This window comes from Lutjanus erythropterus, chromosome 16 (genome assembly GCF_056507025.1).
Source record: "Lutjanus erythropterus isolate fLutEry1 chromosome 16, fLutEry1.hap2, whole genome shotgun sequence".
NCBI lineage: Eukaryota > Metazoa > Chordata > Actinopteri > Lutjaniformes > Lutjanidae > Lutjanus > Lutjanus erythropterus.
This window is the reverse complement of record NC_139332.1, coordinates 18,604,076-18,892,433: the sequence shown is the minus strand read 5'-3', so window position 1 is coordinate 18,892,433 and position 288,358 is coordinate 18,604,076. Positions and strand designations below refer to the sequence as shown.

Sequence of the window (288,358 nt, the reverse complement as noted above, 5' to 3'; positions counted from 1 at the left end):
CGTCTTGTTTTGTCCACAACCCAAAGATATTCGATTTACTGTCATAGGAGTAAAGAGAGCAGAACATATTCACATTTAAACAAACTGGAATCAGAGAATATTGGCTTTTTTCACAACAAATGACCCAAATCGATTAATTGATTATCAGATTTGTTAGTCGACAGCTAATCAAGTAATCACTGAAGCTCCACATTCTAAAATCCATTTAAGGTAAATTACCATTTTTTTTTTTTACTTTTTGAATCCTTTTAGAGTAATAGCTTTTCTGACATGAGCATTAACGATGCTTTATCAAAGGGATTTAAATGTTCTTTCATACATAATACATTATCAAAGATATTTTACGTCAGAGGAATTTGATTAGATTAGACTCAACCTATAGTCATTGCAGTACCAAGAAAAAAGGCTCTTTAACATCTAACCAGGATGTGCAAACACTCTTTAAAGTGCGTAATGGTGCAAAAGTGCAAAAGATAAACAAATTTGAAAACTCACATAAAATTGAAATTGCATTAAGACACAAACATTTCCTTAGAATGAACAATAACAGTAGAGTAGTTATAGAAGGAAGGGAGGTAACTATTATATATAAAAGATAAAGTAACACAATACAAAAAATGTACAGCTCGAATTAATGCAGCTATGATATGTCAGTAATGTAACAGTAATATGGACAGAAACCATATGGCAGAACGAGTCTAGGTATGTGATATACAGCACAAACGGCAAGTAGGTATTAAGCATGTACAGTGTAAAAGAAGGAGATAAGCACAGTCTCTGAAATATATATAAAATAACAGAAAGTGAAAATGAAGAAAAAAACGGAAGAAAATAAATAAGCCTAAATGGCAGCAGCATGATAAAATGTTATGTTTAACTTTGCTGAAATGTATAGTATCTTTATTAGGGCTACATTTTCTTTCTGTATTTCTGTATTTTCCTTATAATTTGAACAGTGTGCAGCATTTGAAAGCCTCCACTCAGCAGGTTTGCCTCATTTGAATAGAGAAGCTGGAAGTCTGTTGCAAAACAACATGAAGACTATTAGTCTTACCCTGAGCCGTAGTTCACATAAAAACAAAATCATAAAAATTATGTATTCTTAATTAGAATTAATGAAGCCTAAAAGAAAGGCTGCGCTGCCGAGTCTCGCTGAGGTTAAGAAGCAAAGGAGGAGGTCTATTTGTCTGTTTCTTGTCTGTGGCTGTCTAGTCACCCGGCCACATGCTCCATCATAGTTTAAATATTCATAGCCTGCCCTCTGAATATTCATGAGGCGCCTATTAATATTTATGAGCTTCACTTGTTGAGGTGTCACTCGATCTCTTGTACACACATGCACACACAGACATTTACACACACTGATGATCAAAGGGGATAGCTATGTCTGCACAGGCAGTCATAAGCAACGGTGTAAGTTACTCTGGAGCTGTGATGTAACTGTAAATAAAAACTGAGGCCGTCTATTAGTAACAAAACAACATCCATAAAACTAGTAAGCAGTAAAGGAATAGTTCGTATTTTGGGAAATATGCCTGTTTGCTTTTTTTTTTTTTCGTAAATAGCACCTGTTAGCTTAACTTACACTGGAAACTTTTGGAAAGCACAATCCTGTCTCCAAAAATCTTCCTAGAAGCACTTCTAAATCTCACTAATTAACACGTTATATATAAATTGTTTAATTGGTACAAAAATAAAGTGTAAACGCAACAATTCACTGTGTTACACCGAGCTACGTGCCAGGCATCCAGTGACGATTGAAGAAAGGTACTGCTCCCAGCTAAGAAAAATCAAACACATTGCATCCTGTGAAATGACAGATTGTTGCTTTTGCACTTCACTTTATTTATGGATTAAACAGCTGAATAATACATGTTAATTAGCAAGCTTTGTTATCTTTAGACAGAGCCAGGCTAGCCGTTTTTCCCCTGCAGTGCTTTATGCTAAGGTAAGCTAACAGGCATCTGGTTTAGCTTGATATTCACCATACAGACATGAGAGTGGTGTCAATCTTCTCATCTGACTCTCAGCAAGACAGAAAATGTGCATATTTCCCAAAATGTCAAATCATTGCTTTAGATAACATACCGTGCAAGATTTTTTTTAAGAAGTGTTTTTTAACTTGATTTCACAATGATGTAACACAAATGGTTACGTATTTGTAAAATTTGTATTTCATGATTGTTGTTTTTACACTTCTGTGGATTAAAGAACCTAATTATAACATGTTAATTCATTAGCTTTAGAGGTGCCTTTTTAAAAGTCTTCAGACAGACACAGGCTAGCAGTTTCCTCCTGCTGGCTCCAGCTTCATGTTGAATGTACAGAGAGTGTTACCACTCTTCTCATTTAACACTGGGAAAAACAGCAAATGAGTATATTTCCCAAAATGTCAAACCTTTCTTTTGTATCACATACCATGGGAAATAAAAAGTGATTTTCAAGTTAATTATGAACCCCTGGTTGACCCTTCCTAAATCCCGCCCCTCTTTGCTTTGTGCTCTAATAACAGATGAGCAAGGGTGGTTCTCCTGTTTCCGGCACTTAGATATGCTATATGCTATATGCTATATGCTCGTCTATGTTGAAAAGATACAAAATTTTGAGAAAGGTTAAAAGGTGATGTTTCCACCTGGAAAAATAATTAACACCTGGCCAGTGACCCCAAGCACAGGGACACAAATCAAGCAGGAGGTCTGAGAGTCCTCCTCCCATTAGATTTCGTGTGTCATACATTTTATTTCTTGCATTCTGGTGAATTTTATGCACCGTTTTGTGTTTTTTATTCATCAATTTCAAAGTCCTCTGCCACTCTCAACATGAATGCAATAGAAATAGAGTCAACAAGAGTAAAGCACAGTTGCATTAAGGATTCAAATATCAACTCATAGACATTGTGTAAAATGTTTTGTCTCTCAAAATAACTACACTCTGGGCTTCTAACCCCTGCCTTGCACTTGGACAGTCGAACAGTCCACCACAGGCATCAGAAAATACTCTGGCAAACTGTACGGCTTACCTTGTACTCACTCCCACTGACAGGACTGAGCTACTTGTGGTCTGTCTGCCATTTGGATCTGTACTTGAACAGCGTCTCTCTTTTAACAGGTGGACTTCAGCTGAAAGTACTTGTCAGCATGAAAACAAATGCTGCATACAAATAGAACTCATGAACCCGTAATGACGACGCAGAAGTCGTGTACATGACTTTGGGAACTAGTCCGACTCTCCGTAACCAGGGCAACAATGACATTGAGTGACAGACACCTTGGCTGTCATTCTGATTTAAATCTTCTCCACTATTTCGAAAGAAACTGTTTTGGTTTTATTATTTATCATGTCATGTGAAAACATAGTGTTATGCATTAGAGTGGGGTGTGCGTGAAAATAATGGGCAAATTTCACCCTGTATTGATTCAGTGAGGGACGGGGCATTTTAATTTTAAACACAGGACAATCCTGTATTATACAGGACAGGTGGCAGTCCTGTAAAAGGAAGGACCTGTAAAAGCAACAGTTAACTAGCCAGCTAAAGAGTGATATATATTAGTTAGTGTTTTGCTAACAGTAGCTCCAGATGTAACTATCTAGCTAACAATTGATATAGATTAGCTTGTTGGTTAGCTGCCATTCTGCAGACATTAGCTACCCTAAGACGTGTCTATGTCACTTTCACAGGTCCACCAGCAACGTCTTTTAACCATCTTCAAAATTTGGTTTTCTTTTCATCAACAAAGTTCCAAAAGGGCCAGAACATAGGAGGGAAACTGAGTAACACAGACACAAAGTTCATAAAGTAATGTAGCACAAATGTTAATGTATTTGCAGATAAATATTTGATGTTATGTGGACTAGATACATGCTTATATCGAATTACTTTATGTGTCTACCAGAAGTGATAGTGAGTTTACGCTTCCTTAGAGGAGGGCCACTCTGATCCCATTTCCAGTAAGGTCTTTAAACAGAGCTGTACCTCAGCGAGGCTCTGGAACTGATGTAACAGTATGACACACACACATATACAAACACGCGGTCAGCTGTGCACTTTCTAATGAGGTGTGTTTATATAACAAGCCACGACCATGCCGGTATCTCTGTGCACGCGCCACGGGACACAAGCGCCACTGAGTCTCTGTCCTGCGTGCACACATGCCAGCCATACTGCCAGAACCAGTAGACAGCAGGTGTGTGAGTGTGTGTGTGTGTGTGTGTTTCTATCATAGGCCACTTTTCAGGACAGATTTGAGATTACATGCACACCAGTTGTCTGTAGATGGCTGAAGCGGATAAAAGAATGTCCCTCAGTTTGATTTTGCTGGGTTTGTGTTGAGCACGATGTGAAATCGTTCCTTGTAAGTCAATGAAGTGTCATTAAAACATGACAAGCCAGTGTGAATGTGAATGTGAATGTGTGGAGAGAGAAAGAGAGAGCAGTGATGCACACACATAGCAATGTCTGCTGGCTTTTCGATGACGCACATCCTGAAGCCTGTGCTCAGTCATCTCAGTCATCTCTGTAGTTTGTGGTTATGACATTGAGTCTGTTTGATTTTTTTTCCGCCCCTATAAGTCACCTATGTCAAATACATACGAACTCCTGCCTTTTGTACATATGCAGCATCATTACAAAAGTCAAAATATATTGCCAAAATTAAATATCAAAATACTTTTTTATTCTGCATTTTAATATCAATGAAATTGTATTAACATATAGCTACTGATATATCCAGGCAGGTTTTATTAAAATGGAGCACAAGTGGTATCTGAAATTAAAGTGGCATTCACAGTTTTTTAATAAAGAATATCAAATAACATAAAATTCACACTAAATACAGTTCTTAATCCTCAGGATTAATGTTAGGTCACTGGGTAACAGATGAGAAGCTGCCAAACCTTATCAAACTGTACAAGTCTGTCCTTTAACAAGAACTGTCTGCTTTCAAGCTGTGTGGTGGTGTTTAATTCATCAAGGCATAATTTGACCATGGTAATGTCTTTTTTTGTGCAGTACATAAGGGGAATATTCCCAGCATTGATTAAGCGATAAGAGAGAATATGTTGTAGTCTTCTCTGAGATTCACAAAACTACTAAAACAGACTGGTTTAATATAGATATTTAACTACTTCAGAGAGTATTTTAAAAGGTTCAGACCAGTACTTTTCTATCTTGGGACAGTAGGGTGAAGCTGTGAAGTCAGTTTGCTTCCTCCAGGCTACATTTATCACATATCTGAGATCTCGGGTTATATCTTTTGTAATTTTGTCTTTGAATAATGGATTCTATGAATGACTTTGAACCGAATGAGACTAGAATTAATGGAATAAGAATGAATCTGCACTAGACTTGATACTCCCTATCTCCTCACAGATCTGTATTTCCAGCTCATTCATTCCGTTGATTGCTTACGTAGGAATGGTTTAAGATTTTAGATATAAGGCACAGTATTAAAAGGATATGTTTATGAGGCACAACATGTCAAAGACAGTGGGTGCAGCTGTGTGGGTGTGCACATAGTTTCTAATTTGCAGTGACGTTAAGGTGTATTCGTAGGAAGTCCAAATTTCTCTTGCATACTAAGCAAAAGATGCAGATGTTGCATATAGGTGGAGGTTACTGATAATGCATATACCAATGTCTTTCAACTGTTAGAAATCATCAGAGGTGACGGAAATAAGAGGATTTTAGTAATTGGAGTAACAATGACCAAACCCTTAGAACAAACCTTCATTTTCTTACAGATTCTTATGGAGCTTGCATGGTAACACTAAAAGCCAGAGATTGGAGTAAGTTGCACATGTGCAAGTCCGTAGTCTTTATTTCAAGTCTCAAGCAAATCTCAAGTTACTGAGGTGAGAATTAAGCAAGTCAAGTCCCTGCTACAAGTCAAAAAAGGCAATTCAAGTCATTGTTCAGGTCAAACAAGTCAAAGTCAATACAAAATTCTGATGATTTACTCCAATTTCCACATTTAGATCAGTTAAAAGAAAGTGATCTAACTGAAGTCTAGAGTAACATAGCTTAAACTTAACATTAGCTTTCTAGCTATTGCCAGTGAGTAGGGTTGGGTTTTGTAGCGATGGGTAAAGTTGGATGATGTGCTGGTCATGTCACTGATTTTAATCTGCAGGTTTTGTGTACCGCTGCTCTCTTCTTACTACTGTCACCGACAACATGATCTTTGAATTCAAATTTCATTGTTAACCCCCTCCTTGATAGCTGCCTTGTGCATTCACCTCTGCTGGTCTGCCACATTCTAGTAAGTTGCAAGGTCTGCAGCAGAAATCAAAAGTCAAAGTCCAGCCTCAAGTCATAAATACTTAGTGAAGGTCAAGTCAAGTGCTGAGTCCGTATTTTTGTAACCATGATAGCAAAGCAGAAAAAATCCACCGCTGTTCGAGCTGTATTTTGATTGTGGACCATTTGCAACAGCGCCACCACTGAAGGAAACCTTACAAAAACAACCCAATATTCAATGGCAATAAAAGAAGAAGAAAAAAAACCCACAACAGTATTTTTGTTGTGACAAATTTAAAAAAAAATTCAGACAAGCAGTCAAGGCTGTACCCATCACTGGACTCTCTGACCTCGGTATTTTAAAAATGGACCTGGCTGTGATACAGATATCAAGCTTGGTATCATTCAACATCTCATCCACGTAAATAGAGCTCTTATTACTTATGTCTGATGTGGTGAAACCAAAGATAGAAAAGGACTTGATGACTCAGATTCAGAGGGGCTCTGGGTTAAGTGCAAACAGACATGGGGATAAATAATATCCTTGTCTCCTGGCCATAGCTGCAGCTACCACTGAGGTCTTGTTCTTTGTAACACATATTACACATGTTCTTTAAAGGTCAGTTAGATTTTTTTTAGACAAAAGATCTTAAAATCTGTCCTTTCTTTAATCACACCCAATGAATAAATAAACCCTAAACTAACTATCCACTCAAATGATATGCATGACAATAATGTAAGGAGTTAAAATTTACAGGAAATACAACAGAAATATCTGGCTTTCATTTTTATTTACGGGGTTGGATGGTTGGTCAAACATTTCTCAGGAGGGTGGGATTCTGCTGGGGGAATTTGGACTCTGCATTAATAAAATCCTGCACCTGTCCCTGAGCAGACTATAGCAAGGACACGGCTAGTTATCACCAGTGATGGAATGTGACAGCGTACATTTCCTCGAGTACTTGTACTTTAATGTGTGTATTTTCTTTTTTAATATCTTATTCTTCTGCTCCATTGAAGTTTAGAGGGAAATATTATACTTTTTGCTCCACTACAGCAAAGTATGAATCAATAAAATATGATGCATTTTTATAGATCAAACCACCCCACAGTGTATAAAGCTGTTAAAATTAGCTCCACCATCTTCCATCACTCATAGCCAGTGCAAACAGACATTGGGGTAAAGGGCATCCTGGTCTTCTGCCATTGAATTGACTATAAAAAGAAGATAGAGACATACTTTCTATTCAGTTTTCAGACTTTTCTCATCATATTAGGTGACATACACCATTTGTCTTAACTTTGTATTTGTAATTGAAATCCAGTTTTGAATGGTAGAACGTAGCACTATTGTATTTTTTTTTTTTTACAAAACCACACAATCTATAGGCTATACTTTAAATATGTGCAGTAAGTATAACCCGTTATGTAACTGTCATAGCAAGAGCCAAGAGATACAGCCTCTACTTTGCAAAACTTTTGGGTTAGTATTTTCTTGTAACAGGGTTATATTTTAATAAGACTTTGAGCTTCTGTGTAGTATTTATACAAAGTAAGGGATGGGTGGTTATGAGTTTTTTATTGAAAAATCAAAATGGACTACAAGTAGTACCTCAAATGAAAGTGACATTCACAGGTTGTTTTTAAATGAAGAAAACAAACAACATAACTTATAATACATTTCTTGATCCTAACGATTAATGTTAGATCTCTAGGTAACAAATGAGAGGCTGCCAGATCTTATTAAACTCTGCATTCAAGTCTGTCCATCTAAGAAATACTCATGCTTTGAAGGTGTACAGTGTTTGTTTGTTCACTATAGCTTAATTAGACCATGGGAACTTCCCTTTTGTTCTTCCAGTACATCAGAGCAGTGGTGGGGAAGGTATTCAGGTCCTTTAAAGTAAAATTACAGATAACAGTCCTTATATTATCAGGTCTGTGTAGGCAGCATTTTACATATGCAGCTGGTCGAGGGATGCTAATTTGAACTAGCCTGCTTCATATACTGTTGGGTAGTTTAAGCCATAACTGTGCATCATATATATATAGTGTGTAACATATTAAAGGGACAGTTCACCCCAACATAAAAAATACCTGTTTTTCCTTATGCCTGTAGTGCTATTTATCCATGTAGGTTCTTTTGGGGTGTGAGTTGCTGAGTTTTGGAGAATTCAGATGCAGAATATAATAATATATTGGAACTAGATGGCACTCAGCTTGTGGTGTGCCAAAAAAATATACATTTAAAAAAATCAAGAGCAATGTCTGTCTCCAGAAATCATGACCTGTTACTCAAGATAATCTGCAGACCTTGTTATGAGTAGTTTCATTTAGAAACAACACTCACCAACTGCATCACTGTGCTAGCTAGTTCAGTGGCGCTAATGCTACAGCTCAGCCAAAGAGGACACCTTTAATCACCTGAATGCATTATTTTCTGAGAGACCCACACCTGCTCTATACCAGTCCCTGTAGGCTATTTTACCATTTAAATGATGTATAACAGCACAAGCTTTCCAGGTGACTTCTGTATTGTGTGTTGTATTGATGTACATGTGTTTTCATTATGATTTACTTTAATGATTAGAGGGGCTGCTTTCAGTTTTGGTTCCATGTGTGCAGTAATGTCACTGCAGAAAATATCGTGGGACATTTAAGCAGCAAAACTAAAAACTGTAGTTATAAACTTGACAGGATAGATTAAACAGAATTAAATGATCAATGAAGTTGTGCTGCTCTGCCCTGTGCGCAAACACCTGTGACAAATCTGGTATTAATCAGAATGTTAATTTTTAGGATTCAGCCCACCTGTTGTGCACATTATTGCAGATTACTATCACTACTGCACAGTTATGAGCATGAGCCTTTCATCCATGAGTAGATGCACACTTCCTTCTGTATGGACAGGTGTAGTTTGGTAGGAGGAAAATAGTGACACTGCTCACAACAAGGTCCGTTGCTTAACTTGAGATTTCTGGAAAGAGGTGTTGTGGAGTTTTTCAAACATATTTTATTTTAAGGTAACAAAAACAATTATTATTTCTGGGTGATTATACATATTGAAAACATTTAGATGAATATTATATTCCATTTCTGTATATCACACCACACACACCCACTTCAGACGGTGTGCACATGCATGTGAACATGGCTTCAAGCTAAAGATCTACAGTGAAGATTTAGGCTAAAACATAGTGTGAATTATGTATTTCAAGTCAACTTGGGATGTTAGGGCTTTAGGAGTCTTGTATTACACCAGACAAGCAGTATTGAGGCTTTTTTTTCTGAGAACTGGTCACCATTCACATAAATTGTTTGGGAGATTCTACAGTGCTGTTTTCTTGTCAAACTCCAGCAGTATTTTGTGGACTAAAAAACTAAACCCGACCTTCAGTCAGCCTGAGGGTGAATAGATAATGACAGAATTTTAATTTCTGGGTGAACTATCCCTTTAAATTTTAGGCATAAATGAGCATTAAGAGGAAAGGTGTTGATTTTGTGGTGAACGGAGCCTTTAATGTCTAATGTAACTATAAACCTGTAAAATCATAGATCTATGTGTCAAATAAATGTCGTGGAGTAAAGCACTCCAATAAAAGTAGGCTATGGATAACATGACATGGAAATACTCATCTTAAGTACCACAAATTTGTAGTTAGGTACACCGTAACCCACACTCCACCAAGGTAATAGGAATATTTTTAGCTTTGAGAGGAAGAACTAACTTCTTGTTGCTTCCACTAAAGTCTTGAAGTCAATTGTCGCAGTAATTGCAGTAGTAAAGGACGTTTAATTGAGCTGAAATAAAATGGAAGACAAAGACAGTCAGCTCAGGAGGTAGAGATAGGGACAGAGATAGAGATGATGAGTGGGCTGACTGGAGCTGCTGGTGATGGTGCTGTTGGAGGGGCTGGCTCTCGTGCATTCCTCGCGTGTGTGTGTGGGCGCGTGGCTCAGGGTTCAGAACTGTCGGCCCTCCTCCTCCTCCTCCTCCTTCTCCTCCCCACTCCTCCCCTCCTGCTCCCCTCCTGCTTCGACAGGGACAGGCAAAAGGCGGAGGAGGAGCAACGGAGCTCGTAGTCGACAGACGCTCGGTGTACGGCAGCAGTAGGTCGGTCGGTCGGTCGGCAGGAGCCAGCGGAGACGGGCAGACATCAGCTCACGGTAAGATAACGGTCGCGCCTCGCGGTGGCAGTTGAACATCTCCACTCGCTTCTTGCTGTCTTTTTATCCTCATCTTTTTACTCTTGCAGTCTTGTACTTTCGCGATGTTAATCGCAGCGTGTGACGAGTTTGAACAGTAAAAGAGCACAATGGATTGAGAAAATATTTTAAATTTAGCTGATGCCCGGCTGTTAAAACGGTTAAATTAGGGGATTTAACAAGCTAACTGCGCCCCGGAGCGCTGCTATCAGTCGCATTTCCCCCGGGTCTGTACCGTTAGCGACACCGCTGAATGAATGTTAATGCTCACCGAAACGCCAGGACATGAACTGTTAGTGTATTTTTGTTAGCCTACGATGTTTTGTGTTATTTAGATGAAGAAGTCAGCTGCTTCTCTCTGTATATTTTTGGTTGCTTGTATGTGTTTTGAGTGTAGAAATGTGAGTTTTATGGCAATTTAAGCCACCTATTTCCCCGTGTCTCTGTGGGAGAAAAGTCCCTTTCTGTCAGTGCACATCAGTGATGGAGGAAGTACTGTCAGATCTTTTACTCGAGTAAGAGTACCAATGTCATAATGTATAAATACTCTGATACAAGTAAAAGTTTTTTTGTTTTGTTTTTACACAAGTGAAAGTGCAAAAAATGCTTCAGAGCATACAAAAAGTACTCATTTTTGGAGTAAAAAAAATGTGTATAATATTATTAAAATATAATTAGTGATACATTAATATGTACAATAATGTTACAGCTGGTAGAGGTGGGGCTTATATTTTACTATATACATTGTAGTTCATCAAGGTATCAGTTACGTTTCACCTTTACCCATAATAATGCACAATTGTTTATTTTATTTATTTTTTTCTGTTTATTTTATGGGGCTGCAACAATGATTATTCTTTTCACAACTGTTAAGTCTTAAGAATGTCCACAAATGTGAGCTTTACCATTTCCCAGAGCCCACAGTGACCTCTTCAAATTTCTAGCAACCCAAAGACTCTCCATTTACTATCATAAATGATTAAAGACAGCAATAAATTCTTGCATTTTAGAGGCTGGAATCGGCAAATGTTTGACGTTTTTCTTGGAAAATGACTGAAACAATTAATCAATTATTACAATAGCTGGCAACTAATCTTTTTTCAATTGACTAATCAATTAATAGGCCAGTTATTGCAGCTCTAATAGCTTTAATTCTATTATTAATCTGATTGGCAAAGTGACTAAAGTTATCAGAAAAATGTCGTGGAGTACAAATTATATTACAATATTTTCATTGTAGTGAAGTGTAAGTATTAAGCTGCAGAAAATGGAAATACTCAAATAAAGTAAGCCTGTAAGTACCTCAAACTTGTACTTGAGTACAGTACTTGAGTAGATGTACTTAGTTACATTTTGCTATTGGTTCTCTGCTGTGTATCCTTCTCCCACCGTCATCCGCTCTCCACATGCAGCTGACAGCATGGTGAAGTCCCAGAGCAGGAGGTCCACTCCCTGCCCCGGGTGTAAAAATAGCCCGGTGTGTCAGCTTAGCCTGGGTCACGGTAATGCGACACACGCACACACACACACACATGCATACACTGACATGGTTTCCCATCGGTTCTCTGCATTTAGACATCAAAGAAATAGAGTGTCATCCAGAAAGTAGATCACACAAGCCTGATCGTGCACCATTATTGTTCTGCCCTGCTATATGGGTCAACAGGATGCCACAAAGTTGTGCATCAAGATGACACCTGTTTGTTTTAGCCTACGTACAGCGTCCTCCAGTCTGTTTAAACATGTGATTGCTGTGGTACAGTGTAGATTGCATTACTTTTAGACTGAGCTGCAAAGCGTTACAAGGTTTAAAGGCATAGTATGCAGGATTTCCCTTGAAAAGAGTGTGCTATGGTGTCTGTAACTGCAGAAACCCTGTCCTCTGCCTATATTTTTTATTTTCTAATTATTTTGCTGTGTTTGGGATGTTTTGGGGCATCAGCATCAGTATTTGATGAACTGAGCATGAGACTCAAAAATCAACTATCTTTCTGGTGCACTCACAAACAGCAACTGACCAATTCTGCACATCCTACCTTTAAATTCACGTGAAGTGGCCCTTTAAAAACAACACAAGTTGTCACTCTGCTGTGTTGTATCATGTATGCAGGTATTTTCCCCGTCTTGGGTTTGAGCTCAGCTGCAGAGCAGCACAGCTGTCGCACCCACAAGTCACTTTGGCGATGTAGGGCTGCTGTGGCTACCCAGGTGCTGATGACTCAAAGGACGATGTAACCTAAATTTCACATGTGCAGCCTACTTTCTGTTCTTCACTTGTCTTAAAGTGGAGGGTGAAATAATTCATGCCCTGTTTTATTTGACTTGAATATGCGGCAGCAGGGAGATAAGGTAGGAAGGAAAGAATTCAGCTAGCAATGTAAAAGATGCAGGGACTCAGGATGTAACAATACATACATGTATATATGTATGTGTGTGTATTTATTTATACACACACACACACACACATATACATATATATATATATATATATATGTACACACACACACATAAGCAAAAAAATTCAGTTAAGTAAAACCTGAAAATACCCTCTATACTGAAAAGGAAAGCAGCCCAATTATGGACTCGGGGGCAAAGCCTGCACAGACTATGGATAAACAAAGCACTGAAGCCTCTGAGTTTTTTCCTCAAAATTCTCAATTATTATTTTAAACCAGAGAGACCTGCTCTCTCAGTTTTAGTCTCTCACACTGAATCATTTCCTAATGAGCTCCGAGCTGAGGGACAAAAACATGAAATCCCTTTTTTAAATGCTGCTGCAGCCTTAGAGACAAAACATAAATGGCTGTCTATGACCATAGGCAGTGATAGTTTCAGGGTTTTTTCAGTTTTCAGGGGATGTGTTTAAATAAGCAGAGCAGAAGGTCTTTAGAGGCAAAATGTACAGATAAATGTCTACAAGTACAGAGGGTATGCTTGGAATAATAAACCTTGTGACAATGGTAGACCTCAGTGTTAATTGATACAGGAGCCAGTGGTTTTTATAGCCCTGGTATGCAAAGATAGATTTTTCAATGGTCTTAATTACAAACAGGATTGTGCTGGGCTTAAGCACTTAATATAACTTGGTTTAGCTGACAATGGCCATCTAAAGTAGCTTTTGGACATTTTCCCACTGGCCTGCCTGTGTGTCAGTGTGGATGAGCCAGGCAGCTTTTGGCTGGAGAAGAAAGGTGTCCTGGTGAGTAGGTGGCTCTGAGGCTGGAGGCTTCGGTGAGAGCAGCAGATGGATGATGATGTAGCGGGTACTGGCGCTCCCTGCCTCCCGCCGCCATCCGTCACGCGCTAATGATCGTGTCACACCTTCTCCCCGGGCGGCCGGCCGCTTCTGCAGCGCTCAGCTCAAAAACTGGTAGCTCCACTCAAATCCCCTCTTCACGGCCGTCGGCTGAAAAGCCCGGAGACAGACTGTGTGCTGCAAGCCTCTCTATCACTAATTCTTCACTTCTCCCTTTCTCTGCCGCCTTCCTTCACCCCTCTTCACCTTTAAAGTCCCCACAGACTTCTGTCCTCATCTCTCTTCATCCCCCTGCTTCCCTTGCCTCCTATTCATCTTGTTTTCTCTGTAGTGCAACTGCTCCGCATCATTCTTTCCCCTCTCTGTCCGCTTATGTCATGTTCTCATTCTCTGGTATTGCTGTAAATTCACAGTTCTAATACAGTTAAGTGTTTTCTCTTATATCATAAACAATTTGAGATGTGAGATGTTTTGTCTTTTCCCCACCCCTCCCATCTGTGAGGTCTGAGGTCAGGGTTAGTGCAGATCACATGGAGCTGGTCTGTTTGGCTACAGGACACCTCAGCAAGAACTCACCACCAACACATTGGGGACTGTCCCAGGTTATTGCGTCTTATAGACTGTTTACGTGTCTCCTTACTGTTTTCTTTTCCCTAGGCAGCATTCAGAATACAGCTCCAGCTAGGGACTATTTTCATCATCGATTAATCCGCAAATTATATTCACAATTAATCATTTAGTCTATAAAATGTCACAATTTCCTGTCTTCAAATTGCATCTTTTGTCCAACTAACAGTCTTAAACTCATAAACTCATAATTTACGATCATAAATTACTTAAGGGGTCACAATCTCAATATTAAATTCAAAATTGATTTAAATGAGCTTTAAGTTTTAATTGTTGAAATCAAAGGCAGAATTGATCAAGTCTGCAGTATTTTTTTTTCTCCACCCCTGTACGGCACATTACTGGAGGAAAAAAATCAACATTTCAAATACGACACACCATACCAGCCATTATATCACACTTGATACCATATACCACTGTCTTTTTAAAAAAGCATTTGAAAATGTAAATGACAGTTGCCACGGCAATGAATTAAATCTAAAAATCAAATTAAATTGTGACCTTCAAATCAAAAGTCAAATCAAATCTAGGATTTGGAGAAACAGGACACCCCTATGAATAACAAAGAAAAGCAGCAAATCCTCACATTTAAGAAGCTGGAACCAGCAAGGATTTAATATTTTTGCTTGAAAAATGACTAAAACAATTAATTATTAAAAAATGTATTTTCTTTCAATGGACCACTTGTTGCAGCTTTAATGCAGAGGCCTACCACCAAACTAAGACAGTCATACAAATGAACTACAGCAAACTGAAGCACTTCTGCTCTAATAAATTACAGATTATTTTGTTGATTAACATTCATCACGCATCAATAAAAAATTTCTGATCACACAACTACAGAGTTACGTTATCACACTTAATACCTTAACTACAGTATGATCTAAATCCTTTATAAATGTTATATTGGGGTGTCACAATTTTGATATTATATTGAAAATTGATTGAAATCAGCTTTCACTTTCAGTAATCACAATCAAAGCCAGAATCTGTGATTCTCTGAGTATTTTCCTCTCCACCCCATCTACATGTGGTATCTAGCTCTTGTCTGGAGAAAAACTTAAAAGGCAACATACTTGATGTAAATCACACTTGATACCATATAAACTATCTCAAAAGAATAATTTGAAAATGTAAATGACTGTCAGGGCATACAAACAATGGTCTGTTGATCTTCACAAATAAATACTCAATAATCAAACAATGGCCTAGCCAATGGTGTTTGAAAATGTTTGAAAAAAGGAGTTGTGTCACCTCTCTAAAACAGGAAGTAAAATAGAATTGTTGAATTGGAGAGTTGTGACACCCCTGACTCTAATAATTACAAAATATTACTTACCATTATATAATAATAGACCAACACTTGCAGAGATTTCAGACGTCTCTCTTCCATACTAAGAATATTTATTCTGGGTGGAATCACTGCTGTTATGTATTGTGTTTCATTGAGGCGGCATGGGAGGTAAACACCACTTTGGTTGCACATGGACTGACAGAAGTCTTTCTTTTTTTCCTAAAGCTGCTGTTATCTCTAGTCGGGTGTTAAATAACCATGATATGGGACTCGGCATCCTCTGAGCTCGTTATTCTGTCCCAGGTGTTACAGGAATAAGTGTCCCCTTGAGCTCTGTGTTGCTGCAGAATGTGTCCCCACTGAATGCAGTTGGCCCTTTGGAAAAGATGGTGGAATGCCACTTCCTCCTCTGTGTGTGTCTATCTATCTCTTTGGTCTCAGCAATATTCTCACCACTGGGATCAGAGACTGAGCTTGGCATTCTGGGAATATCAGTGCTGGCGGATCGGATGATGCTCTCCACACAGCTGCTGTTTCTAAGAAAAGCTTGAGGACACACTCAAATACACACACCAGACATGTATTTACATGAGCTACACACATGTAAATCGGAAATACCACATCCAAGCACAGGCTTGTATGTTACGGTCACACATGCACACACAGACACACTTACAGTAACACACTAAAGCAGCAATTAACTGTTAAGCCAGGAGAGCATTTGGGAAGCCTACACAGAGGTTACCACACAAACAGACACACAGGCTTAGCTACTTGATGTCATTTCCAGCAGCTATGCTTTTATGCTCTGGCAACTGTTTGATATGAGTGTGTGTGTGTGTCTGTGTTTGTGTGAAACTGTGTTTCTGTTGTACAATGACCACTAACTCTGTTTTTTCCTGTGTTTTTTTTTTCAATCTCTTCAGGCTATTTTCCACTGACCAGTAAAGAGCCGGCAGAGAGAGAAACAGTAGAGAAGGCGAGCACGGGCGGAGAGGATAATTGCGTTTCTGGCTGCCCTCTGGGAACATGGGATATATGACCTCATCATTCACCTGTGAGGCTCTCCAGTAAACAACTCCAGATAGGTAGGAATAACACACACACACCTACAGACTTATGCAAATGCAGGCAAAGATATCTTAACACAGCATGAAAATATTCAAATGCAGACATTATTTGTATCAGATTCCACATTTTGTGTTTTTCAGAAGGATGACCGAAGTAGCTGTAGAAAGTGCAGATGACCTCCTAAAACCCTGCGATGTGACATCATGTGATGTCATCACCTGCACCTCCCCTTCACCATATCCAGCCTTGTGCAAACAGAAGGAGAACGAGGAGTGTCAACATGACAGTAAGAAGCTGGAGCAGCAGGTGAGTGATACTCAACATAGGTACTGTTATGCATCTAATGTACTATTATATTAGGAATGTAACAATATAGCCTTTTATTGCAACATTGCAATAAAAAATGTCTCAGTACTGTAACATACTGTTACGATACCTACTGTAATATTACATGGATAATTACTTAATTTTATTATTTTTATTTTATTTCATAAAAGGACTGCTACTGACAGCCACTTTTTGTTTTGCAATTGCACATATATAATTCAGACATTAATTGCCAAAGACAATTCATGCCATTTCCTTGGCCATTTTTGTATGTGCTTGGTTCATGGCTGGCTACTTTTATTTTATTTAGGAAAGAAAGCAGAAGAACTTTTGAGTTACAAACAAAAAATGCTGTATGCTTTGGATATACTATATAATCAAGGACATTTTTTCCAAGTTATAATTTTTCTTTGTTTTTGAAAATTGTGAAAAATATTTATTGTTTGATCCTACCTTGTTAAATATGGTGTGTTGTTAAAAGGGTAAGCGTTATAAGCTGTAGCTTCAGCTAACACATTTTAGAATAGCAGAAATTTCTAACATATGTTAAGCTACATTATTGTGCTATTCTTGGCTGCAGTATTTAAAGTTCTCCCCAAAATAAAAACTACATATTTTTCCCATGGCCTGAAGTGCCAGTTTCTGGAAAGAATATTTAATTTATTATTTTTTTGGTGCTTTAAGTACCACAAGCCAAATGCCATCTAGTTCCATTATACTGGAGAGAAGGCAGACATCTAGATGGCTGATATGTCCAAAACTCTGCAACTCACACAAAAAAATCTATATGTAGCACTTCAGGCAAGAAGAGAAAAATATATATTTTTGTTTTTGGGGTTAACTGTCCCTTTAAGCCACTTTTTCTAAGAGGCTATCTATTTATGTATATGAATTTGTAGACTTTAACACAGTGAACTTTTATTTTCTTTTGCAGACCAAATTAAAGTCTAAACTCCCTAATATCGTATTGCTGGCTTTTATCATGTTATTACTGTACTTTGAGTTTTTGGTATCATTGCATTCCTGTATATCTGCCCCCTACTGCCAGCCCTCACGTGCTCACTTTATGACAAATTGTTTCTTCACTTGCAGAAACACTGTAACCAGGTGCAACCAAAGAAAAAAGTTAAGGTAAGCTAAAATAATTCTGCCCCTCATTATTCATTCTTGCTGAAATATCGATTGCATTTCACTCTATGAATTTGTAATATTGCTTGCTTGTGTGTGTATTTCAGACCAAAGCAAAGTTAGTGCGGAGTATGGCTGTGTGTGAGGAGTCCCCACCATTTGAAGAAACACAGGTAACACACACACTTACTCAAATCATCATCAACCTCTTCCTCCTCATCATCATCATCATCACCACTCTCAAATTACTCTTTATTTTCTTCCTTCTCAGGGGGACGCAGACATCTTATCTAGCTGCCATGACAACGAGAGAGCTTCCTGTAAAGAAGAAGAACAGGAGAAGAGAACAGATCCAAAGAAACCTTCACTGTCCAAAGGTGTGTGTGTGAGATTGATATCTCATAAAAAGAGACAAGAGAAGGCAAATAAAATGTAATAAAATTGGAATCAGTACCACTATTTAGATGTAGTTCTCCTGGGGTGTTTAATATTGCCGTGTGCCTTTTTGTGTTTTTATTTTTATTGTCTCGTAATACATCCTGCCTGCCCTGCCTCGCCTGTGTTGTTCTCAGAGTCCAGCGTGGAGTACACCGACTCCACCGGCATAGACCTGCACCAGTTCATCGTTGATACCCTCAACAGCAACCCCAGAGACCGCATGATGCTGCTTAAACTGGAGCACGACATGATTGACTTCATCACCAGCAATAGGTGTGTGAAGGGGAGTACACATTATAACCTTGGACTCTCAATGAGCTATCTACTCGTTCAAACATGCTGAAATGAAACTTGTATGCATGATAAGTCCAATTAAAGGGATAGTTATTTGAAGTGGGGTTGTATGAGGTAGTTATCAATAGTCAGTGTATTACCTAGAGTAGATGCCAGTCAGCATGCCCCCCAGTCAGGAGAAGCAGAGCAGTACAAGCATGGAAGCAATGTACTGCTGTGGGCAGGATCAGCAACAAAAGGTATTTTAGCCACTTAAAAAAGGTCCACCTAAAAAAATCAATATTATTTTAAGTGTATACTATATTTCGAATATGTTCATCATTTTACTTTGCTGTCAGATAGCCCATTCTGATGGGAAAAGAGGCCAAATATCGCTCTCTCCTAACCAACCAATCTCTGTGGTTTAAATCAGTAATTTTACCTTTCAGAACGTGGGAGTTGCTGCTTCAATCAGTTAGTTTGTTTGTGGTATTGTGTGACCTCAGTGAATCTGGTCTATCCTTTTGAAACACCTAAGTCACACATCAACACAAACAAACTAACCGATCGAGGCAGCAGAAGACCAGCGTCTCATGTTCTGGAGGTAAAAATCACTTATCATGGGCTTTGGTCAGTTTGGAGAAAACTACATTTGACTTCAGTTTCCCATCAAAAAAGGTGTCTGACGGCAAAGTAAAGCTGTGAAAATTCTAAATTCTAAACTGTACACTCAAGTTGATACTGATTTTTTTTTTTTCAGTGGACCTTTTTTTGTGACTAAAATTTATTTTGCCACTTGCTCTGTCATCAGCTGTACATTGTTTAGCTTCCGTGCTGGTAATCCTCTCTGCTTCTCCAAACTGCAGGCATGCCGACTAGTATCTACTTTTGTTATTACACTGACTTTTAATAAGAACCATACACAGCCCTTAAATGATCCGAATTATCGCTTTAAAGACTGAATATGGTTTTATGCTAATTTAAGACACGTTTTCAGCTCATCTATTATGATTCTGCCCATACAGCTTTTTTGGTGTACCGATCAATACATTGGGCCAGTTATATTAGAGTGGGGGTGTTTGAGCCACCGGGGATGACGTTACAACCAGTCCTCTATCTTCTTATGTCCAATCTCTCTGCCTCTCTATCTCGTTCTTGCTTCCACCTCCCTCTTATTTTGCACCCCCCTTCTATACCTTGTTTTTCTCTTCGTATCCTTCCGTCTTTCCCACTTTGACTCTCTTCTCACGTCTTTCTCTGTTTCTGTCTCCCACAGCCCCTTTAAGAAGTTCCCTCACATGTCATCCTACCACCGTATGCTCGTCCATCGGGTGGCGGCCTACTTTGGCATGGAGCACAATGTAGACCAGACAGGCAAGTCTGTCATCATCAACAGGACTAGCAGCACACGCATGTAAGCCCACTTAATGCATCTCTGAGTATATGCATTTTACATCCTTGCTTTTTATTGTCAAGTAACGGCAGTTGTAACTTGTTTGTCTTTAAGACCAGAGCAGTGTTTCCAGGACAAGGTGCACAAGGACAAGGCGGAAGAGATCCACCAGTGGAAAATTATTTTAAAGAGAGACAACAGCTCAGATGACCAGGTCTGTCTGTCCTCCTGTTCTCATAGCTGCCCGTCTCTGTGGAGTTTCCTGTATAATTGACATTGATCGTATCCTCTCGGCGTTCTGACCTGTTCTCATTCCTCTCCCTACAGACCCAACATCACCCTTTACGGGAGAAGCAAAGCAAGTCAATGGAGGAGAGAAAGGAAGAGTATCAACGAGCACGAGAACGAATCTTCAACCAAGAGGTGAGACAGAGATGAGGACAGACAGGCAGATATGACATAGAAGAAGACAGGAGACTCACTAATTTCTCTGCTGTACTTTCACAGTCACTATGCACCCAGGAGAGCGCCCATGCAGAAACCAGGTAACCTTGCCTGCAGTATATTCACTCCATGTGCCTTTTCAGCTTATTATATTTAGATGAGAACATTAATACATGTCTGTGTGTGTGTGTGTGTGTGTGCAGGGCTGCGGAGGAGTACAATCCATATGCTGAGACCCAGAGGAGAAGGCAGCTCTTCAGGTAGAGCCTCTGTCTGCACAGAAGCATAGTCATTTATCATCTTAATCTGGTCAGCCTGGCTGCAACAGAGCTCTTCAGAGTCTGCAGCAGAGACAGAGAGAGGACCTAGATTTGTTTTTAAGCTTTTTTTTTTTTTTGCATCAACGTTTAGGCTTCTCGGAAATCTTGTGTGTCTTGTGGATGAAAATAAGACATAACTCAACTCAATTCAGCTTATTTAAAAAAAAATACAAGAATAAAACAATAAAACATTTCAAAATGATTAATAAAAGTCATTAGAAGTAAAGTAAAAAAGAAGGATCAAAATCATGTAAAAAACAATGACTGAAGCTGAAAAACTAAGGTTATAATGTTACTCCCAATTAAAAATTAAAATGAAATAAAATAAACAGCTCAAAAAAGTACAGATAGAAAAAGAAGAGTGATAAATAAATGACAGATAAAATAAAATTAGAATAAAAATATAGAACACTAAAATATAAAATATGAATTTTAAAACTACACACAGACTATATACACTTATCACTTGTATGGTTATATGGACAGATACATGGATATATATGGATAATTGTGTAGGATAATTGCGCACATAATGTAATACATACATGGAGTGTATCATTATACTAATAGAAAAATAAATAAATAATATGTCCTTGTAAACAGATAATTGCATAGAAACTAGCTGTAGTTTTCTTAACAACTTTTTATTTAAACCAGTAAAAAGGGAGTTACAGTATCTTAAATGGCTAGTGATAAATGCATGAATGAGTATTTCTCTATCTTTCTGTCCTAAAGAAGGTCTGACTTTGGCAATATTCCTAAGATAAAAAATTGTGTTAAATTTGAGAATTAAAATTTAAGTTAAGTTTGTGATGCCAGTTTTATTTGTCTACTAGAGCCACCACGCATATTTGGTCCTATTAAAAGAATCTCTGTTTTTTCCTCATTTAGCTTTAAAAAGTTTTTACCCATCCAAACTTTAATATCAGTGAGACAGCCAAGGCAAGGATGCAGTGGAGCATTTAACTTAAGACACATTACTTGTCATTGTGGACATAGAACAAAATTATGTTTCATTACTCTCAGAAACCAGCAGCAAGAGAAAACAAGAATAAAAGGATAAAAACAGGATTAAAGGGATAAAACAAAAAGAATAAACAAGATAAATAACAAGATACATATAAGTAACTAATAACTGAAGAAAGGTTTTCATAGTATATAGATTTATGTCAGTGAAAATTAGCATAAACCCTTCATCCTTTAATTATGAGTGTCATATCAGCAGGTGTAGAAGCCACGTTTGTCATCCATTCACATGAATGGTGTACCTCTCATGCAGTAATAAGGTTGTAGGATAATTCTGAATGTGCCTCACAGGGGGAGCCGCGACAGCTCAGGCTCCAGCTGGACAGGCAGCAGCAGGCAGAGTAGCACCGACACCGACTGTCGCTATAGCAACGAGCCCCAACCTTGGAGCAGCACGGACTCTGATTCTTCCTACCAGTGGACTAGTCCCACTCCGAAAACCCGCCAACCAGCCAACCACAGCTGGGACACACGTGGTTCAGGTGCGTCAGAATAACATTCAGTGACTTTTGAACACTTCTATGTCACACGTTAAAGGTGTAAATTCAGTCACAGTGGGGTGAGACACATCACTTCTCTACCTGTGTGCAAGCAAACTTATTTTCAGATTTCATCACCACGTCACACTTGGGAAAATCACTGTTTATAAATTATGTAGCATCTAATTAACAAAAAAGCAGTGGAAGTTCTTCTGGTGTGAAAATGTTAACTCACTGCATGAATCTTCACACCATAGCTGTAAATTTTCACACAACACCTCCAGTCGTGTTCACATATTCAGGAATTTAAATACGTCAATGCAGCGACGGCTCTAAGGGGCTGCACACAGTATGTTTTTAGGGAGGGGTGGAGTTCAAATCAGATAAAAGATGTTGAAATGTGAATATGTTATGTTCCGTGATGATGAAGCTCTCTCCTCTTCTTTTCCACAGGCTCCATCGCTCTTTACAGACTGACATCCACCTGTCCCCACCCCCCTTCTTCTCCCATCATAGATGAGCCGGCTCCTAACTCTTCCTACATCATGGAGAACGGGATCCCGCCAGGAAGCATATTAGTCAACCCACATACTGGTACATATAACACGCGCACGGCAATACGATTACACACACAACACACACGCATTTGTCACACTCAATGCTTTGACCTCTCAGGGCAGCCTTTCCTCAACCCTGATGGAACCCCCGCTGTGTACAACCCCCCAGACAGTCAGCAGCCAATCAGGAGCCAGACTCAGCCCTCTCAGCAGCAGGTAGCACACACACACACAGCAGGAAGTTTTCGACATGTTCAGCCATACACGTCTCTGTTTGTGTCTTTATCTCTGTCTCCATATGTGTGCGTCTCTCTCAGGTGGTTCAGTACTCATCTGTCTCGTACACAGCTCCACAGATGTTGCCTGTCACTCCCTCACAGCCATACTCCACAGTATGTATCACTGTACAGGCTGATTACGGCTCTACATACATGTGTTTACAGTATCTGTGTGTGTTTACTGGTGTCCGTGTGTGTTGACCTCCTTTCTTCCGACCCCGCAGATTGAAGAGCTCTCCTCACAGTTCGCTCATGTGAGCTGTCAGTCGACAGCTGAAGCCCCGCCCCTCTACCCTCCCAGTCAGGGTTATGTCTATGCAGCTCCTCCCCCTCCCAATCCCCCCAGCTACTGCCAGCCCTCACCTCAGGTATGGACACACATGTGTTAGATATTTTTCATGCTGTTTTTTTGATTTACGCAAATGCCACATTTATTTTTGGGGTAATGTAAGATGTATTAAATATCGTGGTTTTATGAAAAAGGAATATAAGTTTATTTGACTTAATTAGCTTAAATTCTGGTTATACAGTCAACATTGAATTCTAAGAATAAAGATAGCATTTTTCATATTACTGGGTTTCCACAGGTCCTCAAACTGCTATAAGGAACTGTCATGTTTTGATTATTTGAGGCCCCTGTGGACAGAGGCAGTAGTGTTTCTACTGTAATCACTATAGAATATAATGATCTATCATGATATAATGATGATATAATGAGAAAATGATCTAAATAATAATCTCCTCCTACTACTTTTAACTGGCTAATGCACTATTCACTGTAACTTTGCCTGGGATTTTTTATTTTTTTTGTTAATTTAGTCATATTAAGGCTTTGTTAATAACTAGAGACTGCTTCATAACCAAGAACTCCTCCTAGTAGCTTTAAAAATCTAAAATCAAATCATCTGAATTTTAGGCCTTACAATGTCTAAAAAAAAACTCAAATGTGATTTTGACAGGTCAAAAAAATTGATTCAGTTTCTGAAATTAAATTACTTTTTATTTGAAGAGTTTAATATGCTGTGTTTGCATTAGTACTTATTGGTTCCAAGCAGGTTTTGTTTTGTAATTTTGTTACAGCGTGATAAAAAAAAAAAAAGTTTACCCCAACAACACATTTAAAAACAAGACTGAAGTTAATGAAACTTTTTAAATTCATCATTAATATAAAATTTCAAAATGGAAAGGAATGAAAGTCCCCTGACTAGACAGAGACTGGAGGAGCCCTCAGTTCTGACAAAAAGTTGTTGCTCAGTTGTGAGACATTTTGATTCAATGTTGTTAGCTAAATCACTGTTTCTGTACCTTTTCTGTTATCTTAATGAGCTAAGCTAACATTAATCACGCCATGTATATGTGCTTAGAAAATGGTAAATTAAGACCAATGTTTGTGTAGTTGTGATATAGGTCTTAAATTTATTCACATTGATCTTAGAAAGTCTTATGTTGAGCTTGTTGAAACTCAGACACCCTGTATTATTCTCCTATAGGTGCCTCTGTATTACTACGGCCAGCACCCTACCTCAGCTCAACACTCATGCAGGCCTGTCTCACCTAGCCAGCACATCCACAGCCAAGCAGTACAATCGACAGGTACGTTCCACTTGTGTGTGTGTGTGTGTGTGTGTGTGTGGTAGATGTACACAGACTGTGGCAGTAGAGGAGGGGGCCGTTACACTGTCAGAGATGTAGTCTGAGGGTCTCACAGTGAACCGGTCTCTTTTCCTGCTGCTTCTGTTCAACTCCATGACAAAGACCGAGGGGACACACACTTCAACACTCATGTATTAGACTGGAGAGTCTCTTAATAACCGTTTGCGTCTGAGACAGCTGCAAACAGTCAGCCTTCTAGGCATCAGTTAACAAAATAAAACAATAAATAATGTATGTAATTACACAAGATTCAAGATGGCAACACTGAAACAGTAATACAAGTGAATCCATCAACAGGACTGCATGAATTTAAAAAAATGTGAACGTATTGCTCAAGCAGTTTTTTTTGTTATTATTCAGTGTTGTCCAAAGATACTAAAATGATAAATTCAAATGCATCTATCATCAGCTCAACTACTGTATAAATTGTATACGATTTTTATGTTGGCCTTCTTTAAGTTGAAATAAATATTGATAAAAAAACTGAAATCAGAAAATTTCTTGCCCAGTTAAAAAAAACAATGAATCAATGTCTAATGGAGATTACTGCAATGACTGTTAAGCAGGGTGGCTATAAGTCCCTCAAATGTCTGGACTTCAATGGTATTAAATTGTGTTTGGGAATGTCTTCAAAATTAAAATGAAATAAAAATAAAATTCACTCCTGGCTCAAGAGTTGAATTTGAATGCCTCTCTTAACCTGTTACATCTTTTTTTTTTTAGGTTTTTGCAAATAAATGAATTTGTTTGAATTTCCTTAAACTCAACCAGTCAATAAACATATTTACTCAGGAGAGTACACCTATATTTTCACATTTGATGTTTAGTTTCATTGCAAAGTTGGCCTTAAATTTCATTAAATGGTAGGATTAAAAAGTCACATTTAGCCTGCTGATAGGTGTAGACACCTGGTTAATATGCCGTAGCTTATAATGTGTATCGTCCTTCCTAACACTTGCAAAAGTCAAGAACAAGCTAAATAGTCAAAGCACAATATATGTTCATAAATATGTAGCTTGATCAACACATTTTATATTTATTTATCAACAAAAAACAATTTGTGGAACATTCACCCTCTTTCAGAATGGTTTGTTAACGCTGAATCTAAGCTTTGCAGTCCTCACCACTCTTCTAATTTTCAAGTATAAAACTCTCTTGTGGCTTATTTCCTGCACTAATCTCTTGCTAAACAAATTGTAGCGATGAAATATATTGTTAATAATCTTGTATCTCATATACGTGTGTTTGCAGCGGGTTACGCCCCTGCTGTGGGGGTGCAGCAGCAGACTTCGCACACCCCGGCCCAGGCTGTGCTGGGAACCTACTCACCAATGGCCTCTCATCAACGTAGCATGGTGCAGGTAAACACAGAGCACCCAAAGGTCTCGTTGTGCGTCAGCCTCAAACAGCTCAGCCCCCAAAAGAAGCGTTTAGCACTTCACAAAGTGCTTGTGGCAGCAGATTTGTCTCTCCAACTTTACTTTGTTTTCTCTCTGCAGGGAGGTGTTTCTGTGTCCTATCCCCAAAGTAAAGTTGTGACCACGGTTGGTGGGGAGGCGGGTTACTGCTGCATGGTGCCCCCTCCACCCTCCCACCACAGCAGCTGCCATCCTCCCAGCTGCACCAACCTCAGTGCCCCAGCCTGGAGCGCACAGTACTGATGATGCCTCGACGGAGTGATGGAGCGATGGTCCTTTTTAGTTCCTGCGTGAACTCACATGCGCACACACACACTTCACACGAACACCTTTTTCTCACACTCCCTCACCTACACCCACCTTCTTCCTGATGTTACCCACAGGGTACATCGTTCACACTCATAACAAGCATGCACTCACACACAGAACATACACCCACTCACAGACATAAATGTACCACTGTACCAAAGCTTAATAGTATATATCAGTGCTGCTGTATTGAATGCATAATTTATATACACAAATGGAGTTTTATATTGATATTAAATTATATATTGTGTTTTAAGGAAATGCACTGTGTGAATAGAATAAAGTGCTGTGGCCGGATTGATGATGTCACATTTCTATATTAACCTGGCTCTTTGTTTCCTCTTATGTGGATGATGACTAATGTGAGTGGATGTAGGCTTAGCAAGAAGATACATACACCAGGAAAAGAAGTGCATTATGTGTGGATCTGCTCTCTGTTCACAACAGTGAAACAGTCATGATGTGTGCGCTGTGGGAAAGCAGAGAGATGGGTTGTTAACCTACCACTGTGTTCATAAACAGGAGATGAATGTCATTGCCTTAATATCTGAATAACTGTAACAAGCAAGTGAAAGATTTTGCATTAACATGGTTGGTCATTAAGGCCATTTTGGTGTTATCAGGAGGCCAATATCTCACCAAGTGGGAGTTTTCATACAGTCAATTTAGAAGACGAGCGATAATGTTGAGGTTTTCACTCTTACATAAACAAGTCAATGTGGCAAAGCGATGCAGATTTTATAAATAGACAGAGACCATTGTCAGTTACCATACTGTACCAAACCACTGAATGATTCTCACTACGAGGCTTTAGCACCCCCTACTGTCCAAACACTGTCAGTACACTGTCCTCACATGAAAAACTGTACAGGTCAGGTACCAATTCTGCATGTGATCAGTTTGCACAGCTGCAGCATTTTTCTATCGAGGACTGTCACTAACTTACTGATTTAGCTGCAGAGTATTTTTTTTTTTATTGAATAATCGTTAGGAAATCACTAAAAAGGAAAAATAGCCATAAAAAAATGCTATTATTGCTCAGAAACCCCAAACTAGATGACAAAAGCAAATTTAGCAAGCACTCACCTAGTAGGTGCTACCTTGGATCCAAATAAATAAATAAATAAATACACACATTAGGGCTACAGGTAACTATTATTTTCAGTACTGATTAACCTGTCAATTATTTTCTTGATCAATCAATTAGCTGTTGATTAAGACCAAAGACCAAGGTGATGTCCTCAAATGTCTTGTTTTGTCCACAACCTGAAACTATTCAGTTTACTGTCATAGAGGACTAAAGAAAAGACTCAAAACAATTAACTGATTATCAAACTAGCTGATGATTAATCTAATATTTGAAAACTAACTGATTTGTTGCTAAGTTGCTGCAGCCCTACAATGCATTTCACATTTGAGAAGCTAGAATTCATCATTTTAGCACAGATTGCCTAAATGATTAAAGCCAGTTAACTTACTGTCGATTGATTGTTAATCATTTCAACTGTAATTAAAGCAATGAGAAAATGATGTACAGACAATCACAGGTGTAGCTTTCAAGGCAGATGGAGGGGACAGATCCCCCTCAGTATTTAGAACATATGCATTTGTCCGTCGGGAACAACTGTGCATCTGAGCTAACACCAAAGTCACACAATAACACACACTCATTGACAAATCGATGCAGCACTAAATGGGCAACTCCTGTGTTCTGCCAGGTAAAATGAGTTGACTAACTGTGGAGTCTGGTTGCGCAAGAGAGAGCGATATTTGTCTTATGTAACGGTGGTTTCCTCACACAAAAGTCTGTCTAACTGTAAGGTAAAGCGATGAAAATATCCTAAATATAGTGTACACTTAAACTGATATTTTCGAAAACCACAGGAATGACTAATAACATTAACAATGGCTGCATGCAATTCAAGAGTCCCAGTAAGTCATGACAGTGAGTCAAAACGTACAATATTAGGGCTTTGAAACTGAAGCTTCTAAATGGAATTCAGCCATCACTGATTTTATTATTTACACCAATGCTTTTTCTACAGTGACATGTCAATATGTCCAGTAATCCAGCATAATAATAAACTATAATATCAAACTACAGCTCAGGTCTGTATTAGTCTTTACAGACATACATTGTTATATAAAATGTTCTCCCTTGTAAGTCTTCAGGCAGCCGACATTTTACACCGCTACCTACATTCACTTTCCTACAAGCAATAACTGATAAGTCAATGTGTGTTATTGTTCAGACGCTGTGTAACTCATTTTGTACTGAAAGTGATTCATATTCTCTGCATCAGATTCAATGAAACATATCCATCATCCACGCAGGGCTTTTAAATTAAATTTAGATCTCATAACTGCGGCACTGAATGCAAAATTTATACAGACAGACGAACGGTTTCACAAAGCCAGCTCTATTTTTGTCCTTTCTACATTCACACGCACAGATAGAAGCAGCAGTGCAGGTTCCATGATCTTTAATAAAAGGCACATGTACAGCCATAGTGAGATGAGTGAGTCCACTGGCATAGAGACGAAGCATTAAAACACAGAAATACAGGAAGTAGAGGTCAGGAGGAGAGAGATCTATCTGCTTTTCAGTAGAATCTACTTAAGTAACATCTTCTCGTTCTCGTTCAAGTAAGTCTAATACTAATATGTCACCGTGGTAAGGTAAAACCCCCCGTCCCCACCCCTGTCTCACACACACACACACACACACACACACAAACAACATCCATCAAAATCCAAAATCTGATCCTCCAGAGAAGTCTTCTCCAGAGGGCTGCTGAAAAACATTGCTCACAGTTTGAGGTTACATCCCCCATGTTGCTGTTGTTGTTGTTGATTCGTCCTCGTGGGCCCCAGATGTTGGGCCCCTGTTGTCTCTGAGGTCATCCATCAAATACAGCGCACACAGTTCACACTATAGCTTTCTAATATTCTAAACAGAGACGCAAAATCTAATTCCATACTGGAACACCATCTGGCCAAGGTTTTCTGGATGTCAGGCAATCTGTGCTAATTTGATTAAACAAAACTACAAAAAAACAAAACTTGTTTGTAATATTGGATAAGTGCTGGTGATTTTTTTTACTGATATTTTATTGAGCATTTCACACTATAAAAGACACCCCTTCATTTGCAGTTTGCAGAGATATTTAATTTAATTAAGTGTTTTGGTACAATAACCTTCATCCAGGTTTTTTCTTTACTGATTCTAAATAACCTGATGTAGGTTGTTCCACCAGAAGGTTAATAATTGAATTATTTTGATTGCAAGTGAAGAAAACTGTGTGCTGTAGTCTTTCTGTTTTTCAGTGTCGACCTATGGTCTTCTCCCACACACCGATTGATCTACATCAGTTTTTGTCCCATAAATACTATTTGTTTCTACACATTTTAACAATTGTAGAATGTAAGAATCACTTTAGGCCTACAACAATGACAAATCAAAAAATTTTAAGGAACCACATTCATTTCCATATAATGTCAAAGCCACAGGGAACTGCTGGGGAGGGATCACAACTTGCTAACCCCCAACATAAACAAAAATCTTGTAATAGATCCATTTTTTTTTTTAAGAACTGTGACCAACTGAGAAGGACTTTTTACAGTTGAAAGATCGACTTGTCATTCTCTGGTGCACAAACTAAGTTTATAAAATATCCCAAGGCCAGTTTGGCATTTCTATATTCGCAATTTCTTGTTACTTATTGACAGACATGGACAGTGATATCTTTATCATTGCAATATGCTAATATCAGACTGCTGAGACATCAGTCTAGCTGTAATTACTAGTGATGTATCTCAGTATATTTGGTTTCACAATCAGTCAGATACTGGACAAAATCACTGGATCAGATATTTTGCTGAAAAATAATAGAACGTATAAGCTGACTAATCCAGCCAATGACACTGTTGTGTCACAACAAGTAAAACAGATTATTATTTTGGCAGCTTGAATGGTGCTGACCACTCACAACTGCTGCTGAAACTTCTGAGTGTGTGGAAAAACCAGCAGTGGTGCTGCATAACTGAGTCATGTTGTGGGCCATGTATTTCTGGGAATATATTTGTTGTTGTATATTTGTTTCATAGTTTGAGCAGATGTCGATATCAAACATCCCTAGTAATTACTCACTTGAAATTAAGGTCTTTGAATAAAACAAACTGTTAAATTGTGAAATTAACAACAAAGGAAAGATACACAATATTAGCATGATATAAAGATAATAAACAAGTTAGACCTAGACTATGTAGTAATGCAGGACACCCTTGTTTTTGTACTTACAGATGCAATTTCCCAAACAAATCTACAGATAATCAAATTAGCAAAAAGTAACTGACACAGTGAACCTGAGGCCTTTGGAACCCCTGATGATCTGTTGGTATAATCCAGCCTTGCTAATCATGTCCTCGAGGATTGTACTGCTTTTCACATGGGGACATGATCACAAGAATCTCACAGTTATGATCTGTTTACACATGTACACACACACACACACACACACACACACACACACACACACACACAGACAGGCAGGCAGCCACACTCTCAGACACACACACGCTAAAACCCAACTAAAAGAAAAAAGTTCACAGGTACTTAAATATTTAGGGTTAAGAGAAATAAAAATGGTATTAGTGTCGAAGGTTAAATATAACCACAGCTGGAGGAATAAAGTCAAAGAACTAAAATATGCATGCAGCCAGGCCGTCTCTCCTTGTGTTGAGAGGTAAAAGGGGGTCACTGGGAAGGGGGGGGCGCCATCTTGACACAAAATGGACACTTTTGCCAAAAAACAGAAAGAAATCGTTGACTTGGACGCAGGCATAAAGTGTGTAGAGAGAAATGAGAAGAGAAACACACATACACATTCATTCACTTGTCCAAAGAACAGCTCAGTAGAGTCAATCACTCTAGTTTCACATTATCACGTGTCTTTGGAACATTTCAACATAAAAGCAGAGTTTGGGCCACACTCCAGGGTCCATCACTTAACTCTCACACACACACACACACACACACACACACACACACACACACACACACACACACACACACACACACACACACAGAAACACAAACATGCTCACAACAAACGCACCCAGCAGATCCTGCTTTGGTCGGTGTGTGTGCTACCTTTGGCTGTGGGTGTCAGGGGTGAAAGGTCACGCTGACTCATTGAGCCTCCCCAGGTACACAACAACCATCAACCAGAAGCCCCTCCCCCTCCCTCATCCCTTACCCCCAACACCCCCACCTGTGCCTCTGAAGGTTTCACCTCACCCCTCCATCCCATAACAATGCCCACCCATCTCCATAGCAACTCACAGCTCCCCAAGCAAAGGGGTCTCACTATCTTGTAAAAGGAGGTAAGTGTAATTAGTGGTGTGTGTGTGCGTGTCTGTATATATGTATATGGGTGTGCGTGAGTGTGTGTATACCCTGTGTGATTGTGTGTATTTGTGTGTGTGTAGGTGTTAAGAGGTATCAGTGGTTCAGTGGTGTCTCTCTTTAATCTTCATAACTCCTCACTCTCTCTCTGCCCCTCGTCTTCCATCACCCCTCATCGTCTTCTTCTTCATCCTCTCCTCCTCCTCCTCCTCCTCCTCCTCCTCCTCATCCTCATCCTCCTCCTCCTCCTCCTCCTCTTCCCTTACTCTTTATTTTTGGACTTGGAAGATGAACAGGCGCAGGTTGATGTTTTTGGCGGCCAGCAGTTTGTTGCACTCCACCGAGTCGGAGATGGGCAGAGGGACGTAGTCGGTCTCGTTGGCGTCATTGCTGAAGGAGTGGTGGTGGATGACCGGCTTGATCCGCACATCGTCGTACGGCCCCTTCAGCAGCAGGAAGGAGCACTCCAGGGCAGAGTTCACCTGCGTACACACAAACACACCCACGAGTTACTGAATGAATATACTGATAGTGAAAAGACTGAATTTTGAAGTGACATTGTTGAAGAACCTATATTTAAAGTGGATGGGTCACATCTTTTTTTTACACTTAATACGGTCAGTATCCTAGATTGTATATTAAAAAGTGGATGGAGGTTCCAGGTCTGAAAAGTGAAGCCAATACATAAGTGCCTTAAACCTGCATTCTTTCTAATGGCCAGCAGGGGGCAACTCTGCTGGATTAAAAAAGAAGTCCAATTGCATGAAGTCTTATGATAAATGACCCTACTTCTCATTTGATTTATGACCTCAGTAACCAGTTTCCTAGTGAGTTTATGGTCTCAAATGCTAGTTTCAAGTCTTCTTCAATACAGTATGACTTTCATCCTGTAAATTATGGTCCTGTTTAGAATAAATTTGTTGATAAAGCAGGGTACGACTTAGACCGCGGCTACTGTGTGATTGACAAGTCATTCAGAGTCAGCCTCTGAAGGGGGTTATGACAGACAAAAAAATTGAGAACAGCTGGCTTAAACCCAGGACATCCAGCTGACCGTACACTACTGCTGTCCATCTTGGTTTGTTTAAGCATTGCTTTGGTACAATTCTGAGAAATAAGCAACTTAAGCTCCCTAGCTCTTTTAGCTCAGGTTGGCTTCCTAACATTAATCCTCTGTTAACTTTCCTGGTGAAAATAAGATCTGGTGGAGAGTGATGCATCATCAGCTCTCTAAACAAGCACACTCCAAAAACTTTTTAAAATAAACATCGACAGACAGAGAGCAGTGTATGTACCTTGCTTTTAAGGATGAGCTGGAAGGACAGGGTGCGCTTGCAGGACAGGTTGGGGTTGCGCTCAGAGTCGTTGACACGGGCCTTCAGCACCCACGTCTGGTTGAGAACAGTGAAACGCGGCGTTTCATAGTACAGTCGAGTGATGAAGTCATCAGTGCGGTACGGCCTGAACTGCACCTCTGGATGGACACATGAGTGGAAGACAAGATTTCAAACAGGGAGAAGGGCCGTAAGTGGGAGGGAGAGAGTGGTAATGAATAAAGAAGCAGAGGGAATATAACATTTGAAGTTAAAGGAACAGTTAACCCCAAAACTCAAAGTGTTTTCTTTCTCTACAGCTTAAATAGAAAATAGTTCCTACACGAAACTACTCACAATAAGGTCTGTGTATTATCTTGAGGGAGTCATGATTTCTGGAAAGACACACAGCTTTTGAGTTTTTCCAGATGCATTTTTTGGTGCTTTGAGCACCACAAGCCAAGTGCCATCTAGTTCCATTATATTCAAGAGAGGGCATACATCTCTATGGCCAATATCTCAAAAACACAGCAATTCACAACAAAAAATCTATATGGATGAATAGCACTACAAGTCACAGGCAAAATAAGTATTTTTGATTTTTGATGTGAAATAACACTTAAAAGTAACCAGCTTTTCTAGTATAAGGAGGAAGGATGCTACAGTAAGATCACTTATCATCTGCTGTATGTACCTGTAAAGCCGATCTTTTCGTAGCAGAGCAGGCTAAAGATGCTGTTGTAGAGCTGCATGTCTCTGCGGTGATTCTGGTCCATCTCTCCTAGTATTCCCATCAGCTCTGTACCAGTCTTAGTGGGATGGGAGCATTCGCTCTCATGTGCTGGCAGCTCATGGAAAGGACCTTGCCAAGGGCAGCCAATCCTCTTGTACTTACACTGTGTCACCCTGGCAACATAATGGCAAGGGTGGGTTAAAAGACAAACTCCAGTAAAGAAAAACATGGCTTTATATAGAGGTGCTTTATGATGACTACATATGGTAAGTTGAAGGTACTAATAATCTCAAAAGGTACTAATTAACCTAGGTTGTGAACTAAGGCTAATTACACTGTACAAATGATTCGTGTGTGTGAGAGAGCCAACCTCAAAGAAAGAAAGACATGGATTTAAATCAATTACATCCTAGACTGAGGTGTTTTTCAATGACTACTTGTTACCTTCTTACAGTAAAAGTGACATTAATGATGTGAAAGGTACCAGTTAGTCTGTGTAATGAGCCAATGATAATTAAAACCACGCTGATGTAATACACCTATATTATCTGCAAAGTTTTGTCTTATACATATTACCAAGTAACAGGAGGGGAATTAGCATTTTGTTTAAAGGTGCTACTTTAGGAGATAAAATAAAATGTTGATATTTTAAGAGGAATTGTATGAATTACTCATAAATAGTCAGTGAATTACCTACAGTAGATGGTGGTCAACATGAAATCAGTTTGGAGAAGCAGAGAGGAGCCCCAGCACAAGCTATGTACTGCTGTGGACAGGGTCAGCAACAAAACATATTTTAGCCACTTAAAAAAAGGACCTTTAAAAAGAGCAATTTTACCTTGGAGGACACGGTAAATGCAGGTCTACTGCTGCCTTGACCAGTTAGTTTATGTTATTGTGTGACTTTGGTGAAGCAGCACCGAGCGACCTGTCCTCCTCCTGCAGCTAGAACAGCATCATCTTGTTTACTTTCACTGCTTAATAGGTGCAGCCCTATTAAGCAGCAAAAATGTTCTAAATATGGCATACACTTAAACAGACACAGCAGATCATTGCTTAGCTTCCTACACAAGGACTGCTGCAGCTTCTCCAAACCTTGGATGTGTGGACCTCCATCTACTGCAGGTAACACACTGACTATCGATGAGTACTTCATACCACACTTCTGATAATCCAAAATATTTCTTTGACAGAGTATTGTAAAAGACCTGTAATCACTGCATATTAAACCTCCAGTTTCATTTTGATGAAACAAAAACATAATTTGATGCAGTCAGATCCATATATTTTTCTGCCTTATTGGGGCACCTGGGAAGCTCAGTTGGTAGAGTGCACGCCCCATGTATGGAGGCTGTGAGTCCTCTGCAGCGGCCATGGATTCAAATCCTGCCTGCGGTCCTTTGCTGTGTGTCATTCCCCTACTCTCTCTCCCCATTTCCTGTCTTCAGTTGTCCTATCCATTAAAGGCATAAAAAGCCCTAAAATATAAAAAAATATATTTTTGTGCCTGACCAGACCATAAACACCTGGTGACTGACTGCCATGGCTGTTGTCTTGGCAACACTTGCACATGCACCTCAGTCCTGAGCAGGGTCACCTGTTGCTACAGCAACAACCCCATAGGATTTCATGCATGCAAATTCAATTGGCCTGAGTGCACACACACATCAAACACACAGTCTGTAATCATGTCAGCAGGTTTTCTCCTCAGAGGAAGCAGGTCACATGCTCCTCCATCTTCCCCAGATTAACCCTATGTGAAGCTGCGCTGAGTTACTGCACGCAGAGCTGTGTTTCCATCAGTTCAGAGGATATTACATTGACTTAGATTCATTTCTTGGAGACTTACCCTAACCCAACCTATAATGACTACTACTTGCCTAACCCCATCCCATGATTAGCATTATGGAGACTTGTGTTTTGTTCCCATAAGGAAGGTGAGTCCCCACAGTGTGAATGTGTTCACAGATTTATGTCCCCAAGACCTGAATAATACATATCCTCACATCCATGTGTATATAATCAAACCGGAGGATTAGCCACTGCATGTATGTGTGTGTGCCAGTTGTTTTAAGTGCACTGCCACCATTTTCATGTTTCTGTTTCAAAATCTGAAAGAGCCAAACTTGCTTGAAGAGTTTGTAGCTGTTTAAGTACTTCATTTTAGAACACTTGTGGGGAAACTGATTGGAACTAATTTTGAAAAGCGTTCCACTCTTATTTTAGGGTTGGCTGCAATTATGATAGATTTCTTATTTAGGAAAAGAAGGTGTTTTTATGTATGTGAGTCTGTGTGTGTGTGGGGGGGGGGGTATACCTGTCTTGGCACTCCTCTTTCTGGTGTCTCTCTAAGCTGGAGCGGGGGAACTGTTTTAGGCAGAAGGTACATTCTGTCGGCAGCTCACTGACAGCTTTCTCCACAGCGAGATTCCTGCAGCACAGGTTCTTGCTGATCTCACACCTACACAAACACGAAGAATACCTCAGTGGAATGGCATACGTAACATTTGTGGTATGTACAGAATGTTCATACAAGTTTGTGAACAGGGCATGACCACTAATAGCTGTATGGCTAAGAGGAGAATTGTGTAATGCTTTTGCCAACTCTTGGTGGTCATTTCAACACATAGGTATTTTTTCCTGTCCCAGTGCATCAGAGATTAGTCATTTGCAAAAATGATGTTGCAGTGTCATTAAGTTGCATCAAATTAGACGACTTAGACGTTGTGCATTTCTCTTGTATTAGATCATATGCAAGTGTGCATAAAAAACAAAGACTTTATTAGCTTCTTAACAGAGTGGCTTTTGGGGGCATCTTAGCAAAACAGTCATCACTGCATTAATGTTTTCCTGTTAGTTAGCATCATATACTCATTGAGTCAGAAAAAATATAAATAAAAATAAATAAATATCCAAAATATTTTGGATCAGTGATTTGATTTGACAAAATGTAAACCATCTAAATTGCTGAACTGCAAAAGTATTTATTTGTGAGCACAAGTGAGTATCTGTAGCTAATTGGACAGTGGAGTTATTTTAACACTCTGGAGACACTTGAAAATATTTATATAACCATAAAAATCTCATTTAGATGTATCAATATCTGTTCACAATGTTAATCGGATCCATTGTGTGACTACAATCCTTAACTAAAGTAACTAGCTTCTTCTCATTTGGACTCTTTGTATTTCTGTTTGCACTGTGCTGATGACTACAAGGAGCGTGGTGTACCTGCAATTGGGACATGTTGCCTGCTCCTCCTTGAGACGAGAATCAGCCAGGAGGTGGATAAAACAGCCTGCACACATCAGGTGTCCATTGGTACACTGTGTTGGGGAAAAATGTGAGGTGACAGTCAGACAAAGTGTAAGAAGAAAGACGAAAATTTCATTATGGTGGGTGCTGAGTGGGAAGAGGCACAGAGAAAGTAAAAAATATTTGAGTTAGTGTGAGATGGAAAGGACTAAGTTGGAAAATTGTAATTAGATGCCTAACCTTTCTTTGGTTGAATCTTATGACAAAAATGTGATCATGATTTGCTAAAGGGCTTGTGATTTATTTAAAGACATTGAATTAGGACTGCTTAAAAAAGATATTTTGGGAAAATGTTTAAGAAGAAACAAGGACTATTACAGGACTTTACATTATTCTCAAATCAAAACAAGTAACTTTAGGGGAAATGTATGGCATGTTTGGCTGAGGTATACTTCCTTAAAGTCAATTTTATTTTCAATTAAATTATAGCTATGGATAAGTGGTAGAGTGATGGCAAAAAAGACTGCCTCAGGGTTTCTGTAGGTTTGAACATATTAAGTTTTAGACAATTTAAGTCCATTATAAATGTAATTCAAGACCTATTTCCCATCCATACTGGCACCAAAATGCATGCACATGCATTGGTGGTTATTCTCTCAATGTTGGTTTGATTTTGTAGTTAATACAGTGTGATCAATACACCTCCCCCCAAAACACATTTACAAACAAGACTGTAGTTAATGAAAAAATGGTGTTAACCTCACAAAATTCAATCAATTTTCAAGACCTGTCAAAATCATATTCAAGACATTTTAAGACAGTTTTAGGGGTTAAAATAAGATGATTAGATTCTAGATTTTTTGAGGACCTGCAGAAACCCTGTGTTTATGCCACTGGAAATATTACAAACAGATTACAACTTAAGAAGTGTTTTAATAGAGGAGAGAGTTGTGTATTCTCCTATGTGAATAATGGCTCTATGGGATATAAAGCCCAAATGTTATTTACTGGTTGTACTTTTCAGTTTGTTTTTTATATGCGTCTGTGTTGAGGGCAGAATATTGTGTGTGCAAAGAATGTCAATCTGTGTTTGCACAGTATTGTTTATAAATGTTAAACACCTGTTTATATCATGTGTGCCACATGTTGCAGAAGCGCATGTAAATGTTTAAGACTAACTGAGCAATGATTAATTACAACTGTGTTCACTTGACATTGAAGAGAGCAGTTTGAGGTCACGACAGAGACTGTTGTGGTGTGCTGAGGGGAAGGGCAAAAGATGATTAAAAACTAGGTTTTGGATGAGTTTTCTGGATGTTTGAGTTCTTGTGTGGCAGTTTGTTTGGGGTTGTGGCTTTTTCTGAGGGTTATTTGAGGATAATTCACAGTATAAACTTGAGAAGGCACAGCTGACCACTGGGCCTGGGTGTGTCTGGTCTCTGCCTCATGGCTCAGCTTGCAGCACAGAGACAACTGGGGCCTGTGTTGGATCTAGGACAGTGGTTTTCAAACTGGGGGTCGGGGACTGACAGTGGTCCCTGAGTGGGTTGTAGGGGGTCCCCAGCAAGAAGGGGGACAGAATGATTTAACTTTTATCACATTTTTTTGGAAAATGGAACAAGAAGGGAAGACTCAGGGTTGGCCTTTTTGACTGATTGTGATTTATGGTGATTCTAGTTGATTGATTATGATGATAATGAAAATATCATAGGAGATTCCTTAAGACTTAAATTGGTGGTCTAATGTGAATCAATTGTGGGGGTCCTGTACATAAAAAAGTAGAGATGATTGCTTCAACACAATCAAGTGTCGATACATGCCTTGTTATTCAATTCCGATGGGTATGTATTTTTTGTTTTCAAACTGCTTAAGTGTGTCTGACAATTAAATGTAAGATTGGTATCACATTTTGTTCAAATGGATTTTGTAAAATTGGTATTGATAAAAGGATTGTTCAGGAACCTGTATCAAAGTCAAGGCAATGTTACCTGTATCTACAATTTCTGAACAATACCCAGCCCAATGAATAAGATTGGGAACCTCTGATCTAGTATCACTAAAAATAAATGGAGCAGGACAACATATTCAACAGGTTGACTGTGGGGATCCACTCTGGGACACATGGGGGGTTCTAGTATGATGTCCAGCTGATTTGCTGATGTTTGACTGCAGGTTTAGGGACTATTATGAGAGGGGAAGGTTTGTGATTGACACCACGTTTACCTGGTATACAGACGCCTTGGGCAAGTCTAGGCACACGGTGCAGCACAGCACTGAGTACAGTCTCTCCTCCAGCTTTCCTGACTCTCCCTCGGGAACTTTCACCCTCTTCTTGGGTGGCTCGTCTGGGTCAGACTCGGGCCCTTCTCTCCGCATCCCGACCTCCTCCTGCATGGCTGCGACCCCGGCGGCCACAGCCTCCACCGCTGCTGCCCCCACGGCCACGACCCCCAGGCCGGCCGAGGAGGAGCCAGGGGCGGCCGCAACAACGCCCACGTCTCTCTCTTCCAGTGAAGACATGGCGACGACTGTCTAGAAATGTCTCTGAGATGTACCTGAGCCTGAAATATTAGCAGGTTAGCTCAGGGCTAGCTTAGCTTACAACCTGTCAAGCTAACTAACGGTCAGCTGACAGCTAGCTAACGTTAGCTAGCTAGGCTAACGCTACGGCAGCAGGCTGTCAGAAAGGAATGCAGGCTAACTTATTATTATTAACAATGCTAGTACCCTCCACTTATTAACTATTAATTTAACAACCCAATGACTGTGTAATAACGAGATCATGTGCAGAATGTAATTATGACTTAATTAAACTAGTGTTGTTGACTTACAGTGAGGCTAGCAGACTATGCGGCTAGCTACGTTGACACAAACACAGCAGTGAGTCCTCTCCCTTCCTTTGCCCAGGCAGAACAAAAACAACTCTCTCAGGCGTCTGTCTCTCAGCTGTTGTTGTACTCTCGACGCCGTTATTCGCAATGACAGCAGATTACAGCGATGTGCACCAGCGGCCCAGCTCGGTTGCTCGTCTAACGTCCCTGCTCCGGTACCGGCTGACTGTCCACGGGACCCACGGGACCTGTCGGGTGATTAGAGCCGCGGCTAGAGACAGTTCTGCTGGGACTCGTCTCTCTGGCTACACAGCCATCTTTGTTTTTTTTTTTTCCTGTCCGTCTCCCCCGACTTCACCCTGCGCAGCCTTTACGACTCCGGGTCAAATTCGTTATAGGCTCTCGATCGCGGCTAAAAATAGAAGTATTTAAAAGAAAATATTTTTGCGTGCAGTTGTAACGGCCTCTGTGTGCCAGTAAGTACTTGAGTGCAGCCGTGAATTGGCTGACAGCGGAATGTTTTATTGTGGCAGATGACTTGGGGTATTTAAAGAGTTTTTAAAGGCGCATGCGCAGTGAGCATCTGCGGGTCAGTGTATGGCAGGACTTGAAAGGTGACCAAAACATGATATGCGACAAATTTAGGCCACACCAACAGAGCACGGTTATTTAGTTATTTAGTTCAGTTGACTAAAACTAAAGTAAAAACTAAAACTCGGTTTGAAAAAAAGAAAACAATTGAATTGAGTTAAATAAAAAAAAATAAGGACTAGACTAGGGGAAGAAATAGGAAGCTAACTGAAACAATGTTGTGTAGGGGAGACTGGGGGCAGTTGTAACATTTTTACATTATTACTACATAACTCAGACTATTTGAAATACACTAGCCATCTTCTGATATAAGAAACATATATATGTGCACTGATTAATAATACAATTGATACATTTTCACTAATAAGGACTATAATATTTCTGACATGTGGTCAAGGCAGTAGAAACAGTATGTTTTTTGTTATAAAGCTTTGTTAAAAGGTTTTGATGTTAGAAATTGGTAACAGTATTATTATGGTATTATAATACGTGCATGTGTATAAACATTGCAAATGTATAAGGGATCCATTTTCTGACTGTTGCAGAGTTGTTATAGTTCTGTATTTCAGTAGTTTTTATCTTCATTTCATTTAAAATTTTTGTTTTCAATTCAGTTTAATTTCAGTTTGTTTCCTCAGTGGGTTTGCTTGTTTCAACTGAGTTGTTATTGTTTAAAAATATTTTGTTTTGGTTTAGTTTTTATTAGTTTCATTGTCATTTTAGTTGTTTTATTTAGTTGTTTTGTTTTATTATAATATTGGTGGAGATTTGTCATGGGCAAGATTTAATAAGTTCAGAACAGGTATTACGATACAAACACAACACTGATTTGAAGGCGGTTCATTCATAGTCATTTAGACGTCCCAGTTTCAATAAATATAACACTTCCTCGTGCTTATTGTGTTGACAAATTTAACCAGTTTGTCAAGTACGAAAACTACAGACATTTCCTGCATTATTTTATTTTATTTTAGTATGTTTTGTAAGTACACAATGTCTTTTGGCTTAGTTTTATTTATTCTACAGTCTAGCTTTTATTTTTATTTCAGTTCAGTTCCGTGTTTTTTCATTCCTAGTTTTGGTTTTTAGTTTAGTTTTAGTTACCCATAATAATCCTGCAAGCCAAAGGAGGCTGCATCCTTTATACATTTGTAACTTAAATTCATCACATACATACATTTTAGCACCTTAATAACACTGTAGCCACTTTGTGACAAGAAAATCTTTCAACAAAACTCCTGCTGCCATGACCTTGTGGTAGTAATCTATCAAACTGGTTAAGCTGGTTGTAAAGGGACCTGGTGTTTGTGTGTGTGTGTGTTAAAGATGCATAAATAATTCAGCAAGGAAAACAGGGTGATCGGCGAAAGCCTTAACTGCCCTTGGCCACCGATACTAGGTCAAAAGCATTTATAAGCTCATTCGTCCTTTCAGTGGCCCAGATATGTGGCTTAGCAGCCTTGAGGGCTGGGAGGGGTGCGTGTTTATACAGAATGGGGGGCTGTGTGTGAGTGCGTACTTTGGGGGTAGGTGAGGCAGGATGTCAGAGTGTCAGCTGTCTGACAGGAGGGACAGGACTAACCACTCCCATTGGATAGACAGATATGCCTTATTTGGTCTGTGTGGAATGGCAGTGGAGCCATACCACCCTCAGCTATGCACACACAGATTACCCAGTAGCTGCATGTGGCCACACTGTGTCCTGGAAACTGGGTGATTCCCATTATTAGCCAGTGGGCACATTAATTTGTGCAGGTATCACCACAGTTTGCCAGTTTGCTGGTTGTTTGTCATCACATGTTTACATTGCCAGGACTATTATGTAATTCAAAACAGAAGTAGTTTGTTGCCAACCCAACCCAGTACAAAATACAGGCAATGAACTAAACAGTAACGTTTAATTTGAATGAGTGTGCCTAAGACTGTCAAGACACTGTCATAACCATGTTGTAACACCTGCCTTGAACATGAAGGAATCTTTATGGAGGTTTATATTTGTTGTCATTAAGTGCCATTTGGTCAATTATGTCACTTTTAATGTGAATTTGACATTTTTTGAGATGTCTTTGTCATGACAACTTGAAACTAACCAAGCCAACAATATACTTGTGATGACAACATTATCAGATTTAAAGAAGATTACACCATACTGTCATATGTGCTTGATTTTGACACTGGCTGTTATTGTCATAACAAAGACATTTTTGTCTTGGTTAATGTGAAGGTGTCATAACAAAGACATCTCATACAATGTCAGTATGGTCATAAATACTAATAAAGACTCCCTCGTGTTCATAACAGGTGTCATGACATGGTTATGACAGTGTCATGACAGTCTTATGCACACCCATTCAAATTAAGTTTAATAAACACAATGCACTGTCAGAAAAAGCTAAGTGAATCTAACTTTTACTAGGACTACAATGAACAGTTCTTGGTACAGATATTTTTATATAGTAAACAAATGCTGCTAGATATGATCCTGGCAAAGACTTCTAAGGGTATAAAAAGAGGATGGGTCAGTGTCATCATACAAACAATCTAAAATAGCTACTACTAGGAATGGCAGACACGATAACATATCATATTCTCAAAGTTAAACAAGGTCTGCGGAAAAAAAACGGAACCAAAACAAAAACACTTCAGAAATGTTCTAAAAAGTCTTTTCATGGATACGACACAACATTAGACACAATGATCAACTGCAAATATGTTTAAATGCACATTGAATCCTACTTGATCAACTCTACTCCAGTAATTACAACATAGTGTTCACAGTGCTTCATTATTTGCCACTCCATCCCCCTCTTGTAATCCTAGGCGGACACATAGCTGGGTCATTGCATAACATCTCATGATGCGTTTATGATTGCAGGATACATGGATTACACACATTTATGAGATTTGTCTCGCCTCATTAATCAGACCCTATTCAATGCCAAGAGAGTAAATCGCATCATCTGCAGGTCATTCAAGGTTTCAGCTGCCGAGAAATCAGCGGTATTGTCCGGAACAATGAAAGTGATGAGTCTGATCTAATCACACGGTTAAACAGTAGATTGACAGTGAGGTCAAGACTGTGTGGGTGGGTGGGTGAGGGTGGTGTGAACATTCGGTTCATCAAGGTTTTTTCGGCTCGGTGGTTCTGGTTGGTGGTTGTGGTGGGTTGGTTCAGGGGAGAGGTGAAGTTCTGCTGATGGAGAGAGTGAGATGAAGAAGCTGCTGCTGGGGTGGGGGATGGGTGGTGGTGCCTTGAGTGACCTGCCAGGAGGTGACCTTTGTTGGCTGTTTTGTTTTGTTTGTCTTAAAAGGAATATTCTGCATTTTTCATGTGGAGGTCTGTCAGTGATGTCAGTGCAGATGGTATATATAGTCAGTTGAAGCAATAAATTCCCCAGTGCTGCTATAGTAGGGCTCTCCTGCTGCAAAATCTGGTCTCCAGTGATGTCACTAAATGCAAGGAATAACTACAGGCTATTTCAGCTTGGATTTCTAGTCTCCACCTCTGGGTAGCCTGAGGGCATGTTAGATAAGTATTTTTGTCACCTAACACTATGTTTTGGCCAACAAAGTAATAGCTATAGGCTATGGTGGTGATTACACGGCAACAGGGATGTGGATGTCACATGCTCACCTGTAATGCATTCTGGTAAATGTAGGCACTGCTGCACAGCTCAGTGCAGAGGAAATCTTTGTTTTCAGAAAACCCCAAAAAACTACATCAGTTGTTAGCTTGCTCATTACAGGTTAACAAAGGGTAGTTTAAACATTTTTTGTCAGTGACAATGAACAGGAGGCATGGAAATGAGAATCCTTGAGACTTAACAATCGACACAACCCAAAGCATCAATACTTGACTACTGGGGTGTGAGACTCAACAATCAACTATCTTTCTCCAGAATCATCTACTCCAGTTTTAATCTGGGATGGAGGCTCCGTTTGGGCAGGGGGGTCAACAAGTTCAATACTCTGGCTGGTCGGGCCGCCAGGATCACAGTCTGTGTTTGACAGGGTGAGACCTGGATCCTGTACTTCTTGGCTGCTGGGTGAGCCAGAGTCTGAAGAGGGGCACTCTGGTCTCTGTGGACCAGGTGTGGCCTCTGAAGGTGTCTGCATGTTGAGCTGTGGAGATTTGGTGAGAACTGTACTTGTTATTTTTGGTTGTTGATGTGATGGTTCATCCTCATCTTGTCTTCTTCCTGTATTCATCTCAGTTTGTCTTTCATCATGTATGCTGAGCTCTTTCTGTCTGTTTTCCACCCCACTGCTGGTGTGTCCCGGTGTTTTGTCTGTTATTGTTTCTGCTGCATTGGTCTGAGTTGTTCTCTGGACTAGTTCTGCTCCATCTGTATCTGCTGTGTTCCTCTGATCTTTGTCTGTGAGCGCCCTCTGCCTGCAGACTGAAGTCATAGCCTTCACCCAGGGATGCAGCGAGGTCTGCTCTGCTGTCAGCCTCACTGTGGGGTCTGCCTGAAGCAGAGCTCTAACAAGGCCTCTGGCCTCTGCACACAAACACACACAACAGAATAAGAAATATATAATTTATTTTTGTTTGTATGCATTTGCTGTAGTACACTTTTGCTTTCCGTAATCGTCACCTTCTGAGATGGGGTCCCAGTAGGGGGACAGGAAGTGGAGGTGTCCCTGTTTTATTAGCTGAAACAGCTCTTCCTGGTCTCGATCCCGACTGCGAAATGGGGGAAATCCACACAGCAAGATATAGAGAATAACACCTAGAGCCCATACATCCACTGCAACACCATAACCTGTTGGGTCAAACCACAGTTATTTTAGAAAATATTACTAAATTCAGTACGACTTTAGGAAGAGTTTTAAAATAAGAATCACTCATATTTAGCTTTATTTAATCTTTATTTAACCAGGAAGGGTCCCACTGACATAAGGCAACCATACAAAATAAGAACAAGTAAATTTAAACAGATATAAAACAATACAAGCACTACAAAAACATCCCAAAAACTAAAAGTTTATATCAGTTGAAGCGCTCACACCCCAACTATTCTGTTTGCAGATCTTTCAAAATACATTTGAAAGCATTCAGAGGAGACTTCACAGAGTTTTTTTTCTGTAATATGTTCCAGTCAAGTGATGCAAAGGCAGATTTAAAAGTAAAAGGGGATGTATACTGTGATTTATACAGCAGTAAAAAGCACTAACCTGTCTCACAGAGAATCTCTGGGGCGACATATGTGGGTGTGCCACATATGGTGAAGACTGGTTCAGTCACAACCATAGCGAGACCAAAATCTCCCAGTTTCAGCCTACAGATGCCTGCAGCTACACGCTCTATCTGAGAGAAAACAAGAAAAACAAGATACAGATGGAAACAGAATCATGCACTGAGGTAAAGTTGAGCCTATATTTTTAAAATTCAAATTGACTCCAAGGACACCAGCATATTTGTCGCTGTTTTTTTGTTTTTTTTTGTTTTTTTTTTGCTAGTCTGACAACATCACAGTGTGACATGTAAGGCCAGACCAAGTATTAAAAATGAGTCTTGACAGAAGATGAATAAAAGGTCAGTGAATACACCCTGACTTATGTCACATAAAATTACACCATTAACCAAAGAACAATAAAGAGTAAAGAATTGAATTTTGAATTTTAGGTGAGATTTGCTGTTTAAATAAAAGAAATATGAATGGTTCTTTTAAGTCCATTCCGGATGAAGGATATTATTAGATAAAAAATTAAATTGGTCAATCAGTCATGTTTCTTTCTTGTGTCTAGTGTGTAGTATTTAGTGGTATCTAGTGGTGTGGTTGTGGATTGCAACCTACTGAACACCACTTGGCTCATCGTCCCTTTTCAAACGTGTAACAGAAAGTACAATGGCCACAAAGCTTGAAAAGATGCAAAAGGTTGTATGTTTGGTTTGTCCATTACAGGCTACTGTAGAAATATGGTGGTTCAGACATGGTAGCCTCTGTGAAAGAGGACTTGGCCTCTGTAGATATAAACTGCCCATTTTACCATAACAAAATAATGATTCTTATTTTCAGGTGATTATACACTGATGAAAACATACCTGTTAATATTATATTCTAGTTCTGCCATATTCTAGAGAATAGAATTGTGACATGACCTGCAGTGAGAAATGCAAGGCATAAGGCGCAAAAGCTAGAGGCTGAATAGTAGAAGTTGTTGTGGAGGTAGACATTGCGATGGTGTTTATATCCTACCAAATTTAAAAATACAGTGGAATGGTGAACACTCGCTGTATCATCATTTGCCATAACGTGATGCTAATGGGGTGAGATGTAACTCCAAAATAAAAAGCAAGTCTCACATGGCATAGGCAGCAGCCGTAAGACGAACAAGCATCACCTTCAGGAGCAACACTTCTCGACACGTTCATATGTTCACAGCCACTTATTATGTGATTACTGCTAGCTCTGCATTCATGGCATAGAGTAGCCAACTTTGCTTAATTAACTGCTGCTGGCTATAACCACATAACTAATCAAGAAATTCTGTGTTTTTCCAGGCAAACCATCCAATAAAAGGTTACATCTTCCTGAAAAACGATGAGGACTTGATTTTCCTTGACAAGATTGTATCTGTGTGCTGTTATGAAACTAGCTAGTTAAACTGACACTGATACTTTTGACATAAACCCCCTTGTTATATAGACTGCATTAACAGCATTTTTCATATGTTGCTTACCACATGTTACCATAATAAATGATGAAAGGGTGCTCCAAGTCTAGTGTTTTTATTTGGGTCATATAACACTGATTGGTACAAATCCATAATTCTGAACTCACACTCACTGATACTCACCAGTAGGTTTTCTGGTTTGACGTCTCGGTGGACGATACTCTTGCAGTGGATGTAATTCAGTGCTTCACTCACATCTGACACCATCAGTCCAGCCTCCGGCTCTGAAAACTTCCCCCTCTCACTGATGGCCTCAAACAGATCCCCTCCACTCACCAGCTCCATCACCAGGTAGGAGTGGGTGTGTGTGTGGTGGTGCGCAAACAGCCGCACTATCCGAGGGTGACAGAGGCTACCCAGAAGGCTCAGCTCGTTCTGCATCATGTGCTCTCGACCAATTAGCTTGGAGCGTTCAACAATTTTCATGGCGAGGGTTTGTCCATTGTCACGACGGCGGCACTCTCGCACTACCGCAAAGTTGCCATCTCCGACCACACGTCCAATGTCATAGCAACGCTCAATGTCTGCCAGGGTGACATCATTGCCGTCTGAGGGGAGGTCACAGGTTGTGCTCTGCTGTATGTCCTCATGTGCATGACCCACATTTGGAGGTGGATCAGAAAGTTGCAACTGGGGAACATTCTTCTCCTCTTCCTCTCTGCTGATTGGCTGAGGAGGTGGGGGGCTACTATGAAGGTACGCTTTTCTCACTTCCTGTTCTCTGTCAGATCTTTCTTTTTGCTTCCTCGCTACTGGCGGAAGTGGGACCTTCCCTGACAGTGGGTTGATCCGCTCTGGACCCTGATTTTTAACTCTCCTTGCTAAGCAGTTTTCACACAGTGTAGGAGAGGGTATGTCTGCTTCTCTGACACCTTCCTCATGTTTAAACGGACCAATTACAGAAGGCTGTCGCTCTCTGACCCCGACCCTCACACGCAGTCTCTGCAGGTGGTTGGGCTGGTGAGCAGGTTTTCTGCATGAGTTCTTTTTATGATACTTCTGAGCATCTGAGTTATAATTCCCAGGCTGATGTGTGTCTGAATGGTGAGGTGACTGTGAAACTGTGTGTGTGTTAGTATGATTTTTGACATGTGTATTCGTGTCCTGGTGTGTCTCTGGGTTAGCGTGTGTCTCGCTGCCATCCGTCCCCTCACTGTATCCACTGTCGGCCTTAGCTGCTTTATCTGGCACTGGACGAAGTCTCTTCTCCCAGGCCCGTAGAGCACCAGCCCGGTAATGTGAATGATCTGGAAACAGCTCCTCCAGGGCCTCCTGCACACTGCTCAGCTCTGGACGAGCCTTCCCCAGCGCCAGGAAGGCCACCTCGCCTCGGAAGAAATCACATACTCCTTTCACCTGTGAAGAAAAAGAAAAAGCATAAGAATTTATGACAGACTCTGGAACCAGGTCTGCATTACAAGACAATTTCCCCTTCCATGTTTAGAATTACCTAGTACAGTGTTTCTTTAATGGGGGTACTGGTACCCTTAGGGGTACTTTGGAGTACTGCAGGGGATGCTTGAGATTTTTTTAAATGTTAATTTAAAAAATATCAGTCATGCATGATTCCTAAAATAATTACAATAAATTCAATAAAAATGTAAATGTAACTTTGATTAAAAACACATTTTATATTCATTAGTCTTGTTTTCAATGCAAATGTTAACTGCCAAAAACTGAATCAGAAAGCAGCAATCACAGTCACGTTCACTGAGAGTGGGATGCCAGTTTCTGTATTGAATGACAGACAAAAAAAATCAAGAAAATGGATGTGTGGTTTAAACGTAGCTGTAATACAGTTGAAAACATGGTTGCCAAAGTGACAAAGAAAGAGGACACAGAGCCAACAAAATACCGTCAGTATCAGGAAGAATTTGCTTTAATAGGATTTACATCAACAAGCTGACACTGATGGTACAGTGCTGTACTGGACTTTGTTATATAGTTTGATTTGATTTTTATTTGATTTTGAGAACCCATCAGGCCATGTTTGCCTCAGGGCTCCCTAACAGGTTAATGTGGCTTGCGCGGGTGAACCTCACCTCTCGTGCGTGGGTCGTATACAGGCGTGTGACTCTGGCTCTGTGCCAACGAGGAAACCCCAATGCCTCAGAGATATCCAATAGCAGTTGCTCGAAGGACACCACACCTCTACGGTTCAACAGAACAGTTACCTAAAAGACAAAGAGACAACGGTGACAGTTATATAACTTAAGTTATGTAATTCTTTACCATATAAATTACTCTCAGCTATTTATTACTGCCATTCCAGTTTAAACATTTGTATAGAGTGGAGTCAGTGAAGCTTGAATTATTTTAACTGTAAGTAAAATCAATTCAGTCACTATTCCTTTTTAGAAACATTGCTAAACTCAGATTTGTTGTATCACATGCTGAGCTAGAAATGATCATTAACTCTTTAAATCATCCCAGCTAGACTTGCAATTCTCTGTTCACCTGCCTCAGCAAGTAATCTTTGAACCGTTTACAACTGATCCAGAAGGCTGCTGCAAGTCTGTTGACCAGGTCCAACAAGACAACTCACGTCACACCCATCTTATATTCTTTACACTGACCTCCCCTCAAGCTCAGGATTCATTTTAAGGGGCTTATTTTCACATATAGAACCCTGTATCGTCAGGCTCCTGAGAATATCTCTGACTTGCTCCATTCTGATATCACCAGTGGGCTGCTAAGGTCTTCTGACCAGGGTTTACGGGTTGTCCCTCGCTCTTAGCTGAAAACAATTTGTGCTTTTGAAGTGCTTTGACAGGGTGAAACGTTGTTCCTGTGGACAATTTGCAGTCTGTGTTGACGCCTTTAAAAAGCAGCTGAAGACTTATTAATTCAAAATGGCCTTTGTCTCACCTTGTGCTGTCTAGTGTTTGTATTTTTGTGTTTTAAGGTGTGTTTGCCACTTTTGGTTTATTGCACTTTGTGAAGCACTTTGTGGTCTTGCCCTGTGGAAGATGCTATACCAAATAAACTAAACTTTCTTACTGAAGGCATTGCTCTGTACACGCTACATCTATTGCATGTCTGTCCATCCTGGGAGGGGGGATTCCTCCTCTGAGGCTCTCCCTGAGGTTTCTTCCAGGCTTCCAGGCTATACGTTGACTATTTGGGTTTCATAAGTGGGGAAGGTCTTATTTTTTCCAGTCGAAAGTAAGCAACACAAATTAGTTAAATTTGAAACAGTATGGATTTGTTTTCAAATGTCCTTTTCAACAACAAATTTGTTCCTAACATTTAAAACTGACATTTTAAGGAAAATGCAGCATCAGTATCATTTAAGTGAATTTAGCAGATGCAGATTTTGTACCTGTAAATTTCTTGATGTAGAGGAGCTCCTGTTTTCCCCATTCATCATCATTTTAGTAGATTTAAATTGCTGGGGTCAAATTAAGATGTTTGATTTGAATTTGAGAGAACAAGAATAGTGAAAGCTTTTCACAGATCTAGACTCTTTTCCTCTTAGTACACTAGATTGGACCTGGACCACTATAAAGGGTTTGGAATCCCCACCATAGTTTCACTAAATAGGGCCCCAAGAAAGCTAGAAATTGAAAAGGTAGAATTGTAATACTGGGCTAAATAAATAAATTTCCACTTGATTTTTTTTTTTAAAGCATTAGTCACAACCTCTAAACCCTTCATTAATGATGCCTTACTTTAAGTGCTACCAAAAGTGGTAAATATTGAGTTCACCTTGCGTAATGTGCTTTGACCACAAGGGCGGACGATAGTGACCAGGTGGGGCCTCTCGGCGCTCTCCTCTGCATGCCGGGTGTGGAAGAGAGGGAGGTGGGGAGGAAGTGGTGGCGGAGGAGGAGGAGGGACGTGGGACCTGTGTGCCTGTCCTGTAGGATGTGGGTGGTGAAGCGGCCATGGCTGGGGTGCCCCACCAGCACGCTTCAACAGGGGGACAGGAGGAGCTAAAGCAGGGACAGAGGAGGACAGGATTGGAAGACAGAAAGTGAGAGTTGGACTATTGAAAGTGTACTTAATAACACTGACGTCATGGCACCATTGTTTTCTTCTAGACTCAAAGAAAAACTCATAAGTAACACAACACCATCTCCTCGCCCTGTGTGAGTGTGTGTGTGTCTGTGTGTGAAAACAAATCCGGCTGATCAGATTTGAGTGTTTTCCATCACATGGAGTGCAAGGGCCATTCGAGATTCTTCAAGCACCTTGCCCCACCGGCTGAATTATTTAGGCTTCCTTAAGTCATGAAAACCCACACACACGTTCACATACACAACTTAACAAAAGCTTGGTTGACCTGATTAGGACTCAGCTGAATCTGCATGATTAATGAAGCATTAGAGACACACAGCATCTTTGACGTTTCACTTTCTGGCACCGAGGGAGACAGAGAGATGCTATCCGTCCAGTCAGCGGGGGTTAGCTTTTTGTTATGTTTCCAGATGCAGACCAACAGACCGAAACACAAGACCCCTATACCTCTAACATGACCAGCTCCCCCTTTTAACAAGACACCACTGGCCCCCGAGAGTGAGCAACAGCACACACACACACACACACACACACACACACACACACACACACACACATACACACACACACATACACACACACACACACACACATACACACAGGCACGCACTTAACAATAAAGCCTTTTCACAGCGGACAGAGAAAAACTCCATGTCCTTCAGCTTAAACATCTCATAAAGAGCCAGCTGTGGCCGGTCAAGAGAGTATGAATCAGCCTTTTCTTGGGGATCGTGGGACCTTCTTTGAGTGTCTTTGTGTGTGTATGTGTTGACTGTGTGTGATGGGGTGGGGGATGGAATAAGATTTCAGGACCCTTCTTATAGTAATAACTGTCACTTAAATCATAATATTACACATTTTCACAGCTCACACAGAGTCAAAATCTTAAAAGAAAGACAGTGTGTCTGTGGTCTAGTTAACATAGACAGATAATTCAGACAGACAGACAGACAGACAGACAGACAGACAGACAGACAGACAGATAGATAGATAGATAGATAGATAGATAGATAGATACATAGATAGATATATAGATAGATACATAGATACATAGATAGATAGTCTTTATTGATTTGACTTTATTGATCCCTAATTTGGAAATTCTTGTGTTACAGCAGTGGGTTATTGAGATAAGAGAAATATATAAACATAACAGAAGTGCCATATAGATTATACGATATATATCTAAATAATACACAAGATTTTTAATTAATAAGAAATTTAAATTTTGATTATTAGAATTCCAGTTTAAAGACAGATTCGTTTACAGCAGAATAAGCAAGGCTTTTACTTGTTTTTAAAAATTGTTGTTGCAATTAAGTGAAATCAATCAATACAGTTCGACCATCAGCTCACCTGCAATTCTCCATTTAGCGTTACGAGCCGCCTCGCATCCATGGTACCGGGCTCTCTGTGAGGGCGTCATGACTTCCCAAAACAACACATGAACTTAAATAACTTGTATTTCCATTTTCTTTTATTTCCCCATAAGTTTCTGCTTTCGTATCCTCAGCCGTTAGCCTCCAGGAAACATAACGGGATGCGCTGTGAGATGACCGGACCTGCTGTAGCTACTGTGGTTGCTATGGATACATGTCAAGTTGGAGGGTTAGGAAGGGTCGTATCTAGAAAGGATCCCTGGATTTATGGAACTCTCGCGGGATTTGAACGACTTGTCTTTCATTGTTCTCGCTGTTCAAGCTAATAAAGGTTATCATGTTTTGTAATGTGACAGCGCTATGCTTAAAATCTCAGAAGATTTGGGAACAGAAAAAACTTGGTGTGGGCTGGTGAAAAATCATAATTTGGGTTAAGGTGATCACTCTCGCGAGATCTTTCGCGGGTCTCGGGTTCCCGTCTGGATACGACAGTTAGGAAGACAGTTACCGGAAGCCTAGCGATTTTGCCATCAAAACACAGTGTTTTAATGGCTGGATATTTTGCGCTGGGTGGCCTATCTACAGAGGGGAATATCTTTGAATCAACATGTGATTGTCATCTACTTTAGAAGAACAGTAAAGCGGTTATTTTCACTTGTGAGTGAACTTAAGGCTGGTAGATAGATGTAGAAGCTCTTGTAAGAGCTGACTCGAACTCTTCTCTTTTAGCTAGCTAGTTTAACAAGACTTGAAACTCATGAGGAGACCAGTTCAGGTGAGTGAGAAGGAGTCACTAGTTAAAAGTGTTCAGAAAAACGATATAGCTGCGTTTAGGATGCAGCTGTACTCATACATGATAAAAAAAAAAACACCTCCTGGTGTCTATAGCCTAGCGGTGATATTGAACTAAGAACAGTACTCAAGTATTGTAACTGTACTCTAGTACAAACTAGCTATAATACTTGTAGGCCTACCTTACTTGAGTATTTACATTTTATACTTCCCACTAAATCTCAGAGACAAATATTGTACATTTTACTCCACCATATTAATGTGACAGCTTTAGTGACTAGTTACTTCTCAGAGTACATTTTTCATACCCTTCCTGTCAAGTGAAATATATGTATGTATCTTCAAATATGGTCTTCAAAGGCAACATGAACATTAATGCAGCAGTAACATCAGTCCAAAATATACTATTAAAACACTGAATAGGACCATTTAACATAACCTTTTGCTGATAATACTCGCATACTTTTACTTAAGTAAGGTTTTTCAATGCAGGACTTTGACATGTAGTGGAATATTTTCACAGTATGATATTTTTAGTTTTGTAAAGGATCTCAGTACTCCTTCCACTGCTGGTTGTCTGGTGGTATTTGATTAGTTACTTGGCACAACTAGCAATGCTGGCATTGCATCTGCATCACCTTGGAGCAGCCAAAAAGTTTCTCTCTAGTCTTTGCTTTATTCTTGTAAATTACTCATTTTAACAATATTTACCTTATTCCAATAAAATCTGAAAAAAATAGTCTTATGTTTAACTGGATTTACCTGGTAAACATATGCAACCACTTACAAGGGGGCACAAGTAGACTGATTCATTTGAAGACATCACAAGGCCTACACTGACTATTGCATGTCATCACATGTCAACTCTCTACTGTCACTATCTAATGAAGGTTAAAAATGCCCTAAGATTATATAAAAAAAGGAATCAGCCTTAGAAACCAACAACGTAGTCTATTATTTGTGTGTATTTGTTGAAGGTAAATCTCTGGTTGTTAAAAAATTCACAGAAACAAAGGACATGACTCAGTGGAAGCTGTGTTTCTGTGTCAAATGGAGAGTTAGTGTGAAGCATTAAAAAAAAAGCATCAATTCTTTCATAAAACCTTTTGTATGAATGACTGGAAGAAAGTCATGGTGCAAAATCACTCTGACAGAGAGGAGGGAGGCACTGCCAGTCTCAGAGGCAGTTACCATAGTTGCACTGATGGAATCCAATATGCGGCCTCACACACACACACACACACACACACACACACACACACACACACACACACACACACACGTGCACACGCACGCACACATACACAAACACACACACACACACATACACACACACATCGTTTAATACACTGCCCCCCATGGCTCTGTCTCCAGGGATACTGTTAATATTGGATCAGGAAGCAACAACAACTCCTATTCCAGGATCTTATCCTGGACTCAACACTTAGACTCAACATTGTGCATGTGTGTGCTGTCTTGTTGACAACAAAAGTGCTGAATAGTGTTAATCTATCATCATATATTTCTTATTAAGAAGGGTCTTCTTCTCTTTTCTACACCTTTATTACAGAGGAGGTGGCAGAGAGGGATGGGTGGTGACATGAGTCTCTAGCTGTAGTGCTATTTATCCATCTAAAGTTTAGGAGATTTCTGCCTTAGAGATGTCTACTTTCTCTCCAATATAATGGGACTAAATAGCACTCAGCTTGTGATGCTCAAAGCACCAAATAAATAACTACATAAAATTTGAAAAATTCAAAACTAGTGTCTATTTCCAAAAAATATGACCTGGTTACTCAAGATAATCCACATATCTTTTTGTGAGCATTCTCGTGTAGGAACTACTTTCTTTCTGGTAAAAAAGAAAGTGGTTCAGATAGATTGTCAAGTAGTTCTAGTAGATTCTGCTGCAGAAAGAACAATGGGCCTCAGAAAAAGACATTTTTGTATTATTTTAAATTTCTCTTACTTTTTTTCGTATGAAAGGCTCATATGAACTTACCACATTAGATTCAGCAAACGCTCTTATTACTGATTATCATGCAAATTACCCACCTGTGCGTATTTGAGTACCTGTACATGAGACTTCTAAATTAGCATAATTAACACCTCAATAATACCATGTATGGCTGTGCTTCCTGCCCTGTCCTGTCCTGTAAGGAAGTGCTCATTCATGAAAATGGCATCAAAGAGAAAAAAGAACTTAAAGAGTTTGGAGCTTGACGTCCTGCTTTCAGAGATCCATGAAGGCAAATCTGTCATTTTAACAGCATCAGCAGTGGAATTAAAAGACCTGCGAAAGTATAGAAACGGGAAAAGCGAGTGCTGTTAATGCCGTGTTACCTGAGGGTTGGACTGTCACTGAAATAAAGGTATTTCAAAATACGAGAAAATTGGTGAATGCCACACGTTCTCGTACGCACCACTTTTTGTACAAGTGGTTCTTGCATGAGGGCCATTTACCAGGTCACGATTTTTGTAAAGGGAAACTGTACTGGTTTTGAATTTCTCAAATGTATGTTTTGGTGCTTTGAGCACTACACAAAGTGTTATTTAGCGCCATTAAAACAGGACAGAAGACAGACATCTCATTTTTCACCATCCTTTTAAGGTTGTGGTGAAAACAAACTGGTCTCCTGATAGTTTCATGTTGATCATGTGGCGTTTAGGAGTTGTTTTAGGTTTCTTACAACATGATCATTATAGAACTTATTGTATTTTGGGGGTCAGAAACTCAGGAAAATAATATTTTAGTTCAAGTTCGCTAGTTATTGTAACATTGCAGTATCTAACCCACAACTGCCAAATCAGTAAGGGGTCTGATGCTACAAGCTATTAATTGTGCACTACCAGTGTCTGGCCAGCAGGGGATGCAAGTGTGCCTACTGTGTGTCCCAATGAAGGGCGAGGAGATGCATCTAAAGTGTTTCCCTGGAAGAATTACCCAGCTGGATAAACATGAGTCACTTTATCTTAAATAATAGTAGGCTTATATTTTGGTATTTAGTTGTAAAATGGCCGTGCAGTGTTATGATACAAGCTTGATTCTGACAACTTTCCATAAAAATTCCAAAGAAGAGGGAAGGAAATATCTGACACGCTGACTCAGTGCAGTGTCCTTGAATAACACTGTCTGTTTTTTCCTCTTTTCCAACTTTCTGCAGGCACACCAAAGGATTTCAGAACAAGGAATGCAATCTTAGGATCATCTGCAGAGGTAACACAAAACACACACACATAAACACTACTCTGCAGTTGTTCAGTGTGTGCCAACAACTGCAACCACATTTAATAGTAGTACCTAAGACACCTTTTATAGAGGGGTTAATACATTGTAACTAATGACATTATTAATGGTTAATATACAACTAATTTATAAATCAGTAATAAGTCATTACCAAGAACAACTTTTGGGTTGCCAGGTTGTAAAGAAAAACACTCAGCATTAATCCACTTTAAGAGTGATGTTTTCTCTGTCTTTTTAACATGCTCTTTAAAACTAAAGTATATTGTTTTTGGTGTCATTGGGCAAAACTTCCACAATACTTTTTTCAGCATAATGGAATTTTTCTTTTTTGTTGGTATTTTCAGATACAATATTTATAAATATTGAAACAAAAGTTCCAAACAGCTGTTTTCTTGAATTCATTTATTTAAAAAAAAATAACTGAAGTACTTAAGAACTTAATTCAAGTGATCTGAGAGAGAACTAGACTTCTGCTCCTCCTCTTGGCTCTGCATTCAAGCTATAGAAAATCTGGCTCGATATGTGAGACCTTGGCCAACCACGGGTCATTAAGATAGCTGACTATTGAGTCTCATTCCTCAAGTATTTGATGATCTGGATGATCTGGAAATGAGACTCACTACTGCTCCCTTAATACATCAGGAAGCCCCTCTGGAATAAACTGTCTGACCAAAAACCCTGTTGAAAACAGCTGCAGAACATATCGAACTTAAAATTAATGGACTTAATGGATTGTTTTAAAAAAATAAATAAATAAAATAAAAATAAATATTAAAGGTACCACAAGGAACTTTTATATTTTGTTGATTTTGGAGACCCCTTTGGACAAAAGCAGAAGTGTTTCCAAAGCAATAAGTTCAAAATGTAATCTCAAAAATAAAAATAATCTGAATAAAATTCTCTTCCTGATACTTTTTAACTGGCTAACGTACTACTCACTGTAACTTTGCCTGGTAAAATATAAACACAGGCTTGTTTCATCACATTTCAAGGAGACTCTGACAGTGGTAGACATTAAGAATAACTGTATGGATCTTCTTCTGGATGATGTTGTTAACGTATGTAGGTCATATAGAGGCATCAGTGTTAAACTGAGAGTGTTTCATAAGCACTTAAAATTTCCTAGTAGCTTTAATAAAGTTTTTAAATCAGCAGTGTTAGCCATTAACCGGTAATAAAGCCATTGGTTACAGATTATAAACTGTTTACAAAAGATGCTTTGTTAAAAAGTGCCCAGTAAATGAATGCATGATTGAAAATCAACCATTCGTTCTGTAATCTAAGTCATGCAGAGCCATGATGCTGTGAATAACTTTCTATCTTGTCACTTATTAACTCCAGGGGCTGTTTAACAGAAACTTCCAAACTTGCACATCTTTTGTTAACTTTAACACTTTACTTATCTTAAGCTGGTAAATAGACAAAGTTGTTTAGCTTGGCAAGATGAGAAAAGCAGTGTCAGTTACAAGGTAACAGACATAAAAGTTGATTTGTGATGTTAGAATGAGTACTTAGGATTTCCCAACCTTAGATAGGACAGGATTCCTAAAATTAGTCAAGATTTGCTTCTGTAATACTAAAATAGAAATGGTCTACTACAGACATAAGATAAGAAGTTTCTATAATACAGCCACAGTTGAACGAGGGAATGAGAATGAGAGCAGATATGTGTGTGTCAGAGAAGGGAGTGGCAATGTCCAGATGTTTATATCATTGTGTTATTCACACACAGATGCGCAGGAAAGCTTTAAGAAAGCTGGAAGAGATATCAACATTCCTCGGTTTGTGGCGTTCCCACTCTTCCCTTTTGCTGTTCTGGGATTGAACCCTGCTCAGCGTTCCAGGCCATCCGGCCTTCTGCTTATGTCAGCTCAATGTATTTACACACACTTAAACACACGTACGCTTAAACACACATACACTTACCAATGTCTGCTTAGATAAAGCCATGTGTTCAGGCCAAACACAGGCAGTCAAGGGTTTACCTGGAGGGTATAGGGGCTATAATCAGGCTTTAGGTCATTTATCTTAACAGCAGTCTGGCCTGAATAATTGATTTTGTTATACACAAAGATCTGATGAGTTCAAATCAATATAAACTAACATTCTGCACAAACAGGACAAAGATGTTGCTCATGTAATTGCTAATAGATCTGCGGTCATTCACGTGATGGGCAGTTTTAGTATCAGAAAGCATGGTTGTATCCAGCCTATCCCCATGCCTTCATGAAGAGGGTGTGTGTAGGGGAATTTCGGGCTTGAAACCGTCAGAGAAAGTTCAACTGTGAGGTATGTCTACAGTGGCATCCCAGAGCACTATATCATGGGATTGCATAAGATCAAACAGACATGTTGAAATTCACTTGTGCAGTGACAACATGTGAACATGTTCTTCTAGGCTGGAGCTCAATGATTTCGACCTTTCACCTCCTCTCCCTCTCCCTCCCCTTCTCTCCTTCTCCATGTGTCTTCCTCACACCTGTTTATGTCAAGTAACAGACCCATCAGACCCCTGCACGCTACAGATTCGTTTCATCACACACACACACACACACACACACTAGTTTAGACACACCAATAGACGAGAGGGAAGGGAGGCGACTGGAGGACAAGGGCAGTGGGACAGGGTGTGTAACATGGTGTGATGTGATGTAACAGCATTCAGTATTGACTTTTTCTTCCCCCAGTCCCTGCTTTTTCAGGGAAAAAGTTTGTGTGTGTGTGTGTGTGTGTGTGTGTGTGTGTGTGTGTGTGTGTGTGTGTGTGTGTGTGTGTGTGTGTGTTTTAATGTGCGTTTGCTATTACACAACGTCCAGAGATCATCAGACCATCTGCAGTTGGGGACATTTCATCAGGCAGAGAGACAGAGCAATAAGTGGACATTTGTGCTTGTCAATGAATACAGCTGTGTGTGCGTGTGCTCTTGTACATCTAAGTTTGTGGGGAGTTATTTGAATTTTGTCATTAGCAGTGAGAGGATTTATGGCAAGCAAGGACATATTGGCCCGTATCCAACAACGTTCTTCAAAGAGCTCTTTGAAGGGGATTTTGCCTTAGAGTTAAATTTGACATTTCAGAAAAAAAAAAAAAACGCTAAATATGAAGCTACAGCCAGCAGCTTGTTAGCTTAACTTAACACAAAGATTGGAAAGTCACGACACCTGGTCAAAAAACTAGTTTAGCACAACAACTTGTCATTTTAACAATAAAAGTTTTCATATACTAAACAAATGAAATATACCATATAGGGGTGAGAATCTTTTTACACGTCATGATGCAAAATCTTTGATTTCTGTACATGATATATTTTTTCTCACTGTGAATGTATAATTGTAAATATCCATAATTAGTTTATTTAGACAACTAGTAAACAGTGTGGCACTTGTCCAGGTCCCTTTTCCCTTCAACTTCATAGAAACCAAAATGCTTTCATGTGCTCACACACTCTGTTTCATACTCAGTCAGACCACAGTCTGTATGCTAAGCTAAGATAACTGGCTGCTGGAAATAATTTCAAATGTAAAGAGTGGCTTCAGTGCACTCATGAATAAAGAGGACATATATGTGAGTGAGTGTAGCTGTATTATGGCGGGTTCACTGCAACATTGGTTCGGTTCATGATGTTTATTGTCACACTGGTTATACAAGTACAATCGTGCAAAAAACCTTTGCTGGGAAGCTCCTTTAAAAAAGTTAAGTTAAGTGGCAAAAACAGGGAAGTTAAGTCATGAAAGACAGAACAATGATAATGATAAGATAAATATACAATAATAGAGTAAAATAAAATGCGTATTTACAAAATTATATAAAATTATAAAGTAAAAATACTCAGCAGTATCATTAGTTCAAAGTACAAAGACATAATAAAAAATGAATAAATATAGAAGCAATAAAGGTTGCATATTGTACAATATTGCACAAACATTGTATTGCACTTCAGTGTCTGTCTGTGTGTGTGAGTTTTAAGGTTGGTCTCAGACCACAATCAACTGAGCTCTGGTGCATAGTCACAGAGGCAAACCATTGTTTGTGTTCTTTAATTGGTTAAATCTTCCTGTTTTGGTGACTGGTGAACTAGTGGCATGTTTACTACCAAATGTGGATGACAAAATTATCTAATATATCTTCTGCCTTATAAGCTGTTCATATCCATGTTCCTCTAAAATTTGCGATATGTGCTCCTGATGAACCCCAACATGAACAGAACCTGATGGTGCTCCATGATGTACAATATCCAGGTAAAAATGGGCCATTTGTTGTCCTTTTATCTGCCAACTGTGAGACCAATTATCAGATGACATTTCCACCTCATGGCTTGTGTTTACAATGCTTGGACTGTTAAATTTTGTCTTTGTGAGTACAAACCAGACTGGTTGAAAAATTAAAACAATCCTCACATTGGTTCAATTCAGTAACTGGACCTTTAGATGTGAAACTGAATCTCTATGTGGGGATGTTTATCTGTTCACCTCTTATATGAACATGAAAAGCTGATCTCCAGCTACTATTTACTAAATGTTGGGATTTACATCCCAAAAACTCTTTTTATCTCTGTAACATCACATATTTATGATTGTATCAGAATAAAACTGATATTGTACAAAACATCCAGAATTATTATTTATCAGGAGATTAACAGTCAAAAACTTAGCAACTCTGCTATGTGGGTGTGGTTTGATCAGATACTATAGTTCACAGTCAACTGGCAACACTCACAAGCAAATGACCCCACCGGGCTGGAACCGCATCCCATTGTGATTCAAATGTTGCTGAGGTGGGAAGCACGGTGGTGCAGTGGTTAGCACTGCTGCCTCACAGCAAGAAGGCCCTGAGTTTGAATGCCCCAGCTGGCTGGGACGGGGCCTTTCTGTGCGGAGTTTGCATGTTCTCCTCGTGTCTGCGTGGGTTCTCTCCAGGTTCTCCGGCTTCCTCCCGCAGTCCAAAGACATGCATGCTAGGTTAATTGGTGACTCTAAAATTGCCTGTAGGCGTGAATGTGAGTGTGAGTGGTTGTCTGTCTCTATGTGTCATCCCTGCAATGAACTGGCGACTTGTCCAGGGTGAACCCCGCCCCTCGCCCAATGTCAGCTGGGATAGACTCTAGCCCCCTGCGACCCTTTGGGAATAAGCTGTTACAGAAAAATGAATGATGATAAACAAATGTTGCTATGGTGTGATTGTTAAATAGGTCTTCAGGGCATTTGAGCAACAATGCTTGGTTCAGTGGTTCAGTGGTCCATTGGTTTCTGTGATCTTTAAAACAGTCACAAGTCACAAATAGATACTTTCTTTAGTATTTTCCTAAACTAGCTGGGCACTGTAGTTTTTTAGCTAATGTTACTCAAACAGGAGTATATAGGGCATTTTTTGGGACTAATTTCATCTGTGGATGAATACACATTTAGCGATCTAGTAAGTATTTACTACAACCAGATAGGATTCGATTCAAATTATTAGATTTTTTTGACAGGAAGAAAAATCTAGAATAGCACTTCATTTATCGAATGTATTGTCCTCTTAAACTATACAAATGTTTTTCTTTGAGTGTACAAAATAAGCACTGTAGTAATAACCAGCCCTCCAACACCCTTATCTTGACATTCATGATTGCAGCTCAGTCTGCCATCACGTGCATCTGTGTTTACAAGTACATTCACAACACACACACACACACACACACACACACACACACACCCCGTCTGTGCTCTGGCAGGGCAGACGGAGGTCAGTAAAGTCAAACAAGCACAAAAGCAGGTGAAAAACCTAAGGAAGAGACAAAAGTATTGAGGCAAGAAGAAGGGCAGAGAGGACTATGGGGACTTTGTTTTCAACCTTCAACCCCCCCACCCCCCATGGAAAAAAACCAATCACCACCCCTACCCCCTCCCCTCAGGCTCAATCTGTTTTGTTCTCTCTCTCTCTCTCTCTCTGACAGCGGGGGGCTTGTTCACCAACCCTCCTCCGCTTCATCCTCACCCTTCTCTTTTATTTACTCTGCCTTTTATTCTCTTAAGGTTTGGTTTCTTCACAGAGGCCCTGCTGCACTCTCTGATCCTCCCTCTCTTACTCTTTCCCACATGTTGAAATTCAAATGTTCTCTGCTGGCATGGCTATAAATAATTACAGCACTGAAGTAACCATTCAGAGTGTAAGAAAATACAATACCTGTACATGATGAAAGCTAAACAAGAAATATTAGATTGTATACTAGTTAGATTTGTAAAAATATATATTTTAAAGTTAGTAAACTAGGAAAACTAGTAAATTAGATAGCTAAGAAGTTATATTGGCTGGTTAGCTAAAAAGTTTTAAAGGTTGAATTGTTTGCCAGCTAGCTAGAAACACAAAAATATAGCTAGCTACAAAGTTAATAAAACATTATATTGTTTTTGTCCAGCTCAAAAGTTTGTTAGCCTAACTAGCCTACTTATAATGGCTCAGCAGAGAATTGTTTTGCTCAGTCCATCTAAAAAAAGTTAATATTGGATCATATATCAAAGTTTTGGTGCAACAGAATTTAATTTAATCTAGGTTTAGCATAAAAACTAAGCCAAGGATTATAAACATGTTTAAGTTTAATCTTTAATAATTTTAAGATAGTTTAAATGTTTGATGCAACATGATTTAAATTTAAACCATTATTTAATCAAGATTAAAAAATGATCCTTGTCAGTATGTGCATTTTTATTTATCCATTTTCATTCAATGATTTCTTTACTTTAATTACTGTTTTAATTTATAGTCACTACAATGGGTTAGGTTTATATGAGTAATATGTCATACATAAATATCATGTCATTACTGTTTTACTTGTTTCTGAAAGCTAATGTATCATTAATCTTTTATTGCATATATACTTGTTAGTGCCACCCAGCCTATAAATTCTGATAAAAATGTCCAATCCTGTCTTCCCTTGTTGTCTCAAATTCCAAAAAACATGATCAATTAAAATATTCCACTATATTCAAGCACCCTTGTTTGAAAATCACTGCACTATGCTACATCAATACATGACTAAGCCCTACACTACATGTGATGCCACAGAGACTAAACAAATTGATGCAAACAACTTATAACAAAAAACTGTATTTCACATTCAAATATTTTTTATTTGCATGGTAGCAATTTGTGTAAGAAGAAGTTTATCATACATGCTCTCTCTGCTTCTTTTTCATGTCTCCATTCATCATGTCACTCCCCACTTCCCCTCCCTCCTCCTCTGCACTCTCTGCACAGGCTGATGACATCATGAACAGCCGGTATAAATCCAGCCAGTAGGACTGCGGTACAGCCTGTGGTGCTGACTACACTCTACCCCTCTCTTTCTCTCTTTCTGCTCCCTCGCTTTACTGCCTCGCACACATACTCTCTCTCTCACACACACTCATCCTCACACAGTCCCTCATTCCTCCACACCACTGCAGTCATGGCTGAGGCTTTCGTTGGCACGTGGAACCTCAAGACCAGCGAAAATTTTGATGAATACATGAAGGAACTGGGTAAGTGTGTGTGTGTGTGTTTTGTCTGTGCACAATATATGCATGTGAGTTTGTGTGTGTGTGCGCATGCGCGTGTAACAGGAGATGATGCAGTGCTGCATGTGAGCACGTGAAAATGGGTTTGAGGAAAGATAAATGATTAAGGGTTTGTTTAAATTGTTACAGCTGCTCTTAGTGCAAATGATGCAGAGACTAATAATGAGAAGTAAATAAGGGAGGAACCAGGATGGAGATTTAAAAAAAAAAAAAAAGAGGTAGAGGAGGATTGTGGGTGGAAAGAGAAAGAAGGATAGAGAGAAGAAAGAAAGAAAATGGAAGATGGGAACCAGAGGGGGTGGAAAAAAGAGGAAGAGTGGTTGACCGCATGGCCTAAGTGCTGGAAACGAGGGAGGGGCTTTCTCCTTAAGTGGAGGAAAAAAAATCAACCCAACTGTGAGAAACTGTGAATGGCAAGCAACTGGTGTACACACACACGCACACACACACACACACACGAGTGTAATGTGGGTGACCTTCGCTGAAAGCTGTTCATTGTTTGAGGCCATGGGAGGAGTTGAATATTAAGATGGTCCCATTGCCAAGGAGCTAATGGGATGAGAATGTGCAGGAAAAAATTCAGAATATCTCTCACACACACTCTCACATAGTTTGGTGTGTGTGTGTGTTTGTGTGTGATGTGGGCAGGTGCTCTGAGTTTTACGACCGTGAAGAATGACACTAAACCATACCGTGTGTGAGTATGGGAGAGATTCATGCCCAGTGACCTCTGCAGGGCTATATTACATCGACCTGTCTGCTCTGGTCACCATAGAGACCAGAGACCCTTCAACCTCTAACCCTAATCCTTTTGATCAGTGAGGCACACATGCACACAAAATGACTTTTTGTTCTGTTTGTGGGAAAGTAGCTGTTGTGGCTCCTGGAGATGAACTGGATTGTCAGCCTGAAAAAAGAGAAGATTTCTACTTCGGTAGCAGAGGGTGTGAGTCATCGTTACCCAATGAAATGAACTCTCTTGATCCCTTATATACACACACACACCCTAAAAGGAAAGCAAGTAATCATGTGCACACATACATGCCCAGACAGGCAATCAGGTCAATGGGACTCTGCAGTGTTTAAAGAACAAGTTGAAGGTTTGGACAGGAGACAAATCGAGATTAGAGAGTGTGTCAATTGAAGGAGAGCCAAAGGGGATATATATGGCTACTGCTGTAAACCTTTCCCAAAATATGCCACTTAATATCCTTATCTGGTAATATTAATATAACAGAGACGTTTACTTTATTTTCATTCATTATTCATTAATTAATGGCCTCATTAATGAAGTGTTTTAGCACATACAAACTAAGGACTTGGGGTGGCAATGGACCTTTCTTGAGGCCTGCCCGTTTTTGCTCTCTGCGGACCACGTTGCAGGACAAAAAAGTTGGTACTAGATAACAAGGCAACGTCAACAATGTAAACAATGTCCATAGATATAACCTGGAAAGTACTAAGTGTGCAATTTTGGGGGTTGGAAAGCCCACTTAAGGTTACATTCCAGCTAAGATTTCCATCTTAGAACTTGGAAAAGCTTTCCTCCCAAGGAATGCATCATTAAATATGCTATGTGCTAGGCTCATCTATGTTAAAAAGAAAAACAAAGTTTGAGGATGTTGCGGAGGGACCTGCAAAAGTGACATAGTCACCTCTTAAGTTAGCTAATGTCAGCAAAATGCTAGCTAATTAACTAGCTAATCAAAAATAGTTGTCTAGCATTTTGCTAACACTAGCTAACTTAAGATGTGACTGTGTGGCTTTTACAGGTCCCCCAGCAATATCTTTTAACCATCTAAAAATGTGTTTTTCTTTTCAATATAAGCTTAGCACTTAGCATATTTGGTGCACAGAAAACCTTTCCTGAACAGTTTCCAGAACGTTTACAGGTACCACGCCTGCTCAACTGTTTGGAGCACAGAGTGAAAAGGGGCATCAGTTGTGTTTGGGTGATCCACCACTTTGATCAAGAGAGAAATATATTGAAAACTATTGGATGGATTGTCATAAATGTTGCTACAGACATTCATAATACTTAGAGAAATTATATTGACTTCGGTGATCCACTCACTTTTACTTTTACTGTTGACATTTTTGGCTTTTATTGGAGTATTTCAACAACTATTGGCTGGATTGACATTTGTGTTCATTTTTTTTGTGTTCAATATATCAACCTTTGGATTAGATATTTGTTGTGGTCAGAGGATGAATCCTAATGACTTGGATAATGCCCTGACGTCCAGTTGAGGGAAGTCGTGGTCAGTTTGTTTGATCTGTTTATTGGTTGAACTTTACAGCCTCTCACACACCCTTACACATTGTTAAGGCCCTTAGTCTTGTTTATTCTTTGTACATTTCAAGGCAACAGTAACCTCCATATTCTCCACCAGTGCATTACATTACCCATTTTTCTTTGTTTTCCACAGGTGTGGGCTTCGCTACACGTAAAGTTGGCGGCATGACCAAGCCCACCACTATCATCTCCATGGATGGTGACACGATGACAGTGAAGACCGTGAGCTCCATTAAGACAACAGAAATCAAATTCAAGCTGGGAGACGAATTTGACGAGACCACTGCTGATGACAGGAAGGTTAAGGTGAGAGGGATACTGATTCTCTGGGACAAAAACAAAAAAATCAATTTATACTTTAATAGCGTTTAATTTTTAATAAAGAGGTTTAACTAGCTCTCTAGTAGCTCATCCTCAAAACACACCATATACCCTAAAAATGCTCAAGTATCCATAGTGACAGTGATAATTACACTGCGGATGATTGATGGCTACACAAACAACTGTTTTGCATCACAGGCGGGGGCTGTCATTCTTGTTTTGAATCTGAACAGGAGGTGGGTCAGAGGGGTCAGGGCTAAAAGGTGAGGGTCATAGAAGATTGACTGGTCATACCTTGTGCCCATAAAATGAGACCTTCGACACAGCAACTGTGTCTTATTCTAATTTGGAGGGTAGAGGGGAATGACCTGTGATATGATATTGTACTAACACTTGAGTGTTATTAACACTGTTTTTCTCTCTGCTCTCTGCAGTCCATTGTAACAGTAGAGGATGGGAAGCTTGTGCACATGCAGAGGTGGGACGGCAAAGAGACCAGTCTGGTCAGGGAGGTTAATGGCAACAGCCTCGTACTGGTAAGTCCTCACACAAAAATGCACACATTTACATACATCTGTATGTGTATGTTTGTTGGTTCTATCTGTAATTTTGTTTTTTTCTCTCTCTATCACAGACACTCACACTCGGAAGTGTTGTTTGCACGCGAAACTATGAGAAGGCCGAGTAAAACCCAACACTGAAATCTCCCTCCAGCATCTACCTGCATCAGCTGCAGCCCTGCATCCGAAACTCACCTCAACTACACCTCAGCCCAGGCCAAGCAACTCCCCCGTATGGCTGCTTCCCTCAGTGCCCCTGAAGTATTAACATCACCAGTGACTGTGGTGACTGTGACCTCCCCTTTGTTCCTGTCCCTCTCTTTATACTGTTCTTCCTTATATTGTAACAAACACTGAATAAATTCCAATGATTTGTTGTTTTGTTCTCTAAAATTGCAGGTCTTCATATTTTTTTGTTTTTTTTTGGAAAACGTGTTATGCATGGTGCCTATGATAAACCTGGAAAAGTGTTTGAATTTGAAAGTTTGCCTATTGAGACCTGGAAAAAAATAAATTTGTCTGCACTGTTGGACAAAGAGGTAAAAACAATTGCTCTGGGATCATTTTTTCTAAAGATTTTTATGTCTTTGACTGGTGATAGATGTGGCTGGAGACATTATATTTACCAGCTGTCCATCCTTCTGTCCCATTCTTGTAAAGGTGATACCTCAAGAATGCCTTTGCAGAATTTTTTCAAATTTGGTGCAAATGTCCACTTGGACTCAAGGATCAACTGAAGAGAACTTGGAGCTCAAAGGTCAAGGTCTGAACATGTTTTTTGTCATAAATCAACAATTCATTTGCTAATTATGACAATGTTTCACACAACTATCTAATGGAATAAAAATGACGAGATGAACAGTTTTTATCTAAAAGGCCAAAGGTCAACTTCACTGCGCAATCATACTGTTCAGTTCTCCATCAGTCCTCTCTACTCCTCTGTAAAAGATAGTCTCTAGGTGAAGACAGCATATTTTTACTGGAAAATATTCACTGGAATCATACATGTCAATACAGTGATAACAAAAAATGAAATGTTCAGGTCCAGAAATTTTACTCACTAGGAGGAAAGTTCACTCAAATGGGACCCTGAAGTCTACAAACACTAAAATGAGCAAAGATCTTTGGGGGAAATTTCACATTATTCTCATCGATTGTTGAATTTCAGCTATAAAGTGGCAGTTTTAGTTAAAGGTCACAGTAAAAATTTGAGTTCTGGTGTGAATTCAGACACACACACACACACACACAGATTTCTGAGTGAGAGGGACCTTAAAGTGCTCCAGTACGATTCATGGTTAGTTGTGTCCCAAAGAAAACAGCAGGTCCAAAGAGTGTGACCACAGTTTCCATCACAGTTGGTTTTACAGGGACTCAAAGGAAGGTTAATTATAGCTACTGTTCCTGTGTGTGTGTGTGTGTGTGTGTGTGTGTGTGTGTGTGTGTGTGTGTGTGTACATGCAAGTGTGTATCATGCCTTTGCTCTGGCGAGGTGAGGGGAAAGTTTTGTTAAAGCTTGTACAAGGTGTGCAGCTACTTTTATATCCTGTACTTGTACATTAGATGCGTGCGTACTTTCTAAATACAGATTGTTTCCTCACACAGACGATTGATGTCATGTGTTGATAACAGACTGCCAACTGGAGGCAGGGTGACGGGGTGAAAGGGCGCAGGAAAATCCAAGCCGCTCTTCAAGTTACCCACAACTGAGGTGGTCAGAAGGAAGGACAAACCATACACACAAAGTGAAAAAATGTAAATGTATGCAATGCAAATGTAAAGACTTCTTGTGTCATTGGTATAACTTTATATCCATATATTTTTGTTTAAGGGGAAAGTAAACACAAAAAGCAATCAGGGAAAAAAACACATAAATAGCTAAAAGTAAGCTTCTGCTATTCCAAGTGGTACGAAAGACCAATCCTACTGGGAAAAAAAAAGAGAGACCAAGCGTGAACATTGATAATTCCAGCATTACTGTCTTGTATGGATCCACATGTGCTGCAACAGATGTTTTCTCAGCAGTGAAATACTACTGAACATTTCCATGAAGGCCATACCATCAAATGGAGCATGATGAAAGGAGAAAAAAAAAAATCTAAACTCAAATACAAGCACTGTTACATTACTGAAATATTACTCTACTACAAGTAAAACTACTGGTGTTAAAAATACTTAAGTGAAAGTACAAAGTGTTCTTCTCATAGTATTGGTTATTTTTTAATCGTTGATGTTTAATGCATAATCCAAAAGCAGAAAAAGTAACAGGAGGTGTCTGTTTCTCCAAATCTTCAGTCTAAATTGTTCCAAACTCCTGCACTGGTCTGCTCAGTGGTCATGCTCACCTCTCCAAACCTGTGCCTGCTGCACCATTTCAGTCTGTGGAAGTTTTCATTGGCCTGTTTAAGTAAGAGTAGGTTTAAGTAAGAGTAAAATTACAGACTTATAAAAATACAAGAGCCCAAAAAATGACAGTAATTTGAGTAGTTATGATTCGTTACTTCCGCTCCTGCGGGTCGGTCCACCACTTTGATCCAGACTGAAACATCTCCACGGCTACTGGATGGACTCATTCGTGTCTCCCTCAGGATGAACTGTAATAACTTTGGTGATCCCCTGACGTCTCAACATCATCAAACAAAAAAGGCAACTCAAACGTAATACAAATTAAACAAGTATGCAGACTTTTTTTTCACTTTTTCTGTTGTCTGAGTCAAATTATGAGCACTTCATACAACACAAACCCACAATTCTGGTTGTAGAAGTTCTGGATCAGACTAAATGTTTAAATGGATATATTAAAGAGTGATTACCTACAGTAGATTGTGAATAGAAGGTAAGTGATATCAGTTAAAGTGTATGCTGCATATGGAATATTTTACACTGTTAGCCAACTATCGCCCTCTCAAGACCAACCAGACTTCTTTGGCAAAAACAGTAATTTTACCTTGCAGAACTCAGCAGTTGCTGGTCCACCCCCCTGCCTTAATCGGTTAGTTTGTGTTGAAGTGTAACTTTGGTGAATCAAACAAACTTTTTTAAACGCGTCACTTGCTCAGTGTCACAGACCATCTAACCAATCGAGGCAGTGACAGACCAGCAACTGCCATGTTCTGTGAGGTCAAATTACTGTTTTTGCCAGTTGAGTCTAGTTGTTTTGCGGAGAGTGATATTTGGCTTATATAACAGCTGTTTCCAATTGGAAAAGGCTGTCTGATGGTGCGGTAAAACAGTGAAAGTATTCTAAAAATAATATACACTTAAACTGATACTGAACTTTTTAGCAGGGCCTTTTTAAGAGTTAAAATACACTGCTTTGCTTCCATGCCGGTATTCCTGTTGCTAGTGTAGGTGTGGCAACTGCCATCTACTGTAGGTAACTGGAAGTAGATAAGTACCTCATATAACCCCACTTCAAAAAATCTCGACTATCCTTTTAAATTCTTCTTGTACATCCATCTGGCACAAACAAGAGAAAGGGAGTCTTGAGACTGACCAATGATCTGGAGTCACTGCCAGAGGAGTGCGCCGAGGTCATGTCAAACCACTGCAGCAGGGAACAATCTATTGCTCCACAATCCTGCAAAGTAGCTGCGAAACCATGTTATCTGACTTAATCTTGCCTTACAATGGAAGGGGGTTATCTTGCTATCGCTGTCTAAATGCTCTGTCCACTTAGTGCAACTTTCACCTCATGAGACATGTACCAAACTAAAGTCAGCTTTGAAAATCCCTCATGGCCCGAGAGACCTTTCTTGAGAACATTAACTTAATATGACCCCAGGGTGGACTGGAGCCAACCTGAGAGTTTCTGATGTTTGTGTGTGTAAGTATGGTCCCCTAAGGACTTGCTTTAAACATTACAAGTTCAAGGTTCAAGAACAAAGACATCAAGAGGCATATTACAAATACAAACACCTTTAATAGAGCGAACAGGGGACATGCATGCATGCAGGAAGAGGGTTGTGTGTACTGTCGGCAATCCCCTGGAGGCGGACACGCAAACGCACAATAAGAGGCGGACAACCTCAGGATATCATCGTAGCTTGAGGTTCCTGTCTTGCTCACTCATGCTGTATTACACATCCTGTTTGTGTTTTACTACTTATGTGTGCGTGTGTGGGGGTTATCTGAAGGATTTTCATGTCAAACCCCCTCCAGAGTGAGCTTCACTGTCTTCATGTCTGCTTAATGGATTTCCCAGAGCAGAAGAAACAGGAGAGCTGTTCACAAGATCTGGATTTGAAGAGGGAAAGAGACTTGCTGCCATATTGCTTACAGCTATCTGGTTACACATGATGTGTACACATTTCCCTCCGTGGGGGGAGCCAGAGGTTACTTCAGGACGTGTGGGGCTTATCACCTGATTTTTGTTTGCAGCACTCTCCCTCTGGACTCATTTTGACTTGATAGGAGGTGGAGAAACAATAAGCAACACTTTCCTTAAATTGAATGGATGATGGTTTCTAAAATAAGCCCATGTTATTGAAGGACAGACATCTGGAAGTCTGTCTCTCTATCTGTTTCTAACCACTTCCCTTTTGTGTCTGTCTGATAGCTGCAGTGTGTGACTGTCGATGTGTGGCTGTCTCAACCAATGACATACATACGTAGAAACCACCTTGGTCTTTCTATGGTACGTCACCGTTGCCACCATACTGGACAGGCGAGACTGGCTTGTGAACAGTTGTTAACAAATGAAGTCACACATCAAGCATGAATGAGAAAGAATTTTGCTTTCAAAATTTCAAACATTAGTGTCCTCGGTGTCCAAACACTTAGTGACTGTTGTTAAAAGAAAAGGTGATGTACCACAGCGGTTAACGTGCCCCTGTCCAAACATGTTGCAGGCATTAAAGTCATACTGAACATTAAATATCTTGTCTTTGTACCATATTCAGTTGAATAAAGGTCAAGAATTATTTGCAAATAATTGCATTGTGGTTTTATTTACATTTTACACAACGTCTCAACTTTTTGAAATTGGTGCTTGTAGATCATAAACCTTTAAATACAATGTGAATCATTGAAAATCAGCTGAGAAATGTTATAGTACTTTTTATCCATAAAAACTCCAGTTCCCGCATTTATACAGATTTGTTCACAGGCCAGTCTTGCCTGGTCCAACATGCGTTGACGTTGACGTATTGCAGCAATGAATCTGGCATCTACGTATATATGTACCTATGGTCTCAGCTGTGTTTGTGCGATTTATGCTTCTTGTGTTTCTTCTTCTTTCTGTCCTCTCTGTCGGGCGAGTAGTCATGGCGCCTCCTCTTAGATTTGCATTCACTGCTGCTGCTGCTGCTGTCGCTGTCTGACTCCTTCCTCTCCCTCTTCCTCTTCTTCTTCATTTTCTTCTCCTGGAGGATGAACATGCAAGAGGAGAACTTTTGTTTGGTAATAAAAGGAATGTGAACAATGAAGAAATACGTAGAAAGTAGACAGCAGTTTCAATACCTCAAAACCCAATTAACAATTATTTTATGTTATAGGAACTGAATTCTTTCAAACAACACTTCTGACAGCTTCCATAAAGCCATCTTGTGTCTCTCAGTGTAAACAACCACAGACATGTATTGTCATACTGAGACGTGTGGGTTGCTGCGTCAGATGACTCATAGTGATAGAAACAAATAGAAAGGTGGAGGAGAGCTGGGGGGAAAAAAAAGGAAGCGAGAGACACACAGGACATCAACTGTCAGATATTCACCTTCTTCTTCTTCTTCTTTTTGTCTGAGGCTTGTTGTGGTGCAGCTGTGGAGCTCTGCTGCTGTTGCTTCTGTGGCTCTTCATCATCCTCATCAGGCAAAAGAGTGTACTGCAAGCCCGGAGCAGAGAAACAGTCCTTTGTAAAGTGACCTGCAAAGAGTGATGATTTATTAACTGCTGTACAAATTTTAAGTTATTTCATGCTAATATCCCAGTAGAAAATTATAGGAAACAAAGTTGTTGTTTTTTTGTTTTTTTTGCATTTTGCCCTTTTAATCTAAGACTGTTGTTCTGTTTGTGATCTTATCGTACCTTTGCAGCCGCACTTTGAGCACGTTGTGTTGAGTACAGCCTCCAGTGTGATCCTGTTTCCTGTATTGTCTCTAAACTGCTTTCGTCGCCTTGCATCCTGGCTACAAATCACACAGACATATATGACAAAAAGCAGCAAATCCTCACATTTAAGAAGCTGGAACCAGCAAATGTTTGACATTTTTACTTGAAACATTTAAATTCATTATCAAAATAATTGTCAATTAATTTTCTTTCAACTGGCTAATCAATTAATCAACTAATTGTTGCAGCTCTAAGAGAGACACACTTATAACATAATAAATCTGTAAGCACTCACTCTGCCATGACATTGTTGGGGTCCAGGTCCCGACCTGTTCCCTGATTGACAGCTTTCATTGAGAAGGACAACTTCACCTTATCTCCCCGGATCTGAGAGACAGAGGACAAAGCTGTAATCATGGTGTTCGCTTCACTGACACAACACAGTGTGTGTATGTGTGTGTGTGTGCTGTTACCTCTCTTCCAATTACTTTAATCCACACTTGTTCTCCAACATCAACAATCTCTGAGGCGTTCTCAACCCGTGAGGCTGACATCTCACTCACATGTACCAGACCTGCATATGTCAGGGAAAAAGTATAGATATCAATCTAAAAAGTACAGAAAATCTTGAGCAGAAGAATGTAGACCAACAAATATGGCTAAGTTTTGCTGACAATGAAATATATGATTTAAACATGAAGATTCAAACATTTGATTCAACATTTCTTTTTCTAATTAGAATTTTTCCTTTATTTATTGCTCTGTTGGATATAACTTGAAGTATGTTTTATTTTGTTCTGCTTATCATACAGATCCTTGTCTTGTTTTAATTTCAAGTTAAATATGCTCTTCCCTTTTTCTATATGTTGAAAAAACAATAAAGGTTCGATGAAAAAAAGAAGGTTGATGTCAGAACATTAACTAGAGTAAGTTACATTAACTAAATGTATATCTTCACACTTCATACATTCTGAACTCCCTTTACTGACTTCCAACTTAAACCAGGTAAAACTTAAATAAACTAAAACATGTAACAACTTTTTGTATTGCAAACAGGATTTGAACGTTGTGGTTCAGGTGTCCAATGTGTCCCTGTAAACTTTGCCAAGTTCGCCCCCCAGTGGTGAAAATGAGCAGCTGATGTTCAGTTGGACATGCAAAATGAAGACTCAAAAAATAGCATGCACATCCAAAAACGATAAATACTGGGTGCTGGACAGAAATACAAAAACACAAAAGGAGCAACAGCTCTCATCAGACTTGTCTGATAATGGGCTGGTGCCTGAAACGTGTAGTGATACGATTAAATTTCCAAAAGGAGCAGTTTCTGGTGTGTGGACCTATTTTTGTATTTTTGCAGTTTGACATACAAGTCAAGTAAAATACTGCTTTAACAAATAATCATCAAAAAAGTGACTTTATTATGAGAGATCAGCAATCTGTTCCACTTCTTTTTATAACTCTGACCATCCCCAACCCCTAGTATATACTTCTAGTTTAGTTTACTTTATGAAATGTATTTAATTTATTGCAATTTCCATCTGTTGTCCCTGAGCAGGTGTCTACATGCACAATGATAACATAAATGTAACATAAAACATGGGCTTACACTGTAATATTTACTCCTTTGCATCATCTTCTATATGCTGGGTTGTACCCTCAAATTGTACAGTGCTGGCTATCTTAAAAACAAAACTGATAATCATCCAACCTTTTCCTGCAACAAGAGAAGAATTTCTGTGGAAATGTTGAAATTCTACTCTAGGTGCATAATGTAGACTAGGTGCCTTGTAGTCTCTTCTCCTGACTCCGGCTGAGATAGCACTGATATACTGACTGACTCAGACACGATGCACTTAACTTTAGGATTGACTGCTTCTTAGTTCCTGCATTCTCTGGATTTCTTTTGGCTTTGGCTAAAGTCCCATCTCTGACACAGTGGTTTTACCTGGCAGTGGATACAGGTGTTGACAAAGCATCTTTCTGTCCCTGCAATTTTCTCTGTTTTATATGTTGTTTTTAATAATTGTCCATGTCACCATAGATTTAACTGTTTTTTTTTTTACCCATGGCAAGTTCTACAGTATTTTCATGATCAGCTTTTCTAATTCTTACTGAGTTACTCTTGTGTTTTTACTACTTAATCTTCTGTATTTTGTGGTGTTTTGCCTCCTTTCACTGCACTATGGTATGTTTGCAACAAAAGTATACATATATTTTTTTACCAACCTTCCTTCTTGTATCCTGGAAGTCTGACAAAGGCTCCGTAGGTCTGCACAGACACCACCTCTCCCTTGGCAATGCTGTACATTGGTGGCAGACCCTCTAGTCCAGCAGGTTCTGGTGTGGGACCATCACTGTCAGACATTGTCACAGTGGAGGTGGACCACAGGTAGAAATGAGAGGATCTAGAAGACTGATAATGAAACATATTTCATTAATTATAGTATCATAAAAATAGAAGAGAATGTCCTTTCTTTCAAGGCTGATTTTTAAGTTGTTTGGGGGGTTTTTTTGTCCAAAGAAAATCCTGTACAAGGATGCAAAAAAACCTTACTGTCCAGTTTGAATTTTAAAAAATATCCAGAAACAGATATATAAAGAAAACATTTACCTTTGTTTACACTGCAATATATACTTGGCATACTCTGTTTCAATGCATCTGTCCAACTAGTGTATTCCTTCTAATATAACTTGACTAAAAATAATAAATTTTTGGGAGGAGAAAGAAGCATTTTCACAATAACCTCTGAGAAACTGAGTCATACCAGGAGTAATGGCATTAAATATGGTCTGTAATTCAAGTAATGTAATAGAGAGACTAAGGGAAATGGTGTCCTGCATTGCTTTGGAGAAATTAACGTATGCAGTCAGAAGGAAAATAAATAAATTTAGAAAAATATCAGACACTTTCATGCAATGGGCTCTTTATAAATGTCAACATATGTATAGCTCGATGTTCTTTCATTTTTTATAAAATGCCCCTGCCCTGCACAATATCTCCATGCTTTTTTTGTGTGATGTTTGTTGTTGTTGTGTACACGTGCATTTGTTTAAATAAAAGATATAAAGGGTAACATATCGAGGCCTGACTTTAGAGGTACCTCAATAACACGAAGAATGATCTAAGTTACGTTAAAAGAAATATTACATTTCTTGTGTTGGCACAGCTAAATCTCCCTTTTAATAGCTGCATTAGATTAAATTTTAACGCCAACATATTTCTCTATCTCTCATCTCTTTCACGGTATTTTTCTTCTTGCTCAGATGCTGCTGATTCTTCTCATTCAGGTGTAAAATATGGCTGCTTCACGTGATTTTATTTGTGGGAGATTCATAGAGTACAAATGTGTGCACAAGGCCTTTGATAGAATAAAAACTACAGTAAGCTAACTGATCTTTACATCTGCTGTAACAGTTTAGTTTGAATACTACGAGTGAGGCTAACGTTAGCTAGCTATATTCGAGCATTGTCCCTTACCTAGCAAACCTGATAAAAACACACAAACAGAATAATTAGCCCGTGCATGAAATATAAATCGCAACACATAAAAGGACAGAAAGCACAATGTAACGCTGATTTCTTGGAAAATATAAGAAATAAAACATTGTTACCCTTCTTGTTAGCAAAGCTGCTTCACTTTTTACATCCGGAGCAAATGAGTTTAACAACAAGCAAAGTAACCAATCAGCGCAGTCGGAGTGAGCTTCGACCAATCACACGCCTCGTAGTAAGAGGAAGTATTCCTCCGCTTTTCTTCGTTGGTGTTTGTCGCTCGTCGTCCCTCCATGAAAGACGTCCATTCATTTTTGTGAATTATAGCATTAAAATACAACATTTTTTGCTGTTTTTGTTGATTAACCCGGGATGATTGAACCTAAGAAGAGAGCGGCGGACATGGCGGTGGTTCCTGCCGCCGTGAAGAGGCCCAGGACGGAGCTGGTGGCGGCAGCTCAGTCTCAGCAACTCGTGGCCATGGTACGAAGAGTACTATAGTGCTTCCATATACTGTGTATACTGGTGACCAGAAAAGTACTCACAGCGACTTGTTCGAGGGCACCAAAACATATACATCATCCTTAACAACTGCACATTTACTTAATATGCTCTGAAGTGCACTAACTGGACTAGAAATAGTTTAAATTGGACTAGACTGGCAGCTAAAGGGCAGGAAAAGAAAACAAAACTGTGGTACCTGAACTTTAAAGCAGGAAATACTGTGATGTGTTAATTCACGTTCTCCCATGCTTAGCTAGGGCTGGGGAAATACATTAATATCCTCTATCATTTGGTAGGATCACTGGCGATTATAATTTACATTACTTAGTAAGTCGTCTTATTTATTTTTCAGAAAAGTCTCGAAAATGCAGTATGCAGTCCTCTGTAATAAACATCAACTGGGTCTTAAACCTAAATAGACTAGTTTACACACTAATGATGCTGAAAGATGGTACACCTAGCTAATAATAATAATAGTAATGAATAAGAATTAGCTCAGTATGGTTAAATATTGGAATTATTTTGATTATTATTTAGTTTGAATGAAATTTTTTGCATGACAATTTTCATTTTCACTGACAAAAGCAAAAACTGTCAAAATTGTGATTATGTGACATTTGTGATGTCTGTACTAAACAGAAATGTTTTATTATGATATTGATATTTAAGAGCAAGTACTTGTCAGTACTGGACAAACTATGTAAAAGACAAATGTCTCTAAATAACCTGGCATTCTGCTCTGCAATTTCTTGTTGCTTATTTGTCTACTCATATCCTGATATCCATATACTATGCATGGATAAACTAATATTGGGCTATCTATCTATTTAACAAATGTGTTTGACATTTGATGTGTCTCCCACAGGGTCCTCCACGCAGCTCCAGCCTTCAGGCTCCCATCATGCTGATGTCTGGCCATGAAGGCGAGGTCTACTGCTGCAAGTTTCACCCCAATGGAGCCACGCTGGCCTCCTCAGGATTTGACAGGCTCATATGTGAGATATTATTATACTAGTGCAGTACAGCAGATGATCCCGCAGATCATGCATCCTTGTAACACTTTCCTATGGTTAATAACTTGGTGCACGTTGTGTTTCTTTACTGCAGTGATGTGGAATGTGTACGGAGATTGTGAAAATTTTGCCACTCTGAAGGGCCACAGTGGAGCAGTGATGGAGCTGCACTACAACACAGATGGCAGGTATGGATGCTCATTAATGAAATAAAACATTGTAGGTATACTCTGATGAACAAACAAAATTCTAAGCTGTATTATTAACAAAATCAATAGCATACACTTGTAATTGTGAGTGAACAAACAGAGGGTAGAATGGAGCGTTCACAGATGTGGATACGAAGGTAGAGCTGGTTGCTGACAGTCGTCGACCACTGAGCTCTCGACCATCATAATATCCTGAGTAAAAAGCCAATAATTTATCAAACAGACTTGGAACCAATGAATATGTATTGTGAGGAGTGTCAACATGAAAACTGCAAAAGTTAAGGATTTGTTTATGCTAATTATTAAAATAGTTCCTTGCATCTGATTTACTGAAGGAAAAACAGCTTATATTTATACCCAGTGAAAGCTTGTTTTAATTTAGGCTCAAATATAAATATTTTTAAATTGATCTGGTTTGCACCTGCCATATTAAATCAGAGGGTGAGTCTTTATTTGAATTGCAAAATGAGGATTAAAATTTACCTCCAGAGCGAACCGGCCCCATTCTCTCCTAAGCTTTAATCTGAAAAAAGTGTTCTTTTTTTAAATTATAATTTTAAAGGTATAATATGCAACATTTCTGTTAAAAGCAATGTATAGACTCATATAAACATAATCTCTTTCAGTCTTTACTAATGGCCTGCTAGAGATGTGTGGTGGTGGCTGTATCTGCAGAGATCCTACCCTCTGCCTATGTTTTCTTAGTTTTCTCATTATTTTTGCCATGCTCAGGACACTTATAACCCAAAATGTCGATATTTCATGTCCTGGCATCTTTTTGGTGTGTTTACAAACAGCTCAGACGAATCCTACTGATCATACCTTTAAACAAATCATTCCAAATAATTATATTGTTATCAGCTATTGTCATTAGCAGAAAAGACAGATAAAATGTTATAATAAATCAAAATAAAAGAATAAAGTTGTTCCCAATTTAGTGCACACTTTATTGGTAAAAATGCAGGAGTTCCACTTTACATGTGTTGTTCCAGTGAGTTGATAAATGAGTTTAGAAAAGTCTTGACCAGCTTTGTTTTTTGCTGTGTATTTCAGCATGCTGTTTTCAGCAAGCACAGACAAGACCGTAGGTGTGTGGGACAGTGAAACAGGCGAGAGGATCAAGCGTCTGAAGGGCCACACCTCCTTCGTTAACACCTGCTACCCGGCCCGACGAGGGCCCCAGCTCATCTGCACCGGCAGTGATGACGGGACAGTGAAGGTGAGATGTCCTGCTGCCATTTACGTATATAAAAATGAATCGACATAATAATTTCATCTAGTAATTTAACCTTAACACACTCACTGGTGTCAGGAATAGACTATTCTTTGGAAAGTGATTGTTCTGTTGTTACTAATTAATCTGAAATCCTTCAGTTGAGTTGTTGGTCTGATCAGGCTCTTGTTTATCTTTCTCTCTTTGTTCCTCACCATGGCAGCTGTGGGACATTCGTAAGAAAGGGGCGATCCACACTTTCCAGAACACCTACCAGGTGCTGGCCGTGACATTCAATGACACCAGCGATCAGATCCTGTCAGGAGGCATCGACAATGACATCAAGGTACTGGACTGCAGCATACCCAGAAAACCTCGATATTACACTGAAATAAATGATGTCTCTGTTATTCAAATTTATTTAAAAGAATATGACAGCAATAATACAATAGTAATTTCTTTGCAACATTTTTTTAAAGCCCCAGGGGAAAGTTTTTGCCGTGGAGCAAATTGCATCATTCACTGACTGTTATAGCTGTTATCTCAAAATTTTCAGTCATTCAAAGTTTCTGCGAATCCTTCAAATGTCTAAGATCCAATCACAATCACAAGTCGCTGTGAGTTTTAGGCTTTAAAATATTAACGTTAAGTTAACATTTCATCTACTTCAGTCTCGCTTTTAAATGTGTTTTGGGGAAAATTATGAAACCCTTATGGGATCAATAACCACTAATGCAAACCAGGCTGTCTGATCAGAATTTATTAGAGCACAACCAGGTAGCTTGATGTTTCACCTTCAAATATGGAAACAATGAGGTCTTACATCACAGGATTTGGATTTGGCAGGCTTTATTAAAAGGTAAATTAATATAAAATATAATATAAAAATTAACATACATTTTTGCCAATATGGACAGGAAATAGGTCTTAAATTGCCTCAGATAATGATCATAAAAAGGTGTGAAAAAGTCTCAAATTTAACTTGATGAAAACAGCAGAAATCTGTCCAGCTCTATTGGGCAATAATGATCATGAAAAATCTGCCATCTACTGTAGAGAATCATAGACATTTATTGATAGAATTTAGTAGAAACTCTGTAGGATGTTTACCAGTTTTCAATTTTTTTTTATATAGCACATTTCATTACATATAAATTCAATGGGCCTCATGCATGAATCATTCTTACACACAGATCTGATCATAAATATTGTGTTTAAACAGTGTGAGAACTTTTGTTGCATTCATCAATATTTTCTTATTACTTCCCATTTGATCTTAGGAAAGTGACGTCGACCAGACAAAAGCCAATAAGCACAAAAACCAACTTGTGGTTTGTCCTGTTAAATGCTATTAATGATGAAGAAAAAAATCATTTATTGAATGAAAACAGAGAAGAAAAATGTTATACAAATATTTATTAATGTAATAATTTTAAATATTTGCACGTAAAGATGATCAGGTTACCGAGACAGATTCTTCATAATCTGTGTGCCGTTCTGGTGCATTAACTCAGATCAGATCTAACAATCTAATCCCACTCTGCAAGTACTCATTGCTATTGGTTTCCAGGCCTTTCAGAGAGAAATTGATGATAGGTCTGATGTATCTCAGTCGACAGTTAAACCAGTTGCTCTCAAACAAACGCGTACAAGGACTGGTTTGTGTGAAAAGCACTTAAATCTGCTGCCCTTGTATGGATTTATTAGGTTGTTTCCATATGGTAACTGCAAACAATTCAAGATCAAACATGATTCATCAACCTGCTCAGGTTGGTAAAAACAGACTAGGCTATTAGCGCTTATTTCATTAATGTCATGTAGGATTTTCTTAATTTCCTCTTACTGTTTTTTGTAAGAACAGATGTAAATGAAAAACAGGAAAACATTCACACATGAGGCCCAGTGTGCTTTATACTGATGCACAAAATGTAAGTGTAGGCATAAACATGAGAAAATAGGTAACATAAGCAAGATAAATATAAAAAAAACATTGGTAAAATTCATAGACCATAGAAATGATTAAAAAAAACCTACAATAAGATTAAAAACAAATTGCAAACAGTGCTGGTAGCTTTTGTTACATATTATGAGACATGCTGTGGATATTAAATGCTGTTGTAGCAGCAGGAACAAAGCGTTAGTCACATGTCTGGTGAAGGCAATGAGTTCAGTTTTTTAGCATTTAAAATGATGCCATCATAAAGCCACAGACTAATATCTGTTATTTGTGAAACACATTGCATTTTTCCTTTTGGGTATGAGCAAAATAAGGTGCTTAAACACAGTGTTTAGCTGTGAAACTGCCTCCCTCAGGTGCTGCTAATCCCATAAAATAGTGAATTCGCTGCTCCATCCTCTTCACTCTTTTATAATGATGTTCAAGAATTACTCGGGTGTTTGTCCTCATTCTGCTGGCTTCTGCTTCCACTGCTGCAGGCTCCTGCATGTTTTTGTAGTTGACGTGTCGCGTTGTGGTGTGTTCACATGCTGTAAAAACATCAGTTTTGTTAGTTAGTTTCTCTTTTACCCTGGAGTTCAACAGATCTGACTTATGAGATATCAGCTCAATCCTATGCTTTGCTCTTTACATATAGGTCCACAGGGTTTATGTCCTTTGTATAAACCCTGTCAAAAGCTGTTGTTTGTGTTGTGCAGGTGTGGGACCTGAGGCAGAACAAGCTGATCTACAACATGCACGGCCACGGTGACTCAGTAACTGGACTCAGCCTGAGCTCTGAGGGATCATACCTGCTCTCAAACTCCATGGATAACACAGGTAGGATACTTGTGGATATAGTTACAGTTTAGAAATGTAGATAACACTTTATAATAACCACAATTAATAAATGGTAAATTGATTGATTGAGTTAATAGTTATTTCACTGTTAACAAACATTCAAATAATGTTTGAACATGTTGTATTAAACCATTTCTGAAGCAACTTCAGTTGTTTATAGATGAACTACACATTATTTATTAATCATTTGCTAAATATTATAACCATCAGTTGCAACTTTTCAGTAACTATCTAGATAATATTTAAAGACATGTTGTCCCTCCCAACTTGTCAAATACTGCTTGATCAGTGGCCCTACGTTTTGAACTTCGATGCTGTACGTGCCCCTCTAGTGTCCGTTTCACATGAGCAGGGCTCTGTAGTCACATTAGCAATAACAAATTTGCAACATCCGCTTAGACGTTGAGAATACAGGGAGAAAAACTACTTGGGTAGATTTAGGAAACAAAACTACTCGGAAAGGTTTAGCAAAAAGATCATATTTTGGGTTAAAATAAGTTTCTCATATAACGTTGTTCACTTAACTTAATAATAGCTCACCAAATATTGTTTATAGATGGTTTACAAACTAATTATTAACCATTTACAAAATTTTACAAATAATCTAGTCGATCTCTCTATGTGACGATTTCTTGAATGTTTACAAATCATTTGGTAATCATTGTCAAATACTTACTATAATATATAAAGTGTTACAGTATGTGCAATAATAAATTGTTAGTTTTCTAATTTGATTAGAATGTAATTGTGAATTGTGTTATCATCCATGATATAATATGGAATTCATGAACAGATTATTTTATATGAGACAGATTAATGATAAAATGACATTATAAATTATAGCACCATGAGTAATTAGTAAACATAATTTATTTTCATTTAATTGTTTGTTAACAGCGAAATTACAATCAGTTCACCATTTACTATGAAGTGTTACTAAAATGCCTGTTCTCAGGTCATAACACTGAATTTTCTCTGCAGTGCGTATCTGGGATGTTCGACCATTTGCCCCCAAGGAGAGATGTGTGAAGATTTTCCAGGGCAATGTTCACAACTTTGAAAAGGTAACCTAAATAAGCGTCTGGCCCTCTTTGTAGTCAAGGGCATACAGTTTTTAGTCTACTTGAACTTAAAGCTCTGATACTGCTTTCCACTGTTGATACCATCCAGGGTGAGGTATTGTACAGTATGTATATTTATGAAAATAATGTAATGAAAGAAACAGAATCTTGTCACTGATTCATTTCTAACATACAATAAACAACACTTGTGTACTGATACAGTCTCTGACTTTGTGCATAAATGACTAACAGCTGCAGTCCTGCTGGCAGTGTTAACGCCCCTCCTTGACCACAGTTGCATGACATTGCCTTTCATCCCCTCCTGCCTCTCCCATCACTCTCTGCTGTCCTTTCTAATAAAGAAGTCCATCTTTCCTCTTATTCCTGTAACAGTAGCTCACGTGTAGAGTGGCTGTGTCATGTTGCTAATGCACTTTCTAACATCTGTTTCTGTCTTTCAGAATCTGCTGAGGTGCTCCTGGTCGACTGACGGCAGTAAGATCGCTGCAGGCTCAGCTGACAGGTGAGATGCAACAAAACGCATGTTACATTTACACTCTTGCACACACATGATTACATAATTTAGGGAAATTTTATTTTGTTTCTGTGATGAAGCTCTTCCACTCCACTCCCCCACTCCTCCCTACCATAGCACCATTTTGGTGTGGTGGGGTGGGGGGGTGGGCACCGATGTGAATTTCAAAGGTTTTGAGTTTTTAAGACCTTATTAAATGGTGTTGCTAAATACTCCATTCTGATTGGTCAATTACAGCATTTTGCGGTCTGTTATTTCTTTATAGCGGACCTTTGCTGTGTTTTACAGACTGTTATGAAGAACAGACCGTTGCTATGGACACAGTTCCGATCATACACTCTGGAGGAACAATAACATCATTGTTAAATCATAAAATTCATTTTAAAATTAATATTTTATCATTATTTGTTTCAAATTATTGATTTTTTTGGGAACATGTAAGAAGCAGGTTAATGTACAGTGAGTAGGTCACTATATCAAAAAAAAATAATGGCCTGCTCACTGCACATTATTTCTTACTTAGAACATTATGATGGAAGTCTCTGATGGTCATTCCCATCCTCTATCATGCCTCTTATTTTGTTGCAACCAGAAACTAATAAATTCCGCAGACCTTTTGAATGTCTTTGGTGTGGTCTGAAGTTAATGTCAAACAGTAATATTAGGCTGTCTTGGCTCAAATGTTGAGTGTCAAAGGGATCATGACCATGGGGTTCCTCTTTCCAAGCTTTGTCTGAGGGGAGGCCCGCTGTCTCAGGCTTTAAAAACCCCTGCCTTAGGTCATCTAGTTTCAAATGATACCTGAGCTTAAGCATCCAAACAGAGTTGAAGAGGTTAAATTCTTTAGAGATAATAGATACGCTCTCACATTTTTTAGCATACTCTTCGATTACTTCTTCTTCTTTGACAAAAGAACACGGGTTAAAAAAGGAAAATAGAATAAATGTAAAAGCAAAAGGAAAAGCACCGTCAGGCTTATAAACATAGTCTGTAAACAAAGGTTGAAGTGCATTAAGTGAGTATGGAAGAATGTATAAAGTACTGTTGAGTTAAAATAAACTTGAATATTCTTAAATAAATATCTGCATACACATACTGACATATGAAAAAACATAGAATTATACCTAATTTGTTAACTTTACTAAATATGGGTCATTCTGTCTCAAATAAGATAAAAGCTTTTGTTTACATTTTGTTTATATTTTTGAGAAGAACCAAACAATGTACAGCAGATCCAGATGATTGAAAGACACAAGCAGATGTCATATTTTTAATTACTAATAGATGGTTTTAGGGCCTTAAGCTGTCCCTCCAAACTATACACTTACGGATGTCCTCGTATTTCCTGAAAAAAATAGCGTCTGATTGATGTTTTGCTGAATTTCAAAGGTTCTAACATAATTAGAATCTAATATATAACAATCCAAAGTTGCATTTTCAGTTGCCAAAATGTGTCTGGTCTATATCAGGATGGCCAAGTAGCACCAGCCAAATACAAACACTGATGAAATATAAAAGTGGCTGGTAGATTTCAGACAGAATAGAATGATCTATTATTGAGTGGCTAGTGGTGACCAATATGCATTTTAAGAGGTTGTGTTTCTTTTCAGCTTAAATTTAAGATAAGACATAAACATGCATTAAACTCAGCTTGTGTTTCCAGACTTATCATACTATAATACTTTAATGAGAACATTATTACAGAGATCCATCCTTCTAAACAAGTATCTTTCTTTCTTTATGCTGAAAGCTGGCTTTACCTCTTTCAATTGATTTTCTATCCTAATCCACCAACAACAGCATAACTTGAAGTAAATACACAGCACAAAATGTATTGTAACAAAATCCCTCGGTCTCGAATGTCTCAGTTTTGTATCGCATCACATCAGGAGTCATTCTAGCTTTTTATTTGTCTGTGTTTATAGATTTGTGTATATCTGGGACACCACATCACGTAGGATCCTGTACAAGCTGCCCGGCCACGCTGGCTCTGTCAACGAAGTGGCCTTCCACCCGGAGGAGCCTATAGGTGAGTCAAAACAGCAGCTTTAGTGTCAGAGTACACGCTCTGACGCGTGTTAGACGGGTGTAATAGAGACATTTGAAGACTTGAGGAACAGGTTAGTGGGGGGATTTTCATATTCATGTGTTTTTTTTTCCAGCATGTGGTTGTCTTTATTTTCTGTCAGTTAGATTTAATTTGACTTTACTATTTAGTTCACCTGAGGCTTATGACTGAGTTTAATCATCTTTTTCTCTTTGTTCCTCCACACAGTGCTGTCTGGCTCCAGCGATAAACGCCTCTACATGGGAGAAATCCAGTAGAGTGTGTGTCTGTGTGTGTGTGTGTGTGTGAACTTGCATGAGTGAGTGAGTGAGTGTGCGTGTGTGTGTGTGAGGGTCCTGCTTTAGAAGTGGATGGGTGGTGTTCGACAGTGGGTTAGGAGTCTCTGTAATTTCATGTGCTTCAGCTTGTCACAGAACAACCTCAGGACGTGTGTTTGGAGTTTATTACACTCAGTCACAACAAACCTCCACAATGATTTGTTTTTTATTCTGATTTGGTTCTTTTTAATAAACTTCAGTATTCTGTAAAAAAAAAAAAAAAAAAATTGTTAGATTCTTTTTTATATGAAGCTTTCCTGTGTTTTCATGCAACCCGCTGCTGGTTTTTGTGAGTAAAGATAAGTTAACGATTGACCTGTTCATGCACTGAAAAAAGTTATTTTATATCATTAATTCACTTTCAATTAAATTATAGTATTGTGGTGTTAATTAGTTACTTTGACAGTGATGATTTACGCACTGTGAGAAAAATCCATGGTTCAAACAAAGCTGCAGAACATGGAGTACTTCTTCGACGTGAACACATTAAAAGGTAATTCTGATATTTTTAAAGCTGGGTACCATTTACATATGTATGAGTCTAAATGACTAATGGGTACCAGACGTTTTGGAATTGAATCAGTTATAAATCACCTCAGCGAACCGCTGTGAAACAGGCTGCAATGTAATCCTTGGGGGCAAATGCATCAAAGTACCTTCACTAAAGTGTTTGTTTTTGCTGCTGACTGGCTCAGATTGTTATTCTAAGTGTCTGACAGCATTATGGAAAGGATCCCTACAGAGAAAGAGCTTTTCAGACGGCCCTTTCTGACAACTGAAGCCATTTTATCGCTTCTTAAAAGGCTCTGCTGCCTCAAACAATTAGTTTGTTTGTTTTATTATGTAATTTTGGTTATTTAAAGAGTTGGTTTTGATCTGACCAAAACTAGTCACAAAAAACAAACATAAAAACACTGGACCAATTCCAGAACTTTTTGTACCTATTAGTAGTTTAGATCCCAAAATATGTAAAGAGGAAAAAGAATAGTTTATTAATCCCTCTTAGTGAAACTTGCATTTTCACTCTGTTATTGTTGACATACACAGACATGCAAAAACAAGACCTACACATTCAGTAATGGAGAGACGCCAAAGCACGGAGGCTGTACATATAATCATGAGCAGCTGGGAGTTCGGTACCTTACTCACAGCACAGCACAGCCTCCATATTGACTGGTCTGAGTTGGACCTGAACCAGCTAGCCTCTGGGTCCCAAGTCAAGTCCTTATGGACTGAGCTACTGCCAGAGCCATATTTAAAAATACTGGAATTACCTGCAATATTTACGAGAAGCTGAGCTTTGATATGAACACTGAGGGAATAAATAAGAAAGAACTGTATTTTATGTTTCTGTTGAATGTTTTAAATGTGGACAAAGAAGTCGGGACTATCTTAGTTACTTGTAGGTAAAATAACCACTGAGCAACATCCTTCCTCTAAAACATTTTAGACAACAAATCACAAAGAAAGCAAAATCCATTTCAGCCAGTCTGGAGTGTTCTCTGTGATGGTGTCTCTGCTTTCTGAAGGAAAATTAGGTGAAAAAAGTCAATTTTCATTCTCTCATCAGTGTTTCAGTTCCCCACAAAATCAAGCCCTTTATATCATCCTATGCTTTGTTGCTGTTTATAATAAACTTTATCATTCTCAATGGTAGTAGTAATACAGAGTGCACAATTTTAATATCTTCAATGTTCATTGCTTACACACCTGGGGGTTGCAATGGAGGATAGTTACAACAATAACAAAGCAGAAAAAACATTAATGCTCAACAAATTTAGAGCTCATTCTTTCAGATCTTTGATTTTTTCTTTCTTATTGCTTCTTGGATAATTTTACTTCTAAAGAGATCTAAAAACATTCTAATGAAAGAATTGTAGAAGGAATAATAGCTAAGGCAAACTGGTAACAACATGTAGATTGTAGTAATAGTAGTAGTCAGCTCATAAGTAAACACATGTTCAATATGCAATTAGACTGGAGGAAAAAAAAACCTCACTGAATAGCTCCAGTCACATGTCAGTAACTCTATATAGTGTTAATTAAGCTGGCCTGATTAATTCATCAGCAGAGATAGACTAATCCAGAGGTTAAAAAAGCACAAGTCCTGCACTCTAGGAGGTAAAATGACACCAACTAAAACTCCTTTACAATTAGAAATACATGTAAAGAAGTAAAATGCACTAGAATTTAACAAATAATACTATTAATTTTTAACAGGAACCCTATCTCTTCTCCATCTCTATGCCAAACTGTGACTGTTATTTTCAGAGCAAGGCAGATAAAAAAACTTGAACAATAAGGCAAAAACAAATTGTAAGTTGTAATTATAAACTTGACAGGTCTGAGAAAACTCCACATAGATGCAAAATTAAATATTCATTGATGCTCCCTTACAGGCAGATTCAACGTCTTTCCCACCCTCAAACCCATCTGCTATCAGTCAAAACAAAGACTTGAAAGGATGAGCCTTAATTTTTGGTGTAGCTGCTTCATAATATCTTGATATTTTCAAGTTATTACACTTCTGGGACGTGCTGCTGTGATTCTGGGGGAATCACAAGTATTAGGAGGCCACTGGAGCTGAATGTGGGGCAGCTGGAACCTAACATAGCTGTGCCCAGTAGAATCAAGCCTTAAGGCCCAGAGACCCTCCAAAGTCTGTTCTATAGCTGCTCACAATGCAAATGTGTCACATAGTGATGTCACCAAGTAACAGAACAAAGGCTGGATTTCAAATGAGGCGTTTCAGGCAGTTTAAGAGGAGTGTTTTCTGTGAGAGTGAATAATTCTCTTTGGAGTGGACTTTGGGCTTTGTAATATTGCAGACCTGCTACATTCACAAAAAGCTATATAACACACATACAAACACACACACACACGCATTTCTCTCTCTCTTTCCTTCTATATGATAATAAAAATATGTTAATTATATTTAATTGCTTTGTTACTTTGTTGATGAATTGATTATGATGACATACATTGCCTGTATGTTTATTTGGATGTATATATTTGATTGTGCATGCAAAAATGTCAAATATTCTCTGACTGTGCTTTTATTTCCATTGATTGTCAGATGAGCTTGTGATAACGAGCTGCGGTGTCGTTATTATCTGGTGTTTCAGCAGTTTTATCTGACAGAACTTAATGTGAAGCTCTCACATTAAACAAGGCTGTTAATTGTGTGTATTTCCGCTCTGAATCACCGCAGGCTGACTGAGGGCCGCGGGTCAGCGCTCTCTCTCTCTCCGTGTCCACACTGAATCTGATTTATTTTCGGCAGTATGTCTGAACCTCCTCCTCCTCTTCCTCGAGCCCCCTCGACCGTTTCTTTTGTGCTCCTTTCGAACGCCTCGCGGGGCTGCTGCTCGGCCGCGCGCACGCACGCCATCACGCACGCGGGTCTGCAGAATCCACGCAGCTCCTCCTCGCGGGGGTCGCGGTGTGACTGAGAGCCCCCACCCCCTCCTCCTCCCTCCTCTCCCTCTGTCTCTCCCCCCCGGCTCCTCCTGCGCCCGCCCCGGCACCGATTGTTGACAAAAGACGCTGCGAGACGGAGCGAAGAAGCCCAGCGGAGCCCGGTACTGGTGAGCAGATCCGACCGTTAACTCGACTTCTTTTTCAGTTAGAGGAGGAGAATATACCGGGGGGGAGGACCGAGGCTGGGGGGGCGAGGACTCCTCCGTTCCTCGAAAACCGTGAGTCACAACGGGCTGCTTTTGTCCGTGCCTGTAGCCGAACGTTAGTTAGCCGTAGTACCACTGCGGGGTCGGTCCCCTCCTCCCCGGCCCGCCGCCCCCGTGTGATCCGGTATCATATGATGCTCATTTCTGTCTGTAGCCCGGGGCTCAATGTGACAGCTCTCCGTCTCTCTTTGTGCCTTTGTGTGTCCCCTCTCCGGAAGGTGTGGCCGAGGTGATTCGGTTGTCGGTGGTGGTGGTCGGACCGCAGCAGGCCGGTGTGAAGTGGACGCCCCCCCCTCCACCATCCTCCTCCTCCTCCTCTTCTCATCTCTCCTTCCTGAAAACCACCCGTGATTGGTATTTACCGACAAAACCAGCGGCCAACATGGGTCAACCACTGTGAGTGGAAGCACCAGACCAGCGGTACAGGAGGAGGAGGCGGCGGCCTTGGGCAGGTCTATTCAGCCGGGAATGGTGTGAGCTCAGACGGCCAGGCATTCTGGATCTGACCGGGGACCCGTCATTCCCCCGGAGCCTCCGCGGCTCCAAGCCGCGTCCAGAGCCCTCCAAGATGGGGAAGTGCGACGGACGTTGCACGCTGCTGGTGATATGTTCACTGCAGCTGGTGAGTGTGTATATATGTTTACATATTTATTATGTATTGCTTTTTATTGATGATTATTTATGCTATCTTATCTTATCTTATGTATACTAGGACTGTAACTAACAGTTCTTTTAATTATTGATTAATCCTCCAATTATTTTCATGATTAATTGTGACATTTTTGCTTGAGAATGGATGAAATGATTATAATAATTGGCAACTAATTTTCTTTCAATGGACTAATCTATTAATCAAGTAATCGTTGCAGTTACTTATCTTATCTAGAACCAGACTGAATCTGGATTTTTGGAGCAGATACCAATACTGATGTTAGGAAGTAGAAAAAAAGGCAATATTGATATATTGGGCAGTATTCTTTATTTATATGTATAAAATCCAGAATGACATCAGGGCACTGAAACAGTAAACTGGTATTTTTAATAAATATAAATAAATATACTTAGATTAAGAAAAAGTATCAAATATACATAAAACCCTGTGTTTAAAACTGACAAATTAAAAAAACAAACCCAATATGCATTATGTTCTGTAAAAATTATCAGACAATATATACAACAGTGTGCATAAACAATTGTTAGTTTATTTTTACTTCTGTGTCATAGCAAACATCTGGTCCATCCCACATGGGCTTACAAGACACCATCATATTATGTATTTTTATATATCTTTTGATTATTTATTTTGAGTCTTTTTTAAATCCAATTTTCTGATTTCAGCATCTAAAATGTGATTTTTTTTTCTGGTTTCTTTACTCCTCTATAACAGTAAACTAAATATCTTTGGGTTGTGGACAAAAGACGTTTGAGGATGTCACCTTGGGTTTTTGAAGACACTTTTTCACCATTTCTGACATTTTATGGACCACATATCTAATTGATTAATTGAAAAAATGATTGAGAAATGTAACCAATAATGAAAGTAATCATCAGTTGCAGACCTATAGTCCCTCAAAAGAAGACAGTTCATTTGAAAGAGATTTGAAATTAACTGTACACTGAGAAGAGCAGTTACAAACCTACAGTTCATAATGTTTTATATGTGAACAGCCAACTCAATCTTTGTGCATCATCCATATGTACAAAATTAATATGTTTTATATTACTGAACAAAGTATTGCACAGTTCCAAGTGGCTCTAAAGCTATGTGGGTTAAGATGCCAATATTTTAAAAGGGAGTATTGCTTGGTTTAAATGTACAGTTAAATAAATAAATGCAGTATTAATGTCATTGCAAATCAGTTTATTGCACTGTTGAATTATTATTGCACAAAATTTCTGTTCTGTTTGGTTGATGTGTGTGTATGTATGTATTTATGTATGTATGTGATTATGTGTGTACGACCAAAGCTGCCTCTCCACTTACTCACCATGAAGATATAATTAGAGCAGCGTGCTACAGACACGCACATTGTAATCAGACATTTTTGTCCAGCCTCTCTGTACAGTCACACTAAAAATGCTTTGAGCTGCAGCTGCTGGAGTGCCATGCCACATTACAGACGAGGGTGTGTGTGCGTCTGTGTGTCTTTGAAGCAGAGGGAGCGGGGCAGGGGGGCGCGTTGGTGTTGGGGTGGTCTGTATGTCTGTAGAGAGAGAGAGGGGTGATGGTCCTATTCTGGCAAAACCATGTGAATGTTAAGCACAAGAGGGACAAGGAGGCCCTGTTCACCATCTGGTCTCCATTCTGGAGTTAAAGTTAGCGCTTCCTTGTGCCTACAAATAGCTCGAGACTATTCGTCTAAAATGTAATAAGTGTGTAATATGAGCCAGTATGTAGTGATCATGATGCAGGCATGGACAGCAGCAGTGTGAGCAGCGGCTTGTTGTTGTCCTGTCTATTGTTTGCACGGCTGATGAGTTGTTGTGAGGCAGCAGGGGGATCCGGCCCATAGATTCTCATTAGTTTGGGGGAGCTTTTGGGGGGTGCTCCTCTTTTACAGTCACTGGACTGGCTGGTGCTCCAGGCAGTTACCATGGAAACAACTGCGGCAGACCTGTGTATGTGTGTCCCTGTCACTGTCTGTGTGTGTATGTGCTGTGTGTGTGTGTGTGTGTGTGTGTGAGAAACCTTGATTACTTGTGTGTGTTGTGTTTCTGTGTGTTGTATTTGCATATGTCCTCAGTTGTGTGTGTTTGTATGAATATTTGTGTGTGTGTGTGTGTGTGTGTGTGTGTTATATATAAATGACCCCTTCCCCATGTCCCCTAGGTGGCAGCCCTGCAGAGGCAGGTGTTTGATTTTCTGGGCTACCAATGGGCTCCCATCCTGGCCAACTTCCTGCACATTATGGCCGTCATCCTAGGCATGTTCGGCACTGTGCAGTTTCGCTTCAGATACCTCATCTTTGTGAGTATATTCATGATTCACCAGCACCTGTTTACTTTTAATTGATAAAGTGTGAGCTTGTGCATGCAGAAACTAATCTCTCTACCTGTTTGGCAGTATGCAGTATGGCTGGTCCTTTGGGTGGGTTGGAACTCATTCATTATCTGCTTCTATCTGGAGGTTGGAAACCTGTCTCAGGTAAGTTCCATGTGTTTATACTGTCTGTCTTTAGCTAGATTAATTACATAGTTTTGTTACATGTTGATAACAAATTAATAGTTTAGGAAACCTGCTGTTTGGGAAACTTCTATCTGATTGCAACTTCTCATTACAGCCTGCGTGTATCTACATATTATCAGTTTATTCTAGGAGTGATTGTTCTTTCTCCAGTTGTTTCATTTTAATGTTTTTAATGGCTTAAAGATGCAAAGTTTACCAGTTAATTCATAAGAAAAAGCAAAGATTTGAAAGAATGAGCCCTAATTCCCTTATAAATAGGAACAAATTGGGTTGGGTTGTCAAGATTCTTTACATGATGAGTTACAGGTGTTTCTATCAGGGCAGAGATTTAGTCTCTCCGAAGATATCACTAATAGATACAAATTGTCTATGGTCCATATGTTTTTCTTAAACAATTTTAAATTTCCTGATTCATGGTGACAGTTGACAAGATGTGCATTCTTGGCTGTATTTGTGTTGGACTACTGTCTGTAAAGCGAACTGCCCCACGGGGACATTTAGGTTTTACTCTTCTCTCCTAATTTTGTGTATTAAAAATATATGTTTCCTGCTTTCTTATGCTTTTAGCCATTTTGCATTGGTACCCATGAGTAGGGCTGTCATGATGAGGAGATTTTCTCACTGGTTAATAAACATCAGATTACATCGGACAAGGAAAGGATGCTTGTTAGGGGTTGATCTTTAACGTTAGATCTTTAGCTCTTAACCTTACTTTAATCAAAACAAATGTTAGAAGGTTGATTCATTGTTAAGGATCAATTTTTCTGGTCTGTCAAACCTGACCTGACCCCAACAACTGTAGCTGATAAGCACATGCTGGTTTAATGTTAGCTCCTCATCAAGACTACCTTGGTTTAGGCATGTTAGCTTTAGTTTTGGCATATTAGCATCAGCTAATGCTTTCATGATAATAGAATTCTTATTTTAATGTCTGCCCACACCCACCGACTGTTTCATGATGCTGGGGCTCTGTGTAATTGCCCTTGCAGTGGATTTTAGTCTCTGCAGCCATTTCGAGGTGTCAGTAAGAGACCTCTGTGATTAGCCTGTTGTGTACTGTGGTGAAGTTGTTTTTCCCTCTATGTTTGTAATTTATTGTCCCATTGAGCTCTGGGAAAAATGTAATGGACATTTGTCACTATTTTCTGACATTTTGTAGAGTAATTGATTAATCAAATACATAATCAACTGAGGATTTAGCAATAAGAATTAGTTGTAGCCCCACTTTTCTGCACGTGTAGTCATGATAGACTGATCAGGCGCCCTTTGTGAGTTTTGGGAAGGTTGGGGAAAAACACTGTAGTGTAACTCTCATGCATCCTCCTGTAAGCCTAACTTTCCTCAGTCAACCATCATCTTTTCTAAATGTTAACATGTTTCTTCCATCTTGAATGAGAGCAAATCTACTCTAAAAATGTTACTGGCTAGAAGTCAATATATGTTATGTTATAATATATAGAATAATAACATACTGCGCCTTATTTGCCACTCACACTCTACAGCATATCCCAACTTGTTTCTCTGTGTCATTAGTTAATACAAATTCCATCTCAGTATCCAGATAACCATGAATATTAGGGTTGTGATGTGCATGAAATAATACATTACTTTGTCACTGAGAAACCCATATTGGTTGAGCATTAATGTGTATGTATGTGTGTGTGTTCAGGACAGGGACTTTCTCATGACATTCAACACATCCCTTCATCGCTCGTGGTGGATGGAGCATGGTCCCGGTTGCCTGGTAACGCCAGTGCTAGACTCTCGCATGGCCCCTGATGACCACCATGTCATCACTGTCTCTGGGTGTCTCCTCGACTACCAGTACATAGAGGTGTTGAGTTCAGCCATTCAGATCCTATTGGCTGTACGTATCAGACACATACACACAAACACACTCTCACACACACACATACATACAAACACTATTAATAACCATACACTGTAATTTGCTGACCCTTGACCTTCTGCTAAACCTGTTCAATGAAGCACAGGACACACACTCTTACGTCAACAGTGACTCAACCTGTACAACAACAGTCACCTTATTTCTAACCACTTTTCTCTAACAGCTCTTTGGCTTTGTGTACGCCTGCTACGTGAGCAAAGTCTTCCAGGATGACGAGGACAGCTGTGAGTGCTTTTGTCTTCTCCTAAAAGCTTGTTGATCCTCCTCCAGCGCCTTGTTCAGCCGATTAGATTTACTTGTGTCATACTGTCGAGAGGGCTTTTGTGTCAGCGATCCATGGCTCTGGATGTGAACGCTCATTGTTTTCTCCTGCCTGAGTCATGCTGAGCAGTATCACTGCAGAGGATTCCCTCTGGGTGATCTGAACACTCCATCTGTGGGGAGTATTAAAGATGTCTACCGTGATATTCCCACTGTCAGAGTGTCCGTTTGTCTGCTGGCTAGTGCTTGTCTGTTGGCTTGGGTGTGCCATCTGTGTGTCTGAATGGTTCTCCTCCTTCATGTGCCTCTCATGAGTGTTTCACTCTCACGTAGTGGAGGAAATTATGTCCTGTAGTTACAAAATGACATCATAAGAGTGAGTTCCTGCATAGGGAAGCGTCATGTGGTGTCTGTGATGTCTGAGCAGCATGCTGTTATAATATGCATGTCATAACATAGTGGTGATGATGAAATATTAATGACATACAGTATAAATGTTCTCAATGCATTAATATTTCCTGATTGATACTGGATTTTTTAGGCCAATGTCAATATTACATTTTATAGTGTTCAAAAAGTGTAGTGATAGCGTTGCAGCTGATATTAATTTAATCCATAACATAAACAAAAGTTTGGACATGCATCCATTAAACTTGTGTTTGCAAAGAATTGTGACCAACATATGTACTGAGCAAGGCATTTAACAATTAAAAATACCCAAAGGTATAAGGTACTTATCCATTGTCAGTGTATTACCTGCAGTATATGGCGGTGAGCACACTCCCAGTTTAGAGAGGCAGAAGGGTTACCAGTGTTGGACGTCAAGATATTTACTGCTGTGGACAGGGTCAGCAGCAAAACATATTTTAGCCATCTAATAAAGGTCCCACACAAAGTCCCTAAACATCAGTGTAAGTGTATGCAATATTATCCTGATATATTTTCATTGTTTTACCTTACCTTTGGACACGGGGAGCATAGCATAAGCCAAATATTGCTCTCTCCAAAGCCGCCAAATTACTTTGAAAAAACAGTAATTTTACTGCAGAGAACAATGGCGTTGCAGCTCTACCGCTGCCTTGATCTGTTAGTTTGTTTGTGTTATTGTGTGACTTTGGTGAATCCAAACTATCACTTTAGTTACACAACACAGAAGTTGAACAGTAACACAAACAAAGTAACCGATCAAGGTGGAACAGGAAAAGGTAGAACAGCAACTCCTGTGTTCTGTGTTTACACAGATGGCAAGGTGGAATAAAAGCGCAATATTACTGCCTTGAAAAGGCTGTTAAAAGGGCTACTGACTATCAATAAGTACCTCATACAACCCCACTTCACAAATTCCAAAGTGTCCCTATAAAAATTTTGGCTCTTGCCTCTGGAGAAAACAGATCCGTAACGTGTGGTCTGTATCTCCACTGATGTAGACGATCAGACTGTTTTCTTTCTCAGCTGGCACCACATAAGTTTGTTCCTCAGAATCGATTGAGAAAGATTAGAACAATGTATCAGTGACATAGAAGCAGTGAGAAAGATGGTGTATCAGTGTATCTAGATTCCGATGTCACAGAGGGTGTTATAAAGGTATACTGAAAGCACTATGATGCCATCTGATGCATTAATAGATTTCCATGTCAAAACAGAATCTGATCTTGAAATACAACACAGATTTAGGAGAAAGTGGAATGATGTCATCTCTTTTCTTTCTCTCTGCCCTGAAGTTGATTTCATTGGTGGCTTTGATTCGTACGGCTACCAGCCTCCTCAGAAGTCTTCTCATCTGCAACTGCAGCCTCTTTACACGTGAGTTAAAATATTATATTCTTCATTTTTGTCCCTCTTTTTGATCTAATTGTTGCGCATTTGTCTTTTAAGGGGTACTCCAGTGATATAGTGTTTCACTTCTAAAAAGTTTGGGGCCTTACAGATAAAAATCAATGCAGCAGAGGCTGAGATATCTTGACTTTTAGTCTCTGTGTTGGTCAGACTGTAGAACTGCTGCATCCTGCATTTCCAGGATGCATGTTCAAGACAACTCAAACTTCTACTAGAAAAAGTACACTGGTACACCACTCAAAGCCAGAATTTTTATATGTAAACTTGTGGCAAATCCATCAGTCTCGACTTAATGAAGAAGTAGTTGCCTGACAAGATTATGGAAGGGATCACTACAAAGAGTTTCTATCAAGTTTGAATGAAGATGACAATTTTAAAATGACAGTTTTGCCAAGAGAGTCTGGTTATTTTGGTGAGAGAAATAAAACAGCTATTTATGGTTAAACAAAATGCATTTTATGTACTTAGGTTATCCCTGAGATCCTTTCTATGATGTTGTTAGACACTTGGAATAACAATCTGAGCCTGCCAGTGGCACAAATTATCATGTATAATGGACTTAAAAATGTGGAAAATAGGTTCCACATTCAAAAATACCAAGGTTACCCTTTAAAGGCCTTTTCACACCAGATGTTGTTGTGACACCAGATCTTTTTTTTGTGTGTAATTAATTTGCACGTTAATTATCTTTTTCAAACCCGTATGTATCCAATGCAAGCTTGACTCAGCAATGTTTTTTCAAGGTTTTCTTTCTGACATGAACACATCTGTCCTGTTAAACTGCACATTGTTGATGACATCGCATCCAAGACATCCAGCATGGTGGATCGCTTTTCACACGTTTCACTGAAACATTTTACATGATAAAAGGGAAAAAACTACAGAGACAATTCACAAGACACCATGTGGAGAGGAAAACACACTGAGCTTCAGTACGACGGTGGTGTGTATATTAAGCTTTAACTGTCTATGGAAAATGTCTTTGTTTGAAATTCCAACCAGACGACCCCCCTGTCAAAGTATGAATCAACCAAATGTGCTCAGCTGTTAACAAATCATACATTTTACCTACGGATAGCTGCTGCTCTGGGTCAGTCAACTCTTTGAAAGTACTCCTTTGTTTCTTCTTGAAACATGGTACCATCCTGAAAAATGCCCTGAAGTGGCTGTGGTACAAGTTTCAGCTCCTGAACCAAGCAGTGAAACTCACCAAGTTCTCTTCTCTTTCTTTCTTTTTCTGATGTACCAGGTTTGTTTTTCTTCTTATTAAGTAAAAGGTACCCCAAGTCATGTTCCGTTGATGCTGATTACATCCATGGTTCAGTTTATTTTTAGAAGCTTTTAAAATATTTGCAAAAGTGTGTCACCTTTGGTGTTAATAGTCAGGCGGGTTGAAATACCACCTCCAAAATGTTTATGATTTCATGCTGTTTATTCGTGTTGTTGTTGGTGTGTAAAGGCCTTAAGTCATGACATCATTTTTTCAATCTCAAAACTGTTTTTCTCAGGTCCCCATGACCAGTAAACCAAACTTCATGTGCAAAATTGGTGGAGTGCCCCTTTACTGTAGTTATAACAAAGTGCAGAACCGATGTCTGACGATGTGAATTCCTCTGATCTAATCCCCTCTCTATCCCAGGGCTGGTTAACTGTTGGTAGCGCCCCCTTCAGGCCAAACCCTGACGGTGTCACTGTGGATGGAAAGCGGCGGTTGCCTTGATTACACTCACTCTGTGTGTCACAGTTTACCCGAGGAACGGACTTAACCCCACCCAGAGGGAGAGACGTCTGTGCGTGTGTGCATGTGTGCCTGTGTCTGAGAACAAGAACTACAGCCCTGAATAGAATGTACAGAGCTCAGGGAAGAACCAGCATGCCAGGTGGTATGATGAGATGAAGGAGAATGAGGAGGAGGAGGAGGCAGGGAGATACAGAGAACAAGAGCTGGGGACACCTCTGTCAAATCACTGAAGACACACTTCACTAAACTGCCAGCTCTCAACACTCCCACGTGTGTGTGTGTAACGTGTGTGTGTGTGTGATTGTGTACCTCCACAGGACTAGCTGGGGCTCTGTGGTCGCACCCTGGACTCTTACCACTCGGTGTCCCTGTGAATTTTTTTCATTTTGGGGGGGGGGGGTGCTCATATGCGTGAGTGTGCGTGTGGGGGTGGGGATGTGGGTGGGGTCACATAATAAAAAGAGGCACGGTTCGTACCTGTTGTCGTTTTAGAATGTGGTGATGTCAAACTAGAGCAGTCTTACGATTCCCATTCCCAAAGCCATCTCTCCCTTCCTCCCATGCCGTTAAAACCACTGTTGACATTCAAGCTCTTTACATTTCAGCCCCTGGCCTGCTGAGGGAGTAAAACAGAGCTGGTAGAGCAGAAAGAGTGAACTGCTTAAAGGATCAGGCTGGAAATATTTTGTAGATTTTATTGTTGACCAAAACCAACAATGCACTCAGCTGTCTCTCAATACTTTTGTTCCTGGTAGTTGATACCAATTGCAGTGAAATTCCACGATTCTCTATACCCTATTTGATACCACAATAAAAGCAAAATGAAATTGAAGATGACAGATGACACAAACTGAACAGTAAGGAGTCAGGATGATACCCCACTACGATGATCTAAGGTTAGATTGCGTTAGACTAAACATGGTGGAACATAGTTAGTTACAAAGCAATACCAGCTGTACCAAACAAAATGAATGGTAACGTGTATTTCAGGATAAGGAGAACACTTCTGATGTGTTGTTAATATAACGTTAACATAGATTGAAACTCGGTCACCATATGGAAGTAAGTTTTTCCTCCTTTCATCTGAAAAGACTGGCATTATTTGCATTCTGGTTATTAAGAATTTATTAATCCCTGATGATCTGCCTCAAATGCAAAGTACTTCCATAGATGACTGTTTTTCTTCTCAACTAGCATGTCGCCAAGGAGAACAACTTGTTGTTCATCTGTTCATTCCTCTTCCTACAGCATTTAACAGCAGATTAGAACGCTTGTAGACGTATATGCTGGCCCTGTCAGGTCCATGAGAATTGCATCCCCGGTACTGTATGTACGATGCTGCAGAAAAATGAGTGCCGTCATGTTTTCTGAATGTCTAGCATCAACTTTTTTATTACATCCCTTCTGGAGACAAAAATCTTTAAATAAAGAGTCATGGAAATATAAGTTCTCATTTAAAAGAGGCTAAATAATTGCTTAAATCATCTGAGCGTTTTACATTTGAGCAAATGTAACTCAAACAAGAGAAACAGTGCATGTGCTGGGTGAGTGAGTATTTATAGCAGCCAGATGCTGCATGTGGAATAATCTAAAAATGAAGCACAGTGTCCATGTTGATCATAATGAAAGAAGATGTTACCCAGTGCAACTTTTTGCCTCGTTGATATGTTATTTAAACATTTTTGGATTTCACAGAGGGTTGGACAGTGTGTTAAAGATTTTCCAACCGGCCACTGTCAGCCCAACAGCTGGCAATTGCAGATATATCTGTGCAGGTGTGTGTGTGTGTGTCACGCTAAGTATGCTACAGACAGTAACATGCTACGTATGTTCGCTATTTCCAGTTAGTAAACAAAATGTGAAAGGAAATATGCTTCCACCTATTTTCCTTATTAAACTGAAAAATATTAACTTTACACCTTCTGAATCCAAGTTTCTCTCTTTTGCTGAACTAAAACATGTGTAATCAACAAAACATACTTTATTCAAACTCAATACAAACACAACAACAACAACAAAGAAACCACTCACCACTCACTAAAACTGTCTTGGTTAGTCTTTCCACTGTTCCAACAATCACCAATGCTGGTTTGGTCAGAATAAATTCCTAATTCATCACGTGAGATGTGGAAAATATTCTGGCTCTACAAGCTATTTTCCTCCTACTTGTTCTCCAGCTCAGTGGGTGTGAGCTGTGTTTCTGAATTAGAGTCTGTCCCTCTCGCTTGTTTTTTGATGGCCGGCCATTAAATTAGCAAAATAAAATGACAAATATTGGCCAAAAAATGGACTGAGACAATTGCCAATAGCTGATATATTCTATAAAAAACCTATGTCAGACTTGTTAGTAGGATTAATTCATTGCTGATTTTGGTCTTGTCATGTGTTTTGTTGATGATAAGAAAAATATAAAATATCATCAGACTCATCCTTTAAAGTTCTGGGTTACCGCAAAAATTGTTTTCAGGAAAATAAACTCAGCCTACTATACATGTGATGCTGTTGACTAGGGATGCAGATGGCTTTGGGATCAGGCATTAGTGTGTCTATGGGGGGGGAGCAGTGGGGATACTGTGCATGTAAATAACCAGCCAATGATTGTTTTGTTGGTTCCATTTAGAAAAGGGGGGTTGCATTAAGGGGTGGGCACAGGGCCAAGGGAGAGGGGTACATATCAAAGTTTTTCGTCATACCTGTTTCTCTCCTTCTCTCTTTTTGGATATCCTCATGCTGCCCTTGTCTAACCTATCGGCAGCTAATTCTCCCTGTCACCTTTTTCTGCAGCACATTCGCTAATCTCCACAAGGAGCACGGCGATAAAGGTGACCTAAGAGGAAAATATGTGATCTGACTAGTTTATGTGGAAGTAATTGGAGACAGGAGGAGGGAGGGACACAGGTATGATGTGAAGACCTTATTGGGTGTAAGGTGAAGTTTGAAATAATAAAAATACACTTTCTACATTAAACGTGACTGCTGTTGTCATCTGTAGACACACATTTGTATCACTGAGAGTGACTAAAGGTTTAATAAAATGAGTGCTCTCCATTCCAGCTTTGATTTGATTATATTAATATCTGAATAATGGGGCACAGAATTACATTTTTTCCAGATTAGTTTTGAAGATTATACAAATAATGCACGCCAGTGAACTGATATCGTACAACGAGGATTTAATTTGTCAAAATAATGTGATGCATTTTATAGAAAGACAGGCTGACTACAAAAATAGCACTATTCATAAAGGGACTAATTTTATGCCTGTAGTGCCAAACAGTGAGCTCAGATGACCTTTTAATTTAATTTATTTTAATAGTACTGAACAGATATTCTATATTGAAGATTTGATTATAAAAATCAAGATCATCCACAATGACAAAAATAGCACTGTGGCATTCATAAAATGACTTAATATATGCTTATTTACAATTATTTAAAAAGTAGCTCTTATCACTATTTATATTTTAAAAAAGTTAGTATGACTCAATAATAACTAAAGTTCAACTCTTTCTACTTATGCAGAATTTTCTTCAGAGTAATAAATATAATCCAATATATATTATTGGATTATAATTATTGATTCATTAACATGTTTATCACTTTAATGTTGCAGCTGGTAACTTTGGACCTATACTTTGTTTATTGCTGCAGAGCTTGATCCATAATGAAACATTATTATTTTGTTGTTTGTTGGTTATATTTTACATTAATTATCTGAATGTGCAAAGTATGTTGCCAAATAAATGTAGTGGAGTAAAAAGTACAATATTGGCCTCTGAGAGGTAGTGCAGAAGATTTAGAGGTATAAATTTGCAGAAAATGGAAATACTCAGGGAAAGTACAAGTACCTATAATTTTACTTAAATGCAGTACTTCAAAATAGTTACATTCCACCACTGTAACACATAAAAATTATAACTGACCAATACAAACAAAGCAACCTAAAAAAAGTCCAAATTCTGCATGTGAAAGTAGCATAGTGCAGACATATTATTTTAAAGGAGAAAAATGTAAGAATTTTAAGACAATAGAGTGGAAGTGCTACTGGGTCTTTTTGATGGTCACATATCAATAAGCTTGCACCCTGACAAAGAACTACCCCCTCATTCAACTCATTACACAGCATAGGTGTGCAAGTAATTCCTGAGTGACCCTGATGAAGACCTGTATTGCTTGATATGTTTTTACCCTTTATGCCATGTGAAATAAAAGCATTTTAATTTTACAGTGTGCCTTGAAGGAGACTTGCACTTTTGATTTTGTTATGAGACTGTTTAACTGTTTAATGAGCCCTTCAAGTAAGTTTTAATTTAAAACATTAAAATCTTAAATTAAATGATCAACATGTGAAAAAATAATCGTTAGGATATCATCAAACTGGCCTCTGGTGGTCTTAGAGGCTGTGTTCAGTGTAAGAGTACAATAAATGGATTAAATAATGTATGCTTAGTATTTCAAATCTCACAAAAAGCTATTAAAGTATTTTACAAATTTTGCTCAGCAAAATACATATTAAAAAATACGTAAAAGTATGTCTTGTATGTTATGTGATGTTAGATCCATGTGACTTTATTACTGTATTCAAATTACTTGTATTTTAACTAAATACATTTTCTTAAACTTGTATTTTGTATTTCATTTTGATACATTTGACAAGAATGTATTTGTAATGTGTAACAAGATACTTTTTGATGTATTTGTAATCATCCCTGACATTGAATATGAATATGAATATAATTTATAGGGCATATGCTTCAACCTCAGGCTATTTTATCCAGTGTGACTGCTTTGCACAGGCATGTTAAGAAGCCCATCCTAAAAATTTCCATATGATTATCATAGATTTCCTTACAGGGCTGCCATAATAATCTAGCAGCATTACGTCATTCACACACCAGTTTGGGACAGTCATCACTCCAGTCTGCAGCCTCGGGGTCGCCACTGGCACTTTTCCAAAAAGCCAGAGGGGTATTTTTGTTATTTGGGCCACACGCTCCCCTTTTCACACCGTCCACTTACATTCCGGAGGTGTAACGGAGCGTCCAGCAGCCTGGCTGACCGTGTGGCGCAGCACGTTGCCATGGCTGCCAAGCACCCCGTTACCGTAGAGACCCCGGAACATTGTGTACAGTCCACCCCCGACGAGACCACGTAACATCCCCACACAATAGTAGATAATTACATTACATTTTACAGTCTTCTCAGCTATAAGTACCACTAACGTTATATGGTAAATTATAATGATAATTTTGTTATGATATTTGTATTGCAGGTTATTTTTGGTATTTTATTTTAGTAGCGTCTGGTCCAATCACTAACGGCTGTGCAGTGAATGACTATTTAAAAGAGAGTTATTTTTATACACCATTAACAAATAATATGAATGGAGTCAAAACAAAATTCATTATAAATACTCCCCTCAATACAAACAGACTACACACATAACAAAGGGACCGGTCCGGTATGGCCCTCCCTCCCCTCCCGGTTGGCGCAATGAACCGCACGCTCTTTCTCATCCCTTCCCGTCATGCAGCGCTCTTGCCTGCTCCTCCGTCGAGCCGCCATGTTGTCGGAGTGAAAGCCTGGGGTGTCAGAGAGAAACTGGGGCCGAAATCCGCGACCATCCACCCTCTCCGCCGGTGAGTATCGCCTCCTGCTCGGTCGCGGTAGCACGGGACGTTATTTATCCACGCATCGGTGCGGGTATTGTCAATATGGCAGCTGTGACAGCGGCTACAGAGGAGTATTTCGTGAGGCTGGAGCGGCTGCCTCCCTTTCTGCTGCTTGCCTCCTTCCTCCCGTTGTGTCGGTCTTCCGCTCCAGACAGCTCTCGGGCCTTTGTTAGCATCCGCGTCACGGGGACCTGTGGGGCTGCAAGGTCGGCAGACAGGTAGAGACCCCCAGGTGTGTATTAGTAACAAAATAATGATGTTAGGGCACCGCTGCCGCTGTTAAAAACATTGTATGGAGCCCGTGTTTAGCCACCGGTTCGCCCGGGCTGAGCTTGTGTCGGGAGGCCGTGTTATTGTTGGTAGACATGGGCAGTGAACCCTCCATAACAGATCCGAGACTGGCGTGAGTGGACACAGATGCATGAAAATGAACCCCCCGGTAACAGTAGCGACTCGTTTCACGAAGCTTGTCCATTAATTCTCTTTGGTTTTGATGTGTCATGTCTGTTAAGAAACAGAGAAATGTTTGGTCTAACGTTATCTCATGCTAGCTGCAGGTTGCCTGCTCGTATTGTCACACCCCTGTCTGTGCCCGGTATGCGGTGGATTGATCCCCGGTATTGAATAATGATTAACCCAGTTACATTATGGAGCCCAGTTCCTGTTTCCGTGTGCTACAAGTTAAACTTGTGGCATAACAAGCCGTGTGCGCCTAGCTTTGGGGAATGGCCACAGTGTTGTGGATTTCCGGGTGTTTCTCTACCTGATTTCTAGCTGTAGCACATGAATAAAGAGCTAACACTACCATGTAGCTGAATGGAGAGTGGAGCAGCAAAACAAACACATGAGCACATATGTGAATGATCACTTGGCAGACAGGTTTGTTTTCATCTTTTGAGACTGTTCAGCCGGTCAGCTCGTGTTTTTTTGTCTGTATGGAGGTGGTGTGTTGCACAGTGGTTTCAGCCGACTTGAGAGAAAGCTGCATGCGGTTGAAGCTTCATAGTGTCAGACAGACTTGGGCAAAGTTAATTACTGTATATGGCTCTGTGTAAAAAGAACTACTTGTAATTTCCTCATGGCCTGTAGGGACACTAATGTGAAACTGGAAGTTTTAACAGAGATTAGAGCTTGTTGAATAACGACAGGTTGTAAAATACAAATTACATCTCTGACTGCTGGAAGCCACTGAGGTTGTTGTGCCCAATGTTGACCATGACCACTTAGACCAACTAGTCTGTGCACAAAGGCACTGCATGTTTCTTCTGACTATTATTGTTCTCATAATGGCAATCTGCCCACCACCTTTAAAGGAATTGTTCACGTTTTTTAAGTTGGGGTGGTATAAGTTTAGTGTATTACTTACCTATAGTGGATGGCGGTTGACACGCCCACAGTTTGGCGGAGCAGTACCAACATGGTACTGTCAACTGAACTCCTGACAGAAACAGTAACTTTATCTCACAGATGCATTTGCTGATGTACCGCTGCCTTGGTCTGTTATTTTGTTATTGTGTGATGTCAGTGAATCCAAACTAACCTTTTAAAAGTCAGAAGTAACACAGTAACAGAAACAAACTAATAGACTGAGGCAGTGGTGGACCAGCAAGTCCTGTGTTCTGTGAGGTAAAATTACTGATTTTCACCCATGATGTTGAATTAGTTTGGAGAGAATTTGTGTTGGACAATATGTTATGTTAAAAAAAAAAAAAAATTCCAACTGGTCACCGTCAGGTCATCAACTGGTGATTGCTAATATATTTGTTCCTCTTGCCGTCCTCCTGAGTCTAAACAGGGAGATGTGTGTGAATGGTAAGTTTGGTTTGCCATGTATGCTGTGTATGTTCACTACATCCAGTAGGCAAAATACACTCAGAATGTCAAGAAATTAAACATTCTTGGACATTTTTTCCTCAGCTTATTTAACAGCAGTTTCCCATCAAAAAAGCCTGTCTGATGGCAAGGTAATGTGGTGAAAATATTCTAAATATGAAGTACACTGTTTTGGTGGCTAAATGCTGCCACTGTCGACATCAGTACATTGCTCACCTTCCTACACTGGTACTCCTGCTGCTTCCCCAAACTGGGGTCGACCACCATCTACTGTAGATAGTATACAATCATTAAGCTCTTAATACAAGCCCAATTCAAATAAACCAAACTATCCCTTTACACACAGGGTAAATGACATGGTCCCTTTGACCTTTTCAAAATAAGGAACACCAGTTTAACTCAATTTCTTTGCAAATAAAGTCAGTAGGGAGTTCCCTGTGCAAACGTAATAATATAATTTAAATTATTCTCATCTATGCAATACACTTAGTTGCCAGTTTATTGGGTACACTCAACTTAAAGTAATGCTATTACTGTAAATTATAGTTGGTATTGTTTTGGAAAGGTGTCTGTTCGACTGTATGATATGGAGGCTGTAGTTTTGTGCCGCTGGTACGCTCGGGTGTGTTTCTAATATTTAGTCTACCCAGATGAGTTGGACAAACATTATTAGAGACATGCATATAATGCAGTGCAATGCAGCAATACCACAACTGCAGCCCCCGAAATTACCTTAAAGTTAAATCAACACCTCTCTCAAGCAGTTTCAGCAAAACTGAACCTTTGTTGACAGGACTATTGTATTAGACTTCATTGGTTTAGCTAGGTGTAAGTATCTACTCTTGTGGTGGTGTGACATCAGCTGTAACAGTGTGAACCTTTACCATAATAGTAGCAGTGATGTGCAACCCATCTAAAACCATGCTTGTACTTTTCATAACAACCAACACCTTGAACCAGAGAGGGTTAACAAAGTTGTGACCAATATGGCAGATCACTGGGATAAGTGTCTTAGTGCTTAATAACGAGGTTATTTTACAAGTTTCCTCTGTGAGGAAACTTTTATCTCTATGGTCTGTTTCACTGGAGTTAGAACTGTTATGTTTGGGTTCAGCGACACACATCAGTATGGTTAAGTTTACAGTATATCATGCTGAGTTCTGATTGAGAGGCTGGCAGTTAAATCACCTGCCTCCTGGGCTGGCTAGTAAAGTATTTCTCCGGTTTATGTCTGTAACTGTCGATCCCAGCTCTCTTGTTCTGTTTATAAGTAATTAAGTAGCTAATTCACTTTGATTCACTTTGCTCTAAGAGTGTTAGACCTCCTGTATGATTGATATTGCTGTTGTCCTTTACATGGCTGCAGCTTCTAAACTTATGTACTTTGGCTTCTTTAGAAGGATTTAGGGCCGAAGATTTTCCAAGTCGACTAGTAGAGTTCCAGGTCTGAGAGAGAATGATTTAAATGACATTGTTAACACTGTGCTACATTACAGAGAAATGCAAAACTGCAATAATTAGCCTTTGCATATGAATTTTGCACATAGCAAGCCACCTCTTACAGACAGTGGTAACAGCAAAAGCATATGTAGTGATTCTGAATATGTGGAAGCAACCAGGAGGGCGACTGAACATTTTAATTTATTTGAACTCAATATAACATCATCCCTCTCCTGCCTCCGTTATATTAACCCTGGTTAGCACCAAAGGTAGGCTAGCATGGTAAATTAAACCTTCACTGGCTCGGGTCCAGCGAAATCTATTGCACGTCTGTCCACCCTGAGAGGGGGATCCCTCGTCTGTCGCTCTCCCTGATGATTCTTCCACTTTCTTTTGTCTACAGGACAGGTGGTGTCGTACACTGTACAGATTGTAAAACCCCTGACACACATTGTGATTTGTGATACTGGGCTAAACAAATAGAATTTGACTTGACACATTCTTCAAAAAAACAAATATTACCTTAAAAGCAGAAAGCATTTCTATTTTGTATTTTTTTTACTCACAAAGTGAAAAATCAGCTTTTGTAATGTACCTCTGGCAAAATTGATTTAATTGGGCTGATTTTCAGTACTTTGTGTAAACCCGATGGCATGTTTTGTACTTCCATGTCATAACAGAAAAGGTCTGTGTTGCAGCCGCCCCCTTGATACTTTGGTCAACTATTAAGGGGCTGCCCTAGCAGGTTTAAACTACTGAGTTTGATAATTATGTTAAATCTTAATTCATTAGTGTTGTGCAGCAGAAAGATGCCATTCTACTAAATTAGACATGGCATCAGTTAATTTTACTAACTTAGACCATTTTTAATCAAAGAGCAACTGTTAATACAGTAAACTGCTGTAGTGTTTTGCTGGGGCGCAAATATCTGTACTCTTCTATGGTAGAACTGGCAGAGAGGCAGCATCCTTTATTAGGTACACCTACCTAAAACTGCCATCTAAAACATCACTGCAAAAAAAAAATTTAAAACCTCTTTTATGAATGTTGTAGAGAGGTGTTGGATCTAATTAAACTTTTATGCTTATTTCCAGAGGTTGTCATTTATGGTGTTGTTGAATTGTAATGTTTATACTGAGAGGTGTTTCTAATATTTAGTCTGTCCTCAATGATATAAATCTGATAGATAAAGTAGGCCTATGAGAAACACTTTAACCTTCATAAAGGGATTTTTATTGCAGTGCAGCTACAATAGACTGCATTAGCTTTAGCTAGGTGTGCCAAACAGTGTTGGGTGATTAAAGCTGAAAAATTTCTCACAGTAAGATGTTTCATTTCAGTATGTCATTATTAATTATTGATGGCTTTTAAAAGACCAAGAGAAAAGGAGTTAAATTTAACCACTTTATTTTGAATTTAACATCTTTATTTATCAGAACACACAGGTAATATACTTAAAAAAACAAAACAAAAAACTGCCATACTGGGGAGCTGACCTATTTATTAACAATTTCCTCAGTGTTTGCACTCATTTTGTCACTCCACACTGCTTCTTTTGTTGTGTCACTTGTCGACTTTACAAGAGGTCAACACACCTGGTGAATGATTGGCTTTGTGATTTGTTTTGTGTCACTTGTAGCATGCTACATTATGAAAGGATATGATAGGCTGTTTATGAGCTGGGAATATGTGTTATGTACTTTCAAGGAGGTTTGGATTCGTGAATTGAACATTTTAATGAGCATTTTTCTTACTGCTGTTGATGAAGTGTCTATTACCAATACATATCACTGTTGTTTTATTGCCCAAGTCTAGCACCAAATAAACAAGCAGGTGAGTGGATTTTGACATTAAAAACAGTTCAAGCCACAATACCTGTTGAGATAATTTTTGCATCTCTGGTGTAGCCTGAAGTTGTAAAATGTGAGGCCCATTTCTATTCTAAAATAACTATGAGTTTCATTAATGTAATACTGTTGTATTAGGAGATTTATAGAATAGTAATACTTACTCTAAACATGAACCATTTGGAATACAAGAATAATTACACTGCGAAATTATTTACTCCATATTTTGCCTTCTATCAACACTTTTTTATGAAGTAGCATGGGAGACCACAGATCATAGTGCCTCTGTCATGATTTACTTTCTGTAAACATGAGCTAGTAGAGTTAAAAGCCAGTATGCTGCCAGTTCATTAGGTACACTTAAACATGTAGTCAAAATAAATCCTGCAAAGGTTACAATGTTCAGGTCTAATTGAAACTGAAAAAAACTGAACTGAAATTTTCTTCATGGCCAGTTTGTAGGCTATACTTTGTGGTGCTGAGTAGGCTTGTGGTGGCCATTAGTGTTTAAACATGTTTGAGCATACGCTGATTACACAACAATTGTATCACTTGTCCATTGTCCACACTGTGGAACTCATTTAGTTTATTTTTGGATATGAGCATCCATGTTCATCAAAAAAAAGAATAAACCAATTTGTTACAAACTAAGCATGTTATCAATACTTAAGGGTGTAAGAAAATATCAAGTATCACTTTTTTTTGTAAAACCCTCTGACTGCTAGATAGCAGTGCTGTTATCTATTGTCCCTGTTCTGATTTCATAGAAAAGATTAAAAAAAATACTCAAATGTCATGCATATGGTGGTGTGTTCTTTATACAATGACAATTTTCCTAAAATTAGAAAAAAATGCTTTAGTTCATCTTGCTTAATGTATTGCAGTATGTTGAGTCATAACTCAATTATCTTGAGCACCAGAATCTGGATGACCAGAATCTTGCCAATACACAGCCCTATACTTAGTTGGGCAGTGGATGCTACAGTTAAACTGCACATTTGTGCTTCATGCAGCAACAGCAGCAGAGTATCACAAGTCAGGTTTCACTTATCAGGTGACGAGAACGAGACGAATTGACCGACAAGACAGTGGTGGATGTTTTGGTGCCAAAGCAAAAAACTAAAGCGCCTATTTGGCAATATTTCTCATTTAAACCTCATAACGTGGGACCTGATAACATAACTGAGGCAGTCTGTAAGCTTTGTCTGAAGGTGGCGGTATCTGGAGGTAACGCTCTGATCCACACCACCATTTTTAGTGCATCATACTGCAGAAATGGGCCTCACAGAGAAAGCCCACCTAGTGAGGCCGGAACATTAAAGATGAAAAAAATGTTCTACAAATATTGAGCATCATTTACGAATATTTTTTATTGTAAAATGTGCAGTGTAATAGTAAGACCTTTGTTCTCATGAGTTAATTAACTAGTGGGAAAATTTCCTCACCATGGAATCCATACTGTTGAGTTGTTATTATCCTGAAAGGTGGTTCTAGTATATTGTCTATTTTCAGTTACAGTATACATGGAGCAGGTGGTTTTTGAAACAGTCGCAGTTAAACTGATGTCATATGAAAAGAAATTTGCTTTTGGCTTCTGTGAGAGGTAAAGTTAGTAAAGTTTGTAAACGAGTTGCCTACTCACAAATCTCGTAGCTCCATCTGACTGACATTTCACCATGCATTGCATTTAATGGCAAGATTGTGGTATGTTGTTGTGCTTCTAGTTTGGGAACTCAAACATGTTTCTTCCATCAGTCTTTCCCCTCCCCTGCTTGTATGTTATCACATACAGCTGTTACCTCATTGGATGGCCTTTGAAAGGTCATTGGCAGCCCGGGTCAAGGTGAAATAATTTGAACTTGGAGGTTTTGAGATCTGAGTGCAGCGCTCAGTGGTGATTTCTAGCTGTGCACCATGCCAAGGGTAGGACCCCCAGGCCACATTGCCCTAAATTTGATGGCTCAAAATTTAACTTGTGTTTAAACAATACAAGAAAAGCAATTTAATCCTATTTAACACAGCCTTCCTTAACTGTGGCACTTGTGTTTTCCACCATTCCCATCATTTTTAATCTGGTGTTTCCTGAAGATATTGTTTCCAATTTAAAAATGAGCTAGACTTCGTAGCCAGTTGGGGAAACAAGCGGCAAACTCCACAGTACATTCTACCCACTTAAACCCCTGCTTCCATTCACGGCTAAATTTTCATTTAGTTTTTTTAAAGTTTGTCGTTTTGCCCATACTTGAGCAGCCCTGGCCAGGACCCCAGCCCTGGATTTTTTAGGGATAATATACTGATATTGGGGGGAAAAAAACGAACAAGGGGGGTGAAGAGAGAGGGGGATGACACGCAGCAAAGGGCTGCAGGTGGGAGTTGAACCGGTGGCCGCTGCAGAGGATTGACAGCCTCCATACACGGGGCGGACGCTCTACCAACTGAGCTAAACAGCTGCCCCAGCCAATACTTTTTTGTTTGCTGTTTTTGTAAAATGTTGAACTAAAAGGTGCAAAGGGCTCTGTATGTTAGTGGAACTGTAACCACGGGGGGGGGGGGGCCTACATGGAATGTTTGGTGACCACACTGTAACCCTTTCTGGGCCCATTGGCCCAAAGGCCAGCGTTGATCCCAGTAGGTCTACCTAAACTGGTAACTAAGCACAAGATCTCCACCCTGAATGAGTGAATTCTATGTTAAACTGGTCAGAGCTTTTCAAACATGTTGTCTGTTGCATATACTGACTCTGTATGTCATTGATGTGTTTCTCTCTGGACAGGCTGTGGTGGAATGAGCAGTGTGTGTGTGTTGAAGAGGAAAGCAGTGCTCTGGCAGGATTCATTCAGCCCCCACCATAGAACTACATCTCCCAGCATGCCCGTGGTGCTGAGCAGCGGAGGACATGCCCCTCCAACTGGGCAGACCCCTCAGGCCACACCTCCTAGCCAGCAGGTAAAACCCAACACCTTCACACCTTTACATATTTTATTCCTTCATTCCGTGACAGAGCTCTGACAATAATTGACTGGTAGCACATCTCAAGTCTTGAAGTCAGTTATTGGGTCCAGTTCCATCTGTGTGCTTTCTCTGCCCTTGTGTATATTACCAAATTGAACCTGCACAGTACTACAAATGCTCTGATGAAGGCTTTCGTGAAGCGTTTGTTTTTTTGTGATATGAGCTAATAAATAACTGAAATGTGAGGATATTGTCCTCCCTGACTTGAAGACTTGAGATGTGCTACGTTTTTAATTTTTTGGAATATGCTCACTGGTTTTTGGGTTTAGCACTCCACTGAGAATCCCATCATTGAAGCGCAACCTCTTTTTCTAAATTCAATAATTGACTGGTGTTTTAAATTAGCATCTGCTATGAACACAATCATACTTGCAAATAAATTATAACAACACTGGACAAAGAGTAGTAAATCAGATGGAATCTGAATCATTGTTCAACTGAATTTAGTCAATGTTACATGTTTGTATATCAAACATACTTGAGCTGTTTGAAGTTATCACCTTTGGTTCTGGTCACATATGATGGCCGTGTGTCACTGTTACTTGCAGCTCTAGTTAGGTTAGACCAACACCTGCTAGTCATGGCTCTGTCTTTATTCCACTGGCCAGCAGTGTTGCTGATGTAGGACAGCTGTTGGCCTTTCACACTGCTACTCGGGCAGAGAGTGTTTCCTAAAACTTAAAGTTTTGATAACATGGTTAACATATCAAATGCTGGAAAAAACAGTCCAGTCCGTCTGATAAGTAACAGTTTAGTCTAGTGAATGATGTCTTGGTAACTTGTCCCACTGCATGCTTTGCGTGCACAACAGATGACCAAGCCCATCTGTTTCCAGGACATGTTGACTGATCCTTTGATGACAGCGTCTTGTGGGGAATTTTGTGTTTGTCCTCAAGATGAGTAAGAGGAAGTCCATGTAAGCTTTGCCAGTGGATTTACTTGAATTTTTTGAATGGACAGGGCTCTAAATACTTGGGCATTCAGTGCTGTTATAGTGATGTTAAATTTCAAAAATGCATATGACAAATTTGGACTCCTTAATATGTGGTCATAAGTTTGAAAACAGAAGCCCGGAGGAAATTTTTTCAATAACCTTGCATAAAACAGCTAATTATTTCCTCCTGGGATTTAGGGTCTCAGCAGATTAATTATTTTAACAGTCCATCTCAGGTTCTCTACTAAAAGACTAAAGAATGGACTTTTTCAATGCAGCAAAGAGACTGTGGAGTACTATTGCTATAAACAAATCATTTAGACTGAGGTGTCTTTTTCACCCTTGGTGTTGCTACAATAAATTGTACATATGACTGGCTATTCAGTTACAGTATATTGATGTTGATTTGTATGTTCCACATGCATTTAAATGTAGGCTGCAAGCTAGTCTTTTTTTCTTTTGTTAAAATCCACCCTGTAAAACATTGGTTAAAAACCCTGGCTATACCTACCTGTCTCTAGTTGTTGCTCAGACACACTCTGCTTGTTGCTGTTGCCAGTAATTCCAGGATAATATGCATGTCTACTCTGTGTGCGTCTCTAAGGGTGTGGCGGGTGCTGGACGTTCCCAGGATGATGCCATGGTAGACTATTTCTTCCAGCGGCAGCACGGTGAACAGCCCGGGAAGCATCGCTGGCCCACTGGAGACAACATCCATGACAGCCAGGTGTGTGTGTGTGTGTGTGTGTGTGTGTGTGTGTGTGTGTGTGTGTGTGTGTGTGTGTGTGTGTGTGTGTGTGTGTGTGTGTGTGTGTGTGTGTGTGTGTGTGTGTGTGTGTGTGACACAAGAGGTAATGTGCTATTGCAACACTGGTGCTGTTATTCTATTATGTCACGCGCTATTGTTTGTTTAAATTCTCTGGCTGTAAAATACTGACACTGTTTCGGCTCCACGTTTAGAAACACGATTGTCAGTGTCCATTTAATGTTAAAAAACTGAAACAAACAACAAACTTTAATTGATGCTAATTTGAAAAATGTTTTTAGTCTTTAAAAGCTTTTAATTTTTATGTTGCCTGCTGCAATGTTTGAGGAAAACATTTCTGAAGCTAATCACTTATAAACTCTAACTATAATTACCTATGTTAATGTTTATACAGTGGTTGAGTATGAAAGACATAACTTATCATTCTTTCCATGTCCTCTGGGCCCTGTGTCTGCAGGTGCGGTCCATGGACGAGCTGAACCATGACTTTCAGGCCCTGGCTCTGGAGGGACGCGCCATGGGAGAGGTGAGACATCAGGGTGGATGGCGCGGGTCATGTATACTCCAGAAGAAGGCCACTTATGTGACCATTTGGCTTAAATACCTCAACTGAATGGAGCCTTTGGTCTGTGTAGTGTTATACTGAAATTAAGGTACTTTTTTGATACTTTTTTGTCAGAAACAGGTTGGTATAAGAATTTCCCAGCGTTTGGTACTTGTTGTTGGTCAGTATTGGTGTGTTCACAGAGAACGTGAAGTGAATTTTTGCATAGAGGCACATGGTGTGTGTTGGTGTGCAGTTGAGTCTCTGAATTAACTGCACACTTGAGCGGCTTCAGGTCTTTCTGTTATCTTCCTTTAGTCGGTCTTTTTCACCTCTTCTTTCTGGACACCTGTACATTCATGAAGTAAAACACTGTATATCGGCTCAGAGCAGAATCTGATGTAACTCAGGGTACCTGTTCCTCCAGCTCTTTCTCCCAGAGCTCCCTGGCAGCTGTCTGTTGGCGAGCGGTAGCTCTGCCCCTCCATTCCGCCCCATCATCCCCTCATAACACTTTGCAAAGCCCTGCAGTGTACACATTATTTTGCTGAAGTTGAGAATTTTTAACTCACACTTTCAATTTAGCTCAGTACAGTGTGACAGGCTATATTGTACTTAAAGCTATGGTTGTTTTGGTGTCTTGTTTTGGTGTTTTGAAAACAGTGTTTGGTGTTTTGGGTTTTTTTAATAGCTAACCTAAATGGCAAAGGGCTACTGGCTTCATAAACTATCATACCTCTGTAGTATCAGATAGAACAGCCAGTAAAAAATGAACACTTTTGGCTGAGATGCTGGAATAGTGTTTTAGTAGATATGGCCTGTTGGTAAAATCATGGTTTGCCATTTTGGAAATATTCATATAATAATACATGGGCATTTTTCAGGCCAGGTCTATAATATATATTAACATTTGATCCAATGACTATACCATAGATCAGCAATTTGCTCTGATATGTATGAAATTAAAGTAGTTAAGATTTAATTTTAAATGGGTTTTGTACGCACTGTGGGTCTCCTAGTTTTGCACCTGCATGCTGTAAATCTAATTGTGACAGCATTTTATTTATTTATTTACTTATTTTTGAAGATTATTTAACATGCATATCCATGTGTCAGAGTTTTGATATTTAAACCTTGGATTCAACTTACTGGATCTGGAGCAATCGGATGAAAATGGCCGCCCCTGTACTTTGTGACTCGGGCACCTGGCTGAATAGACACATGATGGATTGCTCAGAGAGTCAAACTTGAATAACAGGAAATCCAAAGAAAAAGAAATGGATCAGTTCCTCAGTGGAAAGCCTTGGAGCCAAAAGTATTGTGGACTTTGTGTTGGCATTGTTGTTCCCAAATGAAAAGCGCTGAAAGATGAGAAGAGGCTGAGCGGAGATGCATTTTAATTTAAGCTGGTTGGACTGGCTGTTGGCCTTTATTAAACATGGTCTACACTCAGTAATTCTGTTAATGTTGGACCGGTGCCTACAATTAGTTTTGGCTCATTGAAGATATTGCTGATGGATGTTCATTAGTATCTCCTATTGGGTGAATATTGTTTGGCTGCCATAGAGTATGTTGAATTATTTGTTTTCACCTAGAGAACACAGGTCAGTTACACAGATTACAAGTTCCCATGGAACCGAGAGTTGTTGTTTCCTGTGGCCAGAAGATACTGATCACAGTAGTTTACAGAAACAAGGTCTTTTTATAGCAAGAAAGTTGCTGACTGTAATAGAGAGTGAAAAGAGATATGAATAGATGTAGAGTAAAAACACAGGATATGCTCACAGTCTCTCAGACTAAGTCTTGCAACTAGTTAAAAGTATTCAAAATTTTAAATGCCCAGCCCTATTTGCTTTATGGTTTGTATTAGACACTAGAGTTAATCGTGTGGTAGTAGTGTATCGTTTTGTTTTTGCTCCACTCATCCAGCTAGAGTGGCCTGTACTTGTTTGAGTCAGGTGTAGTCAGGGGCCAAACTACTTCCAACAGGAAAAAAGTCAAAATTCTCTGATTCCAGATTTTTAATTGTGAAATTTTCATAACTTTTCACCTTGGCAATTGTGAAACACTGACAGCCAAAGTTGGCTTCCTTGTATTGCCATTTTATGGCAAACACTGCAAGCCAGACCTAGATGTCAAAACTGTACACAAAATAAACCAAGCAAGGAAAGAACTGGGAAGTTATCATTGGTCCATGATCTCTGCCTGAATAGTGCCCGGTTTAAAAGAGATATTTCAGGTGGACTGTGGAGCAGTCTCCTCACCTTCTTATGTCATAGATATATAATCAGTATACAATAAATGACTCCAGGTTCTTGGCAGTTTGTCTTTAAAAGTTTCTATTATTTGCTTCCTGTCACCTGCATTCTTTGATTACAGCTGACAAGAGAGATTGAAATAGCAGACTGAATGACAGGGAAATGAAAAAAGTAAATTAAAAAAAGAGAAGGTGAGTGATCAGAGCTAACTGACCTCATGTTAACCCTGTGGTGACTCTGATAGACACCCAGCGCTGTTCTGTGTCCAGAAGCTCACAGTCTTGTTTTGCATGACTCACACAACCTTTCACTGTGTGAGTGCTGCACGTGTAGCCAGTAAAAAGGTAAATACCACGGCACAACCACTTCCCAAACAGTCCATAAATGTTACGTGTTCATGTACCCAAAGTGTAAGATTTGAGTATACACCTAATTACTTGATATTTTTCATATTTGATATATTTTTTTATATGTGCTTCTTCAGTGTGCTTGTAATATCGGTCGCCAATTTTAACCTTGTCTTTTTCTCTTCTCCTCTTGTGTCTTTGTAGCAGCTGCTAACTGGTAAGAAGTTCTGGGAGACAGATGACTCTGGGAAGGATGGACCAAAAGGGATCTTTCTGGACCAGTGGAGGGACAGTGCATGGGGTGCCTCAGGTATATACTAGTCTGGTATTACATTTGCAACAATGATAGTGTTATACAGGAACGTTTGTTTAAGCATGGCAGTTCATTTTTCGCAAGCACATCAACAAACTACCACAACAATCACTCTCTGAAAAATTTAGATTCCTGTCAGAAGAAAATGGTGATGTCAAAGTGAAATCATCTGTATGTTTGCCCAGATAATGATGAGATTTGTATAAAATCAATACAATGCAGTTATTTCTGAAGGCACGATGACAAAAGAAATCTCTCTGGCACATTGCTTGTCAGTTTATAGCTGTGGACAAAGTTTGACTGAAAGGCTTCTGGTAGTTTTAACTTCAAAGTGGAAGTGGAGCACTGTTTTGCTTTGACTTAACATTATGAAGTAAATGCACAGTGTTATGGCAATAGAATCATGACCAGCCATGTTTGGACTTGTATCCTATAAGCTTTGTTTTCATCTGTCTGCCACTGGAAACCTTTTTTCCTAGAAAAGCGATGTCCTAATTATATACTAAGCTAATGAACAGGGTCACGCTTCTGCAGTCCGTTATCTTCATTGCTGCTGTAGGTGGGAGAGACAGTTGTAAAAATTAAAAAAAAAAAAAAGTTGCAAGACTTAAAAATACAAACTCGTTGAGTTTAATATTAAATAAAATAAAATCCAATGAAAGGCATCCAGTATAATAAGTCAAACAACTGCTCTTGTAGGAGTCAAAAGAAAGCATCCATTGAAGTTGAGATGAAATAAAAAATGACTTTTTAACCCCTGTAGATCATATCCCTGGTCACAGTATGCACCTATTTAACAATATATGCCAAAAAAAAACAAACAATTCTTTTCATATTACAAGCCAATCATGTTTTCTTCCTGTAAAACAAAATATGACGTGTGTTCTTACGTTGGCTTGAACAAACCAATTTCATACAATAACATCATGACAACTTTGATGTTGAACTTTTAGCGGCACAGAGCTAAGATTAATTAGTTGGGTATCTAGCAGCAGCACAGTGTGTGGGGCGATGACAGGCCCACTTTTCCAACATTTAAATAAAATTCCTCCTGATTTCACATCCTGCCTGCCTTATCCTTTTCCCCTTGGAAATGTGTTAAGATATGAAAGCTAGATGTGCTTGAAATATCATTTCATCTGGCCTTTAATAGGTCCAACAGCCAGTCTTCGTGTCACAGTAAGTTATAACTAGTTGTATCTCTTGCCCCACATGTATTCTGAAGCATTGGGTGTTGGGCCAGCAGCAAATACTGTTGTAACCGTTGAATATGCATTTGTATGCAGTTATGTAGTTCATGTAGTTTGAAGTTACCATTTTCATGCCTGAACAGTTTTGGGAGCAAACATAGCTTTGTCCCCTGTGCATGAATGTTATTTAACAGTCCCTGTTCCTCTCATGTCAGATCACTCGGTGTCTCAGCCAATCATGGTGTCCCGTCGGCCAGGGCAGGGTTTCCATGGCGGTGGTGAAGTTGGGGTGGGCTCAGTAATGTCACCGCGCTCTGAGAGTGGAGGTCTGGGAGTTAGCATGGTAGAGTACGTCCTCTCCTCCTCACCGGCTGACAAACTGGATTCCTGCCTCCGAAAAGGACCCTATGTAAGTCCTGAAGTCTATTCTGTCTCTCCAGCCATCAGTGTCATTTCTTCTTTCACAACTTTCTTTCTCTCGTACATTGCTATTTTCTGTTTTCTTTTGCCTGTTTGTCTCCTGTCAGCTAGTCCTTGTCCTTCACCTTGTCCATGTTAGTCTGACTGTCCCACTCTGTTCCTTTTTGTCTCTTTTCCATCTGTCACTGTCAGGTTATCAGCACCTCTACATCTTTATATTTTTGTCAGTTATATATCTGTCTGTCTCCATCACACAGGGGCAGAGAGATGGAGAGGTGGAGGAGGAGAAGAGGGAGAAGCCAAAGGCAACATTTGAGGGAGAGAAACTGAAAGAATTGACAGAAGGTGAAACTGATGTCATTGGCGACGTCATCAACCCCAATGGGCTGCCTGTGCAGAACGGCCTCGATGTTGATGTCAAAGAGTTTGGGTAGGATTCTTTCTGACACAGAAATCTTACTCGCTCTGCAGAAGGCCCTTTAAACTAACTCCTAATCTCTCACCCCTGCAGTCGTTCCCCAGGCAACATGCCGGCCCCTGGCCCCGAGGGTGACCTGCTAGGTGGTCCCGGGGGTGTAGGAGCTGAGGGCCTGACACCCCTGGGAGGCGGTGGAGGCCCCAAACCCCCTGAGGACTTCTCTGGTGTAGAACAAGGTGGTGTCACCATGGACCCCATGGAGTCTGTGATGGAGCCGCTTCAGTTTGACTACAACTCCCAGATGCAGATGGACTCGGCGCCCACTGTGGGCTTATTTGATTACACCAACCAGCAGCAGGTAGGAGCCCATGCAGACAGTCGTATATATGAATGTTTGTCATTAGAGCTGTATGAGACTGTGCTCAGGTGGCATTAAAATGTGATTCACATGTTGTTGTACTGTTTGCAGCTGTTTCAGAGAAACAACGCCCTTGCAGTGCAGCAGTTAACAGCAGCCCAGCAACAGCAGTATGCCTTGGCAGCAGCACAGCAGCCTCACATTGGTAAGAGACTGTGTCTGTGCGTTTGCATGGACATATGAGCAGGAGAACTGAATGTCAACATCTCATTACCAGCTGTGACAGTGTGCCTGGCATTGTTTTCTGCCTCTGAGCTTGTGTGTGTGTGTCTTAAACATATTTTCTCTGTTGAACAGAAAAATATAACTTTATACCTTCTAAAACCATGTTTTTCTTTTTTAACAAACTAAAACAAGCTAACCTGCCTTGTTAACTCATAAAACACACTTCATTCAAACATGACACTGTTCCAACAATCACCAACTCAGGTTTGATCAAAATAAATCCTTAGTTCAAGTGTTGTGATGTGAAATATTCTCCTGCTACAGATTTTTTTTCATCCTACCCATTATCTAGACCAGTGTGTGCGTACTGTGCCACTGAATGAGTGTCTGTCACCAAGCAGTGGCCCTCGCTTCTCCTTCAGATACAGACCATTGAATTGCAAAATAAACTATCAAAAATCGGCCAACGAAAGCAGCGATTGACTCTTCCAGTTACTGGCAGCAGATGTAGTTGTCCGTTCGCCCAGCCCTATTGTGGACAGATTGGATGGCATGACAACCGAGCAAGATGCAGTCATGGAACTTCACAGGTCTATAGTTGAGAGCAAAATGAAGGCAGAGTTTGTAGAAGCGTATGGTCTGAGTAATGGCACCAGAAGTAGGAGGTTAAGAAGTAGAGAGGGGGGCATTGGCCCTCCCACTTGACGCCCCTGACACACATTTGTTTTAAGTCACGGACCACTGTATCCCAGTTTCAGAATAGTGACAATAACAGAGACTCTCATCCCGTCATTTTATATCCAAGAATCCAATTCTTTTTCCCACTTTGCTTTTATGCTGGTTAGGTCTAAGTAATCTATATTTGCAAGACTTTCACATGTTAGTTTATCAATACCAATGACTCAGTGGGTGCTGCAATTTCTAGTTTTTCATTTCAGAGAAAGAGAGCACAGAAGTTACACAAAACATGTTCTTGCAGTCCTGTGGTTAGTAATTAATTCTGGGTTAATATTTCTTAGATTTTCTCAAAGGCAAGTAAGTAAAGTTGCTTAACAAGCCTGAGGAGTCTCTCTTTGTGGTCACATGCTAACCTCAAAAACCAGGCAGTCTTCATTTATTGATTAGTATCTCAGTTTAAATTATGGATGTCCTGAAGTGTTTATCCTGTGCTGAGACTTCATTCTAAAAGTTCAAAGAATTTATTCCATGTATTATATAAAAGCTTTTCTGCCCTGGTTCACCTTTCCCCTCCATGTGTCTGTCAGGTCTGGCCCCAGCATTTGTGCCCAATCCTTACATCATCAGTGCTGCTCCACCAGGGACAGACCCCTACGCAGCTGGGCTAGCAGCAGCAGCTACACTCGGTGAGACCTGGAGCTCCGTCATGACATTTAGTTTTCCACAATAAACAAATGCATAAACACGCACTCACTCTTCCCATCTCACTTGTATCCTGCCTATGTGTGTACATCTAGGTCCGGCAGTGATGCCTCCCCAGTACTACGGTGTGACCCCCTGGGGGGTCTACCCTGCCAACCTTTTCCAGCAGCAGGCGGCTGCAGCCAACAACTCGGCCAATCAGCAGGCGGCAAACCAGGGCCAGCAGAACCAACAGCAGGTCAGTCGGCTGCTCGCAAAGAAACTGGCATGGCGATCGCAACTGGCTCAAGATGTTTGTGTTAGAGTGCTCCAGTTGTGCTACTTGAAATGTGCATCCAGTCTTACTGCTGCTCTACATTAATCTACAAACAGAAAATTCCGAATATTATAAACCAATCAGCAGGAAATTTAATTTCAGTTTCATCCAACCACTATTTGTTATTTACTCCTGATTCGCTCATATATGCTAATTCAAGGAATGTGCTCCTATCTTGGCTATTTATTACATGCCCTATTTGTCTCTCTGTGTGTGGGCACATTGTTTTAGACATTAACTACTAGAGAATGTGAACATGAGAGAAACTTGTATCTACAGTACACCACAGGGTCTCTGCTTTGCAACAGATTTTGTATTAATCTGCATATTATTACTGACAATGACAAATGCCTTATTTTGTAAAGGTGATGCGTGCTGGGGGCAACCAGCGACCTTTGACCCCCAGCCAAGGTCAGCAGGGTCAGCAGAATGACCAGCTGGTTGCAGCAGCAGCAGTCAACTCAGCCCTTGCCTTTGGGCAGGGGTTAGCAGCAGGAGTCCCTGGTGAGTAAGACACAAAACTCCCAATTAACCCACTTACATTTGCTATTCCAGGACAATATTGTGCTTCAGGAATGAATCCTAAAACCTGTTAATGAGTTAGCACAATTCCCTCGTCTCAAAGTCAGTGGTTTTTTTTGAATGGGTTTTTGGTTAGATGAAGTTTCGTGGTTAATGCAAGCTGACATGAAATCATAAATACCCCACTTGTGAATTTTGAAGCTTAGAATAGGAGGCTGCTAAATGAGACTACAGAAGTTGCTGGACATTAAACGTCATCACATGGAACACAAGTCACTTAGTGGGGGTAACGCTGAAGTCATGTGACCATGGTGTAGCTCATTTATAGCCTAACCTTAGTGTTTCATTTCTGGTGATTGCATTTACTTTCTGCACTAATCCAAAAATGGCTGCCAAAAATGATTCCTCCTGCACTCCCAGATATCCTAGCTCTAATTATCCAAATGAGGCATTCTTCTTAGTTTGTGAAAATGCTGATTATTGCTTTGTTGCTTTCTCTTCCTCAGGTTACCCTGTTCTGGCCCCTGCCGCCTATTATGATCAGACAGGAGCCCTGGTTGTCAACACTGGAGCAAGGAGTGGCCCGGTCCGCCTCATGGCCCCTGCCTCTGTCATCATATCCCCTTCCGCAGCACAAGCAGGTAAGACAGCAAAGCATGGACAGACTGTCAAAGATCTGGGCTGTGCTCCCAACTTTTCTGAGAATCCTCTTAGATGTCTAACTTAGCCTAAAAAATTCTTGTAAGGAGTCCAAGCTTAGGAGTGATTTTAGGAAAATTTTTAGCAGCTCTGAGTAAGGACAGAAAGTTTTTATCTTTGTGAGGAAGCATGGTTGTACCCATTGCTAGGTATGATAAATTCTTTTAAAAGGTGTGATTGGCTGATCCCCAAAAAGGTGGAGATAAGGTGCACTCCTAGTGATAGTAGATGTAGAATGGACAGTAAAACTGGTAGAATTTAGTCTTTATTATTATTATTATTATTATTCGTTGTCGTGTTGGAAGACACAGCGACGACCCAGACCCAGTTTTGCTGCTGATTGCTCGAAGGTTTCTTTCAAAATCTTCACATATCATTCTTTCTTCATGATTCCTTCCACTTTGACGAGATTCCCAGTTCCAGACACACTGAAGCATCCCCACAGCATAATACTCCCACCACCGTGTTTCACTGTGGGGACGGTGTTCTTTGGGTTATATGCCTCTCCGTTCTTTCTTCAAACATAAGCAATGTCTCTATTACCAAAGAGTTCTAGTTTCCTCTCATCTGACGAAAGGACAGGCTTCCAGTATGCATAATCATTCACCAGGTTGTCCTTAGCATACTTCAGTCTGGCTTGAAGGTGTCTCTTCTGCAGAAGTGGAGTTTATCTTGGTCTGCAACCTCGCAGTCCATTCCTGTGCAGGGCTCTAGTGATTGTCTTCGTCTTCTTCTGACTTGGCTAAGTCATTCATTAATGTCTTGGCAGTTGTCCCGAGGTCTTAAGACACATCTTCCACTAGTTTTCTTTCCAGAGTCTTTGAAATCTTTTGCTTCCTACCTCTGCCAGGCTTGTTCTGTACTGTGTGGCTTTTTGAATTTCTTGATGATTCTTCTCACTCCAGTTCTTGACACTTGGAAACCCTGTGGTAACTTTGTTTATCCTTCTCCTGCTTTGTGAGCATCAACATTTCTTTTTCTCAAGTCTAAACTGATTTCTTTTGTTTCTGGCATGATGCTTTCTCAAGTGAAAGCTCAAACCCTCACTGAAGTGTTTATATGGTGTATAAACTGGAAGATAACCCTCAGTTTTAACTTGATATTACAAGCTTTTAGCATTACAAAGTTAAAGCACATCATTGCACAACAGTGGTTTGTGCTATGGCTCAACAAAAAGGTCAGTCCTTAAGGGGGCTACTAATATTGACCTTGGTAAGTTTTGTTTTTTTCTGAAATAATTGTGTTATTGTGTGCAAATAGAAATAATTTATGCTTTCTAAAGAAAGTGTGTTTAGAAATGCTATGTTGAAAATTCCTTACTCTGTTTAAAAAAAATAGTTTTTTGGATAATTTTGAAAAAAAACTTTCAGTCTCATACGGGGGCTAAAAAGTTTGTCCTCAACTGTATAAATTAAATTTTATTTAATTTTAAGGACATCTCCGTACCATACTTGAAAAGTAGCCTTTACAAAGTTTGAAAAAAAAGCCAACTTGTGTAGCCTGTTCACATGCTTATAGTTGTAATATTTATTTACCATGCTGGTAATTTTAGTACTCAATACATTTTATATTAACGGGGGAAACCCGCCCTGTCCTTTTGTGAGCCTGCAAGGTGTGGACATCCGGTGGAAATGAACTGCGGCACAATATGGTACAGTGAAAGTGCTGTAATTGTTTGTGTGTTCACTCTTCTGATGAAGGTTGAGACACACTCAAACATCACTGCTGCAAAATTGCATTTTTTCAAATATCTGTTGTGATCGCTTTGATCTCTGGAGTTATTGGGTTAGGTAGGAAATTTATCTGTCCACTCTGGTTTTATTTTCTTTGATAAAATACTTAACAATGTTAAGAAAAGCACTATAGAAATAAAGATTATTATTTTGTGACTGCATCACTAAAAAGATAGATCTCAAATATTATCTCTGCTCAGTCTAATGTGTGTCATTTCAATAATCCACTGTCATTTAGTGTTTGGAGAATATTTCTGCTCCATCTTTGTCTTTCTGCCATTTTCTCCTCTGCTTAAAAAAACTTCCCTCCCTAGTGCTAACTATTTTTTTTACCTTGGGACAGGTTTAATCAATTGGTGGCCAGAGGGTGAAATCTAGCCCATTAGTGACCTCAATCTGGCCCTTTGATCATTTATAATATTTAAAAAAGTATAAATAAATAGTTTCTTCAAACGAGAGATAAATGAATTATCACTTTCCTTGGTTCTATCTGTTGATTAGCACAGAGATGCTGATTTTGTCAAAGTTTTAAGTAAAGCTGTTTAAGCAGATGGAATTTAGCAGAGTAAGATTGAGTCACAAATGATTTTAAATGCAACATTGTTTATTAAAACAACAAGCTGCTGTTAATGGAGGATTACAAAGGCGTGTTTATTTTCCTTGTACTTTTGTCCATGTTTCTTTTCCAATTGTGAAAAATAACAGTAGATTAGAGGAAGAAGAGGAAAAATAAAAAGGTGCATCCTTTAACACATTTAAGTTCCTAAATTCACAGGTTAAACAGAAAATGTAAATGTCTGCCCCCCTTGGCATTGTACTTTTTTCAAATCTGACCTTTTTAAAACATGAATTGAATTGGCCTGCCTTGGGAGCTCTCTTACAGTGAATATCTTTACCAGGATCTATTTTTAACTTTAAAGGGAAACTCCTAGAAAATAGTATAATTCTAAGAATTCTTAGAATTTTGTCACCCGGGGCAACTCTTTGTACTATGAAGCTTTATGACTACAGACCCTGGCCTGTCTCTGTTGTTAACTGCAGCCAACAGGACAGAGGACGTCACGCACACAAAACAACAGATTGCACGATGTGGTGGTTAAAAACATGTTCTGAATGTCCCATTCATCCAGAACATGCAATTAAGATATTACAGGACTGTATCTTCAAGTCTACCCTGAGAGTTCCCAGGTGTCATTACTGTGTATGTCAGTTTAGACACTAGTATCAAGGATAATGTATGTTCACCTTAATATTATAGATGATGCAAAGAAAATGGATTGGAGAGTGGTTGTGTAAACCACTGCCAGATTCTCCCTGCCTGTGCTTATTGGGAGACGCGTCTCCTCTACCACCTGGTGTTTCCAAACAAAAATTTGGACATCCTTCAATTTTAGACTCTTCCGTTAGTGAAAAACGATCAAAGCCTGTTTTGATGAATAGTTAAGTTAATGATGGACTTTGCCTCATTTGAATCATTAGTTGCTATGATGAGTAATTACCAAGGAAAATGCCATAAAGGTTGGTCTAATTGTATAATCTACATAAAGAAAGGAAGATTAAGGAACGAAAATATTCCTACCTTCTCGAGTAAGCAGCTTCTTTTATGTCATAATGATGTGGTATTTTAGGTTATTTACACCCCTTTTTAGCCCTTGTTTCTTCATTCCCCTTTATTTTGTAAAAGTGCTTTGTCCTGTCTTTTCTCCTCTTTTAGACTGTATATATGTGATAAAATTTAAAACTTAATAACAAAATTGAATTGCAAAAAAGATAATCCAAAGAATTGTTAGTGACTTAAAAAAAAGTCTCCAAATGCATCTCCTTAAGAATCTTTGTGGCACTTAGGTGAATTGAATTCATTCTGTACGATTATGTATTGTTTATTTAATATATTATTCTGTTGTCTGTCTGTCTAGTTGCAGCAGCAGCAGCCTCCGCCGGTGGTGCCAACGGTGGTCTGGGCGGTGGGGCCAATGGTCCGTTTCGTGCCATGACTTCCCAGCAGCCTCAGCAGCAGGGCGGCCCTGGTGGTGCTCTTGGTGGAAGCTCCTTCTATGGATCCTCCTCCCTCAGTTCCTCTTCCCAGAGCTCCTCTCTTTTCTCACAAGGCTCTGGCCAGCCAGGACCAGGTTCTGCCTCCTTGGGCTTCAGCCAGCCCACCTCCTCCTCCCTCGGGGCCACACTGGGGGCCACGCTGGGAGGCTTCGGCACTGCAGGTAGGAATACACCATTCCCCTGTAGTTGTAAGTAATTAACTTCTCTCTTTTTCTCCAGATACCATGACCTAATTTATATCTTTGTCTCCCTCTAGTGGCTAACTCGAGTGGTGGCAGTGGATCCAGGCGGGACTCCCTGACAGGCAACAATGAGCTGTACAAACGCACGCCCTCCAGCCTCACCCCGATTGGCCATGGAGGCTTCTATAACGGCACCTTGGGCTTCAGTCCTTCCCCAGGCCCGGTGGGCATGCCACTACCCAACCAGGGCCCCTCCCATTCCCTCACACCCCCACCCTCCCTGTCCAATCACAGCTCCTCGTCCAACCTCAATCTCGGTAAGTGTGTTTGATTCAAGTGACAGAGATTACCACTGTTATTGACTGTGATTTGTTCCACAGTAGTGCCCCTTCAATAGCTACTTTGTGACTCTATGGAAACTGTGTTTCACAAAGGAGTGTTAGCACTAAGTCAGCACTATGTTTATGTGCCAGAATATACCAGCTATGACCATCAGTTGGTATAATTTACTGCACCTGTCAGTTGATTTGTCCCATAGTTAGAAACCCTTGGTAGTTTAGTTTTTTTTTCCAGATTTACTGAAGCTTAACACATTGACCCATCTGTCTTTTTTAGATTAGGTATATGGATGGTGTAAGGGATGGTTTGTATTTTTCTTAAATGGAGTTGTATGAGGTACTTAGCTATAGTCCTTGTCTAGGAAGCAAAGCAATGTACTGCTGTGGACAGGGTCAGCAGCAAAACATATTTTAGCCACATAAAAAATTCAATTTCATTTCATGTATCTGCTATATTTAGAATATTTTCAAACTTTTACCTTACCTTCAGAAAGCCTATTTTCTGACCAGAAAGCACAGTTATATAAGACAAAAATCACTCTCTCCGAACCAACCAAACTTCATAGGTGAAATCAGTAGATTTACTTGTCTACCGCTAACTTGAGCTGTTAATTTGTTTGTGTTATTGTTTGACTAAACAAACTGATCATGGCAGCAGTAAACCGGCAACTCCCATGTTCTGCAAGGTAAAACTGCTGTTTTTACCAAAGGAGACTGGTGGCTTCAGAAAGAGTGATAGTTGGCTTTTCTAAGTAACTAAAATAGTTTTCACCACTGATCCTGCCCACAGCAGTACATTGCTTAGTAATCCTGCTGCTTCTTCCAACTGGAGGCAAGTTGATATCACATCTGCTGTAGGTAATACATTAACTATGGATAAGTAACTCATACAATCCTACTTCAAAATATCAGGATTATCCCTTTAATAAGTACTTGGCATAATGAGAAGATTTTTGTTTTTATCATCTTATAGTCAAGGCATATCTTTGTCACGTATCTCCCTTTTTTTTTGTAATGTAAGATGTATGCAATTATATGTTTTAACATTTACATTTTAAAATAGTGTCACTAAATGTCTTCCCTCTCACAAATCAACTACTGTTCCAGTTAACGAGATCCCCCTAAATTAATAGACTAGAATGTGACAGCAGATTTGTAATGCAGCATGTCTTGAGGGATTCATTACTGGCTGAGACTTTTGTTGCTTCCTGTGTGCATTTGCCATGATTGACAGTTGGCAGAGTGAATCGTACCACCAACACTCAAGTGTGATGAAACAACAATCAAACAAAGTGACAGAGCCAAGTTGAGGCTTCGTAATGACTGTGATAGATTACCTAGCCCTGGCAGTTTTCAAGTCTGTAGAGGTGTCATACTACACTGTAGTAAATAGCAGCTTTTGAAGGGAGGAAACTGTACACATTGTAGTATTCAGGCTCAGACACTTAGCTATATATGTATATATGGACTGGTTTGAAGTCATTCTCCATCAAAAGACAACGGACAACAAAGTCCAAGTATTTAGGTACCACCTGGTTTAGATGTTAATTTTTTATTTTAACCAGGAGTAAATGATGCTTTGAGATACAGGCAGCAGCACGTAGACATGAGACTAACATAAAACAATATAAAATGTTTTCAAGTCCAAGGTTTGGGTGATTTTGCAACTGATTTAAAGCTGAGGGAGCAGCATATTTAAATGTCCATTTTCCCAGTTCAGTTTGGACTTTAGGGACAGTTAATTGCCTCTGTGTATGGGGCATGGGCCCTGGTACCAACTTAAGTACACTCTGGGAGTGTTTTGTGAACTGGAGATCTTCACCCATCCTCACATCAGCACAGGGCTGAGTAGATATTGAGAGAAATTTCATTTTTGGGTGAACTATCACTTTAAACACTTGACTTTTAGTGTAGTGTTTTTAAGTTTGAGAAGTGCTTGGACTTATGGATGGAGTGCTTGAAATTGTAATTGCATCACTTTCATAGCGTCTTTGACTGAATAGTTCACTTCTTAGATTAAAAAATAAGTCAGAGAGACTAATTGCTTTTCTCTTGAGCACAAAATGAAGGTGACTCCACTAAAGCCTCACTTGCCACACCGCAGCAAGTCGGTGTGCTACATGTCGTGTGCCGTCTGATAGAACAGTTAGTGGGAGGCTGGCAGATGACAACATGCTGGGTTTCAAAAAGCGTTGGCTTGAAATAGGATGTATAGGATGCCAAGTTTACTTAGAGAGAGGTGACATATTTTGAAACATGAAATGTTGTTTTCCTTTAATATGTCACCCATCTGTAGAATTCTGTAACAAAACATTTTTGTTTGTAGCACAGTAACATCTGATTTAATGTGATGAAGAAGTGAAATCATTTTAAGTATAGGTATATACATATGTAATTTACCACAGTTTGAATTAGACTTTGGGAAGGATATAGGAACCCTAAAATAAGTCCCAGGAGTAAAGACGATAACTCTCCTACATGTTGCATGTCAGTACTTCAGTTTTGTGCATGTTCATGATGAATAACATTTTTGAATACACAGGTTAGACTTCATTTCAAAAACTTGTATACAATACAGTCTAAAGTAGTTGAATACATTAAAGACTACATGAGTATCTGTTAAGACTTCAATAGAGAGATGTTAAAATTCTTGTGCATAATCAAGTATTACAATGCAATAATCCTCAAAACCATTGAAAAATTATCTTGGTGTAACCCAACTTAATATTTGAGGCAGTGCTGCCATCCAGTGCTGTGTTTCTGAGCTGCAGAGCTGTAATATAATTTTCATGATACTATCCCAGAAATTTAATACTGCAGTGTCGTCAGTTTAAAAAATAATCCATGTTAACCCATGCATGTAATCATTGCAGCAGTATCTGACATTCACTTCAATGACAGCGTAATTCATTTTCCACCTAGTTTTAAAAATTGGCATGCACCATAGCAGACAAAGAAAAAGCTCATAGAAACTGTCTGCAAGTACGACTTGTTACCACTATAAGATGGCCATGTAATTTGGATATAGTATGTGTATAGGAAGAACATTTTTAAATAAATAAATACTTGGTTTTATGTTCATAGCTTTTGGTTCTGACCTTGTATTTCTGGAAGATTTCTTCTAATCCTGCATCTTTTCTGCAGACTGAGCTCTATTTGAACACCACCAGTTCCAACAATCACCTCCCTATTCTCTCTGACCCCACAGGAGGCCTGACCAATGGCAGCGGGCGTTTCATCTCTGCAGCCCCAGGAGCGGAGGCCAAGTACCGCAGCGCCGCCAGCTCAGGCTCCTCCCTCTTTTCACCCAGCAGCCAGCTGTTCCCATCATCACGGCTACGCTACGGCATGTCGGACGTGATGCCATCGGGCCGGAGCCGCCTGCTGGAGGACTTCAGGAACAACCGCTACCCCAACCTGCAGCTCAGAGACATCGCTGGCCACATCATGGAGTTTAGCCAGGACCAGCACGGCAGCAGGTGCACAAATATCACTTACACCTAAATTATGCCAGTAAAACATAAGTGACCTGCAAGTCAGTCCTGATTTACGTGCCTTGCATTTTTGCGTGGCGTTTGGTTATGCTTGAAAAATACTGGATCCTGTATTACCCATGATGCAACTCACAGATCTTTCATTAGATCTTCTTTCCTGACCGGAGGTTGCGTTATACTTTTTCATTGTCTATAATTTTGACAAACAGATCAGTAAAAAGCCATCATAATATAATTACATATTATTTTAATTTTTGTTTTTTAATTGATAATGAGACATAGCTTATGTAATAGCATTTTAATTTTCAACAAGTCAATCAAAATAACATTTAAATAACTGACTTACAGATTATGCGTTTATAAAGGCATTGAGTAAAAAGACGAACAGAGACACTTGACAGTGTGACCACACAAAGCGCTCCCATTGCACCAGGGGTGTAGCTGCACCCTCCTGTGACCTGTAGTGGTCACAGACGTGCTCCATGACCTCCAGGCTGCAGCTCTTTAACGTATCGTCAGCACAAGGACAGTGAGACACGTTGAGTACTGTGTCAAGGTCAGTGATGATGCCCACATGATCTGAGGAGAATCTTTTTTAGAAGAATTTAGTTACCTTGGTGATTTGAAATACTTCGCCCTCGGTGTTGTAATTTGTCAAAATGACGGACGACCTTCAGATTTTTCCATCATAGTTAAAAAATCCAGTCAATGATGGAAAACATTCAGTTCACGCAACCCTGCCCCTGACTGGCCCACATCCTTCAAACTTGACATGCCCAGTTTGTAGCGCAGGAATTCTGGTTAAATTCGTTCCTCTCCCAGCTCAAGCTGAAGTGACACTTGAGTTATTTTCTCCTACGAGACAAAGCTCCTTCAAAGCCGGCAGAGTGCCGCTTCATATTTTCTGTCAAATAATGATACAATTCTGTGTTAAATCTTTGTGTTGAAGGTTGGTGGGTGTGGGATCACTGTTTGACCTCAGTCTCCCCCCAGTCTGTCAACTTTCCTCTGGAACAGCCCACTGTCTCACAGTTAAGGGTGTTTCAGGATTTTTGGGACTGGCTGAAAGAACTAGCGGCACATCCCAATCACATGGTCTATTTGAAGCTTCTATTTATCATTTAGCATTGTAAAGATAACTGTTCTTCAGAACATTGTATATTCAGTATGATAAAACTGGAAAGTTATCACAGTACTTGGGGACAACAGTAAGGATGAGTTTACGTTATTGAGGTTTTATTATTGCTGCGATTTTAGTATCTAATTATTTAAAATGCATTAGTGAAAGAATAAGATGGTAATGACAGATGTAGGCCTATGTATTTCAACTCTCTCTCTTTAAACAACCTTTGTAGCCATCAAGTATAAATTTTGAGTTTATGAGGTGCACATGACATGCCAAAACGCAAGTATTTTATTTTTGTGCAAACATCTGACATTTAGTTGCCAGTTTGAAAATCTACCTGCATTTGACGCTTGTCAGGTGCTAATTTTGGACCCTGACGCTTCATTGTCTTTTTGATTGATTCTTCTGATCAGCCTTTATAGAGACCATAGATCAGAGTATTGAGGGCTGAAAGTGACCAGTGCCCGATTGATTGGAGCAGTGTATAGGGGCCTTAAGGGAAAAAAAACCCAGTTAATTTCACATTCAAGTTCTGGATCAAAGTTCACGTTTCCTCTTCTGTTAAACACAGAATGTAAACAGGCGGGATTTATTAATGTTTGAAAAATACAGTCCTCAGGACATTCCTGTATGTCCATCCTATACAGTCTCTTGCTTTCTCTCTCCCTCTCCCTCTCTCTCTCCCCCCCTCTACCCCCTATATATATATATATATATATATATATACATACACACATACATATTCTGGTGTAGACTCCTGTGACTCTGAATAGAAATCAGGATTATAAGCAGTGTATTGATAACAGAACAAACATTGATAAATTACCATCTCTGCCTCTTTCTGTGATACAATCCGGACATGCTAATTTGGGGGGCAAGGGCCCCTAGAGGCCACTCTGGGGTCCTGGTTTCTGGGTCTGTCTGGGTTAAAGCAGATGCAGACTTTTCCACTGAAATGATCTATTAATACGCCATGACGTCCAGTCTGCAGATTCCAGACATATTCTCGCCTCAGTCTCTTCAACATTCAGGTCCTTTTTTATCTCTGCTTTTTGCCTGGCATCCATCACTTCACCTCACAGCTACTTGATTCGTTCTCGTCGCCTTTCCTCCACTCTGAGTTTCATCTCCTTTTGTCTGGCTGTTCCCTCAGGTTAAAGATAAAGGAGTAGCTCTCTCTCTGTACTTGTACATCTGTTTCACATTATTGCTCTGTCAGTGTCTGATGTGTTTATTTGTCTTTGTCTTCAAGTTCATCCAAACTTTGCGAATCCTTTTTATACACTAAGTGGGTTTTAGGAGAGCAGGCTGTTGGCTTTCTCATGAGGCTTTTGTATATTGTGAAAGCTAATGAAAATGAAGAATAACAAAACAAGAACAAAGTACAAAGGTATCTGTGGAACTTTAATATAATGCTTATCCTGTCTGTCTCTTAAAGGTTTATCCAGCTGAAATTAGAGCGAGCCAGTTCAGCGGAGCGCCAGCTTGTCTTCAGTGAGATACTGCAGGCAGCCTATCAGCTCATGGTGGATGTCTTTGGAAATTACGTCATCCAGAAGTTTTTTGAGGTGTGTATGGAAAGTGGGATCAGTATTATCAAAGTGTGCAAAACCTAATCTAAGTCACCAAAATTCCCTTTAATGCATATACTGCAACTCTGCAATTATATAGACATTATCCAAAGGAGCTGTGTGGGTATGAATACAAATGTCTGCATTTTTTTTGGACTGGACTTAACCCTACAAGCTCTGTGGTCATGTGTGAATAATGCAGCTTATTGTCTGGAACGAGTGGGCATGTTGATGATGTTGCACGGTCTGCAGCTGCTCGCCCGTGAAGCCACTCTGTCACCGATCATTTCATTTTCATTCACACTGTCTGCCAAACAATATCAGCCTACACAAGTCTAATATATATTGAGCTCACATTGTAATTCCTTTTTCTTCATCATCTGTCATGTGAAAACACCAGATTACAGTCAGAAAAGTAAAAATGTGGGTCCTGCAAGCAGTGCATTACAAGCATCTCATGTCGAGCATGCATATGGAGTCACAGGTGGCGAGGAAGATGGACATTATGTCATGTCACCATGGAAATTCCAGACACTGTGCACTTTGTGCAGGCTCTGATGTTGGTGAATTGACTCATTGCTCTACTTCAACTGTGCAAGAGCCTGACGATGGCAATCTAAATTTTTGACGTCAGAAATTCATCCAGATGTCCTCACTCCCCCCCGTACGGCAAATGATGGACGGTCTAAAAATGAGTCGTGCGTCACAAAAATTGAGTCGGAAGCAGCGTGTGCCAAGCTTAATGCACTTTTTGTCATTGTATTGGGTCCTGCATTATTACCTCTAATCATTGGATTAGAGGATTTACAAGCTTGTTTTGTATGTTTGTGTGTTTCAGTTTGGCAGCCTGGACCAGAAGCTGGCTCTGGCAGAGAGGATCCGAGGTCATGTGCTGTCGCTGGCCCTGCAGATGTATGGCTGCAGGGTCATTCAGAAAGCTCTGGAGTTCATCCCCTCGGATCAGCAGGTCATTGTAAGTACACCAGTTCTCATAAAAGTGTAAACAACAGCAACAGACTGCACCTTGGCTCTCAAATGACCTCAATTAAAATTAAACTTCTCCTGCCATAATCCTGCTGTGATTTAGGTTGTGAAGAAATATCCTTTGAAGTGTTCAATTTCAAAGCATATGTGCTCATAATTCAGTTCTGAATGAGGGTGCATTGCTGGATCACTAATTTGTGTTTATATAGCAGAATGCTACATCAATAAAGAGGTACACTCCTCACACTGAAATGACATTTTTCATCTACATTATGGGTTTTATGTTGGAGCTGCATCGTGTAGCAGCAGGTTCCTTGCAGGCACTCTATCATCAACGATGAATGAGGCTAATGATACCACAGTTTATATGCAAATGTTGAACTGCAGGTGGTAAGATGGATCTAGCTGAATATCAACAGGAAATAATTCTGCTTAAATTCAGTGGTTTGGGGGAAAGGTAAAGGGTGTATGTGTGTAAGAAAGGTATCCATCTCTCTTTAATGGACCTCAATAGATTCCTCCAGGGCAGCTGTTCAAAGCCCAGTGTTATTTGTTGGGCCGTGAGCCACTGTGAAAAATGAAGGGGAGGTTGGGAAATGCTTTCAGGCAATATTTGACTTCTCACAAACAATTACATGTCCGTCTTCCACATTCTCCCTCTTCCCCTTCTCCACCTGTCCTCCTCCTCTCTGCAGAGTGAGATGGTGCGGGAGCTGGATGGCCATGTGTTAAAGTGTGTGAAGGACCAGAACGGTAACCACGTGGTGCAGAAGTGTATCGAGTGTGTGCAGCCTCACGCGCTGCACTTCATCATAGACGCCTTTAAGGGACAGGTGGGTCCCTCCTGTGAGAGCACGCGTGCACACACACACAGAGAAATATTTCCACGTTCAATCACTGAAGCCTGCTGGTGCTTGGCTGACATCCACACACACACACATACTTCTGTGCACTTGCACACTGTCGCTGCCTTGAGGCACCAAGCATATTGTCACCGCCAAAGTACATAGACGCACGTACACAGTCCTTCCCAGGGACAGGGTACGTTACCATGGCAACAAGAAACCTCAGCCCAGTGGCAACAGCCATCTTCTATCCACCAACTAAATGTTACATTAGCATAAAGTGTTAAAAGAATGATTTTGAGTGTTCATGCATGCGCCTTTTGTCAGGTACAAATTAATGGTTTCGGTTTTGAAGAGTCAGTCCTGACAGTAAATCTCACTGACGTGTGAGGGCCTCACACATTTGCATGTCGTGCAACTGCATGTTTTTCAACTCCTGTGGCTCAGATTTGTTTGTGTAGCTGTAAGCATGTCAGGAATTTGCTCTCACCTTCCCTGCAGGGGTAGGCTGGGTGTGTGAAAGTATGCCTATGATCATTTGGTGCTGTAATCCAAGGGACTTTCTGCACCTTAAAGGGAGAATTTGGATTATTTGAAGTGGGATTGTATGACGTACTTACCAATTGTCAGAGTATTAGCTACAGTAAACGCCTGACGGCACACCCCCAGGTAAGAGAACCAGAGATGAGCGCAAGCTTGGAAGTCAAGCAATCTACTGCTGTTGACAGGGTCAGTAACAAAATATTTTAGCAGCTTAAAAATGCTCTACCTGAAAGAATCATTGTCACTTATTAGAATATTTTCACTGCTTTACTTTACCATCAGACAGCCTTGATGGGAAGCCAAACCAACCAAGCTTCATAGGCAAAACCAATAATTTATCCTTGCAATACATGGAAGTTGTTGGTCTTCCGCTGTATTGATCTTTTAGTTTGTGTTTTGTGTAACTTCAGTGATTCTGAACTATCCTTAAAACACTGAAGTCATAGCACAGATGAACTAACAGATCGAGGCAGTGGTAGACCAGCGACTCCTGTGTTCTGCAAGTTAAATTTCTGATTTCGCCTGTAGCATTTGGTTGGTTTGGAGAGTGATACTTGGCTCATAGAACGGTGATTTCCAGCCAGAAAATATATTGTGTTGCTGACCCTGTCCACAGCAGTCCACTGTTTAGCAGTTCCTGCTGGTACTGATCTCTGCTTCCAAACTCGGGGCATGTCGGCTGCCATCTGCGGTAGGTAATACACTGACTATGGATAAGTACCTCATACAACCTCACATTTAATAATTCAAACTATCTCTCAAGTGTTTTAACAAAGGTAAATTAGTATTTTCAGCTCCAGTACCACTTGGTGTACGTGTTGAATAAGTAAAGACGTAATTGCGTATGTGTCTCTCAGGTCTTCGCCCTCTCCACTCACCCTTATGGCTGCCGAGTCATCCAGCGCATTCTCGAACACTGCCTTCCTGAACAGACGCTGCCTATACTAGAGGAGCTCCATCAACACACAGAGCAGCTTGTGCAGGTAACACATATGCAAACACACACTTCCACAAGCTATGTTTTTCAGGATAATGACACCTCATGTTGGCTTAAATAAAGCTCCTCTCAGTCCAGATTTTTGAAGTTGGCTGCATGTTTGATGTGACGTCAAAAGCACCAGCTGGTCTCCTCACGTTTTAGTTAATGTGTCTCTGCTTTGTTTTATTTAGGACCAGTATGGCAACTATGTTATCCAGCACGTTTTGGAGCATGGCCGAGCTGAAGATAAGAGCAAGATAGTGGCTGAGATCAGAGGCAATGTACTGGGACTCAGCCAGCACAAGTTTGCCAGGTAAACTCCAGTACAAACGCACACAAGGTCTCCCTCTCATCTCCCCTCCTCCTTTGAGAAAGGTTTTTCTTTCGTTTCTCCAGAATTCCTGGCAGACTTTTCTTAGTCTTTCTGTCTTCATGCTCACCCCTCCCGTTCTTTCTGTAGTAACGTGGTGGAGAAATGTGTGACCCATGCATCACGGGCGGAGCGGGCAGTGCTGATAGACGAGGTGTGCAGCCTGACTGAGGGCCCCCACAGTGCCTTATATACCATGATGAAGGACCAGTACGCCAATTACGTGGTGCAGAAGATGATCGACGTGGCTGAGCCCACCCAGCGCAAGATCGTAATGCACAAGGTAGGTGGAAAGAACAGGGACCTCATATGCATCCCATTAAAATGCTGGGATAATGGAGGGTGGTTCCACTCATCTTCAAGTTTTTAGAAGAATTATTTACAGGCTTAGTGATATAAATGAAGATCTTTCATTGGACAGATGTGGTACACTGGGTAAAACTGTATTAAGGAGGAGAGCAGCTTTAAAGTGTTCAATGTTAGAATCAATGTCTCATTTTGAATATATTTCCTTCAGAGTAGGGATGCACAGTATTGGATTCCCTGTCTCTCCTGCAGTGGAATTCACACAATTATTATACTCATTCTTATCATGATGGCCCACTGGCAGGTGCAGATGTAAAATGCGATGCTTTTCAAAATGTACACAATCACCTAAAATAAGGAAATTACTGCTGACAGTTTTTTCACTGGTGACTGTTTTTATTTCTTCTTCACAATCTTGTTGTAATGATCTGGATGACAGCTCGTAAAATGGGAAATTAAATTTGTGTTAAGGGAATGGTATATGGCTCCTTTTTACATGACCAGCTTTAAGCGATCACTGCGAATGGAATGACATGTTATTGGTCTGTCATAGGGCTGATACTGAAGGGATCATGTCCTCCGCATCAAGGTCCTGCATCATCCTGTCCGGATTTATTTCACAATAATGGCCTGCTCGGTGTACATTATCCCGCTTATTACATGGTTACTTACCAAAAGATATAGATTTGGTTATGTGACACAATATAATATTTTTTATGGCTTTATTTTGCAGTAGTGACCTGTTCACTGTACATTGTCCCACTTATTACATGACAACTTACTAAAAAAATCAGTAATTTGATATAAATACAGACTTTAAAATAATTGTATTAATTTAAAAAGGCTTTGTGGCTTCTAAGTCCTCCAGAGTCTTTGATTGGACCTGTGTCCATAGCAGCAGTCTGATCAGAAATATCAGATCATAGAATACCGTGATTGACCAATCAGAATCTAGCAGTCTTCAAATCTGTAGATTGCTATAGATTTAAGTACCATCACTGTATAAAGCAGGGCTGAGCAATATAGACAAAATCAAATTTAACAATATTTTTGCCCAAATATTGTTTTTTTTCGTAGGGATGACTGGTGCTTTCATAAAATACTAATACAATGAGATTTTGGATAAATAATCATCAGTAATATGGATATTATGACTAACTGGGTAAAGGCAAATAATAAAACAGCTAGAACAATCTGGTAAGCTCAGTAAATTACATCAACAGGAAAAGACAGTCACCATAATGACATAATGTGGATAGATTGCTCAGCTCTAAAACAGATTTATAAATTGCAAAATGGCAGGGAAATTTATAGTTTGAAAATCTATAAATAGAAAGGAACATTTAAACAATGACTGTCGCAATTAACTTTGGTTTTGTTTTGATTCAACAACTGTTTCAGCTCCAGATATCAGCCTTAAATATCCCTGCAGGAGAAAAAGGCTTGTCCCTGTCAACCCATCAAACCCCACCCTTCATTTACCTGCACATCAGTGAATCTAAATCAGGTCACTGGTGTCAGTGGTTCCCTTGGCAACGACATGGAAGCTGACATGAGCACAAGTGAAGGCCCTGATGATTTACACATAAATGGGTGCTGGATGTTGACAATAACGATATAGATTTTTCTTGATGTGGTAGTGCGAAAAGGCTGCACAAGTGAAGGGGAAACACTGAAAAGGTTGCGTTTCATGTGAATACTGTCCATGTTGAACATGTGCGTTTCTGTCTCCGTTCAGATCCGGCCCCACATCTCCACTCTGAGGAAGTACACGTATGGAAAACACATCCTGGCCAAGCTGGAGAAGTACTACATGAAGAATGGCGTTGACCTGGGTCCTCTCTGCGGCCCTCCTAATGGCATCATGTAAACACCCCCTCCAGCCTGAAATCATGTCTGTCACCTTATCTCCCCCTTCTCCTTCCCTCCACCCTCCACCCTTCACCTCCTAAAGCTGTCATGTCTACCAGCCCCACCCTCCTGTTCCTGTCTGACCCTTCAGAAGGCATCATGCCCACTTTCCCCCCTCCAAATCCTACTCACTGAGGACGTCGAGTACCCCTTGCACCCCTGTTTCCATGACAACCCTTCGGGAGGAGCCTGTTGCTACAGGCAGCCTTAGTTTTTTTGTCGGATTTTTGTTGCCCCTCCCCCACCTGAGCCCAGGCCTTGTGAACTGGGGGAGGAAGGGAGGACAGGGAGTGGAGAGAGGTGAGACCTGTTCCATTCATCGCTCCACTCCCTCCTTGTTTTTTTTTTTTGTTGTTGTTTGTTTTTTCCTTTCATTTCCTCTTTTCTGATGAACTCTTAAAAAAAAATCATTTCACTTTTTGCTACTGCTGCACACACAATCCTAGTGTCCCCTCTCCCTCCTCCTCCTACCATCCTAGCTATTTACCACTATGAGATGGAACAAGTATTTAATTTGTCTGACGTCACAGAATCATAGACAAATACACACACAAACACACGCCATCAGCTAACCAGCAGACAGATCATTTAGCATGGGAGATTCGTTTTCTGGTCTTGCTTCTATAAATATAACGTGTATACTTGGTGTAGACCTTTGCATATATATATAAATATATATATAAAACTTTGTAGTTTTTCTGGTTTTTGATGTTGAATCTGTATCTATAATGTATCCTAGTAGTGACCACATACTTCTGACTGTATAATTGTACATTTGTAAACCCTTGTAATGTAAAAGTGCTTTACCACCCTTTTTGGTATGAGAAGAAAAAAGAAAAAAAGCTCACTCTGGAAAAAAAAATCTTAGAAAAAAACCTGTGCATTTCAGTGTATATTCTCACCTCCTTGGTTGTGACATATGAGTTGTTGTATATTGTAAATTGTAATATCAAATTTTTGTTTTGAAAAGCCCTTTCTATACAGCGTAGTACTTGTACAAAGATTCGCCACGCTTGGTTTTATCTTTATCTTGTCACTGCTTAACTTAAGACGTCGATCTCCCACTGACTCCCAATTGGACACGTTATGTTAGACTTAGTGGTGTCTTCTGGTTTATGTTGAAGGTTTTTTTTTTTTGTTTTGTTGTTTTTTGACCTTTTTTTAAGATCTTTTTATAGGAATGCTTTACCCCATGAAATGTGTCATGTGTATGGGTATGCTGGCCGGGTGGGAGAAATAACTTTTACTCATTTAAACACCCCTAAAACCTCTTGATTACCCATGACTGTTTTCAGAGGGGTAAACCCATGGATTGTACAGAGGAGATTCTTGTGTTTTTTGGCATTTCTCTAGTGCTGTAAGTGCTGTATCATACTGTCTATGTCCTTTTGGGTGAGAGAGGCAGCCCGCCACAGTGCGGTGTACATTTGGAGCAGCCTTGTGTATATTTACTACGAGCACACCTGTAACCATATGTGTATAGTTAACAGAACCTGTGTATGCTTATTGCCTGGGCAACTATTTTTTGTAACTCCTGTTGTAGATTGTCTCTAAACAATTGTGTGATCTTTATTTTGAAACCAAACTGAACAAAAAAACTTTGAAAATTTACCTGTCTCAAGCGTGCTTCATTGTATGTTGTATGCGCTCGCACGGGGTGAAAGGACAGCAGACAAATTGCTTTTTTCCCCTTACTTATTTTAACTGTCAGGATCTGTGCTGTAGGATCTGTTTCAGCCGAATGAATGAGTATGTCTGCAGTGATGTGAGTCAGTGGGGACTGGGATGCTTGCTCTTGATGCTCTAGTTTCCTCATAAATGTGACTGATTAATAAGGCTGGCTTCTTAGTGTGGCATGGCACTGACTAATGGCAACACACAGTGATCAGTTACACTAAAGAATAACTTTTGTTCCAGTTGCGGATACAGACAACAGTGGCTATTACTTTGATTCAAACACTATTTGTCCAGATAATTATTTGCATGATGACGACTGGATGAGCAATAGAGAAAATCTATCATTACTCTAAGCAGAACTGAAAGGCTAACGGAGAACAAAAGAAAACTAAACCCACAGAAAAGCATAATTCTCTGATGATTATACTTGCGACATGAGTAATGACCCCGAGGTTTGCAACAAGAGATTATCAGACACCACTGCAGTGCTGAGCAGGTGTCTTAAAACACACAACCCTTCCTGCAGTCCTCCAGTTGTACCTTCTTAGGAAACACGAGGATAAAATAAAACTGTCCAGCTTTTGTTTGGAGCACGCTGAGCTAAAGCGGAAACAGCGAGGATGTTACTTTGAAAAACAAATCAGTTTGGGTGTGATGTCGGTGGCAGTAATCCCATGGCTTTGTTTATTTTCTTTAAGCGGATAATGATAAAACCTGAAGAAGTGAGGGTGCAGTGCCTGCAGTGATTTTTAAACCTCCTGAAAAGTGCTGCAGCAGTTAGACCTGTAGGGTGTTGTGGTATGCATTACTAACCAGGTAAAAGTGGGCAACTTACCCGGGACCTTGATACAGTAAATACAGGCTTCTGGGGCCCTTGTGGGTCAGGGCAGGTTTGTGTGATTCTTTTAAAAGTTGTTTGAAAAAAAAAAACACACAACCTCAAGGTGGGTCCTGCATCATTATATGCTTTGTCTGCCTTTCTTGCAGATGGGCCCTGTTTCAAAATGTGCACATGGGAGATATTAGCCTTCAAGGCATTCTAGCAGAAATCTTGGTATTTCAACCCAAATCATGATTTTTCCCTAACCAAGAAGGGCTTATTGGCAGAAAGCATTGAAGGCTAACTTCTCCCAGCAGCCCATGAAACCAAAGATCAAAGAAGTAGTCAAAAGAGGCACCTAATGTGTTCACTTGGCAATTGTTTTATGAAACAGTAGCACAAAATAAAACAGACAACAGTATAAAAATCTATATCTCAGGCCTTTTTGATGACAGATTTTAGATATAAAATTGTAGATCAAAGTGGGATCAAAGTAGATCAAAATATTTTTGGAAGATCACATTTCTGGCTTTTTCCCCAGGCTTTTCAAGAGTTTGAAAAAGCTGAACCAAGGTTATTATAGTTAAATAAAACTAACCTAAAAATAAAAACTAGATGAGGAAAAAAAAACAAACAAAAAAACCCTGAAACAATATTGTCTACTTAAACTGAAAAATAAAGCACTGGCACGAAGAGGCATTAGTGTGCATGTTTTTTTGAAATGTCTTCATGAGTGACATCCCGCTGTTGTTTGATACCTGTTCTGAATTTCTTGCCTTTTTTTTAAACAAATACCCCCATATTACTAACAAAAACTCAACTAAAATGTCCAATTTTCATATATTATAAATAATAAACTGAAATGAGCAAACCCACTCTGAACACAACGTGAAACTGAATTGAAAAATGAAATAAAAACTAAAAACTAACATAACTCTGAACTGAAAACCATTTCCAGTGTGGTAGATGCTGAGTGGATAAGTAAAAGTTATTTTTTCCAACTGCAATTTAGTTAACTTTCAAACTCAGTTTAGAAGTAGTTGTAGTAGATTAACTTTTGAATGAGCAATATGTCAGTTAATTTAAGATATGAGCAGGTTTCAGATTTGATTTTTCAGTATTATATTAGTCTCCTGGAAACCCATATACAGCCTATATGAAACCCAGGAAATTTGTTTCTAATGAACTTGATTAAAATGTAATCTACAGGTTTAGCAGATAAAATAATCTTGATTGTTAAAACTTGCATGTTGGGCAGTTTTGGTAATCAGTATAATGAGATTACTCACTGCTAAAAAACAGAAATGGCTATAGCTTAGCTTCTAGTTAACTTGCAGAGGTGATCTACAGTTTAAGTCCCATCCCAACCTCATACAGGATAAAGATATGTAACTATTAGAAAACTGTAAACTTAATTAGCACCTAGTTCAAATTAGCTATTTATCACACAATTTCCATTAGAACAAGCTTGTATTTGCTTGTAGATGGTTAGCCAACATTAATAGTTTATGTAGGCTCTGTTATTGTAGGAACAGAATACTAACAATGTACTATTAAAAATTGTCTCAAATATGGCTTTATTTCCACCTTGTTTATATCCAAGGAAGGGCATGACAGTGGGGATAGAAATGTTTTCTTCCACAATACAGTTCATGAAAATAAACTTTTCTCTGGGAACTAATTTTTAATTTTCTTGTGTATTTCACCTGGTAACGAGATGGCTGAATTTCATTTACTAGGCCTATAGCTGACACTCCAGTCATAAAAGTCATAGTCACAGTAAACACCATTGCTGGATCCAATAAATCTCCAGTCAACTATTATGGCATGAACAGTGATTAAACACCATTTTCCCGCCTTGCAGTTGACAGTTAGCGAAACTGCACGGTTGCTAGGCGACACAAGTAGGCTACAGCGCGAATAGCGCATAAATATTAATTATTGTTACGTCGGCACAGGTGCGAGCTCATCGGGGATTTAAAAAAACCCCGTCCTGACCGTGACTCAGCCAATCACAGCGGAGGACAGGAGTTGACCGTTGAAGGTGTGTAATTATGGCGTGCAGCCAACCGGAACCACCTGAGAGCAAAACAAAAGGCTCAACCTGGGAGCAGCCATGAACGCCCTGCGGTGCGCATTGTGTCCTGCCTGCTGCATGTGTGTGTGTTCAGCGTGTGTGTGTGTTTAAAGGGTTGCTGTCGGGCTGCTGGTGCCTAAACGAGCTGCAGGGGGCATCCTCGCCCTTGCTCGCGGAGTCCCCCCCTCCCCACTACCACCACCACACACACACATACACACACACATGCATATATCCTCTCACACACACTCCGCTCCTCCTGCCAGACTCCCAGGCCAAGCAGCGTCGCCATACGGAACATCCTGCCCTCAACGGAGAGGGGGAGGAGAGACAGAGAGAGACACACCGAGTGTGCGTACGAGGTCTGGCGTCTCCCGGTAGTAAATCTATCAGGTCTGGAGCACAGAAACTCGGAGGAACAGACAGTCAGAGCAGAGACAGAAGAGGCCGTGCGGTAATCTCATCGTTTACCGGTGACTTGGAGCAGCCTTGGATTAAAAAACCCGACTACCAGAAGGACGGACGGATGGTTGCGCTGACGGGCGGCGCGCTCTGAAGTTCGACAGACTACCGTGAGAGACACCGAGACAAGCAGCAGCAGCAGCTTTTGCCCCCCCCCCCCTTCCGCCTCCACCTCCCCGGCCCGAACCCCGTGAAGGCAGCAGCGGCGGCACCGGGAGGCTGTGCCCGCACACCCCGACCATGAAGCTGCCTTGGCTCCTGGCGCTCACGGCGCTGCTGGCTCACGCCGCCTCGGTAAGTCAGCGCAGCGCACGGTCCTTTGTTAACTGGGGAGCATTTTTGCGCGTGTGTGTGCGTGCGTGCGTGCATGTGTGTGTATCAGTAATGAGACAGTGATGTTCGGTAGGAAATCCTGCACTCGACCTACTTATCAGCCCTTATTGGCCGTCCGTGACTCCCGTGCACCCCCACCCCCCGCTTTTACGCACACCCACAGACACACACACACCAGCCTTTGTGTCTCAGTGTCGGGGTTTATTGTGGCCTGTGTCCCCTCGAGCCAAGCAGGAGGTGTGTGTGCCTCTGTATGTGTGTGTGCATGTGTGTGTGTGTCGGTAATTAGCGGGTAATCTCTAATTGGGCTTGATTACGGGTCTTTGTGCGGTGCCTCGGTATGTGGTGTCTGTGTCACCAGCTCACATCCTGCCGTTAATTTGCGGGGCTCCAGTCATACTGCGGCTTTAACGACTTTATTACCGGGTAGTCGCACTGTAGGACGTGTGTGTGTGTGTGTGTGTGTGTGTTTGTGTGTGTGTGTGTGTGTGTGTGTGTGTGTGTGCGCCAGTGAGGGACACGTTCCCTTCATCACCAGATAACCAGAATCCGACCGGGGGCATCCTCCCATTATAACCGGAGGTATGTGTGTGTGTGTGTGTGTGTGTTGTGGCACAAAGTGGGTGGGGTAACGGGGAAGTTAACGGCGATGCGGTGCACGAACGAACGAACGAACGGATGCTTGGATGGAATGATGTCATCGGGAATCGCGAAGAGGGAAGCTGATTGGGAATGCAAGAGCCTCCCCACCACCACCTCCTCTTCTCCACCATCTCGATCCTCTCCACACACCTCCTCTCTCTCCTTTTCTCCGGAACCATCCACGCCGAGCTCCGCGCTCCCCCCCATAGCACGCCCACACCTTCCGTTACCGATTAATCCAGATTTATCCTATGAGGAGGAGGAGGTGGAGGAAGAGGAGGGTAGAATCATCTTATTGAATCATTGAGAGAAAGGGAAGCAAGCAACCAAAAATAGACAAAATGCAGATCTAGGTTTGAATTTAAATTAAGAAGATTTTTTTGGTGGGAATATTCTTAAAATATTCCTCTAGTCTGTTTCTGGTGCTCTATAGTGAGTTTATAGTCATCTTTTCAAGACCGCATAATATCTTATCTTTGTTATTTTTACCATAATTCATGGCCAAAGTTAGCTGGTAGGGAGTAGAGTTGTCACAATATCAAATTTTTTAAGTTCAATACAAAAATTATACATATTTCCAAGGCAAAATAAATCACAGACACACAAAATAGGATAATTTATGTCTTTTAAAATCATAATAATAACAACCTGCCCACAGTGCTGGAACAGACACTTTGCCGCAAGCCAAATTTCAGGCAGAAAAATTTAGACTGAGGTCTTGAATGGTCAGTTAGATCTTTTCTTTTTTATAGCTTCAGTACATTAAATACTATCAAATGTCACTGTATTGTTTTTTTTAAATGTGGGATTGAAAAGGTCTTGAAGTATCAACACTTTTGACAAACGTAATAGGGAGCTTAGGGGCAAAAAATGTGCTGCTGATCTCCACCCTACCACCGTCTGTGCAATCTGTATTTACTCTGTTGCCTCCCAGTTCCCATAAAGTCCAGTGCAACCAGTACTCCTTTGCTGGAATGCTAATTAAAGATCCCCTTCAGACATGTTTGTTTGACATGTTTCCTACTTCCTTATTATCCCTGAATCATGCTGGTATGTCCACATTTAAAAAAAAACAGATTAAAGGTGAGCACAGAGAAACTTTTCCCCATCAGCAGATGAAAAGAGCCTACTAAAGGCTCATTTATACCTCATTATGTGCTAAGATATATAAACAATCACTGCTTATCGTTATCGTTTCTGGGACTAAAAGGGTCTTTGTTTCAGCACCACATGCTCGTAAAATAGTTGTGTTAAAATAAATAAATAAACAGGACATGGAGATGCAGTGCAATGGACAGCAGAAACATCCTTTTATTGTCTCTCCCACATGTAAAAAACAGAACTTAGGCAACAACTGTATGGCAACTCTGAAGGGACACACTACCTTAAAATCAGAAAGCCTTTAAATCACATTGTTACAATGGTTGAGGGCTCAGTGGTTGATGATTGTCATCCATCATGATCATGAATCCACTAGAGGGCACAGCTCAGAGTCAAAAGTTACCCCCAAAAAGCAGAGGAAAAGTCTTAAGTTTTCTGATAACAATAAACATGGTGAAGCTGCAGGTTGAAATAATGCACCTGAGAGAAGAAATAAAGGAGGCAGCATTGTAGACTTTGTAGTCTATGGGCATTAAGTGCATTGCAGCATGTGAGTGGAGAATTCTTTTTACTAAGTAATTGACAATAAATGTCATGTCCAATACTTGAGGATTTTTAAAATGTCTTTGTCGTGTCCTGCGGTAGAGTCTTGCTTCAGCTATTGGCTACACTGCTCCGCTGCCCCCAGACTACCGGTGGTACTGCTGCGTTTCACCCATATTCATAAGCTTTGAGAGAACGTGCACAAATACAGACAAAATGGACAAAAGACTCCGTCCATATCTGTACCTACTGTTCAGCATAAATGAGCCTCAGTTCTACGCATACATCATCCCACCCAATGAAAATCAAACACTGAAGTGAAATAAGCAAATCACAAGTTTTTCCTTACCAGTATCACCTAGTGCTTGCTCTCGGTTTGAACAGTTGGGTCTTTGAAGGTCTAGACCTGCTGTATATGAAAAATGCCCTGAGATAACTTCTGTTATGATTTGGCACTATAGAAATAAAACTGACTTGAAATTTTTTGTCTTTTTGTGGTAATTTAATTGTACAGAACTTAGAACATTTAACATGTGAGCGCCACATAAATTAAAATAGTCAAGTTCTTATAATAGATTTTGACACAAAACACGGCCACAAAATTCCCTAAAAATGCTGAAACCACCAAAGCTGATATCATGCTTCAGATGTGCAAGTCCCCGAACAAATCTTCAAATAACTATATTACTTAAACTAATTGCCGCACAGCGTACCAGGGCTTTTTGGGGTCACGGCAGTCTGCAGCCCCGGGGCAGCTGATTTCTCTGTCTCGCCAGATTCAGTATTTCTTTGCTTGGACTCAAGATTTGTATTGTCAACATCTTGGAGTGTCACTGTGCTGAACTCTGCTGTGATGCTACACTGGTTTTGACAGGGGCTTTCAACACCACACACACACACACACACGCACACACACGCACACACACACATGCACACACGCACACAGTGATTATTACTAGGTCAGTCGGTTGCAGTCTTTGCCAGAGATCCTTGGCCTGCGGCTGACCTAATCTGTCTTTAAGTCTACAGATGGAGACAGGTGTGACACATATGCACACGTGCACACACACACACACACACTTAAATATACACTGTGTTAGGGGCTCACAGATGGATGCTTGCTCAAAGAGGTAACACACACACATATACAAACACACGTCAACAGTCTAATAATTGAAAGGCTCACCTCAAGCAACCCAGGCCTTGAACTCACATGTACATGGACACACACACACACACACAGTCACATGCATTTACTGACAAGATCTGTCTTTAAACGCCTGTTTCTTGGCTTGAAATCAACCGACTCTTATGCGTGTGTGTTCCCTGGTGTTGTGTCTCTGTGTGTGTTTCCTGTTATCGGAGTTGTGACATCATATCCGGGTGACTATATTTTACACGGGAGACTGATTTTCCCACAGACATCTGTTGTGTCCCACGGATAGCCAGTTTCTGTGTGTGTATGTGTGTGTGCATCCGTCTGCCTTCGTGAGAGCGCTCACTGTCCATCTGTCTGTGTGTGGGCTCAAAAATAGTGAATCTCCACTGCCAAAAACTTGTTCTCGCCAGCCCTCACTCCTTGAAAAGTGTGTGTTAGAGAGAGTGTGTATGTGTGTGTGTGTGTGTGTGTTTTTGTGGCGGAAAAGCGTTGTGTTCTTGAGGATCATGTTTAACTCGTGGAATGAATCAGTGTTTTGTGCTGCCGATAGCTGACAAAGCCCCCCATAGAGAGACAGAGAACGAGAGAAGGAGCAAGGAAGAGGAAAAAATAGCCTAAGCGAGGCGGATTGAGGGAGAGTGAGGAATGTGAGAGGCAATTTGACACAGGAAGTGGGTCCTTCTCACTCTCCTGGAGGACAAAGTCCCCTCACACACACACACACACACACACACACACACACACGAGAGATGGCAGGTAGAAAGCACTCGTGGTGTGGAGGAGGTATTTCAGGTGTGTGTGAAAGGATGGGTGAGGGTACAGGGGTCACCTTGCAGTGGATAGAGGAAATGAAAAGGATCACGGTTCATATCCGGATTCGTATTCAGATGGCCGACGACGTCTGGAGGTGAGCATGGATGGACAGAGAGAGAGAATAATGACAGCCCTCAGTGAGAAAAACATCTATCCCTCCTCCCTGCCTCCTTTTCCTCAGCCCATCTCCTTCCTCTGGTTGTTTATGCGTGTGTGTTGGATGTGTACAAATGCTGCTCACTCATATCTGAAAGCAATTTCTTATCACATGGGGAGGACCGGCCGGGCAGATGTGCCGCATTTGACTGAAATTACTTTTCTCTGACTTGTGGAGAAAGTTTTAGCGTTTGATTCGACTCTGAAGGAATTGAATTTCCCATTTGCTATTAGACTGATAACGGTGTATGGGGACGGAGAAACCTGCTGCCACAATACCTGTTATTACGGTGAGTGCTGGAAGAACAATGGGAGCTCAGAATTTGCTGCAAAACCTGGAGTTCTATTAACTAAAAAAACCTAAAAGCTTGGCCCTGAATAGAAATATATCTATTCATGGAAATATAATGAGGATAAGACCCCAAAAGACCTCCGTTAGTCTCTGGGACCTTTAACCTCTAATGTCAAATGGCATTCTGATGATTTAGAGTCTTGTCTGGATTTTCCTACAGTCTTCATAGTAATAAACTTGTGTAACGTGCACAAGTACAGAGCTCAAGACTGCTATTTTCTGAATTTTGTATAATAATGTCAATCAAGCAGATAAAACATGATGAAATGTGTCGTCAGAAATGAATGTTTTTTTCAAGTCAAGTGTCCTCATCTCATCCTGTCACAAAAGCACTTGAGTGCCATAACAAGCGCTGTCAGCGTCTTGCTTGCATGGCCACTAAGAGGGCCATGAACAACGCCTCCTTTGGGGCCTTGCCAGCGCTTGTACAAAATATGAGTGATGAGGCAAGTCAGGTGATCACAAAACTGACATCCACGGCATTTCATGTTTCAAAAAACGCGCAGCCATTTGGCAAGGAGATTTTTTGACCCACTTGTTCGACTTGCCAAGTGAAAAAACAAACATTAACGGTGAACCCCGCTTGAGTACAAACAGCAATTTAAAGTCTCTTGGGTTGGCAACCGCCAACTAATAGGGTTCAGCCTACCTCTCAACTCAATAGTTTGGCGCCTTAGGAGGGAAACCTTTCCAATATTTCACAATAAAGGCAAAGATTAGGGAGTACTCCAAAAACATAATATAATATTTTCAGTAGAAGTCATTAATCATTTCACAACCCTTAAGATTTATCCAGGCTGGTCATCTACCAACTGTAAGTAAAATGCTATTTATGCATTGATGCTCAATAATGTATCAATCACAGGCTGTTTTACTGCAGAATGAATACTTTTACCTGTAATTCTTCAAGTATATTTCACATATACTTCAGTACTTTCAAATGCAGGTGTTTTACTTGTAAAAGTGAGTATTTTTACATTGCAGTATTGGTACTTTCACACAAGAAAAGCATCTGAATAATTCCCCAACTGCCGGCAGCTGAGGTGCCATATTGTGGTACTGTCTGTCTGTGTGAATCTCTGTTCACACTGCCAGTCACAGTTTAGAAAGTACCTGTTTTCTTCAATCATTTGGCTCCACAACATTGTGCAACACTATAAACCTCCCCTGTGGAATGTGTTCAAGTCATCCCACGAATTAGAAAGAATGCACGGTTATAGCCTGAATTCATCCAGCTGGAAACTTTGGCTCCTCTCATCACGACCAGCAACACACACAAGTGCCGACACGCTTATGTGCTCACACATATATATGCACTGGTGCACATTAACATTAAAACGCTGATTATACACACTGATACACTGCATTCACAGACACACACTTTCATTGCCGGTGAATAGTCGCAGCAGTTCTGTTGATTCAGTGAGTCAGAGGGAGACGGAGAATGCTGGAGGTGTTTTAGGTAGGTCAAAACAGGCTAGAAACACAGCTTGTGTAGATACTAAACACACACACAGAGTCTCCCTTGCAGTAATTGGGCAGCAGTGCGCAGACATACATACATATTCTCTGGAGAGGAGGGTTGGATGAATATAGAGAGAAGAAGAGGAGGGAGGGAGAGGAGTGGAAAAAGGGAGGTGTACAGACCACAGGATAATGAGAAGGAGGGAATAAAATGGAGAGAGGTGAGGAGGATGGAAAAAGAGTTAAGGTAATGGCGTGATGGGGATGCTAGGTAGAAGCGGGAGAGCAAGAAAAGGGAAACTGATCGAGTGCTGAGCGATCGAAAGAAGGCGGAAGAGCCCAGAAACTGGGGGAAGGATGGAACTCGGAGTGGTGAGAAAGAAAGAGTGGGAGGCAAGCAAAATGGGGGGGAAAGAGGAGAAGGAGGAGGAGATGGGGGATACTGGGAAATGAGGGCTGGATGATGGGGACGACGGCGAGGGGATAGAGCGAGGCCAGAAGGATGGAGATGGCGGGATGGATGGAGACAGAGCCAGGATGGAGGGATGTCGAGTGAGAGTGTGGGGTGGGGGAGGGGGAGGCGTGCCGTGCACTGCTCATTCCCAGGAGACCCTGCTCTACCTGCTCTCTCCGCGGCCGTCGCCATGACAACCAGCATGGCTGCCGCTGTCATAGCTTTATCGCCCCTCTTTTCTCCCCTCTTTCTCCCTCCTCTCCGTCTCTCTTTCATTCTGTTTCGTCTCATCTCTTTTTTCTTCTTGTCACCTCTGTCGCTTCTCTCATTCACAGCTTTTCATGTCTCATTCTGTGTTTTCTGACTTTGCCCTTTTTTTTTTTTCCTTTCTGTCTCCTTATATGGCTCCCTCTGCCCCCTTTCTTCTCCTCCTCTCCTCCTTTCCTTCTCCATCTGTCCCACCACTATAAATTAAAAAATAGAGAAGGGAAGAGACGGCAGTTGTGTTTCACCTTTACAGTGGTGTGGATGTCTGTGTGTGCGCTTGTTTGTGTGTCGTCGTGCTATTACAGGACTCTAAATTAGAGAGCATAAACGCATTGCCAGCTCCCAAAACCACAAAGCATTCTGGGATCTTTCTGAGTTAGAGCTTTAGCTATAAATGTAAACCTCAAAAACAGGGCGCCTCCTTCCCACTGACAAATCTTTGAACGAGTGTGTGTGTGTGCGTGTGTGTATGTGTATTACTCATGTTGTGGGGAGACCTGTTTACACCCTACATTGTGAGGACTCCTTTTCTTCCTTATGGGGACAAAATGCAAGTCCCCATATCATAATCATTAAGTTTTAGTGTGAAGATTTGGTTTAGGATAAGTCTCGCTGAAATGTTCTCTGACGTGTGTGTGTGTGTGTGTGTGTGTGTGTGTGTGTGTGTGTGTGTGTGTGTGTGTGTGTGTGTGTCACAGATGCCCTCCATCGCATAGCATAAACGCTGTTACAATATTATTAATGTCTGTATCTGTATCTCTTTAATACCTCTCTCTTTCCTCATGCGTTTCCGTAACGACCTGGTAATTGTGTTAACGAAGGGGCCGGATGGGCGGGGTCATGCAGACCTGAAACCCTATGCGGTCCAATGGGACTTTTGGAATGTGTATTTCCTGGCAGGCAGCTGATAAGAGCGGTCTGAGGCCATGATAAGGCCGGCCTTCACGCTCCCGTCCAGACCCTGGCCTCCGTGTGACCTCCAACACACGACTCCCTCCATCTCCCTCTCCATCTGTCGGCCTTGTTGTTCGTTTCTTGGTAAATCTGTCAGCAACTTTACCTTCGCTCATTTTTTCTGCCTCAGTTTATTCTCTAGTTGAAACCGAGTCTGTTGGTGAAACAGTCACTTGATTAATGAATGAGGAGCTGTCAACCGTATCAAATGGACTTCATCAGTGATGGAGTTTTCTTAGTTGTCATGGAGATGGATCTGTTAACACAGGCCCACTAACTGTGATGAATTCATCCACAGTGGTATGGACTTGGCTCAGGATTTAGAGCTTTAGAACAGTTATGATTTGATTGTTAGAAAATGTATCTTCTCTAGTTTTCTTAAGTATATTTTAAAGAACATTTTCTTGTTCCTGCTTATGAAATACATTTTCTTTGTCTTCTGTAATATCAAGCTGAATATCTTTGACTGTTAGACAGTTTGTTTGGGAAAAACACATTTGAAAACATCACCTTCGACTTTTGAAAGTTGTGATTTTTTTTTACAGCTTTCTCACATTTTGTGGATGAAGTGATAAATCAATAAAGATAATCATCAGATTAATCAATTATAGAAATGATTATTGGTTTCAGCCCGTGATTATTTTATCGACTAATATTTATTATCAACATTTTGAAGCATTTTAGGTACCCTGGTAGAAGGCTTTGAAGGCAAAAACCATGTGTGTATCTGTAGTTTTTGGACATTTTCAGCACGTTGTAACAATATCACAATAATAATTATGACTGATAATTATGGCTGCACAATTAATTGCAATTGCAATAAAACTGCAATACGCAATAACCAAATTGCAGCACCAGAACCATTTTTTAAAGAAACATTTCTGAGAAAACAGCCTTATAATGCAGTACTGTAGTGAACATGAAAATTGTAATGCAAAACTGATCATTGTCCACTTTTTTTTTTTTAACCAAATCGTGCAGCCCCAGTGATAATTTTCATGATATGAAATTTTCATACTGTTTCGTCTCTAATCAGTGTCTCCAGAAGAGCTGCAATTGAATGAGATTTTTACAGTACAAAAAAGTACAGAAAATACAAACACTTATAACACAAAATATTATGTACGGACAGAGATGAGACTTGAAAACATTTTTTTATATGGAAGTGTATGTAAAAGAATTGAATATCATAGGTAAGCAAATGTACATGGTTTGATAACCAGTGATTCATTTTCATACCATCGTGCACCATGAAACCAGTACACTGCTGCAAACGTAGTCTGCAGTTTGAGTCTGGGTGGGGACCTTTTCTTTTCATCGTTATTCCCAGTCTCTGTCCTGTTATTTGCTGTCATCATGTTGACTCACTAAACTAAAACATAGATTAACCCAAAAATAATTTAAAAAAGAACCAAACCATCTCAGCTACCAGCCTCTTAACTCTGATGATTTACGGCTCTTCTCTGATTTCTATCTTTGTTAATCGAATTTTGGGACTGTTGGTACTTTGGGCTCTGGGAACTTGTGATGACTATTTTTCACATTTTGTTTTTCACATTTTACAGACAAGACAATCATCCATGGACACTTGACAGGTATTGATTTGGCCATGAAATAATATAGTGTAGGATCAATTGTGCTGTTTTTCATCATGTAGTAAAAAAAGTAAATGATAAAACCTTGGAACAAGGTTGTAGTTTTCGCTCCAGTCGGCCACTAATGACACGTGCTCTGCGCGAGGTACTTGTTTCCTTAGCTGCATGTCATTGGTCGGCAATTTTGAATGCCTCTGGCTGGAAGTGCTGTCACTGCTCCTCTGGGAGCCTATCTAGAAAATGGCCACTTTGGCCACTCAAAGCCCGGTAAGTTTGTTCGCACTTAATAGTTGCACAGAGTGCTGGTAAATGAAGACGCAGAGGAAGATAGGAGTGTGTCATCCCAGGGGATTGTCTTTTAGGCTCTGCAGAAGAAAGCAAAGCTCAAGTAAAATGAAAACGACATCAAGCCAAATCTAAACGGAGGAGATCTTACGTGGGTAAAAATTTGAATGGCCTGTTGTTTGGTGATACAGTAATCAATTCACCTAACAGCTTTCATGTCTCATACTGGTGGTGGTGGTTGCAGTGAAACAGGCAGCGCTTGAAGGAGAAAAGTTCAATGAATCACAGTAAGATTTTCCAAGATGTATGCATCGCACATGATTGGATGTATAAATGGTTTGTCACCCAATTTGTCATCCCTTCATTTTGTCTCGTCTTTGATCTGCCGGCGTCACAGTTTCTATTTTCAAGCGACCTTCATGTCATCGCTTCCTCTGATAACAAAGAGATTTTGTCAGTTCTGATTTACAGATTTCCATTTCTGATGCATGTTTCTCATCACGGCAGATAGAGAATTAATTACAGTTTTATTTTAACAGTACATCGGTCTTATCTGTGGGGGTTTGACTGTAATATTTCATCATAATTTCATTAAAATTCACACCGTGACAGAGATCTACTTGTTTGCATACTGATGTGTCTGACCTGTGTGTGTGTGTGTTTGTGCTTAATTGGTCATCGGTTGCTCAATTGGTGATAGGAAGGATGCAGGACGTGAGTATTTATAGATCCGGCCTTCAAGCTTTAAACCAGGAGGGAGCTTCCTGAGTGCTGCACAAAGGGCAGCTTTTATATAGGTGTGTGTTTTTACGCAGTGTGTTTACATGTGAAACCGAGGCAGAGGAGGCGATGGATGGAGGAGCACGGGGAGGCCGCTTATGAGAACGAACGAGAGCGAGAAACACTGTGTGCGAGAGGCATGTGACTGTGTGTGTGTTTGAATTATTTAGCCCAGCGTCCCGACAGAGGAGTGAACGAGGTCAGGAGCTCATTGCTGCAACGTTTTTCCTCTCTCCATCCATCCATCTCTGCACTCTGAGAAATAAAGGTTCTTCCTGAAGGGCTGAGGTTCTACCCAGAACCATTTGTTTCTGGAGAACCCTTTCTTCACCTTTTTTTGAAGAAAGGGTTTGTCAAGACTTATTTGCAATACTAAGGTTGCATTAAGAGCCCTTTTCATCCAAAGAACCCTTTATGGACGAAAGGGTTCTTCAGAGATTGTTGAAGTACTTGAAGAACTCTTTCATTAACATGTCTTGTACCATAATATAGAATGGTTCTTTGTAGAACCCTGTGAGTGTGTTAAAAACCTGTTTCTGGTAGAACCCTGGATGGATTCTAGATAAAAATCCTTGGTAGAACCCCCTAGATGGGTTCCAGATGAAACCCTTGGAATATTAAAGGGTTATTGGTAGAACTCCTGAGTGTGTTCTGGAAAAAACTGTTGGAATATAAAAAAGGTTCTTGGTAGAACCCCCCAAGTGGGGTCTAAACAAAACCCTTGTAATATAAAAAGGGTCATGGTAGAATGCCCTGGATGAATTTTAGGTAAAACCCTTAGAATATAAAAGGCTTCTCAGTAGAACGTCCTTGATGGGTTCTAGATAAAAACCCTTGAAATATAAAAAGTGGGATCTCATTAGCACCCTTAGAAGGTGGAAAGAGTCTTGATAGAACCCCCAAAGAGAGTTCATTGTACCACAGGAGGGTTCTCCATTAGAACCTCTCATAGGGGTTCTGGGTGAAACCCTTCAGATGTTTCTGGTTATAACCCTTTATAAAAGGTTCTACTAGAAACCGAAAAGGGTCCTCCAATGGGGACAAGTAGAGCGTCCACCCACCCGCCCTCTTCGTCCTCCTCCTCCTCCTCATCGCTGCAGAGCTGCTCGTTTATTCTGCCTGTCTTAATAAACAGGAACTTAGTAACAAAAGGCTTCCCACATGTTACTCATGTCCCCTCAATTATCGGCGAGCCATGAGGGAAAAAACATCGATCCAATTAAATACAGACACTGAAACCCGCTGTGTGTGTCTGTGTGTGTGTGTGTGTGTGTGTGTGTGTGTGTGGACTGCTGAAGTAAACCTTTGAACCCGGTGCTTTAAAGGGCTCTTTCAAAGGCGTTTGCAGTTTGAACGAGCCACTGAAGCTAATGAGCTATGTGTATGTGTAAGACTAAAAGTGTGTGTATTTGTGTGTGTTTGTGTGTGCGTGTGTGTGTCTGTGGTGGTTGGGAGAGTAGGGATTTTGTAATATTGCTTGGTGGTTGCAGCAGTTTCTCTCTCCCATAAGGCCTTTCTATAAATGCCTCCAAGCGCACGCACACACTCAAACACACGCACACACACACACACACACACACACACACACACACACACACACACACACACACACGAACACACACACACACACACACACACACGTTTGCAGCAGCAGGTGATTCATTCTTAATCTTTCATTCCAACAGTTGTGGATTAGCCCTAATCTTAGCCAGCAGAGACCCAGGTCTGAAAGGCTGACTGACACTGTGGAGTGTGTGTGTGTGTGTGTGTGTGTGCGCGCGTGCACACGTGTGTCCTCCAGTGTATTGTTTATTTAGCCGTATGTGTGACATGATAATTATTTCCCGTGTTGGACTGCGCAGGGCGTCTGTCTGACAGGACATGATATGATATGACTGAAGCAGATACACATGACAGATTGACAGGTCACACAACACTGAAACATTAGACACAGTGGGAGGAGGAGGAGGAGGAGGCGGAGGAGGAGGAGGAGGAGGAGGAGGCGCTGATAGAGGAGAGACCTGACTTCTTTTGACAGTAATTCCTTTCTTGACATTGTAAAATGAGCTCAATCAACCCAAATGTGAACCTGAACATCCCAAGTTTATAATGATGAAGATAAACAGAGGATTCTCACATTTGAGAAGCTGGAACCATCAAATGTTTGATATATTATTGCTTTAAAAGTTAATTTTCCTACATAATTAATTATCAAAATAGTTGCTGATTAATGATCTATGGAACAATTAATCATTGCTGCTATAGTTTGCATTAAAAGTTAGAACTGGACACGAGGAAACTCTAGTGCTGATACAACACCTGAGTTTTAGTACAGATTAAACTGATGCTTTTATTTGATACCTTACTTTTAGAAATAGAAACTTTTTTTTTGCTACAAAGGTTGTTCCAATACTAATACCAGTATTGGAAAATGTCTCCAATACTACCTAAAATGCAGCATTGGGTATTCTCAGCATGTCCACGAGTCTGTGCAACAATCCAATAACACGCAATTTATTAATCCCATAATGGGACCCTCCTACTTCCCAACAGCTTCCTGTATGTAACATTTATTTCCCCTGAATGGCGAAGTCATGTTGTATTTTAAAGAAAAAAGTCAATTCCCACTCACACTTATCACCTCACAAATGACCGAAACATCGGCAAGGTTTCAAATAAATCAATGCAGAGGTGATAAATGTATGTGGATATTGACTTTTTTCTTTGAAATGGATTTTTGGGAGCTTTAATTCTCTGTGCCACAAAAGAGACCAAGCAATTGGTGTGCCTCCTACACATTCAAATCTCTGGCATTCATTCTCTGTATTTGTTCATGTTTTACAAAGGGTTTAATCTAAGCAAGGCCAAATAACAATAGTAGCAATCATATGACATCATACAGGGTTAGTAGTATACTGCTGTATAAATAATCTAATAATAAATGTGAGTAAGGAGGCCAATACAAGTATCAATATTGATACAGGTATCGGCTCATACACAAAGTTCAGTAATCAGATTCGGCATTAGGAAGGAAAAAATGGTACTGGAACATCTCTACACAAAAGCCTTTTTTTTATTTAACAAAAGAAGCTAAAATGTTAATTGGTGTCTCAACAGAAGCAGCCGTAAAGATTTTAGCCCGAATCAAATACAAATGGGCTGCAACTAATAATTAATTTGATATTCTAACAGTATCTGTTGAGGTTTTTTGTCAGAAAGTGGTTTAAAAAGCTCAGCTGCTCAAAAATACATAGATAGATAGATAGATAGATAGATAGATAGATAGATAGATAGATAGATAGATGCTACAATCTGCCAATAAATCCCTGTAAATCTCACACACTGGACCTTTAAATCAGTAAATATCTCATTAAAGAAAAAGACTGATTCCGACAAGACTTTGATGGTTTGAAAAAATGCTTTTCAGCTTAAGAAAATGTGACTTATTTATCCTGACTCCCGTGAAACTTCTCTCCATTTGTACTCGCTGCAGCAGACAAATTTCTATCAGCATCAAACTGGTGTTGAGGTTCGGACCATTTACTCTGATTGCATTGTCCCCACTTTGATTCCTTTTCTTGCTGTTGTTTTTGCACGTCATTCCCCCTCTCTAACCACTCTTTTTCTGTAATGCCCAAAACCACAAATGCGCAGTCCTGATTGTGAGAAGAATTGTTTGCCTTAGTCATCGCTGAACATAAATTGTATCCTAACACCTACCAGCTTGTGTGAAAATGCTCCCAAAAAATTGAACAAAGCAGAAAGGTGTGGCGACAGCTTTGAAAGTGATTAGATATTGTGTGAGGAGATGGAGGGAGTGGAGATTTGAAGAGAATGAAAGGGGAATGAGGTCAGAGGCAATCACAGACAAAAGTGATATTAAAGTAGGAGCGGTGGCTAAAGTGCATCACAGAGAAAAAGAAAAAGGCAGATTGGAGAGGAGAAGAAGAAAATCCAGCAGCTACAGAGACAGAGAAAAAAAGAATTTGTTAATATGTAAAAGGGAAAAAAAAAAAAGGATATGAGTGGCTCATCAGAAAATAGCATGAGATGAATGGGGAGGGGATTGGCTTCAGGTGGAGTGAAATGAAAAAAGAGCTGACGAGGAAGAAAAAAGAGAAAATGAAAGGGAGATGGATGGGCTGGATTGGTGTCCTGGTAGCAGCAGAGAGAGACCGGTGGTTAACGCAGGCCTGTAAAGAGCTTAGAGCAGCTGAGACGGATTGAATGGAGAGAACAACCTGGACAGGATTACAGCGAGACAGAGGAGAGAGGAGGCCTGTAAGAGCAAGATCGTATCACAGCCCATATATTTTGCTGTCCTCCAGTTACACATTTCCACTGGTTTTTACGCCGACACCGACCACAAGCTGCACAATCACACTTCAATTAAACCCACGAGCCCACACGCTATCAGGGAATTAATGATCACCGATTGTTACACCAAACACTCTGCAGCTAATCTATGTGTTAGACAATCATTCACCAGCCATTAGTTTCTTAAATCTACCTCTTAATTAATTAGTCAGTGAGTAATGTTGCCTACAGTGGGATGAAGCTATCTTTAACTGCACTGCTCAGAGGTGAATGAACACGCTCGCACCTGAAGCTTGTTATGATATTTATTTTTGAGCGGAGGTGATTCAACAGAAGGAAGATAACAGCGTCTGACTGGCAGCAGGGAACTCCTCCCAGAATCATATAATACTGTTATCCATTAATCCTCATTATCTGCATGCTTACACCTACGCTGCATGCATTGTTTGATCATATACCATGTAGCAGTGGTTTAAAGGAATAGTTCCAACAAATGTGGGATATGTGCTTATTTGCTGACTCTTCAAGGGTGAGATGAAAATATCGATATCATGCAGCTGGAGTCAGGATATGGTTAGCTTAGCTTAGCATAAAGACTAAAGGCAGGGGGAAATTGCCAGCCTCGCTCTGTCTTTGACTGGAAAAGATACACATGACATCTATCTGTACTTTTTTTTAGCTTTTCCATACCTTGTTGTTTTGTTGTTGTGGGTTTTTTTGGTATTACCTTGGTGGAGGTTCCTAGCGAGCTCAGCCAATACTAAAAGGTGTCGTGAAAACACGTCAGACCTCTTATTGGTCAGAGGGAATCGTCAGAATTGTCACTCTTGCAAAACTGGACATCCTGCCCAAACCAAGCATTTTTGAATAGCCAGGCTACCATCAGATATGAGGACCCGCTCCTTCTATAGATATCCGCTGTTATAAGAGTAACTTCACTTCTTTTATCTTTTGTGTAGCAAGTATTCAGTTGTGAGCAGTGAAGTTGTCATACTGGTGCTAATGTACAGTGTAGGTTACATTTTATCAAAGAAAAAAGGCTGCAGCTTCTCAAGACCAAATGAAATCTTACATGCATTGTTTTCCTCTGCTGGTATTATCTGCAGTGGAAAACAAAGTAGAAGTACCAAAAGCAAGGAGACTGGAGTCAAGTTGACCTGTATCACGCAATGAAAATACAGATAAAACTGTCTTAGTTACGCAATGAATCTTGTGTCTCTACATGTGTAGGAATGTAGAGCTGACAAATGTTATTTATGAGTTGTTTCTAGATGAACCACAGTTTGTCCCAGTACTAGAGTGAGGTTTTGGTTTCGTCTGCAGGCACAATGGAACCAAAAATGGCAACCTCTGTATGACGACAAGGCTTTGGGTTGCTGTGCGCAGTCAACGCAATCAGCTGTTGTTCACCAAGAAAGCAAATTAGCAGCATATTTCCCAAAATGCTGAGCATTCCTTTAAAATGAGACCCCTCATTACTAGTCGCTTACTACTGTTTGTGTACTGGTCTGACTCTTTGGTTGAGTATAAGCAGTTCAGCCAAAGGGTGGATTTCCCTGCTCAAATTATTTCATCTGAAGCGTTTAAAATGCCTGAAAAGGAAGAAATATCTTAACACTTTACAAGAAACAAAGAGCAAATGAATTACAGAAAGGTCAGAATTAATAAACTTAATTTTGTGTCTTTTCTATCTTGTTAACCTTTAATCTCCTGCTGTTCTACCTGCAAGATTCTAGCCCTCTATAAAAATTGTCATGCACTGCTTGTCCTATGAAAAGTTACATGAATAGGTGCCTTTAATATAGTCATTTACGGTTGTCTAGGACCGTGACTAATGATTATTTTCATCATTGAGTAACCCATTGATTATTTTTTGATTAATTACCAAATTCTTTCATCTATAAAACGTCATGGAATTCTAAAAAATACCAATGATAGTCAAATGATTTGTTTTTTTCCAACCACACACATATATACTGTTTGTCAATAATTTTCTGTGGAGTGACTGATCAATGAATTGTCTCAGCTCCACTCTTTTTAGTCATTGTCATTATTTCCAAAAAGAATATCAATAATCCAGCTGTAAAACAGGGGAGAATATAACAGAAATCTTAAAAATATGGTGTCCTCTGAAAGAGTGGGTGTTACAAGACTGTAAACATCTTTCAGCCCCTTTAGTGTGATCACATGTTGGGAGCCTCTGTCATACATCATCTGATAAATTCAATCATGTCAGATGATGCAAAATATTAAATAACATCTGCACATCCGCTGAGACAACACACAAGCCATTCACTGACAAAAATCAGGACCAAGCAAACATCTTGTTTCCTTCCTCGTCTCTCATGTTGGCTCATGATTTGATGAAGTCTTCTGACATTGATTTGTTGGAGTTTATCAGTATCTCATGATAAATATCTGATTAGGTCACAAGCAGCCAGTCTGCTTGGCCCATTAAGACAGAGACCATATGCTGCTCGAGAGTTCACTGCGCCGCCAGATCTCACAACCTGCGTAATTAGTGTTCGATATCAAGGGCTGTTATGATACATGAAGAATCAATCGGCTATCTGGCTGTGTGCTGACAGTCACTTGGCCTGGAAACTGCTCTAAGACTTGAGATTGGCTGTCGGTTCGCCAAAGTCAGTCAACCAATGGGAACGAGCCAAGAGAGCGTAGCAAGGTCAGCTGCTCGGGATGGCCCTGAAGCAGCAATTTGTTTACCTCCTCTGTGTGTGTGTGAGAGAGCAGCAGAGAGGTATGGCACGATAATAATATGCATCATGTCCTCTGCGCACACACTCACACACTCGCAAAGGTGCATCTTTCCATTCCAGATTGAATTACACAGGGCTGATTGGATTTTTCTCCTCTGCATCAAAGACAAAAACACTCCTCTCTTGTTCTCCACCTCCCTGTGCCTCTGGGTCCATCCATCCCATCATCACTCCTGCCTTTCTTTTCCTCTCAAGTGTTCTCCGACTGCACCTTTCCTCTCTAAAATGTAGCCGTTTATCCATCGATTTCTTTCCTTATCCTCGCCGTTCTCTCCTTGGGGTCTGCAAAGTTGCATGAATCAGCTGATTCAAGCCTATGTAAGCAAACATCATATTTTGTTTTACAGGAAGAAAACATGATTGACTTTTGATATAAGAATACAGAGAACTGGATTTCTTGTAGTTTTTCAGTATATTAGGTTGTCCCTCCAGGATTTCACAGGCTTTTTTTGTGATTGTTGCTGACTAAAGTAACTGATTTCACAGCAGCTTTTCAAAAAAAAAATGCAATGCATGTTTCAATGTTTTTAGGCATTTTTTCAATTAAATTGTGGGAGCAATTGAAAATTGATTTTTTTGTGTAATTTATTAAAAATCAAAGGTATCATCAACTTTCAATTCATGCTGCGTAGCACATCATTTATGTTGTGTGATCCTGTGGAATTTAGAGTGGAACACAGGTCGGTGATGCGAGTCCAATACCTGAATGCCTTACGTCAATATTGGTCCCCGATAACAATATTGGATTGGATTGGTCCCATCTCTAAGCAGCATTGGGATGAACTCTCCCTTTTATGCACTGATTTCTCTCCTCACTGTTCCCTCCTTGGGGTCTGTAAAGTCGCATGACTGTCATTGGCCCGATTACACAAGCTGTAATTATGTGCACACACACACTTAGATGATGCCTTGTGATTCAAATCACAGTATATGAGCAGAAATGTGATTCTCATCATCATCTGTGTGTTCATTTTCATGTGTGCGTGTGTTAAGGTTTTTGATTTTGGGGCTGAAAAAGAGACCATTGATTACCGTTTTTGAGTGTACTCTGAGTGCCCCTCTCTCTCACTCACTGCTGCACAAAGGCATCATGGTCCGCGGGGCGCTCTCTCTCACACACAGCCACATTTCTGAGCCCTTTTGAAAAGTTCCTTAGAAACACGAGAAAAGTTCCAGCCACAGGCGCCACGCCCTCCCACTGGCCCTGCAGAAATAGGCCCATTGAGCCAGGCTATAATCACACACACACACATACACACGAACACACACGAACACACACACACATAAATCCGCATTCAGCCGCGCTCCTCTCCTCTCTCTCCAGCACTTCATAGAAGCAGCCACAAAAACACAGTCATTGACCCACCAGCCAACCAGCAGCATTCACCGCTCTCTGCAACATTTCTCCAACCAAACATCAATACACACGCACACACACACACTCACCAAACACACACTCACTGGCACTCCCTGAACACCATGGACAAATCGTCTAACACACACCCTCATAAGCACACAAACACACATCGGTGGCATATTGTTGAGTGTGGGAGCGGCAGTTGTGTCAGAATCTCAAGGCATTTCTGGCAGCAGGACAGCGACACACACACACACACACACACACACACACACACACACACACACACACACTCACTCACTCAGAGATGCATGTTTCATAAGGTCATATATAATAGAGGAGGATTCCACGCAGAGAGGCCTTGTGTGTGTGTGTGTCTGTGTGTGTTTTGTGCATGTGTGTGTGAGCTAGCCTTGAGATGGGGTCTTTAATCCTGTTGGATTGTCAGATTAGTGTAACAGCTGGGTCCTACATACAGATATACATCTCTCTGTCTCACTCCGTATCACCCCTCCTCCCATCACACTGACCCTCCATGCTCGGCCAAGAGCTGAATGGATCTGTGCATTAGTGTATTTGTGTGTGTGTGTGTGTGTGTGTGTGTCTCACAGCTCCACTCCATTACACAGTTTCAGACCAGCTGATGTGTCACTACACAGTCATGTGACCTCAGCTGAGTCTGCAGCGAGTTTCGGTGTCAGCTGCTCGTTTTGTCAGAGACATTAAAGGTTAAACACACTGTGTCGCTCAGCGCCCCGAATTGCTGTTTTGTTAGTCCCCCAATCAGCCGATCATTTTCCCTTCAAACATAAACAGAATATTGAGTTTCGATATGGAAAGCTGTAATTAAGATAATTAAGATTTCAATGCACAATATGTAAATTCTCCCATCAGGAGTCTCTCTCACATTAAAACAAAAACACAAGGATGCCCTTGTGGTTCGGGCGGTGGAGCACGCGGCCCGTGGTCGGAGCTGCGAGTCTTCTGCAGCGGCCGTGGGTTCGACTCCCACCTGCAGCCCTTTGATCCATGTCACCCCCCCTGCTGCATACTCTATCCCCCTTCCCCGTCCTCACTTCAGCTGTCTTACGAAATTCAAGGCATAAAAGTCCCTCTGCACGAGAATAGCGGACTCCGCTATTCAGGTAATCACAGAAAAACAGAACAGAAAATGTATGTATTGTTGGCAAGAGGTCAAAATGACTGCTTGGAATGAATTCCTCACATAATCAATGAAGGGAAACCAGATTCTATTATGTTTTTCATGCGACTTATTTAAAGTGAACGTCAATTGTAAGACACATCACGGCCTCCTGAATCATCTGCGTAAAAGAGGGACGGCAGGCTGCCTCCCACCTAATGAGGATTAGTGGTCGAACTAACAATGAAGCAAATGCTATATAGCCTTTGACTGATATGAAGTAATTCTACGCTCTGTTGAAGGTACACTGAACATAGCCATAAATGGATTTGGGTCTATTGTTTTGTAACAGATATATGAGATAAATGTTCAGAGTCTTTCTGCATGAGAATGGATTTAATTACCTTTCGTGATCCAGATGCACGAGTTTTCCTCCACTGTGTGCACCTGTTCTGTCCCTGCAGCTCTCTGACCAAGCCATTCACTGTACCATATACCATATTTAGCAAATGCATGACTTTCCATAAGGGCATTCATCACTTGGATCATCTTTGTCCTTATAACTCAGTGGAGAAAGATAATATTAGAAAGATAATATTAGTGCTTGGATGCTCTTCAGCTGTGGTTTGGTGCTGCACTGAGACAGCTCCGGGGCCGGAGAGCGAGCTGGAATAACAAACTAGAGCCGGTGTAATGCCATCCTCCCACAGGTTTTGTACGGGGAATTAATACAGCCAACGTGGCTGTGATTTGGATCAGCCACGGCAGCGCTATCAGGAATTTGATCGGCAGAAAGCACTAAAAATAGTGGAGGGAGAAAAAGTGTTGCACTCATTTTCTGGCTGTTGTACACGAACATGTTTACAGTTTTTGCCTGGTGGTTCACATTCATTGGTCACAGGGAGCACTTGTGTGTGAAAAACTGAGACAAACATGCAGGAAAAGATCAGAAATGTGTTTGGCAAGGGACTAAATCAGCATTTCTACCTTCCCACTCATGCTACTTACAGCATCATGTCCAAGAGCATCTTTTTGGTTTGAGATTTTTACAAATTTAAAAATAACATAAGCAGCTACAAATGTCTTATTAATTTTATTTTTACTTTATACCCCAAATTAATCTTAACAAGGAACTCTAACATACTTTTCCTTTAATCCTCACGTAGCCTGGTTTTATCCAAGACACGCAGAACCACTTCCCATCTTTTAAAGAGCTAATCAGTATAAAATTGCTCAGCGGGTTCCTCCTTGAAAACACAAAGTGATGCCTGCTTATGACCCCCTGCTGCAACTGTTACTGCAAAGAATCTCTTGACACTAAATGATAATTTAACTTTAAAAATTTGGCACTATTTTACTTGGCTTACTGCAGGAAAAAAAAGGAGGCCTGGGGTGCTGAAAATATACTTTTCACTTTTTCACAGGAGGAGACGTTCATCACAGAATTTAACACTGACAGTAAATGTATATATTAGGAATAGAGTTGGAGCATCACTCTGATGGATGCTAAATGGTTTAAGCCCACAGGGTGAGGGTATTTATATCATTTATTGTGTGAACTATCTTGCATACTTCTTATTTAAAGGTACAGTGCCTAAATTTTTAACATATTGCCTAAGACATAGTTATTTGATCTCATTTAATCTGATTTTGGAAAAGTGAGAAAAACAGTATACTGCATCTCTGAACTATCTACTTAACCAAACTCACACTATATTCTAAGTGATCTCCTTTTGATAACTAATGTAATATTTTTTTCATTTCTGGTCATTGAGCTTCCTCTGAAACTGTTTGGAGCCCCTCTTGGCAGGCCCGCCTCCCACTTTGAAAACCTCTGGCCTAATAACATTGCAGTTCCTAGTTGAGTTTCATAGCATCAACAGTGCATTCTTGTGATTCAGGGGCACAGTTAGACACTTAAAAGCAAAAGATGCATTCCTGAACAGGGGCCCGGGGTGTCAGGGGGGCCCTCAGTAAGAGTTTGAAGTTTTAAAGTGACATTTTTGACATAACTGGTAAGCTCAGTCAAACATTACATGTTTTAACCTCTACTATCACAATCAGATATCTAGTCTTTTGATACTGAAGTCTGATCTGATACAGATTTTAATTATACTTCTGTTCATTTTTAGTACGGCTGCACGGTGCATATCAAAGCAAACTTACCTTTACTAAATTAGTAAGACATAATCTGCATCACAGGGTTCTTGTAGTGCTTTACTATAATATTTTGTTTCATGATATTGTGTTGTGTATGATTTCTGTGGGGCGGTTAGTGCCCGTTAGTGGGTTTACATCCACCTGCTTTTAAACATTTTGTAGAAACAATGAAAATTCAGTGAATGGAACGTGACTTAGACAGAGCAGGTGAATGAAATGTTCACTGAAGAGATGAAAATATCAGATCCGTGTGCGGTGATGAGGAGACTGCAACATTCTTCAAATGAACAAATGAAGCAAACACACGACATTTCCATTTCATTTTCCACTGGTGCCACCGAAATGCGTGTGTTCAAATTTAAAGGATCAGAGTTTTGTCGGGATCGCAGTCCTGTCCTTTAATGAGATATTTGGGGATTTAAAGGTCCAGTGTGTAATATTTACAGGGATTTATTGGTAGAATATGGCAGAAATTGAATATAATATTCATGTGTATTCATTAGTGTATAATCACCTGAAAATAAGAATCATGTTTTCGTTACCTTAGAATGAGCCGTTTATATCTATAGAAGGAGCGGGAGGCCACCATGTTGCACCACTGTGTTTCTACTGGGGCTCAGAGTTTCATGGCTGCTATAGGTTCTCATACTTGCTCAGAAGGGGAGAGGGAAGCAAGTTGGTTGCAATCTGAAACCTCACCACTCGATGCCACAAAATCCTACACACTGGTCCTTTAACGCCACCGCCTGTTTATCTTGAACTCTGATAATTGGCATAACCGTAGTAGATGGAAATACACATTAATTTGCATTTTCTTTCGCCAGTTTTCTGAAGATTCTGTTAAATTTGTACTGCTTTTGGATGGAAACCTGCTGGCTCTTCATCTAGATAAGAAGAAAGATTTTCAAGAGTTTCATTTTCAGGTTGTCAAATTACTGACGCTTTGGATTAGTGGCTCAAACATGGTTGATGGTTGGTGAGTCTCATTCCCAAAAACGTCAAGTACTGATGTTTTGGGAATGAGGCTCAACCATCAACTATCTTAACGACCTGTAATTGGCTTAAGTCTCCCGTCACGGGCCAAATTTTCTAAAGCCTGAAAACAAAGCCGAGAGTACAAGCAGAATACCAACAGAATTCTCTCCGACCACTTGAATTACATTATGCTTAAAAGTTATTTTGGGACTTTCAAAAATAAACTGCCTACCCCAGCTTTTACCTGCAAATACCACAGAAAAAACAAGCAAAACATCTATTTTCAAGGGGAGCTGAGAGGGGGAGCCTTTTTATGTGTCTGTGCCCAGGGGCCCACTGGCTCATTATGTGTCTGTGAATAACGGAGTATGTTTAAAGATTTTAAATCACCTCAGTACACTGAGACAGGATGTCATTGACCCCATTGGCTGTAGCTTGCAGGTGTTGGCTGCTTTAAGGTTCACAGGAGTGAACCTGACGTCATTGCTACAAGACACTGTCTCGACACCCAGCCGGCTGTGTGTGTGTGTGCTATAAGGTGTCATCAAGTGTGTTGTGTGTGTGAGGCTTTCTGTGCTAATCTCTGCTGAAGGTGGCAGGTGTCTTAACCAGGCCGTCACCTGGTAACCTACTCACACACACACGCACACACACATACACACACACTGGCCGCCCTCTATCTCTTTCACGTCTCCTTGTCTGACTCTAAGTGTGTTAGCGTCCAGGCTGGCTGTCGTCCAACCTGCCCAGCTGGTAAGAGAAGAGGGGAAGAGCAGGGTGGAGAGTGAGACGAGGCGGAAAAGCAAAAGATGGAGGGAGATTAGAGGTCACTCCTGACAGGGTCGGGGATCCACTCCGGAAAGAGAGATGGGCGTGGAACAATACAAACAGTAAACAGGCTGCACTTTTTTCCTGTAAGTGTGCGATTAGTCGGAGGGCATGCGCCAAGCGGTCTGACCCTTTCCAGGTAGAGCGTTATCAACGGTCCACTCCTGTCAGTGGGCAGGGCTGCTCAGACTGTCCAACTCTTATCAGTGTAGGTCAGACTGCTCTGGAGAGGAACAGACACGGAGACGAGCGTGAATCAGCAGCGTGGGCTCTCTACCTACAGTGAATTACACTGCAGGGAGGTACCAAATGTAGCCCATAAAGATCACTTTACCTCATTTTGGGGTTGATCTGGGTCTCAAATTCCTGCCAGTTGATTATTACTATCATGCTGTGTTCAAGTGCCTGGTTACCACGTTTGACATCCAGCACTTCAGGTTAGTCAGGACACCCACATCGAAGTTTAAGCCATTCATTGCAACAATGATACACATTTAGTTTGGGCGTGTGGCTCTGCTCATATGAAGCTTTGGTAGAAACCTGAGCAAGTTGACACAGACTGTCATTGACTTGAGCCAGATATACACAAAGATGAGATTTGTTCTTGGCTTGGACTGTAGCACACTGAGATTTGGACCTTTTTTGCCTTAAAGGAATCATTTAAAGGGTGGGTGTATGAGGTGCTTATCCAGATTCAGTGTATCAGCAGCAGTAGATGCTGTTTTTTTTAGCCACCTAAAAATGGCCCACCTTTAAAAAAATCAATATCAGTGCATACAATTTTAGAATATTTTCACAGCTTTACCTTGCCGTCAGACGGCCTTTTTGACGGAAAACTGCTGTCATATAAGCCAATTATCACTCTCACCTCAAACCAACCAATGTTCATGCATGAAATCAGTAATTTTACTTCACAGAACACTGGAGAAGCTGGTCTACTGAGTTTAATCTGAGTTTACCTTTTAGAAAACAGAAATCACACAATAACCTGGTTTACGCAGCAGTAGACCAGCAACTCCTGTGTTGTGCGCGGTAAAATTACTGACTTTTCCAACAAGATCTGGTTAGTTTGAAGAGAACAACATTTAATATAAAGATAATCGTGGAGAAAGGCTGTTTTATGGAAAAATAAAGTGAAAATTAGTGCTATGACTAACATTGAGTAATCATTTACTCTATAAATCATATAGTGACGTCTTCAAATGACATCCTTTTTTACATATATTTTAACTCTAACTTTTTCAGAAAAAAAGGAGACTGAACATTGAGGTGGTCAACAATCAGGAGCTCTGGTGTGTGCTCTTCTACATAGGGTTCTTTGGTCAGCCACTGATACAGTTACATTGTTTTCAGAAGTATATTGAGTCAAATGTTTAACTGAAAATAGAAGTCATCTTCTTCTTCAATTTCCTTAATTTGGCAACTGTTGAAAATTAATTTGGAGATAGCGATGCCTCTAGATCATACTTACATTTGAGAAAATATTGATTTTAATTTCTCCCCCTCCTAAATGAACAGTGTGCTGTGAAAAATGGACACGAAACAAGAAAACAATGGATGTGACCTCAGTGTCGTTTCCATTGTATTTCTGTTCCCTCTCCTCCTCCGACTCCGTGGATGCAGTAAATGGAGGGACAGCTAAAGGAGTGGGACTCACAGATGGTGCCAGAAAGCAGAGGGAGTATTCAAATTATTCTTCACAGTTTGAGAGCTCAGAGATGCTGCAGCAGCCGAGAACATTCGCTCTGATAAAATCTCACATATTAAAAAGCACAATTAACGATTATTTCTCCCAAGCAGAGCAGCATTGCGTCTACTGTATCAGGAGCTTTAAATGTGTGTGTGCGCGTGTGTGCATGTGTGTGTGTGCCAGGCATTGTGCAGCAGCAGCAGCAGCAGCAGCAGCAGCAGCCTCTCGGGTTACAGAGGAATGCATTTGAAGTCAATCACAATGAAGCTTTCTATCTGCCCAGCTCGCCTAAAGGGGATCTCCAAACTGGACCAACCAGAAAATCAACCCCAAAAAAAATCATCTTCGGACAGTTAATCTTCCACCAGCACAGCAACAGTATCTGTGTGTGTTAGTGAGTGTGTGTGTGTGTGACAGTGTGTGTGTTTGGTGAATTAGGGTGTCTATATAACTACCTCTGGCTTCTGTTGTTATCTGACTTCCTGCATCTTTGTGGAGCTGTAATACACCCCATTGTTCCTACAGACATAACATACACACACACACCATGGTCTTTTTCTCTCCCTCATGCTGGTAATTATCATAAAACCTTCACACACACACACCTTCTCATTGTCAGGTTGCTGCAGTATTGACACTTACATCACACACTTATAAGCTTGCATTTTTTCATCCTAGATTAAAATTTGGAACAAATCAGCTCCTGTTGAAAATTAAAGGGATAGTTAGGATTATTTAATGTGAGGTTGTATGAGGTACTTATCAACAGTCACTCAATTAGCTACAGTAGATGATGGTCAACATGCTTGGAGGAGCAGAGAGGAGTACAGCGTGGAGGCTAAGCAATGTGCTGCTGTGGACAGGGTCAGCAGCAAAAATGTATTTTAGTCACTTAAAAAAGTTTACCTAAAAAAATCATTAGAAATTTAAGTGTATGTTATATTTAGAAATTTTTCAGCTTTACTGCCCTCAGACAGCCTTTTCTGACAGGAAACCACCGTTGTATAAGCCAAGCATCGCTCTTTCCAAACCAACCAAACTCCTTAGGAGGAGTGAGTAATTTTACCTCACAGAACACAGGAGCTGCCGTTCTACTGCTGCCTCGATGTGTTACTGTGTTTGTGTACTTGTGTGACATCAGGGAATCCAAACTATCTATTTAAAACTCTAAAATCACATTCAAAGTCACACAATAATACAAATTAAGTAACAACTCAAGGCAGCGGTAGACCAGCAACTCCTGTGTCCTGCAAGGTAAAATTACTGATTTTGGCTGTGGAGTTTGCTTGGTTTGGACAGAGCGATATATGCAGCGGTTGTCCATAAGTAGCCAAAACTGATCCCATAAGCCAAAGTAGCCAAAGTAAAACAGTCAAAAATTCTAAATATAACGTACACTTAACACTATGTTGTTGTTTTTTTTAAATAGGTGGCTGAAAAACCTTTTGGTGCTGACCCTGTCCACAACAGTACATTGCTCTGCTTCTGTGCTGGGATCTTGCCAGACAGCATTAACTATAGATAATACACAGACTATCAAAAATGACCTCATATAACCCCACTTCAAAAAAATCTAAACTGTTCCTTTAATATCAAACATTTAAAATCTGGAGCAAATCAGCTCCTGTGGAACATTAATATATAATAGTGTTGTCAGCTCAGGTGTAAAATCCAGGTTCACACACACACACACACACACACACACACACACACACACACACACACACACACACACACACACACAGAGCAACTATAGGATCATATGTTTGGTGCAGAGCCTGATGTCAGCTTTAGATCAAGTTTCTACCTGAGTAACTGCAAATGTTGCAGCACCCCTCAGAGGACGCACCTGTGTTCGCTTTGTCAGAACATGACACCACCCCAACAAACAGATTCTTTGTCTGCTCCAGGGTTTTTTTTTTTTGTCCTTCAATTTTATGTTTTCCCCTTCTCTCTTTTTTTATACAAGTATACATAATTATATATTCCACACTCCCGGATTGTTTTAAAATGACTCCAACTGGCACTGCGTGTCTTACAATGGCAGTACTTCATTGGTTGCCAAAAACCAGGATTGCATTCTCTCCGCAGAATCCAGTGGAATACGGCTGTCATCTTACAGTTTCCTTTTATAACGGAATGGGAACGAAATGCAGTGGTGAAGGGAAATTGAGGGCAACATACAGATGATTTTGGCCCCAGGTTATGCGTGCGGTGGAGGGGAGCTCGTTGCGTCTCGATGTGGTTAGTTAGCTATGTGGCGCAGGCAGAAAGTACAGCTGTTTATAGCTCCTGAAACAGAGGCAAAATGCAGAGCTGGCCATATTCAACTCCCCCGAAATCACGTAAAAACACACACACACACACACACACACACATACACAGATACTGTAGGTCTGAAGGGCATTTGTGTGTGCATGTACACACACACACACACACACCACAAACAAAGCCTGTGATTATACCCACTGAGACATACACACAGGCTGTAATTACATACAATGACGCACGACTGCCCGCCATACCATGAATTCACACTTATAATATCATAAATTAAACATGTCAAGGCACAGAGAGTGATTACATATTACTGTTAAAGGTTAGGATAAACATAGACGATGCACATTTAAACACACACCATGAAAATAAGCAAACAGCATACCAGCCTCTGCTTCCACAGTATACACTGCAAAAAAATAATAGAGGTGTTGAGTGGACTAATCTTTTCTCATTAACTCAACATAAATATACAATACAATGTGTTTTATTTATTCAAGTTTATTACAGTTAAATGTTCTAGTATTTATTTTCAGAACACAACATGAGTTTTTCTAACACAAGGTTTTTTTGGTTTGAAATGATTAGTTGAATGAATGTATGGTACAGAGTTCAATCAACTCATTAATTTAAGTTTCTAAGGAAACATGATCAGTCTATCTGCAGACTTCCCAAGACTGCAGATTTGTTGTCACAATAATGAAAACACTGCAAACTATAATGAAGGTGTAGTGAATTCTCTCCCTACCCCCTTACACTTAAAGTGCAATAAATTGGGAGCAGTTTCTCATATTATCTTTGTGCCGATGTTGGAACAAAGTAGCTCCAGCGATCATGTGAAATGAGGAGCTGACCTTGTTTGTAATATTCGACAGTATTGATTCAACTTAATATCTCAAGCTTATTGAACATGTTTTCTCAAGAATAACTGAATTAATATCAAGTTTATTTGACTAGAAAAGCTTATTTGTTTTGAATCATTACAAATCATTACTTCAACTCCTCTTTTCAAATTTGGTTAACTTGAGAGTTTAAGGCAGCCCGGACACAAACTTTTTTTGTGTGTTAAAACAAATAGTTTATTTTTACAGTGTGTGCTGGAGGTTGTTGTGTGTAAAAGGGGCCCCTGGGGTGGGCTCTGGTGCTGCCTTTGGGGTGGGGTGTGTGTTTATTTAAGTATGTGTATGTGTGTTTTTCAGAGTCACGCCGAATTGAGGGGGCTAGCCTCAAGATAAGAAATGGAGTTTGAGATGAAAGGAAAATGGGGCGAGGATGGGGATACACTGGCACAGAGTGTGTGGATCCAGAGGGGAGGAGGACGGGGGAGACGGAGGGAGGAACAGATGAGGGGGGGGGGGGGCGCTGGAGGAGCAGGCTGTTTTTGATGTTGGTTTTTAGGGTTGTTTATTTGACGTTACGTAACACCTTTGCTTATGTAGTTAGGACTCTTATACGTGTGAGTGTGTCTCTGAGAAAGAGTGTGTGTGTCTGGTAGCTGCTCAAAGGGAGATGGGAATTTCTGTGAAAGGCAAAGGTTGCCCATAGCAACGGCCTTCATTGTAAAACTGATCCTTGGAATACAGCACACACACGCACACACACACACACACATTCACACCATACTTGCACTGAGACGTCTTTTCAGTACTTTTTCGGCACTTTCGGGGTTTGAGATCGCCAGACCTTCACACACACACTTACTCTCAAAGTGTGAGGCACACACACACACTCTCATCCCTCCACTTTCTGATGCCCATATCCTCGGTGTGTGTAGGGGCCCCAAACGACTTCAAGTCAATTTCATTTTCAGGAGGTACATATAGCGTTTCAGCTCCACCTCATGCTGAGATGTGATGGACTGAGATGCTCGGGTTTCTAGATTCCATTATGCTTTTATTGGCTTTTAAAGGCATCGGGTTTCCTCTGTCTGGAGCCGGGGAGGAGCCTCTGCTGTTTTATATATGTGTGTGTGTGTGTGTGTGTGTGTGTGTGTGTGTGTGTGTACAATTAGCATGACACAGGCTAGCAAAGACACAGCTCCACAGGGCCTCAGGATGGACTTAAGATTGGCGAGGAGATAAGTTTGTTTTGGTCACATTTTCAGCAGTGGACTGACTGTTTTCCAATACCTGAAGCAATAACTGAGCCCTTTGTTCTCAGCATCACTGCACTGTACTACTTAGTGTGCACTGAGCTGGATCTAGGTGCAAAATGCAGTGTTTGACGAAGTATTCATATTGTCTAATAAGAGTCATACCATACTATGAAAATACTAGGGCTGTACTTGAAGGTTTGAAGCTTTTTTCATTATGTTCACACTCACAGTGTTCAAATGCTGCACAGTATCTATTTATTTAGGCTACACAAATATTATTAGTATTATACTATTTGTAAAATGAAATTCCACTGATGGTTGTCTCGATGGTTTCCAAACATTTCCAATAACTCCAGAGCCCAAAAGTCAACATTTATTGAAAAAAGGATAGATGTAATTTATTTCCATAATTCAAAATGTATTTTCATCTAATGAAACATTCTGCTTCAGTCTTTATTTGTTCATGCTTAGCCTTTCAAAAACATTTTCACTGCAGTCAAGAATCTGTTCACTCTCATGCTTGTTGTACACAAACGGAGATACGCACCTGCATAAACAGAGTGATTTAATCAATCAACCTAACAGCACCATAAATCACATTTACGTCGACAAAACTGCTGTGTTGTATTTATTAAAGAAAGTTGACGGAATAAAAATAGACTAACTCGTTTAATCTGATGAATCAGTTTATTCAAATTGAGGACTGTGTCATAAAACATGACGACAGACATTTACGGCTTCATTTACAAACTTCAGTACAAGATTCGAATGTAAAATAATGGCATAAAAAATGCATTACTCGTTACACATTCTGCATCCAAAATTTTAAGCAAAAGTATATCAGTATCATATCAGTATTATCAACAAAATATACTTAAAGCTGCTCTAATAATCAAAATTGTTACATTAACAAGAGATTAATTGTATGTAAAAGGTGTTGCTTGTGGTGATAAACCTTAAGAAAATTGGGGGGAGCATCTTTCAGCTCACTGTTTTGCTTTTCTGGCCTGCAACACTTTATTGTATTTATTTCCAGCTGCAGCAGGCAGCTGTTTTCATCAAAAAGCTCCAATAAACCCACTATACCTCCATAGAACCAAACAGCAGGCTGACAAAGTTAGCGACTGACTAGTGAACACAGTGGAGCATTTAGCAGCTAAAGACACACATATTTCCATCAGAAGTTGGTGGAGACCAAAAACAGAGCTAAAAGAGTGAATATTGAACTTACAGTCATCAGGCTGCCAGAGACACAATTTAAATGGAAGCTAATGTTGCCCTGTGTCAGTTTGGTGGGTAAATAAGCAAATATTTGCTAACAAGTTCACCATATCAATTTTATTAAGTGATGAAATGTCACTGTTGTGTTTACAGCTTGTTCTGCTGCCCTCATGTGACCAAATGCAGCTGTCAAGTATCAAAATTACAGTAAAAGTTCTCATTATGCAGAACAGCCCCTTTCAGAGTGTTATATAATTATATATTTTTTCATCTTTAATTATTACTGATGCTACCATGTGCGTAATTGTTGAATCCATTGTTGAAACTTGTTGAAGTGGGGATAATTTAAGCTACTTCATATATAGTTTGGTACTTTAATCTCTTACAATAATTAATATTTTGTATGTTTTGCATGTAAAGTCTTAATCTGCAAGGTAAACAGAAATTACAGCTGGACAATAAAAGGATAACACACAAATAAAGTACTGCAAAATTAACCTTAGCAATACTTGAATAAACAGAATAGAAGTACAAAAATGTAGAACAGAATAAATGAATTTAATTATATTTTACCAATGCCAAAATATAAAAAAACAAAAAACAAACATTTAAAATATTGGTTGAAATCAATAGACAGTATTTTTTTAACATGTTAACTGTATTTGTGGGTCTTTGAAAATATGAATTTGAATAGTCAAAGATGGCTATTGCAGTAATAGTAACCGGTGTTGAAATATAGCGTGATATGTGTACTGTAGTTTGAAATGTATCTTTGTGCTGCAGTATGGGCGGTGTCTCTTAAGTGCATGCATTTGATAGCAGTATTAGCTGACCCTGTGTGATGGGTGAGTGCTTTAGTGTGTGTTTAAACATCGCAGGGATGTGGGATTGAGGTCAAGAGAACGACAGAGAGATGAATGAACAGAGAGGAGGAGGGATCAGCCTCAAAGTGACCGGAGGCTGAGGTCACTCTCCTCGGAGGTTCAACCCCCCCAAACGATCCACGACTAATCTCACTTACCTGACCCTGACAGAGGTCGGCAGGCAAGCTCGCACTTTCCTATCGCAGAGATAGATGAAATAGGCCTGGATTAAGGTGAAGTGATGAGTGGGGAGGATGCTGTGAAATGATCCATGAGAGAGACAGTTACAGGCATATTACAGACAGAAAGCCTTCGGAAAGCAGCCGTTAAACTCAGATGAACAGCGTTGGCTGTTCAGATGACTTGGCAATTTTACCCTACTCACAGTCCACACGAGGAGCTCAAAACAGTTCTGATGATAGATTATTTAAGTCTTTTTAAAGCAACATATTTATTTGTTACAGCTTCTCAAATGTGAGGATTTGCTGCTCATCTTTGTTTTATCTCAGTAAACTGAACACATGTGGGTTTTGGACTACTGGCCAGACAAAACAAACAATTTCAAGATGTACCTTGTACTTTGGGAAATTGTGACAGACAGTTTTGGCCACACTACCTCCAACCATTGGATGTTTTGCCATGAAATTTGGTACAGATTTCCATGGTGCTCAAAGGGATTAAACCTTAATGACTGTGCTGATCCCCTGATTTTAAATCTAGCTCCATCATGAAATTCACATTTGTGGTTTTGAGTGAAATGTCTCAACAACTATTAGATGAACTGCTGTGAAATTTGCTTCACACATTCAGGATAAATTGTAAAAGCTTGATCCCTTAACTTTTGACCTAGCACTCAGTATCAACAGGTTAAATTTTTATTTGTCCAATACTTTGATTTGTGACCAGTTATCTTCAAATCGTCTATCAGCCTCAGCTGTGCTTTGTGTTAAAGGTAATATGTGAAGCAACAGACAAGCACATAGTACCTTTAACTGCTAATTAGCCAATCTGCTAATAGTGATGTGCTAAATTAAGATGTTTAACATTATCAGCAAAGACCTCTTAATGAGAGATGATTTCCACCATTAATGGGTGACACATGCTTGACTGACGGGGGAATATTTTTATATATTTATTAAAATTATACATGGTTAGATTAGAACATAATCTTTGAACTATTTTAGATTTAAAAAGTTCAAACGTTATTTGTGGAACTATGAAGCCTTTAGTCAAAAATAAAGTAAGGTTTTTTTTTTTATACTATGATCATTTAAATGAATAAAGTGAGAGTGCCATAGACTCCTATTTCAGAACCACAGTGGTGTACTCACTGTTTTCTGACATTTAAAAACAATTTAGTGCTGAAACAATTAGTTCACTGATTAACTGTGTATCAAAGACATAAACAACATTTGGTGTTTTTCCTTTGGTTTTGTACTGTTGGCTCAACAAAATAAGACATTTTGACATCGCCTTGGCTTTCATAGTCCAGCACTTAATTGATGAACTAAAAGGAAAATAATTTACAGATTATCTAACAATGGGAAAGACTTTGAGTGGCAGCCTGAGTTCACAACTTAACTGCCCTTTCCAAACTACTTTACAGGCTGAGCATCACTTGTAACTGACACGTAAGCAGAGGCTGAATGAAGCCCCTCTCTCCTTAAAGGCTTTGATGTTCCTCTGCCAAAATCCTAGCTTTAGATCAACTCATTAACTATGCTCCTCCATGGCCTCCCAGACGGACAGATGTTACCCCGTCCACCATGATGCTGCTGCCTGCACCCCCTCTCAGACAGTTGTGTGTGTGTGTGTGTGTCTGTGTGTGTGCATGTAATCTGCCAAAGTGGTTTCTGTGTTAAATGAAATGACGAACAGCTCAGTCATTCATGATGGATAACTCTAATCTCTGTCATCTGTATACCCTCCCCCCTTCTGTGTCTCTCTCTCAGGGACAGACTTGGTCACCGTCTATCGATGATGAAGGGTCGACAAGAGACGATTTCTATGACGATGAGGACCTCTACTCAGGCTCCGGCTCTGGCTGTAAGTTTTTGTGTGTTTCAGGGTGTGTGTGAGGTATACTTGCCAACCTTGGAACTAGAGATGGGACCGATCTGATCCCGTATGGGTATCAGGATCGATGATGACGAAAGGCATTCATCGAGTATTGAACTCGCATCACCAGTCTGCATTTTGATCTAAGTTCCACAACGCCACATGTTTTCTATTTGTAAATACTACACTCAATTGCACAAATTGAGAGAAACTTTTCATGTCTACTCTACATTTGAATGTAATATAAGAAAACACATTTCGACAGCTGTGTTTTCACCACATAGCTGGAGGGAAGAAATGTGCAAGCCACCTCACTCATGGTGTAACAATAAACCAGCACAAAAAGGACAATCACGCACATAAACCACCATGTTCTGAACAAACACATTACAAACACATTACAAAGGCATGACAAACACATTACCAACACTAACAAATAGTAACATTTGCATTTTGGAACCCCAAAAAAGCACGCTTAAACTCTCAGTAATGTATCGTGGGCAATTATGCAAATGAAGGGTGTCTCTCATCCTATCATCCTACCACAATGGTTTAAGGACACCTTTGCACAAGTTACACTATGCAAACTACACAAGCTTTACAGACTGAAGTTCAGTTGAATCTCTGAGTTCAGATCAGACCTGAAAAAAATGGATTAGTATATCTCTACTCGAGACCTCAAAAACAGGGAAGATTTTGGAACCAAAGTGGGGAGTCTGAGGGTTTTCCCCAGACAACATTTAATTTTTATAGACTTTTATAGAGAATGTAAATGACAAAGTAAGTTCCCATTCTTTTAGTAGACAAATGCCTGCAGATGACCTATAACAGATGACCCTTAACTTCAACCTATAACAGTTCAACCACAAGATATAACTGTAGTTAGGCTGTACTCAAAAAATGTGCCCATTTCTTTAAGACTTCCATAAAAAAATGGGAATTCTTCCTTTCCAGACGTTGGAAATTATATTGTATTTTTCTTTCTCTCTCTCTTTCTCTCTGTCTCTCATGATCATGAATGTGTTAAAGGAGAACTGGATACAGTATACACAAGCAGCTAATTTCCGTGTCACATGTAGCTGTATTGTTGCTGAGGTGGAAACAGTTGACTTTGGAGTGGTAGGGCCAGAATCAGGTTGTGATAAGAAGAGTAGGCGTAAAAAAAATTGCCATAAATTGGGAGAAAAATATGTGAGAATGTGACCCCGGGAGAGAGAGGACAATGAAAAACGGGGGTCTCCTGGGAAAATTGGGAGGGTTGGCGAGTATGGTGTGAGGTGAAACACTCACGCCCTGGTTCTTTTAAATGCGACAGCTGCTGGGTTTCAATCTGCTGACCCTAAAGACCCCACCCTCCTCCCCCCTGCCCCGTCGTCCCCTCTCTGTCCTGGAGTTATGGTCACTCCGTTCACCAGACTCATGTGCACAAAGGCTACACAACCACACAATGCAAACATGCCGCTTGGCTTGACAGACAGGTTATGATACAGATTTATTGAAAATACCTTTAAACACAGACACACCTTCGCAAACAAGCAACAACCAGGGCTCGATTCCCACCAGATCTTATTTACTCTAATGAGATTACAGTCCACACAGATTAGGCCATCACACGCATGCAGCAGCAGTTGTGTGTGCACCTATCTGTGAGCGTCTGTCTGCGTTTGAGTGAGCTCTGGCTGTCTGCGTGTGTAGGAATTACCTACTTAACGTAAATCACGTTGGTGTAATTCGGGCTGATTTTCTGATCTGGCTGTTGAAGCTTGTGTGTGGCTCTCCTTATTAAGCATGACTCATTGAGGGCTGCCCTCAGTTCAGTTCTGCGCTAGTGGAGAGCACACTCAAAATAAATTACAATTCAGAACAGGAGAGTGCAGCACAGGCACCTCCTGCGGTTGAAACAGCAGCCCGGCAAATTGCTTTATCTCAAACCGTGATACAGAGCTGTCTGATTCCAAAAAAGAAGCTCATTTTCAACAGACGGATGTGCATTTTTACATTGTCGTTGCTTCCGAATGTGGCATTTTGAGGCGTCTGATAAGTTCAACAGAAGCTGCATTGTTCGAGTCCACATTTCGATATCCTCTCCAGCTCCTCTGTCAGCCTTCATGTTCTTTGTGCCTGTAAATTCAATTTGTTTCTCTTTCAACCCAGGGAGCTTCACTGCTATAACAAAATGAAAGGTGGTATAATACTATTATGAGATTTAAGAAGAAAATGAATCAGTCAGCACTGTCGTCTCTTTCCCTTTCTTCTCCTCTCTTTCAGACTATGTCCATACTAAACCTGCTAATCACTGTTTGCCTGCATCCGTCATTTTTCAGTTCGTTTAGCATTTAAATCTCTTCTTCTCCATCCTCAGTCAGCCAACAACAGAACTGCACTTCACAGCCAACATATGCACTCAGTTGGTCAAAGGAACAGTTCACCCCAAAATCAGAAATACACATTTATCCATCTTTGATAAAAGTTGCTTAATTTTGGAGATATCAGCCGTAGAGATGTCTGCCTTCTCCCAAAGATAAATCATCATGACCAGAAATCAAGACCCAGTTTACTAAGATAATCCACAGGCCCTGTTGTGAGCAGTTTCTTGTAGGAGCTACTTTCTTTCTACTGTCAGCCAACCAGTATTGTGCAAGTTACTAAAATTCAGTAATTAGTTAGTTACTGTTGCTGGCCACTCCTCTCAAAAGTAATTGAATAACTTTACCAATTACTATAAAAGTAATTAGTTATTATGGAAAGTAACTTTTGTGTTACTTTTAAATGTCTGCTCTAACTCTCTAATTAACGAACACGTAACTATTTTTATTTTAGTGCTGTCACATTTTTATCTATCATTGTAGCTATTATCACTAATAGGAGTTATTAATACTCTCGACCACTAGAGGACAGCAATGACCAGTGTTCATACATGTAAGATACACTTTTATTGTCTAACATAACAGTAGTATTTAACAGAGAAAGACCCACAGACAGTGCTGAATGTTAATAATAATAAATAATTATATGATGAATGATCTATATTACACCATGATGAAAAGCAAGCTCACATTGCCTGACTTGTCTAATACCACCGGTGTCATTAGATCATAGATCGGGGGAGAGGTTGTATTTGTTTGCTACGTCTGCTATCCTCTGCAGCTGTCCAGTATTTACAGGTAAGACAAACGTAACGAGTAAAAAGCCCATTTAAATATCAGTTATTACAATTGTGTCATTAATTTGAAAAAGTAATTAGCTGTTACTGCCAAAAGTAGTGGACACCCAACACTGCCACCAACTGCGCAGAAGGAAGTGTGCATCTACTCATGGAAGAGAGGCTTATGTTTGTGGCAGTGCATTATGTAAAAATGAATGGCATCCTCCTCAGCTGAGCTGTAGCCTTTTGTCCAAGAGCAGATACACGCTTTCTTCTGCACACTGATATGGTTGGTTATGGTTGTTCGGTAGAAAGAAACCAATTCCAACATGAAACTGCTCACAGCAAGTTGTGGGAATTATCTTGAGAAACTGGGTTGTGATTTTTGGAAAGCGACATTGCTGTTGGGTTTTTCAAATGAATTTTTTAGTTCCATTATATTGTAGAGAAGACAGACATCTCTACAGCTGATATCACCAAAACTCAGCAGCTCACACCAAAACAATCTTGATGGATAAATAGCACTACAGGTAAGAGGGAAAATATGTTTTTTTTTATTTTGGGGTGAACTGTTCCTTTAAGCATCCTTTCCGTCTGCTCCTGCTGTTGATGTTTTCATACAGCTGAAATCACAATTTACTCTTGCTATTCTCATTTACATATTCTTCCGTTTCTGTTGTCAGACAGTTAAATGAGCAGAAAATAGCGATTTGATTGCAGCTCTGATTGCTGTGCTGAGTCGTCAATAAAATCATTACTTTATGACCCTGAAGCCATTTGACAAAACAAACATAGCTGCGCTGTATGATTGGCTATATTGAAATTTAAAATGAGTGATCGTGGCAAGCGGACAGAAATAAACAGAAACTCCTCTGCTTTACAGATTGTGTCTTTTTTTGTGCATCATGAGTCATCCAATGTTATAGATGTGCAATACTAAAGTGCTTGACTACCCCTTTACCTTCACTGCTGCACCGCCCTCGAACAGGTTTACATCAAGGCTCAGTTTTCTCTGCCCACACTAAAACTTGAGGCAGGTGTTTTCAGATTTATCCACTATGGAGAGGTATTTTGACAAGCTTCATTTTCTGGTGAGAAAATGCCAGCTTAGTGTTGATTGAAGTCCAAACCAGAGTGAAGAGTTTCCACATTAAGCCGGCTTAAAGGCCACCATGGAAGGAACTTGTGTGTCCCCGTCCCTCTGCCCTTAAATCCCCTGTCTGATTCTCAACTGTGGACATAAAAACTCCAGCAACACTTGTAGTATGTAACAACTTTATTTTGAGGCTAGCACTCTTCATCTTTTTGCCTCATCAGGGTCATCATGAGACCCATTACAAATGACATTAAAATAGGGTAAGTATGAAGCTGAAAAAAAATGTAAATTAAGCTTGAACAGAAGACGTCTTAACCCAAAGGAGAAGCAGAAAGGAGCACTCATAGTGAAACTGGTAATTTTACCTCACAGAACATGGGAGTTGCTGGTCTCCCACTATCTCAGTCTGTTAGTTTGTTTGTGTTATTGTGTGACTTTTGAGTTTTGAAATGTTAGTTTGGATTCACCAAAGTCACAGAATCACACAAACAAAGTAAGTGATAGTTTCAGTGGGACTCCTGAAACTCCTGTGTTCTATGAAGTGAAATTACTGATTTTGTCTGTGGAGTTTGGTTGGTTTAGAAACACGAGTATAATAAGGGAACGACATACCTCATACAACCGCACATCAAATAATCCAGACTTTCCCTTTAAACACACATCTAAAAAGTTGTTTTTAAAGTGCTAAATATAGAGAGGGTAGGCAAAGCAACATGATACATCCTAAAAAAAGACATCATAAAAAGCACCAAATGAGAGACGTATTTAATATACCAATATAAAATGAAATTTATAGTATGAAGTGTGAAATTTATGCACAATACTGTGTCCTCAAAAATCCCCACAATGAAACAAAATAAGAAGTGCCCATGGCGTGTACCCTACTTTCTGTAAACAGTCCCACAGTGCAGTGCGTCACATTTTATAGATCCAAAAAATAAAGCACTACCTGTTAGTGATGATACAAAATGACGATGACTTAAAAGTGTCTGAAATCTCAATTTACTGCTCAATAGAGAGTAAATTATTGAGTGTTTATTGTTTAGGGAGTAGTGAATGAGTGACCAAGGGATTGATTTCGAGCACAGCCAGTCTTCAGTTTCTGATTTACTGTTCGTGTGGGTGTGTGAGTGTGTGGGTGACTGGGTTGTGATGAACGGGATGTGTGATTGAGAAAGATGCGCAAATGCTTTCATTTTTTGACTCCTCTACTTGGTGGTGTTTTAAGACACAATGCACACTTAAAAACGCTTATTGAGCTGTACTCTAAATTATATTACTGTACTGTGGTGGAAGGCATCAATACTGGTGTTAATATCAACAATTCTTGACTAATTTATAAATATCTGCGTTTCATGGGTTGAAAATAGCTCAAAATGCCACCCACTGTTTTACATTATCCTGAACTTTGCAAGCTGACTGTTTGGAACTGCTCCACATCATTAAATTTATATTTTTTAAAAAAGGAGGTAAACGCCTCCTAATCTGATTTGGGTGGCTCACCTCCCACCACCGTTGCTATCGAATGACAGTCTCTGTGCTCATATTCAGATATATGGTGATCAAGAGCCTTCACATGAGTTTACGCTATTTTTTGCTGACCCTCTACTTAGTATTTTTTAACTTTTGGTGCTTTTAATGGCTGTAGAAGCACTACTAGACAGCAGGGCTATGGCTAGGTACTGACACCTGACACACACAATCACACACCTCTTCTCTCTGAGCCGCTAGCATCAGCTCAGCTAACTACAACACAGGTACAACACAAAACTTTTTAAAAAAGAGCCGAAATCTGCTTCTAGTGACTGTCAAAGCTACAGCGGACTCTCGGTATTTATAGTTTCACTATAGATGCAAATAATCTGACAGCTACTGCCCATGGTTGGTTAGCTTTGACTATAGTGTGATGCTACATTTGCAGCCTGGAAGTTAGCATGCCAATGGGATTTTTCCATTGGATTTCGGATTAGTGCAGGAAATTAGTTCTGCGGTGTGATATTGACACATTTTGTTCAGCAAGGTAATATTCAAAAGTGACCAGTGTTTGGTGTGGTGATTTTAAGGCTTTTTTTTTTTAAATAATTAATTTTAAGTTTTTCACAGTATGTCAGGTACACACACAGTACACATAAAGCACCCAATACATTTATATAAAGTAATGAAAAAAACAAACAGGGGATTTGCAGAGCTCCCAGGATTAGTCCAAAAATGCCAGTCCAGTACAATACTTGCTGAACCGGAGACCCTTCAAGCAGGAAAGACAAAGGTATGAATGAAAAAATGATGACTGAAAAGACGATTGCCAGAATATCAGCAGTGTGATGATGTTTAATGTCTGCAACAAACACTACGGTCTCTTTTAGACACTTGTTAGAAACCTGCTTTTCTAAAGACATGTAAAAACTTCACGAGTGGGGTATTTTATGCCATAGAACAAATTGTGAAAATCTGTGTGTGTGTAAGCGACAGGCCTTATTTCGTGCAAAAAATAAAAAAAATAAAACACTGACTTCAAGACAAGGGAACTGGAAGTGCTCACATGCTAACTCATTTCTGGGCTAAGTATCATTCCTGCAGCACTTTATTAGCAGTGTTCAGTCTGTATCTCTGGTCTGATGTGTCATATGTAGCCATGAGGCCACACCTCCTACGATGGTAGTCATGTGTGTCCCCAGCCCGCCCCCCTCCTCAATACTTTGCCAGTTTTTATTATTTTTCATAATTATGCAGTGGGTGGAGTCAGGCTCAGATCTGGGGTGCAGTTACACTTTAATTAAGTTTTATATTTAAAACTCTCTCCTCTTTTTTCTCATCTCCAGTTCCTGAGATCAGAATCAGGCCGACATCGGCAGGTGCATCCTTCACCACAGAAGAGCCCCTCCTCCTCTCCACCACGCAGGCCACCAGCCCCGCCCCATCCGCCTCACCTGCAGCTGAGCCGAGCCCCAACCCAGAGGACCCCATCGCCACCCCGCTGCCCACCGAGGCCGATGGAGAGAGCGGCGTTTTCTGGGAGAGGGACAGAGAGCTGGAGAAGGAGAGAGAGAGGGAGGAAGAGAGGGAGAGGGAGAGAGAGCAAGAGAGACAGAAGGAACTGGAGAGAGAGAGGGAGAGGGAGAAACAGCTGGAGAGGGAGAGAGAGAGAGAACGAGAGAGGGAGCGGGTGAGGGAGATGGAGAGAGAGCGGGAGAGGGAGAGAGAGCGTGAGCGAGAGAGGGAACGAGAAAGAGAGCGAGAGAAAGAGAGAGAGAGACAGAGAGAGCGTGAGCTGGAGAGAGAGAGAGAGCTGGAGCGAATCAGGGCTGCTGCTGCCGCCCAGACCACTGCCGCTCCACGATCCCCTGCCGCCATCCCTGTGGTGACCACCAATCCAGCAATCAGCACTGCAGAGAGTGCAGCACCCTCTGCTGGCTCGGATGACCTGAGCACCACCGAAGAAGAAGAGGACGTGTACCTGTCACCTGAGCCTACGTCGTATTTCCCAGGCTTCGACATGGAAACCACCACAGAAGAAGACACGCCCACCACCACAGCAGAGACCACCCCTGAGCCCACCACAGCTGCACCTACCACTACTACTCCTGCCACCACCACTGTCAAGACCAGGGTGCCATTCAGGCCCAGGGTTCCCATGACGACAGCCACTCAGGCGGTACCAAGGGAGAGAACGACCCGCCCACAGCAGCCCACAACTTCACCAGTAAGTTCAGTCAGCAAACGCACATTATTATTTTTATATAGCGTCTATGTTTGTTGTCCACATCTGACCTCATCACCCCCACAAGAACAGAAGAAACTCAACACAGCAAGGAGTAGGAAGTGATAATAATAACATCCTCCCATGGAAAAATGTCCATTTTTTAGAGGGAGTTACATGGTGTAACTTTCCTGATGAACAACAGTTACACACTCACCCGAGCAACTTGCCTGGCGAAGTCACAGTGATGACAAGATTCTGGAAAGTCACTTCACTGAGCTTTGTTTGCCAAGAATTATTTGTAGCACATAACTCCCCCTCAAAACCACAAACTGTTGTTTTTATATGCCTGTTTATGCACAAACAACAACATACAGCACCGTAATTGGTGAGCTTTAGAGATGCAGTTAAGTGTATTTTTGAAGTTTGGGCAGATCCAGGCTAGCTGCTTCCCTTTGTTCACAGACTTTATGCTAAGCTAAGCTAATCATTACCAGTCTCCAGCTCCGTATTTAACGTATAAACAGGGAAGTAGTAGCAATCATCTTATCACATTCTCATAAAGAAAGCGAAGTATATGGTCAGTACTGAGCTAGCTGTTTCCCTTTGTTCACAGTCTTTATGCTAAGCTAGGCTAATCGCATCCAGTCTCCAGCTCTGTACTTAACATATAGGAATAGGAGTAGTATCAATTGTCTTATCTCACTCTCAGAAACAAAGTGAAGCATGTGGTCAGTACAAGGCCGGCTGTTTCCCTTTGTTTACGGTCTTAATGTTAAGCTAGCTAGCTAGCTAAGCTAGAGAAAGATAGTTCATTGTTGAATCCGATTTACAGGTTGTCAAATACCAACATGTTTGCTCAGTCTAAGCAACCTGTGTTAGAAACTCCTCCTGACTCTGATTAGTTGATTTTGTTCAGGTTAGGAACAAAATAGGAGAAAACGAACTACTGAACATTAATGTACAGACATGGGAGTGATATCTTATCTCACTCCCAGAAAGTAAGCAACTCAGTATATATTTCAAAACAAATCCCTTAACAAAAGAAGCCAAAATTCTCAAATGTTTAATGATGAGCCTGGTGTTATTCTATATTGTGCGTATTATCAACAAATCCCATGAAAAGACCAAAACCAACAATGCAGAGGCCAGCTGAATACTTTGAGTACTTAATTCTTTCAGACTTCCCTACCCTGTCACTGAACCCCAAGTCCATTTATTCCCAGTGAAGACATAAATCTTGCAGATGCTGATCTCAGTTTAATAGGTTTATGAAATCGTTTTGTCAGCCATATATGGCTTAGTTTTTGGAGCTCGATGACACAGAAGAATATGTGCTATATCAGGGTTTGGCTACATAGACAGTACTTAAGCGATCTATTCATTGTTGGTTCTGGTCATTTTTATGAGATTTGTTGGCAATACAAAATAAGGAATGTTTCCAGCCGCACTCTTTTAATGGTGCATAAACACAAGCAGCCATACATGAAGTTTGGCTAAATAAAATAGAGTCTAACTGGGTAAAATGATGATTTAAATCAGGAACTATCTGATCAAAGACTAAGTGAATAAGGATTCACATACTGGGTTTTTCAATGTGCTGCACTAATGGACTCATTTTAGTCTGTACCAATAAACTATTGAGGTCTGATATCCAACCCCACTCCTAACTGCCTCTTTAACACTGACAGCTTAATTATTTACAGACCAGAACCATTTCTCTGATTGGTGTGCTTCTGTTTATTTGCAGCAGAGCTGCATTAAAGCATGATGCATTTAGATTTGTCTGGTTTTCCACATTGTAATTAAGCTGCCAGATTTTATGAAGTGTGTATATGTGTTGGACAATATGCAACTTTCCGCCAATCAGAACATACAGAGACTCATTGTTTCAACAGCGAACAGCGGTTCCATGGAACAACGATGCCATGGAAAGTTCTCTGTTTGCATTGGTTTGGATAAGTTTCAGCGGAACAAATGTGATTACATTGAATGTAAATTTCCTGTCATTAGACTCACTTTTTTCTCTCTGTCTCAGGAGGGTAACAACGACGTGGGCGCTGCAGGGCCAAGTGGAGATTTTGAGATCCGTGATGATCGCCGTAATGATCTCGGTCGAGGTATCATGCCGGTGGATCCCGATCTGATCGGCAACACGGTGGACGGAGGAAGCTCTGCTGCCCAGCTGCCACAGAAGAACATCCTGGAGAGAAAAGAGGTCTTGATAGGTTGGTATCTGTCTGTAATGTTAATGTTAATAATGTTTGGGTTTTTTTGTATGTTTTTGTCCCTGTCTTTGTCTCACTGCTTGTGTGTCTGATCTTGTCTGCCTTTCTGCCACATAAACCACTTGATAGTCACCTCGTAGATCAACAGATGACACTTCCCCGTTGCCTCCTGTATTCTTTCCCTGCTTACTGGGAGCTGCTAAGATAAACTGGCAGTAACTCGCGTTCACGTAGTGCAGATTCATCACGATAAGTGAATGTGCTGCTTAGCCCCGTTTGACCCATTGAGAACAAGCAATCCTCTTCTTTCTTGGGTTGTCCAACCCCTCCTTTCTCCCCTCTTTTTCTCATCATTTTCCCTCTGGGCAAATCCAATTTCTTTTCAAGTGCCCCCCTCTCCTTATCCCAAAGAGCTGTTGTAGAAAGTGAGCGAGCAGCCAACTTGCCTGACCTGACTGGCTCTCTGTCTCTCCCTCAGCTGTTCTGATTGGTGGACTGCTGGCGGTGGTTTTCGCTGATTTCCTGGTCATTGGTAAAGAGCAGGAGGCAACAGATTTTAGACTAGAACCAAGTTACAACTGTACAAGTCAAGCTCACACATACACGCAGAGCTGTGCTGGTGTTGTCACTTTAATCTAGAGGAGTAACATGTTGAAGAATATGAGATATTCAGTGATTGGCTGGTATTCACCATCTTTAAAGGAGCAATATGTAAGACCTTAGTATTGAAAAAAGAGTAATCCAAATAGCGGGTTGGAGCCATAGACAATATATTAAGTGAATTTGATTGGCATATAACTGTCAGTTGTCTGTTTTTGTAAAGTTAAGCCCATTATCCCGGAAACAAAAGCCCACTGTTCTGAAAATACACGAGTTGGAGTTAAGTGACTGCCCGTCTTACTGCCTGCCAGACTCCATTACGATTTTGCCTTATTTAACCATTATAAACTCCTTCTAAAAGATTATTAATGATAAGTTACAACTCATAAACATACGTTTATGTATTTGGCAAACATTCAGCATTAATTTTAATGCAAATAAATGTGAAACAGGTAAACAAATACAGACGTTCCAGACCAGAAGAAGCCAGTATTTGGCAGTATAAGTTTCATATATCACGGCCATTTTATGATTTAGTACAAACAAGTTTTACATATTTCTTCTTTGACTTTTCACACTCATTTAAAAGACTTTGAGAGTTGGAAATTCTGTAATTTTGTTTTAAGTTTTAATGAATAAATAACAACATTAATTTCGATCAGGCTTAGATTGTTTAGATTGTACTAAGTATGATCAAGACAGACAAAGGAAAATGAAGGAAGAACTTAGGAAGGCAGGAGTTCAGGAGCTCAGCATTAAATCTTTAATGAACCTGCCAAGTGGGTTGAACAGTAGAGCTTTATTTAACATAGAGAGACAGGATTAATGAGTTGGATTTAATCTCTGGTCCATACTCCAGAGCAGAAGGTGGCAGTAATGCACTTAATACGTTGGTTGCCAACCACCATTAAACAGGAGCAGTACTTAGTTACAGTTGTTTTTCCTTCAAATTGTTTTTCCCTTAAAAACTATTGCAATTTTACCAGTTTTACCTCCAAATCTATACAAGGGTTTTCAGTACTGTGGCTGTTGCTTCAATATTTTAACAAGACAAAGAGTCTACAGCCATTCTAACAGCTCTGTGAGGCTGCACTTTGAGCTAAATGCTAATATTAGAAGGCTAAACACAACCACATGCTGATGTTAGGCAGATATAATGTTAATCATGTTTACCATGTTAATATTTGCATATAGCTAGTGCACAGATAAGATAAATTGTACCTCTGTTGATCCCCTGTACTGGAAATTCAATTTGACACAGCAGCACAAGGGGAAAAAGTAGCAAGTCAAGGGTAAATATAGTAAAATTAAATAAAAATAAATGAGATAAAATAAGAATACTGGAAATGGATCTGTGTGTATATACACATAGTATTTCCAAGATATACAGCATACAGTTGTACAGCTGAGGCTCATTTGAATGTCATTACTTTTGCAGATATTTGTTCATAAACCAGAGTGTTGGACGAATTGAAACTTTTAGATTTATTAGTGATGCTAGATAAAACATAGTGAGTCCAATAGCTGGACGAATGTGGTGGACTCACATTGCCTAAAAATCTTTGTCTTAGTGAGTAAAAAAAGATCTGATATTATGAATTCAAGGAAAAGTAGTTCATCATGTCTTTTTTATGAGAAGCTGCAAATGCTGCGCTTGAAAGGATTCAATTAATATTTCTTCAGTCCAAAATCACAATCAGGTATGGTAAAAGTACACATTTATGCACAGTATAACACAAAACCGGCATGATCTGACGTAAAAGTCTAACTAATTTTATTTTTTTTATAAGATTTAATTACAAGAAATGGTGTGAGAAGTCAAGAGTGGTGAATAGTTTTGCAGTGACAGTGCTTGGTAAAAAGTTTTACTTTTTTTTTTTAATACCCCAGCCGATGCACTCTGATATTGGCAGTAATGGAATAAACAAAGTAAACACCTCCCACTCAATGAACGGAAACAAAGTGTTCCTCAAGAATTTTTGGAAAATAAACTGTGCTCTGTGTTGGCGTCAATACCAATTAGTTTAATGAGGGAAAGTTTTTCTTTTCCATTTGATGACCACACATTAATCTATCTCACACAGCAAGAGTTCATTAGTGATGTGTGTAGGAGAAGGTGCAGCTGCTGCGGACTGGTTACACCAACCCCATCAGGCTGAACTACTATGTAGCGCTGCAGGGCTGCAGTTTAGCACAAAGTGATGCACACACACACACACACACACACTGGCACATTCAGGCTCATCAGTCTTCACTTAGCAGCTAACTGATAGTGATTCTGTGGTAGCTTTGCTCTGCTTTCTATGGAAGCCCATTTCTGCCCGTAAAAGAAGAGCATATGTACAGACATAGACATCTAACAGAGTACAATGACAACTTCAGGATTTCATCATCTGCATCTACAGTCCATAATATCATTAAAAGATATAGATATTTGGATAATAATTGATCTGTGACCTTTGACCCCTCAGGCAGCATTGCATTAAAAACCACCATGATATAACCACATTATGACTTTTTATCTCACGGTTATGACTTCTACTATGGGGAGTTTCTTTTTTTACTGGAGGAAATGGGCTTCCATAACTTTCAGACTGTCTGAAGCTCTGTGTTTGTTGTGATGTTGTCTGCTGCAGGATGTCACAGTGGCTCTTGTGTTTTTTAATAGTTTGTTTATGTGTATTTCTGACTGTTTTGGGGGATAATGTTCTGTTGCTTAAGATATTCACCCTGTCTTTCTGTCTCTCCGCAGCGGTGATAGTGGGAGGAGTAGTGGGCGCCTTGTTCGCAGCCTTCCTGGTGATGTTGCTGGTGTACAGGATGAAGAAGAAGGATGAGGGCAGCTACACGCTGGAGGAGCCCAAACAGGCCACCGTCACCTACCAGAAACCAGACAAGCAGGAGGAATTTTACGCATAACACTCATCAGAGTGCCAGAGAGACGCACCGCACACCGAGGGAGAGAGAAGAAACGAGAGAGAGAAGAGAGAAAGATACTCTAACCCCCTCCTGTCCTCGTCCTCCTCTTTTTCTTCGTCGCTTCCCCCTCATCTGCTCGCCTCTCCTCATCCCTCTCTCCTCTCGTCTCCAAAACACTTGAGAGCGCCTTTCTCTCTGCGGACTTTGGAACTTTTCTTTTCAATGAAAATGAAAAAGAGGAAAAAAAAAGAAAAAGGAACAAAAAAAATCCAAATATATTCTGAAAAAATAACACATACACACGAGATGTTTTTAAAGTAAATGTTGTTATTAATATTCTACAGATTCTCTTGTTCTGTATGTAATGATATGATTATTTTGTAAAAAAAAAACAAACAAACAACAAAACAAAACACGAGCTCTTAACCTGTGTTTTCGAGCACAAAAAAGTTCCTCCTCTGTTTGTATGGAGCGAATGAAAAGGCTGAAAAGAAAGAGGAGAGGAGGAGAGGGGTGGAGCAGAGCGAGTGGAGCGAGACACAAAAGAAAAAGAGAGGGGTGGCCTCGACTCTGCCCCTCGCCGCCCCCCCCCACAAAAACACACAGAGCGTCTGGTTGGCCGCACAGAGCCCAGGGTCAAAAGGTGAGAGGAAAGGTCTCTTTTGTGCCTTCCATCCCTCTGGTGCTCAAAGACGCATACGCACACACATACAGCCACATAAACACGCTTACACACCCGCACACATATACACACAGACTCGTATCTGCTTGATGGTGGCTCTGACCTCTCTCTCTGTGCTCGGCCAACCAGAAAACGGTGATCAACTCTCGACGTGTTTCCCAACGTCGAGAGGAGTCGCTGTGAAACATAGGCTGGTCCGTCTGCTCCTCTAAGCTGTACAAAGACTAGTTACGGATAGTAATAATAACCAATAATATATCAATGTTTTGGGCTGGATGGTGAATAATAATAATAATAATACCATAATAATAATAATGATAATAATAATAATAATAATTCTTAAACAGGAGGATGTGTATCTAGCAGTTTAAAAAAAGTTTATATGTAAATATCAGCGTATCCTTTCTGGCATCACTAACCATCTGCATGATCATGAAGAGTTTTTATTCATCACATCTGTCATCACGTTAGATGAGCTGTGCTCTCGTCAGCCACGTGCACACACACATTCACGCACACACTTACACACGCACACACGCACACACGCACACACACAAGTGCAGACCATTTACATAAATAAAGATGGACGCTTCTCCACTTCCTCCACCTGAAGCCAAAATATCCTGGATACGAGTGCTGCCATCTTGCGCTGGTTAAGTCATTTGGAACCAGAGTCTGAAACCCCGTTTTTATAGCATCAAATACCTATTTAAAACCAAATTGATCAGAAAACACAGAACACTTGAACATACATCAGCGTGATAAGAACTACCTAAACCATCTTTGGGAAAAAAATATGAGTACTTTGATTTTTTAGTTTGGCCCATGTCCTGTTTGCTAACATGGAGGGGGTGGGGTTTATGACCAATACTGCACCCACCCACTGGGGGGTGCTCGAGATATTTTGGCTTCATTTCAATGTCCATCTCTATATATGTCAATGGTGCAGACATATAACTTGCTGTGCATTTAAATACACACCATACAGACTTTAAATATACTGTAAATCATATCATTCAAACACATATCAAACCCATCCTCATCATCATCGTCATCATCATCATCATCATTGTGATAGTCATCACTCGTGATACGAGCGAGATCAGGTGGTTTCAATATGTTATTGATTAGTTATGGATCAGTTGCTGGTTGGTTTAGAGTTTGGTCTGTTTGTGTAAAAGCACAACTACGTGTCCAATCACATCACATCATCCAATAACCCCCCCCTACACACACACACCTTATTTTGCATGCCTCACTTTGTTTTTCTTCCACCATTGGCTCTCTGTTAAGGGGATGGGAGGGGCCTCTGGGAAGCGAGAGGGGCTTTAATACATAGACATATATAAGTAGATGCCACATTGGTCTTTGGATTGTACGTCAAAATTGCCACCATTTTGGTTCAGTCAAGATTGGCCTGACAAAAAAAAGCAAGTAAACAGGAGAGTTATAGTTTTTCTGGAAAAAAAATGTTTATGTTTCTCATTCGATTTCAATGAGCCACTTTTATACTCAAGGGTTCATGATATGGAGTAAGGTAGAAAAAAAAACTTTTTTCCCACTCCGCATTAATCATAAACCCCCTCAGTGAGTCACTGTATAAATGTTATTGTGTTTTTATCCTGAAAAATAACAGCTAGATTCTAATAATAAGAATTTGGATAAACTTTTTGATTCAAAATAGCCACTTGTCTTAAATTAATGCAAAATAACAAAGTGCCATGTCCAGACAGATTTCCAGTTGACTTTTAAAAAAGGTTTTCTCACCTACTTGCCCCTTAATTATCAGACATGTTTAATGATTCATCAAAGCAAGGCTTCCTTTCCCCAACTTTGAATCAAACTCGCCGAAGACAGACAAGAACCCCAAAGATTGCAGTAGCTGGAGACCAACACGTTTATTAAATCAGATGTAAAGCTTCTACTCAAGGTCTTGGCATGCCATTTGGATCTTTGCCTGCCAGATATAATTTCTAAAGATCAAACAGGATTTGTCAGAGGACGGCAATTATCGTCTAATATTAGAAGACTTTTAAATATTGTGCACCTCTCAAGCTGCTGAAATCATTATATCATTAGATGAGGAGAAAGCCTTTGATCAAGTTGAGTGGGATTATTTGTTTTCTGTTCTGGGGAAATTTTGTTTTGGGTCTAAATTTATTTCTTGGATTTCACTTTTATTCTCTTCCCCCGCTGTTTGTGTTATGACAAATTCTCACTGACTGAGAATCCTGCTAACAAGAGGAACTGTATCTATAGAACCTCTTTCCATTGCTCTCACATCCTCCCTACTCTTCACTGGTATTAAAGAGCTGAACTGGAACATCGAGTCTCTCTTTATGCTGATGACCTGTTTCTGTATATCACAGACCCCGGGAATTGTGGAGAAAATGTCTTCATGACAACCTTTGGGACATATTCAGGCTAAAAGTTAAATATCAGTAAAAGCGAGGGTTTCCCTATTAATGAAGCAGCTAAATTCCTTCGGGTACTTTAGCATTCCCAGTGTTGTGTAAGTTCACACTTAAAAAGAGCTTAAATTGGACTAGTTCACATTAATTTCTTCCATTTTTTTCATTTAATTTTAAATAGAACCTCTTTTAACCAGTGATGCTGGAGTCTATATAATGATGTCATATTGAATGGTGTTTGATATTCATGTTTTTGTTTTTGTATTTAAATGGCCAGGATAAATTATATGTAGTTATTAACAACCATTTACAACAAATTGAAAAAGTTTTACACCACAGCGATTAGATGAAGAGGGAGATGAGATAGAGAAGAGTGCATCTATCTGTCTGTTTCTCACTGTTAACAGAGGCTCCAGTCTGCAGTGTAATTCAAACACATGAACTGCACGAGCAACCAAAATTTTTATATCATATGAATGCTTTGGTCCCTTTTCACACACACTCTGTCTCTCTCTGCTGCAATCAGTTTTTCTTAATCAGCTGATGATGTGAGTGCTGTTCTCTCTCATTAATCGCAAATCACCGTTCACCCAAAAATATGAGCATGTTCAATGCATGCCGCTTTTTTTTTTTTTTAGCTTTTTTTTTAGCATGTTCATGCACAACACTGACCATTCTGATTATAAAACCGACACTCCCCCGTTTACATGTACTTGTTCACAAGCCAGTCTTGACCGGACTGAAATTGAGGTGGCATTGACGAATCACTGCAACAGGCTGAAGTGGTCAGTGTGGCGTCCATGTTTTATATGTCTATGTTAAGTGTGAAACCATGCAGGAAGTTGCTCCCATGTGTGCTAATTCAGTCAAAATCACATTTGTCATTGAAGCTTTGGTTATGAGAAGAAACAGACTTTGAATTAGCAATTTTGGGTCAACTTGGGCCTGCTGTTGACTCTTTTTCTCGGGGGAGGGGACAACGGGGAGGAGGTTAGGATTTGGTGTTCTGGGAATGTGAGGAGACAGGAGGGCTGTGCTTCTATCTAAGAGATTGTAACAATAACCACACCAGTGCGACTGGGCTAGTAGCTTCTATTATACTCAGTACTGTAGAACAAAAATGCATGGGAGTCAAAACTATACTAGTCTGGGTGTGTGTGAATGCGCATGTGTGTCTGTGTGTGTGTGTGTGTGTGTGTGTCTTTGTGTGTGTGCAAAGAAAAAAGAGGGGTGAGTTTAAAGTTGGAATGTACTGTGGTTTGAGTGTGTGTTTACCTACTCCAGCAGTTCTCACGCTCTTCCACAGACAGGTAACACACCTCTCCACTCCTGTGTGTGTACGTGGCCTGCCCCCTCGCTAGTCTGAGAATGTGCGTTGTGTGTGTGTATGTGTGTGTGTGTGTGTGTGTGTGTGTGTCTGCACCTCATCTAAACCCGCCACCTGTGTGTGTGAGTGTGAGTGTGTGTGTGTGTGTGTGTGTGTGTGTGTGTGTGTGTGTGTGTGTGTGTGTGTGTGAGTGCTTCACCTTGGTATTTCACAGCAGACTCTTGTGTACACTGACTAGCCTGTCGACGTGTGTGTGTATGCGTGTGTTTAGTCTGTTCACTGCTGAATGAGGGGCAGCTGGTCCCTCACAGTGGCTTTCACACACACTGACTGTCTTTTCACTGTCTGTCTGTCTGCCTGCCTGTCTGTCTCTGTGCCGCAGGACAGACGGACAGACAACACGCCACTTTCTCACAGGCAGGAATGATCTTAACACGTACTGTCTTTTCTAAAGTGACTGTCGAAGTGTAAACATGTGTGTTTGTACCCATCTAAGCCTGCGTAGCCAAATAAGACGTGTGTGTGTGTGCATGTGAGAGTGAGAGAGAGAGGGTGAATTTGTATATGTGTGAGTTTACGTATGTGTGTGTCTGCGTGTGTGTGAAGCCCAATGGAGGCTACACTACTCTATGTTTGCTGTTCCCATTCCTGTTTTTATACATTTGCATTTTTTTAAGGCTGAGTTTCTGTCATTGGCTGAGTGAGCGAGAGGAGGCGGATCCTCCACGCCACCGCCCTGTCACTAATCTGCCACTCTGTTCCAAATAAAAAACCTGATTGGGTAAATCTGTCCACTCTTGTCTGTTTTAATTTAAGTGGATAAATCAATGCATGTGTACTTTCCCATTCTGCTGTCGTAGTGTTCAGTCTGCTCTCAATAATACATAATACACAACTAGGTCAGACTAATAAACTCAAAAAGAACAATCGCATGAAAATCCCAAAATGCACTTGCTCAACACTTCTTTGTATCACTTTTATCAGCAGTGGAAAATATTGATTCACAACTTATTGCAGCCCGATTAACCTGATTAATCCTGGCATGGGGCAAAATTTGCTGTTTTGCTTTCTGTGCAATGTGTGTGTACCCTCGAGCTGCAAAAATCAGTCATTTAATCACTATTGACAATTTTGCTAATGGCTTAATTGCTTCAGTTATTTTTCAGTCAAAATTCAAACATTTGCTGGCTCCAGCTTAAATGTAAGACATTACATGAAGAGTCTTTGGGTTTTGGACTGTTGGTTGGACAAAGGAAACAATTAGATGTCACTTTAAATATGGTTTTTCACCTTTTTTCATTTTATAAACTATTAATTGCGAAATTAATCGACAGATTAATTATAATGAAAACTCATTAGTTGCAGCTCTAGTGTACCCTATCACCTACATTTTCCCATTAAAAGAATAATTCAATATTTTTCTTGCCCAAAGTTAGATGAGATGATTGATATTGCTCTCATAACCACCAACTGAATATGGAGCTACAGCCAGCGGGTGGTTAGCTTAGCATAGCCAGTCTGTAAAAAATGATCTGCCTACAAGAACATTAATGTTCACTAATAAACAAATTATGTCTGGTTTGTTCAATATGTACCAAAAAGTATAGAAATGGCAAGGTATGGTTTTAAAGTTATGTGCTGGAGTATTTCTCAGCTGGGTGGAGCAATCTTTTGGGGTTGTGGTTGGCACACTTTATAACCTAAGCTAAGCTAAGCTAACTGACTGACTACTGGCTGTGCTGATGTCTTACAAAGACAATCGCTGCCTACAGATTATCTGGAGATTTCTAAATGCACAAGAGTTGCTGCTAACAAACCTGCAGCACTTATATTTTTCAAGGACATGTCTTACAAGAAACAATGCTTCCCTGGTTCTCTTCTGTATTAAGCACATGGTGTCAGAGCCCCCATATAAAAGGCCACCCTAAAGACTTTGGGTTGGTTCTGCAATGGAGTCTTTTTAAAACTCTCTAATTGCTTCTACCCAGTTTTTAGCAACAAACGTCCTTGGTCTCTATTGAGCAAAGCATTTAGAAACTGATTTGTGTCTACTATCAATCTCATTTCACTCTTGGCAAGAAAGCAAATAAGAGTCCAACTGCTCCTTTAAACACAGTGCACACACACTGCAGCTTCAGTGTTTGCCCAGAGGCCTAGAAAACAACCAGTACTCTAGCCCTGGAAAAATACCCTGTTCCAGATTTTCTTGGGGTCACTTTCTGGACTTTGATTAAGTATAAATTGATTTTGGAATGTGCCCCATGTGAAGACAGAATAAACTAAAATATTGATTTTGACACAGGATTTCCCAAAACTGAGCTAAAAGATCAGGCAACAATACCAGACCCACTTTAGATGACAATGTACTTTAGTTGTGTGAAATCTTTGCGCACTGTTATTCTAATTACCAAAACCAATTAACATGCAACCTCTGCAGTCAAGGTAATCCCACTCCATTTGTTAATATAATTATGCTTTTTTCATTTAAAATCACTTTTTCGTTTATTCCAAAATCAGCACTTCTACTTTCATTTCAGCAGATATTTAATGAAGTATTGTAATCAAACCTCTGAAATGCACCTCATAGCACAAAGGTCCCGAGTTTGAATTCAGAGCCCACTTTAACCCCGGTAAAGGGTAAGCAGGTATAGATAATGAATGAATAAGTTGCCCTGTCAAACGTTCTTTTCATTCATAAAACAACATGTGAGGAAATAAGCTCTTCTGTGAGATAAAAAGAGTGTCGCTATGTTGGAGAATTTGAGAGGAATGAAAATGAAATTAAAATGTCAAAATGCCCTGTTGGCCTTTTCACTATCACCAAATACACCTGCTACTTGGAGTAATTTTCAGAAGAGTTGCTTAAGTACTTTAAGGTGGAGTTCATTAATATTCATTCTGATTTTTCTTGAGTAATAATTAAGGTAAGTACCATTGCTTTGACTTCATTAAAATAGTACCCTCTCCAGCCCCTAATTAAGGCTGCAGTTTGTAAAATATCCACATAGATTAATGTGACTTCGGGCACCCTGGCAGCTCATGTCCTGTGTACTAAGGTTGAGTCCTTATCTCACTGGCCTGGGTTTCATTCCAGCCTGTGGCCCTTTGCTGCATATTGTCCCATATCTCTCCCACTCTTCCTGTCTATCTTCACCTGCCCTATCAAATAAAGAGAATAACCTTTAAAAAAATAAGCTACACTGACTAAGGGGGTCAGTTCACCCAAATTACAAAACGTTTTCTCACTGAACAGCTAGTTCGTATGTAGCTGTGCGTACAGGATTGGTGTTTGAGATATCCTTCCCTGACATCTCTGCCTCTAGCTTAATACAGTTTGATACTCACAGTAATTATAACAATCTCCAAAGCATCAACATCTCTTTCTAGATATAACAGTGTCCTGGTTACTCTTGCTAATTCAGAGAACTGGCTGTTGTCAGTGTGGGCTTTAGATTATCCAAAGTAACCAGGACATTGTTGCTGGAAAGACACTCGACTGTTGAATTATTTAAATGTAATTTTTCTCTGCTGTGAGCATTACAAATGAAATTCAATTTGTCTCCACTTCACTGGGCTGCATGGAGGAAGAGATCTCAGACAGAAAACAAAACAGTTTGCATTGCTACATACCACTAGATGTAGGTGGAAATATATGTTTTCATGCGGTCTACAATTGCAAGTTAAGACTCTACCATGCAAAACAAAAGCCATATTTCAAAACAATCCAGACATACTGCCAACTTCTCTGGGGCCTGAGCTCATTTGAGATGGACTGATGCAAAGTAGAAAAGTGTGCTACAGTCTGACAAATCAGCCCAGCAGTTCACTTCAGCTCACTTCAATTCCAACAACCCAACACAGAGGAAAAAAAGATACCATCCAGTCTAATAAAGCTGCTAGATGTGTCCATATTTCAGGTCATAGTGGTGTTTGACACAGAGACAACAGACACGTTTCAGAGCAGAAAATGTTTATCATTATTATTATTATTATTATTATTCATTTTTAGACCTAATTTTATACACCTAGCATTTAAAAAAAATCATTCAGATGTAGCTGGGCGCTTAATAACACATGTTTCTGTGGTGTGACAAACTCATAACACACATTTATTGTTGCTTTACAGTCCATTTAAGAAATAAATTTGTATTTACAAGAAACAATAAAGTTTATCAGTTTCAATGTTATTTGTAAATTATTGCATTCTGTTTTTATTTATGTTTTACACAGCACCCAAAGTTTTTTTTTGGAACTGGGGTTTGTATTTGGGTTGAACTGACCCATTTGATCTTGTGGTCTTGACTATGATTCAACTCCCCCCTGGTGCTGGTTGAACTCAGACTTGAGGCCCAGGATTTGTTCATTGGTTCAGTGGATAAAAAAAGGCTGCTCATATATTTTAGTGACATAGATTCAAAAGAACTTGCATGCAGACATGAAGTCTCGCTCTGGTGTTATCCCACACCAGCATTAGCCCGGCCTTCATACTGTTTCTGACACAGAGACATTACAGGCAGCCCTGTATCCATGCAGAGCTACTGTATATTTGTGTATGTATGTATGATCACAGCCTCTTAACAGCCCATTTACACTTACTGAACTCAGTAGACCCTCTGGGGAGGAACAGCCAGAGATGTTATTCTTAAGTCATCACATAAAAATGTACTTATGAAGTGATTAGATAAACTGTCTGTGGGGATTTGTGAGCACACAAGAATGGAAATTATTCTAAATGCAGCACCGGTTTACATTCTTTGCATCACACCAGATGAAACCAAGGTCACCTGATGTGGGAGGGAGCGTGCAGATGGTCCGTCCCTGGACACAGAGGAGACAACAAGCTGTCCCGGCCTTGGGTGGTGGGCCGCTGATATGGAAATGTACCTCACACAGAGGACGGGGGGGGGAGGGGGGGTGTTTATGAGAGCCTTCGTCTAGGTGGGAGGGGTAGAACAGAGGAAGAGAGTTGGGGTATAAAATGAGCCTGGGGTCCAGTCAGTACCCCATCTGGTGGGTAACAGAGGAACAACTGCAGTAAGACAAGAACCTGATTTTAACCATTTTCACAACTGACATACAATAGTTTTGATCGGGAGCAGATATAATTGATTAATCGACTTAGTGAACTTGTTGAATTGAAAGTGAATAATGGTTAATAATTGAACGTTTTCAATTGCAACATTTAATTTTCAAGCACCCAAATAATGACAAATCAGATCCACACCTCACTGTGTACAAATTTTGAAATACAGATGTTTTGGGGTTTCTAAAACTCAAAGATTTGATAGAAAACTCAAAAATGTGAGGTGATGAGTTTTGTTGGGTTTGTTTTGTTTGTTTGTTTTTTAACAGTGCTGTGATATGTGCACTTTATTCAACAAAGACTTTGGTTGGCCTGTTTTAGGCCTTTATGTAATAAGGAGCTCAAGGGATCAGCATTATTTATCCTCAGTTTACAACAGAGGTTCCCAACCTGGGGCACTGGACACCCACAAGGACTCGCAGGATAAATCTGAGAGGTCTCAAGATTATAACTGAAGAGGAAAACAGAGAAAAACACACATTTATGAATTAATTTTAATGCTTAATCTTCTGTTTTGTTTCTCATAAGTGACAGCAGTTTTTCATCTTTCCAAAGAAAGTGAGGAAAATCAGTCTTTGATTGAACCGGTTACAATGGATACACAACAGCTGTTGTTTTCATTTTTGTTTTACAAAAGACAATTCCAAATATTTAACTGCATGCAACAAAATCAATTACTTGTGGGAAGGTAACATACAAGCTTCAAAATAAAATGCACCAAAAAAATCAAAAGAGAACATCCAGGTTCAAATCTGTTCATTAGATTGATCATCAAGATGAATCTTTTTAATCTTTTGTTTTACATGTCCTTTACAGTACCAAAGTCACACTTTGAATAACTGAATCATAAATAAAGAGAAAAAATAAATAAATTAAATAATAACAATGGAAGTATGATAATTCACATTTCTGCTTGTTTCTTGTTTTTGGGTGGTATTAGGGGCAAAACAACCATAAGAAACTATAATAAAATTTCCTGCTTGAGATTTATTGGGTTCATATTTGTGACAAGGGTTATTGCTTTGCTTTATGGGGTCACAAGCCAAAAAATCTTGATACTTTTCATCCACAAGTCCTTTAGTCCTGGTGTTTTTAGGTTTGTTTTTAGGACAAATTAATGTCTGAATAGATTATCTAAAAGAACTGCAGCCCATCAGTATTTAACAGTTGAATACCTGCACTGAAATCCCAAAACACATTATAATGTGCTGGAGGACTCAGGTGTTATAATAGTCTTTTATTAAGCTACAGTATAATTTTATGGGTGATATGATTCACAGGGGTATGATTATTTTTAATTATAGGCTCAATGGATTTTTATTTTCTATACCCAATCTTTAAAAATTGCAATAATCAAATAGTCAGTTTTATTGAGATATACGCATCAGTCCCAACATAATAATCATCATTATTGCACATTATAGTAATACTAGGGAATTTACAGAAAAATCTTTGAAATTAACTCCTGAGTGCAGGGATGTGAGCCAATATGAATATCGGTGAAGGGAGCAGAACTCAGATCCATTACCTCAGTAAACTGCCAATACCACAATGTAAAAACACTCCATTACAAGAAAAGGTCCTGCATTTAAAATCAAAAAGTACAATTATTAGATTGCTAATACTGACACTTCAATACACGAGCATTTTTAGTTGGTTCAGATGGAGATAGTTTCACATTTAACAACTTTATATACAGTTAGTTTAGTTCAGTGGTTCTTAACATGTGGGTTAAGACCATCGAGTAATTGGAGGAGAAAGAAATAAAATCTAAATTCGGCTAAATTGGACATTTCTTAAATTTTTGCTTTTTTATTGAGTGTTAGATAATTTGACCCCTTTAAGCCTTGGATTGTTATTTAGATAAAACCGTGAGGATTTTTTTTTTCTTCAGTCGAACTGCTAACATATAATAGATTCTGCTTTTTTATTTTCTTACTCTGAAAAAAGGCAGAGAACCAATCTTTGAAAGACTAGTGTGTAAGATTTAGTGGCAACTAGCAGTGAGCTTGGAGATCCCAAACATCTTGTCTCACCCTTCCCTTCCAAGTGTGTGGGATAACCTACAGTGGCAATGATACTCTTGAAAAATGCAAAGACGCCGTAAAAATGGGTGGTGCAACATAACAGACTCCATGGAAGATGATCTGTGCTCTCTGTAGATATAAATGGCTAATTCTAAGGAAATGAAAGTGCCACAATTCTTGTTTTCAGGTGATTAAAATATAATAAAAACTTACCTATGAATAATATATTCTGTCATATTCTGCTAATAGAGCCATTTAACAGAGGTGGGAACTCTGATAAGAGGTGATAAGGTGGTGATAAAGAAAAAAACTTATAAATCTTTTTATGTTTTAACAGATTCTCGTGGGTACATTTAATTATAGATTAAATGTGTTGTTCGATATATAATCCGCTCATTAAGCTTGTAAATGCTGATTTATGAAAAGAAAGTAACAAAGTAATTAATTAAGTAAAGCTTAGAGTCATAATTCCTGTCATATTCAGTAAATAAAAACTGTAAATTGAGGGTGACAGTTTGTATCCACATTGTATCCATTTGATTGGGCCTGTTCTGTCCTCTGATTGGCTGGTTCAGTCTCACCCCTCACGCGATAATTCTCCGTCACACCCCACTGAGGGAGGTAATCAATCAATCAACCTCATTACCTCCAGAGCAGGAGCAATTCTCGCTGTGATCCAGTGTGGCTTAATTGATTATTAGTAGAAGTTTATTGGTTTTGAATGACGAGAGTGGCAATGGATGAAGACTGTGATTTAGCCGAAGACTTTGGTAAGGACTTTTAATTGTTTTATTGGCTCTGTCTGATAATTTCCACCACGCTAGACTCCGCCTCTCTGCGTGTCATTTAGTAAACTTTGAAGGACTTTAAAAAATTTCCTGGCTGTGTTTAAGGCCGACAGTCTTTGCTGTGAGGTGCAGCTCCCCGCGCTGCTCAGCCCCACAGAGACAAATTAAGAATTTAAAGCTCATTGTTATTAACATTCACGACCCGGTGTTTCTAGATGGGGACAGGTTAGCTGGTTTAGCTGCAGCTAGCTGCTCAGAGTTAATTAACGGTCAGGTGAGGTGGCACGAGGCGCTGCACACCTGGGACACTAATTAAGCCACTGCAGCTCCTCTTGAGGATGATGTTATCAGGTCACTGCGTGACTCACGAAATATGAAAGACACGTAACTGCTGCAACATCATCAAGTTATTTCTTACAGTAGAGACAGTTTTAAGCTGAAATAATCAATATTTATATCCTACAGGTCTATAACTGACCACATTAAATTCACTGATATAAAATTATATAAAAACACATATTAATAGCATTAATATTAGATTTGTCACATTTTATTTATTCAGTTAATTGTTACATTTTTTTTAGACACAACATGGTCTGAATGCTGTTTCAAAGTCAGTCACAATTACAGCTGAAACAGTCAGTTGAATAAATGATTAGTCAGCTGACAAAAACACATACAAACATAAGACAGTATACAGGCACTGAGCACATTGTGGCATAACTGTCAGAGAAATACAGTATAACACAGCAGAGGTGTTCTCATAGTAGTTTTAAAAATCAAAAAGGACCCTTCAATCATTCAGCTACAATTAAGACAGAAAGATGGTGAGAAAGAAAGCATTAAAATACTACTAATAATAAAGATAATATTGTGGATAATAGACATTTACAACAAGCACACAGGAAGTCATGCAAGTAATTCTATTAGACAAGAAGATGTGATACACATCATTGAAAAGGCAAAAGAAAAAGAAATGTTGTGGGGCTGCTTTTACAAGTAATGAGAGTCTGAGCACATCCTCAGTACTCAGTCCTGAATTGAACCTCAGCAGGAATACAAGAGTTAGATGACCTGAGGGGTCTGAGTGGAATATCTTTTAAGCATTTCTAACTTATGGTGGAGTAAGGCCAAGGCAGATCAAGAACCTTAAAGTCAATTCTAGTGTGTACTGGAAGCTGATTTGGTAATTTAAAGGGATAGTTTGGATTATTTGAAGTGTTGCTGTATAAGGTACTTATCGATCAGTCAGTGTATTAGCAACAGTAGATGGAGGTCGATATTCCCCCGGTTAAGAGAAGCAGAGTGGACGGGGTCAGCAACAAAATGTATTTTAGCCACTTAAAAAGGTTCACCTAAAAAAATCAATATCATTTGAAGTGTACACTATATTTAGAATATTTCCACCGCTTTACTTTACCATCAGACAGACACGAATCTGCTGTTATATAATCCAAATATTGCTCTCTCCAAACCAACTTGCAGAAATTGAGAGCTGCTGCTCGTACCGCTGCCTTGATCTGTTGGTTTGGTTTTGTTAGTGAGTGACTTTGGTGAATCTGAGCTGACCCTTTTAACACTGAAATCACAAAATAACGCAAACAAACTAAAAGATCAAGGCAGCAGTAGAACAGAAATGTATTTACTTAGCGAGGCAAAATTACTGTCTTTCCTTAAGGATTCTGGTTGGTTTAGAGAGAACAACATCTGGCTTTTGGAAATGGTTGTTTGATGGCAAATAAAGCAGCAAAAATATTGTAAATATAGCATGCAATTGAAACTCATATTGGTGGACTTTCTAATTAAGTGGTTAAAGTACATTTTGTTCCTGACCCTGTCCACTGCAGTGCATTGCTCAGCTTCTGTGCCGGTACTCCTGTCTGCCTTTCCAAACCACTTCAGATAATCCAGACTATCCCCTTCAGGACAGTTTTACAGGTATCCACCTAAAACATCTGGCTGCAGCATTCTGGTACACAGTATAAAATCTTGTGAAAGTTTCTTCAGGTCTGGGTTTTGATTAATGGTCAGAGACAAAGTGCAGATAACTGTAACACATTATGTCAGTTAAAGTGGTCGAGACTTTAGAGATCCTGAACAGAATTTAAAAAAACCTCTCACTTCACTGTGTTGCAGACTGTCCAAGCCTTCTGTGTGAGGAACTGGAGGTCTTTGAAACAAAGAATGACCAAGGGATTACAAGGAGGAGGAGGGAGGGAGAGGAGGAAGTGTTTAATCAGAGGGAGGATGAAGAGGCAGGAGAGGAGACAGGGCGAGAAGAGAGAGAGGGGGAGGAGGGGGAGAAAGAAAGGAAAGTTGTTGAGTCCGAAAAGGAACTGATGGTGACAGAGGGAGAAGAGGAGGAGCAGGTGAAGGCAGAGAGTGGGCTGGCAGCGGGGGAGGCACAGGAGGTGCAGATGGAAGACAGCGAGTTTGAGAACAACAAGGAAACAATTGCTGATAAGCAAGAGGGTGAAGAATCAAAATGTTTGGAAGAGAGAGATGAGAAGAAAAAGAGTAGGAAAAGGCGAGGAAAGAAGCAGAGTGAGCGAGTGAGAAACAGGAGAGGCTGTAAGGATGTCACTGAGCCATTTGAGGAGGAAAGTAGGAGTCATATACAGGAGGTGACGGCGATGAGCTCCGAGGAGATTTTGGCTCTGTCGGAGCCTCCCCTTGGACTGATGAACAGCTGCGACCTGTCTGATCCTGTATACCTGGGCAGTGGGGGGACAGGGCTGTTTTGCCCACCGGTTCCTGTTCCCTTGTTGTACTCCTCACAACCGCCTGTCCCAATCCAACCTGCACCTCCTCAGCCCCACGGGACAAAAAGGCCTCACAGCCCCCACCTTCTACCTCACAGTCTCCCCCAGCAGGGCCCACAGCCTCTCGAGGTGAGAATAGACTGTCAGTGTTCGAAAGCCACATGCTCACACTTGGTGATCTGTGAACATATATGTTGAACAACATTCGCAGCATCCAACTCCTTAAAGGTGCTGTAGCCTATATGACATTTACACTAGAGGTTACTTTAAAGGCCCAACATCTCAGACCAAAACAAATGCAGCCTTATTTTCAATAAAGTTGAGGGTAAAAACGTCGTCTGTGCAGACACTTACCACAAAACTCAGATCAAGAAGTGCTGATGCCTATTTCTCGCTTAAAAATGTTGTCAGAAACACATTTTTAGTGAGTCGTTAGTTGTAAAATTAGAAAGATTGCAACCAGACATCCACCATTTTGGCTCTCCTGTCTAGAGGGAAATGCCAGACCCACAAAAGATTTTACAAGAGTTATAACTTTACCCCAAACTATGATCTTTCCTGAATGCTAACCACGTTTTGTTCCCTAAGCCTACCCAGATTGTAAACAAAGTCACATTATGAAACACAAGTTGTACAATGTGCATAATAAACAAACAATTCATTCAAATCTCACAAGTTGAACAAATCTATGGCTCCTTTCTAAACACAGTTGTTTCCAACAGAGACTCTTGAGACTCAAAGTGTTAAACTAAGCAGTGTTGATCAGAAATGACTTAATATTCTGCTACTGCATCACCTATTTCTTGCCTAAAATTCTCTGCTCAGGAGGGAATTGCTCCATTATATCTTTACCGTCCAAGTAGTTATTTGCTGACAAGATTTAAAATTGTACTCTACCAAAACAACACGTGAGGTAACAGATGCCATCATTTATTTCATTTTATGGCACTTCATCATATCATTGGCGATATATTTTGACATCAGTTTACATGCAGAACAGGTTTGCTATATGATACTACATATTATTTTACTTGCTACTAATTTTCTCTGAATTTAGACAACTCCTTTGGGGTAGATGGATTTGTCCTTTGTTCACAAGTAGGGAAGAATATGTTCCACTGTGCTTTTTCTAGTAGGGTATTGTAAACTTTTGAGAATTTTTGAATGCAGCATTATTCTCTCCCTCAATGTCTTTGTTGCATTTAGAGCCAAAAATCAATCAATATAAAGCATATGACAATATCAATACATAATACAAAATTTCAATACATGCCTCAGTCCTTTTCTGGGGTCTGCTATTACTTTACTTTTTACCCTGACTTGAGTTAGCCTCCCTTAGATTTTTTTGTTTTTGTATAAAGTCATCAAATAGTTTCCAGACTCTCTCCATGACGTACACAGGCGCAACACTTTTCTTCCAGTTAGAGGCTGTAATTCTCTTTGCCTGCAGTATAGCAAAATCAAAAACTGTATATTATTATCAGACTGGGATCTGTTGGATACAGGTGTGGTTATAGCATCTTGGAGTCTAATAGGATATCATTCACAGACTGTAAACGCATCATAATTTTGTTGATCACCTCCCTCCAGAATTTCTTCCATTTTGTCACACTCCCATGTGCCATGTATACATGTTCCTCGAGCCCTGTTACAGTTAAAAACAAGTGTGGGCTATATTGCCGTTATGTATATTTAATTTGACAGGCTTTGCATAATTCAGCATCAACTAGTTGCGTTGAAGTAGCTTTAAATTAGTGTTGGCTGTTTGTGCCTGAGCCGGTCCTCTCTTAAGTCTTCCATTCATGCTCATCAAGTTTGGATTCTTCAGTCTCATTAGAACCAGATGCAAGGCAGTTGTGTATTAGTGAAATCAAACCATTACTGTTACAATTCCTGGTAATAATTTCTACTAAGGATAAAAGTACAAGAATGCCAGTAATTGATTTTTCATAGAAGAGATTAATGTCAAAACTCAGTTGCAGGTATTTAAAAAAAATGATTCCTTGGGATATTATGACACAGTGAACAATTTAAAAAAAAGCATAAAAATTAATGGCAAAAAACCAGAGACACGGGTGGCTTTCCTATTTAGTCTTTTCATTTCACCCATGTCTAAAGCAGGGATGAGGAGCGCAGTGCAGAGGTCTCCTAAACTCACTTCATTCTAACTCCAGACCCCCAGACTTTTTTCACTTTCAGACGTGTAGTTTTCAGACCCAGCTGACGCAATTGATCAGACTTCAGGCAGCTCCCTCTGGAACCACAAAAGTCTTTATAAATCCTTTTTCACATATGCAGCAGTACTCCCCAAGACCTGTAAACAGACTTTGATGTGTAAAATCGCTGGAGTTTCCCATTAAGTGGTTTTAAAGTTGGAAAAATCATCTTATTACAGACTGTGTGACAGTATATTATACCCTCAGTGGCCAGTTTTTTAAATACACATGTACAATCTACTGCAGTTCAATGCAGCTCCCACTCGAACTATAGCGCTTGTTCTAGCAGACCTCTGCCAGACCAGCACAACGTCAGTTAAAAGTTCATTTTAACCCAGTGCAGTTCCATGTAAAAAAAGAAAGAAAAGAAAAAAACAACAGGAGAGAGAAACAGTCTCAACACACTTGGGACTTGTCCACTTGGACTCAAGGATGAATTCATTTGATTATGGGGGTCAAAGGTCAAGGTCACCTCACAAAAACGTCTTGGTCATAACTCCAGAATTCCTGTGTCATGACATTTCACACAAATGTCTAATAGGATAAAATGATGAGGTGATGACATGTTAGGGAGGTCAAAGGTCAACGTTACGGTGACACCCATAACATTCAGCTCTCTGTCAGTTCTCTGTACTCCTCTATTAAAATAGTCTAAGTGAGTACAGGATGTTTCCCATTATTCACTGCTTTTGGAAAACAGTGATCAACATTATTTGCCTTTTTCTGACATTTTCTGTACCAAACAACTAATTAATTGAGAAAAAAAAATTAAAATTAAAAATCCAGTGGATTTTTTTTTTCAGTGCCAAGACTTGTTTCAGTGCCAGTACAGCTTTTTCAGTTCAGAGTCTGTTTTAGATGCCAAATTTTAGCACTGTTCTAGCTCCATAGTTAAATTACAAGATGTTCATTTTTTGGTGACATTGTCTGACATGCATAAATTAAATTTTATATTTATTTTTGAGGTCACTGAGGTAGTTAAAGGTGGTATCATACTTGACTACACTATATTGAGAGGTGTTTTTAATTTTTCTTTACGTAGATGAGGCCGGCAGAATATTAGAAACACCTCTGAATGTAATGCAGTACAACACCACCGCTAACTATGGCCTCAATACTAAAACATATGGCAGTGTTAAGAAAATGGAATATTATAGGCATCATAAAAATAGACTTTATAGCAGAGTGGTTGTATTGGATCATGTCAGATCACATTAGGTTGTATAGGTGTACCAAATAAAGTGGCCCCTGAGTGTATGTCACCTTGTAGCAGCTCTTCATTTAAGCTCTACAGTGGTTACACTGAGTGAAATATTTGAATTAAACGTCTCCATGTTTTGTATGGCTTCAGGGAATATTCTGCATGATTGCTTTTTCATTTTGCTTCAGTTCACATTTACCCTAAATTTGGCCTGACAGATTTGAGATCTTTAGAATATCTTGGATGTTTGCAAGACTTTAAAATAAACGTCTGTGGATTTGAATAATGTTTGGCTATAGAGCGAGCAGTTTTATAATTTCTTGAGCTCAACAGACACTTGTGTCTAGATGAAGCTCGCCAGGTAACTCATTTATCACATATAATTATAGTTTAATGTGTATGACATGTTTCACACCTACAGCCTACTGCAACAATAATGATGCAGCTGTGAAAATAGCATCCTGGATTTGAATATTTGGCTCAACATGTGATGTAGTGCGATAACAGTAGGTGAAAGATCATTGATGCACTGGAACAAGCAAATGCAGAATGTGATCATGTCAACCTGTGTCAAATCATGAAATGGTGAAATTGATTATATTTTATCATTATTTGCCAGTATGATTTACTGTACCAACACCATGACATTTGTCAGTAATCTGTAGGGAGTCTTTGTATGAAGGCTCTGTTTACTACCTGGATTTATAGATAATCATGGAGTCACGGGTTGAGCAACAGCAAGAAATTTGAATTTCCCTGATTTCAGACTTCAGCTGCTCTCATGACAAAATAAAAGTAAACAGGAAGCAAGCTTAAACCTTAAAATCAGAAAATACCTGTTTTGCCACAGTTTCAACTCTACTATACTCACATTTTTGTCATCAGCACTCTCTATACTGTAGGAAGCTTCTATCCCTCACTGCAAATCCAACATGTTGCACTCACAGATCAAGCTCAAGGAGTTTAGGAAACATCAGTCAACGTTTTTCACCATTTTCAGACATTTTCTAGACTACATAACTAATCGGTTAATCGAGAAAAAGACTGACAGATGAAGCAGTAATGAAAATAATCATGAATTGCAATCCTAAATCGAATAACTTTGGATTGTAGACAGCCAGACTAACGGAGCAATTTGAACACATGACCTTGGGCTCTAGGAAACAGCAATTTGCATTTTTCTATATTTTCTGACATTCAGTAGACCAAACGACAATTGGTTGATTAAAAACATAATGTCAGCTCAATCAAAAAAATTCATTACTTACACCCCTGAAGTAAAGCAATATCAGGGAAAAGTATATAGAAAAAACTGAAAAATAATTACTTCTCTCCTGAACTACTACTCCTGAACCAACTTTTATTTCCAGAAAAATCATTGTTGCATTGGTTTTGTGGCCTGAAACATTCAACTGTACACTACAGCAGTGTTTTGGCAGGTAAAGATGCCTGCTGGCATTTGCACCTCAGTTTTTTTTTTTTTAAATCGTCCAAAGTTGTGTTCAGCTTTAAAGAAATGTTATTATTAGTATGAGAAAAACAGAGTAAATCAGACAATATTTAACTGAATGTGACTGAGTGATGAGTGGTAATGTTAAGGTAAGGTTAAGGTAATGTTTTTCCGCTTCATGGCAGATGGAAATAACCCAGGTCTATTCTACTCGACGTTCCATCTGCTACAGCACCAGGGGTCGAGGCCGGGCCCTGAGCTTCTCTTTGCTGCCGGGGTTAGAGACTGTGGACCCCTGCCTGTTGCCGCCTGCACCGAAGAAGAAAACACGAACGCTCTACAGCACTGGTAACTGAATTTTCAGTTTGTCCAGATGTGTTCACATTTCACTAACTGACCTGTGTTTTGTGTTTGTGTGCATGTGTGAGCAGATCAGTTAGAGCATTTGGAGGCCTTGTTCCAGGAGGACCACTATCCCGATGCAGAAAAGAGGAAAGTCATTGCTGCGTCAGTTGGTGTCACACCTCAAAGAATTATGGTTAGATAGCCATCTTCCTCTTTTGATCCCCTGAGAAATGTCTCTTATGGCTCCTTTACATTACTTACATGGTGTATTTGTGTTGATTCTTTTCTTTCACCTTCCCACTCACGCATCATCACCTGCAATTTGCTCACCCTGACCCTCTCTCATTTTCCCCCAGTATCCATTTAATTGTCTGCCCCTACATGTTTCTGTGTCACAGGTCTGGTTTCAGAATCGCAGGGCTAAGTGGAGGAAGGTGGAGCGCTCCATCACAACAAAGGTCGAACACAGACAGAGTAGAGCTGGATGCAGCAGCAGCCCCCATCAACAAATCAATCACACCCTGCCCACACCAGCACCCAACAAGTATTGTCCTTAAGTTTTTTTTTTTTGTTCTCACGTGGTAAGAATTACTTCTGTTTAATATGATGTATGACCTGGTGTTAGTTATGTCTTCTCTCTTTTTCAGTAAGGTGGCTCCCTCTTTTTCTGGTCATTTTGCCACCAAGCAGCCCCAGCTCACCTCTGCGCCTTCTTTCTCGACCTTGTCCAGCCAGACTGTGTCCTCCTACAGCAACCTGCTGGCCGGCCTCAACAGCCCAGGTGTTCAGATCCACATACATTTACACAATTATTCAAAACATACTACTCTTGATGCATCAGATTATTGTGCTCTGTAATTAGTTTTCAAAAGATGTATGGTGTCAGGGGAACCATGCTTCTTCTACAGCTTAACTAGAGTCTGGATGTGCTGGTTATTTTCTTGTGTGAAACTAGAAAATTTGCTAAATCGTGAAATCAAACTACATTTGTATAATTGACAAATTCCTATGTAATCAAACAGCGGGCAAATTTAATCTTTTCCACAGTTGGGGGTTTAATAGTCTTTGCTCAGAAGCCTAGCATTAACAACAGTTAACAATTTTTCATTAATAAATATATTTACATTACAAATTACGCCTGGGACACTCTGCTTGCCTGAGCAGTGTGTGCATCTTGCATCTCTTGCTTTTCATTTTGGCACCTAAGTAAAAAAATCTCAGTTGTATCTCAAATTTAAGAAAAGACCATCCTGTCTTCGCTGGCACCACCTTTCAGAAAATACCGGTTCCAAAACACCACTCAGGTTTACCTCCTCTTATAATGTCATGAGTAAATGCTGCAAATAAAAAACATGGTTTTCAGAACATTAAAACATGTAAACCTATTCTATAAGACCTCCAGATAATCATATATGGGGATGATGTGTCTCCTTTCACCGGTTAGAGCAGCCACACAGCCCAAAAATCACTGACTGGTTTCTGGTTTCTGGTTTCTACTGGAAAACTCAGTGTAGAAAGATAGGGCAAGCAAAACCAGTGTCATGGCTGTCTGTGTGAACACCACACGCATGTGATCTGCAGTAGTTCAGTGAGGTAGCCATCACGCATACGAAGAAGTGGGCGGCGTATCCTGGGTGTAAGATGGATAATTACTGCGCTGGGGTGAAAGGCCTCGTTGTTTTGTGCACACCCTAAAGTCATGTTCAGACCAAAAAATGCAGCTTCCCGCTTCATTTCAATGAGAGGACTGTGTTGGCAGAGGGCTTCAGCAAAAAATACAGGGTTGCCTAGCAAGGATTTGACATGGTTTGAGTTTTCTTTTTCAGGAATTGTAAAATCCTGTCTTTTTGTACAGTTATAGCTCTTTGCTAAATGCAAGGGTTCTTTTAGTCTGAAAGCAAACTAAGGAGGGCTGAGAAGTCTTTTTGAAGTCCTAAATATTTACCATCTCTTTTTTTGCACAGTGAAACCAAAGCAGTTTATTATGAAACTTTGAAAATACTTAACTTGTGTTTTCCATCTTTAAAGGGGACAGTTCACCCACAAATCAGAAATGCATATTTTTTCTCTTACTTATAGTGCTATTTATCCATCTAGATTGTTTTAGTGAGAATTGCAGAGTTTTGGAGATGTCTGCCTTCTCTAGAATATAATGCATTCAGAAAAATGCATTTGAAAAACTCAACAGCAATGCCTCTTTCCTGAAATCATGCCTCAGTTGGTCAAGATAATCCACAGACCTTGTAGTGAGCAGTTTTATTTAGGAACCATTTTATCAAGCTGGACCTGCCAACTGTATCACCAGACATAAGGAAGTGTGCATCCTGTCATGGGTGTGAGGCCTGTGCTGGTGACAGCACGTCCTCCTTGGCTGACGTGAGACAACAAGCCAAGAGCAATCTAGTTCATTTATATTCCAGAAAAGTCAAACATCTCTATGACTGATATTTTCAAAAAATGGCCAGTTGCAGCAAAACAATTGAGATGGATATACAGGGTATCCTTAAAGTCTCTTTACAATTTAACAAATTTATTACAAAAGCAAATGAATAGACAAATCTGTGGAAATTATTACAAAATGAAAAGTAAAGAAGGTTTTTTTTGCCTCATTTAATGCATCTCTATATGGGCACTATACTTTTGATTTAGGAACTGCCCCTTGAAGAGAAACATTATCTTATCTGTTTTTGGAATCCATAACTTAAGTTCAGCTAAGTTTAAACTTCATGCTCAGTGAACCTTCACCCTGCATGTTGAGATAGGAACATTCCCCAGAAGCCAAACTACAGTATTACTTTAATCTGACTGTTTAATCTCTATATATCATTTCTAAGATCAACCCAGAGTGAGAGACGGGAGCCAGAACCAGCTTTCATCTCAGGGGGGGTTGGCAGAGTACCACCCCCGCCCCATGCACAGCCCTCCCCCACTGCGCCGAGCAAGTCTCCCCCTTTTCACAACGACCTACAACCACGCCAACCCCGCTCCACCTCTCCTGAACACCCTGGCTCACACCCCACCCCTGTTCCTGGATGCTGTGGAGGGGGGCTCCTCCTTGGCCCATCGTGACACCCCGTCCCTGCAGTCGGACACCAGGTCAGCTCAGCTCACAGCCAACTGTGACATGAATACGAGAAGATGATCTGAACAGGGACAACGAGTACAAGAGATGACAGGAGGACAGAGGGTTGGCAGTCTTCAGACACGAGCAGGGATCCTGTGAAATACTGATATAATGATGCCTCAGACAGCGACAGTAATAGTGGGGAGTCACTTTCCGCTGGTGTTCTGAAATATTTCTGAAATCATGCTGGGAGACGTCTCACTTCATAATAGCTTTGTACAAAATTTATGTTTGTTTGTTAGACTACAATTATGTTTCACCACACTAAAAAAATGGATTTTCCAATCCTGCTGTTCGAAGAGTTAAAGGGTCACTTCACCTAAATTGCAAAAGAACATATTGTCATTGGAACTACTTTGAACAAAATAATAGTTTGTTTTAAATTGGTTGACAGTGTGTTCTGTAACGTAACTGGGACATTCTGTCTCGAAAAACAATGTTGCTCTTAAATTTTTGAAATGTCATTTTATTTATGCATTGGAGTGGCAGCAGCAAATCTCAGGCATTTTAAACTAACCTCATAACTACCTGAAAGGCTAGATATGACGTGAGGTAAATGAGAAAATGTGAATTGAATGTGAAATATCTCATCACCTACTGCATAGAACGGCACAAACATTCAGGACTCCCAGAGGATGAATACTAAAGATTTTTGCGATCTCCTTGATTTACCTCTAGCATCACCGTTAGGTTTTAAGTGAAACATTATGACAACTATTTAATGGATTGGCATGAAATTTGGTACACATGGAACACTAATGACATCTCTATCAGCCCCATGCTGACATGCTAAATTAGGATAGTGAACATGATCTGTTGAACGTCAGCATATTAGCATGCTGACCGCTGCGCATAAGTACGGCCTCACAGTCACTTTCATGTGTAAAACACAAATAATGTTTTATTTCTTTGATTCACCAGCGTTCTTGGTACCAGCACTCCCTCTCCTCATTCAGTCTTTACCTTACATGACCACAGCTGCGTGCTCGCTCTCAAACAAATGAACACAAACCAACATAAGCTTCTTGGTATTGCTGTTTTGCAGCGGAAACTGTGAGCCAGACCCAGATGAAAGAAACGCAGTGAACACAGCTAGGAGATCATCTTGCTTTGCTCCATGAACTCCATATCCTCAGTGATATTTCAGGCTCACTGTGAAGCCGTCTGATCACCTGCTTACATGATTGGACCACAACACTGCGGTCCAATCATCAGAGTGTTTCTCCCAAGGGTGATTGTTTCAACTATTCATTGCAAGCTGTTACATTTTTTGTTTGTTTGTTTTGTTTTTTGCATCCCCCGCAGCCTGAATGAATGAGATACTGTTTTCACCCAACACCTGATTCTATTTGAATTAACCCTTTGTTGTGTTCACACATATAGATACAAAGTTGTAGGCAGTAATTAAGTTAGCATGTAATTTAAACAGTCTGGTCTGAGTGGATTGTTTTCTGTTTTGATTGTTGTCCACACACAGGGAAGTTTTCCATTTATTGTTGTACAGTTTGTTTCCAAAGTACAAAATACCTTTTTTGCAGTCTTCTCTTTTACTACTGTATGAATTGCTGAAGCTGTTTTAATGCAACAATGGTGCCCGTGCTGAGAAGGCCGTAGATTGCAGTGCTGTTGCTGGAAACAGTCCCCTCTTTACCAGCGGAGCGGTGCAAGTGCAGTTGGCTCCCACCTGGTTGTGACTTGAATTGGATCAGAAAAGCTTTGCATTAATTACTTTTCTCAACCATTCCCTGTATTGTTCCTGGGCGCCTTTAAAAACTCTTTATCTCAGCAGGCAGTGGTGGGCTGCGATACTAGGTTCCAATCCGATTTAATAAGCAACCTATCACTGTCCCAGCTCTTGAGTCCGTATGTGTGAACAGCCCCATAAGTCTTGTTGTAATTTGTAAGAAGGTGCTGTGATGACAGCTAGCTGTCGTGAGTGATATACGCAGTAATCATTGTAAATATCAGAGGTTTCCCTCAGGCCCCTCTTTTTGCGGATAAAGATATTGTCAGTCATTCTTGACAATCCTGTCACAGTACGTGGCCTTCACAGGACACCTCTTTGTGTAACTCCTGGTGTTCTAGTCTTGAATGAGAGTGTTAAAAAGACAAATACACGGGGTCAGAGATATATGGACGTATGAGAGCAGGTTAGGAGTTTATGACCATATAGGTATCTCTGTAGTAACAGACTCTATATTTATGTGTTTGTAAATTCTTCTTTATGTTGTCCTCAGTTCTCTGTTTGACTTTGGGGACAAGCTTGACTACCTGACCTCAACCCAGCAGAATAGCACCCTCCCCTACCAGCTCCAGACCTCCTACCCCACCGGCCAGCCCCAGCACCAACCTCAAGCATCTCTGCCCCGAATGGCCTACCTCACGCCGTCCCCCTACCTCACCCCTAACCATCCAGATTCCAACCCTACCTCCTACCTGACCTTTGGCCCCAGAGGAAACTCTACTGGCATGATGACCTACTCCAGTGGGGGCCACGCCTACTTCCAGTCCCAGAGTGCTGGACAGATCCTGCTGCAGTCAACTGGTCATCATGGTGAGTCACTGGGATGATATTATTTATTTTTTGAGCCACAAAAATATGCCAGTCAAGGGGTTTACATGTAAAAGTCAGGACATGGTCCCAAATTGTGCACCAAAAACATGAAACATAAAATTAAACAGTATAAATTTAAAGATAAATAAAGATAAATATCCATAAATACAAAGGTTAGTTATTTAGCTGCAGAGTGATAGAGCTGTGAAATTATTTTTGCCACTGCAAGTTGCCATTGTAAAATAAAAAATTAAAAAAATAATAATAATAACAATCACAATGTTCCTCAAGTAGAGACACAGGAGTCTCATGGATAATTTAACAAAACAATGACAATATTTCAACTTACACACTTGTTGTTCTATATAATGTTCTACACCATAATAACCTTTGAGCCGTAACTGCCAGTACAGCGGAGGAGAAGCTGGTCAGAGGCTTGATGTGCTAAATATATTATTAGGTTTCAATGAATAATCGTTTTAAGGGTCATATTGTCAATATTGATGCATGCGAGAGAAGTTTTAAGCTCAGTAATTTCTCTTACAGAAATGCCTTCCAAGAGTTGTAGTTAACTTCTCTCCTGAAGTTTGTATAGACACTGGCTTGTACCTCTTGACTTTTTTAAACCAAAGAACCAGATATTTTCTGACATTATTGTTCATACTGGTGATTCAACTGGAAGAGTCCATCCAAGTCTTGGAAGTGCACCAACTGTTTAGTCATCTAACACTGACTACATTTACATGCACGCAATATTCCAGTTTTTGCTCTAATTCTGAAAAAGATAACATTCCTACTGAGCTGTTTACATGGTTAATGAACATGGATATTCATTTAATATTAATATCACATCATTAACTGACATACAAATCAGGCTTGCACCGATTGGCGATCAGATCTTATATGATTGTTTCTTTCCAAAGCCAATATCAGAGTGATTTCAAACAAACTTAGAATAATAACTAAGATATTATATAATCTGCACCCTACTGTGCATTTAGAGATGTGTCTGGTGGAGTGGCATGTCCACCCGCTGAGCACCGATCATCAGCGCCAGTGATGAGTGAATTTTGATTCCATAATTACAAACTAGTTTGCTGTCTCTTTTCCATGGATCTGACACCATATGCCTGCTCACCTAAACTTGCTCTGTGCGCCATACGAGTAGTTACATTATGGATATGATTTGGATTGTGATATTAAAGATAAGGTAATAATGTTAAACGGAACACAATGCTTTGAGATCGTTGCTCTAAACACAGACACACAGACTTTAACTTCACTTACTTATTTTAATATTGTGTCGCTGTTTGCAAGCTCACATCGCGAGGCTTGTATCTCACGGGCAACCATGACCTGGAGGTTTTTTTTCCCCCAACAATGCACACGTAAGCCTGAGGTTGATGCTCAATAAAAAAAAAGCACTGAACAAATATGTTTATCAACAATTTGCAAACAAGGCACAGCCTAGGTCTCTTTGGACGGTGCTAGAGACAGAGCCTGTTTGGTGTAATCCCACAGCCTCTCAGCATCTGTTGGCCTGCAAGAACAGGCATAATCTACATTTATACTTTTTTGGTTATAGACAGACATGAGTGCGTTCCTCAGTACTCTTGATTCCTCTTATCTTTTCTCCTCTCAAACTTTATCAGACCCTATAGGATTGAGGGCATTTAGTCTAATCACCAAATGATTAGCGATGGCCCAAGTTAAACTTGCTGTTTTATGTTCCAAAATGCAAATATTACTTTTTTGCTGGTATTTGTAATGTGTATGTTCAAAACATGGTGGTTTATGTCGGTAATTGTCATTGTTATGCTGGTTTATAGTTTTAACTGTAAGTGAGGTGGTTGTTACATTCCTTGACCCCGCAGACATTTCATTAGCGAGTTGCGTTATAGTCTCCCCCGCTCCCACTGCCTTCTGGTGTTCAGATTGTCTTCAGCGATCAGCAATAACCACGACTGGATGATATGAAATTAGATGTGATCACCCAACTGTAATGCAAGTATAAGTGTTTTTTTAATTTATTCTGGCATTTTTGCATGAGAGATGGAAGACATGCAACAAAGGTCTCTGGCAGAAATCAAACCTGGAAAACACAAATTACATGGTATTTGTCTCAACCACTTGGAGACCAGGACACACCACTGTAAGTGCTGATTTGATTATGAGTATTATGTATGACTATGTATAGGCAAAAACTGACAGATGAGAATGATGAAGCATGACAGAGATGGCTTTGGGGAAGAGCCACCATAGCTCCTGGGCTCAGCAGATGCCTAGGGACCAATAAGAGATGAAGGAAAAAGGGGGTTATGTTGGAGCACAGAAGAAGAGAACAAACAGGCAGGGAGGGCAGAATTACAGGCATTTATGGACAGCAGACAGGAAGAAGGACATTTTAGGTGTCATCCCACTCATGAGCTTAATTACCTCCAATAAAGCTCAGCTGTCACCACTCTGTTTGAATGTGTGTGTTTCTTTGCAGGAGGGATCACGGCGTACCAGTCATATCCGTGGGGCAGCATGTACAGTCAGCCAACCCTCCACCAGCGTGCTCAGTGCCCTCCAAATTACCCCGCCAGCCTGGGAGGTGCTCGAGATCACCAGCCGCCCTCCTCCACCACCCTGCCTCCCGCTTCATACTTCACCCGGGGGGACCACGGGCCCTCACATGCCAACTCCCAGCGCTCATCACACACCAACACTCTCACCACCACTTCCTCCACCAGCAGCATCACCGTCCTCCCTCCCGTGTCCACCCTGCGGCCCTCTCGCCTCAGAGCGGAGATCACTCCAACCAAGGCTGCATCCCTGCTGCCTTCTCAGGTCAGCCCTGCCTCTCCAGAAAGCCCTCCAGTGCCCCCTTGTGTCAAAATTGAGTATGACAGCCCTCGAGAGATTCACAGCCACTTCCACTGCGACTTCTCCCCCATACAATTTTGACTGCATGTTTGTGTAAGATAGTGTGTGTTTGACGTTTCTCTGTGTTAATGTGTTACAGTTAAGATGTTCTCAGTAGACATATTAATGTCGGCATGCTTGGACGCGTTGCATTTAGCTTGGCTGCAATAAATGTTCATTGCTCTGTTAATCCTTTATTTAGTTTGCTTTGCAATAATTTAAATCAGGGGTTTCTGACATATTTTTGCTCTGCCAGATGTTTTTATTGAGACAGTTCTGTTGCGGGCTGGCATATGGGACGTAGTGGGGCGTGGGAGGTGGGTGAATTGCCAAGCATAATTGTTTACCACATCCCCACCAGTATAAGCATGCAAATTTAGAAATCATGATCATTTTGACTTAGGCGTGACCACCTCCCAACACACAAATAAACCTTGATTACAAGTTAGACAATGACAGAGAAGGAAAAACAAGAGTGCACGAGAGAGTGGGCAAGCTTAAAAAAAGGGAAATAGTAACACTTTATTCTTGAAATTTCCCTATTTAGTAGGAGTGTCTCAATTTCAATATTAAATCGGAAATTTGTCAAAATGAACTTTTAATTTCTAGAATCAAAATCAAAGCTAGAATCAGTATGTTTTTTTTCTCTCCATTGTGCCGACTTGTGGTGTCGGACTTGTGTCTGAAGGAAGAAACAACACTTCAAAGAGAACGCAGTGTAGTTTACTGGCCATTATATCACATTTGATCCTAAAACATTCTCTTTAAAGAAGAGTTTGAAAGTATTGTCAGGGCATAAAACCAGCGACCTGCTGATCTTTACAAATCTCAAGCCGATAGTCTAACAATGGCATAGCTGTCAGTGTTAAAAAAATGTTTAAATTGAATTGTGACCTTTAAATTATTTAGACCTTATTATTTAGAATGATAGGAGCAGTATACACGCATTTAGTAAATAGTTGTTAATAGTTAATAATTAATAGTAATAATTGTTGAGGAACACTGTATATTAATTAACATGTAAAAAAAACAACTGCATTATAGTGTGTTATAAACAAATTATTAGGTTTTTAGGTTAAGGCCACAACTAACAATTATTTTCACTGATGATTAATCTGCTGATTATTTTCATGATTATTCAATTCACTGTTTAGTCTATAAAATGTCAAAAAAAAAAAAAAAAAAGTTGTAAAAATGCTCATCACAGTTTCCCAGAGCCCAGATGACATCTTAAATGGGCTTCCCTTGATTTACTATCATAAATGACAAAGAAAAGCAGCAAATTCCTACATTTAAGAAGCAGGAACCAGCAAATGCTTTTTTTTTTTTTTTTGGTTGCACCCAATTTTTTTTTCATTTGACTCGACCAATTAACTTATTAATAATTACAGCTTTAGTTCTTAAACTGCTTATATAGTAACGGCTAAACAGATGAACCAAAAGTGAAGTGTTACTCAGAAACCTAATGTGGTTACTCAATAAATAGATAAATAAATAAATAACTAATACATTGCTGTATACTAAAGAATGGTAGCGGTGACGGACCAGTAACATTCTGTGCATATGATCAGGTGCAGTTAAAAATCACTGTATTGTTATTGTTACTCAAATAGATGTGACAGATACTTTATTAATCCCATTGGAAACTTTGTTTTGGTTGTTGCAAATGCCTCAGGGCCCGGTACTCCACAGCCGTGGGGTTGGTTACCAAACTAGATTCAAACTAGATAAGCTGCTTGCAGGGCTTATTTCATGTCCGTCTTAAGGCCATTAGAGGGCGCTGTTCCTTCACATGAGACAACCACATGCTGGGATTTATTTAACAGCATGTTGCTTCTCAGACATCCCTCCATCAGGGGGGATGTGTGACAATCGCTAATCCGGTGGTGGAGAAACAGCACAGAGTGGTTTCTAGGGTAGAGGTATCCCAGACAATCACTGATACAGCCCAAATCCTTAATCTGTGTTGCCATCTGCTGTGTTCACACACTTACTGCACTTTCCGCTCTGTTTGTTCTTAGTATGCAAGTCAGTCGTGAGGGGCTTGAGGAAACCAAATCCCTGTATGAAACTCCGCCCCTGAAAGAGCTGAAGGCATTTTCCTGAGACTAGAAAAGACATTTGGGAGCAGCGTGTCATTTTTTTTTGCCCTCAGTAGTGAAAGTAAAACAAAAAAGTTTCTTGTTTTAAGTCTAGTTAATATTCCTGGTTCATAGTCCTGTTCTGTGTAAAGTAAAGTTTGAAGTGAAGCCTGGATGATGATGTGGGAGTAAGAGAAGGAAGTGTTTGATGAGAGCGAGGAGGAGGTGGCAGGGACCAGGGGAGCAGATAAAGGAGGAGTGAGGCAGTGTGTTGGTCTGGGAACAAGGGAGGAGAGCTGAGATGAGCTGTTGCTATGGGAGGAGAAGAGGATGATGGGTGGGCTCTGCCAGCAGGCGTGGGAGGGAGAAGGAGATGGGGATGAGGGAGGAGTGTGTTCATAGCACGGGGGGTTCTGGGATGAACAGAACTGTTGGTTATGTAACTGCTGTATTTGGGTTTTTAATGAACCTCTCTCTTCCTGCTCACTGGCTACTGAGTTGTTACTGTTGGCAGGAGAAGTGCAGCATAAACACACACATGCACACACGGACACGCACGCACACACACGCACGCACGCATGCACGCACGCACGCATGCACGCACGCACACACACACACACACACACACACACACACACACACACACACACATAAAAACTTCTTTTGCAGTGCAGAATTTTCTCAAACTCTCTTACAGAAACACACAACACATTCATTACAGGCATGAAACCCCAAGTGTGAGAGCTCTATTCAGACTCAGTGTAGCAAAGTTTCTATGCTTGATTTTAGTTGTATTTGTAATAACAGACCGATTAATCAGCATAATTATCTGGCTTTTTCACATAATAGACAGTGGCCTATGCCTACGCACTTGAGACTGAAACTTAAAAAATGTCTGCAGACACATCTGCAGGCAGTCTTGTCAGTGTGGTTGCTGTGGAACGATGTTAGCTCTCTCCCTTGTGAGTTTTGGGAATGTGGCGAAAAAGTTATCTAGTCACCATCATCTTTTCTAAATATACAAATGAACACAATTCTCCCATCCTAATCCTAATTAAGCCCAACATGGTGATGCAGGACCCTGGTGCTTATTGGAGGAGTAGACACTAATATTTTCAAGCACTGGCCCCACGCCATCCTAAATTTGGTGGCTATAATAAATTTTTGGTGGCCCAAATGTAAATTTATATGAAAACAATAAGGAATAGCTAATTTTACGTTATTTACCCAGCCTTCCTTAACTATGACACTTGTGTTGTCCACTGAGGTGTTTCCTGAAGGCATTGTTTCTCATGAAAAATGAGCTCGACTTCTTGGCTAGTAGAGGACACTGGCAGCACCCACTGAAGTACATGACGTCCTTAGATGTGTCATATTCCAGCCACTTAAACTTCCGCTTACATTCACTCTGAAATGTTTGTTGCTGTTTGAGATTCACCGTTTCTGGTTTTTCTGTAAGGAACACTTTAGCAGTTTGAAAAGGCGTGAACCCGTACCTCAGCAGCACCGATATACTGGTAGCTAGCTGGTGAGAGTGAGTACTATCCGCAGTTTTCATAGAATGTTGAACTAAAAAATGAGAAGGAATCTGGAGATTTGTGGAAATTTAACATTTTGGCAACAGCTCACAGTAGAACATAACTTGGTGGCCATACAGAAACTTTTTGTGGCCAAAGTTCAAGACCAGTATAGAACCCTGTGAAGGGGTTTATTTCACCATAATTATGCGCTCACTGTACATTATCCCACTTATTACATGGCCACTTATTAAATAAATAAATAATTTGGTTCAAAATATTCATTTAAATATGATTTTATTCATATAAGATCTATTTTCCTGTTTCTGCTAAGTCCTCCAGAATCTATAATCAGAACTGAGTCCATAGCAACGGTTTGTTATTCATAGCAACATTCTGCTATTCAGAAATGACAGACTGTAAGATGGCATAATTGACCAATCAGAATGGAATATTCAACCAAGTCATGTGATAAATATATATTATGTTATAATTTATATAATAATGCAGTTGAATGATGCTTCTGGTATACTGTACCTGGCTCCAGTTCCAGGACCAGCATGTAGGGTTTAGTAGTGTCTAGGGGTGAAATAGCAGATTTCAACCAACTTGCCTGCCGAGTGGGTTAGAAGAAACTATGATGGCCATGAAACTCGTATAAAAAGTGAAAGGTACTGTCTTGAGCCACTGTTTGGATTGAAATGGCTCAATCTAATATAATCTTATCCTCCTGAATGCTAAACGATTTAATAAATACCAGTCACATTCTGAAATCTACAACATAACCCAACATATCTTTCTGTTTCATTAATTTATAAAAAAAATTCCAACAACAATCAACATGTATCCTGTATATTAGATTACATGTCCGTGAAATAATGGACTGAAACATGACGCATTCATTTGGTATCAGTTGTTACAGCTGTTAGCTGCCCTGCCCTCCAAAATTTGGAGAATATCAATCAGCCACTAATTATTTGTGTGTAGATAAAGCCTCTCATTTTGTATTTTGTCTTGTAGCGTTGTCCGTCAGTCAGTCTGCATAGTGTCAGGTTTCTTTATATTCATGTGTCAGTGATCTTGCATGTATGACTGAGGAGGGCTTCATGATGGTTTAACTGCCATTAATTTTTCCAGGACTTCCCTGATGTGAACAGAGAGCTCTCAGAGCACAACTGCAGGGCATGTGTGTGTGTGTGAGCATATGTGTGTGTGCATGTATGTGCATATGTGAGCATCTATAAAGTACAGGTATGGGATGCTTCAGTCCAGCCCGATTCCACTGTGTCAATATTGACTCAGTATTCTGAGATTTGAAGAAAGGGAACTTGTTTCAATATTTATGGATGTGGTCGAACACGAAATCCTCACAGTCTTTCCGAACCCTGTGACTATGTGCGTGCGCGCACACACACACACCGACAGGGAAAAAAGTGAAAGAAAACCTCACAAGTCAAGTTGTTGTCAAGTAATAGAGTTTATTGATATTAGTGGCTAAAGTTTATTGATATAACTGATTGAAAGTGATAATGTTTGTTGTGGAACAAAGCTAGAACATGGTTTGGAGATCCTCCAGTCCCCCTCTGGTTCAGAGGCCATTAGGTTGTTGATTTTTGGTTTGTTTTGAAAAGATATAACAAATAGACTTGTGTTGGGTTTGGAAAAACGGGGAACACGAGGGAGAGTGGCTGGGGAAAACAACTTATTTGGTAAAATTAAAAGATTTACCTATGTTAAAAATGAAGACAAATAGTGGAAGGTCCAGATTTGACGGAGATAAAATATCTCACCTCACCATGTTGATAGTAAACACATTCATTGGGAGGGGTTTTATTTGAATGTGGCTTTGTATAAAAGTGCCTAATGGTATGCAGCGTGGCTGAGATGGAGGAATTTGTTTGTTTTAGACTGGTTTCATTTACTCTATGGGTCTGGCAGTACTATTGTGATGAATATTCTCTAAACTAAGCTCCCTGAGGTGGCTTGGCTGTTGGCACTGAAAGAGAACTTACAGGAACATTTCCTTTTTCAGTAGAAAAACAAATATGCCGTGTCTTTATATTACATTTCTATTTTGCTACTGGAGAGGAAATGGATGAGGAGAAATGGGGAAAAGGAAAATAACTGAGCTGCTGGGGTTATGGTAAATAGGCTACTCTGATTTGCAAATGTCAGTCAACTGTGAGGGCTGCTGACTTTGAGAAAACTATTGAATTAGTACTGGAAATGATGATATTGCTTAACAGTTTTAATTGGCAATGAGCCTTAGACTGCAGTTAGAGGTCCAGTGTGTAAGATTTAAGGGGATTTATCGACAGAATATGTCAGTAATGAAATATAATATTCATAAATATATTTTCATCAGTCTACAATCACCTGAAAATAAGAATCTTTCTTTTTGCTGTTATAGAATAGGCTGTTTTTATCTGCAGAGATCGCATCATGGTGCCCCGCCATGTTTCGGCAGTAGCCCAGAACAGACAAACCAAACACTGGCTCTAGATATGGCCTTTTACAGTTTTTGCAGATTTCATGGCCACTGTAGGTTCTCCTACAGGCTAAGAGGGGGAGAAAGAAACAAGGTGTATTCTGCAAGTTCATTGCTAAATGCCACTAAATCCCACACATTGGTCGTTTAAGGCTACATTATTGAGTAATATGACATTTATTTATTTTGATTCATTGATTAATTGTTTGAACTATAAAATGTGGGAATAAGGGTTTTAAAATGCTTGTTGTCATTTCCCAGAACCCATGGTGATGTTTTTAAATTGATTGTTTTCTCTAGCCAACTGTATAAACCAATTTGCTTTAACTCTCTACTAAGAAGAGTAGAAATATTGAATTATAAAGGTTATATTGGAAAGTTCTAGCATCATAATAGCTTGCTGAATACACACAGCAAATTTTTATTAGTTTAGGCAAATTTCAGGCCCACATGTCACAGTCCTTCTCTATTAGTGTGTAACTAATCATTTGCAAACACACGATGAAAAATGAGCTTCATGGCGTCGTGAAATAGTCTACAAATGCTGATGGAGGCAGGTAAAGCTCATCCAGCAGCTACCTGCTTATGTTTGTGTTTGTACTGCCTGCCAAGCAGACCGGGTTACATAACCTGTGTACGTGTGTGTGTGAATCGACTGTATACGTTTGTGTGTTTGCACAAATATGTGTATGTTGTGTCTTCTCTTATAAACCAAATACCCCCTTCCCAGAGATGACCTGCTGTCCAGGAATAACACCTCAGACCTTTCATCTGCAGCCCATCATCACCATAACACACACACACACACACACACACACACACACACACACACACACACACACACACACACACACACACACACACACACACACACACACACACAGTTGATTTTACAGCTTGTTCAGTAGGAAATATGTCTGGCCAGTTACTGTACAGCCTGAGCCCCAGCTCCTCCTCCCCTCCCAGACTTACCCCCTGAATTGCGGCTTGTTCAGGTCGTGTGTGGATGGAGGTGTGTGTGAGGAGGAGGAGGAAGGGGAGGTGTAGAGGAATGCAGGGTTGGGTCGGGGGGAGCGGGATGTTGGAGGGAAAAGAGGGCTCTCTATGTGGGCCTGTATGTGGACTCTATAGAGAGATTAAAGATGTGTATGTGAGTGCATTGATGAAAGTCTGTTTTCCTACTGTGTTTACTCCACTGGGGCCTCCTGCCTACCTGACAGTGGAGAGCAGAGGAATGGAGAAATAGGCGGGAAGTAGAGTCAGGGTGAAAGAGGAAATCGGTTTATTTTTTGATCTGGTTGCAAGCAGGGAATCGTAACCTTCTATCCGTATGTCTGTGTTATCTGTTTTGTTGTAAATCTGATCTTAAATTGATAGCTCACATGATCTAATGTGGGTCTGTATGAGGTGCTTTGGGTTGGGTTGAAGAAGCACCAGGACACCGAATGGAAGCTAAGCAATGTGCTGCTGAGGGCAGTGTCAGAAACAAAAGGCATTTTACCCGCCTAAAAAATCTATATGAATTTAAGAGTGGGTTCACACCAACTTTGTTTAGTTAAGTTGAAACAAACCCTGGAGCGTGTACCCCCTTGACACAGTTCGTATGGTTTGGTGTGAATGCCGGACTTGAACTCTGGTGTGGACCAAACAGCTGTGCTCTGGTCCACCTCGGGGTGGGCCTGGACCACTATCCGTTGAATTCTGGAGCGGTTCATTTCCGGTATAAGCAATCACAGGAAGCAGACCACTGTATGTGTCGTTTTATTGGTTCTCTTCTTGTTCTTGTTTTAATGACTGGTGAACTAGTAGGGCATTTAAATGCCAACTGACAAACCTGACTCACGAGATGTTCAGTGTTTCCCTCAGCCATTGTGCCCCTCTTGACTGAAAACTAATTATTTTATTATTACTACATTTATGTGCATTAATTTTATTTCAGCTCATTGAGAGTGGTTGGTTGTATTTCTCTCTCCTCCTCAGTGTGCTTCACCAATGAACGCAGTGGAGCAGTTGCTCATTTTTAAACGTCTCTGTATGTTCCACTCTCAATACTTTTGTAGCTTCTAACTGAACCACAATGGTTTGAAGTTTAATTTCGCTCCTGCTTTGCTGTGTCTACCTTGAGGTATCTGCTTTATTTTACAGTTTTTTATGTTTGCTTTCAGCTGATAGGAGTCATTAATTTACCGCTAATTTAAACAACCTTTTTCTGTTTTGACCCCTTCATAATAAAAGCTTTTAAATAAAAAAACAATGGGGCACTTTTATCATGAAGAATTTATAAGAAATGAAACGTCCACTGTCCACAGCAGTTTGACTCAAGACAAGTGCAGCATGTATGGGTCAGTGCCAACCTTAGACGCCATATGGTTTGTTACACAGAACCATCTGGGAAGTTGTCTTTAGAAACTGTTTGGAAAAGGGCTAGCACTTTCAAAAAAACACTTGGCAGGAGATTGGATGAACCATCTGTCTATATTATGTCTAACGTGGGTTAACTTAAACCATTCAGATCAGCACTTCCATGGATGCTTCTCACTGTTGTCACACTTAAAGCCACACCCGTAGCTGCCACTAGTCCCTCATAGGACTGCTACAACTCTCTCCAAACCAACCAAACTCCATTGCTGAAATCTGTTATTTTACCTTGCACAACACTGGAGTTGCTGGTCTACCACTGCCTCAGTGTGTTTTTGTTATTGACTGACTTAAGTGAATACAAATTGTCCTTTTATGGTAGAAGTAAAAGGAGATGAAATTACTGATTTCATCTTTGGTTGCTATAGGGAGAGTGATATATGGCTCATGTTTTGGCTGTTTTCCATCAGATAAGGCTGACAGCAAGATAAAATATTGGAAATATTCTAAATATAGCATACACTTAAACTGATAGTGATTTTTAGGTGGGACTTTTGTAAGTGGCTTTTTGTTGATGAACCCGTCCGCAGCAGTTCATTGGTTAGCTTCCAATTATATATATATAATATAATCCAATTTATCCTTTTAAAGTAAAGTCTTAGGCTTTAACAATCTACAAAAATGCAGTGTAGAGAGAGAGAAAATGAACAAACAAGTAACAGAAAATCACAAAATGTTACGCATGATTCAGGAGTATTGAACTGAACTGAGCTGAACTTAAAAATTCAGGCATTGGCTCGTACACTTCAGGTTATACAGAAATTCATGCTTATGCAAAAACGCACACACACAACGTGCAGAGCAGCGGGAACACTGTAGGCTGTGTACCGTGGCTCTCCTTCACTTCCGCACCATAGATGTGTGTTTGCTATACGAGGGAACACGGGGAGAAAAGAGGAATTCATGTTGGTGTTTATTTGAGCTTTGGCCAAATCCAACCTGGGGCGGCTGTGTTGGCGCACACTCCGCACCAAACCCCAGCCGCTCCTGTACCCCCAGCCAGCCACACACACACATACTGTACCCACGCAGGTACTGAACGCACACACAACACAAATTTTACTACTCCCTCACACACACACACATGCATACCTGTCCATCCTAGCCATATCAAGGTGTGTTTGTCTTTCCCTGCCCACCATTTTAGGTCCTCCCAGAGCAGGTATTTCCCTCTCTTTCCCACAGACACACACACACACATACACACACATACACACACACTGCAGCTATACAGGGGGGCTGTCTGTGGGCCGACTGCGTGAAGCACTTGCATTGATAACCTGCAGCTCAGAGTCAGTCAGTCTCACTTTGTGGCCGTCCCCCTCCTCGTCTGGAACTCCCTTCGTCCCTGCTCTGTCTGCTGTCTCCTTTCTAGCTTCTCACTCTAGGACCGTCTGCGGACGTGCTCGGACCCCCACGTTTACTCGTCACCCCTCTGTCGCTGTAAACCATGACTCCTACCCCACCGTTGCTCCTGCTGCTGCTCGGCCTCATAGGGGCGCAAGCCACCACCGCTGCCGTGGACGTCCGCACGGCTGCCGCCATGGGTAAGAATGATGACCTTTAACCCTTAGAGCTGAGCTTAACTCCAGTGGAGGACTCACCTGACGTCTAATGTCGTTTTTCACTGCTTATTCTGAGAACTGTAAAAATAGAATAGAACAGACATATATTAAAACATAAAAATTGTCTTGTTAGTAATGCTAATTTTTCTAGCATAGAGCAGCAATGATCAATTGATTTGTTGATTGAAGGAAAATTAATTGTAGACTCTTTTGATTGATTGGTTGCTTCAGTCATTTTCCAAGCAAAAATGCCAATAATTAGCTGGTTCCAGCTTCTCAAATGTGATGATTTATTGCTGGTTTTTATCATTTATCATAATAAATGAGGAGTCTTGGGGTTTTGGAATGTTAGTTGGACAAAAGAAGAAATTGAAAATTGTGGGATAGGAGCATTTTTCCAATTTTTTTTTTTGACATTTTATAGACAAAACTACCAATCAATGGTGAAAATAGTTGGCAGATTAATCGATGATGAAAATAATACTTTGGTGCAGCCCTATACCCATTATTCCTCTGGTCTGAGTACTGCATTTCCACATATCCATGCTGCTATGATGTGTGAACTAGTTGAATGTGATTCCCAGAGGAAACAGAACTGAAGAAGAATGGAAAAAGTCACGTATTAACAAGTCAAGTTTAACTTTTACATTTAAATTTGATTGGGTAGTGTCAGTCAGTGTCTTTGGACATTCATTAATCACAGGTTACTGGTTTGGAGTGATTAGTCAGCCAGTGTTAAAGACAGAGTTGTTTTTTGTGTTTTGCTGGTAATTGGATGGTGTACATTCTCAGTTTGGATGAGAGCTGCAGTTAGCACACTGTGTGTATGAGTGTGTGTGTGTGTGGTGTAAGTGATGGAGAAGTTGGTAGGAGGAAAAACTGGAGGGAGGGAGAGAGGTGAAGGGTGAGAAGGGAGATCAGTGATGTTTAACAGGCATGGGAAGTTTTAGCAACAGGTAATTTAACAAGGCCACTAACGGCTGAAAACAACACATCCTCCTGGTTGTGAACAGTCTGGCTTTATTATCACAAAATCAGTTTTCTGTCTTTAATAGACATCAGTTAAAGCTAAAATGTTTGCATCAATATAAGAATAATTTTGACAAAAAATCTGCACATCTTCACTTTTTCTGAGCTTTCAACCATAACTCATGGCCTTCAGTTGTCATACTAATCCAGGCTTTCTGCAGGTCCATAAAAAGTTTTAAAAAGTCCAATAATCTGAATTTTAGGCCTTAAAATGTCATAAATACAATTTCGACAGCTCTTAAAAATGCATTGAATTTTAAAATTAACATTTCTTTTAGAAAGTCAGGTTGATTAACATCTCACTCTTAGATGTGTTTTGGGGAAAATTTGTATTGATCACACTGTAACAACTACAAAATAAGATCAACATTGACCCCATAACCACTAATGCAAACTGTGCTTGTACTTCTTTCCAGTATGGATGTGAAGTAGGCATTAAATTGCATTCATAATGGTCTTAAAAAGACTTAACTGGTAGAACCTGCTGAAATCCTCTAATAAATATAATAATAAATAGTTTATTTTTATTATTATATATTAATTTATGAAATGATTTTAAATATATTTAAGTGGCCTCTCATTTTATCTTTCTATGATCTTCATCTTTGTTTTTCTGGCCAAGCATTTCTCCATCTCTCTCTCTCAAGCCTCTCATTTCTTCACCCCTGTTGCCTCCCTGCATCCTGTTTTTCTGTTTCCTTCCACTTTCTCACCAGCCTCCATCCCCTCCACCCTCACTTTTTCCTCTCAATACCTCCGTTCTCCCCATGCTCCTCCCACCTTACCCCTTTACCCCCCTTCTCCATCAGCTTAATGTCTTTATCCATTTGCATTTCTGATTAACTTTGACTTTATGGATATAGAGTTGTTATGCAAACTATGAGAATATGGATACATAATAACCTCCTTTCTGTCCTTCATGTGTAGCGGCAGGTTTGTGCAAAACTCGCCCCACAGACATCGTGTTTATCATCGACAGCAGTCGCAGCGTTCGCCCTTCAGAGTTTGAGCAGGTCAAAGTCTTCCTGGCAAAGGTCATTGAGGGGCTGGATGTTGGACCCAATGCCACCCGTGTGGGAGTAGTCAACTATGCTAGCCGTGTGAAGAACGAGGTATGTGGTTAAGATAGGCTTCACTGAGCACTGAGCAACGTTTTTATTTTATTTGTCAAACTATTTAATATCACTGATTTTCCTTTTATGCAACTGCAGGTGTCTCTGAAGACGCACCGCACCAAAGCAGGACTGATCAAGGCTGTGACCAAAATTGAGCCCCTGTCCACTGGAACAATGACTGGTCTGGCCATCCAGTTTGCTTTGAATGTGGCGTTCAGTGAGGGCGAGGGAGCTCGTGTCAAATCTCCTGACATCACTAAGGTCATACTCATTTACATGCATTCTCACATGCATTTCTTTTTGTCAAGATGTGAAGCACCATAACTGACATATAATCTAGGAAAATAGCACAGAATGGAATAAACACTAAAAAAGATAATAGAACAAACATCTAAAAAAAAAGATTTTAAAAAGATGAATAAAGGGGAATAAAACAAATACACACACTGAAAAGATTGCAAGTATTATATTGAAAAAACATACTAAATATCCACATTTATATACCCTCCAACTCCCACATCCCCATCACACATGGAATTCAACAATTAAGTTCATGATTTTTAATTCAATTTTGCTTCTCTTGCTTCACAGGTAGCCATTATTGTGACAGATGGGCGTCCCCAGGACAATGTGAAGGATGTGGCTCAGCGTGCACGTGATGCTGGTATCGAGATTTTTGCCATTGGTGTGGGACGTGTGGACATGAGCACCCTGAAACAGATGGCCAGCGATCCCCTGGATGACCACGTGGACTATGTGGAGAGCTACAGCGTCATTGAGAAGCTCACCAAGAAGTTCCAGGAGGCCTTCTGTGGTAAGATGGGAGGAGGTAGAGTGGGTGAAGGACACATGAAGGATTTATAGACCTTTGTCATTGCAGCCATTTTAGTAGGGTAAACACAGGTGTTACCAGTGATACTAATTAAAGTTCTGTTCTATTCAGGTCAAACAGAGTCAGGGTGCTGTGGTTGTGCATGTTGGCTCACTGGGAAGGAACTAATAAGGCTGGGTTGCACCAACCAGGATTATTTTTTAAACCAGATAAATGGTGGTTTAACTTAAATTTATGTGGCAACTTTTAAGCTATCTTAAAACGAAGAAATATTCAATTTAAAACTTTTTAGCTAGCTAGTAAACTGTGTGTGTGTGTGTGTGTGTGTGTGTGTGTGTGTGTGTGTGTGTGTGTGTGTGTGTGTGTGTGTGTGTGTGTGTGCGTGTATTTTACAGGTAGCTAGCAAAGAGTGTAATGTTTTGTGAAGGAATACAGTAAGAAAGTTAATGGTTTCCTTCCCCTTTTATGTTTACCAGGTCCTAACAAGTCTCAAATGTATTTATTTACTTTTAATTGGATAAGCAAACATTTACATGTGGATTAAACTATTTAATTTCAGTTTACATCACTAAATTTGGATTTACTAAAGTTTGAGTTAAGTTTTTAATTGTACAACAGAGCTCTGCTTCATCATACATCTGGATCAACTCATTTTCATAGTTAAGCCAATCTGTGAATCATCACTAATCTTAAAATAAATTAATCTTTGTTTGTACAATCCATGGTGCGTTCAAATGGGGTTTACTGTGTTTATGAGATGAGCCCACCTGAGTGCCCCCCTTATGTCATGCTCATGACATCGTGAACTGGAGGTTTTCTGTTAGCTTGCAGTTCACGGCGTTCTCTTCACTACTTTCCTGTTGTAATTACAAGTTCCATTTTCACGCGGCACCAGTCTAAATGGAGCAGAACCTTAACTGGTATCACTAGTAACACCTGTGTTTAGTCTACTATTTCATATCAACATGGCTGCCATGAAAAAGGTCTGTTGTTTAAGGTCAGAGGGACGGATGCAGAGAACAGAGATGGGAATAGACAGTGATGGTTGAAAAGAATTACTGTCAGGGTGGGTTGTCATGTTTACCCACTGCCTTCATGCCTGCGGAGAGAGCTGTCTGCTGGCCCCCCTATACTGAGGGTAAGGTGTCAGGACTGTCATCTTTTCATTCCAATACATTGTTCCCTCCCTTTTGTCATCTCCCTCCCTCAACAAGAATATAGTATATTCATTCAGACTCATTAAATATTCCCAGCACAGGAGGGCATCAGGGCAGGAACAACCTTTGGAAACGAAATCCGCTCCTGTTCTTCAGTCAGCTCTCACATAACTGAGAGGCGAGACTGATCTCCCTGTAATTACCGATCCATTAGTGACAATCATTAAACTTCTAATTAGTAATGCCCTTTGGCTCTCCCAATTTGCAGCGGTTTGGACTGCTGTCTGTCTGCCACTCAGTCTGCAGCAGCCAATCTCACTGCAGATATTTTCGTCCAAGGGCAGAGCTGCATGGTCGCAGTGTTGGATTGTTATTGGATGAGCCTGTGCCTCACACTCACCAACAGATTAAATTGATCTTGTTCATTTGAGGCTTCTCCAATCTTTTCCACCTGTTTGTTTTAAGGATCCACTGGATTCATGCACATTAATAGACACCTATTAAAAACTGTTAAGATCAACTGCAGGTCACAGTGGATCATTAAAAAAAAAATCAATGCTAGATTTTCAAACTGACATAGTTTCATTCTCTCCTCCTAACCCCAATCACCCACCTCACCCACAACATATATTCTACTGTGTGTACGTGCGTGTTCTGCATGCACACACATACAGTATCGGACCTGTGTGCCACTGGGGATCATGACTGTGAGCAGGTATGCATCAGCAGCCCTGGATCATACAAGTGTGCCTGCAAAGATGGCTTTACCCTCATGGATGATGGTCGCAGCTGCAGTGGTGAGTGTGTGCGTGTATGTATGAAGGTATATGTCCAAGTACGGACACTGCGCTCCCAGAGTAACATGCCCTGTTGTGTGTCTGATGTCACCAGCTTGCAGCAATTCGGCGACAGATGTTGTCTTCCTGATCGATGGTTCTAAGAGCGTGCGTCCTGAGAACTTTGAGCTGGTCAAAAAGTGGATTAACCAGATCGTCGACAAACTGGATGTTTCTGACAGCAAGGCTCATGTTGGACTGGTGCAGTACTCCAGTTCAGTCAGACAGGTACTGGTCTGTGTCTGCCATTTAGTGTCACCTAATAATCAGCTTCCTTCTCTTTTTTTTTTTTTTAAGATATTTTTATAACCACGACAAAAGTGCACGTTGTGGGAGTAATTTTCGCATACTCATAGCCACAGTGTAAAAAATAATATTTTCATATTTTACATATGTTTCAACATCACAGTCTACTTCAGGGTATTGAAGGACAAAGTTGGTTATTGAATTTATCGAAAAAACATCTCCATGCAAATATCACACAGAACAGTCACAAAAAAGTAAGTATGAAGGATGCAGCCTTATTGAATACATTAAATATTACAACATTAAATAGACAATATAGGAGCACAGAGGACAAGTTTCCATACTAGTGTCCTTCTCTTGCATATTAAAGGAATGTTAAATCTCCCTCCTGCAGGAGTTCCCCTTGGGCCGCTACAACAACAAGAAGGACCTGAAGGATGCTGTGAAGAGGATGGCCTACATGGAGAGGGGAACCATGACAGGCCAAGCTCTCCGCTATTTGACAGACAACAGCTTCGGCCCTGGTCAGGGTGCCCGACCTGGGGTCACCAAGGTGGGCATCGTCTTCACCGACGGACGCAGCCAGGACTACATCGGAGACGCCGCCAAGAAGGCCAAGGAGCATGGTGAGAGGGAGAGGATTCTTAAAGGGACAGTTGTGCGTATTTGAAAAGGGGTTGTATGAGGTACTTATCGATAGTCTGTGTTTTAGCTACAGTAGATGGTGGTCAACACACCCCCATTTTGAAGAGCCAGCAAGATACCAGCACAGAAGCTAAGCAATGTAATGCTGTGGACAGGCTCAGCAGCAAAACACATTTTAGCCACCTAAAAAATCAGTATCAGCTTAAGTGTTTGCTGTTTTTAGAATATTTTCACCACCTCAACTTGCCATCAGATAGCCTTTTCTGACCAGAAACCGCCATTAAATAAGCCAAATATTTCTCTCTCTCTCACTCAACCAGACTCCTCTGGCAAAAACAGTAATTTAACTTTGCACAACATGGGACTTGCTTGTCCACCACCAAACCACAAACCATATTTTTACCAGTTAAATGAAACTTGTTTGTGTTTGTATCATAGGTTTCAAGATGTACGCTGTTGGAGTTGGCAATGCAGTGGAGGATGAGCTGAAGGAGATTGCCTCTGAGCCGACTGCAGAGCACTACTTCTACACCGCTGACTTCAGGGCTATGACCCAGATCGCCAAGAAGCTGCAGATTAACATCTGTCAAGGTCACACAATATGATTAAATACATTAAAAATACTTGCATGATTACCAGTTATTTCACTACATACTGGTACAGTAACTCAGAACTTGAACTTGTGCTTTCTGTTCCCACAGAGGAGGACCCCTGTGAATGCGACTCCCTCGTAAAGTTCCAAAAGAAAGTAGAAGATGCCCTACAGGCACTAACAAAAAAATATATCCTTTACTTCAGATGAAACAAAATATGATGTGGGAAGGAGGGTTGTAAAGGAATAGTTCTGATAATTTGATGTTAGGTTGTATGAGATACTTATCCATAATCAGTGCATTACCTACAGTAGATGGGGGTCAGCACGCCCCCAGTTTAGAGAAGCTGAGAGGAGCTGGACACAGGAGGTAAGTGATGTCCTGCTGTGGACGGGGTCAGCAGCAAAAAGGTATTTTAGCCACTTAACAAAGTTCCACCTAAAAAATACATATCAGTTTATGTATTTGCTATATTTAGAATATTTGTAATGCTATACTTTGCCGTCAGACAGCCTTTTCTGACTGGAAACCTCTGTTATATAAGCTGGATATCTTCATTGTCAAAATCAGTCATTTTACCTCAGAGAAAACCTCGATCTATTAGTTTGTGTTATTGCGTGACTTCAGTGAATCCAAACTATCCTTTTAAAACAGTGAAATCACACAATGTTACAAACTAATAGATAGAGGCAGTGGTAGACCAGCAACTCTGCATTCTGCAGGTGAAATTACTGATTTTTGCTATGGAGTTTGGTTGGTTTGAAGAGAGCGATATTTGGCAAGGAAAACAGTGATTTCCCATCAGTAAAGGCTATCTGGACGAAAGGTAGAGCGGTGAAAGAATTTTATATATAGCATGCACTTTCTGTGTAAGTTGCTCAGCTCAGCCTCCATGCTGATACTCCTCTCTGCTTCTTTAAACTGTGGGTGTGCTTACTGGAACTACTGTAAGTAATACAGCGCCTAACTATTGATAACCCCACATCAAATAATGTGAACTATCCCTTTAATGTTATGATCTTATAATCTGTCTTGTTGTTTATGTTCATTGCTGTGGTCCTTGACAAAATCTTACTAGAGAGTATGTCGAAGAGAATCGCCTTGCTGGAGAACAAAATCGTCTGAGGACTCACATCCCACTCTTCCCTATTCATCTGCACACACACTCACAAACACACACAACCACACACACAAACACTTTTCACTTCCTGTGAAAATACTGAAGAGGAACCTGTATGTGTGTGTGACCCCTGACCTCTGCCTGTATTCTGAGCTCTTCAAAACCACCTCTGCCCCCTCCTCTGTCGGTCTTACCTCTTCCACCTTTGGGTCTCCTGGGACACGAAGCGCCGGTTGCCATGGGGACCACACCTTTGTGTGTGTGCATGCGCTCCGAAGGTCATCCTCCATAGCCAGCCTGTGTGTTTGTTAATAAAAGTCTTCCCTCATAGGGAAACGGTACACTGAAGGGTTTTTCTTTGTTGCTGCCAAAATGTTGAGTTTCCTCAAACCCCCATAGAGTCTGTCTTGTTTTGAACGGAGCAGCACACCACCATCACCTGTCTGTCTGGTTATATCTGTCATCTTCCCCTCTCTATCCTCATGTCTTCTTTCTCTTACCCCCAAACAAAGGTATCTAATATTATATATGGTATATATTATATACAGTTAATTTAATATAAGATATATGTCTGATAAATAAGGGTACATCAGTGATGTTTTTTTTTATTTTCCTAAATAAAGGTGATTCAGGAAGTACATAATATAAATTGTGAAACAATTGTATGCCAGATTCACAATACAGATGCAAATACACACACAGACACAAATAATTTCTTATTTTTGCACAGTTTTAGTGATTAATTGAATACAAATAAGTATAAAATGTACACAGGATGTTCCTGTGGTCTTTGACTCCAAACTGTGGGCTCCAAGGACCACAAGGGCCTGACAGGTTCCCACAGCAAAATGGTGAACAGTTTTAATTTACTGTCAAAGATTTTCACACAGCAGTCCCTTTATACATGTAGCTTAAGCCTAATTCTGCATAAAGTTTTTTGAAATATTTAAATTTCAAAGACCAAATCAACATTGGATCCATATTCTAGTGTGGATTTATGGGGTTACTTGTCAAGAAAAAGGTTGACTCCTACATCAGAGTGCAGAAAATAAATTGTAATTAATTGACTGACAATCAGTTAGCCCTTATTTTTTTTTTAATCTTTTTTTTTAAAGTACCAAATATCTGCTATTTACAGCATTACAAATGCAATGTTTGCTGCTTTTGTTCTGTTTAATATTATAAAATGGAAGACACAAGTTCAAGACATTGTCTTACGCTGTATGGTATCTCTAAAGAGTGTTAACATTTTATAGACTACATAATGAATTGATTAATATATAAATTAATTAATCAATAAATGTGGGTTCTTCAGTTATGTAAACATTTTTTTAAGAAAGCTAATATCAGCTACTGTAAACATGCATGTACAACAATGTCTATTTTATTATTTTCCAATTTTGTTTTGGTTTTAGTATAACATGCTATAACATACAATGAAGCAAATGCAGAGGCCCATAACAGCCTTGGCCAGAAACCACCACTCTCGTACGCTAATAACAATGTTTCAAAAGTTAAGAAGAATTAATCCACCTTGTTTTTCGGTTAATCATTGAAAAGTTTAAGGTACGTCACGATGACGTTGCACAGTAGGTAAAAAAAAAAAGCGCTTCTTGGTTAGAAGGGAACTCCAGACCGTCGAAAGTCTCGCGAGAGTGATGATTTTAATAAAACCCACGATTTTTCCCTAACCCTAACCAAGTGTTTTTGTCCCTAATCCTTCCTAAATCTTAACCACAGTGTTGTGTCTTTATTAAACAGAATTATTTTGTACGTGCACAACGAAGAAAAAATAACCAAATCTCGCGAGAGTTTTGCAAATCATTGGTTCCCTTCTCGACACGGCTGAAAAACACTCTTCAAGTCAGTCCGAACCTCTGAACGACACAAGCGAGTAAAGTCTGAATTTTCTTGGTGCCTCATGAAAGCGGATGTTAAACTTAAATTAGATTGTACTGTGGTCTCGGAGTCCAGTCTAAACACAAACCACTGGCTCACGTTATTATTATTATCGCGCCATTGTGAAAATAGGCTGTTAAAAGAGTTTGCAGCATCTGCTAACAGCAGCTAGTCTAGCTTAGCGAGCTAACCGGCAGGTTGCCTTCTTCACGGTCAGGTAGCCTCCGGGTAGGAGAAGGCTTTAAAGGTGGCCGGTCGGCGTTAATGATTTGTGGAACAGATGATTGCGCAGTGAACGAAGACAGACAACGAACAGACACCTCACCTCAAGTATCAGCGTTTGCGTCAAGCTAACGTTAACGGTTAATATTTGAGCTAACCATAGCTAGGTTAGCAGTGACGTTAGGTGAGTCAACCCAGGTGCATCGGTTCGGGACTAACAGGAGAGATGGCCAGTAATCCCGTGCCAGGCCTTACCTGCCAGGCTAATGGAAAAAACACACCGGGGAGGGTGTCAGATTCTGGCCGCTCATGTCGCCACCAGTCCGAGTCAGAGCCCGATGTTGGCCCGACGGTGAAAAGCTTAGCCCGGCTGTGCAGCAGGGACGAGGACGAGCGGGCAGCGGCTCTGGAGGAGCTGAGCCAGGGGGTTCTGGTGTGTTTGGGACTGGACCGGCCCGGTTCGGCACGGCTGAGTAAAGAAACACTATTGCATTTGCTTCGGCTGTCCAGGTCGTGTCCACTGCAGGACGTACGGGAGAGAGCAACCGAGCTGCTGCGAACAGCACAGGTAGTGTTCATGTTGGGATATTGTACCGTATTATAGTGTTTTTCTGCTTCACAATGTCTGCACACCAGCAGGAGCACAGAAACAAATGTGACTCTAATGGGCCATATTTTCAAACAAGATAACCATAGACAGAACTGAATGACTGACAGAGAACCGTTGATGTTGCTTCTTATTATGAAATTCCAAGATAAGGTGAATGATTGATTAATAGTCATGGTATTCCTGTTGCTGGTCAGATACAGTTAGCTATCAGTTGATTACCATTTTATATCAGATTGCTGGATATTTCATCAGACATTGAACTGCAGGAGGTGATGCAAGACTCTGCTGCTCTGTGCACAAACAAGCAGGCCGGACACGCCCCCTCCCGGTGCCCTGAAAAACACGGTAGACACACCCCCAGCAGTTTTTGCAGTCCACTGTAGCTTCTAGAAATAAAGAGTCAGACTGAGAGAGAGTGTGGAGCACATTCAGTTTATTTGTCTTCTCTGTTGGAAATAATACGCTTTGACTTGCGGTGTCCTGCTGCTGTTCTAATCTTCCGATCATGTCGGTGAGTTTAACTAATGTTTAATAGTTTGGTTGCAGTTTTTATGAGCTGCAAGTTATGAAACAGGTCTCTCCAGTTACAGTACAGCTGCTAGAGTCAAAGTAGGTCTTGTCAAGTTCAAGGGGGTTGAAGGTGTCTGCCGATTTCCACATTTATCTTCAAATATGTCTATATATACATATACAATTAATAGAATTTAAAAAGAAAGCATAAAGTTGATTCATTAACAGCTGAGCCATTTAGATTAGGTGTTTGCTCGAAAACATTTTAACTTTGATATAAATGTAGGGCTGTATGATATACCAAAAAAATGTAAATTAATTAAACAAATAATGTGATAATGTTATAACTCATGACTCGTGGAAATGTTATTTTTTGAATTATAATTTTTATTTTCACTGATTAAAGTATTGAACCATTAAAATGATGATGATGTAACATTTATTTGTCTCTTTAGGGGTGTAAGTAAATATCCATATGCTTGAGTATCACAATATTGTGTTTTTTGATATTGTATCAATTCTCAAAAACGCTGTATTGTGATATATGCAAAGATTCTTAGCAGTGATTCATTTTGTGTTGTGTTTGAACCTTGACTGCTAGATAGCAGTTGTTATCCATTTTCACTGTTAGGATTGCATAAAACTCACTCAACTCAGTTTTTATGCATATGGTGGTTTGCTCTTTATACTGACAGTTTTCCAAAAATCAGATAAAGAAATAGAAAAATATTACCTTGCCCTCAGTCTCACAGTATATCACAGTACATTGAATCATAACCACTCTCTGCAGCTTAACAGTACTTCATCATAATAATGTTTTGTCACACATTTTTGCTTTATCAAAAAAATTCAGCTTCTGTGATTTGGATATTACATTTAGCTGTATTGGGATTTTGATAATATTTTTGATTAATTGTGCAGTCTATACGAAGTCATGCATTTTATGTAAAGATTGATTTGTTGGTCAAAAGAATAGAATCAAGCATTATCAAGTAATTGATTGTATTTCATTATTTAAGCAAAAATGCCAAACGCTCCCTGGTTCTCAACCTCTGTGTTATGTGATATGTGAGCCAAGGGGTTTATCCCTTGACTTTTGGGCATTGTGACAAACATTTTATCACTATTTTCTGGCATTTTATGAATCAAATGATTGATCAAAAACATAATTGCCAGATTAATCAGAAATTAAATTAATAAATATTTCGTTATATATTGACCTGATCTCTCTATGTTTTCCCTCTTACCACTAGGAACAAGGAGTTGAAGTCCCTCGGGCTCTGGCATCAGGTCCAAGTGCCTTTATCAATGCAAAACAGGTGTGTATGGATTGTTTTTAAATGTACATTTATTCACTAATGTTGAAGGGAAACTAATATTGAAGACATTGGATTTCCAAAACACTTATTTTGGAAAACAAATTAAGTTTTTTAAAATGTTGTGATATTGTGAAAGGAATTACAAGTTTTTTCCCAATAAGAACTCGCATCAGATATTTGGCAGTGTATAACATTGATCACCAGTTTTTCTTTTTTGCCCAATGATGTTTATTGATGAAACTACTCATATTAGGAGTGTGGTTTCACAAGTTGATTTCAGTGTGGCACACAGCTGGTCTCCATGTCTAAATCCCAAGATGTTTTTTGGGACTTATCTTCAAATCACTGCTCTTGTGAAAGTTGGTATAAATTTCCTGGTTCAGTGCTAGTATTAAGCAGTGTCAGTAACTCTTTTGCTGCAATGCTGAAGTGCCTGTTGCTTCATGTCAACATGCAACATCAGATGTGTGTTGCCAAACTGATGACTGAAAATACTGATTTCATATATGACTCATTCCAAGTTTTCCACTGGAGAAAGTGGAATTGTTGCATCAGCTCTTGATTTCCACTTAAAAGAGGAACATTTTTAAGTGAAACTTTTGCAATGGGTCCTTGGGCATAGTAAAAATGTGATTTTGATAATAAAAACACAATGTGAGTTTAATAGTGAGAGAATCGGTTGTCAATCTCGAACTTGTATTAATCATCGTCTTCCTCTTCAGATGTTGAATGAAGGGCCTGACCAGGACATCCTTATTGAATCGTTTCTATCACTGGGTCGCGTGGACCACATCACCATGGTGATGGCGTTGCACCCCGCTTACCTCAGCTGCTTCCTGAGGACCCAGCATGCTTTGTTGGAGCTGGATGGCCCATTGCCACGACACTGGAGACATTACATTGCTATTATGGTAAGAAAGCCATAATATGATAAAGTTTTGACACCCATCAGAACTTTCAAATCAACAAGAGTCACATCAGCAACAGCCTCATATCACAGGAAAGTGAAACTTAAACTGTATCTTAAACAGACACAATAAAAATAATGTTCAAATTTAGATCTGGTGATTTTGCAATCATGTGAATATAAAGTGATGTCAGCAGTTTCCAAAAGACATCTATTGAGCATCAGCAGGGACCATGACTCATGTGTTTGTTGTCATTGAGATCAACTTAAGTTGTTTAGGTTGATTTACTTACTCAAGTTTCTTTGTTGGCCCTTTACAACCAATATACAACACAAAAGTAAACTATAACACAATGTAATTGATGGTAAGGAAACCAATTTATGTGAGTTGTACAATTTAGAATTAGTTCAGTTTCAACTTTATTTGTCCCTGAGGGGCAATTGGTTTTGCAACATTAGGTGCAATATAAATAAAACGTGCATGAAACAACAAAACTAATAGCACTGCATCAGTGGACAGCACAGTTATCAGAAGAGCAGTAACAACTAAAACAATGACTTATCTGTCATTCCTCTACATAAAGTATAACAAAGTATGTAGTCCTACATACTCATGACAAAGAAATGATCCAACAAAGATGAGGTTATAGTCCTTTTATCGTCGACTAAAAGCTGGGTTAGTCAACAAAACAAAATAACATACAGTACCTAAAGTGCTGCAGGTACTGCATATTGTTACAATGCTTGGTGTATTGGTCTGCAAAGTTGTTGCTAGTCTGTTTAATATTTCTATTTCTTCAAACAATTTTCTTCCACATCATGACAGATGTAAAAAATAACATGTTAAATAGTATTCAAATTATTCTTTTATCTGTTGTTTAAACTTTAGCTCCGTGTGTGTACAAACAAACATTATTGAGCTAGGTGAATACAAATAAATCAAATCAATATTAGTGTACATTAAAATTGCCCTTTTAATGGTTGTATTTTCCATCATGTTTTGCGGAGCTCAATGCTGAAAGCAGTGCCTCTGTAGGTTAAATATTATTGTCAGAACTTATTACTGTCTGATCTAATTCTTAAGCCAACAAGTAAAGTGTTTATGTGGTAGGGACCTTGTGTTTAACTTGTGTTTACTTGCCTCTTTATCAATTGTTTTTGTGTCAAATGAGGCAGCAATAGTGACAGCTATAACCACTCTAAGGGCTGTAATTGCTTTGTGAAAGGCTATGGGTACAGTCTCTCCTTTTAAAGTTTATGCTAGATATTGCATGACTAATAAACGTAACATTTAAAATAGTGGCAGACCTGCAGCTATTATTTTCTCTTTTTGTGGCTGAGTCAAGGGCGCTAAAGTGTTTTTATGATTTCTTTTGTTATATACACACATCGAATAATTTTGGCTTTATGGCAACCATTATTCCTGCCTCCACTAGTAGTTGGACAAAACCATTATTGGAGTTAAACAGTTATATTAATATTGCTGTAGTGGTGTTTCCGCTGCTGCCCCCAGCTTTTACAGTCCCCATCAGTTCAGCTGCAGAGAACAATAAACTAATCCATTCAGACCGGCTCGCTGGCTGAAGTGGCCCTCTGAGTGAAGTGATATCACTACTCTTCAGCTTTTTTTTTTTTTTTTTTCACTTTTCCAGCAGAACCTTTCACAATGCCATAACTGCATGGACACAGCTGCAGCTAATAAAATTAATGGAGTTAAGTTTTATTTAAGTGAGCCAATTACACTGACAGTAATGACTTGGGTTAGCGTTTGATCCCTCCAATCAAACTTCTTGTTAATTTTAATAGCTGCAGCTGTGAAAAGGGTCACTTGACAAACAAATGTGCCTGTTGTTACAGTTACATATGGTACACATTTTGTACAGCTTATTCTTCATTTGTAAGACATTTTACACTATAACCAACATATCTTCAATCAGATTTGAATTTGTCATTACGTTTCACCTTTTAATTTATACAGGTGATAACACTATCAGTGTTTTAAGTGTCCGATAAATGAATGGCTGGAGTCCAGTTCTTTGAATACTGACTAGTACTTACTTAGCAAAGGATGAATCTGAGACATACCTTGGTATGTCAAAGGATTTCTAAGTTGTGCTATAAAAAGACCTAGAGAATTTATAATAAATCAATTAATAAAGCAAATTCTAAAAAATATTCTTAAAAGCTGCCACAAGAAAGTCATGTCTTTCTTGTCAAATATACTGGTAGACCTAATTTTCTTCTAAAACAATTGAATGAATTCTCTATTTCTGTAAATATGTTAATCTATAGTTGTAGGAACATTTAAGGATACTAGAGTAATTAAAGTTAATTATTGTGCACAATAATGCAAATTTTGAAAGCAATAGAAGTGTCAGGAAATAAAATATTCTTAGGTTGAAGGAACCTAAAACTCAGGAATAGGCTTTACTAAAGAGAAAGAGGACAGATGCAAAGTGGACTTGGCAGGTCATTCTCTTCTTGATGGTCATCCAGCTACTGTATCATCGTGATCCACTAACTGCCAAAGACTGATCCTCATAAACATTTAATGACTCTCATCGCTCATATATACATCACATTATAGCTGCCCTTTCACTTCACAAATGGCATTCATTAGACTCAAAAATACTCCATGTGGAAAAGTTCAGTTGTGTTGCTTTAACCTCTGAGCCCTTAATATTTATGAGCACAGACGGTTCTTATGCATAATGCACTTGTTAGACACAGACCAGTGATTGAACTTTGTCTTTAATAGATAATGCCATATTTGTTTCCTCATGTTAACTCCTCGTGATGTCTCGCAGGCTGCAGCTCGACACCACTGCTCGTACCTGGTCCAGCAGCACAGCGCAGGCTTCCTGGAGGCTGGAGGGGAGGAGAGCTGGCTAAGCGGCATCGAACATGCTCCCACCAAACTCCGCAGCTTGCAAACACTCAACAGGCTGCTGGCACACAGACCCTGGCTCATCACACAGCAGCACATCCAGGTCAGACACGACACCCACTCACTCCCTGTCTCATCACTCTCCTGCTCTCTCTTTTGCTTTCAGCCTTGCATCATACGATAGTAGTATGATTTAACACACTGGGTTTCTGACTTAAGATGTATCTGAAATTACTCCCTCATTGACTCACTCACTACTCCCTGTATAATAGACACCCAGTAGTTGAATATTTAGCGAGCAGTGAATGAATACTTCTGACACTTCTGAATCATTGTTTTGCATCATCAGCTGTAGTTTTGCCTGTGAAAAATGTGATGCAGTTTTGCATGATTCAATTGCTCCATGGTACTATATTTTTAGCAGAAAGTGGTGTACATTTAGTGTCAATTGTAATAATCAGGGCTCCTAACTGCGACTAAAATAGTTGCAGATTTTATGTTTGCATTTGTGTGAGTGTCCTAATCTGGGACAAATATTGTCCTGTGGAGCTGGAAAGCCCCTGCAGTTCTAGATGCAGCAGTTCCAGACCAATAGATTTAAATGCACATAGCCATGAGTTCTACCCAGAGCCAGTAGAGTGAGGGTTAGAATTTACCCCCTCTCTCTCAAGTCACCTAACTTAACAATCCTAATAATGCTGGTCTATGATAAATTTTTTAATACATAAAATAATTGTACATTTTGCTTTTATGTTTGCAGTGTCTCAGGCCTGCATTCAGTCACTTAAATGTCATTTAACAAAGAAGCAGAAATGTTGCTCTTAATTTAGGGATAAAGAATACATAAATAAAGGTTATACTTTAAAGCCATAGATAAATACCATGCTCTACCAAAATAAGGTCTGAACAAATCGTGTACTTGTGTGACCAGCTGAGGCCAACTGAGGTCTGGAGGCCTGGGAATGTTTGAGGGCACTATATTGTGGTACATGTACATGCTCAGGTTGCAGGCATCTGAATAAAATACCAGACAGTAAGCAAGTAAACAGTGCTTATTTTGGACAGTATTAGCTATACTTTATTATAGAACCAGACTGTTGTCATGCAAAGACAGTTTTTTTCCCAGTGTTTTTCAATTTCAAATGGAAACAGTAAAAAAGAAAACAACCTTGGTATTTTAAAGTTCAGTCTGTGTAATACTCATATGTAGTGCCAGTGGCCCACAACAAACAAATTGTTTACCTCCACAACACAGGAATGATATAAATACAACATATATAATATATTATGCTATAAATGACATAATCAAATATATATACATAAATCAAACTATTGGACAAATAAAATTTTGACCTGATGATGGTGCTAGCTGAGAAGTTAAAGATCACCAGAATCATAACAATTCATCCTGAGGGGAGGATGAATGTCTTTACAAAATTTCAAAAGTGGTTACCCCAACTAACTATCAGAGCTGTCCAACAAATCTATGTGAAACTTAACTTACCCAACATCCACTCCTCTGCCCTGCAGGAGCTGGTGTGCCCCGGTGCAGATCCTCGCTGGTCACTGGCCGAACTCATACACGCTGTAGTCCTGATGGCGCAGGCTCACTCTCTGTGCTCGTTTGTGTGGGGCTGCGGCTTAAACCCTGAACCTGACCACATTGGAGGTTATACTTTCCGACCGCCATCACCCAGTCACCTTCCTCGTAGCCCTCATAGCCCCGCGCATGAGGACGGCAGGCAAGAGGTAAGTCAAACAGTAGTTATTCACTATAGGTCTGACAGGAATAAATTTAACTATGTCAACAAGAAAAGGACAGAGAGAAACGGTTCATTACAGCTTTTTTTTTCTTTTTTTTTTACTTGTCACACTGGTTTAGTAACAGTAGAAGTCACGGCATGCTTCACATGGTTGATTTAGTGTGAAAAACAAAAGAACACCTCAAGCCTTATCATTTTCTCTTCTGCAGTTGGTTGACGGAGCAATGGAGGTGGAGGTGTTGATGAAGAGGATGGTGGAGCTGCAGCAGCAGGAGGAGGAGTGCACACAGGAAGAGATGGTTACTCGCTTCGAGAGGGAAAGGAGCGAGAGCATACCAACTGGTACAAACATGTCGGTTTATCCTCTGCATCACTCTGTCAGTCATTTGGCTGTTTATTCACCACTTCCTCTTTCTTGTTTGTTTTTCAGCGGTGGTGCGGGGAGCACCGCCTGACATGTTGCTGCGGCTGGTGGAGGATCCAGAGTTCAGATACGAGGACTTTGCCCCCAGAGGAGAGCAAGCACCGCCCACTATGAGAGCCCAGGTAGTTTGGAGCATATCTGTGTGTTCAAGTTCATGCTGATTGTGTTTTCACGATACACATTCCCAAGTTATTTCTTCCCAATGTCTACAGTGTAAAGTGCCTGTTAATTGTTTATGACCTGTGTTTGTTGATGTTGGTGCCTGATGTGTGCAGGACTATTCATGGGAGGACCACGGCTTCTCTCTGGTCAACAGACTACTGCCAGACATGGGTCAGCTCCTAGATGAAAAATTCCAGGTACTGTCCCCTTTAACCTGGTAGAAGTACGCTAATAAAAACCCATGAGCTGATTAAAAACTGTACAAGGCTGATGTGTGGATAACATGACAGGCGTATCACTGCTCCAGGGAGTTTTGTACATACATACATACATAGGTTTTATATAGCGCTTTTCTAAGTACCCAAAGACGCTTTACAAAAGGAAAGAAAAAGATATGTACAGACAAAAGAAACATACATGATATGTGAATGATACACTATGTAGTAGTAGTTAATCTTGTTACTTGCGCAAGTCTGTTTATTCGCCCCAAACAGCCAGTTGTATGCTAATGAGCAGCTAGCAGCCAGTGAACACACGCAGGCAATGGCTGTTCCTGTGTGTCAACCTCTGACAGCATTTATTAGAGAAGCTGATTCTTTTTGTATTGTCCTTCCTCTTTCTGTCCTTTTTCCTGTTTGTATGTTCATGAAGTTAGATTTCTCCTCCAGTTAGCAGGCAGCATGAACAGAGAGACTAATTAGCTCACAGTAAACAGTCGAGCGAGGTCAGGTCCTCTGTGGGTTGCTGCTGCAGACAGGTTGAGGAGCAAGAGTGAAGATAAATCCATTTTTTAATCCCCAAATTTTGAAACATAAACTCTGAAGACTTCCGCCAATGAATAAGTCTGCATCATAGTGAAATCAGTGTGACTAGTGACAGAAGCTCCAGCCTGCTTCTGGCTCTTTTTTCCAGAACTCAGCAGCTGTATGTATTTCGTTCGCTTTCTATGTGACACCAGATGAAAGCATGGATAACCTTTTCAAGGTCTGCTTGAGCTATAAAAAAAACCTGAACTTTTTCAGTGTTCCTAAGTTGGACAAAGCATGATTGTACTACCTTGGTGATTTGTGTGTCAAAACAAAGCTGTGAGTCAAAGATCACACTGAAATTCATGTACTGTTATGCACCCCGTAACAAGGTGTCTCAAGTAGACATTGCTTTGTATTAAGCAAAAAAAGAGGTTGTGAAGAACTGTGGTAGAAGAGAGAGATCAGCAGTCCACACTGGGAAATAAAAATTGACAAATTCAGTAAAATGTAGGGGAAAATATATAAAAACATTGATGTGGTTGCCCTGGCATCCAGTTACCCCTTGTATCTTGTTCTGACTGCAGAATACTGTATACATTAGTTTATCAGTAGAGAAGAGATTGAGAATGCTATTACCGGTAATAAAATAAAATGGTGTCTTTGCAGGTTGTGAGCAACTTGACCTACCACAGGATGGCCATGCATGAAGGTGTGGACACTCACACTCTGAGGAAAGCTCTGTGGAACTACATCCACTGTCTGTACGGCATACGGTCAGTGTCACATGCTGTTAGCACTGAAAAAAAAAAAAAGATTTCAAACTTGATGATTTCTGTGTCACTAACTTTTAAATATCACTGTACCTGTGCAGCTATGATGATTACGACTATGGCAGCGTGAATGTGCTGTTGGAGCGCTCTTTGAAGGTGTTTGTTAAAACCATGGCCTGTCACCCTGAGCAGACCACAGCGCGCATTTACCACGCCTTCTGGAGGCACTTCAGGCACTCTGAAAAGGTACGAGCAAGTTCAAACATCACCTGACCCGGCCTCTTCAGCCACAATAAATGAACCATTTGACATTTGAACATGTCGTCTCTCTTTGGGACCCTCTCAACAAAGAATGAATCCTTTGACATTTCAGCGTGTCATCTCGTTTTCCTTCCTTTGTTAAATGTCATTAGAGGAAAGAAGCATTGCAGACAGAATTTGAAAGTGTGTCACCTAGTAACCTGAAAATAATGACATCTTTTTCTTTTTTTTTTTTTTGCAGGTTCATGCAAACCTTATAGTGATGGAAGCCCGGCTACAAGCAGCTCTTCTTTACACCTTACGAGCCATTACACATTACATGAGATGACACACTCACTCACGTTTCTGCAGATGCTGAGCCAGCTGTGACGTACCACAGCCCAATGCATAACACAACACAGATAGACAGTCTTGCACACACACACACACACACACACACACACACACACACACACACACACACACACACACACACACTACAGTGAATGTTTGTACATGCATATCTTATGTTTCAGTGTTATTTTTTGATGCTGCTTTGCAAATGGGACAGATAGATAGTTTAGATAGATTTATGATGATATTTAAAATGTTACTTATTTTGCACTGAAATCTATCAATTTTTTTTTCCCCCACTTGAGCTTCAAGTGTTGTTCTGAATATCTTGCACACGTTTCTGTCACACCGACACACAGATATATAGGCAGGTGGAAGCAGGCCTGGTAGAACGAAATCATAATTTTCATCATTCAAGTGTTTCCTTTGCAGAATTTTGCTGTTTATTTCACACATCTGTTCAGGCCAATATCAGACGGCCGCTGTTGACCACATCATGACTACTCATGCCTCAGTCCTTTGTGTCTGCGGCACACAGAGGCTGGGATCAAAAAGACAAAATAACTTGTATTTTTATATACAATAAAAAGTTACTTTGTTATCAAAATTAAATCAGTGTCCTGTGTGTTAGTTTGAATGTATTATGTCAGGGACCCTCACAATACACCTAATTTGAGAAGATTTTGTCATGAAGGAATGCCCCGAGTAATTTTTTGTTTTTAGATTTGCTGAAAAATATCCTCATATTCAATTAATACGCAAACCAGGATCACTATAAATTGCAATCAAACAAAAGTTTAGTTTTGCATAGTTTAAAAAATACACAAAGATGGCCCAAAAACCCCAAACAAACAGAATATACAGTGCGGGGAGATGCAAAAAGCCCACAGGGCTTATTTGGAGCCTCCACCGAAACAGCCCCATTTCCATGGAAAGTACCCAGAATGTTTATTTGCAGAAATTACTTTTCAAGGAGCTAAAAGTTTTCTTCATCAACTACAATCTGAAGACTGGCAAATTAGGCAAATTGGTCCGCCTATGTATGAAAAAGAGACTGTTTTTTTTTTTTTTTGCTGTTTGCCACACATTGTTGGATGGTGGATATGCAGCAAAGTTACTGAGACAAAATTAACATACAGAAAATGATGGAAAACATTAGTTTGAGTAACAAAATGTGTTAATAAGCAGCCAACCCTATTTTGGTCCTTGTTTCAGCTTCCAAAAAAAACAGATATACCCTATTTGAGTCGTCCTTTTGCTGAGCACCGCAACAACACTAATGGTCCCCAGTTGGACCCCAATTTGAAAACCCTTAGATGTTGTATTTGATGCATTGCTGGATTTATTCAACACCAAGCGAAACCTTTGTATTCTGCATAAGAGACTGTACATATTTTGAGATTTAAGGGTTTTTTAAAAGCAGATAATCCAAGAAACTCAAGACAACTCAACACAAGTCCAGTCTTCTGTCCGTTTTCCTGCCGGAGTTGCATTGACCGGCCACTAGATGGAGACAAAGACTTAAAGAAAGTTAAAATGTGACCACAGTCATTTGTTTTTACCCAGTCACCCCACTGTTCAAGGTGAACCGTAAGTGCGCGACAACTCATTTGTCCTCTTTGTTGAGTTACACCTGAATGTTCATGACGTGCTTATGATCCATTTATGATGAAATACGTCCTCAAAATAATAACAGCAGAACAAAGTGACATGTCATCACCGAACAACATCGTTGTTGCCTGATTTCTCCTCACTCGTAATACGCGGATATCACACATCTCATTCAGTCTTCCTGTAGTTCACACCAGACGCTGAAACTGTCGCATCTTGCAGTTGCACTTCGAGCGAATATAAGGCAACATCTCCTTGGACGAGTTAAGCATTTGTACATCTGACAGGACAAGGATTCTCCATTCATAGGCTGGAGAAGCTGGTTATCTGCATTTCTAAATATTCAGAATTGCTCATATTTTTTTGTTCTATTAAATGTAGTAGGTCATTTTTCAGCTGCACTTGCGCGCTCCTCTGGGTGGACCTCTGTGCGCGGTCACTTCTTTTCACTTGTGCGCAGCGCAGTACCGGACACCCTGACGCACACCTCGGCTCTCTGTGCCCCTGACTCCAGGATTCACCGGGATAACCACGTATTTTGCGTCAGGTATGTTTCCTCTGTTTATCACATGAAGTCTGAAAATGTAAGGTACATGTATGTATTTATGATGAGAGAACGAGTGGTTTGTTGGCTTTGAGGAACTGTCTTTATCAGTAAACTGAGGGAATCTCACCTCAAAGATGACTCATATGGAGAGATAGTTTCTTATTTCATTTAATTATTTCTCTGTTGTGTTTGGTATGGAGGGAGGAAGTCGTCTGTAGTTCCAGAGACCAAGAAAAAGTGTAAACTAAACCAAGTCAGGTAGATGGACAATTGAGAGTACCAGCTAGATGAGTAGTTTCAGGAGCCAATAACTTCAGGGTCCTCTGTACCCTTAAAAAAAGTCAGAACTCTGTGGATAATTTTCAGCGTTTCTGAAAGTTGGGTAACTTTGGAGTGCTTGCTTTTAGATAAAAGGAAGTTTGGGCAGTTGCCTTTGAGAAGTTCATGATGGTGTGGCCACCAGAACTTCCACTCTTGATACTGGACGGATACCGCAGAGGATGAAGTTTAGAAATCAAACAGCCAACATTGCAATATTGAAGGGGTGGAATTTACCAGAGAATTTAGTAACAACACCTTTAAACTGAGATCTCTAACTGTTAAAAATTTGTTGGTTTTAGGCAAAGATTAACAGCTATAAGGCTGTAGTGATAGAATATTTATGGTGAAATCAAACAGGATCAAAGAATAAATTAAAGGACGTGGACAGCAACTGCGATCAACTGGAGGTTTTTTGTCTGTAAGTTTACTGCACATTTATCAGATTACATCACTGTAACTATTCACACAGGAATCTAGTGGAATCGGCTAATATTTTCTTAACATACATTTACAAGTTTTATTTAATCAAGTTAATTAAACTTAAAAGTTCTTGTATCAATTTTCGTAACACTTCAGAACTTATAAACATGAGCTCTTCTAACTTGAAGTCTCTTGAAATGATGAGTTGAATGAATGTACTGCATGGGGTTCAATCAAATCATTAAATTCAGTATATAAAGAAACACGGTCAGCTTATTAGCAGACTTCCTATCATACTTTGTTAAAACTGTCCTGGGATTCTCCTTTTTTTTATAGTTTGGAGAAAACAAATGTGATGAAAAGTTGCTTCTTAAATTAAGAAAATGCAGAAGAAATTAAAAATTGTAACTTTTATAAGTGTGACTGAAGAGTTGTTGGTTCAACTTAATATCTTGATAACTGAGTTATTACTGAGTTTACTTGACTAGAAAAGTTGATTTGTTTTGAAGCATTACAAAATTACCTCAGCTTAAGAAAAGTTAGTGTCCAAGGTACCTTAAATGTTTAAGTTAAAAACGTTCAGAGGACATTGAGGCTTAAGGCCTTCTGTCTATCACACACTTTTACATTTGCTCTTGTGGCAGCATATCCCTTTAGTGAATGTGACTTTGATTTATTTGACAACTCGCCTGCAGGAAACCACCTTGAGGAAAAGGCAGGGCTTGATGTTTCCTCAGCATGTCCATCCATCTGAGATGTTTCTGTGGCTTTAATGTGGCAGTCAGATTTGGTGTAGGTGTTTATTCCTTCATCGTGACTGGCTGCAGTGGAGGTTATATAATCGTACACCTCCACCTTCCTTTAAATCACCAACATTCATCTTTGTTTCACTGCTGATTTCAAGGGAAGGGGGCTTGTTGTGTGTCTGTGTGAAGGAGGTGTCATGGAATTCTGGGGGAAAAAACGCGATTAGGCCAGTCCAAGGCTGGACTTCATCACTTCCTGTTTCTTTACGAGGTCAGTTCCTGTCTTTAGCCTCGGGGCTAGGCAGGAAGGAAGGGGGCGTGGAGAGATTTCTTGGTGGAGGCGGCGGTGGTGGGGTGTTAGAAATGGACGTTCCCACCAAGCAGGCCTGACAGTTAAGTGCTTGTCCCTCATCTTGATCTTGGACCCTCAGATTCCCCTGGGTGGAGGCTGTTCTTTTAACCAGTTGTTGTCTTTACAGTTGTTGTCCCCGTATCAACAGCCCTGATCGTCAGACCAATTTTTTTTCCTCCTACCTGTAGTGCTGTTTATACATCTAAATAGTTTTACTGTGAAATGCAACGTTTTGGAGAAATCAGACGTAGGGATGTCTGTCTTCTATATAATGGATCTAGGTGGCACTACTTGTGGTGCTCAAAGCATAAAAAAAACTTTTGAAAAACTCAGCAGCAATGTATCTTTACAGAAATGGCCCTGGTTGCCTTCCCCTGGTTACTAGATAATCCACAGACTTTGCTGTGAGTAGTTTCATGTCGGAACGATTTTCTTTTGACCAAAGAGTTGATGCACGCAGGATTCAGTGTTAATGTTATTTTTCATTTACCTGGTTTGGCAGGTGGGTCAGAAATGTACTTGCCTGAAGTAAATTTTTACTTGCACCTGTCTTATTTATTATTCATTAGTTATTTGTTTTATTTCATAACCCGTAACCAATTATCCGTGAATGGTCATAGGGGGGCAGGGGCCTTCCTCAGACATTGGGCGAGAGGCAGGGTACACCATGGGCACTTCATCTCAGGGCTGACAACCATTCATGCTCCCAGGCATGCTTATGGGCAACTTAGGGTAACCAATGTCTTTGGATTGTGGGAGGAAGCCAGAGTACCTGAAGACGTCTTGTCCCAGCCACAAACCTCACAGACCCTCAGCTGGCTGTGGTATTACTCTGAGGTGACAGTGTTAACCACCTTGTCTTATTCCCAAATAACAATAAAAACTAAAGTTAACTGTCATATTTAATCCAGGTCTATATATCTCATCTCATAAAATGTGATTAAAATAGTGAAAAATGTCCTTCTCAGTTTTTTAGAGTCAAAGCTGATGTCTTTAAATGTCTTGTTTTATCAGTGACAGTCAGTATTGATATAATGATAAACATCTTCATATTAGAGAGGCTGAAAATATCATTTTCTGCCATTTTTGCATGAAAAATTACTTAAACGATGAAAACCCTCTTTTTATTTTTTGAGTTGCTAGATTTACTTGGCCGACATAGAATTTGACCTGTCCTGGGCAAGTAGACAGCCATTATTGTTAAGTGGTTGGCGGGTGTAGTTTGATAGAAAGAAAGTAGTTCCTCACTTAAGGAACTACACATCAAGGTGTGTGGATTACCTTGAGTAGCAGGGACATGATTTCTGGAAAGAGTGTCTGATTTTTTCAAATGTATTTTATTTATTTATTCATTTATTTTTGGTGCTTTGATTGCCATTTAGTCCCATTACATTATATTACAATGAAATATCTTGAGATGAATAAATGGCACAACAGTCCAGAGGAAAAATGGGTATTTTTGATATTGGGGTGAATTGTCCCTTTAAAATACTGGATTAGACATATAAATGGTCATGTATGCCTCCCAACAAGCCACTTCAGTCCTGTGTATCTGGAGGATGCGATGACTTCATGTGGAAACAGGACGTCCCAATGACCGAGACACCTTACTTTTCCACTGCCCCCACCTCCAGCTTCTCTCCCGCTCCTGAGTGTGTGTGTGTGTGTGTGTGTGTGTGTACTCTATGAGTGTGTGAGGGTTCGGTGACAGCCTGCTTCCCATTGTCCTATCATTCCTGCTCCACTCACACTCTGCATCCTGTGGGGCTTCCTGCTAATGAGGGAGAGAGTCAGAGAGAAAGAAAGGTAAGAACAAAGATGGAGAAACACTAAGAAGAAAGTATAAACTAAGGAGAGAGCTGGTGTAATAATACAGAAAGTCAACAACAATCCTGTGTGTGTGTGTGTGTGTGTGTGTGTGTGTGTGTGTGTGTGTGTGTGTGTGTGTGTGCGTGTGTTAACCCGTGTTCTTGCAGTGAATTCCCTGCTGGGAGCAGCTTATCGGCAGTCCACTGTGCAGGAAAGGGTGTGTCATTTGGATTTGGATATTTGTGAGTGTGACGATGGCGGGTGATGTTATTGTGATTTTACAAGAGGGCACTGAATGCGTGCTAATGCTTTGTAGGTCAGAATTTATTTGCTTCCTTATATTGTTCGAGTGTATATCTGTATACTGCACTTTACCGTTCTGCAGTGGAAACTTTACTTAAATACAATTTTGAGTTACTTATCATTTACTGCTTGAATAGATATATCCACTTTATGCTGCTTTATTCTTCTGCTCCACTACATTTGAGAAAGAGATGCACAGGGGAGAAGTTAACCCTCAGGACTTTCTACCAGAAAGCCCTTTCTGGCAAAATCTTTCTGTCAGAAAACCCAGAAAGGCTTCAGGGAGTCAAGTGACAGTTTTATAGATTAAAGTTCCAACTTGAATAACTACATCATTAAAATGAAAAATTTGCTTACTGAGCACTTTTACTTTAGGTACTTCAAGTAAACTTTGAGGATCATATGCATTTACTTAAGTAAAATTTTGAATACAGCACTTTTGTAAGCGCAGTATTTGTGGTTCTATGCAATACTTTTTCCATCACGGCTGCTCTTCGATAGGTTGTTCTCAAAGGGTCGGTTCACTGAATTACAAAAACAACAACAAACAAACAAACATGCAGCTATGCAGATATTTTTTAGCCTTTATTGTGTCAGTACATATTTTTGATACATTTCCTGTTATATAAACATGTTAAAACCGTTTTTGACTTTACTTTTTGTCATCCTTCGCCCAGATAGAAAACAGTGTACATAGACAATACAGGTACCATGTAGAGAGAGAGAGAGAGATAAAGATAGATTTATAGATATATATAGATATCGATTGATAGATATATAGATACATTTGGTTTATTTGCCCTGATTTTAACTTAAAAACCTAATACAGTGCAGCTGAATTCAAATTTACTTGTGTAATGATGACGTTAAATATTCAGCAGTGACAACTCCCTTTGAAGACAGTTTCACCATTACTCTGAAAAATTAAATGATCTGATAAGGACAGTTTACGTATGGGCAGTTTCTTTGAAGGCATTTGTCAAGATAGTAAATTACATAATCATTTTTTAGGGTGGAGATGCATATGTCAAAAGCTGGGCCAAAACAAAAAAAGACACAACAAAACCATTTGCATGTCTTCATACCACCAGTAAGAGAGTAGTTAAGAAAATATTTTGTAATTTGGATGAACCAACCTTCAAAAACTGTCAAAGACGTGAGTGTTGATTCTTAATAGCTAATAAATATGAAGTATTAATGTGCGCTGTGAAAGAGCCTGTTACAGACAGACTTATCATAAACCAGTAACCACACTTCTCCTCACCAGAGGAAGCTGCGTCTGTTTCACAGAGTATTCTAATTATTCTTCTATGTGTTTGCCAGCTGCTATAAAAAAAACTGCTGTCACCATCAGCAACCAGTCAGCTAAGTGAAGTTTAGCTCTAAAACAGCTAAAAGAGGAAATACTGTGCAATGGGTTTGAGTGAAAAAGTGTTTGCTTTTGATGCAAGCTTTAATGAGAGTTGCATCATGGAGATATAATGACACTGACATTTTGTTGTCACACCAAGTGCAGGTTTTGCAACTGGTAGCAAAAGGATAAATATGTTTTAAACAAAGTGAAAGGCAGCGTGTCTACCTGACTGAAGAGCCTTTTTAATGCAATCACTGTAATCAATCTGTATATTTATTTATTTTTTAATGTATGCAAGCTGTGTTTCTTGCGTCCTGCATCTAATTTTCAGTACTTGTTTTCAACAGGCAAAGGGGAACTCAGACGGTTCTTATATTACTCTGTTGTGATCAGTTCTTATGTAGACTTTTGTCACTTATACACACACACACACACACACACACACACACTCATGGTGAGCTGTTTGCCAATTCAAATGTGCAACCATCACAAAGTACCACCCATCACAACCTCACACCCACACACATTACTCTAGTGTCTTTAATGTTTGTGGCTGATCGAAAGAGAGTTTATCTTAAAGCACAGACAAAGGTGAGGAAATACACTCATGCCAGTTGTGTTTAATCCTGTACTGCGACAGGTTTAATATGTAGTATATGTTGCTGCAGTTGCTTAGTGAAGCCTTTTTCGAGCGGACCATGAAGCTGTGCAGTACGCGTGATTGGCACAAATACATCAGAAAGTATTTTGTTACAAATTACAAATACTTGCTCATCAAATCCAACAAAATTAAATACAAAATGTTGGTATAAGAAAATGCATTTAATTAAAATACAAGTAATTTGTCATTTGAAAATGCAAACATACATTCTATACACACAAATTATTTTGGCAAACACACATTTTGGCATTTAGTAGCCTCAATGCAGGTTTGACCTTAAAGGCACAACATGTAAGAATTCTTGTTCAAATCATTCAAGACAAGTATAAATTATCAACAATATGTGATAAATTACAGTTTTGACATTATGTCAAAGGAGTCCATATTGTCAAACTGGCCTCCATTAGTCTCAAAGGCTGTGTTCAGATTTGGAATAAAATGGCCTATTAAATAATGTTTGTGAAGTATTTTAAATTACGAATTACGAATTTTACTTAAAAGTAATTAAAGGCATATTTTGAGTACATTTAATTTAAATACTGTCCATCTCTGTGTGACTTCCGTGTTGAGATGTGTAGTGTTGGCAGAACAACAAAGCAAACTTCACAAGGAAAAGTAGTTAAATTACATCGCAACTTCTCTCAAAGGTTTTAGCTTGTTGAACTAAAACTTTCAAAAAGTTGTTAAACGACAACACAGGAAACATTTACATCACAGGAAATTATCACAGTCTGAGTCTGGGATCTGAGTCTGAGTCTGTTACATGCACCAATTCTCACTTAGGCAGCCCGAGGATGTGTTTTACAGGTATAGTTCACATTATTTGAAGTGGGATTATTTATAGTCAGTGTATAACCTACAGTAGAGGTTGTTCAACACACCCCCAGTGTGGCGAAGAAGAGCTCGGAAGCTAAGCAATGTACTGCTGTGGAAAGGGTCAGCAGCAAAATATATGTTAGTCACTCTAAAAAAGAATCATCTTAAAAAAAAAATCAATACTAGTTTACCTACAGTAATTTACCTCACAGAACACGGGAGTAGCTGGTCTACTGGTGCCTCGATCTGTTAGTTAGTTTGTGTTATTGTGTAACTTTGGTGAATCTGAACTAACTTTTAAAACACAGAAGCCACAAACTAACAACAAACTAATTAAGAGATTGAGGCAGTGGTAAACCAGGAATTCATATGTTCTGCTTGGTAAAATTACTGATTTGCCTATGAAATTTGGTGGTGTTAGAGAGCAATACTTGGCTTGTGTAACAGTGGTTTCTTGTAAGAAAAGGCTGTCTGATAGCAAAATAAAGCAATGAGAAAATTGTAAATATAGCATACACTAATATGGCTTTTTTAAGTGGCTAAAATAAGTTTTGCTGCTGACTTCCATGCTGGTGTCCCTTCCTTCTTCTCCAAACTGGCGGTCTGTCGACCAGTATCTATTGTAGGTAATACACTGACTATTGATTAGTTCCTCATACAACCCTATTTCAAATAATCCAAAGTATCCCTTTAAGGGGAGCATAGGAAGCATTTATGCTAAATATCTCAAAAAAAAAAAATCATTGCATTCAATTGCACATCTCAAGTAACAGGTGACTATGACATTGTTCCATATTGCATAGCAAAAAGTGTCATAAGAATGCTACGATTATAGAGTTTGTAATGAACGACCTTAACTACATGACAGAAGTAGTTCACTATTGAAAAAAACACTGAGATGTGAATGTAGTTAACTGCACCACAACACTGAAAATGTGTTGTTTTTTTCATGATGGTGTTTCCTTCACGCATCAACACCTCAGGGTGAATTATCAGGTGGTATTTATGAATTATCATGGCTTCTGTGTGCAGTGAGAAAGGCAGACCAGGGCGAGAGAATTTGGTCAACAGGAACCCATTGGAGAACAATGACTGTACGGCAGTCACCGGTGTGTGTGTGTGTGTGTGTGTGTGTGTGAATTACTGGGCTGATCCTGCCAATGGTAATGGTCATCTGCCAATCTTAGAAAAGCAGAACAACGAAGAGATGAGAGAAAGGTCAGAGGAGAGATAAAGATGAAAGGGAAATAGCCTCCTCTACCTCCTCTGTCACCTCTGCTTTTTCCGGTTTATCAGAAAGAGAACGAAGGCATCAGCTTTGCTCAGCTGAAAGGTTATTGTTGGAGGGGTGTGGGCACAGAGTCGAGAAAAACAGCAACAGAGAGGAAGGTGTGTGTGTGTGTGTGTGTGTTGGGGGGTGTTTGTGGCCCTGCAGCTGCTTGGTTTGTGTGTGTGTGTGTGTGTGTGGATGGACTCTGTCCTCAGTTTCCAGGAAAAGGGGGGAGCCATCAGAAGGCTGGACAGGAAACTCTAACAGAGCTACCTTCCTGTAGCTCTCCTGATGGTCGGCCTGATAGTGATGAGTGTGTGTGTGCGTGCGGGTGTGTGCGCACGTCAAATTTTTGCATATTTTGCTCGACTCCTCTGGATGTGGCCCATAATAGCTTTTGTTGCTTTAAACAGGAATTTCGGGGAATTCATGGTGTGGATGGACCTGGACCTGATGCTGCTCGCTGGGAGCTCTCGTGTTTTTTTTTAATGAAAGTGAATTACTTTTTTGTGTTTTTTTGTCGCTCCCTGCCGTAACCTGTATTGTTCTTCCTGTGTGTGACTTCCCTCACATTCCTCAGTAGGTGGGGAGGCTGCAGCCTGCACTTGAAAGGTTGCCAGTTTGAATCCTAAGGCCATTCGAATGGGTCTGGATATCATTTAAAAAATTACAATACCAGTACCAGGCCTGGGGAGTAACTGGTCACATGTAAAGGGATTGTGTAATCTGATACAAAAAAGATAACTGTATTCTATCACAGTTGCAGATAAAAAACGTAATCAGATTACAAATGCATTTTATAGAAATGGGGGGTTAGTAGCAGGATTACAATTTTAAAACAAAGAATAATTACAATTAATAATTACAATTACAATAATTACAAGTCTTGTAACATCACTCTGGTCTCAAGTTAAACCAGCTAATTTTATAGTTATAGCCCCAAGTGAAAAAATGCTTTCACTGGATGGAAATTCTGCTATTTTTAAATATTAAAAAAAATCTGTCTTTAAATCAGTCACTCAAACAATAAATTGCACGTAGCCAAGGAGGGAATTTCTGGACAAACTAATAAACCCAACAACTTACATAAAACATTATATTAGGCTAAATAATTTCATCAGATTTTATACTGGGGTAATCCAAATATAACCTAAAGTAATCAAGTTGCATTACTTTAATATGACACTTGGATTAGGTTACTGACTACATTTTTTAACATGTAAATAGTGACTGTATGGGAATACATTTTAAAGTAACCCTCCCAACCCTGTGACTGTCATGTGATTTTTATGCATTTATTTCATTTATTTTATTTTAAATAGAAAGATGATCGAATTCCGGCATCGTATGAATGGAGAAGTTTCAATGCTGCCTGGTACTAGTGCTGCAACTAATGATTATTTTCATTATCAGTTAATCTGCAGGTTATTTTCACGATTAATTGTCCAGTCTAAAATATTGTGAACAAAGCTCATCAGTTTCCCAAAGCCTAAAGGGATGTCTTCAGATAGTTTTTTTTGTCCAACCGGCAGTCGTAAATCCAAAGACCCTTGACTTACCCTCATAATTAATCAAATCCTCACATTTAAGAAGCTGGAGCAGCAAGTGTTTCACTATTTTGCTTGAAATATGACTGAAACAATTCAACAGTCATCAAAATAGTGTGAAGTTACTTTGCTTTGGAGTAGTCGTTGCAGGTCTGCTTGGCACTGGGTTGTTTTGGTAGATACCTTGGAGGCGTCGAGTAACGTGTTGTCACAGAGGTTATAATGTTCAGCTTTCTTTAAACTGAGGTGTTGATTCAGCTTTATGGTCATTTTGGAATCTGTGGTTGGCTTTGCTGTTGAACTGTATTACATTATATATTTATTTATTTAAGCTTCATTTAAACAAGAGAGTCCCCCCGAGGATTAAGAACCTATTTTTAGGGACATCCAAGTAGCTCCCAGTGTGGTAATGCTCAGTCCTCTGGCCCGGGTTCAGTCCTGACCTGTGTCCCTTTGCTGAATGACGCCACCAGTTCTATCAAGTGAAGGCAAAAAAGTAATTTAAAAAGCTTCTCTTTTTCAAGGGAGACCTGGCCAGTATGACAAAAGCAAATAATTACAGACAGAAAACACAAAAGGAGACAGAATACAATCAACAAGCATGGAACTCACAAATACACAGAGTATATTTTGTCCACCCCAGTTAATATCAGTGACAGTAGACTACATTTTAGAAACTGCAGCCTCCAAAATTGACCATGAAGTTTAATCTAGGTCTGCAACTGAAGATAGTTTTCATTATTGGTTAATCTGCCAATTATTTTTTAACTAAAAAAAAAGTTTATAAAATGAAACAGACAAAAAGTGCTTATCTTATCTTTTTGGTCCAATGAACTGCAAAAGCTAAAGATATTCAGTTTACCATCACATAAGATAAATAAAAGCGTTAAATCTTCACTATTTTGGAGCTGGAACAAGATCATTCTGGGCAGTTTTAAACTTTAAATCGACAATTAAAGCTACAGTTGGTAGCTTCTATAAAAATAACTTTTTGTTGTATTTGCTGAAACTGTTACTATGTCCACACAGTCTGACATGAGACAGACAATTTGACAAAAGTTCATGAGTCCACCGTCCCTGAATGAAAACAACCAATCAGAGTCAGCTTCCAACCCAAAACATCAGTATTTGACAACCTGGGAATGATACTTCAGAGACTCTTTCTCCAGAATTACCTACCTCAGTTTTAATCAATTATTAATTTTTACAATTATAAATCAGCGTTACTGACTTAACGTGTTGCTTGAGTTGTAGTTGAACCTTCTCAAAAACATTTTCATTGACAACAGAACACCTTCATCAGTGCAGAATTTATTGCAGGACAGCATTATTATTATTATTATTTTTGTTGTTCCTTAATGTGTTCATTAGTGAGATTTAGAGATGCTGGTTGGTGGACTTTGATACTGCTGACCAGACTCAGGCTAGCAGTTTCTCCATACTACAAAAAAAACATCAAAAAGTGGTCTCTTGGATGCCCCTATGGCAGACAAAATGCGATAATGTGCCCTCTAAGGCTTCCTTGTAGGGGACAAAACATGATAAAATGCCTTCTGGGGTGCATTTCTAGTGGACAAAATATGATAAAGTGCCCTCTAAAGTGCTCCTTCACTGCAGAAAACACAATGCAGTGTCATATAGGTTACCCTATATACTAGAAAATGATTTGATGTCTCCATGCCTTTAAATAGTTAAGTAGTGCCCTGTGTGTTTTTATTCTCATTAATGTTTTTTGCCACACTGTTCCTCACCTCATACAGGTGGTAACCTTGTTATTTTTTTCACTCCAGCCCCTCAGACAACCTGAGACCGACACTGTACAGACATCTAAAACTTTAAAGCAAATAAGATGATAAAACTATTTTCTCGTGTTGATGATGATCATGTTGATGACTGCGTGCAGCCGTCCTTGAACACAATAAACTGTTTTACAGTCCTCTCTGTGTGTTATTTCCTCTTGATGTTGGCTGTAGCTTTTGCTTTGTCAACATGAGCTCTTTTCAAACAATGCGGTTTGTACAAAACTGGAAGTCTGGATTGCGTACATGTACGCTTTGTGAAATGCATTTCACATCATCCATGACTGTTATTCTGTCAGTTACCCCTGTCTAATGATGACATTTACAAGTCCATTTCACCACTAACCTAACCACCCACACACACACACACGTTGAAACTCAGACACACACTCACACACACACACACAGCTGTTGACCAGAGATGACTGAATACCCCCACTCGAAACTGAAAAGCAAAAAGGGAAGTGGCTAACCTCACATCTCTCTCTGTCTGTCCTTATCTCGTGCTTCTCTGTCTCCTCACGTCTCCCTTCACGCATCTCTTTATTCACGCTTTACCGCCCTTCAGCCTTTCTCTTCTCTCTGTCACCTTCGTCGTCTCCGGTCCTCTGCCACTCATTCTCTCCTGCTCTGTCATTCCTCCCCATGTCACTCACCTCCTTCCCTCTTTTTTTTTTTTCCAGTGGCGATGGTGATTGACAGATGATCTGACAGAGGAAGACATCAGGTGAGGAAAAAGTTAACTTCCTCTTCCCGCCTAACCTCTAAAACCCCCCTCCGCTCTTCCTCCTCCTCCTCCTCTTCCCGCTCAGGGGAAGTTAAGTTTTTTATTTTAAGTTTGTTACTTCTCTCTGCACAGTTCAGCTCTTCACAGCCGGGTGTTTTTTTTAAACCAGGATGACCCTCTCTCTCTCTCCCTCTGTTGTTGATTCATGTTGCTTTCACTTTCTACAGTTCGTGTTTGAAGTCTCAGGCTGTGTAGGCAGGAATGAGAGGAAATCAAGTACTTACAGTAACACTAAAATTAACTCAGCTCTTATGTTGAAACTTGTGATAATCCACTAAATTACTGTATTGTTGATGTAATTGATAAATGGTGATATTGCAATTACTCAAGTAATGGTAATTACTATAATTAAAGGGAACATCCACAACTTTTTATGTGGATATTCTTGATAGTAAATGCAGTCCATTAAAGCAATTAATTCCTCAATGTGTACTATATTGACCAAGAAAGCTCCAAAATCTGTTGTTCTTCCTGCATCCAGTGATGTCACAGTGATATCATTGGTGTTAAGGAAGAAATACAGGCTGTTTTGAGATCAGATTTCTAATCTCCACCTCTGGGTAGTCAGGGGGCATGGCAGATTAGTATTTTTGTCACCTAATACTACGTTTTGGGCAACAAAATGAAAGCTATCAGTTAGGGTAGCAATACTCGGCAATACTCAACTACCATGGCTAAGTACATTACTTGGTTAGATGGTTTCTTTTTTGGGGTGGTCCATTGTACCACTGATCTGCGAGTCTGCACAGGCTGTTTTATTTCAGAAACTGACCACATGCTCTGTGCTGTTTGTGTTTCTGTCTTCCTGTCCGCTCAGTCTACTTCTACTAGCTTCCATCAAAAATAGATTAGGCACGTATTTGAAGTGAAGAGGAGCAGAGAGACACTTGAATCACAAGCATTGTCTAGAATGGCTGCGATTAGGTCTGGTGGAATCAACGCGGAAAGTTGTTGTCAAGTTGCATCATGGGTATCTGGTGTTTCTTGGGCATAACTCATCATTTTTGATTTGCATGTTCCTCATCTTAATTCTAAACTCACCTTTATTAATATTGCTATAAACAAGCACATTGTCACTGATACTGTACATATACCAGGTAAATATTATAATAATAAAAAACATATAGCTTTATTAACTATTATATAGCATCAAGAAGCAAGAGGGGGAAGTAATATTAATATTTATGTATTGAAAACCTGTTGTTGTATTTTATTAACTCTACTTGCCTTCACAGACGCCGTCTCCGTGCTGGTTATTATGGGGTGTGTCTGTTGCAAGCAGAAGAAGTCCAACAAAGATGGAGCACCAACATCAGCAACAGTAGCTGTCACAGATCTATCTCCTAGCAACGCAGATGGAGGGTTGTCCACGGCCTTGACTCCCCGTTATTGTCCCGACCCCACTCAGAGTATTCCAGACTTCAACAAGGGCTTCCCATCCAGCACCATCTTCCCCAACACCAGCACATGCCAGCGGCCTGGAGGTATAATAAGTACGACTCTGAGTGTGTGTGTGTGTGTGTGTGTGTGTGTGTGTGTGTGTGTGTGTGTGTATAAGAAGTGAATCCAGAACTTCTTTAGTGATATTTATTTCTATTCTAAAATGTGTTTTCTTAATTATTTATTTTATACTGTCTGATGATGTTGTTTAAGTCAGAATAATCTGTATTGTAAGAGTCACAATATTATGCTGTGATCATGTTTCTCAACCAAAATGTAATTCAATATCATTACATAAACATGATAAATGTGGAGTGAAAAAAACTCTCTTACTGGGCGACTCCATCTTCTTTTTCATGTTCTCAAAAGGAAACTACCACTTAGCCTTCAGCAAAAAACAGTGGTGTAGGTAACCTACGTCAGGTCACGTGGGAAAATGTTGTTAAAGACGGCAAATAGTATCAAAATAATTCAGGAAATTTATGTGTAATAACAGCATTTCTCTGTAAAACCTTTGATAACAATTTCTGTAAATTTATTGTTTTGCACTTAATTTAAATTCTAGGATATTTTCAATTTTACAGTTTTTGTTCGTTTTTTTTTTTTTTTAAGAATTTTTTTTACAGTGTAAGGAACGCTGGGAAGTTAAAGAATGATATGAAAACCTAAAAAAAAGCACTGCATCAATAATGGAGCCACACTTTAAAACATTGTTCCTGTGCTTATATGTATTGTGAGAAAGTTATTTATCACTATATCATTAATAGTTTCTCCTGTTCATGCTGGTCCTGAGGTGATCGATTCCAATGTAAGAGATGGAGGACAGCATCCATATTACTTGTTTTGTGCAGAAAATGCTGCATTTTAAAATTCAGTTGAAGTAAATATGAGGTTTCAGCAGTCTCACTGAGAGAAATCTAGTTGGTATCTTTCAAAGTTACTGCGAAAATTCACAATGAATTTCACTCTGTTTTTCCTGTTTCCTTACTGAGAGATAGTTGTGTGCCTCATATTAGCTCTGACTGAGCTACTGACTGCATGACTTAAATTCAAAACTCAAATTTGTATCTCAAGAACACAAAACCACATGATAGAAAACACAACTATTGAAGCCATTTTGGCATAGAAAGGGGAATATGGATTTTGCCTTGACATGTTGATGCATATCAATAAAGAGTACAAGAAGATATAAATAAAGATGAAAGCAAGTCCTGCAAGTCAAGAAGCATAAATAGAGAATAGAAAATTTACACTGTTATTAAAATGAAAGTGTTGTACATGTTTGTGCGGGAATGTGAGTGTGACAGTGTGTATGACTTGAAAACATGTAAAAAGTGAAAATAACCCAGGATGAATTTAAGTTCAGTGGTATGAACTACAACTGGGAACTGATAACTCTCTGTCTTTCGGTGTGTGTGTTTGTGTGTTTGTGTGAACACACGCGCAGGTGGTGGAGTCACTCTCTTTATAGCTCTGTATGACTATGATGCTCGCACTGAGGATGACCTTACTTTCCAGAAAGGAGAGAAATTTCAAATCATCAACAACACGTGAGTACAAATTTACACCAGCACAGCTGTATTTCTGTTTACAGATGTTGTTAGGGAAAAACACCACCAACAGGATTGTAACAATGCACTGAATACAGTGTAGCATTAAATATTAAATCTGACCACATGCATCTGTAGCTGAGTGTTAACTACATGTGATCAGTGTTAAATGAAATGCATTATGACTCCCTAAGCCTAATTAATTGTGTTTGCATACATTAAATGCCACAGGCTGCAATTAAATGCCACCCATTAACACTGTGAACTGCTTGAGCTCATGTTGTGCATCAGTGTTCTTGTCCTACTCTAGAAAACTAAGATCCATTTATGAGACAATGTGTAAATTTGACTTTGACACAGTTTCTGTTACCTCAACAAAGTTCACACATTTGCTCTTTATCTTCTTTCTCATCTAGACACATTTTATTCTTCATGTCATTTCAATGTAGATAAAGATCATTTTGAGACTATTTTCAGTAGCACTCGTGAAAGTACTGTTTTTGCACATTTTACATCTTATCAGCAATAATGTAGTAGTTTGTGTAGCTGCAGTTAACTAGTAAGATTATGCCACAAGTAATCATGTTACCACTGATTTTAGTAGCTGATTTCGTTACAAACTAATTAGTCGTTACTAATACTGCATTTACATGTCGGTCAAATGGTCCCATTTGTTGGAAAGACATTTTTTAGATTTTGATGTGTCCAAGTCGTAATGTGGAAACAACACTGACAGTACACCATTATATTACCTGCAACCACTAAGTATTGCTTTGACTTGTTGTCTGTGTAATGCTAACTTTTCTGACTAGTAATCTAGTCATCAAGGCTGCGTAGACATTAACGATTACAACTTAACACAGAGGGGTTGCAAAAGTACACACATTCTTTACTCAAGCAGAAGAACAGGCTCTATTAAAAATAGAAGTACTTTCTAACAGCTGTTTCTGTGCAAAGCTAACTGAACCTCACCTTATCTCCACAGTCAAGTCTTCCTCTCTGTCTCTTTCACCTTGTTACATCTTTTGTGTTGTTTTTCGTTTTTTGCATCTGTCGCGTCTGATTTGCACCGATGGATACACCAAGCAATTATCTTTTCTATATATCAGTTTAGGTTGAAGTCAGTCTTGTTGTTGGGAAGGGGTGCTCAAGGCAAAATAAGAAGTAATCAATAACACCCCTCAAATGCAATCAAACTATAGCAATGAGCCTGTATTGAAAATGTAATTAGTAGAAAGTACAGATATCTGTGTTAAAGTGTAAGGAGTAAAAGTAGAAAGTTGTCAGAAAAATAAATACTCAAGTACAGATACCTGAAAACTCTACTTAAGTACAGTCACAAAGTATTTGTAGTTTTCACCTCTGTTAATTCCATACAATGAATTAGAAGTAAGCAAAAAACTGATGTGTAATACAAAGAATTAATAAAAAGTTAACAAACTTTTACTTTCATCTGCCATGTCTCACATCTCAGCAAGTCACGTAACAAAATTTTCACAGACTTTCCAAGTTGTTCTCACTTGAGAAGGAACTAATTTTTCCGATTATTCTGACACCACTTGAATGCAGGATGCCTCTAGCGTCAACTTTACACCCCAAATTAGGAGAGAACTTAGACATCGCTGGTGCAACCTGGTGCTGATGTTTTACATCTCTACAAGCAAAGGAACATTTTCTGTGTGTTTTGCAGAGAGGGTGACTGGTGGGAAGCTCGCTCTTTGGACACAGGCAACTCAGGTTACATCCCCTCAAACTATGTTGCTCCTGTTGACTCCATACAGGCAGAAGAGTGAGTACACACACACACACACACACACACACACACACACACACACACACAGAGTAGTGAAAGTTACGTATGTTTCAGTAAAAGTACTGATAGTTGACACTGAAAGACTTTCTCAATGATTGACATGTAGTTTGCGGGCAGAGGTCATGTGATGTGTGCTGTTACTGTGGTGACCCATGTGTTGTTGTCATGGTGACAGGTGGTATTTTGGGAAGATGGGGAGGAAGGATGCGGAGAGACAGCTGCTGGGCCATGGCAACCAGAGAGGAACTTTCCTCATACGAGAGAGCGAGACCACCAAGGGTGAAGAGGCCGCACACACACACACACACACGCACGCGCGCGCACAAACACACACACACACACACACACACACACACACACACACACACACACACGCACACACACACACATACACACACACACACAAATACTTTTAATAGAAGTTTATCGCTCTAAATGTGAGAACTTTCGGTTTCTCATCTCTCACATCTACAGCTGCAATGATTAGCTGATTAATTTGTTAGCTGTTACTATTATTTTGGTTGCCAACTATTTTGATAATCAGTTAACCGTTTGAGTTAACTGTTTGAGTTTTTTTTTTTTTTTAGGAAAATTGTCCAAATTCTCTGATTTCAGCTTCTCAAATGTGAACATTTTCTGGTCTGTTTACTCCTCTGTGACAGTAAACTGAATATATTTGGGGTTTGGACGAAACAAGACATTTGAGGACATCATCTTAGGCTTTGGAAAACACTGATCAACGTTTTTCACCATTTTCTCACATTTCTCATGACTACTTGCACTATAAAATTGTTGACAGACTGATTGATAATCAATGCTAATAATTGTTAGTTGCAGCCCCACTCACCTCTCCCCCACCATCTTTGTCCCCTCCGTTGCTCCTCTTCCTCTTTGACCTCCTTCCAGGTGCTTACTCTCTGTCTATCCGTGACTGGGACGACAACAAGGGAGACCATGTCAAGCATTACAAGATTCGCAAACTAGACAACGGTGGCTACTACATCACCACAAGATCTCAGTTTGACACTGTGCAGCAGCTGGTGGAGCACTACACAGGTAACACACACGAACACAACCACACGGACACTGACTCATCCTCTTTGTTCTGTTTCTCCTTCAAAGTGAAAAAAAAAAGGTTTGTGTTGCCAGTTTCTGACGCACTGCTTTGCCCAGTCACTCTAAGTGTGTCTCTACTTGATTCAGACTGAAACTATTCCATTATCAGTGGTGGAAACTAAGAACTTTTAATATTTACAGAAGTACAATTTGGAGTTACTTTGCTCGAGTATTTCCATTCACTGCTACTGTCTGCTCCACTTCAGAGAAAGAATTCTACTTTTCACTCCACTACATTTATTTTACAACTTAAATCAATCAAACTTTATTTGTATAACAGCTTTCATACAGATTAGTGCAAGTCAAAGTGCTTAACAGATGAGTGACAAACAAGAAGACAGAACAAGTAAAGACGGTAAAAGAGTGAAATAACAACTATAGATGAAATAGAGAATAAGAACAAAGAATGAAACTGTTGACAACGATGTATAATCAAATAGAGCAAATACAAAATATTAAAAGCAATACTAATAATAGTGAATAGAGTTCAATAAAGCTTGGAATAAGAACAAGATAAAAGAGGCTAAAAGAGGAAAACAAAATGAAACCAATAAAAGGGATTAAAACAAAACAATACTGATCATGATAAAATACCAAATAATGCTGAGTGCAATAAGGTAAAATAGAATAACACTGATAATAGAAAATAAGTAAATAAGGAACTATGTGATTAGTTTATAAAATGTGATGCATTATTGTAAAACTACACAACAGTCCAAAGCAGCCACATCGTAGTCAGTGGAGGAAAGTAATTAAGTAAATTTACTCAAGTACTGTAGTTAAGTACAATTTTGAAGTACTGTTACCTTACTGGAATATTTCCATTTTTATGCCACTTTCAACTTCTACTCCACAACATGTCAGAGGGAAATATTGTACTCTTTACTCCACTACATTTATCTGACAGCTTTGGTTACTAGTTACTTTACAAATTCTGACTATTTATACAAAACTAACAAATATAAACTAATAAAAATATATTAACTAATAAATTATTCTGGTTTAATTACCCAGCAGTACATAAAAGTAATTGAAATTAGCACAAACATTAAAGTGATGAACACATTCACGCATCACTATATATAATCCAGTGTCACTGACTGCTTGATTCAAATGTGATTCTGAAATGCCCAATTCTGCATTATTAAAACTTTTTCTTTTGGTACTTTATGTATATTTTGCTAATACTGTAGTACTTTAACTTAATGAATTTTTTTAACACAGGACTTTTACGTGTAACTTACTTATTACTCAACTTCCTTGAGTTTTTATACATTGTTATTACTACATTTCCTTGAGTAAAATACCTGAGTACTTCTTCCACCTCTGATTAAAATAAGGCTTACTTCTTGATGCAGAAATGATAATCTACCACTGCAATAACAATACAAAACTCTGAGCCCAACGAGTATTTTACTTTTTACTTCTGAGTAGGGTTTTCAGTACAGAAATGGAACTTGTAATGGAGAGTATTTACATTGTGGTTTAACAACTTTCACTGTAGTAAAGGATTTGCATATTTCTTTGTGCCTCGGCCACTGTCTAACAGTGACTTTTAAGTTCTGTCCAGAGTTGTTGTAACAGGCAGTGTTCACACCCCCAGCTTCCTTTACTCTCTGCCAGTGTAAATCTGCCCTCTAGTGGCTGGAGTTGGTATCACAAGGATCCTGCAGTGAGTGACTTTACATGACAGCAACCTGAGAGATTTGGCAAAATGTATCACTTACTTTTTTGCCAGTGTTTGTTTTTCTTATTACTGGATTGTCCTTGTGTTTGCTGTGTCTGTACATGATCCTTCTGCTCAGAATGTGTCTTTATGTCTGTTTTGCTGAACTTTCTGTGTGCCTTTGTACTTTTTGTTAACTTGTCAGTTACATAAGCGCATAAGCAACCTGTCTTGTCATTTGCCGATTTTTTCTGCTCTTCTTTTTATCTCGTTTCTTTTTTTTCCCCTTCGCCTGCCTGTTTGTCTCTCCTCTCTCTATCAGAGAGAGCGGCGGGACTGTGCTGCCGTTTGATTGGCAGCTGTAAGCGGGGCATGCCTAAGCTGGCTGACTTATCAGTGAAGACCAAGGATATGTGGGAGATTCCCCGTGAATCCCTCCAGCTGATTAAGAAACTGGGCAACGGCCAGTTTGGAGAAGTCTGGATGGGTAGGAATAGTGGGACTGTGTTGCAGAGGGGGAAGGTGACAGCTGGAGCACACCTGGATAAAAAAAGTGTTAAAAGATGAGCAGGTTTATATAAAGACCTGGTTGTGTTCAGTTGACAAGAACATCAGTGAATGCTTCTGGTTTAAAGACACCTGCCCGCTCACAAAAATACTCAGTAAAGCCATTTTTATCTGTCTGTGTTGTTCGGAGTCTACCTGCAACAAATAGCCTATATTTGTGGACAGGACCACACAAACACAGCTGATAGATGTCATCTGGACTTGTTTTTGAATCTTGTGTGTTGAATAGAAACTGCAGCAGTGAAGAAAATCCTTAAATAAATCCATGCAGCTGGGTTGCGCCAACAAGGATTCATTTTTAAACCCGATTAAATTACGGTTTAACTTTAAATTATGTTCCACCAAACTTTTAAACTTTCGTAAAATTAAGAAAGATTAAATCTAAACCTCTTTTGAAATGCCAGTTTAGTTTTTACTCTATACCTAGATTAAATTGAATTCTGTTGTACCAAAACTTCAAATTCCAATTTAAAAAGTGATCCAATATTAAGTTTGAACTTAGACTTGATGACGTTTAACTTTTAAAATGGCTGTGTTTTTGAGATGGATTGAGAAAATACTCAAGCTCCTTGAAGACTCAATCCAGTTGAGTTTTATGACGTATCTCTCCTTTATTTCACTCCAGCTAGCGAGGAAACAATATAACAACATTTCCTTTGATGATAATAATGACACAGAGGCAGCAAAATGAATAAAAATGTGGCTTTGCTGAACATCCAAGTGTGCAGCCGTGCCCTTCCTCCTCTGGTTTTGCATGTGCATGTTTCATAATCTCACCTCACCTCTTTGTCACCCCTCCACCCATCTTTCTTCCATCTTTACACCCATCACTACGCCCTTTTCTCCCATTCTTCATCGCCCACTTTCCTTTTCCAATCTCCACCCCCCTTGTTGGCTCCCTCCTCCTCCCCCTAATAGGCAGCAATGACGGGCTGTGTTATTACCTAACCAAGGCCTGTCCCAACTCCACCCCGCTCACCATGGGCCTTGGGCGGGATGCCTGGGAAGTGAACAGGGAAACGCTGTCACTGCATACGAAACTGGGACAGGGCTGCTTCGGGGACGTTTGGATGGGTGAGAATGACACCGCCAACCGCTGATGCCCTCTACAGGCTTAGAGGGAGAACTGTCTGTCCAGCGCCGTCCTCTGTAGTTACTGTTACTGTCCTGTAGCAAACATTGTTAAATGTCTGGCTGTGACTGACCATTTATGTCAGTGTATGTAAGTTAAGTTTGATGTTTTCCCCAACGTATTCCCACGTGATGCATTTCTAATCATGTTGAAATTGTCATACAGATTCCCTGACTAAATGTGAGTATGTTGGGTTTTTTGAGCCATGCAGAGTTTCTCCCTGAAGCCAGCCAAGCTTTGTGCCTGTCTGTGTAACTCAGGTGCTGCTGGTGTTGACGTAAGACCAGTAAACCTCTCTCTCTCCCTCCCTCCCTCCCTTCTAACATCACCCATCTCGTGTCATGCATCCTCTCCAAAATAACAATCATTTGCATGCACCAGAGGTTTGACCACTTGTTTGTGTTGGTTGCAGCCTGTGTATTGTGTGTCTTGTTTTTTCTGTTTTTGATATTTATATACTGTATATACAGTATGTGTGGGTGCTTGTGTCTTTGTATAAGTACGATGTATATGTACTGTATACAGGCTTTACATTGTCAGTATGCCAGAGAGTTGGTGTGTATGTGTGTGCAGTGTGTCTCTGTGTGTGTCCATGTACGATGTGTGCATTAACAGCCCCTTGTCTGTATGCCAGGCATGTGGAACGGTACCACCAAGGTAGCGGTGAAGACTCTGAAGCCGGGGACAATGTCCCCTGAGGCCTTCCTGGAGGAGGCTCAGATCATGAAGAGACTCCGCCACGACAAGCTGGTGCAGCTCTACGCTGTCGTGTCTGAGGAGCCCATCTACATTATCACCGAGTTCATGAGCCAAGGTATCAAGCCGAGTAAACTGTCATGCCTGTGACTTACTGTAGATACAGTGTGAATCAGTGCCGCTGGTTGGAAACCTCACTGACTCTGAAAAGTGAGATTGAAATCATGTTTTTTTTTAATTTTAAATTTTACATTATTTTATTGTTATTTTCTGATATTATAACATCCCATCAAAGACGCATAGAATAGGTAGCAGACTACAATTCCAACAGTTTGAGAACAGAAATACATACATTACATTGGCACACACCCACATACATACACACTGAACTTTCACCATCATATCAGATAGAACAGAAATACATCGAAATATCCCCCTCCATTGTTTACAGTTTACTTTCACTTTCAGTTAAAACCTACATCCTACCTTTCATGATATTCATGTTTGGTTCCCAGAGTTAACAAAGTCTTTCTGCTGGCCCTCAACAATATAACTTAGTCTTTCCAGACTGATACAGTCAGAAAGCTCCCTTATACATGTTTTAAATGATGGCGCATCTGTGCTCTTCCAACAGTGAATATCTCTCCTGGCTTGAAAGAGTCCAATGTCCAAAAGTTTAGTCTGTTTGGTGTTTGTATAAAGTCCTTCAAATGTATTCCAAGCACACAGAGTCTGACATTAAAAGGACTTTGGTATTATGATGGATAATTGATAAAACTGTTCATTCAGATGGTGCAGACCACCCCCAAGGTTGATCTCTCAATTTCTTATAATAAAACATTTACTTTATGAAAATAGTAAAAATTGTATAACTAGGTTCAGGAACTAAGATCTCAACCCTCAACACATCCCATTTCCACACAAAACGTAGTTAAGCACCTTATCTGTTCCCTTCCCCTTTTGACTGAAAGAGTTCATGAAGAGACGGCATCCATCCATCCATCCATCCATCCATCCATCCATCCATGCATCAATCAATCCATCCATCCATCCATCCATCCATCCATGCATCAATCCATCCATCCATCCATCCATACATCCATCCATACATCCATAACCCTGATTTCATCCCTCACCCTTTATCCCCCATCCCTCTTTGCTCCAACTTCTTCCTCTCATCCCTTCATCCTTCAAACGTCTTGCCCTTCATTCCCTCCTCCCTTCATTCCTCCATGTCATCCCTCAACCCTCATCCCCTTATCCTTTCATACCCTTCATTCCATGACCATCATCCCTTCTTCCCTCAACCCTCCATAACCTCATCCTTTCATCCCTCAACCCTCATCCCTTCTTGCTCTCATCCCTTACTCTTCTTCCCCTTATTCCTTTATCTGTTGATCCTCATCCCTTCATCTTTCACCCTTCCTCCCCATCTCTTTTGTCTCTTAATCCTCATTTCGTCATCCCTCATCCCTCCATTTGGACTCTTAATCCATCCCTCCTACATCTCTCAACCCTCATCCTTTCATCACTCACCCTTTTTCCCCTTATCCTTTCACCCATCTCCCTTCATCCCTTGGTCCTCATCCCTTCATCTTTCACCCTTGACCACCATCTTTTCATCCCTCATCCTTCCCTCTGGGCTCTTAATCCATCCCTCCTACATTGTCTTGGCTCTCCTCCATCCATAATATGCAGTAAACTATTCTAAATCCATATCTTTATTGCTGTGGTCTTTGTTAGTGAATATACAGTGAAATAGCAATAAAATAAAAGTAGAATATGTGTTTGACTTTTTCAAACTGCATCTGAATTGCATTAAAATACAAATTGTAATCATGGGACACTGAAGATTTCTTTCAAAAGGGAACAGTCTCAGAAATGCCCTATTATGTACTGAAATCCTTTAAAACTCCCTGGATCTGGACCTGCACCAAAAAATTATTCACTTTCCTAACTTTAGCCATTCTTTAAAACAACCAACTTTTGAGATATCCTGCTTAGTACCAAACTAACTAACAAAGAGGAACAAAAACATCAACTTCAACGGTCGAGGCATTTACCCGACATTAAAAAATTGGCAGAGGGATGGTGCAGTGGTCAGGGAGACTTTTTGTAATTTGTAAGACCAGAGTTCAAGCCCCCTTTCCCCCCCGCTGGGCAAAACGCTGAATTCCTCCCAATTCCAGGGTTTCTCTTTCTTCCTCCGAACTTGACCTTTAACCTCCCTGTGGAGATGGCCTGCGGGCAGGTGAAACATCCCTTCAGTATGTACTAAAAAGACAAAAGACAAAAGTTGGCATTAAGATATAGCCATGCAAAAGAAACAAAAATATTTACTGAAATCTATCACTCTATATGAATTTACAAGCATCTGTCTGATTGAATATATAACGTGTGCACACCATAATGGACGGCAGATATAAGTTAACTACACGAGGAATAAGGTGCCAGTAATGATGCTACCATCCTGGTTTTTCAGGAAGTTTGTTGGACTTCTTAAAAGACGGAGAGGGGCAGAATCTGAAGCTGCCTCAGCTGGTGGACATGGCTGCACAGGTGAGTTAAACACAGTCACACAGAGACATAATTTAGCATCTACAGGGTTTGTACAAAGTCTTCAAAGTTTGGAAAATGCTTAATTTTAATCATTATGTTTTTAATGTTATACTCTTAGAAATAAGGGTTCCAAAATGGTTCTTCCTGAAGGCTTTGTTGGTTTATTGGTTCCCAGCTGGAACCAATAAACAGCAGGCTTTCTGTTGGAACCAAAGTGGGTGTGTTATATTCTGCAGATCGTTGTGCATTGTGCAGTACCCTCTGTTGATTATAATGGTTCCACTCAAAACTGGTGGAAACACAAACTGGTTTGCTAGATAGGACCACGATCCCAAGAATCTTGAACAGAACCACTTCAAGAACCAGAGCTAATTTGGTGGAAAAGGGCCCAGAGAAAGTTCTGAGTGTAACCAATGCACCATACATTGGTGGTTCTGGGTGAAACCTTTCAGAGATGGTTCTAGGTTTGAACTTTTATGTTTGGTTCTTGGTAGAAGTGAAGATGAAAAGGTTCCAAGTGTGATCTTTAGAAAAGGTTCCACTAGGAACCAAAGAGGGTTCTCTGGTCTCTGATTCTGGTTTAGTGGCACCTGTATTTCTAAGAGTGTAGAAACAATCAAAGTTAGCATGAACAGCTGGTAAAGATAAACAAAGTGACAATATAGATTGCTTGCGTTGTGTATGAAGAAACACACAATTAAATGTATTGTAACTGTTTAGATGTGATGGTAAATGCTTTGAGAGCCTGGAAATGTCTCGTTTAGGTACCTTGAAAGTTCTTGAAAAGTGCTTGCATTTTGCTCTTAAAAAACTGTACAGACCAAGCATCTGTCTGAGCTCTTTTTGCCTCTTTGTATTTATGGTAGATTGCAGCTGGAATGGCGTACATTGAGAGGATGAACTACATTCACCGTGACCTGCGTGCAGCTAACATCCTTGTTGGAGACAATCTGGTGTGCAAGATCGCTGACTTTGGCCTGGCCAGGCTCATTGAGGACAACGAGTACACAGCCAGACAAGGTAACAACATGAGATATTAAGTGTGTTGTGTGTGTGTGTGTGTTTATAAGAGATGGAGAGAGCTTGCTCAATGATTAAGAGTGTCTGCCTCTGCCTCCATGCCTATATTTTTATACATAACCTATCCTAATTATATGATTATGCATCTTCACTGTGTTGCCATGGTTTCAGGGGCGAAGTTCCCTATCAAGTGGACGGCTCCAGAAGCTGCACTGTATGGACGCTTTACCATCAAGTCAGATGTCTGGAGCTTTGGCATCCTGCTAACTGAGCTCATCACGAAGGGACGGGTGCCATACCCAGGTACTGGATGATACCCACTGGTTCAGTTTGTCTTAATCTCACACAGTGAGAGGTTGATCATCCTTGGCAGTAAAAATCCTGCAGGTTTGAGAGTTTATTCACATTTTCAGTCAGAGCAAACTGCATTATAGCACTGGGTGAATTTAGGGCCTTAGTGCCTTGTTCAAAAGTGCTTCAAAAGTAGATGGAAAGGAACAGGAGACCCTTTCTTTTTTATGAATTAAAGTTTATGGAATTTCACATTTCTGCAACACAAAACCACATTATATCAAAACCCAACTAGGTACACAAACAGCACCAGAAAGAGGAAAGAAAAATAATAAAATAGGTAAGATTGACTAATAGAAATGACACTAGATAATTAGGCAATAACAAAATAGACAATAAACTCACAGGAAACCAACGCTGTATAAGCCAAATATCACTCTCTCCTAACTATTGCTTCTTCGATCTGTTAGTTACTTTGTTTTATTGCACAAATTCTGTGTTTTCAAAAGTTAACTTGGATTGACCGAAGTCACACAGTAACACAAAAAACTAACAAACTATGGAGGCAGCGGTAGACCAGCAACTCCTGTATTCTGCAAGGTTAAATGACTGATTTCTCGAACAGAGTCTGCTTATATATTTGTGGTTTTCTGTCAGAAAAGACTGCAAAGAAAGCAGTGAAAATTTTCTATTACTACATTATTTTATTACTCTATTACTATTAATATTGTAAACTGAGATAAATGAAAAAACAGCATGAAATGTAAAGTAATTTTTTAGTTATATGACCAGTCATGCTTGAGAGTTAGAATAGTGTCCATTTAATAGTGTCCATATGTCTCAACAAGAGCTGTACCCACTGTGTCTGTCACTGTGTGTGTTTACATGTTGTTACACACACAAATATCAATAGAAATATACCCTTTGTATTTTATGAGCCTGACACAAATCCCTCAAACTAATACTCGGTTCCCCTGTAGTAAGTGAAACTACAGAAACATTCCCCATTTGTTATTTTTCTACCTCATTTATTAGGATATAAGATATTTTCTCAAAAGCCACCACTTTACCCAGTCCTGAAGTCCACTCCTGGATTAGCGGGCCTTTTACAGCTTTCCACTTTCTCTTTATTATCTCTTTGGGAGACCATTTCTTAATCACCTGCCAACCTGCTTTGTAAATTAGCACACACATCATGACATTTCCTCACCCAAACGTTCCTGGTTTTACTGATGCTGCAGTAAATCACGGTAATTTGTCTGCAATGTTACCGATACATTAACACCTAGTAAAACTAATTTTACAAAATGTGTGGTTTAAGATTTTTTTTTTTTTCAGTAATTTTTATTTTCCACTAAATTTAATATGAAGAGATCTGAGGGGCAAGTTGTATTATTTGTTTACTTTAGACATCTTCAGTTCAGTTCAGTTCAGTTCAGACCTCTCATGGTTTCAGTGATTCACAGTTTAGGAAAAAAAAAAGAAAAGAAAACAACTTGAAAATCCTTTTCATTGACTGCACTCTCTTTTACACTGACTGATGACTCCATGCTCTTCTTAACCGGACGTTAGGGGCTGTAAGTGATCAACAGCTGCCTCAGTTTGGAATCTTGTTTCTGCTACGTGGCTGTAACATTAGTAATATTAGTTAGCAATAATACTGCCTGTTTTATATGGACATTGTATCCGTGACATTGTCTCCATATAAGGTGTCTACTCTGGTTACACCTCGATAATGTAATCTGCGTGTACATGCTGGACACACAGCGTGATCTGCACTCCCTGTTTCCCACCCACGTGCCCCCAGACACACCTGGTGGAGATCTGGTGTCTGAGTGCACTCCTCCACTTTACCAAACGATTGTCATGTCTTTTACAGTAGTGTCACAGCCAAGACAGCAGCACCACATACAACGCAAAAATCGAGGTTACAAATCACGGAAAATCAGAACAATGATGCAATAAATAAACATAACAAGGAATATAAAAACAGAAGTGCTGTAGATTCAAGATTCTTAGAAAAGAATTCATAAAATGAATAAAAATACAAAGACAGATAACACTCATGGTCAGGATTGTTGGTGCTGGTGGCTGTTTCATATTTAAATAAAAGAACTTAATAAAGTTGCAGTATGTCACCAATATGTCAATGTTTTGATGATTTCTAAGAATTTTATTCTCCTTTCTCTTTTTTATTTTTCTCCATACCCAATATGTGTTGTTCTTTTGTGATTTATTAGTTTTTTAATCCGACCCTTCTCCTGCCTTCATTCATTCCCCCTCCCTTTCCATCCCTTCAGGCATGAACAACCGTGAAGTGCTGGAGCAAGTGGAGAGGGGCTACCGGATGCCCTGTGCCCCGGGCTGCCCCGCCTCGCTCCATGAACTGATGGTGCAGTGCTGGAGGCGGGAGGCTGATGAGAGGCACACTTTTGAGTACCTGCAGTCCTTCCTGGAGGATTACTTTACCGCCACAGAGCCGCAGTACCAGCCCGGAGAAAACCTGTGACCACACAGATAGACCACTCCAGACAGATGTGGAGCGATACACGGACAAACAGACAGAGAATGACAGATAGATAGTCGGGCAGACATGCATGCAGATGCAATGATAGACATGACAGTACATGTACATGCTTTCACTGTATTTGTTTCTCACATATTTTACATGCACACACACACACACACACACACACATGCACACACACACACACACACACGTACCCGTAAGGGATAGTTGGTATTATTTAATGTGAGGTTGTATGAGGTACTTATTAATAGTCAGTGTATTACCTACAGTAGATGGCTATTGGCACACATCTAGTTTCAAGAAGCAGAGAGGGGTATGAACACAGAAGTTAAGCAATTTACTGCTGTGGACAGGGTCAGCAGCAAAACCTATTTTAGCCACGTAAAAAAGGTCCATGTAAAAATGTCAATATCAGTTTAAGTGTACAACATTTTTTGAATATTTTTGCTGCTTTATTTTGCTGACAGATGGCTTCACCTGACAGGAAATTACTATTCTATGAGACAAATATTGCTTTCTCCAAACCAACCAAACTCCATAAGCAAGATCAATAATTTTACCTCGCAGAATAAGGGAGGTGTTACTCTAGCACTGCCTCAGTCTGTTAGTTTGTTTGGATTATTGCGTGACTTCAGTGTTTTGGAAGGATATTTCCAATTCCCCAAATACATCAACAAACTAACAAACTGAGACAGTGGTAACCAGCACCTCCCATTTTCTGCGAGGTAACATTACTGATTTTGCTTATGGAATTTGATTGGTTTGGAAAGAGCAAAGTCTGTCTTTATAACAAGGTAAAGGAGTGAACATTTTCTAAATATATCACATGCTTAAACTGATACAGGTTTTTTTCAGGAGGACCTTTTTAAGGTGACAAAAATACCTTTTGTTGCTGACTCATTCCATAGTTAAGTTCTTAGCTTCATCGCTGGTGCACTTCTCTGCATCTCCAAACTGGGGACACGTCGACTGCCGTCTACTGCAGGTAATATACCATCGGTAAGTACCTCATACAAACAAGTAATCAAATACGCCAAATTATCCCTTTAAGATACATATCATTGCCTTGTTTAATTGTTTAAAGACAGTGTCCTCCTTTTTGGTCACGGATTACTTCAGCCCACTCAGGACAGATCAGTTAACCGTGTTGAAGAGCAGAGTCGGAGCTCTGCTGGTCAGGCCTTGCAGTAATGTTGCTTTATTCTGTAACCATGACAACAATGAACTGAAAGAAGATGTAGATGGTTGTGTTGAGGTGGGGGAAGTCGAGTTGGTACATGATCTGTTCAGCTGCCATATATGTTCAGGTCCTTTGATTTCTGTGTCTGAGAGAAGCGATTTTAGTCATCCGACTGTTTACCTGAGATAAAAACCTTGATAGAAAAATGATAGAGGGTGCAACAGGTTTCAGACGACAGTTTGAAGACTGTCTTTGAAAAAAAAAATGTCCAAATGAACCCAGTGAACCTGTGTGGTAACTGAGTAGATTATGTACGCAGACACATACTCTCCTATGCAAGACACTTCTTACAAATAAACACACAAAGGCTGTTGAACTGATCCATGTCCATCACCTGAAAGGGGGAACTCATTTCAAACGTGCACCAATATGTGCCTTAAAGTGGTCAAATTAAGGGCTGTTTTTTAGATTTTAAGTACCTTTAATACTGTGTTAGTAAAATCTGAGAGATGGTAAGGCATGCTTTTTGTTTTGTCTGTTAATTTGTATGACAATTTTGTATGAGCTGTCTCTTTTGTTGTTTTAATTTAACTCAGATATATCTGATGCATCACAAAGACTTCTATATCTAGTTAACATGTATACAGTTTTCATCCATTTGGGAGGGCAGGATGAAATGTTACACATAAAGGGGAAAGACTGATGAGTGTTTTTGACAACTGTAACCTTTATGTTGAGATTCCCCTGTCATGTTATTGTAATAAAGATCAAATATCTTTTTTCCGGACTAAGATCTGTCTCTTATCCTATGTGTGTTTTGGACATTTATGCTTTTTTGTTTAGTGTTTTCTCATAAGTAATGTCAAAGACAGGTGTCATAACATGCGAATCACATAAATATACAGGAATTAATGATCATTTCCTTTTGTGTGCCTTTAAATTTTTATTTTTATCATTGCAACACTTTACAATAAGGAACTCACAAAATGAGTAGTTGAATGAGGAATGAATGAGGAAGTAACTGCTATTGAACCATTAGTTTATAAGTAACTCCTGATCAAATTTTATATATTTTTTTTTAATTCATGAATATCAGTGGATCCATTGAACTGACCTCTTGCCTTATGAATTGTTCCTGATTTACTCTGAACCAGCCACTTTAGTGAATATGAGGGAACACATTCAGTAAGTAATGATGCTCACCTAGGCCTAATGGTTCACTAGCAGTTAGTTTCTCTTTTGTTTCCTGGTAACTTCTTGAATTTTCATGTACCTTACTGTAAAGTGGTATAGCAGAATGTCTTATTTGTGTATTCTACAGCATGCAACATTTCCAGTCCCATCAAAGATTTAATACAAAAAAGAAATGAATTGGTCAAATTCTTTAATGAATTCAGCTAACCAGAAATGGCTTTAGAGTAGGTGTTAAGTTTTACCAGATTTAGGTTGTATTATAAAATATGATATCATATTCGCGGTATAGTCATTCCTGGCACTGGCAACTAAGATCAGTCCTCTGAAATTCCTCCCACTCTCTCGTCTGTCTGTCTCTTCCTCTCCTCTCCGCTGCCTTCCTCATTCACACTCGCTCTCGCTTCAGTCTTCAGCAAACTACCGTTCCCATAGTTCCAGAGGTGTAAAGTGAGGCCAGCTACGGGTGCCCGGATGTGTTTGACAGTCAGGCACGTTGGAGAGGCACAGCGGAGACTGGGGCGCACGAGAGACAGAGAGGAGCTGGAGCTGCAGAGGCAGAGACGCACGGGCGCACGGTCGATTCTCGCCTCCCGCAAACTGGGGAGTCCCGCAACTGTCACCAACACCACCGCACAGAGCTGCTGCGCGGTCATGACAGCACCTTAATTGGGGACAAGACTGTTAAGCAACGTCCCTGCTCCACATTTTTGTAAAAAAAATTTTCTCCCTCCTTTTGTGTTTTTGCTCTCACATCTTTGTGGGTGCAGATGTTGATGTGAGCCAGAGGAGCGGTTGCAGGAGACAGGAGGAGACAGCGTTTACACTGATGTGGGAGGACTGTCTCGCTCCGACACGGGGAGCCCAGATGAAGACGGGGGAATGCTGCTGGCTGACGGCTCCGTGACCCACCGCCACCGCCGACAGCCCCGCAAACAGCCAGCGTTGACACCGCAACAGCTCCAGCAGACTCCCGCTCTCTGCCTTGGTGAGTGCGAGTGCAGCGTCTTGTGTACACAACACTAAAAATCTGCTTACTGTCCGCTCAGCCAGATGTGCTGCCCGCTGCACTTCTGGATACGTCTCTTTTTTGAGTATTTCTCATTAACCTCATCAGTGCCACTAAATATAAGCTCTACATAGACAGCTCTGCTGCTGCTGGGTCATCTGGGCTTCACTGTGGGTATGCAGGCAGCGTGTGTGGTGAGATCTGAAATTATGATGTTCACAACACACACACACGTAATATGGTTGAGTGTGCGCGCAATGAACCCTCTGAACCCACCTGTTTTTGAGTATTTTCTCCCCCGTTAGCCTCATTATCACTGAATATAAATATATATGTATATATATACTGTAATATAGCTGCAGTGATTAGTCAATTAATCAATAAGTTTTGAACTATCAAATTAACCGATTAATAATTTTTTAAAGAAAAAAAAAAGTCAAAAGTCTGATTCCGGCATCTTAAATGTGAATATTTTCTGGTTTCTTTACTCCTTTATGTCAGTTAACTGAATGTCTTTGGATTATGGACAAAACAAGACATTAAAGAAACACTGAATAACATTTTTCACAATTTTCTGACATTTTATGGACTAGGGCTGCAAATAATGATTGTCTTCATTATTGATTAATTTGTCAATCATTTTCTTGGTTAATCAATTAATTGTTCCATAAAATGTCAGAAAATTGTGAAAAATGTTGATCAGTGTCCCCCAGAGTCCAAGAAAATGTCTTGTTTTGCCCACAATCCAAAGATATTCTGTTTACTGTCATAAACAGAAAAAAGAGAAAATATATACATTTAAAACCTTAAATCTGAGATTTTTTGACTTTTGTCTTTAAAAATGACTCAGACTGATTATCAAAATAGTTGGCAATTAATTCAGTAGTTGACAACAAATCGATTAATCAAGAAAATAATCAACAGATCAATCAATTATAAAAATAATGCTTAGTTGCAGGCTTACAGTGTAGGCAGGGCAGCAGCATACAATACTTCCCAGGTTCTGCCTCACTGCTGGCACACACACACACACAGAC

General features: G+C 39.9%; 13 protein-coding genes across 25 annotated transcripts; 10 read left to right on the top strand and 3 right to left on the bottom strand.

Annotated features, from left to right (window-relative positions):
- Window positions 1–10,259: 10,259 nt before the first annotated feature.
- Window positions 10,260–27,029, top strand: arpp21 (cAMP-regulated phosphoprotein, 21). Of its 3 annotated transcripts, none has more exons than XM_084738335.1 (20): window positions 10,260–10,402; window positions 16,545–16,706; window positions 16,833–16,995; window positions 18,109–18,147; window positions 18,252–18,317; window positions 18,416–18,521; window positions 18,717–18,855; window positions 20,132–20,269; window positions 20,363–20,462; window positions 20,576–20,671; window positions 20,756–20,793; window positions 20,896–20,952; window positions 22,330–22,520; window positions 22,971–23,111; window positions 23,193–23,290; window positions 23,392–23,466; window positions 23,577–23,720; window positions 24,843–24,945; window positions 26,257–26,366; window positions 26,505–27,029. In XM_084738335.1, exons 3-20 carry the CDS (start codon window positions 16,834–16,836, stop codon window positions 26,664–26,666), a joined length of 1,965 nt encoding a protein of 654 aa, XP_084594461.1. In that variant the 5' UTR covers window positions 10,260–10,402; window positions 16,545–16,706; window position 16,833; the 3' UTR covers window positions 26,667–27,029. The 3 variants fall into 3 exon arrangements, with proteins under 3 accessions (XP_084594461.1, XP_084594460.1, XP_084594462.1); XM_084738334.1 differs by having other exon boundaries at window positions 16,830–16,995; XM_084738336.1 differs by having other exon boundaries at window positions 16,830–16,995; window positions 24,843–24,947; window positions 26,262–26,366.
- A 3,831-nt stretch (window positions 27,030–30,860) lies between these two features.
- zftraf1 (zinc finger TRAF-type and ring finger containing 1) lies at window positions 30,861–40,834 on the bottom strand. 2 transcript variants are annotated; one of them, XM_084738331.1, is made up of 7 exons: window positions 40,272–40,834; window positions 39,664–40,001; window positions 37,417–37,511; window positions 36,503–36,646; window positions 34,147–34,358; window positions 33,435–33,613; window positions 30,861–32,621 (listed from the first exon to the last, which is right to left on the bottom strand). In XM_084738331.1, the coding sequence occupies exons 2-7, from the start codon at window positions 39,958–39,960 to the stop codon at window positions 32,409–32,411; spliced, it is 1,140 nt and encodes a 379-aa protein (XP_084594457.1). In that variant the 5' UTR covers window positions 39,961–40,001; window positions 40,272–40,834; the 3' UTR covers window positions 30,861–32,408. The 2 variants fall into 2 exon arrangements, with proteins under 2 accessions (XP_084594457.1, XP_084594458.1); XM_084738332.1 differs by having other exon boundaries at window positions 39,664–40,834.
- A 2,438-nt stretch (window positions 40,835–43,272) lies between these two features.
- dclk3 (doublecortin-like kinase 3) lies at window positions 43,273–53,077 on the bottom strand. Its single transcript, XM_084739439.1, is given in 10 exon segments — window positions 43,273–43,990; window positions 43,993–44,165; window positions 44,278–44,312; window positions 44,749–45,364; window positions 45,461–45,628; window positions 46,041–46,173; window positions 47,667–48,899; window positions 49,586–49,717; window positions 51,252–51,478; window positions 52,920–53,077. Coding segments are annotated over 10 exon segments (2,844 nt in total). The 5' UTR covers window positions 52,990–53,077; the 3' UTR covers window positions 43,273–43,933.
- Window positions 53,078–64,267: 11,190 nt separating this feature from the next.
- Window positions 64,268–68,242, top strand: fabp3 (fatty acid binding protein 3, muscle and heart). Its single transcript, XM_084739893.1, has 4 exons — window positions 64,268–64,480; window positions 66,946–67,118; window positions 67,568–67,669; window positions 67,768–68,242. Exons 1-4 carry the CDS (start codon window positions 64,408–64,410, stop codon window positions 67,819–67,821), a joined length of 402 nt encoding a protein of 133 aa, XP_084596019.1. The 5' UTR covers window positions 64,268–64,407; the 3' UTR covers window positions 67,822–68,242.
- Window positions 68,243–72,834: 4,592 nt separating this feature from the next.
- zcchc17 (zinc finger, CCHC domain containing 17) lies at window positions 72,835–77,452 on the bottom strand. Its single transcript, XM_084738877.1, has 7 exons — window positions 77,357–77,452; window positions 75,971–76,149; window positions 74,215–74,315; window positions 74,037–74,128; window positions 73,718–73,818; window positions 73,407–73,555; window positions 72,835–73,056 (listed from the first exon to the last, which is right to left on the bottom strand). The coding sequence occupies exons 2-7, from the start codon at window positions 76,107–76,109 to the stop codon at window positions 72,886–72,888; spliced, it is 753 nt and encodes a 250-aa protein (XP_084595003.1). The 5' UTR covers window positions 76,110–76,149; window positions 77,357–77,452; the 3' UTR covers window positions 72,835–72,885.
- Window positions 77,453–77,487: 35 nt separating this feature from the next.
- On the top strand, window positions 77,488–87,100 carry snrnp40 (small nuclear ribonucleoprotein 40 (U5)). Its single transcript, XM_084738876.1, has 10 exons — window positions 77,488–77,720; window positions 78,607–78,736; window positions 78,849–78,942; window positions 80,017–80,182; window positions 80,400–80,522; window positions 82,832–82,952; window positions 83,955–84,037; window positions 84,496–84,557; window positions 86,495–86,598; window positions 86,845–87,100. The coding sequence occupies exons 1-10, from the start codon at window positions 77,610–77,612 to the stop codon at window positions 86,892–86,894; spliced, it is 1,044 nt and encodes a 347-aa protein (XP_084595002.1). The 5' UTR covers window positions 77,488–77,609; the 3' UTR covers window positions 86,895–87,100.
- A 3,271-nt stretch (window positions 87,101–90,371) lies between these two features.
- nkain1 (sodium/potassium transporting ATPase interacting 1) lies at window positions 90,372–101,490 on the top strand. 4 transcript variants are annotated; one of them, XM_084739173.1, is made up of 8 exons: window positions 90,384–90,541; window positions 90,859–91,262; window positions 93,471–93,608; window positions 93,705–93,785; window positions 95,497–95,694; window positions 95,900–95,960; window positions 97,719–97,800; window positions 99,473–101,490. In XM_084739173.1, exons 2-8 carry the CDS (start codon window positions 91,209–91,211, stop codon window positions 99,480–99,482), a joined length of 624 nt encoding a protein of 207 aa, XP_084595299.1. In that variant the 5' UTR covers window positions 90,384–90,541; window positions 90,859–91,208; the 3' UTR covers window positions 99,483–101,490. The 4 variants fall into 4 exon arrangements, with proteins under 4 accessions (XP_084595302.1, XP_084595299.1, XP_084595301.1 ...); XM_084739175.1 differs by having other exon boundaries at window positions 90,391–90,535; XM_084739174.1 differs by having other exon boundaries at window positions 90,505–90,652.
- A 3,591-nt stretch (window positions 101,491–105,081) lies between these two features.
- Window positions 105,082–142,116, top strand: pum1 (pumilio RNA-binding family member 1). Its single transcript, XM_084739172.1, is given in 24 exon segments — window positions 105,082–105,213; window positions 113,140–113,281; window positions 113,284–113,312; window positions 114,917–115,039; window positions 115,536–115,604; window positions 118,432–118,537; window positions 119,946–120,139; window positions 120,408–120,580; window positions 120,662–120,926; window positions 121,038–121,131; window positions 122,417–122,515; window positions 122,627–122,769; window positions 123,213–123,351; window positions 123,876–124,010; window positions 127,718–128,017; window positions 128,113–128,355; window positions 131,585–131,855; window positions 134,435–134,564; window positions 135,406–135,540; window positions 136,247–136,384; window positions 137,797–137,922; window positions 138,110–138,231; window positions 138,379–138,571; window positions 140,333–142,116. Coding segments are annotated over 23 exon segments (3,378 nt in total). The 5' UTR covers window positions 105,082–105,213; window positions 113,140–113,262; the 3' UTR covers window positions 140,465–142,116.
- Window positions 142,117–145,320: 3,204 nt separating this feature from the next.
- sdc3 (syndecan 3) lies at window positions 145,321–195,044 on the top strand. The gene is made up of 5 exons (XM_084739397.1): window positions 145,321–145,835; window positions 180,093–180,186; window positions 187,259–188,139; window positions 190,175–190,364; window positions 193,717–195,044. Exons 1-5 carry the CDS (start codon window positions 145,782–145,784, stop codon window positions 193,881–193,883), a joined length of 1,386 nt encoding a protein of 461 aa, XP_084595523.1. The 5' UTR covers window positions 145,321–145,781; the 3' UTR covers window positions 193,884–195,044.
- An 11,105-nt stretch (window positions 195,045–206,149) lies between these two features.
- nobox (NOBOX oogenesis homeobox) lies at window positions 206,150–222,950 on the top strand. 2 transcript variants are annotated; one of them, XM_084739127.1, is made up of 10 exons: window positions 206,150–206,183; window positions 208,338–208,369; window positions 208,457–209,092; window positions 214,016–214,178; window positions 214,262–214,368; window positions 214,574–214,719; window positions 214,823–214,956; window positions 217,010–217,271; window positions 219,537–219,853; window positions 222,345–222,950. In XM_084739127.1, the coding sequence occupies exons 1-10, from the start codon at window positions 206,150–206,152 to the stop codon at window positions 222,800–222,802; spliced, it is 2,289 nt and encodes a 762-aa protein (XP_084595253.1). In that variant the 3' UTR covers window positions 222,803–222,950. The 2 variants fall into 2 exon arrangements, with proteins under 2 accessions (XP_084595253.1, XP_084595252.1); XM_084739126.1 differs by having other exon boundaries at window positions 208,338–209,092.
- A 9,517-nt stretch (window positions 222,951–232,467) lies between these two features.
- Window positions 232,468–241,097, top strand: matn1 (matrilin 1). 2 transcript variants are annotated; one of them, XM_084738431.1, is made up of 10 exons: window positions 232,468–232,811; window positions 234,786–234,970; window positions 235,070–235,234; window positions 235,565–235,787; window positions 237,637–237,759; window positions 237,854–238,026; window positions 238,439–238,670; window positions 239,128–239,280; window positions 239,391–239,471; window positions 240,358–241,097. In XM_084738431.1, the coding sequence occupies exons 1-10, from the start codon at window positions 232,715–232,717 to the stop codon at window positions 240,405–240,407; spliced, it is 1,482 nt and encodes a 493-aa protein (XP_084594557.1). In that variant the 5' UTR covers window positions 232,468–232,714; the 3' UTR covers window positions 240,408–241,097. The 2 variants fall into 2 exon arrangements, with proteins under 2 accessions (XP_084594557.1, XP_084594559.1); XM_084738433.1 differs by lacking the exon at window positions 237,637–237,759 and having other exon boundaries at window positions 232,469–232,811.
- A 1,147-nt stretch (window positions 241,098–242,244) lies between these two features.
- On the top strand, window positions 242,245–253,830 carry sesn2 (sestrin 2). The gene is made up of 11 exons (XM_084738430.1): window positions 242,245–243,091; window positions 244,897–244,962; window positions 245,685–245,873; window positions 248,677–248,859; window positions 250,287–250,505; window positions 250,729–250,861; window positions 250,950–251,065; window positions 251,219–251,302; window positions 252,521–252,627; window positions 252,726–252,870; window positions 253,127–253,830. Exons 1-11 carry the CDS (start codon window positions 242,750–242,752, stop codon window positions 253,211–253,213), a joined length of 1,671 nt encoding a protein of 556 aa, XP_084594556.1. The 5' UTR covers window positions 242,245–242,749; the 3' UTR covers window positions 253,214–253,830.
- Window positions 253,831–254,859: 1,029 nt separating this feature from the next.
- On the top strand, window positions 254,860–284,412 carry yrk (Yes-related kinase). 5 transcript variants are annotated; one of them, XM_084739502.1, is made up of 14 exons: window positions 254,860–255,376; window positions 267,458–267,501; window positions 268,797–269,054; window positions 270,449–270,551; window positions 272,242–272,340; window positions 272,540–272,643; window positions 273,271–273,420; window positions 275,469–275,633; window positions 276,632–276,787; window positions 277,480–277,659; window positions 280,024–280,100; window positions 280,967–281,120; window positions 281,292–281,423; window positions 283,712–284,412. In XM_084739502.1, the coding sequence occupies exons 3-14, from the start codon at window positions 268,820–268,822 to the stop codon at window positions 283,918–283,920; spliced, it is 1,764 nt and encodes a 587-aa protein (XP_084595628.1). In that variant the 5' UTR covers window positions 254,860–255,376; window positions 267,458–267,501; window positions 268,797–268,819; the 3' UTR covers window positions 283,921–284,412. The 5 variants fall into 5 exon arrangements, with proteins under 5 accessions (XP_084595628.1, XP_084595624.1, XP_084595627.1 ...); XM_084739498.1 differs by lacking the exon at window positions 276,632–276,787 and having other exon boundaries at window positions 254,864–255,376; window positions 283,712–284,410; XM_084739501.1 differs by lacking the exon at window positions 275,469–275,633 and having other exon boundaries at window positions 254,954–255,376; window positions 283,712–284,409.
- Window positions 284,413–288,358: the final 3,946 nt, after the last annotated feature.

Bases quoted from the DNA above. Each gene is read 5' to 3' on its own strand.
- zcchc17 (XM_084738877.1), bottom strand. From the start codon at position 76,109: ATGTCTGACAGTGATGGTCCCACACCAGAACCTGCTGGACTAGAGGGT. The intron at 74,316-75,970 runs GTTGGTAAAAAA...TGACATATGCAG, and splicing joins TCCAGGATACAAGAAGGAAG to GTCTGGTACATGTGAGTGAG. The intron at 74,129-74,214 runs GTAACAGCACAC...TCTGTCTCTCAG, and splicing joins TTAAAGTAATTGGAAGAGAG to ATCCGGGGAGATAAGGTGAA.
- zftraf1 (XM_084738332.1), bottom strand. From the start codon at position 39,960: ATGTCTTCACTGGAAGAGAGAGACGTGGGCGTTGTTGCGGCCGCCCCT. The intron at 37,512-39,663 runs GTAAACGTGGTG...TCCCCAACACAG, and splicing joins CCAAGGCGTCTGTATACCAG to TGTACCAATGGACACCTGAT. The intron at 33,614-34,146 runs GTACATACAGCA...GTGTCCATCCAG, and splicing joins CGAAAAGATCGGCTTTACAG to AGGTGCAGTTCAGGCCGTAC.
- matn1 (XM_084738431.1), top strand. From the start codon at position 232,715: ATGACTCCTACCCCACCGTTGCTCCTGCTGCTGCTCGGCCTCATAGGG. The intron at 237,760-237,853 runs GTGAGTGTGTGC...TGATGTCACCAG, and splicing joins TGATGGTCGCAGCTGCAGTG to CTTGCAGCAATTCGGCGACA. The intron at 238,027-238,438 runs GTACTGGTCTGT...TCCCTCCTGCAG, and splicing joins ACTCCAGTTCAGTCAGACAG to GAGTTCCCCTTGGGCCGCTA.
- sesn2 (XM_084738430.1), top strand. From the start codon at position 242,750: ATGGCCAGTAATCCCGTGCCAGGCCTTACCTGCCAGGCTAATGGAAAA. The intron at 245,874-248,676 runs GTAAGAAAGCCA...GATGTCTCGCAG, and splicing joins GACATTACATTGCTATTATG to GCTGCAGCTCGACACCACTG. The intron at 250,506-250,728 runs GTAAGTCAAACA...TCTCTTCTGCAG, and splicing joins ATGAGGACGGCAGGCAAGAG to TTGGTTGACGGAGCAATGGA.
- arpp21 (XM_084738335.1), top strand. From the start codon at position 16,834: ATGACCGAAGTAGCTGTAGAAAGTGCAGATGACCTCCTAAAACCCTGC. The intron at 20,270-20,362 runs GTAAGCCCACTT...TTTGTCTTTAAG, and splicing joins AGGACTAGCAGCACACGCAT to ACCAGAGCAGTGTTTCCAGG. The intron at 23,112-23,192 runs GTACATATAACA...TTGACCTCTCAG, and splicing joins ATTAGTCAACCCACATACTG to GGCAGCCTTTCCTCAACCCT.
- fabp3 (XM_084739893.1), top strand. From the start codon at position 64,408: ATGGCTGAGGCTTTCGTTGGCACGTGGAACCTCAAGACCAGCGAAAAT. The intron at 67,119-67,567 runs GTGAGAGGGATA...TGCTCTCTGCAG, and splicing joins CTGATGACAGGAAGGTTAAG to TCCATTGTAACAGTAGAGGA. The intron at 67,670-67,767 runs GTAAGTCCTCAC...TCTCTATCACAG, and splicing joins ATGGCAACAGCCTCGTACTG to ACACTCACACTCGGAAGTGT.
- nkain1 (XM_084739173.1), top strand. From the start codon at position 91,209: ATGGGGAAGTGCGACGGACGTTGCACGCTGCTGGTGATATGTTCACTG. The intron at 93,786-95,496 runs GTAAGTTCCATG...GTGTGTGTTCAG, and splicing joins AGGTTGGAAACCTGTCTCAG to GACAGGGACTTTCTCATGAC. The intron at 95,961-97,718 runs GTGAGTGCTTTT...TCTGCCCTGAAG, and splicing joins CCAGGATGACGAGGACAGCT to TTGATTTCATTGGTGGCTTT.
- yrk (XM_084739502.1), top strand. From the start codon at position 268,820: ATGGGGTGTGTCTGTTGCAAGCAGAAGAAGTCCAACAAAGATGGAGCA. The intron at 270,552-272,241 runs GTGAGTACAAAT...TGTGTTTTGCAG, and splicing joins TTTCAAATCATCAACAACAC to AGAGGGTGACTGGTGGGAAG. The intron at 273,421-275,468 runs GTAACACACACG...TCTCTCTATCAG, and splicing joins GCTGGTGGAGCACTACACAG to AGAGAGCGGCGGGACTGTGC.
- nobox (XM_084739126.1), top strand. From the start codon at position 206,150: ATGGATGAAGACTGTGATTTAGCCGAAGACTTTG. The intron at 209,093-214,015 runs GTGAGAATAGAC...GCTTCATGGCAG, and splicing joins AGGGCCCACAGCCTCTCGAG to ATGGAAATAACCCAGGTCTA. The intron at 214,957-217,009 runs GTGTTCAGATCC...ATCATTTCTAAG, and splicing joins GGCCGGCCTCAACAGCCCAG to ATCAACCCAGAGTGAGAGAC.
- sdc3 (XM_084739397.1), top strand. From the start codon at position 145,782: ATGAAGCTGCCTTGGCTCCTGGCGCTCACGGCGCTGCTGGCTCACGCC. The intron at 145,836-180,092 runs GTAAGTCAGCGC...TCTCTCTCTCAG, and splicing joins TGCTGGCTCACGCCGCCTCG to GGACAGACTTGGTCACCGTC. The intron at 188,140-190,174 runs GTAAGTTCAGTC...TCTCTGTCTCAG, and splicing joins AGCAGCCCACAACTTCACCA to GAGGGTAACAACGACGTGGG.
- snrnp40 (XM_084738876.1), top strand. From the start codon at position 77,610: ATGATTGAACCTAAGAAGAGAGCGGCGGACATGGCGGTGGTTCCTGCC. The intron at 78,943-80,016 runs GTATGGATGCTC...TGTGTATTTCAG, and splicing joins CACTACAACACAGATGGCAG to CATGCTGTTTTCAGCAAGCA. The intron at 84,558-86,494 runs GTGAGATGCAAC...CTGTGTTTATAG, and splicing joins GCTGCAGGCTCAGCTGACAG to ATTTGTGTATATCTGGGACA.